The 288,358-nt window shown below is 38.4% G+C and overlaps 10 protein-coding genes and 3 long non-coding RNA genes across 50 annotated transcripts in view; 6 read left to right on the top strand and 7 right to left on the bottom strand.

The window, feature by feature from the left end:
- The first annotated feature begins 4,177 nt into the window (after positions 1–4,177).
- On the top strand, positions 4,178–13,312 carry LOC309479876 (sterile alpha motif domain containing 8). Of its 3 annotated transcripts, none has more exons than XM_082144157.1 (6): positions 4,178–4,235; positions 7,785–8,361; positions 9,322–9,417; positions 9,818–9,935; positions 11,278–11,428; positions 11,566–13,312. In XM_082144157.1, the coding sequence occupies exons 2-6, from the start codon at positions 7,787–7,789 to the stop codon at positions 11,868–11,870; spliced, it is 1,245 nt and encodes a 414-aa protein (XP_082000283.1). In that variant the 5' UTR covers positions 4,178–4,235; positions 7,785–7,786; the 3' UTR covers positions 11,871–13,312. The 3 variants fall into 3 exon arrangements, with proteins under 3 accessions (XP_082000283.1, XP_082000284.1, XP_082000285.1); XM_082144158.1 differs by having other exon boundaries at positions 4,202–4,287; XM_082144159.1 differs by lacking the exon at positions 4,178–4,235 and adding an exon at positions 5,972–6,907.
- A 271-nt stretch (positions 13,313–13,583) lies between these two features.
- Positions 13,584–16,491, top strand: msmb (microseminoprotein beta). The gene is made up of 4 exons (XM_082144177.1): positions 13,584–13,676; positions 13,908–14,028; positions 14,947–15,049; positions 15,258–16,491. The coding sequence occupies exons 1-4, from the start codon at positions 13,674–13,676 to the stop codon at positions 15,370–15,372; spliced, it is 342 nt and encodes a 113-aa protein (XP_082000303.1). The 5' UTR covers positions 13,584–13,673; the 3' UTR covers positions 15,373–16,491.
- An 8,646-nt stretch (positions 16,492–25,137) lies between these two features.
- LOC309479891 lies at positions 25,138–27,227 on the top strand. Its single transcript, XR_014199456.1, has 5 exons — positions 25,138–25,286; positions 25,622–25,712; positions 26,202–26,297; positions 26,647–26,757; positions 26,971–27,227. It is a non-coding gene; the product is annotated as an uncharacterized lncRNA (long non-coding RNA).
- Positions 27,228–32,986: 5,759 nt separating this feature from the next.
- Positions 32,987–38,495, top strand: npy4r (neuropeptide Y receptor Y4). The gene is made up of 2 exons (XM_082142891.1): positions 32,987–33,081; positions 36,998–38,495. The coding sequence occupies exon 2, from the start codon at positions 37,030–37,032 to the stop codon at positions 38,161–38,163; it is 1,134 nt and encodes a 377-aa protein (XP_081999017.1). The 5' UTR covers positions 32,987–33,081; positions 36,998–37,029; the 3' UTR covers positions 38,164–38,495.
- A 15,953-nt stretch (positions 38,496–54,448) lies between these two features.
- On the bottom strand, positions 54,449–62,783 carry slc16a9a (solute carrier family 16 member 9a). Of its 2 annotated transcripts, none has more exons than XM_082144131.1 (6): positions 62,430–62,783; positions 61,869–62,115; positions 59,338–59,481; positions 58,507–58,602; positions 56,092–56,976; positions 54,449–55,899 (listed from the first exon to the last, which is right to left on the bottom strand). In XM_082144131.1, exons 2-6 carry the CDS (start codon positions 62,071–62,073, stop codon positions 55,691–55,693), a joined length of 1,539 nt encoding a protein of 512 aa, XP_082000257.1. In that variant the 5' UTR covers positions 62,074–62,115; positions 62,430–62,783; the 3' UTR covers positions 54,449–55,690. The 2 variants fall into 2 exon arrangements, with proteins under 2 accessions (XP_082000257.1, XP_082000256.1); XM_082144130.1 differs by having other exon boundaries at positions 62,460–62,783.
- A 4,565-nt stretch (positions 62,784–67,348) lies between these two features.
- On the bottom strand, positions 67,349–82,830 carry ccdc6a (coiled-coil domain containing 6a). Its single transcript, XM_082144121.1, has 9 exons — positions 82,383–82,830; positions 81,194–81,343; positions 78,899–79,027; positions 78,422–78,525; positions 78,152–78,312; positions 75,650–75,806; positions 74,702–74,802; positions 72,849–72,970; positions 67,349–68,615 (listed from the first exon to the last, which is right to left on the bottom strand). The coding sequence occupies exons 1-9, from the start codon at positions 82,680–82,682 to the stop codon at positions 68,436–68,438; spliced, it is 1,404 nt and encodes a 467-aa protein (XP_082000247.1). The 5' UTR covers positions 82,683–82,830; the 3' UTR covers positions 67,349–68,435.
- On the top strand, positions 68,622–70,458 carry LOC309479893. Its single transcript, XR_014199459.1, has 2 exons — positions 68,622–69,303; positions 69,590–70,458. It is a non-coding gene; the product is annotated as an uncharacterized lncRNA (long non-coding RNA).
- On the bottom strand, positions 68,746–72,842 carry LOC309479898. Its single transcript, XR_014199465.1, has 2 exons — positions 70,444–72,842; positions 68,746–69,828 (listed from the first exon to the last, which is right to left on the bottom strand). It is a non-coding gene; the product is annotated as an uncharacterized lncRNA (long non-coding RNA).
- Positions 82,831–84,225: 1,395 nt separating the features above from the next.
- Positions 84,226–206,950, bottom strand: ank3a (ankyrin 3a). 31 transcript variants are annotated; one of them, XM_082144063.1, is made up of 50 exons: positions 183,962–184,521; positions 160,473–160,574; positions 159,305–159,403; positions 158,774–158,872; positions 156,914–157,012; positions 155,246–155,431; positions 154,523–154,546; positions 151,553–151,651; positions 150,794–150,892; positions 149,781–149,879; positions 147,829–148,026; positions 147,367–147,465; positions 147,066–147,164; positions 146,238–146,336; positions 145,840–146,037; positions 145,605–145,703; positions 142,699–142,896; positions 142,510–142,608; positions 142,272–142,370; positions 142,096–142,194; positions 141,270–141,365; positions 140,461–140,533; positions 139,686–139,724; positions 135,389–135,512; positions 131,621–131,632; positions 129,109–129,196; positions 126,183–126,233; positions 125,574–125,683; positions 124,452–124,484; positions 122,100–122,324; positions 121,661–121,815; positions 121,347–121,558; positions 119,357–119,564; positions 118,518–118,614; positions 117,369–117,597; positions 116,919–117,044; positions 114,564–114,686; positions 114,228–114,254; positions 113,584–113,662; positions 102,605–109,804; positions 101,847–101,921; positions 101,206–101,337; positions 100,915–101,058; positions 93,149–94,181; positions 91,563–91,743; positions 91,190–91,270; positions 90,622–90,705; positions 90,195–90,329; positions 87,859–87,945; positions 84,226–86,303 (listed from the first exon to the last, which is right to left on the bottom strand). In XM_082144063.1, the coding sequence occupies exons 1-49, from the start codon at positions 184,076–184,078 to the stop codon at positions 87,883–87,885; spliced, it is 13,545 nt and encodes a 4,514-aa protein (XP_082000189.1). In that variant the 5' UTR covers positions 184,079–184,521; the 3' UTR covers positions 84,226–86,303; positions 87,859–87,882. The 31 variants fall into 31 exon arrangements, with proteins under 31 accessions (XP_082000189.1, XP_082000168.1, XP_082000183.1 ...); XM_082144042.1 differs by lacking the exons at positions 131,621–131,632; positions 183,962–184,521 and adding an exon at positions 206,664–206,950 and having other exon boundaries at positions 129,109–129,211; XM_082144057.1 differs by lacking the exon at positions 131,621–131,632 and having other exon boundaries at positions 93,149–93,239; positions 129,109–129,211; positions 183,962–184,528.
- A 15,765-nt stretch (positions 206,951–222,715) lies between these two features.
- On the top strand, positions 222,716–231,992 carry cdk1 (cyclin dependent kinase 1). The gene is made up of 8 exons (XM_082144168.1): positions 222,716–222,877; positions 223,484–223,533; positions 223,718–223,874; positions 225,453–225,576; positions 228,462–228,632; positions 228,736–228,899; positions 231,284–231,425; positions 231,525–231,992. The coding sequence occupies exons 2-8, from the start codon at positions 223,497–223,499 to the stop codon at positions 231,636–231,638; spliced, it is 909 nt and encodes a 302-aa protein (XP_082000294.1). The 5' UTR covers positions 222,716–222,877; positions 223,484–223,496; the 3' UTR covers positions 231,639–231,992.
- Positions 231,993–234,180: 2,188 nt separating this feature from the next.
- Positions 234,181–252,861, bottom strand: tmem26a (transmembrane protein 26a). The gene is made up of 6 exons (XM_082143952.1): positions 252,348–252,861; positions 251,000–251,096; positions 250,326–250,403; positions 239,987–240,195; positions 238,070–238,149; positions 234,181–236,894 (listed from the first exon to the last, which is right to left on the bottom strand). The coding sequence occupies exons 1-6, from the start codon at positions 252,536–252,538 to the stop codon at positions 236,599–236,601; spliced, it is 951 nt and encodes a 316-aa protein (XP_082000078.1). The 5' UTR covers positions 252,539–252,861; the 3' UTR covers positions 234,181–236,598.
- A 7,075-nt stretch (positions 252,862–259,936) lies between these two features.
- phyhipla (phytanoyl-CoA 2-hydroxylase interacting protein-like a) lies at positions 259,937–276,569 on the bottom strand. 2 transcript variants are annotated; one of them, XR_014199455.1, is made up of 6 exons: positions 275,950–276,569; positions 269,248–269,441; positions 268,837–269,011; positions 266,919–267,036; positions 262,193–262,784; positions 259,937–261,607 (listed from the first exon to the last, which is right to left on the bottom strand). XR_014199455.1 is itself a non-coding variant. In XM_082144163.1 (5 exons), exons 1-5 carry the CDS (start codon positions 276,053–276,055, stop codon positions 262,247–262,249), a joined length of 1,131 nt encoding a protein of 376 aa, XP_082000289.1. In that variant the 5' UTR covers positions 276,056–276,569; the 3' UTR covers positions 259,937–262,246. The 2 variants fall into 2 exon arrangements, 1 of the variants encoding a protein (XP_082000289.1); XM_082144163.1 differs by having other exon boundaries at positions 259,937–262,784.
- Positions 276,570–277,896: 1,327 nt separating this feature from the next.
- The window catches only part of bicc1a (BicC family RNA binding protein 1a), a 39,316-nt gene continuing 28,854 nt past the window's right edge, over positions 277,897–288,358 (bottom strand). The window contains exons 9-21 of one of the 4 annotated variants that reach the window (XM_082144092.1): positions 284,592–284,723; positions 284,315–284,516; positions 282,901–283,110; positions 282,664–282,824; positions 282,431–282,554; positions 281,872–282,016; positions 281,644–281,749; positions 281,508–281,547; positions 281,236–281,390; positions 280,944–281,118; positions 280,692–280,852; positions 280,245–280,344; positions 277,897–279,928 (exon numbers count right to left, since the gene is read on the bottom strand). In XM_082144092.1, the coding sequence (XP_082000218.1) occupies positions 279,798–279,928; positions 280,245–280,344; positions 280,692–280,852; positions 280,944–281,118; positions 281,236–281,390; positions 281,508–281,547; positions 281,644–281,749; positions 281,872–282,016; positions 282,431–282,554; positions 282,664–282,824; positions 282,901–283,110; positions 284,315–284,516; positions 284,592–284,723 (1,842 nt within the window). In that variant the 3' untranslated portion in view covers positions 277,897–279,797. Of the gene's footprint in view, positions 279,929–280,244; positions 280,345–280,691; positions 280,853–280,943; positions 281,119–281,235; positions 281,391–281,507; positions 281,750–281,871; positions 282,017–282,430; positions 282,555–282,663; positions 282,825–282,900; positions 283,111–284,314; positions 284,517–284,591; positions 284,724–288,358 lie in introns of all 4 variants that reach the window. The other 3 variants (XM_082144093.1, XM_082144090.1, XM_082144091.1) reach the window with 3 other exon arrangements.

The following is a 288,358-nucleotide window of genomic DNA, read 5'->3' as shown; positions in this document are numbered from 1 at the left end:
AGCATTAGACACATTAGAGCATTAGAACTCATTCAAAAACATTTAAAAAGTCCAAACTTTTGAATTGTGTAACTTTGCACAAGGTTAGTAAGCAGTTCTATCACTCGTATGATATTGTCTTTGTGGCTATATTTTAAAACAGTGTGTTTTTAGTGTTTGTTCCAGTGCAATAGTACCCAATAGTCCTCTACTGTAGTGCACACATAATTGTAATTTTATCACTGATTTTCATTTTTTATGGCCAACTCACAGTCATGGTGATATTCAAAACAACAGCATCCTTTGATGTGATATTGCTTATATGACTGTAGTTAAAACTTTTATAAACAGATTCAGATTTGGAGCCTTTCTGCTGATGCTGTTATTCAGTGATAATTTCAAAAAAAATGTGTATTTTAGCCCTAATTTTCCAACCCTTTCCTCAAAGCTGCACAGACGAGGAGTTTGATAAACTTTTAGTCTTCACAGTGTACCGACAAAGGGACATTTTATTCCCTTTTTTTACAGTCCCGCTTTCTCTCTGTTTCGCTCTTAATTTTTTCTCTTTCCTTCCCTCTTATGGCTCCCCCTCTCCTCACTCCTCATTCCCCCATCGGACTGAAGCCACTTCCTCTCTGCCACGTCAACGGCCTCCCTCTGAACTGCTTTTCTGAAAAATCACAGAATCCCTATCTCTCTCTCTCTGACTATCTCTTTACTCTCTCTCTCTCACTCTCTTTCTGACCCCAATATCACATTTTACATGGACTACATATCTTTGCTTATTTCTACAGGAATTCAGCTGGCCTCATGAACAAACAAGCACAATGCACTTTCTTACATTATAAATAATACTGCAAATGTAATACTGCACACTAAATTCAACTTAATCAATTACATAAATATGTTGCAACTCTGCTGGGTTTGACATGAAAAATGGAATGTGTGATTAAGGAAACTCAGGAAAAAGTTAGTCATTTGTGCACTCTCAGTAGTTTTAGGGGATGCACACTGTGCGTATGTGCATTTCTGACCAACAGATGAATACTTTTGGGGACAACTTTGTTGAAAATGTCTTGCTATAATCATTCTAGAAGAGAAAGCAGGGGTGTCAAGATGTATTTTTAAAGGTGAAGAACTTTTTAAACCTGAAGTACTTGACAGACCATCTTAAAATGCTATGACCACTGACGTCAGAGTCTGACTCAACAATAAATATTTTAGACTGAATGCACAAGCATGACTGAACATTGCAAAATGAATTGATGTGTACTGCGAAAGTCTTATGTTCAGTTATATGGAAGTACAACAAACAATATATCTAAACCAATCCAAAGTGTCTTTTAATTATCTTCATTCTGAGGCTTATCTCAGCAAATTTTGTGATAAATTTGACAATACTTTTAATTGATTGGCAGCACTAAATTAACATATAAAACAATTGTGGATAACTTGAAACTTGCAATGATCTGTACCAAACAGAGTCAATTTATATAACACACACTAAAAACAACAGAGCTCACATTTGTTCTCATTCTTTCCAATCACCCCGAGCAGGAATTTGCACTGGCCTACATATCACATCCCCACACACATTATTATGTCTTACTCTGTGTTCATAATGTTACATGTAACTGTGGAATAGTCAACAGACTATCTCTCTTTCTGATGAACACACACAATAATATTGGGAATTAAAGGCATGTACAATATCCCCAGGTGTTAATTTGAGGTAATAATTGCATCAATAATGCTATTTCACTGTGTAATTGTGTGTATTATCTTGCAGTTGTAACCTGCATCCCTTTGACATCAGCAGTCCAGGGGATCTTAACAAGGATATTTCTGTGCAAATTGATTCCAGATGATGAAAAGATGTGCTCCCCATAATGTAATGGTAAAGCAGCTTATCCTGAAAAAACACTTTTCATTAGACATGCAGGACAACTACTGCTAGGTCATCCTGAAAAGGTTGGTCAGACTTTCAGAATAATGGTAGGTGTGTAACAATAACCAGTAAGGTTCAGGACAATTAAACTAAGCTAAAAACAGATAGAAATAGATACAATCTAACAGCTACTGCAAACACACAAGAAAGCTGCTAATGTTGAATGTAGGTTATTCTGGAACTGCCCTCAAACCAACATGCACAGAAGTGTTTCAGACCATTCACCTTTCAAAAATATACCACTGAATATAGCCTTACTAACCCTAAGTCAACTGCAAAATCTAAGTACAACAGCACAACCTAGTGTACAAAGACCAACTCTGTATACTCTCAACTCAGGTTCAAACTCATGTGTATAAAAAGACGAAGGTAAAACAATATGTAGATTGCTTTACACTCTTAAAAATAAAAAATATTCGATATGGTTCCATGAAAAACATCAATGGAACCTTCCATTGCACAAAAGGTTTTTTAAGGCATCACGGCGAGAGAAAAAAACCCCTTTTGAAACCTTTTATTCTTATGAGTGTAGAATAATTTATATTTTTCTGTTACTTGTAAATCTGTTTACATGCCATGGAAGGTAAATTATAATCAGATTAGCTATTACCAGATCAATAAGAAAACTGTACAGAAATTACAGTTACAGAGTAGGTTAGGAAATTATCATCATTGAGATCATATTGGCATTTAAACTTTCTAGATCTCTACTGAACAACAAAGATATTTTAATATTTCCAGAAAGTATGCTTTATTGACAAAGGCTGTGCACAGTAGAACTGAGCTGCCATTAACAAAAGTGGTTCAAACGTGTAATGTAATAATATTCACCTTCCCAAATTGAGGTCACAATGTGAAGTCTCACCACTTAATCAAATCACACACTTGCTGTTCCAGAGGATTCCTGACCAGTGAGTAACTGTTGTTGTGGTGACCACAGCACAGCGCTTCATACTCCACTAAAGCCACCAGAACTAAATACGTGATGAGAATTATACTGCTGAGTTGCATCAAGCTGTTGAGTACAGTTTGGAAATATGCAGTGTTCCATATGAATTCAACATTTAATGTACTATAATGTACAGGAGGAATATGGACTGCCTAAACTGGTAAATACTTAAAGGGATAGTTCACTTTGAAATTAAATTTTGGTATGTTTTAGCTTACCTCAAGGGCATCCAAGATGTAGGTGTCTTTTTTTCCGCAGTAGTTTCAATTTTGATATTTTTAGGTCAAACCGTTCTTGTCTGTCAGTCATATAATGCAGGTCGATGGTCACTGTCTCAAAGAGCATGCACAGAGTCCAAATTAAAACAATTCCCCGTCGTCCAAATTAAACAATTCCCCATCGTAAGTACACATTGATGGCCTAAGACACGAAACGAGCGGTTTGTGTGAGAAAACGAACAGTTTTTATATCGTTTTTACCTCTTGAACTCAGCCACGTCCAAGTGGTCTGAGAGCGCGGGCGGGTATAGATATATACAATAGATGTCGCCTTGGCGTAGCAAGGCGACATCTATTGTATATATCTATACCCGCCCGGTATAGATTTTGGACTCTGTGCATGCTGTTTGAGACAAGTGACCATCGACCTGCATTATATGACTGACAGACAAGAACGGTTTGACCTAAAAATATCAAAATTGAAACTACTGCGGAAAAAAAGACACCTACATCTTGGATGCCCTTGAGGTTAGCTAAAACATACCAAAATTTAATTTCAAAGTGAACTATCCCTTTAATGTAACCTGGCATGAAACATTAGAATAATATTTAAACTTAATATATTATATTGGTCTAATACTAAATATGTATTTGTTTTTTTTTTTATTATTTGTTTTTTTATTGTTGGTTGTTGTGAGATACAACTCCTAATCGGTAATTTTTTTTATTATTATTTTTTTAGTATGGGCATCTATATTTATGACTAAGCACTCAATATAGCCCATAGTTGCCTACAAACTTCCAGAAAACGCAACAAAAAACTTTTATAGCTTACGCATTTCCTTAAACCTAAATATCAGTAGGCTACTTAGCGCATTTCCAGTACATTACATTCAGGTACAGCGTGTAAAATAAGATAATTAATGATAAGAAAGGTCCATAGGAATGAGGGTGGTGCCGGTATCGATACAGCACTGAAGTTGAACAAGTTCTAGCCTAGAACAATTCCATATTTGGAGTTCCGTAGCCACACCCAAGGGGCGTGTCATGTGTGACGACGATTCCTGTTTACATGCTATTGGGCGTCACTGGCAGCATGGTGACTCAGAAACAGAAGGCTGATGTGGCTCCGTATTGCAAGGTGAGGATTTTTTAACAACTGGATAATTTAAATAACCACACGGATAAACAGGGTAAGACAGACGCATAGCTCATATGACAAGCAATTCCCATCCATACATCACACTCTTCCATTGTGACAGAGAACCAAAGTCAGATTTGTCAGTGCTTTTTTCCCTCATTTGTAGAGTCGTTTGAGCGTCAATGCTTTACTCTATCAATGGGATTATTTGCTATTCCTTTCTGTTTCCACATGGATATCATTTACTCACCTTAATGTTGTTTGAAACTTGTTGTATGATTTTCTTTCTCCTGTGAAACGCAAAGGAGATGTTAAGAGGAACCGACAGCCGCAGTCACCATTCAGTTTCGTAGCTTTTTCCATACAATTGAATGGTGACTAAGACTGTCATTTTGTCTGACATCTCCTTTTGTGTTCATTCATTGTTTGGTGAAGTGTCCATTTTAGAACAATTTAATGTTATTTATTTGTAAAGGTTATGGTCCTTGGTCGTGCCTCTGGGACAGCACAGGTTTAGTTTCATAGGATCTGTGATTAGCCTACTGTCAAAGTCAAGACAAGATAGACTCACGCGCCCCCGGTACACCGGACACCGAGCCACAGCTCGGAAACTGGAATCACTGGGTGGCCAGTGGCCACTCTACAAACGCGACTTTAATCAAGTTTAATTGGCTTTTCAATTTTGAAGATATTAAATGTCTATATAGGCTAAGTAACTTAAATAACGCCACTTATGAGGTTCGTGGTCTCTGAGGCGCAATTGTCTTTTGGCGCCTCTAGCGTCCGTAGTTATAGTGCAACAACTTTCAAGATTTTTTATTGGGGGGGTTGGATAATAAAAAATAGTTTCTGTTTGCATTTTAAACTGTATTAAAGCAGTCTCCATGAATGCTACCCACTTGTTGGCTGCCTTTCCTTCGCTATCTAAGTCAAATGAGTCATTAAAAAGTTTTTTTTTGTAATTTGTTTGTACTTTTTCAGTTTTGTTGGCCTAATTTATATTGTTCTGCAAAACTAATCTGCAAAGGCATATGTCATGAATATTAAATAGGTTGTCCAGAAATCATTTAACTTATTTTTTTTTAAGTTTGTAGTTAGGTGCTCGAAATAAACTTTTGACATTTAATTTATTAACTTCATTCTGCTGCCGTCAGTTCCAGAATTTTGTAGGTTCTAATCCACTTAGAATAATATTTAATTTTACTAAACCAAAATTGCTGATGTGCATCTGTGGACGTATATCAGATTAAACTCATCCAAATGCCTCTGGATTTGGTAACAACAAGTTGTTTGTTCATGCAGTGTTGTGCAAGAGGATGAAGCTTCCCTGAATCAATAATTGCTCTTGGTACCGAGTGGCGGTATTCTTGTGCTTGTGCTTGTGTGTGTGTGTTCACACACCCAATGATTGTAATCATTTTGTTGTTAATTTAAAATGGACTGGGGCCATTTTAGTTGATTATTATTTATTTAAGTCGCTCCACTGAATGTCGTGATGTTTTTTAATTATTCTAGTTCCAGGACTGTCACATGTTTGACAGTCTGTCATTAAAGGGATACTCTACTTTAAAATGAAAATTCTGTCATCATATACTCACCCTCATGTTGTTTCAATCCTTTATGAATTTCTTTCTTCTGCTGAAAAGAAAGGAAGATATTTAGAAGAATGTCAGTAACCAGACAGTTTCTGGTCTCATTGACTTCCATAGTATATCTTTTTTCAGCAGAAGAAAGAAATTCATACAGGTTTGAAACAACATGAGGGTGAGTATATGATGACAGAATTTTCATTTTAAAGTGGAGTATCCCTTTAAGGTTCAACAGATCAGTAATGTAGATAGTAGACAGTAAACATGTACAAACAGCACATACCTGTCAAACGCATTACATGCTGAACATGCTAAAGGGATAGTTCACCCAAAAATACAAATTATTTCATCATCATCTATAGCATGGCTAGAAATGTTAGCTTATTTTTAGCTCATCCTCTTGAGCCACGTAGGTCTAACATAGAGCACTAATAAGGATCTGTGTGTGTAATGTAATTCAGCATGTTTAAGAAACATCGGTCTTATCAGATCCTGTCTATCTGTGTACATATTGCAAATCCTTTGGCCTGATGACAGGTGTAAACATTTGAACTCATTTGAATTAAGACATCATCTCCATTAAAGCTCAAGATCTTAAGATCCCTGTACTTGTCTAAATGAGTATTTATTGAGATCATACAAGTGATGTGACTAGTTCACAATGTTATTTAAGTCAGCGAGCACTGGTCATAAGGTCTGATAATTTAGATTTAATTCAGCCTAGCACACTGATCAAATTTCAGACATTTATTGACCTGATTACATAGGTTACACACAGTCCCTGATAAGAAAGTGTTCCCTGTGTGTTTGTTAGAAACTCTGCACTTTAGCACTCAAGCTCCATAATCAGCAGAATTTTGCACTGAAGATTGCATGAATGTACTCAGATACAAGTAGTTCTGATTGTACACAGACCTTTGGATTCAGAGAGAGAAGTTAAAGATGTTGAGCTGTAGAGAGTGACTCAATGAGACCAGGGGTGTACAAAGTGACTGTCTGCTTAGTCCACCCAAAAAAAGATGTCATAATTTACTCTCCTGCATGTTGTTTAAAACCTGTATGACTGACTTTCTTCTGATGACGGTAAGAAAATAATGACAGAAGATTCATTTTTCAGTGATCTATCCAGTGTAGTTAGGTTCGTTCTTGGCGTTTACATCACAAATGGATAGACGGATTGCAACAGAATTGAAAAGAAAGCAGGGAACATATGACACTTCAAAATAAAAAGTGGTACTAGCTTAAAGGCAGGGTAGGCTATTTTTTCCACAAAAAAAAAAAAAAAGATTATGCTGGTTGAAAGTCTCTTCACATCCTGATAGCAATCACTAAGTTAAGTGGTCTAAATTTATTTATATGTACTGTATATAGATCGTCTGTGGAAGGCGTAGGACCATAAAATCTATTGCATTCAGTCCGATACGCCATCAGCACGTTTCATGCTATGCAGAGTTAGACAGATACAGTCACCGAGCACCGCAACCGAAACAGCCGCCACCTTTTACAGTTCCTCCTGAACCAAAACATCGAGCTTATGCTGCATTCACGCCATAACTACTGTAATTCGGAAGAGATGGAAACCTGTGACGTTAGCCTATACTCAGAGCGGTTCTTGACTCGAATTTATGCATTTCAATGGCAACACTATCAGCGCCGAAATGAACCTACAGCAGTCAGGTGGTACAGGTCAGTGCTCTTTAAGTTGTTTATGTTCATTATTATTGTGATGTTATGTGCTTTGAGACATGGTAGTTTAACGCCGTCTCTCGTGATGCTTTTGTTTGCTCCCTGCTGTTCGCGTGCATGTGTTTTGAAGGAGGCGTGGCTTTGGAGGCGCTCTGAAGGAAGGGAGGGATCTTATGCTTTCAAAGCTAGCTCGCTATTGCTAGCCTCTCCAAAAATTGCCCACCCTACCTTTATTTTCCATGCAAAACTAAGAACATCATGTCTGTCTCTGCAGGTATGCCAGGCTCCAGGTATGTCGGTGTGGAGAGTTGGAGCAGTAAGCAGGTAGCTGGCTGGCTTAGAGAACAGGGGTTTCGTGAATATGTGGATCTCTTGTGCTCTAAGCACCGTTTGGATGGTGCCAGCCTGCTGTGTCTTACTGAGACTGACCTGCGGTCTCCTCCGCTGGAGCTTAAGGTGCTGGGTGATATCAAGAGATTGATGCTGGCTGTGCGGAGGCTACAGAGACAACACACAGTCCTCGTGCATTCAGGGTCAGAGGTCAGTGCGTTGTCTCCCATACACACTGGCGGAACAGACCGTGTCGTCTCTAATAGCTTCACAGAGCGAGGGTCAGGAGACCACCAACACTATAATGGGGCGGTCACTACAGTTGGTGGTGAACACACTTACTCAAACGGGAAGCGTAAGCAGTATTGTGGTCGGTTTGACCCGGAGTACTGGAAGACCACCCTCAGTGCACTCTATGCCATGCTGGTGTGCGGAGTGACATCATTTGTCATGGTGCTAGTGCATGAGAGGGTTCCTGACATGAGGACGTACCCGCCACTTCCAGACATATTTCTAGACAGGTGAGTTATATCTGGATGTGTGCGGTGGATGTATTTTTGGGATTAGTGTGTTATGTTGCTTCACCAGTGTTAAGACAGATATATTTTAATTGCATTTATTTAAACCTCATCTGCAAAAATTCATTTCTATTAGTCAGTTCATGGCAGTGAATCAAAAATTCTTTAAAATGTTTTAGTAAAATAATATGTATCAAAATGAACATATGAAATGTTATTTATATATGTAAATACAGTATATGCAATATAACTGTTACTATGCAATGATATAACTGTATAGTACTTAGTAAAGTACTGTATAGTGAATCATTACCTTTACAATCTCCGCTCCGTTGACATTCTGGCTCTAAATATCCCGCGTGTAACAACTGAATTTGGTAAGACTGCTTTTAGTTATGCTGCTCCTTGGTGTTGGAATTTACTCCAAAAAGTTTTGAAGCTTTCGTTTCTTATCCCTCTTGAACATTTTAAACAATTACTTAAACAATCCAAAATTGAACAATGCACATGTTTTCAATGAGCCTTTTATGTTATTTTACATTGTTTTATATGTACTGTAGATCAGTTTGTTTTTTTGTTTTGTGATTCTGTGTAACCTGTGTAATTGTTGCCCCAGGGCTCCCTTGTAAAAGAGATTTGACTATCTCAATGGGACATCACCTGGTAAAATAAAGGATAAATAAAAAATAAAAAAATAAAAATAAAATAATTGGAAAAAATAATAAAAAAATTAATTAAATATTCATTTCGTAGGAAAAAAACGTCTGGAATCATGTCTTCTAGATTTTTATTTTATTTTACATCTATTTTATTTTGAATGTGCTTCGCAACAGTGGTCAAAATGATGATTCCTCTGATCAAGAAAAAAAAATCAGAATTTTCATTTTAATCTGTCTTTATGCTCAGTATCTTGTTTTAACAAGTGTTAACATCAAGAATTATGACTCTTTATTTATGTTTCAGTGTTCCCAGAATTCCCTGGGCCTTCGCCATGGCTGAAGCATGTGCAGTGGTGCTGGGCTCCATATTAGTGCTGGTCTTTTTGATGCACAAACACAGGTAAACACACAGAAAATACAAACCAGCACTTAGAGACACTTTATCAAGTTTACTATGGTCTCACAACTGTTGCATATTGTGTAATTATAATCTTCTCAGAGACAACACTATTCTTTTCAGAAATTCGCTGATACTTATGAAAATACTATGAAAATAAATGTTATTTTCATGTTTGATAGAGGTAGTCATTAGACAGAGAGGCTTTTTCTAGATGTAATTTGACTATGTAGACTAAAGTGTTTGGTTGATGCGTTTACAGTAACATTTAAGAGTTATTTAATAGTTTCAATGTGGTAAAACAGTGAATTTTATATGATTGTTTTTTTGCTTATTGTGGACCCCTGATCTTTTTAAATTTCCATCTTACTGTAACTTCTGTCATTGTGTGTTTGTGTGATAGGTCCATTCTGTTTCGCAGACTGTGTAATTTGACGGGCACTGTATTTTTGCTCCGCTGTGTCACCATGTTTGTTACTTCACTGTCTGTACCTGGTCATCACCTACAGTGTTCAGGCAAGGTGAGAAACATGCATATGTAGGATTTATTTTTGAAGGTGCATTTGGGATGGGCAATGAAATAAGACATTTTACTGTAGGTAGTCCCCACAAAATGTCTTGAAAACAAGACAAATGCCACACAATGTTAATCTTGTTTCTCTCTTTGGACAGAATTAGAGTTGAAATGTGTCATATTATATGTAATAAAACTTTAGGGTAGACCATAGAAATATAAAACCATAAGACTTTACAATAAAGTTTAATTTGTTAACATTAGTTAACTACATTAGGTAACATGAACTAAGAATTAACAATTCTTTTACAGCATTTATTAATCTTAATATTAATGACAACATTTAATTACTAATACATTTTAAAAATGTTTAAATACATTGTATTAACATTAGTTAATGCACTGTGAGCCAACATGAAAAACTCTATTAATGAATGTTAATAATTGTAAATGTTAAATGTTGTAAATAAAACATTTTTTTTTACTGTTAGATCATATTAGTAATACAATAACTAATGTTAACAAATGAGACCTTATTGTAAAGTGTTACCTATAAATCATATATGGTAAGATTCTTTAACGATTTTGGAAGTATTTGTATATATCAATTGTATTTCATGTACTGGTCATATTTACTTTCTTCTACATATCTCTTTACAAGAATCTTCACAAATCAAACAATGTACTCTTGATTTGAAGAGTACAAAGACAAAGTCTTTTTGTTGTTACTTGAGCATAATATCAATACTGTACAAACAATCTTTCTTGATTGCACCATCTTCCTTGATCCAGTGTTATTTTATTTTAGTTTCATTCATATTTTGAATTAGCTTTTTTTTTATTTTATTTTTTTTTTTATTTAATTTTTAGTCATTTTGTTGTGTATTTAGTTTCTTTTTTTTCCAGTTAATAATTATAATGCTTCAACTTGAACTTATTTCAGCTTATTGCAAAGGCAACATTTCTAATTTTTGTTTAGATTAAGTTTTTCAGCTATTATTTAAATGTAATTTTATTTAAGCTTGATTTCAATTAACAGAAATGTTTGTAATAGTTAGTTTTAGTTAACAAAAATAACTATATATATATATATATATATATATATTAGTTATTTTTGTTAACTAAAATAACTATTACAAACATTTCTGTTGATTAAATACAATATTAATTTTATATTTATGATATTTATTATTTTCATTTGTTTTTATATAAGTAAAAACAAAAATTACTTTTTCTTTCTCCCTCTATCTTTTTATTTCACTATTTATATCTCTCTTACACACTTCAGCTGACCATCATCCATCTGTGCAGTGTGTGTGGCCATTATCCTGCATATGTGTGTTTTGCAGATATATGGTGATGCATGGACAAAAGTGCAACGTGCACTGGACATCTGGAGCGGGCTCGGCATGTCTTTAACTGGGGTTCATACATGTGGCGATTACATGTTCAGCGGACACACTGTTGTTCTCACCATGCTCAACTTTTTTGTCACCGAATGTGAGTGTACACCAACAGTGTAGAGAGTTTTACTCATTTTAAATAGATAGCACTTCCATGTATCGTGCATTTATCAGTAGTGTTTCAGTGGTGTGGTCAATGTCTTTTTGTGAATAATTTTTTCTTTTTCTTTTTAGACACGCCACGTAACTGGAACTTCATCCACACCATGTCTTGGGTCCTAAACTTGTTTGGAATCTTCTTCATCTTAGCGGCTCATGAACATTACTCCATCGACGTCTTCATCGCGTTCTACATCACCACCAGACTGTTCCTGTACTACCACACGCTAGCAAACACACAGGCCTACCAGCACAGCCGCCGAGCACGTATCTGGTTCCCTCTCTTCTCTTTCTTTGAGTGCAACGTGACCGGACCGGTTCCAAACGAGTATAGCTGGCCTTTCTCCAAACCCTCCTTTATGAGGATATTTCTTAAATAGGACACCTGTGTTTATGTCTAGCTCAGACTTTGGCTCCACAGTCTTCAAATTTTGAGTTTTGGGGGAATTATTTATTTTTTTATTTTATTTGTTTTGTTTACTTTCTTGAAACCGCGATTTGTAATTCTTTATTCTCTCTAAATCAGAACATCGTTTTGGTGACTTTAACTTATTATAATTTCTGCCTGTATACCAAACTAAAAAGCACATCTCGAAATGCTTTTTCCTTTGATACCTCATTATGCAGAATCATATTTTCCATTATCTGGTGAAGCAGGTTTGAGTTCTTACAATTGCAGATTTATGTTTCTCTAACCGTTGGACACATAGTATTTCAACTCCTGAACACTAACAGTATGTTTAACCGAGGAAAAGTGCTAATATACATTTAGTCTTTATTAAATAATCATGCCTTGTGCTGCCTATGCTACGTCATAATGGGGCAAATAGTCTTACAGCCACAGAGATATAATTCGTATACTTTTTGACACTGTTATTAAAATGTGACCATTGTATAGATAGTTTAAAATTTTTATGTGGTTCTAGGAATAGATTGCTATATATGAAATGTTTTGCCAATATCAGCATCAAAGACACATTCAGCACTTTTATATGGACTTAAAGGGAAGTACATTGTTAATGTAGGGAGGACATTTTCATTTACCAGTATGATTTGTATTTGTATGTTTGTGCATACAGTGTTTTTGAAATATAGCACTGTTTCTTTTTTGTTGTTTTATTTAAATGTAACTTGACTTCTGTCTTATCATTTGAGGTACCCAGAGGATACTTACTGGAATAATAAAAGTTTACAGACTCACTAAACACTTTTATATATGTGTTTTTAATACACCAAACTAGCAGCATGACAAATGTCCAGTGTGTTGTATATTAGCTTATTATGACAGTTTCTATTTATACAGTTAGGTGTGATATATAAAGTAGCTTAGAATATACAGCACTGTTTGACTAGAGATGAAATGATTTAACTGTCCAACATGTGTGATCTAGATTACAATTTTTTCAATCAGACAAGACTCACACCAACAAGTAAATTGAATCTAGTATACTACAAATTAAAGTGAACTAGAAGAGAATGCAATTTAATTTCAACATTTTGGTGCCAGGAATCATGCATGAAATATACCATTTTGTTTAACAAGATAGTGTCACCATCAAGATTTCAATCACAAGGAAGTGTTAGAGGCTATAGAGAAAACAATGAACCTGTGAGCAACAAGACAACGTTGGCATAATTTTAGATGATGATGGTAAATAAACCAAGAAAAATCATATGAATGAAATATGATATATTTTCTTCAGTTTTTTCATTATTTTAATACTTGCTTATATTTTAATATTTAATATGTTAATTACTTAAAGATAATAACAATGTTGCCTTGTTTAACTCAGTTCAGTCTGATCTGAAATTTGTACAATCACATTTTTTTTTTTTTTTAAGAACTAAATATTTTTAAGTGTATTGGCTGAACCCTATTGATTCAGTAGAGGGAACAAAAGGCTCTTTATTCTTTATGCAGTTGTGTTTAATGCCAACACATACAAAATGAAGTGACATGATCAAACATAGGCTCAAAGTATTAATTAATTGCTCTAGAGAAATGACCTTTCCTTCCCATCATGAGGGAAAACCAGTTCCTATTTATTAATGTATGACAAACTTGTCATTTTTGATTTATCACAGCAATGGTACGATATAAAAAGGTGTGAGGTTTTCTATTCGGCCATTAACTGATCCCTCATCAGCACCTGCTTTGGCTGGATATTGCAAACATTTACAACATGGTACAGTATGATATAGCCTTTTAGAAATATTTACTACAACCAAATACTACTTTTAGTATCTCTGTCTTATTTTACAACCGGGGAGTGTCTGTTATTCATAATTACTCAAAAATTAACATCGGCATTTCATTGGTGGAACATTAATTTTAATATTCTGTTTTACTCTCTTTTTTTATTTGCATCATGTCTTGACATGTTTAACTGTCCAGTAACTTCTCCTCATCTTCTCAGGTGTGTTTGTTGAGAGTGTGCGTTCTCCTCTTCATGGTGGTCCACTGTAGTGCCGAGTGCTACATTCAGAAACCTCAAGTTGATTTGTTATCCCCCGAAGACATAATAAACCATCTGCAAGGTGACTAAAGTGTTCAAAGCAGGGCGCGGGAAGATGTTTTGGGGTGCTGGGTTTTTTATTTATTTATTTTTACACTTTTGAATAAGAAACAATATCAAGTCTATAAAACTCGTCAAAACTCCGCGAATCACAACAAGCGTATCGGTGAGAACACTCGAAAACACTTTTTTGACATTATTGATAGGCCAACTGCTTTAAATCGTAAAGCAACGGATAAATTAAGCCTTTAAAAGGATTATTGGGCTGTTACCACTGTCATATACAATAAAAGATCTAGCACTGCGACAGGAAAATAGAAATGAACACAAAAAGCTGCCTAGTGCCTATACTGTAGGCTACACAGTGACGGTGGGCTTGCGCTCAGGAGTCGTAGAGCGGCTGTGGGCGTTTTTTTTTTATTATTCTTGCACATATGACATCACACTCTGCGCATATGTTTTTAAAAAAAAACATAATTTAACATAGAATTAGTCCTAACACTTTTTAAATAGCCCACTTAAAGTGTTTATTACAAATAAATTACTAAATGCTTAAAATGAATAAATGTAAATGAACAATAAATTGCGTTGCATTTACAATCCTGTGAAAACACTTCCCGTGCCCTGGTTCAAAGCCTTTTCTTTCTGACATATGTTTCTGCTATAAGTTATATTAAATATAAAATTACTTTATATGTTTAACATTTAAACAATACTTGACTTGATTCATATTTTATTGTATACAAATATAAATGTATTTATAATTAATTTATACCAAAGGAGCATAGTGCCATCTTATAAGGATAAGACACAGCTGTTAAAGAGGATAATGTTTGTAATCTCTCCATCTAATGTGTCCTGTTTTAAATAATGGTTGTCAATCAAATAACAACATTTGCATATAGCTTTTCTGTGGTCCTGTGCATGCTTGTTTAATTAGGTTGTGTCGACTCAGAGGGAGTAGCTCATGACTTCGACTCTGAATGGCAGAATGACTGTTACAACTGTCTATGTACACAGTTTGGCATTCGATGCTGTAACAAGTAAGTTTTACAGTAGATGGCCATGATATTTAGTCCTTTCATAACCCTTCTGTTTTCAGTAATAATAGAAAGCTTATTTCTTGTGTGTGTGTGTGTGTGTGTGTGTGTGTGTGTGTGTGTGTGTGTGTGTGTGTGTGTGTGTGTGTGTGTGTGTGTGTGTGTGTGTGTGTGTGTGTGTGTGTGTGTGTGTGTGTGTGTGTGTGTGTAGGATCCCAACAGCAATAGAACACCCTGATGAATGCGAGATGGTTGTTGACCAAACAACCTGCTCTTTCACCCTAGTACATGTTTCAGACCACAGCAAACCATGCGAACTTGCCTAACACAACTGGAAGCAATTGCACATCTATGGAATAGGTCTCATATCGGGTGAAAACCCTTACAAATAAAATAAAGGCTTAACTGTATAATCTGATATTCAATAAAATGATTTATCTGGCATTCTCTGGATTTGAATCTATTGTGTGCAGTATTGTTCACCGATAGTCTTTTCATGCAAATTTGCAAATATGATCTTCTCTGCTGGTTCTGAAGTGTCTCTAGCTTGAGTTCGTGACTTTTTCCATAGGTTTTAGGTTGTTTTTTGCTCCATTCACTACAATGTATTTTTCATGCTTTACATAAATATTTAAACCTGTATTTACGGCATAGAGAACATATGATGTATGCATGTTAAGCACATTGCATTTTCTGATTCTGTTCATTTAAAAGTGAATGCAAAGTTTTTCGCTTTGTTTTCATGTTTTGTAACAGCAAGGAGTTTGCATGTGAATTATTATTGGATGGCTACTGTCTTTAAAAAAATAACTAAATAATTGGTTACACTTCATTTGAAGGTGTCTTTGTTACACTGTAATTCTACATTTAAGTACTGAGTAATATTAAGTAACTACATCTAGGCTAATAGGATTAGGGTTTGGTTTGGTTTAGTTGCATCTACTATGCATAATAGTTATTATAACTACATGTAACATGTAAGAATGACACTGTAAAATAAAGTGTTACCTAATAATTTATAGCCTTACTTAATTGTTAACTTTTATTTGACTTAAAGGTATAGCGGAGGATCTTTCCAAATTTTAGATAAGACCCGCCCTCTCCACTTTTTGAAAAGTTTGATTGATTCACCAGAATGATTGACAATTAGGAGGACCAATAGTTTAGACTACCCACCAGGAAGTAAAACATCCTCCGCTATACCTTTAATGTAAATGAAAACATCAAGTTACAGGAATTTAAGTCTTTAATACACAACTAAACAAGGAATGGGAATTGTATCGTCATGAAATTAGTTGGGGTATAATTATCGTCATGAAATTAGTTGGGGTATAATTTTGTCATAATGGCATGCTGGAGTAAGATTTTCAATTTGAAGAGCAAGTTACAAACATTATTATGTTGATGTTTAAACTCATCCGACCACTACCAAATCGAACTATTACTCAATAAAAAACAATATACAACATGTAACAGATAAAAAAATATATATATTAGCATCATTGATATATTATTCTATTTTTTGTTAATATTTAAAAAAATATATAATATTTTCTGTTTTAATTTTAATTTTAGTTTAAGTTTTTGTGTGTTGTGTTTTTTTTCTTCATTTTTATTATTATCTTTCTTTTCTTTTAATATTTTTTGTCTTATTTTTTTTTATATATATGTTTTTTATTAAGTTTGGTAACATTATTTTTCTGGTCTCCTTTAGACATTATGTTGACTAACGTTGCACCTACATGTCAACTAACTCTCATTAGAGTTTTAGTAGGGTATTAGTAGACTGTCTGCTTTATACCTGTTAACACACTGTCTTGTTGAAAAACGCCTCGGTTACGACTGTAACCTCGGTTCCCTGAAGAGGGAACGAGCGTTGCGTCGAAATTGACGCTATGGGGAACGCTTTGCGTGATGACGTCTTGAAGCACATGTAAAATCAGTCCAATGGTGTGGCGGAACGTCAGAGGCGGGTGACGTCACGTACCAGGAAGCTATAAAAGCCAGCCCGAAACAGAAAACGAAAGCTTCGTAGAGTCTGAAGTCGTGCTGACAGGCATGAAGGAGATATGGCAAGGTGAAGCAACGCTCGTTCCCTCTTCAGGGAACCGAGGTTACAGTCGTAACCGAGGCGTTCCCTTTCAAGGGAACTCGCGTTGCGTCGAAATTGACGCTATGGGGAACGTCTATACCAACGCCACCATAGCTACAAATGTCTGTCCTGTGTGAAATCAAGTGAGCAGCACTAGGAAGACAAAACCTGAGACCCTGGAGTAGAGTCTAGGTCTAAAGAGTAGAACCTGACGAAGGTGTGCGGTGAGGACCAGCCTGCCGCATCACAAACGTCCTGTAAAGATACTCCCGATAAAAGGGCCTTAGAGGCCGCCATACTCCTAGTAGAGTGCGACCGGACAGCCAAAGGAGAAGGCTGCTGCCTTATGAGGCAGTGAGCCGCCTCATAAGCAAGTGAGATAGCCTCAACCACCCACTTGCTCATCCTTTGCTTAGACACTGGACCTCCCTTGTTAGGGGACCCAAAGCATACAAACAATTGATCGCTTTTACGCCACAGGGCAGCTCTGTGGACATAACCGTCTAACGCCCGAACAGGGCAAAGCAAATTATTCGCCTCCTGGTCCGCATTTTGAAAAGGAGGAGGACAGAAGGCCTGCAGAACAATAGGTCTAGCCACATTAGTGGGGACCTTGGGGATATAACCCGGTCTAGGATGAAGAAAAGCTTTAACCATACCCGGAGCAAACTCCAAGCATGACGGAGCAACCGACAATGCTTGGAGATCCCCTATTCTCTTGAGAGAAGATATGGCGAGAAGGAACAGAGCTTTCAGAGTTAGGAGTTTCTCAGGAACCTCCTCAATGGGCTCAAAGGGGGCCAGGGAAAGGCCTTGCAGCGCAATGGACAAATCCCAAGGTGGCACCCTAGAGCGAACTGCAGGCCTCAGCCTCCAAGTGCCACGAAGGAAACGAGATACCAGAGGGTCTTTCCCCACAGACATTCCACCCAAAGGAATGTGGTAAGCACCTATAGCCGCCACATAAACCTTTAAAGTGGACGGGGTCAGACCTGCAGTGAACCGGTCCTGCAGGAACTCCAGAACTGTACCAATTGGGCAGTTGACTGGATCCAACCGACGGTCACTACACCAAGAAGTGAATACTCTCCACTTCAGGGCATAAAGTTTCCTCGTGGAGGGAGCTCTGGACTGTAGAATGGTCTCAACAACCTCAGTTGAGAGACCTGACTCTATGAGCTGGGCCCCCTCAGAGGCCAAGCCCACAGGTTCCACAGTTCCGGTCGGGGGTGAAAAATCGAGCCCCCTGCTTCGGACAGAAGGTCCCTCCTGACAGGAAGCTCCAGAGGATGCCCGTCGAGGAGGGACACAAGATCGGGAAACCATACTCTGCCTGGCCAGCGCGGGGCTATAAGAAGCAGGTAAACCCGGTCCCTGCGAACTCTCTCCAGAACTCCCGGGAGCAGAGCAACTGGGGGAAAAGCGTACAGACGTAGCCTCGGCCACGTCTGTACCATAGCATCCAGTCCCAGAGGAGCTGGATACGTGAGGGAGAACCAAAGTGGACAGTGAGACGTCTCTCGAGACGCAAACAGATCCACTTGTGCTTGGCCAAACTCCCTCCATATCAGCTCCACCACCTCGGGGTGGAGCCTCCATTCCCCGGGCCTCGGCCCCTGTCTCGACAGAGTGTCTGCTCCTATATTCTGGACCCCGGGGATGTAGGCTGCCCTGAGTGACAGCAACTTCCCCTGGGACCACAAGAGGATATGGCGTGCCAGATTGGATAATGGGCGCGAGCGCAAACCCCCTTGGTGGTTGATATAGGCGACTACAGACGTGTTGTCCGTATGCACTAACACATGGTGTCCCCTGAGATCTGTGATAAAGCTCCTCAGAGCCCGGAAGACAGCTAACATCTCTAGGCGATTGATATGCCAGGAACGATGATGGTCTTCCCACAGACATTGAGATGAGCGACCCTCTAGGATCGCTCCCCAACCCGTGAGGGAAGCATCCGTCGTTAGCAGTTTGCGACGACAAGGAGCTCCCAGCACTGGGCCCTGGGACAGGAACCAAGGTTTCTTCCACATAACCAAGGCACGTAGGCATCGCCGCGTGACCTTGATTGTGCAAAATGGGTTGCCCCTCGAGGAAAACCCCCTGGTCCTGAGCCACCACACTGCAGGGGCCTCATGTGCAGTAGTCCAAAAGGTATCACGTTGGAAGCTGCTGCCATGAGACCCAACAGTCTCTGGAACTGTTTGACAATGAGTAGCTGGCCTAGCTTTACACTTTTCACAGCTGCAAGGATGGAATCTATCTGTGGCGGTGACGGGCGCGCCTGCATCGACACTGAATCCCAAACCACGCCTAAAAAAGTGGTCCTCTGAAGTGGAGAAAGCACACTCTTCTTGGCGTTCAGCCGTAACCCCAGCTCTTTCATATGGGCGAGGACGACATCTCGATGCCAAATCGCCAACCGATGCGACTGAGCTAAAATCAACCAATCGTCGATGTAGTTCAATATGCGAATACCCTGAAGGCGCAAGGGCGCCAGAGCTGCATCCACGCATTTGGTGAAAGTGCGGGGTGATAAAGCCAGGCCGAATGGAAGAACTCGATATTGGTATGCTTTGCCCCCGAAAGCAAACCTCAGGAACTTCCAATGACACGGACGGATGGAAATATGGAAATATGCGTCCTTGAGATCTATCGTGACAAACCAGTCCTCGGACCTGATCTGTGGCACGATTTCTCAATGTTAACATTTTGAACTTGAGCTGCATGACTGACTCGTTCAGAACTCGAAGATCTAGAATGGGACGCAATCCCCCCGTCCTTCTTTGGAACTATGAAGTACCGGCTGTAAAACCCGGTTTCCCTGTTGGAGGGAGGTACATATTCTATTGCCCCTTTCTCTAACAGAGTGTTTACTTCCTGTTCCATAACCAGAACCTGCTCGGGGCCCACCACTGTGGGCAGGACCCCCATAAACCGAGGTGGGCGTTTCTTGAATTGTATCTGATACCCTTTTTCCACGGTCTGCAGGACCCAACGAGAAACATTTGACAGTAGCTTCCACGCTGTCAAAGATTCTACTAAAGGTACCAGCCTCTCGAGACTGGTTTCTGGATTTTGTTGCTGTTGAGTAGTCGGTTCGTCGCCCTGTAACGGCGCACCGGCAGGGAACGACCGAACAGACTGCTCTAGCACCCTCCTCAGAGGGGGCGGGCATCCCGAGGCCACTACGTTTCCGGGTGGACCTTGAGATATGTGCTCGCCGGAGACCGCTGCGCCCTGAAACACCGGAGGCGGCAGGGTTGGCAGACCGGTCCCCTGAGGGCTCCGAAGAGAGACGGGCACCGTAAAAAGAGGTGTTGACCGCTCTGCTTCGGGGGGGACTACCCTCATTTGTCCTGAGCCCTCAGACATCAGGACTTTTTCCCAGCAGCCTTCTTGGCGGTAATAACGGTCCGCAGATCCGTTTTACCCCTCGAAGACTGCTGGGTTTGAGAGCGCCCTCCGTGTCCCCGAGATTTTTGTGGGTGAGCACGGGAGGAAACGCTATGTTTCTGAGTGGCACGGTGCTCAGCGCTCTTTTTAGATGAGTGAGGCTGCTCCCGCTCAGCAGCCTCAATGAAAGAACGGCGGGGGAGAAGTTTCTGAAGTGCAGCTGCCTGTTTTGAAGCTTCTTGTGATTTAGCTACAGCACTATTAACTGCATCTCCAAATAACCCTTTAGTGGAAACCGGTGCATCCAAAAGAACATGTTTCTCTTTGTCCTTTATATCACTTAAATTGAGCCACAGATGCCTCTCAGTGGCCACCAGGGCTGCCATAGAGCGGCCGATGGATTTAGCCGTCTCCTTGGTGGCCCTGAGAGACAAATCTGTGGCTCTACGCAGTTCAGACACAGTATCGGAACTAATACCCCCGCCCTCCTCAGAATCACCCAATAATTCAGCCTGGTACGCTTGCATTAGTGACATTGTGTGTAAACACGCTGCAGCTTGGCCGGCGTGAACCAGGGAAGATGTCAATTTTACTGGCTTGGATGGTAGTGCAGGAGCCTTCAGAGAAGATGCCGTTGCTGGAGAGAGATAGCTCGCGAGCGTCTCTTCCACCTTCGGCATCTCCCCATAACCATGCTCTTTATAATTGTGAATGGAAGAATAGTGTGATGTTTGTGCAGTACTCTATATGACACTGGTTTCCCCCACGATCTCGACACCTCGGTGTGGAGATCGGGGAAAAGCGGAAGGCTTCTGCACTGAGGCTGTGCACGAGATGGCAGGAAACGCTCGTCGAGCTTGCTTTTCGAACGAGCGCCCTGCCGATCCTCTGGCCACTCAACAGATAATCGCTCGACAGCTCTCGTAACAACATCGAGCAATTCTTCAAACGCATGAGACTGAGTTGGCGAATCCTCAGACTCAGCGTCAATACTAACAACGTCCAACTCCTCAGAGCTGGACAATTGCAGTATTGGTGCCTCCATCGGGGGGGAAGAAACCGCAGCGCGTGCTTCCACACCCTGATGAGAGGCACTGGATCTATCAGAAAGAGGCTGAGATAAGGCAGAGCCCGTCTCAACATCCACTGATAGATCCATTTGCGAACCCCAGGTCTGAGATCCGAGCCCTGGGGAACGCGATCCTGGTTAAATAAAGCCAGGCGGGATCTGAGCGTACGCATAGGAAGCGCGTCGCAATGCTCACAGCCAGCACCCTTGAGTGCTGACTGGGCATGCTCTTCACCCAAACGGACAACACAAAGAGTGTGAGTGTCCCCACCCGTTAAATAACGCGGCCAGGGGTAAACACACACTCTAAACTGCTGCTGCTTACTCGCCATATCTGAATATATAGATAATAATACAATATAGACAGACAACACCAAATAACAGGGACAGATTTCACACAGAGCGCAACTGAAGACTCAGAAAGCTTCCGTTTTCTGTTTCGGGCTGGCTTTTATAGCTTCCTGGTACGTGACGTCACCCGCCTCTGACGTTCCGCCACACCATTGGACTGATTTTACATGTGCTTCAAGACGTCATCACGCAAAGCGTTCCCCATAGCGTCAATTTCGACGCAACGCGAGTTCCCTTGAAAGGGAACTGAATGAAATGATTATACAATAAAATTATGTATTTGGATTTAAGTTTGTCCGTCTCAAATTTCTGTGTAAAAAATACATAAAATGCTTTCATGAACAAATCATGATTCATCAGTACCTTTCATACAAAAAATTTTTTTTTTAATTTACAAATAAAATGAAAAAGCAACTGAAAACATTATGTATGCAAAAAAATCACAAAATCTGGATGGCCTTATAAATGTGTTAGATAAAACTGTATTCATAGATTTTTGTTATAAGTCATCTATATATATATATATATATATATATATACATACATACATATGTGTGTGTGTGTGTGTGTGTGTGTGTGTGTGTGTGTGTGTGTGTGTGTGTGTGTGTGTGTGTGTGTGTGTGCACGCGTGCGTGCGTGCGTGCGTGTGCGTGCGTGCGTGCGTGCGTGCGTGCGTGTGTGTGTGTGTACATGTTCTTATTCTTTCTTCAGCATTTTAATGGTTTTAATTACCATGTGACTGAAACGTGTGTTTGATTCATTATGTGTTAGTTCTCAGAATCCCTAATCTGATTAAAGAGAACCACAAATAAATGTGCACAGTTCTTCCAGTTTATTTTATTTGAAGATTCATATCAGTTATAAAAAAGTATTTCTTCTGCAAACAGGTAACATGACAAACACACCCACATCAGCATTGATGCAAAAAAAAAAAAAACATTGGATGCCAACAGACCTTTGGTGGGAAGAGGGGGAGATACATTTTTCCCCATTTTACCACCAAAAAAAAGCAGTAAAGTGATTGCATGTTCAAACCACATTTTCAACAGGAAAATGGGCAAAGTTTGTTTCGGCACAGCAGCTCTAGAAGAAAATAGTGTCATGGTCCAGCTTAAGTTTGTTCAGTGATGGTTCATTTCTGTTGTAAAAAAGTTATTAATTTAGTTCATTTATCTATACAACCACTCTGGAGAAAACAGTGATGTCATCGTCCAGCTCAGTTCAGTTGTCCTATAATGGTGTCAATGCAGGCAAATCAATAATATTGTTGAATATTAAGTTAGAAGTGTGAATGAGATTTAAAAAGTTAGAATCAATACACAATGGTTTCACCTGTTTATTCACCATACAATATAAATATAAATTGCTGTTCAATTATTGCAGGAAAAGACTGCAGAGAAAAGACTTTTGAAGTCAGTGCATATAGTCCTGAAGAGAAATGTGTGTTGGTTTTTCATTGAATCGAATTTAATTGTTTCATTGCAGAGAACTGGATAATTTGACCGTTGAATGAAATGAATGGAAATGTAAAACTCCAACAATGATGCTAATTGCTAAATGCTAATTGCTAATCATTATTGCTTTTATTTCTGTTAAATTAAACAACTTTTTTTTATATAAACTGCATTTGACCTTAGCCTATAGCCATTTGTGTTCAAGCAGTGCATGGGTGAGGTCTTGTGTGCCCTGGCCACCTCAACTCTACACTGTTCAAAAGAGAAGAAACTGGGCTGAACATACTGTACAGAAGCGTGAAGAAGATTTGAGTTCAGTCAGAGGTTGTGTCCTGTACAAAGCAAAATAATTCTACACTGTAAAAAATTATTGTTGATTAAACTTAAAGCTGCAGTCCGTAGTTTTTCCTCTTTGTAGCCATCTCTGTTCAAAATCTGAATTGCAGTTATTCACGGAATAATCAACTTTACATGGGTTGTGCCTCGGCTTATGAATCCAATGTTTTGAGGAGAATGTGCGGAGAATGGGCGGTGTGGATACTGTCATTCGGAATCACAGATTCTACTTTTTGGAGGAATGACCAAAATAAGAATTTTCACTGGAAAATGTCGTCTGAACAAGTAACATCCACTTTTGTTCTGACCAACTAAGGGAAAAAAAGCATTGCAGTAAATCGTGCTGATTAAATCTAACGATCGCTTATCATATCACGTCAAACCGTGCAAATTATACTTTGTTCTCAAATTGTTAATGTTAACGACATCAGCATTGCGTGACTACATTTAATACCCTTCCGATATTTTTCCTAGTTTTCGCATGGGCCCGATTGCAGTCTCTTTTTTTGCATGTTTTTGCATTTTACAACGGGTGAATCTCCAGTTGTCATTGCTGATTGTCGTTTGAACCTTTCTGGATCCGCCATCAAACTGATAAGTTTAATTATATCAAGTGCTGTGAGAAAAGGCTATAAATTTCCACCTTCAACATCCTCATACGCAATATAGCCTACTAGCCGAGACACATGTAAAGATGTGACGTAATGACGCAAAGACATGCTCGAATTTCTCGCGGAAATCCACCAGTACCACTGGAATTAAAAACACTATTACAAGCTTACCGTTTTGAATCGAGCTAAAGCAAGCAGATAGTTTTGAACACTGGCTGGTTATGTATTTGCTCAAAATGTTATTTTGGATCATTTTTAACCCCAAAAAAGTTACGGACTGCAGCTTTAAAAAAAAGTAAGTTACCTGGTTGCCTTAAAATTTTGAGATCAGTGAAATTAAAAGTTATCTTTTCAGTTATCTGAACCACATGAATTATCTAAGCTGATTTGACAAAAGAACTAAATTTGTGATAACAAATCATGAAAATATTTTTACAGTATAGTTACAATGAATTTTCTTCTAATTTGTTGATGGATGTTTGTAGATGCGTGCAGTGGATATTTGAGGTTTTTATCAAGTCATTTGTTTGTAAAGCCACCAAAAATTAAAATCAAGCACTTTGCATTCACACCCTCAACCAGTTCTTAGAAATATTTATTCTAAGATCAATTTGTATAATATCTACACTGACCCCACCAATGCAAATAATTTGGTTTTGGATAAGTGCTGTTTTGTAACAATCGCAGATGCAAAGTAACTAAGTAGACCAATTGAAGCAGAAAATGGGGGTGGGGTTTACCCATTCATGCCAGCATACAGCTGCTGTTCACTGGTTGGAGGAAAATACTATACGTCACGTATGTGAATTTAGAGGTAGTAGGCTATTTATTGTAGCAGTTCAAGAGTTCCTAAACTCAAAGAGTTAAACCGCTTGTTGGTGTTTGATTGACCAGTCTTCTCGTATTGCTCGCCACATCTCGCCATAACATGGTACTGTACAATTTTTATCCTAAACAGCAGGTTTATTGGGTCTCTTTAACAATATGCTGTTTTGGGGTCTCTTCTGGTACTGAATATTCTGTGTTTTCTTCTTTAATATGATACAATGTGATTTTCTTTCATGAGTCTTATGTGCTGTATGTTGTAGATGTATTTGGTAGAGTTCATGTCTCCAGTTATGCATTTGTTATTTAAAATGCAACTATATATTTTTAGATTTCCTTTATTATGTTGATTTTTGTATATACTTTGCAGCATATACTATATTTACATCAAATTTAATGTAAAATAAATCCATGTTAATCTCTATTTGTCCTCTCTTTCAGTTGAGACTGATTGTGTTGCTTACAGCAGTGGTCTGCGGTAATGCCTGCAGATTAGAAACAGTGAACTCTCCAGATACCACTGGCAGCCCAGGTGATGTTACTACCTTGTCTATTAGGAAAAATATAACTATGCTCACATTTTCGCAAACCGTTAAATATATGGTTGCAGGTACAAACTCTAATATTGACTGATTGATTAATTTATCGATCGATTGATTGATTCAGAAATTGTCAGCACGTCCTATTAAAGCCAGAGAGATGCCGCTGTGGTAGGAGGGCTTAAATGCCCATTGGGTTCAGAGACCCATCAATGGCTATTCCAGTGGTTTGAAGATTTATGTGGCTTTTTATCCCTTTAAGCATAACATTCACTAATGATTTAAAAACTGGCACATTTTTGGCACATTTCATCTGCTGTGATTTAGTAGCAGCAGGCCCCTATAAATGAATCCACAAATGTATGCACTGCAAGTACAAGTTTTCTAATGAGATCAAATTAAAAAGTATTTACGTGTTTGTTTGTATTTATAATCCTGGATAGCTAAGTAATATTTGAGGTACATTTCTATTATTGATTCAGGTTGTACTGACTTGATCTCCACGAATTTTACTCTGAATGGGGGAACGAAGAGGAAATATGTGTCTGTGCGGAATATGGAATCTTCTGTTGTGAACGGTACATTTGCATCCTTGCACACACCTCATTTCCCTGTTCAGTTTTTGTTAAATATTTATTATAAAATAATTATATTGTGATGGTTGTGGAAATTTTGCTGTGATACATGACTGTGTTCTTCAATTATCTTTTTCATATTAGTTTTTTTCTGTTTGCATAAAATGGCTTAAGTGCACGAAAGGCTCTATATTAAATTATTATTATTTAAATATAGCCCACATCACTTTCACATTTATAGAGAAAATGTATTTCCAACTTTCTCGCAGAAATCAGGAAATTTGTTCTACTGAATATGACCAAAATTATGACACTCTATTATTCTTTCTTTATAATTTTTTTGTGCATGAAGTCTGGGCGGATCTGATTTCACCACCACTGCATCCACCGTTGGAATCGTTTATGATAACTTTGGAGCATTCACTGAGAATGACCTCGGAGAGCTTGAAGAAGAACCATCCATGTAACAACCTTTACAGAAAATATGTCTCTTGCAAAATCTAAATCTAAATCCGGCAGTAAAGTCTTATTATGCCATTTTGAAAAGCAATGAAATGTATGCATCTGTGTATTGCATGTGCCGTTTTCAAGAAGCACTAGTGCTTTGTGCAATGGTTTGAGAAATGGCAATATGCAGACATATAACTTATAGACCGTGTCTATGTGTGTGTTTCAGCAGTGATGAAGAGCAAGTTCCCAATCAGCCGGATTCCTCACCTGAAGTCGTTTCTGACTCACCTGAAGTCATTTATGACTCAACTTAAGTCATTTCTGATGACTTTTAAAGAGTCAGCTGACGACAGTGAATAATCCAAACATCCTGAACAGCAAAAATACTTAAATGTATTTAATACATTTAATACAAAGCTTTAACCTGTTGAATGAGCTGATATATAAATGAGACTTAATAAAATAAACATACCTGAGCATGCATTTATGGTTGTTTGAGCATTTATGAAAACAGTGTTAGACCAGAACAGTATAGCAGTAGCCTATACTGCAAAGATACAGAAGTAGTGGCCTAATGTTCAGAGAGGTCGCAGGTTTGATTCTCAATGTGTTCGATATATAGGACTGAAAAGGTTGGACTGTATTAGTTGATGGTTTATAGCCTTCCTCAATGGGGTGTCGTCAGAACACACTGGATTTGATCCGTTCCATGCAAAGGAGGTGTATTTGTTGTCAATCTTTGGCTGTACACAACACAGCAGTACACAGGCTTTACATGGTTATATAAGTATGTGTATGTGTGTGGTCTACAAAGGGAAAGGAATACAGATATATATTAACAAATATGTCTTGGGTATTATTATACAAACATTCCTTCCATAAACAGCTACAAATCTCTCAAGTAAAGAAATTCTCAAGTAAAATTTTTTAATAAAATAAAGGAATCAATGAGCAACAAAATTCTTATGCGACACTGCCACTTAGTGGTCAGAAACGGCAAGACATTCAAACCGAAACTGTTTATGAAGCAAAATGAACTGCATGTAAATCAGAAACATTGATTTGCGTACATAAACTTGAAATAGCAAGCGTTTCAGCTGTTAATGTGATGATCACACATACATACAAATCAAACACTGGTTGCAATATATATGCTACGAATTCCAAGTATTATTGAACATAATCGGAACATTCGCGTGTGCTCAACAGTGCGCGATAAACGGCTTTAACACTGATAAATACTCTTCATCGCTTGGTGGCAGGATGTGACGTATTCTACTCCTTAACCAGCATTTATCATTTACTTGGTAAACAGTCAACTTACAGTTGGTTATTGACGTAGGGCCTACACATTGCACACACTGTCCTGCTCCCACCTTCCGCTCGGCTGTTGATGACTGTCAAAAAGTGGCGCATGCGCAGTTGTGCACAGAACTCGGCCTTTTCTTGGGCAGGTAACGACCAAGGGGGTAATCCATCAGCCGGAAACTGAAGCTTCCCCGGGCCGCCATTGATTAGCAGACCATCACCTGCTGTTAGCATTCCTTTGACTCCCATTCATTTTGGCGTCACAACGAATAACTTAACATCTGAGGCGTTTAAAGACTCCATTTGTCCATTATTTATTTCTAAAGAAACACGAAAATGTATAAAAGGCCCCATTACCTTGTATCTTACGTTATGGCCCCGTATAAGCAGTTTTTGTAAAAATAGGCTAACGATTGTGTCATAACCACGTGACTCCCTGTCGCACAGTAGATAAATGACCGTATAGACAGGAGGAGAAGCTCACGGGCAATCGGGGGGACGTGGAGGCAAAATGACAAAATAATTAATCAGAATACTTAGCAAAAGTTGCTCCAGCTCCTAGCTCATGGATACCTCCTACTCACGATCTCCGTCTCTGCAAGTTTCGGAAGGGAATGATTCAGATTTCTCTTGGCACAGCTACTAGAAGACAGACAGGTTGCTCACGTCACATCTACGTCGTCAAGCTCAGTTTGAGTCTGCGCAATATGCTCAGCCATCAGGAAGTGAGTGCTTCTAATTGACTTCACTTTTCTCCGTTGAATCCAATGGGGTCGCTGTGTCCATTTCTTTTACTGTCTATGGTAACGACTAAGGCCTTGAGCAAGGCACCTAACCCCCAATCGTTCCCCAGGCACCGCAGTGAATGGCTGCCCACTACTCCGGGTGTGTCTGTCCATGGTTTGCAGTTACTCACTGCTCCTAATGTGTGAGCACTAATTTGGATGGGTTAAATGCAGAGGACAAATTCGGGGTATGGGTTCCCATACCTGGCCTTCACTTCGCTATGTTTCATATGTTCAATATCAGATATACATTTACATTGAATCATTTAGAAGACACTTTTATACAAAACGACTTACAAATGAGGAGAGCAAGAGAAGCAATCAAACCAACAATAGGGCAACTATATGCCGTGACAATAAGTGCCGTGACCAGTTCTAGTTATTCCAGCACAGTACACACGTACGTAGCAAGGTTGTAGTTGTTGTTGTTGATGTTGTTGTTTAAATATATATAGAATAGTAAGTGTTAGTGTTAATGGGTCACGTGTTGCCGGAAAAAGATGCCTCTTCAGCAGTTTCATAAAAATGTTGTCACTGAAATAAGGTCATAAAACCCATATTGATTATTTCTTCACAAGACTTTTGAAAATTTTATGACGTAGCCTAGAATATTTGCTCCAAAACTATGTGAAAAGCATCCTGCATACTCATTCAGATAATAGGGCTGCACGATTTGGGGAATACATTTGAGATTTTTCAGGTTAAAATTGCTTTTTAAAATGTACAGAATACACACACACACACACACACACACACACACATATATTGCAGCACAGCACATAGCTTATGCCTACAAGACACAACAAACCTGGTGTTCATTTTATATACAGTATATATATAAAATCAACACCAAGTTTGTTGTGCCTTGTAGGCATAAGCTATGTGCTGTGCTGCATAAAATAATAATAACAATAGCCTATAAATCGTTAAAATTAGTGGCTCAACCACAAGTTTATCAAGCGACGAGAATACTTTTTGTGCGCAAAAAACAACAAAAATAACGACTTTATTAAACTATTCATTTCCGTCTGTGTGGGCCTGAATGAATTCACGTAGTGTAACAGCGCAGCGCGTCTGGGTTGTACGTCACCACCTAGGCTCACTATTGGCTGACGCTGGTCATGTGTGTGATGCATGTGACATACAACACAGAAGCGCTGCGCTGTTACACTAAGTGAATTCATTCAGTCCCACACAGACGAAAATGAATAGTTGAATAAAAGTCTTAATTTTGTTTGTGTTTTTGCGCACAAAAAGTATTCTCGTCGCTTGATAAACTTATGGTTGAGCCACTGTAGTCACTTGGACTATTTTAACTTTTCTGGACCGGCAATTTTCGATCCCTTAGAAGCCTATGGAGTGATCCAGCTCTCAGATTTCATCAAAAATATATTAATTTGTGTTCCGAAGATGAACGAAAGTCTTACGGGGTTGGAACAACATGAGGGTGAGTAATTACTGACAGAATTTTCATTTTTGGGTGAACTATCCCTTTAAAGACCACTCTTGCTGCAGCATTCTGGATCAGTTGCAGAGAAGGCCATGCTGGAAGGCCTGCCAAGAGAGCCTTACAATAGTCCAGTCTGGATAGAACAAGAGCTTGGACAAGGAGTTGTGTAGCATGCTCCGATAGAAAAGGCCTGATCTTCCTGATGTTGTATAAGGCAAATCTGCAGGACCGGGCAGTTCTAGAATTTTGGTCTGTGAAGTTCAACTGATCATCAATCACAACTCCAAGGTTTCTGGATCCCCTGGATATGGAGTTATGGTTGACGAAAATAGCTAAATGGAGAAGTTGTGATGAACAGAAATGTCTGTTACTGAGATGCGAGCATCTACCTGGTTGGAAGGAGGGTTGGAGTTGTGTATCATCAGCATAGCAGTGATAGAAAAAACATGTTTCTGAATGACAGATCCTAGTGATGACAAGTACATGGAGAAGAGAAGTGGTCAAAGCACTGAGCCCTGAGGCACCCCAGTTAGATGTTGCGACTTAGACACCTCACCCCTCCATGACACCCTGAAGGACCTACCTGAGAAGTAAGACTTGAACCACTGGAGTGCTGTTCCTGAGATGCCCTTCGTCTTGAGGATTGACAGGACAGGAGGTTAATCTGGTGGTTAACTATGTCGAAGGGCCTGTTTACACCTGGTCACTTCATGCATATTTACTGATCAAATATAGCCTGGGTTTCCCCATGCTGCCTTGCGCGCAGCGTGGTTGTATTCACGCTGCTAGGCAGCCTGGACACCATGGACCAGATTTTCCCCTCAAAAAGGGAACCAATCACAGAACGGGGAGGGAGCAGCAAGACGATGACGACGTCTATGCGACACACCGAAGCAGTTTGTTTATATCTATGGATCCAACATGGCATCAGACGCGAAGTTACCCATGACATATAGCCTATAACACGCTCTCACACGTTTATTTTTTAGCATTGTTGGGAGAAGTAAAATTTACATAATGTGGTTTCAAAAAGTAGATGCATTTACATTTTACAGTTTCGTCTGGAATGCAGCCAAGACCACCTCCTGAAGTGGTTTGAGCGATCGGATTTAAATCCGTCTCAAATGCGTTTCGGAGGGCATTTACACCTGGTCTTTCCACGATCGGATAGCTATCCAATCACAGAAAACGCATGAAGTGGCCAGGTGTAAACAGCCAGCAGTCAGATCCAGCAAGATGAGTAGGCTACTGAGGATTTGGAAGCTGCTCTTGCCAGTTTCAGGAAATTGTAAGACAATGATCATGTGCGTTTAGTGCCAACACCTTACCAGTAGGCTATACAATTAGATTAATTGATTAAAGAATACCTTCTTTCTCGTTTATTTCTGGCATAATATTCGATCACGGCTGTTTCTCATGACTTTACCCTCTGTAAAATTAGGCATTGGCAACAGGTAATGACATTGATAGATACTCATCATTTCAAGGTAATGTCATTGCTAAATTGGACTAATTTGAACGTTGAGCCTAAAAGTGTGTTGTTTTAATAAGAGGAATTTAAAGCTTCATGTCGGGAAATAAATGCAAGTACGTGTGTCATAAAAACTGCAATCTTGCATTATTACCCACCCTGTTTTGATGTAAAGTAAATGGAGTCAAGACGGTAAACTCGAACAGGAGAGTGAATTTGGTTGGAGTCGGGAGTTGGATTCGACTCCAAAAAACCTGGAATTGAACACCTCTAGGCTCGGGTATGCAGAGCATTCGCAACTTATTCGCAAACTATCGGGTATGCAGAGAATTCGCAACTTACAAATTATGCAGAGCGTCTACACTACGAAAGCAATCCGGTCAAATGTGTTTTCGACTACCTCTGGAAGTGGTCAAAAGTTGACAAGCTCAAAACGTTTTAGACCCCGTTTACACTTGTATTTAGCGTAGTCCACTTGTGATCCAATCGACCAAATCGTAGTGTAGACGTAGTGCATACCTGAGCCTAGATGTGTTCGATTCCAGGTTTTTTGGAGTCGAATCCGACTCCCGACTTTACATCAAAACAGGGTGGGTAATAATGCAAGATTGCAGTCTTAATACCAGGTGTAAACAGGGCCTTAAATGTAGATCCCACCATCCCTTCACAGCGCTCCCCAAAGCACCTCCTCAAAACACATGAGCAGAGTCTGCAAAGCGTCATGAGAGACTACGTTAAATGCCTCAAAGCACATAACATTACAGTAATAATGTTCCATGTTATTCATTTCAGCGTTGATAGTGTTGCCATTGAAACGCATAAATTCGAGTCTGAGGACATGAATAGTTCTAAAACGGGGTTGCCATCTTGTCTTAATTACGGTTACGACATTTCATTATTGATTGCTATCAGGATGTGAAGAGAGTTTCAACCAGTATAACCAAAAGTGTTTATGAAAAACAGCCTTCCCTACCTTTAAATGTACCGTGGGCCAATGAGCATACATTTTTGTGTGCTAGTGTATTTTTGAGGAAAATATGTGTTAAAGGGTATCCAAAAGAACCTGATGCAGTACATGGTTCATGTCACACGTGGGCAGTAAACACAGTGCATTCGCATGGGGTTATGCTTACAGTGTGAAGCCCAGCAGAATAGTTACTACAGAGACGGCACATTGCAAGGATGTGAGCTCAGAAGAAGCCCAGAGAGAGAGAGAGAGAGAGAGAGAGAGAGAGATGAACGTTGAGGTAGAACACCTGGAGTTGACTGAATCAGATTGTTTATTCCCCCGACTGCCTGACAGCAATCTGCTGTAGAAGACAGGTGAGTTCTATGCTATATACACAGAAAAATGCATGTTTCTACATTATATAGCTATTCAGTAATAATAAATGATCATTTGAATACAATAATTTAAACGTGTAACTGTTTATTTTATAAATCCTTGTTTCAAAGATGGAAAACGGAGAAATTTATGAATGTATCAGGCTCACAGTTTAATTAATCTGTAGAGCATCTTCGTGCCTTTTAAGTTTGATTGTCTGTGAATAGAGGACACGATGATTTTAAGCCTCTTTGGATGCTTTTGTCTCTTTAAGTTGGAAAGGTTGTATTCTATTTAGTATATTTTATCTGATCAGTTTCACTTCCATATTGGAGACATTGATATTGCAGCCCACATCAGCCATACATGCACATGCAAACATAGTTGTTCGGAATAGGTTGTGAAAAGCTTGAAGTAGCCCACAGTCCTCTATTGGACATGTTGACATAGACTGCAGCTCTTTGGTGTTGCCATGAAGTGAGGACACACAGGCAATTTTCTCCCTTGCACACATAAATGCACACACACCTCCTCAGATCAGTATGTTTGTGCAGGCGGGCAGTATGGCGACAGAATTTAGTGATTTTTAAAAGCTTTATTTGGATCATATCTGATTTAGACTGAAAAGCTATGTCTCAGGGTCAAATGTTTTACCTTGTTTTACCTGGATGTTCTGCTGCTGATAAGTCACTTCACACAAATGGGATATATGACCACAATGCTATGTGTTATGTGTGAGAGGATTTTCTGACGGAAATTTACAATTGCCCTTGACCAAAAGGAGTTCAGAGGTGATTGTTTTGAAAATGAAAATCAAGTATTTAAGTAAATAACTAAAAGTTTAAACCACATCAGGCACCAGGCTTTAATATCATAATCTACAGCTCAGGTTTTGTATTATGGTCAGTATATGAGTGTGAGTGCAGATGTGAATATGTTACAGTTTGGTCATTGTGACATGTAAAACTGCCTAAGGGAAAATCCACACCTGTAGGATAAGAATAGAGATGAAGTGAGATTGGGATGATTATGAAAGGGAGAGAAAATAATGAAACTGACAGAGAGAAAGTGCTGGAGGATAATGTGATCTTCTCACCCTCCGAGTTCTATCACAGGTGAAGAATAGCATTTGATGATATAAAAGAAAAGGATATCAGCTGTAAATCAGGGAAGCGACCACTCTTCCTCCTTTCCTCTTCATCACACGAAACACATGTGCACGTGTTACAGGCACTTTTATGCCACAGCGAGTGACTTTAATTCAACCTAACAGATTTCTACTTTTTTTAAAACACATTAAAATTACCTGAAAACGGTTTTAGGCCTTTGTAGTTTATTTTTGCTAGTCCTGGAATTTCAAACTTAAACTATAAAAATCCATTATAACATATTTCATTTCAAAAACTGATAATCTAACCAAAGAGTGAAATATTCACTCAATAATCAAAGCACTTCAATGTTTACTGCATAAAATGACTATCAACCAAGGTAAACATTGCATAATATTTTTAGAGCATCATTTCCAATCTGTAATTTAACCAAATTATGCTAAAAGTGTGAAATTATTATTTAAACTGTTTGTCTGGAAACACCCACACATTTGACCATAACAAACTGATTTTCGTCTCATCTTGGCTCTGTGTTTGCCAAGTTGCAGATATGTTTGACGATGAGAGAATTCTAATATTATAATATAATTAAATGAGGCACAATTATAACAGGAAGTCCAAAATTATCTCATTATGTCTATCCTCTGATTGAGAGAGCGAGATAGAGAGAGACCAACAAAGAGAGATAAAGACAGAGCCACAACTACAGCCAAGCATGAAAATGTAATTTGTTGCGCAAATAAAGGATGGTTATGCTCATTGTTTCATAGTCATAGTCTAAGAATGCCTCTCTACCTTAGACTAACCTATTCTGAGTTCAGAAAGCTAATTGCTCTTTCACATGATTTACAACAGGGCAACACAATCAGTCTATCCACATAATGATATTTCACGCAAATTGTAGTGATCAACTGCTTTCATCAGTTACTCACCCATATGTGGTGGAATACTAAGAATAATGCTGATGCTGCTCTTTTCAGTATAATGAATAATGACTTCAATTTCATTCTTTAGTTTTTTTTTTTTTTTAATGATGGTGTTTTTCCCCGATTTGGAGCTTGACAACATGGTTATCATTCCTTTTTATTGTATGGAAAAGAGCAGTGTAAACATCCTGCCTAATGCTGCCTCAACATGCTGCTGAAATTACCGTAATTATGAATTATCATAAAAAAGATCACTTTGATAGATGAGTTTCCAAGTTGGGACTGGCCGTAACTTTACCATTGCTGCAGTGATCGATATGTTTGAACTGTTTTTCCCGCAACAAGCCAGCAGCCGTGTAGCCCAAGACTGGTTGCCCACTGAATCTAACCAGGGTTGAGCCTGGTTAGTATGGGAGACCTCCTGGGGAAAACTAGGTTACTGCTGGAAGAGGTGTTAGTGAGGCCAGCAGGGGGTGCTCACCCAGTGGTCTGTGTGTGTCCTTATGCCCCAGTTTAGTGATGGGGACACTATACTGTCAAAAAGCACTGTCTTTTAGGTGAGATGTTAAACTGAGTTTCTGACTCTCTGTGGTCATTAAAAATACCAGGATGTCTTTTGGGGGAAAAAATTAGGGGTTTAATGCCAAATTTGCCTATTGGCCAATGGTCTCTGTCCATCTTCATGGCCTCCTAATATATAATGATTGGCTTCATTACTCTGTCTCCACTCCACCAATAAGCGTGTGTGTGGTGTTCGTTCTGGCGCAATATGGCTGCCGTCGCATCATCATATATATATATATATATATATGTAAACATTTGATGGATATTGTATTTTACACAGCAAAAATATAATTTATTTGACCGAAATTCCGGAATCGTCAACAAGCTGTCTACTAGATAGCACTTTGTGCAATGTGGGCAATGTTTATACAGTTGCCAACGAATGGGACACTACCTTTTATTCAATATCTGCTGGATTTAATATTGACTAAATATATTCTATATAATTTATATAAGATTTCCCCAAGAAATAGGCAAGAGTAAACCTTCTGTCCCCTGTGATTCCTTTTCTCTCTGACAGCAAAGCACTAAGTTGGCGCGACAAACTGATTCCACTGAAGTGAGTTAATGATAGATTTTTCATTTTTAGGTTAACTATCCCTTTAAGAATTTAGATTGTTGATCGATGGAATGTGAGGTGCTTTTCAGACACTGCTAAGAGTAAATCAAGAACAGTGGCTTCAGTGAGATAAATGTGTGTTAGTGTGTGTGTATTCAGAGCATCTATAGATTCTCCATAGAACACTATGACACTATGAGACCCGTCTGCAAGCCTGGCAACCCAAGAAACACACAAATAAAACACTACAGTCTCCAAGACACTCTGTGGATACTTTGCTGAAATGGTCTGATTGTGTTCTTATGTTATGAGCAATTGCAGGTCCCGGATCAATGGCCACCCCCAAAGGAACATCTATAATTGGATGCACTGCAAATCCCTCAGCAGGGTCACAGTATCACTCCTCCCACACACTTCTCCTTTATCTCTTTCCCATTATGTCCAACTACAGAAAAAGTCAAATAACAAAGAGTTTGTCCTTTTTTTTTTTTATCTAAGGTGTCAACCCAGCTCTCTCTCTTAACCCATAGATATAAAGGTCTCAGAAGAACTGATAATAGCGCTCTGTAAGAGTCACTGTTTGGGATTAAGTAAAACTCTTGTCTTAAAATCACCTTTAACATTCTTTCACTTTATGTCCTCATTATTTCTAAAATAACCACTGTAGTCTCTATAGTATCACAGCAGCTGAAATGCATGTGGAGTGCCCTAGGGGAGTGCACATCTAATTTAGATGCTCCTTTTTTGTTATTTTCAGACTCCCAAGATGGCGCTATCCTGAGGTGGCCAATGCCGTCGGCTCTCTTTGACATGCCGTGGTGGCAGGCGCTCTTAAACTCCACCCTCACCCTCAATCAAAGCAACAGTAGTTTGTTCCTGCTTGACGTCCCCTGCTGGCAATCAAGTGCCATGACACTTACACTCCTGTTATGCTACTGCCTGGTGCTTATTTTGGGCTTGCTTGGTAACATCCTCCTCATTTGCATTATTATGCACCAGCGGGACCCTCCTAACGTCACTAGCATCCTCATTGCCAACCTTTCGGTTTCTGACATCCTGGTGAGTGTGTTCTGCCTTCCCTTCACTGTGGTTTACACTCTTATGGATCACTGGATCTTTGGTGGGCTGCTATGTCGCCTAACGCCATTTGTGCAGTGTGTGTCGGTGACAGTTTCAGTTCTGTCTCTGGTTTTGATTGCACTTGAAAGGCACCAGCTCATACTGCATCCATCTGGCTGGAAGCCGAGCGTCCCACAGGCGTACATAGCCGTCTTGATTGTGTGGCTGTTGGCCTGCGTAACATCATTACCTTTCCTGGCATTCCACATGCTCAGCAGTGAGCCATACAGCCTGCTTCCAGCGCCGCTTAGCCAGCTACAGGCGTGTCTGGAAGTCTGGCCTTCTCAGCAGCACAAACTAGTCTACACCACCAGCCTGTTACTATTCCAGTACTGCTTCCCGCTGCTCCTCATGCTTCTCTGCTACCTTCGCATTTTCCTGCGGCTGCGACGCAGACAACGCATGCTGGAGCGCCAGTGCAGCCGCAATCGAGAAGACGAACACAGGCGTGTGATGCACAGCAAACGCATAAATGTTATGCTTGCCGCTTTGGTGGTTGCATTTGCTGTGTGCTGGCTGCCATTAAATGCCTTTAATGTGGTGGCGGACTGGCACCAGGAGGCGCTGCCTGTGTGTTACCACAATCTGCTGTTTTCACTCTGTCATCTGCTGGCCATGAGTTCCATCTGCATCAACCCCATCATCTATGGCTTCCTCAACAGCAACTTCCGCAAGGATGTGTCCTCCGTGGTGCTACACTGCCATTTTCAGCCAATCGAAGACAGCTATGAACACTTTCCAATGTCCACCATGAACACTGATGTGTCACGGACATCTTTTAGACTCAGAAACAATTCTGTGTAATTGGGCTTATTGCTTAATTAATCTGGACATCAAAACCAGTGTTTAGCGTAGATCATCGTTGACTTCCACTATATATATATATACATATATGGTGGAAATGTGGAAATAAAAGTACATAAATGTATTGAAAATGTATTTATGTTAACTTGTTCTACGATTGAATGGTGTGGATTCTGATTGGTCCAAGGCAGGAAGTCGTGACTAGAACCCATTTGATTTATTAGGATTGAATCATTCTAATCCTTGTTGTAACATTGAGGTATGTTATGCACACTGATTATGTTTTACATTTGCAAAAGCATTTTACTCTGCTAAAACTGGTGGACTATATGAGGAAAAAGCAGCAGAAGGTTTGTGAGCTATGTAGCTTTTTTTCACTAACCTAAACACAATGAAAGCTATAAGGAATGAATTAGGCGAAGGCAACACTTGCATTTAAAACATTATCTCTTCTTCCTTGAGGCACAGAGCTGAGATTGGAGGTACTGCCAGTGTACAAATGCCTGGAAATTGCAGCTAGCTAAGCCCTAATGCTAACCCTAATGTCTAGCATGATACAAGCTAAAACCCACAATAAATCTGAATATACCTGTCAGCTTATATTGTCAGGCTGCAGCCTAAAAGGGGAAAACCGGCAATATCCACTGGACAAACAAAACTGTGCTGGAGTTTTACATTTTTCTGGGGCTTATTTTTGTGACTCATCCTTTCAAACGAGTGCACACACGTGCACACACACACACACACACACACACACACACACACACACACACACACACACACACACACACACACACACACACACACACACACACACACACACACACACACACACACACACACACACACACACACACACACACACACACACACACACACACACACACACACACACACACACACACACACACACACACACACACACAAAACCAGCAGAAAGATACATTGTCTGAAATGTTCTATCAAATATGTAGTTTTCAGAAACTATTAATTAATATTATACAATGTTTAAACTAAAAAAGAGCATTCAATAAAATTGTGAAAGAGACATAAATGTCACCTTCATGTATGTGCTTGTGAAATACACTAAATGAATATCTGTTCAGATTGTTGATCCGGTGTCAGGCCGTATAACTCATCTGTCTGTCACATAAAGACATGATTGATGAGAGTAATAATTTAGTTTGATAAAGGGGTTCTGGTACAATACATCAATTTATTTTAAAGTGCATTCCCAATAGAAAAAGCATCCACATTTCAAGATTACACCCATTTCATGATTTAGTAATGCAGTTATAACATACTGTAATCATAGGACTGAGTGCTTGTATCCTTGCCAGGCAGAAAATCTTTGTCAGTCCCTGGGAAAAGGTTTGCCTTATCTGTAATAGTGGGAATCAAACACAATAAATCCCTTATTCCCTTATACCCCCATACTTTATTTAAATACCATACTGTTCTGATTGACAGAATTCCATTATAAAATCTAAAATATATAACCATGTGTAAGCATGCTCGGTCGCAGTGATATTGCCAAGTAAGACATGTTCCTGGATCAACATCTTTTGTTGATCCTGGAACAACAATCCTGTCCAAAAACATAGGTCTAACCCTATCCCTACCCATAAACCAAACCCTACCTAAAATCAGAGGGAAATGATGAATAACACTGATGTGGAATCACCTAACCCTGGTTGTAAGCCTAAACTTGATTGAGGCTACATTAACTGTAAACCTATCCCTTAAATCTGATTGGTTGATTGGAACGTTGTTCCAGGGTCAACGAGGATGTTGATCCAGGAACACGTTTTATTAGGTGAAATCACGTTCACCAAGCAGGACTCATATTTGAATGCATTCAGCAGCAAGATTGTAACTGCTCAAACTACTCTAGACAGATTTTAATGCTTGAATTGAATGTGACTGTGTCTTATTCTAGTGTTATATATTTTCAGGTTTTGTGAAACATTATAAACGTTTACTGTTCTGTATCTGTGTAATGTCATCTCCATGGGTGGAACATCAATAAATCTCTTTTATGGGCAATTGAGGTGATACCAAATGTTGTAAAAGAGAAAAGCTGAGATTTAGAGGGAGAAGTAAAGAGAGAAGAGACGATAGATGAGTTTAATATGAATTTTCCTGGAACGGTACTGTTGGCTCATGCTATAAGGTTCTCAATTGTGCATCTGTTTGCCTGTATTTCTTCACTATTGTTTTGATGTTGTTTAGTTTTTGTAAATGTGATAGAAAGACAGCACATAAATTGCATAAAATGATTGGTTGTTGCAATGAATTTTGAAGTTTATATTAGATCTGATGTCATGCATGCTTACATGTTCACTCCCCTGCTCCTAATATGTGTGCACTAACTTGGATGGGTTAAATGCAGAGGACATATTCCTACAGTAAGTATGGGTTTCCATACTTTGCCTTTACGTCACTTTGCTTTCACTTTCATTTTCTAATGACCAGGAATTATACTTTTATTTTATTTAGTAGATATGTGTCTCAGGCATGTTAATCTGTGCACATGTTGCCGTTTAAGTCACCAAGTTTTTAAATGAGCCATACAGTACATGCACAAAATAAGTTGTAGGCTGTGTGCAATTTATAGGGATGGATAATATTTCTGAGAATTAAAAAATTAAACAACATCAGCAATTGTAATCTTCACCCAATTGTATTTCAATCACTGTCATAAATGTATGTAAAACATTTTTCATTCCTCTTGAAAACTGTTCTAGGTGCTTGAATGTAAAAATTGGTTTTCACTGTGATCAACTGTTTCAGTTTCTTGGAGTTTGACTATTCTTGGTAAGTGGTCTGACATTTGACATGGTGTGATTAACTGTTCAATTTTAAAACATATTTTCAACAAATATTCAAACATTTATCAGTAAACCTTGGTCCATTCACCCTCTTCCCTCATCGGGAAAAAAGTAAACTCAGCCTAAAATCAGCCTAGCTTACTGTGTCCTTTTCTATGGAGTGCAACAGCTCATGCCCACTTTTTTTAGCGGTGTTGGTTCCAGAAGTATTTTTTCCATTCATTTCTCCCATAGGGATTTCAAAAAAAGTCTTTGTTAAAGCGAAGCGATTAAGCCATGAAGGTGAATCATAACATTACAAACTTTAATTTGAAGCAAAAAAGTAAAATACAAAAATACAAAGGTGCAAGACTTTAGTGATAAGAACTACAATCCCATGAAGCATTGTGAACAGCATAATTCAATTAAAAACAGACATTTATAAACTAATATATAAACATTATATTTTAATATTTATATTTGAGTATTTTGTGAGTGTATGGGAGACTGACTCGATTACATAATTTGCAGTGCTTCATGAGAGTGGGCGGAGCTAACAATCTTTTGCCGTGTTTTGCTTGTTTTGACTCTGATTGGTGGAATTGTGTACAGCATCATGGGTAATGTTGTTTTTCATCGTGAATTCCGCTGTTAAACAATTATTAACTATTTAACTAGTTGAAATAATGTGGGTTGATGTCTTCAACAGAAGCAAATACCATTGATTAACAACCTTGTAGCTCACAGTAAAAGGTTGCCTTTAAAGGTTTATAAGTTATCAATAAAAATCAATTTCTCTATGGAGAAACTTCAGTGGAGTTTTTAATTCCGAAACCCAACTGTTGCATAAATTACCTTTGACAAGAAATGAAACAAGCAAACAGTGAGTGTGAGAGTATTACAAAGTGTAATAAAATGCATATTCTCATTACGAATAATTGCATCATCACACAATCAGTGTGTGCACTTAAGTGAAATATGGTGACACTGGCCTGGTTGCAAAACGTATGACACACAAAACCAACAAAATTTAATGTAGTCTAAGCCAACGCACAATTACATTTTCATTATCTATCAGCAATTATAGGTATGAGTTGGGTTGAAATTCTTTAAAAAGCTTTGGTTTTCTGCACCAAATTAAGCTCTGGTGTAGTCTTCCTTTGACATTTAACTCAAAAATGTCATTAAAAGTTCATCTTGAAGACAGCGTGGATAATAAATTAGCAACGATGTCCTCCTCGCTGTGGTGGGGAACAAAATCTTTGGATAGGCTTAGGCTATCACTGAACATTTATTTAACCATAGCAAAAGTACATTTCTTACTGAAGTAAATTTTACTTCAAAAAATCAGTTTTTTGTGTTTATTTAAAATTAGAAAAATCTGATATTATTTTAATCTTGTATGTTATTTAACAGTTGAGAGCAGTAGTTCTTTAATGATGATCTAACTAGCAGAAGACACTAGCCGGGTTTAAATCCCAGTTGTGCAGGTGCGGCACTTTGTAACACTGCCCATCAAACATGCAACATCAGATAGACATTCAGATCATGTCTGTATAACGTCCGTCAGTTCAGACCCACTTCTGTACGTCTGTGGACGTGCAAAACTGGTTTAATATCTGAACGTCTGACAAGGACCCCCTATGGAAGGCTGTGGACGTGCAAAACTGGTTTAATATTTGAACGTCTGACTAGGGATCCCTTTGGCAACTGTGGACGTGCAAAACTGTTTTAATATCTGAACGTCTGACTAGTGACGTCTGTGGATGTTCGAAACTGGTTCAATATCTGAACGTCTGACTAGGGACCCCTTTGGATGTCTGTGGACGTACGAATCTGGTTTAATATCTGAACGTCTGACTAGGGACCCCTTTGGATGTCTGTGGACGTGCAAAACTGGTTCAATATTTGAACGTCTGACTAGGGACCCCTTTGGATGTCTGTGGACGTACGAATCTGGTTTAATATCTGAACGTCTGACTAGGGATCCCTTTGGACGTCTGTGGACGTGCAAAACTGTTTTAATATCTGAACGTCTGACTAGGGACCCCTTTGGATGTCTGTGGACGTGCAAAACTGTTTTAATATCTGAACGTCTGACTAGGGATCCCTTTGGACGTCTGTGGACGTGCAAAACTGTTTTAATATCTGAACGTCTGACTAGGGATCCCTTTGGATGTCTGTGGATGTTCGAAACTGGTTCAATTTCTGAACGTCTGACTAGGGACCCCTTTGGACATCTGTGGATGTGCAAAACTGGTTCAATATTTGAACGTCTGACTAGGGACCCCTTTGGACATCTGTGGATGTGCAAAACTGTTTTAATATCTGAACGTCTGACTAGGGACGTCTGTGGATGTTCGAAACTGGTTCAATATCTGAACGTCTGACTAGGGACCCCTTTGTATGTCTGTGGACGTGCAAAACTGGTTCAATATTTGAACCTCTGACTAGGGACCCCTTTGGACGTCTGTGGACGTGCAAAACTGGTTCAATATTTGAACGTCTGACTAGGGACCCCTTTGGATGTCTGTGGACGTACGAATCTGGTTTAATATCAAACGTCTGACTAGGGACCCTTACTGTGGATGTGCAAGAAAGCCAGGACTCCTTTTGGACAGAAGACTATTTCAGTATCTGAACCAATCTGAAACACGTCATTGTGAAATGCAAGAAGTTTTTTGATAAATAGTCATACGAAATACTGTTAAATAAATAAATAAAAATAATCACATTATTATGAAAATGGCAAATTATATTATATATTAAGTTGATATTATGCAATAGTTGCAAAATTATTCAATTATTTACAATTTATTTATATTGAGAAATTGCAAAAGTGCAAACTTGCACATTCAGTGCGTGTAATTTCCAGCATTAAAAGCAATTCAGTAGAATTACAACCCATTATCAAGCGGTGCAGAACACACTTCATGATTCTCTGGATCTTGCACACATGGGTTGAGCCCACAATTGGCCTAAAATTGTACAGATTTATATTGAAAATGTTTTTTTGGTGTTGTTTTTTAGTGTGGGATCATATTTTTTTGTAAAGACTCCTAATTCAATGCTGATTTAGCACATATCTCACCATTTAGCACACTGCAGTTATTAATATTAGTTTGACCATGTCCTGATGTCATTGGAGGACACGGAATCCTGTACTGATGAACAAAAATAGCAAATACATGTTTATATGTGTGAGATTATTTATGCTAAATAAACCAGCATTGTTTTTCAGTGAAATGTCCCTTCAGATAAGTAAATTAATTGTTACATACAAGGATAATATTTGCTTCTGTCCTTATATTTCAATTTTATTTCCATTAATTCCCATGGAAAGTGCATCTTTTGAAAATTCCCCAAATTGTGCAACCCTATACATTTACTAATTATGTAATTATTTATTTCAATAAGACTTAACCTACATACAGTCAGATGGCTCCATAAATGCAGCATCAATGTGTCAAATTGTATTGCTGATGCCCAATTTTAGTCTATTTTCACCTTTTTAGAATGGTTGTTTGAAATAGGTTAATGCTTTACATTAAGCCAAATTAATGTCCATAAAGTGGGCGTTGCCGTTCCTGTTCCCTGTCAGTAAAAAACACGTTTACAAGAGGCCAAAGGTAATCTTAATTTTTATTTTATTTATGCAGAGGACATGTTAAGCTTTCAAAAGGTAAAAAAAAAAAAATGTATAGTACTTCAAACAGAATTAGCAAATATTTAATTTCGTCTGACTCTTCCAGACTTTTTCAAATTGAATCGCCACGTCTGCCACAAGAACCACTCCAGGTTCTGCACTGCAGGCTGAGGTGGGTGAAATGCCTCTTGAGTAAAGAAGACTTCAAATGATGCTGTCATATTTTGTGCATATTCAGGGTCATGACACCCAGCAAAAAGAATGGAACAGGCAAAAAGTAAAAGAGATTGTTTTGGTGGGAATGTGCAAGAAAAAGCAGGGAAAATTGGTATAGCAAACTGCAAACATGAAGAGTCCATCAGTGGTCTCCACCTCATCCTCCTTGGATGTTGCCAGCCCCAGAGATAGATATACACTCTGTGAAAAATTAAAAGTAACAAGGGAGCTAGTGGGCAATTAGCTATGATGTATGTGGATAGCTATTATGGATATATTCAAATTTTCACAGATGGGTCTAAGCAGCTATACAGGAAAATAGCCATACAGACTCGCTGCCAGCTTTAAAAAACTTGCAAACAGGTAATTCTATTCTAGAAAAAGGTGAATAAAGACTGAGAGTCAATGTTCAGAAATTATTAATTATTATTATGTTTTTAACTATGCTGTATAGCTGTGTTTTGCGGTGTAAATTTGTTGTCAAACTCAAAAAAAAAAATATTTTTAATAAAAAAATGCCATTATTTTATATGAAAAGGTTAATAATTGTATTTTATTGACAAAATATTTTAGTTTGTCTTGTATATTTTTTTGATTGGATCAGATAACATTTTAATTGGTCATATGGTCACAATGTGCCCCTTATATGCAGGGGCATGTTGTCACATTTCACTTCCATTCTTTCGGGGTATATCAAGTAAGCTACCAAAAAAAGTATACACCATATAAATGAAACAAAACCACATAACTGTACTATTCTCTGCACCCCAAGTGGATTTACACAAACTGAGAAAGTAAAAAAAGTGTTAGTTTTGTGCCCTGCTCTCCCTAGACTACTCATTTCTTATTTGTGCACCCTTGCTTCCTTTCCTACTCTTGCCTACTCTTTTATAAGTAGCCTACTGTGAATTCGGACATACTTCTTTTGTCACATACTACTAAATTGTAGGGAAGTATGCGATTTCAGATGCAGCCATAGACTCTTTATTGGCCGATGAATCGTATGTCAATGGCGCCACCATATTGGTCCAGGCAACTTGCCGTGGACTAAAGAAAAGATCCCTGACTATTTTAATGTTTTACAAACCTTTGTATAATCCAAACTAGATCTCAGGGAATAACAGTTTTTTGTATTTGGTCATTATAACATTATGTTGACAGCTAGTTGGCCACCAAAGTCAGACTAATAGCTAGCGATAACGCTAGTTAGCAATGACAACTGAGACTGCATAAGAAATAATATAAAGTTTACATGATTCTTATTGTTTACATTATGAACTAAGTCCATGATATGCAGTGAGCCAGAGGACTTTGACAGAACAGCTCAGACTGTCAGTGATAAGAACTTGTCTCCAAAGAGTAGGTGATTTGATTGCTTGATCAAATTCGTGGCTCATTTATATTATATATATCTCTAAATCCGATCTGGACTAGGCTACTTAATGATAATATATTGTTAATAAATAAAACAATAGAAATAAAGGCGGTGTAACTGAGGTAAGCGTCCATTTAATACAGGAGTTGTGTTTGACAGGATTAAATGAACAAGTGACTACTGAATTTGCGTTAAGTACTGCATTTAGTAAAAACACATACATGAAATATATTTGTTTATGTCTCATTGTTCTTTAAAAAAAATAAAAAAATAAAAATAATATTTACTTTAATCAGAGCTTTACAAAACACCCAAACACTGGCATGAAAACTCTCTGAGCTGACCGGCTCAGCTCTGCCTCCCTCTTCTGTTCACCAGAGGAACAGTCTTTCAATATGCTGTGCTATGGTGCGAACACACCGCTTACTCAACTAAACAGTTGGCTAAACCTGTGTCAGGATTGTGCTTTTCAGCTAAAGTGTATAATAAGTTCAAATGGCTTTTCAAGCTTAATGTTTGAACAAGATGTGGCTTTCATTCACATTTTCAGGCATCACTCTTGAATCATACATATAGAGGGTGCTATTGCTCAGTTTATTCTATAATTTAAAATTGTATATATATATATATATATGTGTGTGTGTGTGTGTGTGTAGTAACATGGGTGCATTTCCTGTTAACAGTTTCTATTTGAACTTGAATCAGTTTACATATGTGTTTCAATGTATTAATGGCTGCCAACATTGTTTTTGTTTGAAAAGTGCTCAAGAGGGTGTATCACTGGCCAGATTATTAATAGCATGGAAGTATTTATAGGTTTGTTTACTGAGCGGCCAGACAGTCCAGCTAAGTCATATTAAAAAAAATACATAAGGGCATCTCTCTCTCTCTCTCTGTTATTTTCTCTTTCTCTCTCTCTCTCTCTCTCTCTCTCTCTCTCTCTCTTATTTTTCCACTGCTCCAAATGGAACATGCCAAAAGAATGTCTTGCAGCATGCAACATGACAAAGAAATTTTCCTGTACTGCAGGAACTGCACAAACACCAGGAACTGGTAAATAAATGTAAAAAATAAGCATAGTTCAAAGATATTACATTATTGTGACAGATGATAGCTGAAGCTTTATTTTAACCCCGCAACACTGAATGTGGGTAAGTCTCATAAAAAAAGCAACATTGAGCAAAAAGCTGAGAAAATTGCGTTTTTGTCAAAGACTACATCCAGATCGGAGTTAGAACGATGATCAATACATAAATGGAGTAGATCGAGTCCATCCCTAATGCTAAGTTGCACAGTCCTGTAGCTCGTCCTAGGTCGACTTTTCATTAAATAACATTAGGCAATTTTGATTTATTATGCTTTTTTTTAATGTTGATGATCGCGTTATTTTACATGCATCTGCTTAGGCTACATATGATATCGCTTGTTCCCTTACGAGAACGGTTCTCTCGTATTGCGTTGCAAATGCTATGGGAAAACTCCTTTTCTCAAGAATATTGAAGCCTTTATTTTAAAACGCAGTGCAGCTGCACAGCGAGCACATCACAGCTGGCTAAAGCGTGCTGATTGGCTGTGCTGCGGCAACTGCACAAACCTATAGCGAATCAGCAATGACGCGCAATCCAATCAGAGCGCTTGCCACCTTGCTAGCCTCGAGCGCGCCAAAATGGGCGTGGCTGAAGGGTATAAATTCAGAGAAAATTCGCCATTGGATAGATTTAATCTCCTTCAGCTCAGAGACTCACCTCGTTGCTGACCTTCTCCGGATAGAAAGCCTTCTCGCCGTCGAATCAGCCCTTCAGCGGAACTGCTTCAGCGCCTGGCACTTTCCTCGCCGTCAGCTGATCGCCGTTTCCCTGTAGCATCCGACGAGTATATCCTTTACGAGCTTCTTTCTAAAAGAGCAGAGCGCGTTGTTACAAATGCCGCTCCCCATCTGTGAGACCTGCGGGATTCCCCTGCATGTGTCTGACAGACAAACTCTTGTGCTGAGGCAACGCTCACTCAAGGCGGCTGTCATTCCTGCGACAGTACGCCTGTTTCAGCGCTCCGAGCAGATGATCCACGAGCGCAGAGATTTGACCGCGTGTACGCCGGGCCAGTCCCTGGGTGCCTCGCCCACACAAGGATCTGACACTTCTCCTGTGCTATTCGTCAAGAGCGATCAATGCCCTTCTCTCGAAGCGGCTGGACTCGTCTCTTTCAGTGGATCGGTGGAGGAGTTTGATGACGCAGTTTCCGTGGCGGCATCTGAGGGTGAGGATTGGTCGGGCTCCGCGGACCCCGCCCCTCCCTCTCAGTCTGAACAAGTCGACACCAGAGCGAGCATTGACGCCGAGCATCTGCGTGTCATTACTCGCGCTGTCGACGAGCTGGGTCTTGACTGGCTTCCACCAGAAGAGCCCACTAGAAGCCGCCTCGACAAGTGGTTCTTTCCGGGGCGCCAACAGGCCCCTCGCCAGCGTGCCGCTCCATTCTTCCCAGAGGTCCACGATGAGCTCACGAAATCCTGCCGCGCGCCCTTTTCAGAGTGAACGCGCTCTACTGCCTCTTCCACGCTCTCATCCGTTGACGGCGCTGAAGAAAAGGGTTACGTGAAGCTCCCACCACTGGAGGAAGCGGTCGCCGCCCATTTGTGTCCTCCCACTGCAGGCAGTTGGAGAACAAAGGCCACGCACCCATCCAAGTCGTGCAGGACTTCTTCTGCACTCGCTGACCGTGCATACGCCGCAGCCGGCCAGGCCGCCTCTGCACTACACACCATGGCGATTTTTCAGGTGTTCCAAGCAAAGCTCCTCCGTGCTATGAATGAGTCAGGACCTGATCCAGACGCCTTCAGAGACCTCCGCAGCGCCACAGACCTGGCCCTGCGGGCGACTAAGACCACCGCTCAGGCCATTGGCCGTAACATGGCCAGCTTGGTGGTGCTGGAGCGCCACTTGTGGCTTAACCTGACAGAGATCAGGGATGCGGACAGGACCGCCTTCCTCGACTTGCCAGTCTCCACTACAGGTCTCTTCGGCCCTTCCGTTAAGGGATTCGCGGAACGTTTCACCGAAGCCCAGAAGGCATCTAGTGCTATGAAGCACTTCCTTCCAAAGCGCTCCAGCTCTGCTTCACGGCGCCCCAAGAGCACGCCGCAGCCAGCGAAACCAGCGCCTCTGGTCCACCAGCCCCGCCCAGCGGCTGACACCAGCCAACGCTTCAAGCCAGCGAAATGTTAACCACTTCCCAAACGCCAGGGCCCTCGGCCAAAGCTCACGCTGGATCACGAGCCTAAAAAGCCGTCCTAGCCGGCGGAAAGAGGGGGCCATGTCCCACTGCGGCCAGACCACCCCCGAAGATCGCTCGAGTGCCTCTCACAGCCCCCTCTTCAGTTCAGGCAGCTGGAGTTGTGTTAACTGCAGATCACGGGCCCATCATTCGTCACGCACCCCTGCACCCAAACGCTGTTTTAACAGCGACCCACACAGAGCACAAATCGAGCAAATTTCTTCATACAAACATCTTTCAGGTTGGGCCCCCGAGTCTGGGCGCTCCGCCTTCAGATATAATCCAGCCACTGGCTTATCGGGCTTTGGCTTGGCAAGCCATCCCCAAAGTGTCAGATTGGGTGATGAATATCATAAAGCAAGGTTACTTGCTTCAGTTTGCCCGCAGACCCCCGCGCTTTCGCGCTATAATTTACACCACGGTAAGGAGCACTGTATCTCATGTCCTCCGCTCCGAAGTGTCGAGTCTGCTGGCAAAAGGGGCTATCGAGAAGGTTCCCGTGTCACAAAGTGAGTCGGGCTTCTACAGCCGTTATTTTCTCGTTCAGAAGAAAGACGGTGGCCTGAGACCCATTGTAGATCTCAGACACCTGAACAAGGCCCTCTTGGTACAGCCATTCAGGACGCTCACGACCAGACACATCCTGGCGCAGATTCACCCGGGAGACTGGTTCTTTTCAGTAGATCTGAAAGACGCTTACTTTCACATTCAAGTGAACCCCCGTCATAGGCCATTCTTGAGATTCGCCTTCGAGGGGCAAGCATATCAATACACAGTCCTACCATTCGGACTGTCTCTAGCGCCTCGTACATTCACGAAGTGTATGGAGTCCCATACACTCAAGTCCCCCCTGAGACAGCAGGGAATGCGTATCCTGAACTACCTCGACGACTGGCTCATACTGACTCAGTCGGAGGCGGAGTCCCATACTCACAAAGCCTGGCTCCTCGGCCATCTAGACCGTCTTGGGCTCAGGATAAACTTTTCCAAGAGTATACTGTCCCCCAGCCAACGAATCACGTTCCTGGGAACAGTTCTCGACTCTGTGCATATGAGAGCATGGCCCACGCCAGACTGAGCTCTCTCAATTCAGCGGCTCGCCGCGTCGTTCAAAGTGGGCTCCCTCATGCCCCTCAGAACGTTTCAAAGGGTTCTAGGCCTTATGGCCTCTACTCCAACTAGGCCTACTGCGTATGCGCCCCCTTTAGCTATGGCTAAAGCCTCAAGTTCCAGCCCATGCGTGGCGCTCGGGCCTCTTACGCATCAGGGTAAACCAGCGCTGTACCAAAGCCCTGGCCCCCTGGAATGACACCAGCAGGGTGTGAGCATGGGTCTGGTTTCAAAGAGGAAGGCTATCTCAACAGACGCTTCCAACCTCGGTTGGGGAGCCCTGTATGAGGGCAGGCCTGCCTCCGGCCTCTGGAAGAGCTCGGAGAAACACCTACACATCAACTGCCTCGAACTAAGAGCAGTTTTTCTAGCCCTAAAAGCCTTCCTTCCACACCTGGCGGGACACCACGTCTTGGTCCGAACGGACAACATGGCGGTGGTGTCCTACATAAATCGCCAGGGCGGCCTCGAACGGATCAGGGACACCCAGTGCGCAGTCCTCCTTGTAGCCCCCCCTGGCGAACCCAGTTTTGGTTCCCAGAGCTGATGCAGCTGTCCACGACAGCTCCATGGCCGATCCCGCTAAGGAGCGATCTCCTCACGCAGACGAACAGGACAATCTGGCACCCCCGTCCCGACTTGTGGGCCCTCCATGCATGGCCCCTCAACGGGTACCCCAGGACCTCCCTGAGTCCGAAATACTATAATGGAGGCTAGAGCTCCGTCTACTAGACGCCTCTACCACCTCAAATGGTCAGTGTTCTCCAGCTGGTGTCTGGCTCGGAACCTAGACCCACATAACTGTGAAGTACCAATGGTACTTACATTTCTTCAAGAGCTTTTGGATGCGGGTCGCTCCCCCTCCACGCTCAAAGTGTATGTGGCAGCCATAGCGGCTTTTCACTCACCGGTGGCTGGCTCCTCTCTGGGTAAAAGTGACCTGATCGTTCGCTTCCTAAAAGGAGCCAGAAGGCTTAACCCGCCTCAGCCACCTTCAGTGCCTGCTTGGGACCTATCCACGGTCCTGCGGAGCCTCAAGGGACCTCCCTTCGAGCCGCTCCAATTGGCTGACCTAAAGCCCCTCTCTCTTTAAACCGCTCTGCTGTTAGCACTAGCGTCAGTCAAAAGAGTTGGGACCTACAAGCGCTCTCTACGAGCACTTCCTGTCTTGAGTTCGGGCCCAATGACTCCAAAGTCGTCCTTAAACCAAGACACGGATATGTACTGAAGGCGCTCTCAACCCCATTCAGAGCCCAGGTTATTTCCCTATCGGAAGACGATAGTGACGCATACATGCTCTGCCCAGTTAGGGCTTTGAGAATTCATCTGGAGCGTTCTGCCTCATTCAGACAGTCAGAACAGCTCTTTGTCTGTTTCGGGGACCGCACCAAAGGGTCTCCGGTCACGAAACTCAGACCATCTAGATGGATAGTAGACGCTATCTCTCTGGCCTACACTTCTACGGGCCTTCCGTGCCCCATAGGTGTAAGAGCCCACTCCACAAGAGGTATGGCTTCCTCTTGTGCATGGTCCAGTGGAGTCCCCATAGAGGACATTTGTGCGGCGGCCGGCTGGTCTGCTCCGTCCACATTTGCAAGGTTTTATAACTTATAGGTTCCCGCCTTACAGGCACGAGTCCTCTCCATCTAGGATCCTGGCTCTTGTGACCCAGACCTATATACCCGAGGCTCCCCCCGTGGTGGCCCTTTGTACTTTGTTATATGCAGTACATTTTACTCTGAGACCGGCACTCCCGGTCTATTTTATAACTTAGAGGTTCCAGCCTTACAGGCACGAGTCCTCTCCATCCAGGACCCTGGCTCTTGTGACCCAGATCTTTATATTTACCAGGGCTCCCCCCGTGGTGGCCCTCTGTACTTGCTATTGCAGCGCATGTCATTCTAAGGCCCGACACTTCCGGTCCATTATGATTGAGACTACTCTGTTATAAGCTCCTGGACATCTCCAAGAGTTTTCCCATAGCGTTTGCAATGCAATACTCATTCCCTTATCTCTAAGGGAACCGAGGTTACGTGAGTAACCGAGTACGTTTCTGCATCTTTTTCGCCTGTGTTGATCCATAGATTCTGTACTCTTTCAGAAAATGTGTAATAGCGCCCCCTACCATATAACAGTGAAAACACGGAAAGCTGGAAATGTCCGTCAATGGTGGGGAAGCGTAATATATACTATAACTAAATTACGGAAATAATTAGTAAGTATCCACACACTCTTTTTTATAGACTAAACAAGGGAACCAGAGACATTTACTGGGAAAAAAAATAGCAATGACATAATGGCATTTCAATGTTTTTTTTCTCCTTACAATGAATCATTACCAAAGCTGGAAAAATATCAACTCAAGACTTTACAGGTCTCTCAGGAAATGTTGATGAGACACTCATGATAAGAAAGCTGCTTAAAGGGGTCATATGACGGTTCTAAAAATTGGTTTAATGCAATGTGTTTATGCGGTTTTAGGTTTAAAAAAAGTCATTATTTTACACATACCGTAAATTATTGTTGCTCCTTTGTGCCCTGCCCAGTGTTGCCAGATTGGAAATGTCCAAGTATTGTACCAGAAGCTCAAAACTATCGTATTTGGAAGAAAATTATTGTACACGAGTCAAACGTACAGAATACAGCTAACGTTATAGACCAGCAACTTTTTGACACGACCTGAAAATTACTTTATTGCTAAACTATTGACTTCATCTTAGAAAAAACTGACCTAAGCGCCTCGGCAGGAACGGAAGCTGGCTTCTCTCAGCTGCAAGGAGCGTCAAATCCATCGGCGTCGCGTTTTGGGCGTTTTGAGCGAGCAGAGCGTCAATCAGAAAGTTGAAAATAGCTCAACTTTATGGTAATGTGCTATGACGCGGTTCAGCGGCAAGCAGCGGCAAAACGCCAGCAACCAATCGGAATATAGACGTCCTTCGCGCTAGCTGATTCCGGAGAAACATACGATGTAAACTTTCGTTCCTACCAAAACATTAGTTCCGAGAAAAAATTATTAATTGCACAGTTTAACCATCATAGAGTGAAAGTTTATCATTTGCATGTGTTTTTAAGTCCTGTTAGTTTAACAGGGCGCGCTAGACAGGGCATATAAGAACGAGCAGAGAGAGAGAGAGAGAGAGCCCCGGCCGCGCGCGCGCACTCACCTTCACCGTCTTCAAACCTTCAAACAACACGTCTTGCTCTCTCTCCCTCGTGCATATTAATCAAAATCAATTGATACGATATCGGGGGGAAAAAAACTCTCCAGTGCTGAAATGTTTGTGTTGTCAAATCTTGTGCGATTTCCTAAACTGCCGAATGTATTGCTTGTTTTTTCTGTTTACATTGTTTACATTGGGGATATTTAATTTAATTTTATCAATCAATAAATTCCTCTTGAAACAAACTTTGTTGTATTATTTTAATTTAATACTGTGAAGCTGCTTTGATACAATCTGTATTGTGAAAAGCGCTATACAAATAAACTTGACTTGACTTGACATTTCATGGTGTGACACTTCTCTTCTCCCATGATCGAACATAGAATGCTGCTAGTGCTACGTCAGAGCAGAGCGGCCAAAGCGTCAACAAGCTTACTTTTTGACAAGCGTCTTTGACAGGGTGGCCAGAGCTTCAGACTTGCAGCTCAAGTCGGCGACGGTGTGTACGTACAGCAGCAAAAAAAAAAAAAAAAGGTTGCCAACCACCGCCAGCATTTTTTATCATTTCCACAAAAATGTCATTGCCCCCTGAATATTTTGTTTTATAAATATCTGAAATTGCAATATATATTGGACATTTCCGTCAATGGCGGAGAAAGAGTTAAGAATTATTAGCCTTTGCTGTTTCAAGGAATTGAATTGAATCAAATATTTTTATTGTCACTTAAAAATCAACAAATGGTACGGTACAAAACAAACACTGAAATAAAAGAAAAAGACAGGTACATCATAGGGGGACAGTGTTACACTTTATATATAATTTTGCACCTTGTCAAATATCTTCACTCAAGGCAAGTCTTCGGTCAAAAGTGGTGGCCTTTTCTTTACATTATTTTTCAAAAATGTATAAATAATATATGATGGTTCTACAGCATACTGACATATAAAATAATGACACTGGCATTTCAAATTTACAATAATATAAGATATAGTGTTGCCAGGGACCAGCCTGTTGAACAAATGTGGAGGATGACTCTGTATTACCAGGTGCACACAGTACGTTGCAGTCACAGAATCCAACACAGTCTTTCTGTTTTTATCTTTTTTCTGACTTTTTTCATCAGCATATTCTTGTATTTCTAAATGATTAACAATTAGAGAACTTGCTGAGGGTATGTCTTAAAATCAAATGTGGCTAAAGTAAATACATTTTGAAATAAAGCCTTTCTCTACCAGGTAATGAAACTGGTGCCACTTTGGAATTACATACATTAAAAGGAGATGATATGCAGGAGACCATAAAAAAGTGGTTAAGTAGGAAAATAATGTGCAGACACTATTTAAAAGATTGCATTAAAGTGCATTTTCTCTTTGTTTCAAATCCTTGTCACTCCAGAAAATAACTAAATAAATCTTTGGATCTGGATTCCCCCCCAACTCAATTGTTTTCATGGTAAGTGCAGTGAAAAGCCCTATTCACACATGCTATAGTTCTCTGCAGCCTTCAGTCAGAAATGTTCCCTATTAATGGAAACTATTGTATATATTAACAGGTTGGTGATATCATGTACAACACAGTGAGGTCATTCATCTCAGAGAGTAAAGTAACAATTCAAGTGATCAAGATCTACAAAAAAAGCATCTGTGTCCAGTAAACAATCTACTAAATATACTATTAGCAAACAATTTCTGCTATTAATTCAAACCTCAAAAATGAGGCAGTCTTTATAAGCATCTAAGAAAAAATAATACACCCTCTCAAAAATAACAGGGTTCGTGAGAAATGTATAAAAATATATATCATATTGAACCAAAGAAAAAGGCACCATGAGAAGTCCCCTGGCAAAATGTCAGTCTAATCACCAGGTAAGAAAAGGAAGACAAGCTTCTACATCCAACAGAATGTTAAGGCGAAGTTCAGTTTTAGAAATATTGTTTAAGCCACAGAGGCTACTTTGTCACAATCAAGAGTGTGATTTTGTTGTGAAATGTTGACGTCCTTTTCCGGAGGAGAATCTCCCTCCCCCGTCGTCCTGTTCCAGCAAGGCAGGGTGGCCAAAAACAGAAACAAACCAGACACTAAAACACAAGTGCCACTGAAGTAGAACGCCAGGTCATATGACTGAGTCCAGTCGAAGAACCAACCTATAAGAAAAGAAAATGGAGACAACATCAGTAAAATAGCAGGGTTGTTTGAAAACACCCTGCGGTGAGATATCACTCCATTTGTGGAGCCAACAAGGGAAATATATTTATATACATCTATTTTTTTTTATTCTTGAAAGCATTTGTCTTTATTTTTAACTGCACTGGAGTTGATACGATTCTTCTTCTTACCTACAACAGGTGGCCCAAGCGTGATTCCAAACCCTCCGAAGCACATGAGAATGCCATGAGCGTGACTGAGTCGTTCCATGCCCACCATCTTGGTAGTGATGTAGGACGTGATAGACCAATTTCCTGAGAAAAATCCAACCATGGCCGACAGAACTTGCAGACCCAGGTAGCTCTTAAAAACTGGGATGAGCAGCAGAGTCAAACCTGTGCCTATCAGCGTCAGGGCGTACAGGTACAGGCTGTTCACCCATTGCATGTCTGCCAGCACACCCAAGACCAGCTTACCGATGCCGGTTGTCAATGCAACGATTGAGACGAGAGGTATTAGTGCAATCCCATCAATAAGCCCCTCGCTCTGAGCTACGTCCTCCATGAAGAGAACAGGTGGGAACGCCCCTAAGCTGAACAAGAAGATGGCGATGCAGAAAGCCATGAAGACACGGTCCTGTAGGAGCTCTATAGTCTTGCACAGGTACCGTCTATAGGGACGCATCCGCTTCTTAATGGCTCGTGCTACTATTGAACAGGATGATATCCCGCCATTTCTTTCCCCTTCACTCTCTTGCAGCTCTGTGGGTTCCATGGTGATCAACAGCTTCATGGCGGCTATGTTATTGGCTGAGCCGGGTGTGGTTTTGAGATCCAAGAAAGAGTCGATGATAATGGCAGTAGGTTTGGTGTAGAGTGGTTCTGGATCCTCTGTATGCTGTAGAGCAGCTCTCTGTTTTAAGTAGTAACCAGGTAAGTTCATAGGTCGCATTGGCCCAGCACATGCCATCAGGTTGAGCGCCAGTGCTCCAATGATAAGCAGGCAGCCCTCCAATCCAAACAACTCAATGAGCTCATTCTGGAGTGTGGCGTAAATGAACCCGCCCGCACTTGTACCTGAGAAAGAGGAAAATAATCATTATCTGTCCCATTTTGAAAAATAATTTTAAGGAAGAACATAAACATACATAATCTATACAGGTAATAAAACAAAATTTTTTTTGCTATCTGCTCCATATCTAATGAAAGTTCAATAACCTAAATAAATAATGAATTGTTTTCACTAAATTTGCCAAAGCAAAAAATGCTTATGACAGTTAATCAATATAAACTAAGGTATCAATATAATATCATAATATAAAGGTTCTTGAGGATGTCCTCCCTACTATTGTTTTCCCTCATCAAATAGGGTTTATAAGGTATTGCCAATCCTTTTTCAATTTCTGCCATTTACTTAATGTCAGAGTGGGGTGGGAGTTCCTTGTCTTATTTTTGGAAAAATTTAGATTTTTTTTTCTTGGATTACATTTAGTGCTCCCTCCGCAGTAGTCCTGACTAATAGTTTGTACTATAGACCATTTAATTTGTACTGTGGCACTCGACAGGGCTGTCCTTTAAACCCAATTTTATTCACTTTAGCCATTGAGCCTTTAGCAATTGCCCTACGCGAAAGACAGCAGATTATTGGAATTATCCAGGGTGATGTTGAGCATAAGATTACTTTATATGCAGACGATCTATTGCTTTTCATTTCTAATCCTCAGACTTCTTTGCCCACTGCCCTGTTCTTGCTTGAGAATTGTGGTCAATTTTATCATTACATGCTTAATCTGCACAAGAGTGAATTTTTTTTTTTCTCGTCCAATTAAGGTAGCTAAGCAATTACAGTATTCAAATATACAATTTAAGCCAGTAAAATGTACATTTACCTTGCTTTTTTATCACTGGGTGCATTCATTCTTTTAAGATGGTATTGCTCCCTAAATTCCTTTACCTTTTTCAGTGCTTACCTTAATTTATCCCTGTCATTTAAAAAAAACGAATCGCTATTATTTCTAGTTATATTTGGAATGGTAAGCATCCCTGTCTGTGTAAAGCATTGCTTCGGAGGTCTGGCATTAACTAACTTTAAGTTTTACTATTGGGCAGCCAACATACGAAACACTGTATTGGTGGCACTATCACTTCTTGCCTAATAAAGATCATAGATCATCCTGGTTGGATATGGAAATTCGTGCTAAGCAAATCTCCCTTCCAGCACTTCTTGCTGCTAGACTACAACTAATTTCCAATATTCCTGCTGATTGCCCTGTAGTGAAACACTCAGTGAGGATTTGGAGCCAGGTGAGAAAATCATTTGGCTTTCAGGATTTCTCTCTTTTTAGCACTATTGCTCGTATTCACTTTTTTCGCCCTCGATCTCGATGCAGGATGGATCAATAAAGAGTTGGTCTGACAATGGGATAAAATGTTTCAAAGACTTATTTACTGACAATTAATTTCCTCCCTTTGAACAGGGGATTGTTGAATCTGATTTGTATTGAAAAACAAAAAATAAATAAAAACTTGGAGAGAGAAAATATCATAATACATTCCATTCCATTCCAAAGTGAAGTCACATTGAAAGAGAGAATTTAAAGGCCACACCTGTGGTAACAATGCCCAGGGCTAGGCCACGCCTCTTGTCAAAGTACTGGCAGGTTATGGTCAATGTGGCAGCATACACAAGTCCGCAGCCCATGCCTTAAACACAGAAACACAAATGTAACATTTCACAACTTTATTTACACATTTGCTGTTTCACATTTCTCTGTAACTATAAATTTAATGTCAATCTCAAAAACCATACATTATGAATATACACACACACACACACACACAAACTAAAGGCCTTGTCTGTACTTCTCTCCAGTGAGGATAGGCTAGGGTGTAGGTAATGATGGAGTTGACGAATCAGTCAATAGTGCTACATTTTATATAATTTCCTATATTATGTACTTCTGATTGAAGGGAAAAAAGAGGTGAATATACCTCAACAACAGGATGAAAACAATCGTATGACTGATTGATTGATAGATTGACTGCTGTATGTAAAGTAACTCCACTGAACTGAATATGCAATGGTATTTGTGTAATACATTTCTGTGTGTGTGTTGAGGAGGGGTTGGGACCGTAAACAGTGAAGGTACATGGTTTTAAATGATAAACTGTCAGGGAATAACAATTAAAAGCAACCCTGTCACAAATATTCTAACATATTCATCTGACATATGCAAACTATTTAGCACTTACTGACAATCATGCACACAAACACATACTATCACTCTCTACTAATGCAGGGCATTCACACATAGATTCACATGTTCATACAAGATATTCATGAAGCTTTGAAGGTCAAAAAACAGACTCAAACACATGTGTTCTAAATACCAGCAAAGTGCTATTTAATGAACACTAATGATGCTTTTAGTTTCTTACCCACAACAATGCCGTAGGAGAAGATGAGGAAAGAGACGCTCGGAGCAAAAGCGCTCAGCATCAGACCGCCGGCCACCATCACACCGCTGAAGACAGTAACGGGCCGTGCACCGAAATTATCCACACAGACACTGCACACCGGGCCTACAAAGAGAGACACAGGAACAGCATCTTACTGAATGCAAACAACACAGAAGAATCTGATAAAGGATCTAGAAGAAAAATAATGCACACCACAATCTGGACAATTTACCAAACAATGAAAAACCCATTGGAGTTAGGCTGCTGTGTTGTAGCAGCACAGTACAGAAATGCCTTTGCCTTCCACATAGACCTATGTACAATATTATTTTTTCACTTTTAAGTCTTTTTATTTGATCTTGAATTATTGCATGTAGTTTATTTACCTCACAGTTATTTTAATTATGCACTATTTTCAGTGTGTCAGATAAGGCACCGATGCATAGGCAACACAAATGCACATCATTTGTCTTGCCAATAAAAGCTTAATCTGAAAACGAAATTATTGGTACCATGTTATAAGACCCCTCAGAAAACAAACAGCCCTTCTGTTCTATTTATGTGTAAAGGGGACCCTCATTCCAACTGTCTTAACATATACCTAAATAGACACTGTCAAACTTCAGTGATGAAGAGAACGTGTTTGTCTATCTATGATTAGAAATAACAAATGACCCAGTAGTGAGTTGCTCCTAATATGGCTAAAATGCCTGGACCCGGAAGAGCATCTAGTGAGAACATTGTGTGTTTGTGCCACCCAGACTAAATAATTTCCCTGTCTTTATTTTGATGGCTCATTAAGTTCTTTACTGTCTGGTATGGGATACTTTATATCCCCTAACATCACTGCCAAATGCCCTCAAACACATTTAAGATTACTCAACACCAGCCATTACTCAACACTCATTTCAGACAAAGTAGAGCTCTACATACTGACCAGCTTTATCAGTATGAATGGACAACTCAAAGCCGAATCAGAACCCATAATAACCAATATTCTATCAAACAAAATGAGAAATTAAACTATATAATAGCCAATAGAACCAGTGGAGATGGCAACTACCTGCTCTGTTTTCTCCACAGCTCTTTCCCAGAGTATGTCTAATCAGGAATTATTCAGATACTGATGAGTACTGATGTGATGTGTGTGTGTTTCACAGGCCAGAAACAACTCTCCTTTTCTGAATCAGCATGACCAGGGCACACAACAACATGCTAATGCTCTCAAATACACACCCATGTCCCTGCCAGTTCTGTCCAGTCATGATTCATGACTTTCCTTGTCGTGACGATAGATTACACAACTATGTCTGTAAACAAAACCTGACACCTCCAAAACACGCACAGACACATTTACAGACGTGCATTCTGCCTGTGTGAACTTTTACTGTAGCTCATGAAAGTTGAAAGAGGGCTGCCTTTCTTGTCTTCAGAAACACAATGTTATGTCCTAATCTCAGTAATCGCAAACTCTTCATTAACGGTTAAAGAAATGTATATGTTGCCTGCAAAAGTGCAAAACAAAGGGAAAAGAATGGTCATAATTGACAGCACATCTTAAAAGGCATAATTTGATAATCAGATTATGGCATTTACCATCTGGGGCTAACTTGCATGCTAACCAGCCAAACCTAGACTCCTTGACCATATTTCTAAGTTAAGTTTAGAAAGTGTTATTCTGGACTCATTGTCAATTTGACCCCTGCAACACAGACAGTAATGAATGACCTATGTAAAGAACTGCACTGTAAACAAGTAGATAATTACTCTATCTGTCAGCGTGTCTTCTCGTGGAACAAGGCATTAAAGAACTGAGTCAGCAGCATACTATGTGAATAAAGAGCAGTGCTGTATGTTTTAGTGTGTGGGATTTCTATGTCCGATTATACAAGAAACAGGTTTGATATTAGAAAAGAGCTGTATAGTTTATCTCATTCACCTTGTTTTCTACTAAAAAGAACATTAAAACAAAATGTTTTTACTTGTTTAAAGCATAAATCTAACAAAATGTAGAAAAAAAGAAAATAATATTTGCCAATAAGGCAAGGAAAAATTTAAGCAAAACTTACATTACACAATTTGGCTTGCAATGTTTGTTTTGTTTGTTTTTTCAGCATGTGTGATCATGTGCATTAACCGTAAAGGGACTCTTTCTGTTTGCACGTGCTGCTTTTTATTAGGAAATCTGCACACTTTCTTTATCTCAGTCTCTCTCACACACACTGGTTTCCATGTTTTATGGGGCCTTTCCATAGACATAACGCTTTTTATACTGTACAAACTGTATAGTCTATCCCCTAACCCTACCCATCATAGAAAACTTTCTGCATTTTTACAAAAAAAAATAACATTTCATATGGTTTATAAGCTGTTTTCCTCATGGGGACCAACAAAAAATGTCCCCACAAGGTAAAAAATAATTGGTATTACTATCCTTGTGGGAAATTTGGACCCCATAACGTAAGGAATACAAGGTACACACACACAAGAGAGAAATGATCATTACTCACTGGTGATGAGCGCCATACCAGACACCATGGATCCGACCCAAGCCGTCATGCCTTTTCCTTCCTGGAAGGCACTGAGCCACTCGGGGTACAACACCCCAACGGACTGGGGGGATCCTGATGACAGGAACTGGGCCATGAAGGAGGCCACCACAATAATCCATCCCCATCCACCATCTAAAGCACCCTCACCCTTTACAGCACCCATTCTCAGCACTGATCTTACGCTGACTACACTTGACACGGGGGTCTGCAGAAAGAAAGGGTGAAACATGATAATAGGAAGCTCACACGTCAGGCAGTGACAGCAGTGTGACATGCTATAATTTATGCACAACTAATTTAAATATCATTCTTGCAGAAATGCTATATGTAATTATATTTAATTTGCAATGCTCTATTTAATCTTGACACACAAATAACTATTTAGGTTTAACTTGACAAAAAGCAACAATGTGATTAAAAGTGAAATTTTTAAATGTTAAATGGCAAGTTACTGCACCTACAATGTTCACTTTTGCATCAAATCAGTATTGTTTCCGTGCATGTTATTGGTCAACTCACACAAGATGTGGAAAAAGCTGTGGCACTTACGACAGGTGGAGGATGTTGCTCTTGCTTGCCGAGAGCGGTGTGCTGAACCGCTCGTGCCTGGTAGACCAGGCCAGTCTCACGTACTTCTCTGCTGAATACCTTCTCGAGATCAGCAACGCACGCCGCCTAGTTTTAAACGCTTCTGGACACAGACCACACCTCGAAGGTGGAGAGACCACTAAGCGCACTGCCTTCTTATCGCCCAGTTTTCTTTTAGTTACGTCCATAACATAGATGACATCCCGCAGTCGCGAGGAGAACTGGTGTCGTTTGGAGCGCGCGGATGCATCTTTCTCTCCAGCGCGCGCAGAACGGTGCCAACGGAAGCGTGCTGAAGTTTCTCATTTTCTCAACATGCGCTCTTGTTCTATCCTGTGAAATAAAGAACCGGTTTGAAGCTGTTTTCACCGGTCAAACTTGTGAAATCAAATGGATCAACTGTGCGATCAACTGGAAAGAAGAGCGATTGCGTCCGTCTCTGTTGCTTTTGCATTCTAGTATTTTATATTGCGTCACAGGAAAACTGTACTGTTGCTTTAAAATGCTGGTATAATAATAATTATTATGCAAATACATATTTTAAAATTTTAAATAAAAAAATACAATAAAATCATAATTAATCATAATTATGTATTAATATAGCATAGCTTCAAAATGATTAAATTACGTATTCTATGCTGAAAGTGACACATCAGCTCCTTGTTTATGAACTATACAACTGAGACCCTGTGGACATATATCACATACAGTTCACATACATATTCTGCATTTTTCATATGACAGAAAACTAGGCTATAGCCTAAAGGACACATTTTTGAGTAAATATTTGGACATTTGAAATCATGTCAAGGTTATGTCTAATGAACAAATTAGTGTCTAAAGGTTTTTAAAAAAATAATTTGTATTTATTTATATTATTCAGGTTATGCATCTCTGAAGTAATGTGCACATTTTAAAATAAAAATCCCAATACCTGCATCAGCTTGTGTGAACACACAATTTTTTTTCATTGGAATCTATAGGTGTTTGGCGTCACAAAAGGCTTCAACCACTAAGTTACTATAATTCACTTATTTAAAGGCTACATATAATTAAATATCGGTGTCCTTGTTACACGTTACATGTATTTACTATAGTAACTAATAACTAAAAATATGGGATAATTACATGAAACTAAACCAAACCCTAACCCTATAGTAAGTACATGTAGTTAATTAATAGGCTATTACTTATTGTATAATTACACTGTAACAGAGACACATAACCGAAAGATCTGTTTGATGTCAGAGCTGAAGTTATTGAAGGACATTTTTAGATTGTGCCCCAGATCAAACTTCATAGGACTAGACTTCTGTTAGGCCTAGATTAAAAACTTCTTCCCACCCTTCTGTCTCTCCTCTCTGTCTGGGTGGTCAGCTGAACTTTTGTGCTGGGTGAGTGCGTGAGGGTCAGACGGCTTGGGCTTTAAGCCCACCGAGATCCTGTTCCTGTCCAATGCTTGTACTCGTTCCCACACAGACATAAAACAAGAGAGTCTTCCCCCACCCTGACTCTGTAATCCCCTCTGACATGAAAAGAGAGGGAACAAAAAAGAAAGAACAGAACAGTTAATTGCATTTGCCTCATATCATCTTTTTGGACAACATCTCTTCTTATGCAGCGTGGCAGCCCGCAGAGATCTGGGAAGCCAATGGGATACTTCTGGAAGGAATACATGCTTGGCTCTAGATTACATTTGGTTTAAAAAGTAGAAAACAGAACTTGGCATGATGGACAGAGCAAGTTCATCTACGGTACCAGTCAAAAGTTTAAACACACCTTCCCAAGTCTTTATGACTATTTTGCACAGTTAAGAATTACAGCAAAGTCATCTGTGAAACAAGCATGCACATTAAACAGAGGCTAACTGTTTTGTTTTAAATTCTTTACCAAACAGTTCTAAACACTTGGCAATCTCTCAAAACTTCACAAGTAGCCACTTGAGATGCTTTTCCAACAAACATGAAGTAGTTCCCATGCATGCTGGGTGCTTCATTGTTTTCCCTTCACTCTCTAGCCCATTTTTTTTTCTATTTAATTAAAATGTGTGTTTCGTAAATAAATTCATACAAAAGCATCATTTATATTTGTCAACAAAACTAAAGGGCTTTAAGATCATAAGAAACTTTTGACTGATAGGTTACCGTCTTGATTCTCCATTTGTGCAAGAGGGTCAGAGCAGACTTGTGAAAAAGCTTTTGGTTTAATTTGCTGTAACGTTAAGTAATCCTGAATACCATTCTTATTAAGAGGTTGTTTTTTCTTTTAATTAGACCCATTTCAGAGGAAGTGTGCGTAATGAGAGCAGTCCATCAAATCTGTGCTGCAGAATTAGAGGAAATCTGGAAAACAAAAGCTGTGAGTGTGACATGATCTCCATGTTTACTACGAGCTTTCGCTTCCTCTAACAGGAGTGCTGACTCAAATGTTTTTTAAGTTGACTAGCATGGCAGGAGAACACAAACCTTGAGCGACCTCTGTGATATCCTGACACTCGCTTCCCTTTTCCCCCCTTGTCCTCTGTTTTTCACTTGCTGACACATACAGCATCTCCTGACGTTTACAGTCTTGCTTTGCCATTCCGTTCTCCTAAACAGGTCAGCAGCAAATCAAGCCAAAGTCAACTGAGGTCAGGGTAAGTCAATCTCTCCAAAGACTGATGCAGGACAGTGGAACTTGTAGCACTGCAGTAGAACTGCTTTAATTAGCATCTTCATCTTAACAAGCATCATATAAGTTTAACTAATACGTCAAATTACTTTCTATCAGGACCATTTTTCCCCTTTTAATTATTAAATACCAAATGACTGAACATTTTTTTGTCTTTTATGCCGATTCAGAATGCTCAAGTACTGATTGACATCAAACCAGAAATGTTACTCTTGCATTATCACTAATTTTATTAGTGTCTCTTAAATTAAAACAATTGATAATATGGGTGAAAAGATTTGGCAAATATCTTCCTCTTCCTTTAATGAACTTATTTGTCTATAACAACTTTTGACAGGCTCTCTGTGATTGTTACCAGAATTGTAATTATTATAATTATTTTGTATTAAGATTATTGACTTTAGCAAGGTTCTCTGTGATTGCTACCATAATTATTATTAGTATTACATACTTTTTATAAAAATCACATAATAAATGATTTATTTTATTATATATATTTTTTAATTGTACTATAATTATTATTGAGATTTGATATGATTGCTACCAGAATTTGTATAATTATTATTAATGAAAATTCCACCTTGGAATTATAAGGTTCTATCTGCATTCTGATGAGTTTTGAGATGTTGAGCTTCAAAGTTTTTGCATTGAACCTTTTTGTTTTCTAAATAATAACTTTTAAAAAAGTTGTCACAGAATAAGAATATCTGAATAACTCAATTTCGACAAAAATGTTAAATATAATTCCAAGGCGATGATTTGTTATATTTTATTAAACAATAAGTCATAATTTCTGTTTTAAATCTTTACAAGCACCCCTGGTTGTTGCCTACCTGTTGTTAATGCAGTCACACGGTTAAATCTATGTTAGTTCTTTTAGAACCACAAACAGTGAACTGCATGACTTCAACTATTCCTCGAATCTGACCGGATTGTTAGAACTTGAGGGTCAGTTACACCCCTCTGACCACCCTAGCCTGACAAAACCAGTCTGAACCAGGTGAGGGTGGCTTGGCTGGGTGAAAGCAGAACAGGACAGCTTATGCTGAAATACTTCTGCAGGGATTACCACACAGCTCCAGGACTGTATGTGTGTGAGAACCAGTGCTTGGTAAGACAAAAAAGAGGTGTTGGGTAATTAGAATGGAAAACTGTGGTGGGGGGTTGGTGTGCAGTGCCAAACAGTTGTGCAATATTACCTGACACCTACAGAGGGCTGATGTTATAAAGTTGATGCAGAATGTCTGTTCATGCAAACTTAAGTTTCACACAGCCGTTTAGAATTGCTAGGAACATGATAGGACATCTGGGCAATGACTGAATGCCGAAATGGAAATGGAACATCCTCCGAAACCGATCAATAGCACAGGAAACGCATATGGTACTATTTGAAAGCTTAGAAATTAAGTTTTCTACAGAACTCCACTGATTCAATATTTTCTAGGTCTTTAATATCAGCTTGTATTATCTAGCTCAGCGTTTCTCATCTGGTTTTATACTTGGAGCCAGAGAGTGTTCCAATGCAGAATCAAAACTATTTTCTAACATCTAACAGTGAAATGTATTAATATTATTATGAACTGTAAAGGTCCTATGACATTCCTGAATAGGAAAATATAAATGTCTCCTGAGTTTTGGTTGTATTATGCTCTCAGCCCACAGAAATGAGCTAAGACTAATTGTTTGTCTCATTGTCTACAACTATATTTAACAGCCTGTGTCAGTTTCTTAGGATCATGATTTGAGGATGAGGGCATGCAACTCTTTCAAAAATGTATATTTATTTTACTATGCAGTTTTTTTTGTTTTTTTTTTGCTTTTTGCAATTAAGATATTTGTTTCCTCTCATAATATAACCTTTTAACTAACTATTTTTAACGAATCATAGAAGGATATCAATTTAACGAACCTGGCAATTTATTGATTTAAAAAATATATATATTTTAAAACGTTTTGGACTCACAGAAACCCTGGGTAGTTCATGTTAAAAAGCTGTAAAACAGCAGGAAACATGAGCAATCACTCCTGACTTCAGAAGCTTTCCCCCTGGATCTGACAGTGAAAATTAAAGAAAACAACCTTCAGAATTACAATATCCTTAAAGATTCAAAAGTCCAATCACTTGCACACACATTTAGGCAAAAAACAACAACAACAACAAAAAAACCACGCATACAAGATTATAATTTTTTTTTGTACAAGCATTTAATCATGTTGAGTTATTATTCAACAGTACCTTGTTTTGTTGCATCAACATGTCGGTTCATATTTAGGTGTTATATGACACTGGCATTAAGCAAAATTCCCCATCTGAATAAGCATTCAGAGCACTCACTTTACAGCGAAGGCTCCGAGAGAGGTTGAGCTGCTGATCAGAAACCAGTATTGACTTTGTTTTTGTAGCGGGTCATGTTTGGATTCTAGCAGGGAGAGACTGGTCCCCGACCAGCAGTCGTGGGAAACCTCTATGGCTGTGCAGAAACACACAAACACCCGCACACACAAACACTATAATCCCACTATAATACACACGCAGAGAGGCAACAAGTGCTGTTTCAGTACATTTCAGTCTGTCTTCTTTACCATCTACATGCTGCCAACGAGAGACACACACACACATCTGTTTTACAAACAAAAACGGCCTAAAACAAACAGACAATAAAACAAAAGAAAAAACAAAACATTTTACTGCCGCCCCCACGGCAAATGTGCTGGGATTCAGTTCTTTTTCAACCTTTGTGAAGACAGTCATTTGAGAGGATTTATCCAAATCGAGCATTCAGTTGTTTATTAAATGTAGAATTTTGATTCGACATAACAGTCAATCTTTTAAAACAATTAAGATTAAATGGGGGCATGGGAAAGATTTTCCACAAACAAAATGCAGACATTCGCAGCTGACAACCCTCTCGTACAATCTCCTAAACCTTTCCCAATTGTTTCCTGAGCCAGCTTGATCACTTGACACACACACACACACACACACACACACACACAAACAAACAAACAAACAAAAAAATTGTAAGAATAATGAAATTTAACGGCATGGGGGTGGTTATGGATCTGTCAGTCGGCCAAGCATCTACACATTCTCCCTTTTCACATTCCCATTCCTTTGGTTCCCCAGTTCAACTGTCCTCTAATTCCATATCCGCTCCAAAACCCTTCCAACCTTGCCCAGTGGAGGATCACTGAGTTGTTATCATTATAGTAGTAGTATAGCCTAGCTTGGAGCAGCCTAGCTTAAGGTAGCGCACGGTGCATGCATTAAGGCTGAGAGGGGGGATTCTGTGATGTCACAGAGTGGGAGGAGCCGGACTGAACCATCGGCTGTGCGGGTGGAGGAGGAGGAGGAGGGTGCTGTGCTCCAGAGTGTGTGTTCGGGGAGGGAGGCGGCGTCGGCCGCTTGAACTTATCTGGGCTGGTGCTCCTCCTTGGGGATGGCCTCTGTATGTGGGAAGGAAATAAAAGACAAGCTCATAATGTGATACTGGTCAAAAGTACAGGGTCATTAATGTACATTTTTTTAATTAATACTTTTATTCAGCAAAGACATATAATGTTACAAAAAATTTAGAGGGGAAAAAAAAAATCTATTCTATAGCATTTCTAAGGATACTGATTTTTAGAAGGCAGCTGTCTGACTCAGAGATGATGAACGGGAACATGTTTGTGTAATACAAGCAACACATTACTGGCTGATTGATAACGTAGTCAAGCCAAAGACTAATCATATCAGTTACTGTGATGTGTCTGACATTGTAGGGAGCGATACATAAAACGATACCATTCTGATACATACACTTGTAAACGACTCTAGTTTTAGTTCTTAGTTTCTAGTTCAAACATCCATGGCTGAATTAAACCAATATTTCCAACATCAACAACTTAAAGAGTTCTGACTTGTACAACCTGTCAGCTGCAGATTCATTTCGGCTTTGATAGTGTTGCAATAGAAATGCACAATTCGAGTCCGAGGATGTGAACAGCTCCGAGTAGAACGTCATGGGTTCTATTGGGTTCTTGTAATCTTGTACATGGGTTCATGGGTAATCTTGTAATTACGGCATAGCCTGAACGCAGCATAAACTTGTTGTTTTGGTTCAGGAGGAACTGTAAAAGGTGGCTGCTGTTTGTTTGCTGCGCTCTATGACTGTCTGTCGACAACTCTATATAGCTTTAAGGAACACTCTGACGGCGTGTGATATCTGTGCGAGCAGGGTTGCATGGAGGTATGCAAATACATACGCTGACAGGCAGGTAGGACATCCAATCATTGCATTCAGACTGAATTATTGGACGAATATTCCACAGAAGATGTATGTACATTAGACCACTTCTATTATTGATTGCTATAAGGAGTTTTAACCAGTATAACAAAAAGTGTTTATGAAAAATCACTGCCTACCCTACCTTTAAAGGATACAATTGTTGACTGCAGGGGGACTTTAAAATATATTAAAATAGAATACATATTTTAAATGTAAATAATATTCCACAATATTAGAGTTTTTGCTGTTTTATCAATCAAACAAATGCAGCCTTGGTAAACATAAAAGACTTCTTTCAAAAACTTACCACAAACTTTTGAATGGAAGTGTAACTCATAAGTTATTCAAACACATTTCAACAGTTTCTGACAATTGCGGTCACACTTTTACTAAAATTAAAGGTATAGTGGAGGATTTTCTTTTTCTGGGTGGATCATCAAGACTATTGGTCCTCCTAATTGTCAATCATTCTGGTGATATGTTTACGTAAGGCCGTCGTACGTGCTCGTCCCTAGGTAGTTTTCGCTTTCTGCGCACTTTCAGGTGTATATGTGTGGTGAGCTACGGTTTCAGCCATTCATTGAAGCTCGCCGTTCTCACCGGGTTTTTTCAAAATGTCCGAGGGTCGCAAGAGAAAAAGTGTCTACGAATTGTATGACAAGAAGAGAAAGGCCTCTGAAAAAAGAAACAGGACCAGAGTGTTTTTGGAGAATATTTCACACGCTGGCGTACGCTAAAAGCACAGGTTGGGCTTCCCACTGATTCCTCAGTCGTGAAGTTTCTACTCGACAGGTAAAGTTTGGCATGCTATTTGGAGAAATCCATTTAAAATCACTGCTAGTAAAAGTTACTGTAAGCTATGATTAGCGATGCTAGCCGTCTCTCGTGCACACGTTTAATAGGCGTTCCCTCTCGGGAGCAGGTAGAGTGTTGCGCATGTGCATTTTTTCAAAAAGTGGAGAGGGCGGTTCTTTTCTAAAATTCGGGAAAATCCTCCACTATACCTTTAACACTAAAACTCTTACACATAGAATGTGCATTGGTATCCTCACCTCTAATTTATTTGACACATGAGTGTTTACATGTGAAAACAGAGTGTGAAAGTGCAAATGTGACCCCTCTGAGTGTGTTGGAGGAGTCTGGCTCTGCTGTCACTTCTTGGTTTATCAAAACAAGCTGACTTTTTCATGGCACCGCAGGACATGAAAGTGAGCCAACCACTCTTCGCTAAAACAAACAGATCACTGTTGCTATAGCCAACAGCTCCCCAACAAGAAAATATAATCCACTATGTTCAAATGGGTATTGGGAAAGCAAAAAGAAGCAAAAATAATGCTAATCCAAACATGTCACTAAATATTATTCTTCGAAAGCCTGAGGTGATCCTCCATGTAGTAAGAAGATCAAATTCTTCATTACATAACCAAATCAGTTCAGCTCTCATACAACCAGACCATATCTGTTGAAAAGTACAAAGAATGTTGATCAAGTGACTGGATTTACTGAAAGATTGCTAATACTACTGCAAAAAAACACACAAAAAAAAAACACAAGCATATCTTAGATTTTTTTATTTGTCTTGATAACCTACCTCAGAAGTTTACCTAGAATATTTAAATTGTTTACAAAGGAGTTTTGTTAAAAGGACGAGCACTTATATATTAAATATAAGTTCTTGCTTCTTATTGTTGATGTTTTTGGTTATTTAGATTGCTATGTTAAAGCTTGCAATGAGCCATCCCATTAAGGGATGGTGAGGCTATTTACCTAGTCAGTCACTTCATCAAAAGTCTTTGCTGGTACATAGAGGGGTCATTTTAGTGCAACAGACATAAACATGATGACTAATTGCTGCTGCAACCAGGCTAATCTTACATTGTTGGCCTCCGCTCAACTGGACAATATCCAAAGGGTGTTGCGGAACATTCATAAGCTGAAATTGAGACCGGTTAAAATGGTTACTTCACTGCTGTACATTTATAGATAACTTATTTATCTGCTAGCTAACATTAACCAGATAGTGACACATTAAATCTACGTTGCACCTGTCATTTATCTCAAATGGTACTAAACCGCTTGAAAAGGCAATATACACTTCCGTTCAAAAATCTGGGGTCAGGAAGTTTGTTTGTTTTTTTAAAGAAAAATGTCAAACTTTGATTCGGCATGGATACACTAAATTTATCAAAAGGTGCAGTAAAGACAATTATTTAAATTAAATAAACATTTATAAAAGATTTCTATTTCAAATAAATGCTATCTTTTGAACATTCTCCTCAAAGAATCCTGAAAAATCAGGTTCCACAAAAATATTAAGCAGCACAACTGCTTTCAACATTGATAATAATAAGAAATGTTTACATGCAGCCCTTTCATTTGGAAATCAAAAGCTGAAGTGTGACCAATTATTCTGCTGCCATGAATGACAGAAAGTGATAAAGAATGTCTAGGTCTCGTCTCAGCTGGTATGAACCTGGTTCTGACACACATAGAAAAAAATCTTCAAAGTAATTTTTAAACCACTTTGTCTGACTTTCCTAAACATTACTGCCATTTCACTTTTTTTGTGTGAGGAATAATGCTGTGCTTTTACCCTAGATAGTCAATATTTAATCTCAGCAAAACCAGAGGCAAGATCAAAGAATAAAACATGTCATTTGTCAACATACTCTTTATGTTCCTTGGGTAAAGTGAAATGAAATGGTGAAAAAAAACGGACTGAATGGGTGTGTTTAAAATCAAAAAACATTTTCTTACAATTAAATTTAAATTAAAAAAATGTAGTCCATCATCACTAGTGATTCTGTAGGTACCTCTATGTACAAAAACACTGTGGATGTCTTTGTTCAGTGAGTTTGTTATCTTATCAGGGTTTCTGCATTATAATACAATTGAATATCTCTGTTACATAATACAAGTGCCATGGCACCTTTGGGATTGTGATTGATAAGAACAAAGGTTTTGTGTGGTGTACTAGATTCTCTATTGAAGGGACTCCCTGCTATCTCTCCATCTAAAAGGTCAGAATACACTGCAAAGGACACAGCAAGGGAGGAGATGCAAGAGAAAAAGAGAATGCTGCTTTTGTGCTTTATCTTATTTAGATGGCTGAGGATTCCCGGAACTGGTCTATATTAACTTAAACATACAAAGGGGATGAGGAAGAGCATTCTGAGGTCGAGTGTTACCAGGTGATTCTAGGATGAGTCATCTAATGTCCTGTTAGCAATTCAACTGAATGGTGTTACGACGGATATTAACTGAAAACAGGCCATCCATGATACACACTACTTCCTGCATGAAAACATCTTGCTGCTCATCGACATGAGCTTGTGCAAAGAGTGAGTGTGTTACTGTATACACACACACTGATAGAGATGCTGGACATGTGCATATAGTGTACACGCACCTGTACAGCGTGTGAGGGTCCTGGGTGGATGTGTAGCCCGGGAGATGTGTAGTGGGGGAGTGGTGCTCGGCTCAGCGTGGCTGGAGGGGTGAAACCAACCGTGTGACTAGCGTAAGACAAACCTGGAATGAAAAAACAGCGTCTGCGAATCAGTTTTAGTGAGATCCTTTATACAGTTGTTTTTTTGTCACATCTATGTAATGTGCCAATATATCCAAAAAACTATGAAACCTGGCCCACCATACTGACAGTATGCAGAACAAATATAAATAGCTCTTGCAGATCACTCCTCTGGGATCATGGGTTAATGTATAAATAACTGTACTCCTTTTTCAATGGAACCTAATGAAAGAAGACTATAAACCAGCAATAGAATATAAAAAATGGCTTTCACGCCTTCAAATGTGCACTGTTATACTTTCCATCACGCATATGTAAATTCTATCATCTAATAAACTAAAGCAAACATGTTTTTTGTTTTTTTTTACATGATGCAACCCGTTAATGCTGACGCAAAAAACAGCAATAAACAGTACACTGTGCCTAAATGCTAAACACTCCTTATTGACATGAATCTTTGGTCATTTGAACAACATACAATTTTGATTTACATAACTTGATATACTTGTTCATTGGGTACTTTTTTATCTTATTAAAGATTGTTTTAGTTTATTATCTATATTTACATTTACATTTAGTCATTTAGCAGACGCCTTTATCCAAAGCGACTTACAAATTAGGACTAAGTTCAGCGAGTCATCATAAAGGGGCAAAAGCAACAACAACGCAGGAAGTGCTCAAAATACGAAGTTCAGGTATTATTCAGAGTAGCATAAGCCTGAAAAGTGATGTTTCAAAGGGAAAGGAATTTTTATTTTTATTTTTTTATTTTATTTTTTTTCTATAAGGTTAAGTGCTCACGGAAGAGATTGGTTTTCAGCTGTTTTTTGAATGTTGTCAGGGATTCTGCATTCCGGATGAGGGTGGGGAGAGCGTTCCACCAGCATGGAACTGTGAATGTGAATGAGAATGTTCTGGAAAGTGATTTTGTGGCTTTCTGTGATGGAACCACGAGACGTCGCTCGTTGACCGATCGTAGGTGTCTGGTAGGGATGTAGTTCTAGTTCTAGTGATTATCTAGTTCATCTATTTTGTGTTTATCAATACCTGCAATATAAGCAAAGCAAATGTACCACCCATAAACATCGCAGCATCGTTCTGAAAGAATCTTGTTTGAAGTCCTCAAAGATCATTCATCAGTTTGTTCTTAGAATGGGAATGAAAGCAAGTCTTTGACCTATTATACCTTCACATCACAGCACAGTACAACTTGTATAATAATTAACACCCCATCAAAAACATGTTTGTCTAATCAATTATAATCTTATGAACTGACCAAAAGGCTGTGTGCCAAAAGCCTTGAGTGTTAAAATGTGGATTTTAAAGACAAAGCACATACAATCTGTTTATCATAAACACTTGTACAAAAGTCTGTACCAGTTTTTAAAGAAGTTTCTTGTGCTCATCAAGGCTGCATTTATTTGTATCAGAAATACAAGTATAACTAGTAAATAAATATAAAAGTAAGTAACTAATACTAATATTGTGCAATATTATTACAATTTAAGATAACGGTTTTCTATTTTAATTGTTTAAAATGTAATTTACTCCTGATGTGGACAAAGAACAGCATTTTTTTACTGTCACTTTTGATTAATTTAATGCGTCATTGCTGATAATAGTATGAATTCCTTAAAAAAAACAATCTTACTGACACCAAACTTTTGAACAGTACTGTATATTTTGCTATTAAAGAGTAATACATTTACAAAGCTAACTGTGTGGACACATACCAGGGGAGATGGGGCGGCTGGAGGAAGGCGAGGGGGTGTAGGGGATTGGGCTGGACACCGTACGAGCTCTCAGTCCCTGAGCAGACATCTCATTAAAATATCTAGAGAGAGAGAGAGAGAGAGATTCAATACAACTAAGATGCAATTTCCAAGGTTTAAATGTAACCAAGGCTGTGATTCCCAAAAGCATCATAAGCCCAAATAGATCATAGAACTATTGCAACCAATGGTCTCTATAGCTGCGTTTCCACCGCAGGAACTTTCCCAAGGAACTAGGAACTTTGGGGTGGTACTCGGTGTGTTTACACCGCAGGAACCAGGGTCTAAATGAAGTTCCGGGTAAATGCTCCCCCCTCCGAAAGTCCCTGCTCGCGAGGTAGTACTTTTTCAAAGTTCAGGAACTTTCAGGGATGGGACTTGGGCGCTGAACATGCTGATTGGTTGAGTTCATGACACATTTTGATTAGTTGACTCCATGCAGCATTTTATTCAACCACCTTCTGCTGCGTTGCTTGCAGTAACAGTCGTCTGCTATTCGAATCAACAATGGAGTTTAAAAAATACGACCAATGGACCGACGACGAGATTAAGGCTTTATTAAGCTTAAATTCAGAGGATGAAATCCACTGGGAATTGTAAAGTCACGCGCAGTCCTACGTCACTGGACTATTTGCCTAATCTTCACGGTAATGTAGACCGTGGTGGAAACGCAGCTAGCATCAGGTCTGGGGGAAAAAAGATCCTGGGACAAACTGTTCCGGGTAATTTCGGTGGAAACGCAGCTTATGATCAACTTAGCTCATGATGCTTTCGGGAAACACAGCCCTACGTTCTACGTTAAGAAATACATGTTCGGTTATTTTCATATTTCATATTCAGACCGTCAAAAACATTGTATATAGATAAGGTTATGATTCCAGTCATCTTTTCTGTATGTGTTCAATGCACCTCTCATCATCCATCTCAAGGCTGCTCTCGCTCTCTGACAGTTGTCTACACAGCGCCTCTCTTCTCTCCATTTCTCTCTGGAGTTTCCTCTGAAGACGGATGTTCTCTTCCCTCATCTGCCTTTCCTCCTCAATGTACTGAGCCCGCTTCTCTGTGTCTGGAGGGAGTGATGATGGAAAACAAACAAATGTTACAAAGATATACAAACTGTAATAAACTGAAGATGAAGAAGATGCTCCTTGAATCATTTTCAAAATACATGATTACATGATCATAATTTTAAACGTTCAAATACTAAGAAAAATACTTAGTCATGCTAACTATTCAATTAAAGTTTTTCTCTTTTTTATTCATTATAAATTATAAAATCAGCATACATTTACAGTGCAGCTAATTTTCTAATTTATATAGAAAAATTGAAAAATGATTAAAATAAAAAAAAGTCCAAGTCTTGAAGTCCACTTATAGTCTTAATAAATTAAAATTAAGTTAATATCTTTAAATAATTAAAATAGTTTTAAAACACACACACACACCCTTTAATGGGTGCGATACCATGAGCTAGAAGTAAGCTATGGTTGTCTTACAATGCAGATGTCTCCCTCTAGTGGCCAAAACACAATTCAAAAAAGTATTCAAGCTAAGAATAAAACAACTGTGCAACTCACTGCACTGTGCCACAAGCTAAGGCTGCATCCCAATCTGTACTACAAAAGTAAAACCATGTAATTTACTGGTCAGTATACAAGAGTATACAGTACACATCACGATACTGGAATTTCTAACTTCAATAAGGAAAAAAGACAAGAAAACAATTGGTAATAAAATAAGAACAAATAAACAAACTACAAACAATAGCACAAATAAATCGATTAAAATAAAGAGACAAATGAAAAACAGCGTTACGTTTTTCAGGAGGGTCTAACAGTTGGCTAGTTTTCAGGCAAGAAACTACAGAAATTAAATAAGAAATAAGGTAAAATAAAAATAAAAAATAACACTGGATAGTCTTCATTGTTAAAATTAAATACAGATTAATGCTTATGATTAAAGGTACAAGAGCAGTGAGCGATTTTCTTTGTCTTTTGTGTAGGGCTGGGTATCATACAAACATTTTTTATACCGATACCTTGACTTTGATAACGGTTCCTGAACGATACTTTTTTCTATACCAATTTTATGAAATCCGTTTTAACAGGATTACATTACCTCAAAAAAACTTTTTTTCAGATTGTTGACTTTTTTTTTTACAGACTCAGAGACTAGTAGTCTTTGAGTCTGTAAAAAAGCACCAATGCAAAAAAGTGCTTCATCAGATTTGTCGTGTTGCCGGTCTTGGCAGCAATCATCTTGTCGCAAAAATTGCATTGCAGCCTGTTGGCATTGAGCCTGGTTAAATGTAGCCACACTTTTGATCTTTTCCAAATATTTTCCATCTATGGGGGTTGGGAAGCTTACACACTACAGCCTCACGTGTGAGCGACGTCTCTGTGGGCAACCGCGTAAACTAGTGTTTTTCCTTGATGCCTCGCCACAGCCAATCACTGAAGAAGATGAGATTATCCCCTTAGGTATCGAAATTTGGTATCAAACAACATGCAATGTTTCGATACTCGATAGTAGAGGCAATTCGGTCAGTACCTAAAAAGTATCAAACTCGATACCCAGCCCTAATTGATTAACATGACAGACAGCAGCATGTTTATTAGGCTGCTGTCACTTTAAGAGCGTATGCACGGATCCAATATACTGTTACACAACATGCGCTATCTCTCTCAACTATTTGCGTACCAAAACTGACTGTGTTTACCTGAATACTCGCCAAGACGGGCATTTTGACAATTTTGTGTGTATTTGACTGTTTAAGACCAATTCGCCACGAAAAACAACTCAATTTGGTACTCACAAGCTGTTTGAGAGGCGGCTTTATGTGTGCGCCACCTACATATAGATCTTTGGTGCGCATTCTTTTGATGTGAAGGTGAAACCTGCGGGAATTAGTCAAATTATGAGTAATACCGGCACTATTCAACCAGAGCGAATGAGATGAGTGAGTGAGAGAAGGCAAGTAAATTCACAGTCAGAGAGAAGAGAGAGCGAAACAGCGCAGCTGGTATCAGTGTATTAATACGGCAGAAAATAAGTATTGGAACTGTTTCAGATATTTCCATATCGATATATCAATATTTTTGACAACACTAGTACACCACAACATAAAACTGCACTTTAAAACCTCACTATCAAACTGTTAATATTTGCATCTGTTTATATTTACATGTAAACAGTAGCTCAACAATCTGGCAATACCATCTGGGTATCTTTTAGTGTACTATTTCCACTGTACTATATTGGGACATACTTATCCTAATCTGGAATTCTATTTAGTATGAATACCATGAGCTAATGTATCCAAATTTGCAGTGCAATTTGTTTTCCTCTGGTTGAGTATGATTGCAGAAAGACTGTGTTGATGCAGGAGTGCGTAATGAGGCAAGGACTCACGCTGTAGTTCTGTAGTGCGGAGGCTGCGCTTCAGCCTCTCCACTTCACTCTTCAGGAAGCGGATGTGCCGCATCATGTTCTCGGGAGAGTCAATCTCCATGGAAACTTCACGTGGAGAGGGAGGGGCTGACACTGGCTGGTCAAGCTTCTCCTGCAAAATCCTGCCAATCAGAATGAAGAGGTAAAATTGTGAAATGTGTGCTTAGACATACAAAGTTTTTTTTTTACTAATGTAAAAAAGCACTAAGAAAACATTACAAGGGATATTACCTTTTCTCTGCCTCAAGTTTGTCCATGCGCTTCCAAAGCCGGTTGACCAGTGCCTCCTGCTCCTGTTCCAGAGTGTTTTCCAGATCAATCTTCTCACGCCGGAGCTGCACACATTACATGGAATTAATAAAACAATATGGCATTTTAACAATACAATGCATGGTCTTAAGGAAAAATGTTGGGCCACAATAATAATCGTGGGACTTTCTGAAAGTACAAATGATGTGTTTGTTCCTGAATAACCTGTTCTAATCCGAGAAGATTGCTGAATGCGTGTTCCAGAGCCAGGTACTGGCAGATGCCTAAGCTAACAAAAAAAAAAAAACGAGGTTATTGGAAGCACCTGTTCTGTTTTGAAAGCGCAACTGGTTCAGACCAATTGATCTGAAAAATTGTCTGTGCAATAGATGGTGGCCAGTCAAGAATGAGTGGTTTAGAGACTATCTTGTTCTACAGCAAGTTGTTTGAAGAAGGTACCTGCTCTAGAGTGAGCTGTTTGGTGATGGTGTCGTTCTCCAGTTTTTTTATCTTCTTCATCAGTTTATTGACCTGGAACTCCTGCTCCTGCTCCAAATGCTGCTCCAACTCTGCCTTTTCATGCTGAAGCTGAAAACGAAAGAGCGAATAAGAGAAAAAAAGTAAAAAAAGATGCAACACAGTCCTGAATCTAAACATGATGGATAAAGCCTGTGATGCAAAGCAGTAATGTTATATTGTCACATTTTACCCTGATGTCCTTACCATGATAACTCATTGTTCCTGGTAACTATCTTGAACGCTCATGCATAGTTACTAGTGTTGTAAATATACTAGGGCTTTCCCCGACTAAAGATTTTCCAAGTTGTCAGTTAGTCGTTCATCTAAGCCATTAGTCGATCAGTCGGGGGAGAAATACTCAACCATAATAATGAGTATTTAAAATATAAATTAAATGTTCCAGCACGTTATCGCATAAGGCTTGCTGCAAACATTGCATGAATTTGTCAGAGATCAGAACGCAAACAAAAAATAACCAATAAATAACAGCTTTATCAAAAAAAATAAAAAATAAAAATGTAGGACTTAAATATAAATGATCAATAAATAAAAATATACAGCAAACTGAAACCCTTAAAAGAGAAATATCAGTGCAAACATAATAAGGTCAATGAACAAGTAGCCTTAACATCAAATGAAAACTCGGAAGTCTGAACAAAAACAAAATAAATATACATTATATAAAAAACGAATATTTAAATAAAAATGTATACCAGCAAACTGAAACACTACAATATGGCCAATCACTGATCTCCATCCTCTAATCTCCATCATCTTTACATTATGAGAAAGGAATACGAGTTACTTTCTAATGTCCACATTGTCGGGGAGAAGTGAGCTTGCTTACAATGAAGCCGTAACACTGGCCTTTGAGAAGATGCGCTCCGATGGCGTGGACGTGGAAGTTAAGTTAAATATGTCCTGCGGTAAGCGCGGTACTAATTTAGCTTCCACACGAACAATTGGCTATTCACCTAATATTAGCACACATTTATCAAGCGGCCATGTAAAGTGGCTTACTTTACACTACTTATGTTTTAAATCAATCATGTTTGAGGTCGCACTTCACCTTTTTGTGGTCATTCTTTACCCTCTCGAAAGTTTTTTTTTTGTCTGACATATTACCTCATGGACCAGCCATGTTAGCGATCTGTCACTGGATGACTTTGCCAATTCCTGTGGATTTTTTTTTCGGTTAGTACTAATCCACTGATTAAAATTTAGTCGACCAAGCCTCTTCTTGTCGACTAACGTTTAGACCCATTAAATATAAACACAAACAATGAGCACAAAATGTACTGACTTCACAGCACTGGATTCTAACGACTGGTCCAAAACTCTTCCATACTGGGCCAACCTTTCATTGTTGAGCCATGTCTGCATATATTATATTTATATCACTAGTACCATTCAAAATGTTAGGTCAGTAAGATTTGTTTTTGAAAGAAATTAATAATTTTATTCAGCAAGAAATGCATTAAATTGATCAAACAGTAATCAATAAGACATTTATAATGTTACAGAAGATTTCTATTTCAAATAATTGCAGTTCTTCTGAACTTTCTATTCTTTTTCTATTATAACAATATCATGATTTCCACAAAAATATTAAGCAGCACAACTGTTTTCTTAAACACCCAAACAGCATTATTTAAATGAATCTGGAGGTTCATGTGACACTGAAGAAACACATTTTAAAATATATTTTAAAAAGGAAAACAGCTATTTCAAATTAAAAAAATTGTGTTTAAAACACAATATTAGTGTTTTTGTTGTATTTTTTTATTTATTTAAAAACAATCAGCCTTGGTAAGCATAAGAGACTTTCAAAAACATTACAAAATCTTACCGCCTTTTTAACGGTGTAAATATTAATGAATCACACCAACTGTATACGCACACTAGTTCCATAATCTCTATCTTTACTCCTCCACACAATACAACACACCTACTAAACACACGCACCATAAACAATGTCATCTGGTCTCAGCTAAGAAGAGGCAAATTCAGTCTGACTAATGGCCACAACACCAACATAATCTCTCACACGATTTAATGAGCTATTGTTCAGCAGGTTATTTTGGTTGCCGCTGAACAATAACTTTGAAATAAGTGTCTCACTGTATCTCAATGTGAAAGTTACCTTTAGGGGATGATACTAAGGGCAAGCGATCAAATTTCCCACCCATGACCTCAAACGCCACTGTTGGGCTCATTCCTTCTAGAGTTTCTCACCTGCATGAGCTTCCGGGACAAGTCATTGGTGAGGAACTCCTCTTCTTTCTCATAGTTGACAGCGAGCGTCTCCTTCTCTTTCTGCAGAGCCTGAATCTTCTTGAATAAAGTGTTGGAGATGAACTCCTCCTCTTGTTCTGCCCGCGCTTGCTGCAGAAAATAATAATAAAAAGAAACACTCATGCATTTGAAAAAGGCAATTATTCTTTAAGATTTCTCTTGGAAAAATAATTGACATATTTCCACATATACTTCTGTAACCAAGTAATTAATATTTGATCTTGAAACATGATTTAAAAACTATTATTTACCATATTTTAGATCACAAAATAAATACTGATTACAAAGGAAATAGGTATTCAGACAATAATTATTATTATTGACAGTGAGACATTTAATACCTACTCTGCACAATAAATCCAGCAGAATTATTCAGAAATAGATTTTACACAGTTTTGTGTGCACAACCAACAATAAAGACGTTCCACTATCAATTTCCACCATTACAGATTGCCAAAAATGCAAACGCAGTGGAAATAGGTGTCAGTGTTTCTATAGTGACACTTGAGTTTTGGCTCATTGTCTAAAATGCAGATGGTCTGATTCACATTCAGGATGTTGACGCATTAGAGCCAAATATTCAGAGTGCCAACTTCCCACCCTGACACAGGCCTCAAATATGAAGTCCTGATGACAACCTCATTCGCTCAACACAAAGTATCAGACGTGCAAAAACACGTTCTGCTTTAGATGCATGATGATAATTAAGCTTGTGGTAAATCAGTAAACGCCTTATGTGGCCAGTATACACACACACACACACCTGCGGCGTAACGTTACTACTAACCAAATAAAACAACGTTGAGACGAAAAACATACATAAAGACAGATACATTGTAGGCTATAACAGTCCATGTTGAAATCTAAACTATTTTAAAGAAGCTGGCCTGTGATATACATTTTCACTTAAACTACTATGAACGTGCCATCAGGCTTTTGTTGGATATTTTCACAGTTAGCTCGAAGGCTAGCAGGTTTAGAAAACCTTAAACTCTTTTATTTTCCCACAAACAAGTTAATTTGGCACCCCAATGTGGTGTATAATGTGCCTCAGACGTCTTTGCATGCCGTGATGGTGTTGTCAGGTGTGCCGTGGAGATTAAAGTGATAAAAACACGGGCTGACTCACGATGGTGACGCTAGCTTTGCGCAGGTCGCGGTTCTCCTCCTGCAGCGCTTTGCACTTCAACTTGAACGTCTCGAGCTCGATCTTCAGCACTTTGTTCTCCTGCTGCAGTGACGCGAGTCGGTTTGTCAGCTCCTCCAGTCGGGACTGCGAGATCACGACGCCCTGTGCTTTGCTGGCGGTGTTCGTTGTGGTCGTAGTAGTGTTGGAGGCGGCCGCCGAGGTGCAGGAGGACTGCGGGGTGGCGGAGCTGCTGCTGCTGCCCGCGCCGTCCGTGTCGCTCTCGCTCGCGCTGTCCGCCATGGTGTCGCGCGCTCGTTGCCTAGTGCTCGCGACGGATTTCAATGAAGAGGAAGTGTGTTTCCAGGGGCCAGGGAGAAAGAGGGATGGAGCAAGTGTGGCTACTAGACTGGAGAGGGAACGGTCCAAGAAATGACTGGGCGTGCTGAAAGTGCAGGCGAATGGGGAGGGTGGCGCCGTCATGTGGTGGAGAGGACAGTGTGTTTTTTTGTTGTTGTTGGTTTTTTTTCTCATCCCAGTGACTTTTTTTAATCCATTCTGCTAAAGGATTTGTTCAAATTCGATTGTTCAGCGGCCCTTACATTGGGTTACATCATTACGCCATATGGCAATGAGCAGTCTTCTTGTGTATCATGAGTGAATATTTGAATCATTCACTCAACCGTTTTTAAACACTGGCTCCTTTACGACCAAAACAAGAATATATATATTTTTTATATTCTGATGCTTTTTGTTTTGTTTTATATAGCTCATATCTGTATTTTGTTCATTTGTGAAAGTGTTTTTATTGGTGTCTCCACTGTATGGTGTAAAGTTTATGTAAAAATCTGTTATAGTGGCCCAGAAAAAATATGCTGACACTTAAAAATAAATGTCATTGCTGTATATAGCAAAATATTAAACAGAACAACATTTATGCATATAGAAGCACACTTGAAAAGCAAAACTTTTCAAACTAATAATTTTAACTATAAAAAAATACAAAAACAATATTGTGACACTTTCTGGTTGTCAAACATATAGTAACCAGTTAACGGGTTGAACTACACATGTGATCTAGCTTTGTTTGTTTGTAATGTAAATTCTACTTGTTTTGATATTTTATCAAATGCAATAAAGTGACATTCATTAATAAGTGTTCAAATACACCAAGTCACAGCTTGTTCTGCACTGTAACGCCTGGTAACACTATTTTCTACTATCACACATGAGAGAAAAAACAAACCAATAAACTTATTTGACTTTGACTTACCATGTCAGTCTTCAATATACAAGTTCACCCTTAGGAATGTAATATTTCTATAGAGTGGAAAGGTGTGATCCTTACCAATTGTACTGTGTTATTATAGGGGCCAAAGCATGTTTAGTTAAATTAGATTTTGTGACAAAATGTTAGTTGATGCATCATGATTGTTTTGCTCTGCAAGCTGTTTTCATGGTTCTGATTTCAGTAATGATATGTGGAGCAAAGTTTAAAGAGAAGTTAGCATCAGTTTGAGGTACAACATGAAAAATTCAATTTCACACATTTCTAGAAAGAAAGATTGTATGTAGCCCACAAAAAAGAAAACTAATCATAGTCATCAGGGCATATACTCTGTCAAAACTACACATATGAATCCAGTTATATTTAGTTACATAAAGAGTGTATCATACCTCTGCAGACATTTTCAAATATGAGGATAAATAATCATAATGTCATGACTTATGAACATAGATACACATTACATGCATAATAATACATTCAACTATGATGTGGTGCACAAAATACATAGATTGAAAAAGATGGTCAAATAACTGTAAATAAAAAAAAAGAATACAGAAGGTTTGTAAAATCAAAGCGTTTATTTTTAAATCAGATTTTTGTAAGACATTTGAAACATTATGGTGGCATCATAGCTGCTAGTTTCTAAAAGAGAAGACCTCTAATAACCAAAGTGCTATTATAGTTACATTTAAATGGCTTCACTCGTTGTAAGAATTGTACATCAAAAATGTTGCTTAGGTGAAAACATAGTATATTAAACAAAATCAACCATTGGACCATGCCAGGCCCCTCCCACAGTTTGATTGACATGTAACAGGGAAGCAGAACCACACCCCATCATGACCTAGTTTCCTTATAAAGTCTTTCAGATCTCATTGCCATAGCCAAGTTCAGCACACTTAAGGATATTTCACACCATACACACCACAAGCTAAAAAAGACTTGAGCTCTATTGGAGGAAAACAAAACAAACAAACAAACAAAAAGTAATATCTAAAGAAAAATTATATATTATTAAAACCGATGCAGAACACTGCAACACATTGACTCTCTGGTCTAAAATATATCACACAATTTCAAAATTGGAAAAGATTTCTTGTAATACTTTAAATTAGAATGACCATCCAGTGTGTGTCATTTGTAATACATAAGCTATTAAATCTACAAGTAATAAAGGTCTAAAGACTTCCCATACATGTAAGGGTGACTCAGATGAAAAAGTTAAATATTCACCTAACCTGAAACAAATTGACAAAATGTTACTTCAAAACCTCAGCAATCAAAATGAAAAGAAAAAAATGAAGACATTCCTATCATGATAACAAACAGCCTTAAGACAAAGAGAGACCTCTACATTGTACAGCCAATACACATGATACAGTGATAGTTGAACAGAGATGCTGATAACTAGCATATACATTCTGAACACCTCATACTTGCAGCGCTCAGGCTAATATCAGCAGACACTCTCTTTCATACAAATGATAACAGACACTACACTGAACTCCTAAGGAAGCAATCTGGTTAGAGCTTTTCACACTTAACCGTTTCTACACGATGGACACCTGTAGGGTGACATTTTGGAATATAAAAGTCGAGACATGTTAGAGTTGTATGTGTACACAAGAAAAAGTCTTTTCTTATTTGTCTTTTTAAATACAGTGTTTTGCAAACTTAGAAAAAAGGTTCTTAAAATAAGGTGAACTGCATGCATCAAAATATTAGTCCTCTGTATGACTTCTTCACAGAATCTGATAAATTCCCATTTTGGGAATAGTTGAAATTCGCAGAGGATTTTAAGGAAATGTCCCCTGAAAACCGAACCAACTTTTCTCATATACAAACATACCTGCTATAATAATTAATTATACAAGAGCATGTGAAGTTTCACTGTCTTTAAAATGTCGAAAGCACTTATAAAGTGTATGTTTGCAGTGCTCTCGCCAAAACCTAACTACTAAATTTTATTTTATTTTTACATAATGTGATTTATGTACAGAAAAGTCCACCACATCATTTATTTTGTTTTATAAATTAAAAAAAAATTAAAACACAGGGATCCTCCTCCTGACGTCATGGGTCCACGGTAACGTGTAAGGCGAATGTAAGGTGTGGTTCAACAGCATCTATTGGTTTTTTCCCCCTAAAACACGAAAAAGAGCTTTTGTGCCATCTTTGGTCACAGGGAAATTTGTGTGAGTATACGGTTTGAAGTTTAAGGGGTATTTTGAATATACCCCTTCACTTATGCATCTGATATTCATGGCACACAAAACAGTTTCTGATTTCCTGATGGTCCAGGTCAGCATAGGTATTAACCAGCAAGAAAAATGAAGTGTAATCTCGTAGGTCCCCCAGAAACAGGAAGTAGAATTATATAGGACCCAACAGAGAGAGGAAGTAGAATTCGCCAGGACCCATCTCAGGAAGTAGAATTGATCAAGACCCCCTTGGAACAGGAAGTGTGTCAGCAGTGTGATGCATGCTCATGCGCAAGCGAATAGGCCAAAGTTCTGTCTCTTTGAAGACCATGCGTTTCAGAGTGGAAGCCATAGACGGTTTTTCAGGCCAAATGCCCCTTTTCATCTTTTGTGGCCCTGCCGCTCAGGAAACAGATCAAACATATACCTGCAAGCCTTGAGAGACACAAAAAAGACCATAAAAGAATAAAAGTAATTGTAAATTGGACCTCTAATTGTAATGTAACAGTTATATGGGGAATGATTTGACATACAGAACCATTCAAAAGTTTAGGGTTACTAAGATTTTTCATGTTTTTGAAAAGAAGTCTCATGCTCACCAAGGCTGTACTTGTTTCATCAAAACTTGTTAAAACAGTCAATAACTGTTTTCTATTTTAATATATTTTAAAATGTAATTTATTCCAGTGATGCAAATCTGAATTTTCAGCAGCTATTACTCCAGTCATCAGTGTCACATGATCCTTCAGAAAAAAAATACCCTACAGACAACCTTTGAACAGTAGTACCAGAGGTAGACTTAACCAATAAGCAAGGTGTGCTTAGAGCCACAGGGAATCATCTGATTTGGTGAAACATATTTGGCTAACACTCAAGTGCATGTTTGCGTTCTGGAGAGCGTGAAGTTTCTATTTACAATGTGTTTTTGCAGAGTTGCGCAATGTAGCCAATCACAGACATATCTGTTGATTTCTGATAGCAATGACAAATGAGAGGTGTTAGTCAGAATCCACTCACCACTCAAAACGGCAGTTTTTGTTTAGTGCTGAGTTCTAAACGCTCTTGAATCCTCTCATCATTATAATAAACAAAGTATAGACATGAGGTAAATAAAGCGATTCAGAATGCAGTGTAGAGAGCTTCATTGATTATAATGGAACTTGGTGAGATCGCAATGAAATGATGTTAGTGACAGACATTTAGTGATTCTAAGGGGTTAGCTCTTTGCGTGCTTTCTTGGCTATATATAAACAAAATGATTAAATGTTTAGTTTCAAATTATTAAAGTGTGTTAGTAAATAAAATGATTTAATTTACAACTAAAGCAAATAATAATATATTGTGTTGGGTATAGCCTACTACACACTATTCGTGCACGTGACAAGCTGATGGTCTCACAAAAGAGATCCTCACCTCAGAGAAAAAAGTATGCTTTTGAGGTTTATAGGCCATGTGTTTAGTGCCATGATTTTATTTGTCTTGATTTCTCAAAATGTGCTTTTCCCGTGTGCGTGGCCGCGAACTGCTGCGCGCTTGCATGAATGTACACAGGAATGCAGCGACTAAATATTTTCGCTTAATAATAGATTACATTTTCGGTTTGTTTTTCACCAAACACTACGATATGCCTTTAGAACACTTGGAATTCAGAGTGAGTTGCATGGGATTATTGTTTGAATCATTTTTTATTTTTTTTATTTTTTATTGTAGAAGGCCACATTCACTGCTATTAAATGGAGAAGTACAAGTATGATTTTTTGTGTGTAATTTATTCTTTTGTAATACAAAAAATAAGGTAATATGGCTTTAGAACAACATCAGGTTTACTAATAAATTGCTGAATTTTCAAAATCCTAAAGACAAGTTATTAAGGGGTAAATTTGCTTAGGGCCCTACATCACTAAGTCCACCCCTGAGTAGTACATGAGGCACAGAGAATAATTAATAATATAAATAAAAACAATAATAAGCACAGCTATTTGAAGTGTACCTGCCTATAGTGGTGAAGTCACATCTAAGAATGATGTTTTCTCTCTGAACGCTTTTCTTCCTTCTTCCTCGCCTTGGAAACGTCGCCCTGTTTACACATAAACAGAGAGAACAATCTGTATCAAAGAGATGGATAATTACTTCAACAAATCTTTTAGGAATAAATTATAGTTCAGAATCAATACAATCACCCTGAAAATAGCCAGACACCATCATTTGATAACAGTCTATCAGTAACAATTAACAGGAAGTTAATATTAAATAGACCAGTTCAGTTCATATTATTTGTTCCTGTAGGAAAGGCATAGTGTATAGAGCTGGAAGGAAGGCAAAAAATGGTTAAAAGGGAAGGAAAAGAAAGCCAAGACAAGTTGAAGGTTAGAAGAGATAAGGCTGAAGAAACATTTTCATCAGTTTCGGTATGAACAAAATTTTTTAAAATTTTTTTATTCTCAATAAACCCTCACACAAATTCACAGCAAATAATTTTGGTTAATTCTGGTCTCCAGTCTGTGTGGATATGAGGATTTCTGGTATCCAAATCTGTCTACTAGGCCAGTATCATACCAAAAACCTCATGTGCATTCATTATAGTTTTATTATTACAGCACATACACAACTATTCAAAAGTTTTGGGTCAGTAAGGTTTTTTTTTTTTTTTTTTTTTTTTAAAGAAATACATTTGTAATACTGTTATTCTGCAAGGATTCATTAAATTGATCAGAATTGGCAGTAAAGACATTTATAATGTTAGAAAAAACTGTAAATTCAACATTGGTGAGCATAAGAGACTTATCAAAAACATTTTAAAAAACCTTACTGAACCCACACTTTTGAAATGTATGAAATGCTTCTCGAGTACAGTTTTCTTCACTGTGTTAATGAATTTCCTATTTCATGAAATAGGGCATATAGTCATGTGAAAAAGAAAGTACAGCCTCTTTGAATTTTTGGTTTTACGTATCAGGACAATAAAAAATCATCTGGTTGTTAGCAGCTCTTAAAAATAGGTAAATACAACCTCAGATGAACAACAACACATGACAGGATATTACACTGTGTCATTTATTTAACAAAATTAGAGACAAAATGGAGAAGCTATGTGTGGAAAAACGAAGTACACCCTATGATTTAATAGCTTGTAGAGCCACCTATAGCAGCAAATCTGTATGACTATGACTTTTTCAGTCTCTCATCGTTGTGGAGGATTTTGGGCCCACTCTTCTTTACAACATTGCTTCAATTCATTGAGGTGGGCATTTGTGTATGCACAGCTCTCTTAAGGTCCTGCCACAGAAATTGAATCGGGTTGAGGACTGGACTTTGACTGGGCCGGTGCAGTCTGCCTTTTTCAGACATTCTGTTGTATATTTGCTGGTGTTCTTGGGATCATTGTCCTGTTGCAAGGCCTAATTTCGGCCAAGCTTTAGCTGTCGGACAGATTCTAGATTCAGACTCTAGAATACTTTGGTATACCGAGGAGTTCATGGTCGACTCAAAGATTGCAAGGTGCCCAGGTCCTGTGGGTGCAAAACAAGCCCAAATCATCACCCCTCCACCACTGTGCTTGACAGTTGGTATGAGGTGTTTGTGCTGATATGCTGGTTTTCACCGAACGTGATGCTGTGCATTATGGCCAAGCATCACTTTGGTCTCATCTGTCCAAAGGACATTGTTCCAAAAGTCTTGTGGTTTGTTCAGATGCAACTTTGCAAACCTAAGCCGTGCTGCCATGTTCTTTTTAGAGAGAAGTGGTTTTCTACTAGCAACCCTTCCAAACATGCCATACTTGTCCCGTATTTTCTAATTGAACTGCCATGAACTTTAACATTTTACATGCAAACTGAGGCTTGTAGAGTCTGAGATTTAAGTTGTAGTTTTTTTGCAGTTTCTGTAAACATTGCACGGTCTGGCCTTGGGGTGAATTTGCCGGGACGTCCACTGGAAGATTGGCAACTGTCTTGAATGTTCTCCGCTTGTTAATAATCTTCCTCGCTGTAGAATGATTCTCTAAGATCACTGCTGATGTCTTTCCACCCTGGCATTGTGTTAACACACACCTGAATGCTCTAGACCGGATGATAATTATGTCCTGATTTGTAAAAACAGAAAAGAGGGTGTACTTTCTTTTTCACATGACTGTATCTCTTTTAAAAAACAGACAGTATTGTTAACTTGCATCAAAGATATGAACCATGATATTAGGGAGTGGGACATTATCATGCTAGTGAGCATTTTATTGGCTAAAAAAAATTTCCCAAAAGAGATTTTAAATGTATTATAATATCAATATGCAAGTATCCGGAAAGAGAAAAACTCCACACAGACTGTGCAAACCTCAGCATGTGCAGCGAGGTGGGTGTGGATGTCAGGGACAAGGGTGGCAGGCTCTCCTTGTGACTCCATGCCACTCCCCAAGCCCTGGTTTTCAGGAGTGGGAGTGTCCACACGGCAAATCACCTTTCGAATGACCTACGGATGGGTATTAAAGGTCAGAGGTCATCATGAATACTTGGCATGGAAAAATAAAAGAATGTGAGGAAAAACAGGAAAGGATTGGTTAAGGTTATAGAGGAGTGAGCTGCAAGAAAAATGTATTATGTATGTCTTTTAGTATTTAATCTTTGTCTCACTGCCTCTAAATCCGCTCTGAAGAGGTAAAGCTTAAAAACTACAAACAACCTAAGGGAGTAAAATATGCCGCTAAATTAGAAATGGATAAGAAAGTAGGAGAAAAAATAAACAAAGGGAACAATGGAGATACTTTTCTAATGATGATGTTTCCATCTTCATCAATAAACTGTTCCTCTGACACTGACTCGCCAGGAATGTTCCGCGCCTCCTCTCCCTAAAGCAAGACAGCACTTAGTTCAATATGCAGACACATACCCGGGACACCTTCAAAAGCGGCACACCACACCTACAAGTATGTTTCCACACACCCAGAGCCATGTGAACCTGCAAGCAAAGCTGGAACTTTAAATAGGAGCCAACAAACCTTCATGCCCAGCATCACCACCAAAATCACACAAAGCATTAAAAGAAACATACTTTTGTATGTGCATATATCACGTGTATTTATCACACAAGCAAAAAGAAGATAAAATGTCGAAAAAGATGTGAACCCAAACCAAGCACCTGTAAGCACAAAGAAAAAGCAAACAACACACAGCAAGAATAAAGTGATGTAAAAATAAACATGCAATCAAAGATCAGATCACACTGAGTTTCTAACTGGACGAATCAGATTCACTCCACCAGCTACACCGAAATCAGACTCTGACCAAAATCGAATCTTAACCCGACCGTCCTGCAGTTTAGCAGGTGGATACCTTAAGAATGAGACGTCTACGAAACACTTTGGTGGTGACGGTACGCTCTTCATCCAGCCCAGACTCTGTTGATGAGCGCTGCTAATGGATGCATATAAAATACATCTTAATATGTGCTGTATTTGTGTGATTTCAGTTCTCTCATTTAATTAGTCTAAATTGTCATCAGTGTATTCTTTTTTCTGGAGCAAATACATGTATTAGAATGTGAAGGATTTCACACTTTCATTTAACACAAATTTGTATCTCATTCCACTGTAACAAAGTTTAGAGAGTCAGTTCATAACCGTTATCACAACTGAGGCAAAGGGAGCAGCAGTCTTAAACTGGCTGTAGCAGCATTATCTAATCAGCTAATATATGATTATCTCACCTGGACTTTGTGCTCAGCGATCAGAGCTCCTTCTTGCTTGCCTGCCCCTGTCTTCACACCACTGGCTGTTTCCTGAGACACTGAGCTGCGGGGCATGGCATTGGAGTGCTCACCATTTTGTCGAGGTTTGCCTGAATCACCTCTGGATGATGATGTCATTGAGTCGCTGGAGTTCTCCTGACTGCAAGAGGGTTGAAATGTAAAAATTTAGTAAGTTAGGAACAAATAACTTGAAATGATACTGGGTAAGAATTAATTAAAAACAAAACCAGAGTTTCCACTGCGTCATCCATCAAGATGGATTGACAAGTTCGCTACAAAAGACTATGACAGACGTTGGGACCAGTGGCGTAGCATCTGGGCATGCAGGGTATGCACGTGCAAATGGGCCCGGGCCGATAGGGGGCCCCCCCATGGGGAACTTTTAATTAAAACGAGGGAATTCATTTTTAATTCGTGGCCACAATAAATATATTTTTGTATGCATGTCATGTGCAGTAATTTCTTGTTCCTCTAAAATGTCTAATTTCTCTGTCATTTCTTCAGCATTATTATTTTATGCACCCCGTGGCTGCCGTAGAACTACTCCGTAATTTTTTATAGACGCTGCATCGCCGCGCCAAATTAAAAAAAGAAAACACTGTGTGAAAGGTTACTAGCGGCTAACTAATTGAACATTAAAGGATGGACAATTACAAACATAAAAGTGGGGCCTTAAAGAGGAAAGAGAGGGTGGAGAAGTTAGTCGCAAGCTCGCAACACAAAAACTATCCAAAATAGACCGTTTTTTGTGCCGACCTAGTGCGAATGACAACGATGTCGAAGGTGAGAGGGAAGTTTTGTCCACTAATATCAGCAGTTGCACATCTTTGGATGAGAACAACAATTCAGCTGACATATCCGATATACAAAGGGGCACAGAGGTTAGTGGAGATACAAAAAATGCCGTATCTGCCATACGCCATACATACTGCCATATGCCATACAATTTTATTTGGCATATGGGCCCGGGACTGACTTGACTTCCCACTGTTTGGGACAGAATTCTTGTAATGCACAGAAAAAAGCAATTACACAACATTTTATGATGAAAAGGCGCTCTTTGGTTTATAACTGTTATAACTAGTGTGCTCACTCACAGAATCAGACACTGCTGCTTTTTACACAACACCTTTCCCGTTATGAATTATAATACCGCTTAGTTCACTACTCCGCAGGGTTGGATTACGTTCTCACCTCAACCGAACCACCCCAGAGTTCATTTTCAATCGGGTCGAGACATTCTCGTTCAGGCGATCTCGGAGCGATTGTTTTAGTGGAGATCTGAGCGCAATTGCTTCAAATATGCTTAAACAAACAGAACTAAGGGAAAAAACACACCAGTTTCTGAAACAAACGCTCCAAACAGGCCAGGTGTGGAAAAACCCTTAGTCTCAATAGATGGTCTTTTTGGAAAAGTTACGGTATTATTTTCTAGTACTTCAAACACACTCAAAAGATCAAGTTTCAAATTTGATTTCTCAAGATATAATCCCTCTAAATGTGGGTTTATGTAAGCATAATAGTAACTGTGTAAAGTGAAGTACCTGTTGTCCTGTCTGTCCATGTAGTCTGACCCATGGCTCCGCCCTGAAGTGGGCGGCTCCGCATTAACATTCGATGTCTCAGTGAGCCAGCCTGTGGAGAGCGAGCACATCTCAGACTCAATTTGTTCAACACCTCTCACTACCTCTCTCACTTTCTCCTTAGCCATCTCCTCATTCACTTCCCTCTCCCTCTCTCTGACGTGGCCTCCTGACACCTCCAATCGCTCCTGTCTCTTCTCGGCTTCCTCCTCCTCCTCCTCCTCCTCTCCTCCTGAGCCAGATTCCCTCAGGACCTCTGCCCAGGGTCGCAAAGGGGATGAATCATGATCTTTGACCTCTTTCAGAGTCACTCTCTCCTGTCCCTTCATGTTAACATTTGTTTCTTCTAATGGTGATGGTAATAATGGTGATGAGGGACTCTTACACTCTTCTTTTCCCTTGTATGTTAGGTCAGTCTGTTCCACCGTAGGGGACGATTTCTGTTGGAAGTGAAAAGACTCTTTTTTCTCATTTCCTTCTCTCTGTTCCCTTTGTTGAGATTCCTGGTTCCCCTGTATATTGTGGTCCTGTTCGATCAGAGAGGGTTGGTCTGTTTTTGGGACAGACTGAAGTGGGGAGTTTAGAGGAGGTTCATCATTGTCTAGTGGAGAAAGCTCAGGGATAATGTGTGAGTCAGGGTCACATGTGACAGCTGCAGGTTGTGTTGTGCATTTGGGGTTGTCGGGAGGGAGCTGAGAGTGTGTGTGAGGATCAGGGGAGAGTATGTGTGTGTGTATTTCTGCAGATGTTTCAGAGAGAGTGTGAGGCTGGTTTACAGGTTCGGACAGGGGCAGGTCACAGGGTCTGGATGGGGTGATCCTGACAGACTCGTCCTCATTGTCCTGCACTAGCCCCCAGGAGGGGCAATAAGGGGGAGGATCAAAGGGCAGATCTAAGATTGCTTCGAGGTCATCAGAACTAGAGGGGCAGATAGGGGGTGTGGTGGGATAGGGGTTGGTAGTTGACTGCAGTTGAGCCAGGATGTTGTGGAAACCTGGGTGAGATGATACACAGATGGATGGACATGACAGGACACAATTACGATCACACACACACACACACAAACACACACACACACACACACACACACACGTACACATGCTTAAAGGAGAAGTATACCAACAATTATTTCCAGATTATTTCCTCAACCTCATGTTGTTTTGAAACTGCATTCTGTTCACTTTTTTTTTTTAAAGAATCTTGGTACAAATGTTATTTTTTCATACAATGATGGATTGAAACAACATGAGGAGGAGTAAATATTGACAATTTTCATTTTTTGGTGAACTATTTATTTAAATGTAGACAGACAACCACCTAAGCCCAAAACAGCAAATGCAGTTTTAGACAGAATTTCCCAGAGCTTCAGCAGACGCACAGGTCAACAAACACACAGTTAATATACAATGAAAATGAAACAGATTCAGATTTCCAAAAACAGAGGGCTTGTGATTGCATATACACTACCATTCAAAAGTCCCCTGAAAAAAGTGATTTCTGAAGGATCATGTGACACTAAAGACTGGAGTAATGAAGCGGAAAATTCATATTTGCCATCACAGGAATGAATTACATTTTAAAATATATAAAAATAGAAAACAGTTATTTTAAATTCTAATAATATTTCACATTACAGTCTTACTGTATTTTTGACCAAATACATGCAGCCTTGGTGAGCATAAGAGACTTTTGAACGGTATATACAGTGCTATGCATACGTTTAGACACCCATGCTAAAGTTGACTAAAAAGAGGTATTAAAAAATCATCTTTTGGAAATTTAACTTAATGCCTTAATTAAAAAAATTAGGAAAAATCCAACCTTTAAGGACATTCATTTTCTTTGTGAATGAATAATGTATCGTAAATAAATAAATGTTCTTCCTTAAAATACAGGGTGCATAAGTCTGGACACCCCTATGTTAAATTCCCATAGAGCAGTGGTTCTCAAAGTGTGGTACCGGCTCCGTCTAGTGGTACGCAGAGGAATCACTGAATTTCGCACGCAAGATCAAACCGGCGTGATCTTTTACTGTCTATTTTGTGATCAGTCTTGGCTGGTCCCTGGAGCGTACGATACGATTACACCGGTGTGAGTAGAACGGCCAGTGCATCCCGTGATCAACTGCTAAATTCAAATGTGCTTTCGCAGTTGGCTGGCGCTGAGCCACAGACGGACGCGCGCCACTCAGGCGCTGTCAAATATCACAATTATTCAGTGTTAAACCACATAATGTTAATTTTAGGTTTCAGACATTTAAATTCACATAACTATTAAAAAAAAAAATACATTTAGAATTTGTAAAATACACACTGATGTCTATGGAAGCGGAAATAATAATAATTCCCATTATAATTAGACGACACATTTGATTCATATCAAATTGTGTAAGTAACTTTAAAGTTAACTCTATTCTTTTCCCAGTTCACCGGCCACTTACTTTCATGTATTTTCATGGGAGAAGTGGATGAATTCACTTTCTGTAAATCCAACAGATCCGATTCTCTGAACAGTGGCACAAACTAACATGACGGCGCATATAGCTCAACTAACGCGATCGTTATAAAGGTGTTTAAACAACATAACACTTCCACTTGCATATATTTGACAATCGGAATATCAAATATTTCATGCCATAGCTAACAAATTTGTGAATATTTAGAATAAAAAAAATGAAATAAAAGCAGATCATTAGTCATTCAGCGCTATTGTGGCTGCGGTGTGTCACGTGACAAGCAATGACGCGTCACCATGGAAAAAATAAAGTGATCAGTTCTAAATAATGATCGCCTTGAAAAACTCACAGGGGTCAGCCAGAATATTTTAAATGTACGTTTAAAAATGTTAAATATCAATACACAGCCTTTTTACAAAAAATTTTATTAAGTACAGTACTTTTTTTTACTTCATATTTTAAGTACAGTAAGCTACAGTTTTTATTTCACTTTTAGGTGCAATACATTTGAATTGAATCATTATTCAAGTTTTTTATTTACCTGTATGCAAGCAGCACAGTGCAGTGTTAATGTTCAAACTGTGTTCTTACAATGTTTAAAGTGGCTGACAATAATAAATATTCTTATTAAAAATTAAGCTGCCTCATTTTTGAGCTGTGCATAACCGTAGCTGAATAGTTTGGCCACCTACGCTACTGTATTTTCATATTGGTCATTATGGTGGTACTTGGAGAGCCAAATATTTTCTGAGGTGGTACTTGGTGTAAAACGTTTGAGAACCACTGCCATAGAGGCAGGCAGATTTTTATTTTTAAAGGCCAGTTACTTCATGGATCCAGGATACTATGCATCCTGATAAAGTTCCCTTTGGAATTAAAATTGCCCCACATCATCACATAGCCTTCACCATACCTAGAAACTGGCATGGAGTACTTTCCATAAGATCATCTCTCAATGCAAATCAAACCAGCTATTAGGCTAACTGAAATAAAACCATGCCAATCTCTAGGTATGGTGAAGGCTATGTGATGATGTGGGGCTATTTTAATTCCAAAGGCCAAGGGAACTTTATCAGGATGCATAGTATCCTTGATCCATGAAGTAACTGGCCTTTAAAAATAAAAATCTGCCTGCCTCTATGGGAATTTAACATAGGGGTGTCCAGACTTATGCACCCTGTATTTTAAGGAAGAACATTTATTTATTTACGATACATTATTCATTCACAAAGAAAATTGGTGTCCTTAAAGGTTGGATTTTTCCAATTTTTTTTAATTAAGGCATTAAGTTCAATTTCCAAAAGATGATTTTTTATTCCTCTTTTTAGTCAACTTTAGCATGGGTGTCTAAACTTATGCATAGCACTGTATGTGTATATGTACGTGTGATCTCCCCATAGTAAAAGAGCTGTGTGTGTTCATCTTTAACTTTGACTTTAAAAAAAGTACAGCATTAGAGTTAATATTATAGTCTAGAATAAAAAAAAGTGGGTGTTACTTGTGCTAGTGGGACACCATTACATATGCTGCATAACTGCAAAGAAGCATAGTCTTAATTTCATAAGCCAAGTTTCCATCCAGTTTTTGCGCTATCGAAAAAAGTGAATATGCGTTAAAAAAAGCTGTCTGAATGTCCAGTCTTCAGTCTGTTTCCAATAAAATGGTGTGCGTAATGATGTAATCCCTAAAAAGATAAGTTTCGCTGTATTGCTAAAAAAATCTGCCCTTAGCTGTTTCCATATATAATTTCACATATATTGCAAATTATATTGTCTTTCGCATCCAAAATATTTGTAAAATGTAAGAAGTAATGAGACAACTGATATTCGTCAATTTACTACTTACCATTTTCACAAATAATAGGCCATTATTATTATTAGGAAACTATTATTATTACTATTATTAGGAAATAGCTTATCCATTTTACTGCCTTTGTGTGACAAAACCAATGGGTTTGGACACATGGCAGCTCATTTGTCCTGTATGCAGAGTTTTAAGGTACAGTGAAATGTTCAGTATTTGCATTTGTCATGTAGCTTAGGACAGCTTCTAACCATAACATTAAAACAGACTTACGATTTTATTAATCGTGATTCTATCTACTACCAAATGGAATCAATTCACAAATTTCTAAAATCTTTAAAAAAAAATTGTTTTTATGTTTGTTAAAGGGATAGTTCACTTTGAAATAAATTGTTGGTATGTTTTAGCTTACCTCAAGGGCATCCAAGATGTAGGTGTCTTTTTTTCCGCAGTAGTTTCAATTTTGATATTTTTAGGTCAAACCGTTCTTGTCTGTCAGTCATATAATGCAGGTCTATGGTCATTATCTCAAAACACAAGCACAGAGTCCAAATTAAAACAATTCCTCGTCATCCAAATTAAACAATTCCCCATCGTAAGTACACATTGATGGCCTAAAACACGAAACGAGCGGTTTGTGTGAGAAAACGAACAGTATTTATATCGTTTTTACCACTTATACGCAGCCATGTCGAAGTGATCTGATCTGACGTGTGCGCAGACTGGTGCATAGATATATGCACACTAGATGTCGCCTTTTCTACGGCAGTTCATTGGAACGAATGTCTTTAAGGCGACATCTAGTGTATATATCTATGCACCAGTCTGCGTACACGTCAGATCAGATCACTTCGACATGGCTGTGTATAAGAGGTAAAAACGATATAAATACTGTTCGTTTTCTCACACAAACCGCTCGTTTCGTGTCTTAGGCCATCAATGTGTACTTACGATGGGGAATTGTTTAATTTGGACGACGGGGAATTGTTTTAATTTGGACTCTGTGCTTGTGTTTTGAGATAATGACCATAGACCTGCATTATATGACTGACAGACAAGAACGGTTTGACCTAAAAATATCAAAATTGAAACTACTGCGGAAAAAAAGACACCTACATCTTGGATGCCCTTGAGGTAAGCTAAAACATACCAAAAATGTATTTCAAAGTGAACTATCCCTTTAATATCGTGATGTTGCCGGCACAAAGGTGGCGGGAGTCAACTGCGAGAGTAGTGCATCACCTGGACAGTTTAGAGTGTGCACAGGCTTGCAACGGGGGAAGCATTATAAATTAAGCTTACTTGACAACAACAATTCCTATATCAATATCAATATCTTAACAAGTAGAAAATAGCCTTAAATAATGTATAGTTACCTGCACACATCAAGCTTTTCTTGCGATCTTGCAGACTCTTATGTGTACAGGCATTTTTTACACACAAGAAACGTGTTCAACATGGACGCAAGCGGTTGCCGTGGTAACGAACAATACCTGCTTGTAAAAAGCGAATGAACAAATTCTGTATCTGATGTTAAATCACTAAATATTGACAATGCCACAGCACGCATTATACTTTCTAACTCCAAATGATAGGGCACTGATCGGAACCAGCTGATAATCACTTCCTTTGATTCAATACATCTATAAACTTGACGCACACATAAACCGATCCAATTTTAATGATGCAAAACATGCGTGCATGCTCATGCCGTGAGAGGCGAATATGAAAGGCTGAACGATAGCAGCGATGTCTCAGTTTCCACCAGGCTAGAGTAAAATAGTAATGTATAATTTAAACTACTTTATTGAATAACTCCCGACCAATCACCACTAACAGTAGCTGCTGTTCATTTTGCAAACTGCTGCTCTACTATTCTCTTTTAAACTTCTGGCATTTCCATCAGCTATATAGATAACCATTTTGAAGAAACCATTTTCAAAAAAAAAAAAAAAACTTGGATGGAAACCTGGCTATAGTCATAGTCAAGATGTGTGTTGCAACTCAATATGAGGAGGACTCAAAATCTGACTAAACAAAAATGAGGATAATTATGTCTCTTCAAATGAAAAGCTCAATAGTAGAGGAGTTGGGACAGAGGGATGGAGTGGTGAGGGGCGGTCCTGGGGGCACGCAGGGGCAGTGACAGCACGCACAAGGGGGTAATGGTGTGGGTGGTGGGGAGAAGGAGGCAAGACACGGGCAACGGGATGCACAGGGAGAGAAAGAGGGGAGAAGAGAATGGCAGGGTGAGAGAGAGAGACAAATTCTACGTGCGGAAATGGGAGATGAAAGACTGAGAGCAAGAGAAGGAGAGAGAGAAGAGAGAGAGAAAGAAGACTTGAGAGGAGCACATGGGAAGAGAGAACTGGATGATGAGTCTTGGGCCACATCAGGATAAAGTTGTATGTGTTGTGTGATGGAGCATTGGGAGTGTGGGGCGACCAAAAAAACAAAACAAAAAGAACATGCAAGTTAGAAAGACATGTGAATGACAAGAATGAACGGGGGGGCTGGGAGGGGAAAATGAGGGATTGTACTGGAGGATAGGAGAGGACATTTCATTTTGTAGCTGACAGAGGGGGGCATAGGAGATTGTCAGGAGGAGACGACTACGGAGAGAAGGATGATCTCCTTCTTTCTCTTCTTTTTCCCCTCTCTCTTTTTATCCCTTGCTCCAGGGCAGGGGAGGAGAGGAGAGAAGGATAGATGGAGGAGGAAGCAGATCGACAGCTAGAGAGGTAGAGGACAGCTGACTCTTTTAGCTGAGGCATGCGCTGTGGTCCAATATATAAAAAACAGCTGGTATATAACACTCTTACAAAGTAATATCAAAACAGCTTAATCAGGATACAGCTGATAACAACATGCATTTGGTTTAGAATTAACTCTTTCCTGTCCTTTCAATAACAGAATTAATGTCATGGCTGAGAACAGTTTTAAGTTCCACTGGCAATACTCTCTAGGGCATTCATTAAAACTGTAAGAAAAGTGTGTACATGTGTAACAGGAAAATACTGTTTCGAACGGCCCTTCCTACACTTCTTGAGGCAAAGCATCATGCTGTGATTGCTTCACACTACATGACCATATACATGCATGTTCAAACCAGGTCCATGCATATGGTGTTGGGAGGAAGGGAAAGGGGTAACAGAAATGAAGAGTCTCTGAATACAGAAAGTCTTTAAAATAAGAGAATAGTAAGTGATTCATCACACTGTGTGTGTGATTGGGGCCTTTAAGAAGATGCTTGTGATCTGATCTTATATAAATGTGCCAAAGGCAATGTCTGAATGTAGACTTCAAGTACAAGATAGTTACTATTTGTGGTCCATCTGTGATTAACACTTTGGCAAACTGCACAGGGAGGTTGTAGAGGAAAAAACACAGGTGACAATAATAAAGGAATGAGTTGGAGGGTAGGGGGTGAGGTCAGGTGGGGGGTCAGCTAGATGGGGCTAAACTTTACCATCCGCCTTTTCCTGGCACACAGCGCTATCATCTGCAAAACTTCTGGTGCCTGAAATGTTACCATAGTCAAATATGGGCCCTTCCAGCAGAGTCACAATATCCATCCGGTTCACTTTAGTCAGGACCGTCGTCAGTGCATCCGCTAAGAAAAAAATTTAATTAACTTAATTTTATATGGTTAAGAAAGATATTATAATAACATCACAGTATAAAAAAGAAAGCAAAAGAAAGAAAGAAATAATAAAATAAAAAAACAGGCTAGGAGAGATGGATAGAAATTGATTCTCACTTGTAGCGTTTTTCCCATCCCGACTGACCCACTTCTTAAGGAGCATAAAGCTCTGGGCTGTGAGAGAGTTTGGGTTCTCTGTGCGAATATGGTTTATCTCATCTACAGAAAAATTCATCTCTCGAGCCAGCTCTATAGAACAGTAAAACACATCATATTATAACTAGCATCATATAACTAGCACCGTCTCTGCACAGACAGTTAGTAAAAGGAAGACAGATGTAAAGACAAATTAGTAATAAAATAAAAAATGCTAAAACTTTTTTAGCCCTCCAACATTTGCTGTGCTCTGAGTTTGTTAAGAATTCCTGTTTCTGACCTTGAAGTAAACACTTGAAAATGTAATCAGAATCAGATATTTAGTGAAGTAATATGTTGTCAGATGTGAAGAATTATGAATGTAAAAATCGGAATAAAAAATGATAAATCCAGGACTGCACTGCAATAACACACACAGGCACAAGAGGGCACTGCAGCAGAGCAGTGTTGAGGATTGTTTCCCTTTGATTATTAGATATCAAATTATCATTTGAAATCCTACTTAAATATTTCAAGTTTCAAAAGGACAAAAATAAATAATTAGCACAATGTTAAGTGCAATGCAAACTCTGTCATAATTTGTCAGTCATAGTGAGTCTCACCTGTCCAGCTCAGACCCAGGTGATCAGCCACAATGGCCATACGAAGGTCTGTTCTCTCACAGGGACTCTGTGGACCTGTCAGGACATACAGAACATTACACACATGTTACTTATTCACTTCAAATGAAAAATCCAGATGACTTCCTTCTTTTCTGGCCAAAACAAGGAAAAAATGAACAAAACAATTTTTCTGCAACAGAGGCTATGTACAGGAGTGGAAAAACCAAGAGATGTTTTTAGAATAGTACTGTGTTTGGCTAGAAAAGGAAGAACAGACAGATGGTGAACTACAATGTTCCAGCTACACAGTTGGTGCTCTGATTGTATATGTAAAACCAATTTTCCACAGAATCTATGCAGGCAATAACTATGAGTTTATACAATGGTATAAAAAATGAAAACAAAATATTAACAAAAAATAGATTTTGTTGAGATGAGGCATGCAGACAACATAGTATTGTACATTTTATCTAACAAAGTTCACAAACAATGAAGCAGATATAAATTCCTCAACAACGTTCCTTTAACCAACCCAGCACAGATACACTGTTCAGTGCCCCACCCCTTATTATGATAAATTATTTGTGGAAGGTAGGGGAGATCTGACAGGGACAGATACAGTACGGTACAGTCACACAGCACAGTGATGAGAGAATGACAAGAATGACAGCTATTGTTCACGCCACAGGCAATCCAATCAGTCACAAAGGCTCATGCAACTAAGGATCAAGTAAAGTTTTCAATAAAGTTTTACAAACTAGGCTTGATCTCCGCGACGGGGGGCGACCTGCGAGCCCCTTCGTTCTTACTGCCCTCCTTCCCTCCTCCAGTCCGCTTACTCCTCCTCCTCTCACTGCCCGCTGCCCTTGTGACCTTTGTCCTCGAGGGTGTGACCCTTCGGGAGGAGCCAGCGGAGAGGGAGGGCTGGGACTGAGAGGGGTCCGATAGTGAGGTGCTTCGTGATGTGCTGCTGTCCTCCTCCGATTGCGACTGCTCTCCCTGTGTCTGTTTCTCCTCGTCTGAAAGTCGTTCAGCCACCTTTATTGCTTCTCCGCTAACGTTCTTTAAGAACTCAATTGACTGCCTACACACCTCACTAAAGTTGCCTCTACCTGCCTCGCTAACCGAAACACCGGAAGCACCAGATGACCTCTCTTTGAAAGGCAGCCTGGAGGGAACTACTGGTCGGACTAATCTCTCTGAGTCTGTGGGCTTACTTAACCTTGGAACTACCTGAGCTGTGACAGCTGAGTTAACTGCACCATTTCTTTTGATGTCCTTGACAGGAATTCTAGACTTGGGCTCAGGCGTTATGGATGCGGGATCCACTTTCCTTGCCTCTGGCCTCACAACCTGCTTGGGCTTCTGCTTTCCTGAACTGTGTGTGTTAAAACTGAAACCTGCTGCCTTGACTGGGAGTCTAGACTTTTGCTGCCTGTTCTCTGAGACTACTTTAGCCTGATGACTTTGAGTGCTAGCTTTCTCAAGCCTTTCCACAGACTCCCTACAAAACTGAGCTTCTATTCTACTAGCTTTCTGTAAGGTGGGTTCAGAAGATGACTGCAAATTGAAAACTACACTACCACACTGGATGTAGTTGGCCTGCACATTAGAGCACTCTAAGTTATTGTTGTTATTGTAGTTTTCTGAGGGGTAATCTTTTCTGCCGGTTGGGGAAGAGTTAGTGCTATCAAAGTGACTTTCAGCTAATTGAGACTCCAAGCTAATGTATTCCGGCATCTGACTGTCTGAGGACTCAGTTTTAACATCAGTCAGTTCAGCTGAGCCAGGGTCTTTCTTTATAGTAATGGAAGCTGCGATGCCCATCTTAATGGGGGTGCGTAATTTGGGGTCGACCTTGGAGGCTGTGACAGTGCATGAGGTGGTGTCAACGGATGGAGGTGCGTCCAGGCAGTCAGCACTGCCCTGCACTGTGCTGCCTCTGGATGGTGTTATATCTGTGGTTTCCTCTACCTTCCCCTCTACAGCTCTTTCCCCTGCCTTTGAGTGAGAGGTGACTACCCCCGCACTCCTGCCCCCTTTCCCCTTGTCCCCTGACTGCCCATCTGATGTATGCTCACCAATCTGGAAAAACTGAAGTCTCTCTTCAACAAAGTCCCTCTTGCTCATGTCAATAGCACCACTGCGGGTCATCTCAAACATCTTGCCCTCATGGAAGGGGAAAGGGTTGGGCTCACTAGTTGGGGTGCTCTCATCTGTTGGGGTTCTTGCTGGAGTGGTATCCGGCGTGGTTGCTTGCGATTTGTCGTCCACTGACAAAGTACAGGGCTTTGGATCTTCGTCTTTGTTTTTAGCATCAAAAGCTCCCTCCTCTCCCACATTGCCAGACCATGGATCGAAATCCAAGCCTTTAGTAGCCACAGTTTTAAAGGTAGTGTTTATGCCCTCCTCTAGTTGGTGCTGGAAATAATTGTCTGCAAAACCTTGTCTATCAGGGTGTCTTCCCTCCAAAGAATAGATTTTATCCTCTTTCCCATTGTCTGATTTTTTCCCAGATGACCTCTTTATTTGTGCCTTTTCCCCTGTTTCCTCATTTGGCGTGCTCTCCTCTTCAATCACTTCAAGTTTACTCTGGCTGAAAGACCGATCTCCTGCTTTTCCCTCATTCGACATGCTGGATGTTTTAGGGTCACTCAGTCCATCATCCTCATCTTGTAGGTCATACCCATCAAGAGAATCTATCTCAGTGGCATCTGTATCATGGGAAAATTCAGCAGTTGTTGCTAAAGAGCAATCAGTGATAGATTGATCATTTCCATTCTGTTCACATTCTACCTCTTCTCCTTTCACAATGCCATTGATACCTGACTCCTTGTGATGTGATCCGTTTCTCTCTGGTTTCCTAGGCTTAACACGTTTCTCGCACTCCTCAGCCATTTTGAAGGTATACTTCTTAAGGGGGGCAGGGTGAAAAACAGATTCATCATCACTAGAGTCACTGTTGTCAGCTCCAGGTGGGAGAGGGGAAGGAGGCTGGACTCTGATTACTGGCTCTGCAAGCAGATGCCTGTCATGTTCCTCTTGAAGGTTTACCTCTATCATCTCTGTTTCTGCTTCTGAGGAAGGACATGACCCCCTCTTTTCAGGGTCACCATGGTCAGTCTCTAAAGGTGGTGGTGGAGGGAACTCGATGTAAGCTATGCGTTTGTCTTTTGATCTTTTTCCAGACGAGTCTTGTTTTCTTTTTGAAGACTCTGATGATTGAGTGGCAGTTTTGGCTTTTTCTGCTGGTAATTCCTTGAAAATGAATGTCTTAGGCTGCTCCTCTTCCTCAGACTCCTCTGGGATTGGGCTAGGCATGCTAGCCATGGAACCAATGACAGGCTCTGGAGCCCTGGAGTTCAGGTCGTAGCTGACCTCCTCAGAGGTAGGTGTTTCAGGAGTTACCGGACTCTTCCCTGAACTGTCTATGAATGTCACCTGTTCTAATGTGTCATCTTCAGGGCTTCCCTGTGGAGATGGCGGCTGTTTCTGTTTAACAGAATAAAATGCTCCACGTGTTTCATGCACTGTCCTGCTCTCATGGCTTACTACTTTTTTGTATGTGCTCAGCTGCCCAGTAGCTGTTTCTTTCTCATACTGTTTACCTACTTGAATGCTGACATACACAGGAAGAGGTTTAATGTCCGCAGTGACACCTGGGGTCACTTTTTCAATATATTCAACTTGGTTATCATCAACACCATTACAGACAATATTAACAATCTGCCTGCTAGAATCTGAGTTCACTACAGATGACAATTCACTAGGTGATTTGTTGGCACCTGAATTAGGGTGCTGTCTATTTCTGGCTATGTGAGACCCTGTTCTTTCAGATTTAATGGAGGAATCTAACTTTAAAGTACTACTTTGATGATGGTCTATAAAACTAGATGACACCCTAACAGGAATTTGTGATTCCGAGTTTTTTTTTAGAGCACTATTGCATTTTTCAGCATTACCAGGGTCTTCTCGAATGACCAACTCTGTGTAAATGATCTTTTTAGTTGTTTCTTCTTTTGTGGTATTTCCATCACTTAATGAGTGCTGCTCATTCTGTGAGTCATCTTTTTGCCTATCATGCACTAGGGTATGGGTGAGCTTTGTCTTTTGGCCTTTCAGTTGCCCATTGCCATGGTTTTCCCAAGTTTTGTATATTTTCCTGTCTTCATTGACAATTTGCTCCTTGCTGTAAATATTTTGGTGATGGTTTGGTGAAGAGCTATCTGACCTATTTCTCTGTCTGTCACTCTGATTTTGGGCAAATGCTTGAGCCTTTCTAACATTATAACTATGGCCAACCTCACTATCTTTTTTGGGGCTTCTCTGACTTTCTGAAGACTCTGTTGACTTTGGGAGATTCCCCCCCGCAAAAACTTGGTAAACAGGTAGCTTACTTTCCTGCAGCTTCCTTACGGGTGATCCTGAAGTTTGTCCCCATTGTGGACCTTTATCTTGTTTCTGGGCCTCTGATTCAAATTTCATTCTTACTGAGCTAACCTTAGATGATGAGGGTTGGAAATATTTAGATGATTCACTTGCACTGCTAGCAGATGAGCAGTCCCCCTTTTTTGGGTCATCATTGTATTGAAGCAAGACCCGTCTTTCAGGACTACTTGGCAGACTGGCACATTTTCTGTCATGGGAACCATACTTATCCCTAAACCTGTCTCTGCTCCAGTCCTCTCCAGTCCCTCCATTTCTATGAACTGACCTCTCTGGGCTACTACAAGTTGAGCTGGGCCCAGAACGAGTCTCCCTTGCATCTTGTCTGCGATGCTTCTCAGGGGACTGAAGCTCATCATTCAGTTTTTCAGTTTTATCACGAAAGAATTGTGAGACTTCACTAAGTTTTTCCTCTGCCTCTTTGACAGTTCGGTCTACCCTGTCCTCATATTTTTGCTTCTCTCTGCTTTTATTCTGCCCATCCTCAGAAACTCTCATCCAAATAGACCTTTTTGGACTGTCAGGATCAGAAGCATACTGCAACAAAGTGAGTTTGTCATAATTGTCATCATCTGATGATCTACCTGACCTATCAGGCTTTAGCATGAATTCTCTAATTGAGCCACTCTGTGTTCCCTCACCATAGTATCGAGACCTGTCAATCACAGATTCGTCTGAGTCTGAATGGGACGAGTCAAATTTTTCTGACAGGAGCATTTTTTCTGAAAACTTGTATGATTCTCCCCTAGTTTCGGATGATTCATCATCATGGTACTCCACTGACTGCTGACTAAGCAATTTCAAGGTCTTATCATTGTCCACAGAGACAGGCATGTGTATTCTGGAGTCCAGATAACAAGGAAGAGATTCTTCAGCTTCTATGTTGTTTTGTTGCTCATTGCCCATCCTATTTTGTATTTCTTTCATACCACTTTTGCCCTGAAATATGTACATTTCCTTCTCAGGGTGATTTTTTGTTTCTCTGATAATTACTTCAGTTGGTTCAGCTTTGTTGCCTTTCTCGATGTGAACCTCAATGATGCGCTCGACTTTAGGCATTGGGTCTAGAGGCCTAACAGATGAATCTGCCCCTTCACTGTTGCTTTTGTGCTCAAACAGGCCTGTTAACTCTCTGGATGGATCCTTTCCAGACTGGAAGGCCTTCATTATGTCTCGTACAGACATAGTTTCCTCCATCCTCTCAGATACAGCCTCTTTAGCAGGAGGTTTGTGGTACACCATTCTTGTAGTTGTTGTTATGTGAGTTTCCTCTTTGACCCGCATGCCTTTGCCCATCACATCATCCTCTGCATTGACTCTGGCTTGATAAGCTTTAACTCTTTCTTTGATGGACCCACCAGGTGATCGGGGCTCAGTGTCTGCACACCGGAGTGGAGGCTTTGTCATTCTAGCGTCTTCCAATGCTGGGTCCTTAGGATCGTCTGGATGCTCATAGCTCCGTATGACATGTACAACCTCAGTGCGTGTTTCAGTGATGACAGGGGGAATCTCCTGAAAGAGGCCCTTGGGCCCCATTCCCTCTGCACTTTGGGGAGCTGAGGGGGTTCTCTCACTGCGAGTCTCAAACCCACTGTCAGAAAGCGGACTCTTGTCTTGGTCATGGGAGACGTCATCGGGAGAGTCCAGTGCGATTTCAGGACCAAACAATGCATCAGCTAGCTTTGAAAGTTCTTTTTCTGAAGGTGAAGGGCGCATGTTAGTTGGAGGCATTTTGAGCTTGTTCTCCTGCAATGCCATTGCAGGTTTCAGGACACGTTTCTGTTTCTCCTCTCCTTCTCTCCTTGCTTCCTCAGTTCTTTGTTTTGCCTCGGCTATTTTAGAAAGAGAGCTTGTACCAATGTCATTAGTTAGGTAATCAACAACTTTAGCAAGGTTAAAATCTCTGTCAGACACTGGTTTTGTTTTCACTTGAGGGGCTAATGTTTCATATCGAGGGGGGCATCTCCATTCATTTTGTTGATTATCATCTATGTCATCCTCTGGGACATCTTCTGTTTTGCTGTTTTTAATATTTGCCTTACTCTCTCTCAAAACATCCTTGCTAAGAATTTCACTGACTTTGACCAGGTCCTGTTTTACCTTCTCTACGATCTTGAAAGGCTCCTCATCGTCCACTTTATGTTCCTTAGAGTGAGAATGATAACCTTTGGAGCTTGAATTTGTATCAGTTTGTAAAATTGCAGACATTCTGATTAGGTCCTCCTTCATGTCAGCAACATCTTTTAGTATTTCCTGGCTGTTAGACAGAGGGGATGAAGAGGTAGCAGATTTTAGTGTTACTGGGGACATGTGCAGGGGAGTCTTGACAGGAGACAGAGTTCTGGCAAAAGAGGACTGAGTCTGGGTATTAACCTCTTGGGGCGTGGCCTTTCTGGGGGACAGAAGAGCAGCTGTTGACTTGGAGACTTCAGGGAGCTTTTTAAACTGGTGTTCTGGTAAGACATTTATAACAGAATATACAGGAACTGTAATAGTGCTGGAAGTTACAGATGTGGTAGAATTGGGAGGGGATCTGAGGGAGGCATACAGTGAGTTGGACGCAGAGGAACGAATAGACTGGTAAGAGGATGAGGGAGTGGAGGACACTGACTTTAGTGTGCCGTAGCCAGCAGAGCAGGAATTAAATGTTTTTTCCACTTCATCAAAGGCTGCATTCACATTTGTTGTTGCTGCATTTGTTGTGGCTTGAATTCTTTCCTGCAGGGTGCTGGTTAGATGGGTTGTTGGGGAGGAGGAGCGATATTTGGTTGGGGAAACTGTTCCATTGATCAGCGCAGCTGCTGTAGTGGCTGAGCCGGATTTCAATGGTGAGGAGAGGGACGACAGGAATCCTCTGGCAGAGGCATCAGTGTTGGTTCTGATGGAGGAAAAGCCCGGGACAGTTTTAATGGGGGAGCAGGTTGCTGGAGGGTTTGAGGTTACAACAGACTTGTATGGCAAACTTGAGCTGTAAATGTTTAGTGAAGACTTAGGTGAGGCCGGAGGGGTCATAGAAATGGAGGATCTTTCCAGCAAGGTCCCACCAGATGGTACCGGAGAAGTCCTGGCTGTGAGCCCTGTGAGGCCTTTAAGTGAAACTGGATCAGGGGAACTCTTCCCTGGAGAGGACAGAAGGGTGGGGGAGGCTTGGACTGGATACTGAGCACCTTGAACTACAGTCTTTATTGGTGAGGAGATTGTTCTGTAGGATCGAATCGGTGATGCAATGTCGCTGGCAGATTTGATGGAAGATGCTGGTGAACCTCCAATGATGGATTTGATGGGAGAAGCAGAGTTCACAGACCACACCGACCTCAGTGGGGAAGCTGAGGGGGTGTTGGATGAGGAACTCGAGAGGGAGCCAAAACCAGACTTGGTCTGGCTAGGGACATTGACGGGAGAGCTTGTCGCCCAGGCCTGGTAGGTGCGCGTCGTAAAGACAGGCTTGTAAGCGTAGCCAGAAGACTGCGGCGTGGTTTTTGGAGTGGTGTTATGGCCTCTTTCAGCTGTTTCTAGCATAATCAAATTAATAAAAGTAAACAGAAATAGTTAAATAAGAGAGAAAAGAGAAACAAGATTTAGTCAGGGGATAAATCCAGAAACAACCAGTAGTGAAAATACTGAAAGTGTGGAGGCTTTTGACAATGGAAAGCTAAGTGAAAAAAATAAAGTAATTCATGCCTGTGATAAATGGGTGGAGATGCAAAATGATGGTAAAATATCAGCCACTTAAATAAGATAACAAGCTCTAAATATTCAGAAAATATGTTCAGATTTTAAGTGGAAAACAATTAATAGTCTCTCCATTTATGCTTAGGAATGTCATAAGTACCGGTGCTACGTAAAGAGTACACTTATGGCGCTTTTCCACTACACAGTACCAGCTCGCCTCGGCTCGACTCTGTTTGGTTTTCCACTGTGTAAAAGTTGTACCTGTACCTGCTTCCAGGTACTTTTTTTCGTACCACCTCCGGCGAGGTTCTAAGCGAGCTGAGGCGATACTAAAATGTGACGTGAAAACACGGCAGACTGCTGTTTGGTCAGAGAGAATCGTCACTATTCACTGCGTCATCATTGCACGCGCCAGACGGAGTATCCTGAATAAAAAACAGCAAAAACAAAAACAAAAACATCCAAAAACAGCATACACTCGATTTCCTCCATTGTCCTGTGTGTGTGGGTAGCGGGTGTCTCTCGCGCGTCTCGCGTAAAAGATTAAGTCACGGCAGTTTCCTGCGGCGTCGCTATGACGACCAGGTACTATTGTGGAGGTACTATCTGCAATGGAAAACGGAGCGAAAAGCGAGCCGAGCTGAGTCGAGTCGAGTTGAGCTGGTACTGGTAATGGAAACGCGCCATTAGATTCAGTCAATAGGATTTATGTCAAACTAGATCTGTGCATTAGGCCTTAGTAATTTTTAAATTACAATCGCTACTATATATATATATATATATTTTTTTTTTTTTTTTACAATGGCATGCCATTGTTTTAAATTAATATTTACATTAATAATAAAAACATAAGCAACATGGCTCAATCTTAAGTATATCAAGCGACGAGAATACTTTTTGTGCGCAAAAAAAACAAAAATAACGACTTTATTCCACTATTCATTTCATTCTCTCTGGGCCTCGAGTTGGTTCACGTAGTGTTTTTGCGCAGCGCGTCTGTGTTGCACGTCACCACGTAGGCTCACTATCGGCCGACGCTGGTCATGTGTGTGATGCCTGTCACGTACAAAACTGACGCGCTGCGCAAAAACACTACGTGAACCAACGATCTCTTTAATAACTTTTCTGGGCCAGCAAGTTTCAGTCCCTTAGAAGCCTATGGAGAAGTGATCCAGCTGTCAGATTTCAACACAACTTAATTTGTGTTCCGAAGATGAACGAATGTCTTACGGGGTTGGAACAACATGAGGGTGAGTAATTACTGACAGAATTTTCATTTTTGGGTGAACTAACCCTTTAAGAAACAACACACAACCAGAGTGCTGTTTTCCTGAATACCATGACGATTGAAAACCGACACACTGATTTTATAACAGTTCAATAAACAAATAGTTAAAATGAAGTCACTTACATTTTAGACGCAATGACTGTTTTTGTTCTGTTTCAGCAGCGAAAATAGTTCCAAACAAAGATCACAGCAGAACCATCTCACAGGAACACTCAGCCGTGTTTCATTACTGAATGATTCCGATTTTTGTACGAATCAGTTGAGTCAAAGATTCAATTACCTATTCATAAACTGCCTCATTCTCAGCCGCTTGAACGAATCGTTTGAATTAAGGACTCAATGACTAGCTCATTAAGACAGTCGCCTGCCGCCACCTACTGGCGGTTTAGTTTCAAAGTATCATTCTTTTCAACATTCCTTATTTGTATATTCAAAAAGATATTTAAAACAATCTCGTAATCTCATTTAATACAGTTGTAATTTTTCTATGTAAATTATTTAATTTGATTGGAAACAGCCTAGTGTCTTATTATTCTAATTGAATGTATTGATCAAATTTAAGAATTTGAAATGAAAGATGGAGCATACATTAAATAAAATTAGGGGGAAAACTGCCCTTTATAAATGTAAAAAAAAGTTATTCTGATAAGAGTGTTTTCCAACAGTGATGTAATGAAACATTGACAATTTAAGTTTGAAGGGAGTAAAGCCTCTGTTTAGGCTATTATGTAATTTAGCCAAATGAAGAACTTTTATTTTAAATAAATGTTAATTTTAAATCAGCCTACTTCAGTGTGATATTTTACCATATTATCATGCCTAACACTGAGAATTTTAATAATTTTAATTTGATGATCAGATGCAGATATCTAAATCAAAGAATATCATAGGTTTGGGTGGTTGGATTATTTATTTTTAACAGCGGATTCGGGTGACTCAAAGTGCACCAGATTAATGAATTTATATTTAAAATGTACAACATTTTCTTTCGGGGGGCCATGCCCCCGGACCCCACTAGAGGTACCGAGCTCCACCCATAAAAATACTGTGGGAAACACAGTAGGCTATATGATGGTCTACGAAAAATACAAATTTAATGATCTTATTACTAAAATACATGATCAGGATTTTACCACCTCCGCCTCGTTTTGAGCCAGGATAAACCCTGTATATATATAAATGCCATCGTTTTAAATTTAAATTTACATTAATAATTACATTTTAAAATAAAGGAGTGTGTTACATAGCCTATTAGTTAAATAGTTATTAATACTTTATAAATCTGACCAATTACAAGGCAGTTTTAACAAGTTACAAAAAAACATCCTAAATAAATGAATAATGGCGCTTTTGCACTACACAGTACCAGCTCGCCTCGGCTCGGCTCGGCTCGGCTCGACTCGACTCGACTCGCCTTTGTTTGGTTTTCCACTGTGTAAAAGTTGTACCTGTACCCGTTTCCAGGTACTTTTTTTCGTACCACCTCCGGCGAGGTTCTAAGCGAGCTGAGGCGATACTAAAATGTGACGTGAAAACACGACAGACTGCTGATTGGTCAGAGAGAATTGTCACTATTCACTGCGTCATCATTGCACGCGCCAGACGGAGTATCCTGAATAAAAAACAGCAAAAACAAAAACAAAAACATCCAAAAACAGCATACACTCGATTTCCTCCATAGTCCTGTGTGTGTGGGTAGCGGGTGTGTCTCGCGCGTCTCGCGTATAAGATTAAGTCATGGCAGTTTCCTGCAGCGTCGCTATGACGACCAGGTACTATTGTGGAGGTACTATCTGCAATGGAAAACGGAACGAAAAGCGAGCCGAGCCGAGCCGAGTCGAGTCAAGTCGAGTTGAGCTGGTACTGGTAATGGAAAAGCGCCATAAGTAAGCAAGTGGTAAAATATTGATATTGAGTTCCATGGCTTTTTATCATGACCAATTACAAGAACTGTCAATAAAACAAGCAAGTTCTTTTGAAAATAACACAATAAATAACAATAAAACATAATGATGGGTTTATTCAAAAACACACCAGGCAATACACAACCTGTGTAGACAATGTGGTAGCAAATCATATAAAATGTCAAACAATGGAAAAAACAACACACTACAAAGAAAATTTTTTTTTTGAAAAAAGCAAGCAAACAAATGTAATTGTTTATGACTAATGTACACAAACATGATATACTGGCAGTTCTGTTTTCGAAAATGGTGAGATATGAGATTATTGTGCCTTCATATATATGCCTGTATCAGATGCCTATGTATGTGTGACATGTATGATTATGTCATGCTGATGTTTCAAGAACAAAGAAAATGTAGGACTCACTGGATGCTGGATCGGCCAGATAGCTGTAGCGCTTTCGCAATGCTAATGAGGCAAAGGTATGTCGTCGATCTTTGTCATTCTGCAATAACAAAAGTAAAAATCCTATGTAAGAACAAAGTGACAAAAATCGTAGTGCAATGATCTTTTAAGTGGCTAATTACTATAATTCCCTTTTGATTGTTTTGAAAGCACTGTATCAATGTTCCTAAATTTGAAGGAATTATTTGATGTGGTACATTTAATTTAGGATATCAGTAAAACACTCCAATTGCTTCAGATTCTGTAAGGAATGTTGTGCTACATTTCACTTTGAAATGCGGTCTCCTGAGAGAGGGTCAACTAGACAAGCACAGCCCATTTGCTAACAGTGTGAAAGGTATTTTCCAGTGAAACTGCCTAATTGCTTCACTTTGAAATAAAATTAAATAAATAAAAATCAAATCTGCAAAAGAGAAATGTGAAAAATGTTTCCAATAAGCCACAAAATAACAATGCTTTAAATCTACTGATAAACACAAAAAGGAGGCATGCACTTGCCTGACCAATGACCTGGTACAAAAGCTTTTGACCAATCACATAAATAAGCGTATGATCACATAAGCACCACACTAAAGTCAAAGGTGGACAAGTTATGAAATATGTACCTCATCATCAGGATCTGACTCCATTTCCTACAATTTCCCACGATGCATTGCAGCAATACATAATGGAGAGGCAGCAGCCGAGGATGGTGAGTATGTGAAGATGGCGTTGAAGGGAGAGGAGTAAGAGAAAGGGAGTTTAAAGATGACAGTAAGGGAATGGAAAAGGTAAAAAATGCAGATGCAGAGAGATTAAAAGAGAGCAAGACAAAAGGAAAGGCAAAATAAAGTTACAGCTAAAGCAGCAACACAAATAGCTCTGTGACAATGTTTAATAGTTGAAGACTCTAGATAACACTAAAGGAAATGTAACAGAATCATGTTCATGTTTGTTCTTACCTTCCTGTGTGTTGGCAGTGTGAAGTTAAGGTTGCAGATTGCACTCTGTGGCAGGCCTTTTGCGCTTTTAGGTTCTCTGAGGAAAGATATTCTCCCACATGGCTCTTGGCCCATATCTCTGACCTACAAAATCCATACACACACATAGAATGACAAAAAATCTTAACATATAACTCCAATCATATCAGTAGCCCGATAAAAGCTGTTTTATTTTATATTGAGCTGAGCTCATGGGATCTGCTATGTTGAGATCACATGACCAGCTGATACTAATTATTTTCTTTTAATTTATCTGGGAACCTTTTACATAATTGTGTGTGAATTTGACCATTCATGCGCAATAAGCTGTAAAACGCAATTGAATTCGGGATTGCATACATCAAGCTTTAGCTGTATGTCTCTCAGCGCAAGCAACAGACTGAGTCATTTTTCGCGGCTTATTGTGATAAATAAAACTCTACGTGTCAATAACTTTAAGTAGTACTGTGAAGTTAAAGACATGTAAGACTTTCGAAAATTGATTTTTGACATTTGTGAATCGATGCAGATTGGCAGAAGAATTGTGATTCATATGTGAATCGATTTGTTCCACCACCCCTAATATATACATATACAGTATATACTACATGCACCTTTAACTTACTTTATATCTTCGATTTTGGCATTTATTTACATTTTAAAATCCAGATTTAACTGTATAGCTGATTTACTTTATTATACTTGTTTAGTGAAATTCTGTATGTGAATCTTTACAGTTTTTTTCAATCGATTTGACATTTCTCCAAATAATTGTGGTTGCTCTCAAAACAATTAAAAGCAAACTAAACACTCTCGTTGGCGAAACAGTCAAATATTCACTGCATTTTATTCTAGTAATACGTTTATCAAAAATAAATATTAACATAAAAACTAATAGTGTGTTCTTTGTTGATTTGATAACAAATTCAGCTATAGATACACAAATACATGAATGAAAAAAAATTTTTCGTGTCCTTCAAAGAATCGTGTGAGAATTCAGTAGTTGTATAGCAATAGAGATTTTTCTCCCCCAAAAATAATAAATAAATAAATAAATAAATAAAACGGCAATTATTGAATCAATTACTTTTTTTTATCTTGCCTCTCATTTACATCTGGCCAGAGAATTTTCACGAGTCTAAATAATCATCCTTGACATGCTTGTACATCAACTTCAATATGGTGGAAGGAACACCAAACAACTACAAAATATCACTTAATTTGCTCCTGATCACCCTGCAGAAAGTGGATTTCACTGAGGGAGTTTAATATGTGTATGGCCCAAAGACAGCATTGTGTGCCACAACACAAGTGTTTGAAATGGCAGCACATACAGTGATGTTGCCTCTTCTATGTCCAGGGACATTGACTGGGGCACAACATTTATATTGAACTCTCTGTCCAGTTTCTCTCAAGGAAAGACCATAATTTATAACATGGTCAATTAGGGTGGCTCTGATTTAATTTGAAACTCGTCTTTACCCTGTCCTTCAACCTCTCTCCTCCCTCCTCTTACACCTTGCTCTCCCCTTCCTCGCATTCCATGTCTTCTTATATTTTCTTCTCTTGCTCTTTCCACTATACCATTGCCCTCCACTCTACCTACCTCTTCTCCCTCTACTCTTCCCTCTTCCCCTTTTTCTACATCCTTAACTCTTCTTGCTCCATCTCCTCTTTCTATTGACCTTATTCACAGCAGAGCCATCTTTGATTTTTAACGGGAATGAAAGTAAGGCTGTGAGGGATAGACATCTCTTCAGTGGGTTGGTCTGTTATTTAATGCGTTTTTGGATTGTTCTGCTGACAAAACACACCAAAAATAATATGACAAAAATAATTGACAAAAAGACAAAAAACCCTGACAATATGAGCTGTGTAAAATTATAAGTGATCTAGGAGCTTTATAAAGCTTTTTACTGCGGATGTCGTTGAAAACACAGTAAGTCTATCCCTCACAGCCTCGCTTTCATACCTGTTATGGCACTGCTCTGAATAAGGTTTATACTATCTATTACTTTTTATTACTTTCTCTTTTTACCTCTTCCACAGTTCCTCTCCTTCTCAATAATGCCCTTCCTCTACCACCTCTTACTCTTACACCTCCTCCTTTTCTCCTTCTCATTCTTCTGAGAATTCTTCTTCTTTCCCCTTTTATAGTTGTTGTAGTTGAGATAGTTGTAAACAATTAGGAAATTTGCATTTCCTGTGAAAATGTTCAGATCACCATTTTAATTGTTTTGAAAGCAGTTATCTGAGTTTGGAGAAATGTGTCAAATCGACTGAGAAAAACTGTAATAGCTGGAAGAATTAGGATGAATGAGCCATTGTCTCTCAAACCTTGATGTTGAATGGGAGTCGGTTCTCTTTGAAGGCATAGAAGTTGAAGATGAGTTGCTGGCCACTCTTTGCCAGAGGAGAGATGTTACCGTAGAAATCTACATGAATGGGCTTACCCTCCAGAATCTGACAAAGAAACAAGGGACAGATCATAAGAAGCTGTACATTTATGTCTTTATATTGTCAATGATTTGTAAAAGAAAAGTGCTATTGTGTTCGACTATAGGAGAATATAAATGTGTGGGTGTTTTTATGAATATGGACTGAATGACAGGTACATGTTCTGTCATGTTTTTTTCTTATGTGTATACATGAATATTCACAAACTCATGATGACTCACTGTTTCCAAACACTGACAGTATGTTCATCGTTAATTATTTATGTGAACGTGTATAGTGTTGTGTGTGTGTGCATGTGTGAAGGCTAGAGTGTGAGTTACAATTGCACACCTCAATGTCTTTGCTTCTTGCCACCTCCTCAAAGTTCTCCTGCTGCTCCAGAGTTTTGTCGACTTTGTCATCAGTCATGCAGAAGCAACGGAGGCGGGACTCTACAGGGTCGATCATTTTAGCAAACACCACAAACTTGGCCAGGTACGGAACACAGATCAGCTCTCGGTACAGCTGAGATGCTAAACCCACCGTCTCACTGATCTGCTGACAGTCTGCCAACCAAAATCTACAGAAAGGAGAGGAGAGGGGGTGGGGGATTGCCTAGAATAAGAAAAATTCTTCCCAATTCTTCTATTTTTCACAAATATTTACAGTTCTTTCGCTGTTACAACTCCACGGGATGAAGAATCTTGGTTCTAAGATGTTTACATGATCTAAGTTATGGAAACAAAAAGTCAGCTGTTTGACACAAACCATTAATGTTTGTACCAGTGGTGCTCACATGTCAGTCAAAATCCCCAAAAAGGCTACAAATCTATTCTAATTGTTTCATAGACAAAAAATGCAAATAACAAAATATGACTATAGAAGCATTTCTTTAGTATAAGACCATTTTTTACATAAATGAATCTTATTAGCAGCTAGTCAAATTAGGAAGATCCCAACATGAACATGTTGCATGACATGCATATTCCCAAAAACAACAAACAAAAATATGTAACGTAAAATAAAATACAACCCAAACTACATTAAATGCAGGGTCAGTGGCAACGAGAATATGCATGGCTTAATTTAGCATATTGCTGGGCTTATGCAGTTTAAGGTAATATCAATTAATGTTAATTATTAATTAATTCATGTTTTATTTTTAAGAACATTATTGTTAGGAACTGACATTCACAAAAAAGTGATTTGCATAATTTAGAGAAATTTGATCAGAAAGATAAGCAGATCCTCACACTATTTATAGAAAAGGTGTCTGTTATTTAATGACCTGATGTGAACCTCTTCTCACTAACTCATTTTTCTAGGCAACAGTCTGCAGTCATATTTGAGTTCAATCAGCATCTGACTTTGCAGATGTGCAGATGAACACGATTAGAATGCTATAAATGAATCTAGGGCACCAATCCTCTACTGTCTCCCACTCTGAAGCACATGATTTGAATCTGCATGTGATAAACTCCAACATCAGCTGAGACTCACCTGGCAGACACATTTGTGGTGAAGGAAACACAGTCTGTGACAAAGGAGAGAGGAGTGGTCCCAGTGATGTCTTCCCACTGTGCAGGGGATGTTCCACCTAAAAAGATGCAACACTTTTAAACACTGTTGTCGGGAATCACTACAGAGCCAGTGATATCTGTTGGGGTATGATACTTAATCATTTATTGGTCCTATTTATTCGATAGCAGTACGGCATTTGATGTCACTTGCAAATGCATGCTTTATCTCAGGGTACGTTTACACGACAACGATATGCTTAAAATTGTCCACCATTGTCAAAACGATCCCCATTCACACGGATCCACGAAAATGACTAAAAACCCTGTATTCTGCTGCTAGGCCATTAGATGGCGATGAAACACTATAGACTGAACAAGTAATACGCATGTGCATGACGTCATCATTTTTGTTTTGTTTTGTTTACATGGGGACCGTTTTCAAAAACTTGCACTTTGAAACCCGTTTTCAAAACTTTGCGTTTTCACGCACCCAAAACACAGTTGTCATGTAAACAAACGGCCAAAACGCATAAAAAGTTTTACGTTTTTAGTTGAAAACCTGCTCTTTTAACTCTGTTTAGCTCTGTATACACTAAAGTGAACCCAAATGTTGAATTTAAATTCAGATGGCGGATCTCAAATCAACGTGCAGTTGTTGTTGCACATTCATTAAGCCATCATGATTCATTTATATTTCTGCTCTCGAATGAAAGAAGCTCTGAAGTTTAAGTTTAAGTTAAGAAGGCAAAATTTAAACCTGACATTTTCAGCCCTATCTCATTTAAAATACACATACATAAACTTTCACTATTCACATGCCTGTGATGCTACAGAGCAGTCTAAGGCAGGGGGCAGGTTCTCCTTTGCGTCCATTAGCAACCGCCTCTTTGCATCTGGGCGGTACAGGGATTGTCATGGTGATGGGCTTGTGAAATTTCCTCCTCCTGGGCTCCACAGTAACAATCGGGCTGAAGGACGCACGGTTACCAGTGATGGTCCACACCATGTCCTCTGGCACTGGCTGTGCCTAAGAGAGAGAAACAGACAGAGAGAAAAGCAGTATTAAGAATAGTAGAAAAAACAGAAGAACATCTATTTGCAGAGCATCTACAGTGTGCAAATTCGTGCATGCATGCTGTGTGTTTGTTGTTCATGTCTCTAGGCATATGCTTCTAACTAATTATCATTAGAATGTGAATAGCTTTTTATTGTTTTAGCCTCCTGACTTGTTCTTTGTGTAATGTATACATTCTCAGTTTCTATGCTATAGTCATGGGTTGTCTCATGTACAATACAACTTTAACATCATAGGATGTCCTATTACTTTATCCTCTACAGTAAAAGACCTGGGTGTTATACTCGATTGCAACCTGTCTTTTGAAAATCATATTTCTTATGTTACAAAAACAGCCTTTTTCCACCTTAGAAACATTGCTAAGCTACGTAATATGCTATCAGTTTCTGATGCAGAAAAGTTAGTTCATGCATTCATGACCTCGAGACTGGATTACTGTAATGCTTTATTAGCTGGTTGTCCTGCATCCTCAATAAACAAGCTACAGTTAGTCCAAAATGCCGCCGCTAGAGTTCTTACGAGATCAAGAAAATATGATCATATAACACCGATTTTATCATCACTGCATTGGTTACCTATAAAGTTCCGTATTAATTACAAGGTATTGCTACTGACTTATAAAGCCCTAAACGGCTTAGCTCCAGTCTATTTAACGGATCTTCTATCGCCCTATAATCCATCGCGCTCTTTGAGATCACTAAATTCAAGGCTTTTGGTCATACCTAGGATATCCAGAACCACCAAAGGAGGGAGAGCATTTTCACATTTGGCTCCAAAACTCTGGAATAGTCTTCCTGATACTGTTCGTTGCTCAGACTCGCTCTCCCAGTTTAAAACTAGATTAAAGTCGCATCTCTTCAGCCAGGCATTCATATAATCCTACAGTTCAAACTACAATCCGGCCTCTATCCAATGCCAGAGGAGAACTGGCCCCCGACTGAGCCTGGGTTCTCCCAAGGTTTTTTTTCTCCATTAAGGCACCTGATGGAGTTTTAGGACACCATTAGGTCACTTGATGGAGTTTTTCGGTTCCTTGCCACTGTTGCCTTTGGCTTGCTCAGTTGGGGATATTTTGGGGATATTTAATTTAATTTTATCAATCAATAAATTCCTCTTGAAACAAACTTTGTTGTATTATTTTAATTTAATACTGTGAAGCTGCTTTGATGCAATCTGTATTGTGAAAAGCGCTATACAAATAAACTTGACTTGACTTGACTTGACTTGTCTGCCAGGAAATGCTTGTTGACCACTGTAAGAACAGAAGGAATAAATGTCCAAAGAATAAATTATATTCTGCTATTTTGTGTGTGTGTGTGTTGGGGGAGGAATATTCTACTACTGTGTGTGAGAGAGAGAAAGAAAGTTCCCAGAGCTCCTTGAGATGACAAGACAGGCCAGTTTTATGTAAACTGCTAAAATTACTTTATCTGAAAAATCATTCAGATCATTTTGTGAACCAGTTAGACAGACTCAGACAAAACAAATCGATCATTGTTTTAGCTTGTAAGTGAGTTTTCATCTACACAAGCTCTTCAACAATATCATATTATATATTCTATAGTAAATATTAAATATATTTACTATAGAAACATAATTTCCGGTTCCTGAAAACACAATTTTAAAATTCCCTTATATTTCCTGTTTTTCCATGACCTTGGAAACCACGTAAAAGTAAAAATTTAGCTTGACTAAATATAATTTGACAACAACCATCTTGATAAGCCTTTATACCTGTAGTCCAACACGAATCTTCTTTGTAAGCGCTCCCTGGGGAAAGGCAGCCTTCACCATGGGAACCGCCTCACTGCTCAGGACTCCGCCCTCAGGTCCCATGTGATCACTTTCTTGCTTGATGCGTGACACCACCGCAAAGTACTGTGGGAAATCTTTTGTGATGATGCGGCAGATACGTTTTTTCTCCAGCTCTACTAGACTGTCCATCTCTGTAATCACATATGAAATCACAAATCAACAAAATCATGAGAATTAAATGAAAGCTCCCCGCGAGGTAGTTTTAGTTATGTCATCAGCTGTTTGTACATTACCCTCATCCATGCCATTGAGGATTGAAGTGAGCTCTGTTACTCTGCAGTCATAATGATGTTCTTTCCAGGTCTCTCCATTATCGCTGCGTAGGACAATCAGCTCTCTCTCCTTTCCCCGCATAGAGCCGAAATGAGGAATTTCTACAATCACAGGCCTGAAAATGAAGTGAAGACAATAAAGGTGTGAACAGATAGTGGAAGTCCAATGCATTCACTAAAACCAAGCACTCAAAACCGGAGAGCAAGATGGAGAATTGCACCATGCAAATTGAAATCAGAACTAATTTAAAGAGAATTTAAGTGATGAAGAGAATTTAAGATGGAAACCCTTATATTATTCAGTCTGAATTAAGTCCCCTTAGAGATTATGTTTTTCATGATTTATCTGCTTTTACTGTGAAACTACAGATATTTTGAGCCACCTCAGAGGAACTCTTACCCCAAAAACTGTGCCCCGGATGGCCCCATCTCCACCAGTCTGCTCACAAGACCCTCCCCCTCCACCATAGGGGGTGGGTACGCCAGGCGGTGGCGCTTTGCTAGGCGGCAGGTGATTCGTGTTGGTGCTGGACACTTCCTGGGTGGAACGATTATGCGCATACCATCATGACGACTTCCTCTCATCGACCCACCCCGAGCGTCCACCATGAAACTCACAAGGAACCTGTAAGAAGAGAATGAAGGAATAATGAAAGAGAGAGAGGGTAGGAAATTAAGAAAGAAAGAGGGACACCACGCTAAAACCACTACACAGACACGAACGAGTGAGAGACGATTCCCATGCTTTGATCACTGTACACCCAACACACGTGGTGAGGGAAGAGAGAGAGCGAGAGAGAAGGGAAAGGTCTAAGCAGAAACAGAAAAGAAGGAGAAACAGTAAGCGAGAACAGACCATTACAGCAAGAGAGATAGAGACAGGAAAAACAATTAAAAAGAGTGACAGTGCTTCGAGCTGTTAAACCTGGCAGCATTTAATCCCTCATTCAACAGCAGCAGAGACACTTAGAAGAAACACAAGGGATTCCTTGAATATTGACTTACCAAAATATTACCACAGTCACTGTACTCATGACTCGGAGTCAAATGCTATCCCGTTTACTGCCAAGATCAATTGTTTCGAAGCAGTGATCAGTGATCAACAGTGTGACCAGAAGCACCTCCACAGGTGGACAGAAAACCCAAAATCCCATTATCTGTTAATGTGAACTGAATGCAATTGTGTGTTTGTCACATGCACATGAGACCCTAACACTGGATGTGGGCTGGGCAGTGCAGCTAAAATGCTAAATTGTGAAATTTTTCAACCTACTGATGATATAAAATATTCCGCTCAAGATTTTGAGATCGGTAAGATTTTGTTTTTGAATTCTCTTATGTTCTCTTATGTTCACCAAGGCTGCATTTATTTGATCAAAAGTACAGTAAAAATAGAAATATTGTGAAATATTATTACAATTTAAAATAAAGATTTTCTATTTTGATATTTTATAAAATGTAATTAAATTTGTTTATTTAAAAATGTTAATTCTTGTGATGGCAAAGCAGAATTTTCAGCAGCCATCATTACGCCAGTTTTCAGAGTCACATGATCCTTCAGAGATTATTCTAATATGCTGATTTGGTGCTCAAGAAACATTTCTTATTATTATCAATGTTAAACACAGTTGTGCTGCTTAATATTTGAGTGAAAACTGTGATACATGAATTTTTAAGATTATTTGAGAAATACACATTTAAAAAGAACAGCATTTATTTGAAATTGAATTTTTTGTAACAAGTCTTTACTGTTATTTTTGATCAATTTAATTCATCCTTGGTGAAGACAAGTATTTAAAAACATTCTTGAAAAGAGTTGAAAAGCTTTTGTACAGTATTGTACTCTGATACATTTGCTCTAAAATGGCTTGAAAGTATGTTTTTGTTGTCAGAGGAACCATTTTCACCAAACATCCAGTGATTCCAACTAAAACTATTTAATGTAGGAACTAAAACGGTAAAGTCAATGATGAAGGCATGTTTTTCACATTATTTTCAATAAATAAATAAATCTCATGGAAGAATGATATTTAATTATTCCCTTTTATATGGGTCAACATAACAATAAATAGTAAAACAAACTGCTAACATATCTATAATAAATATATATTTAATATACGAGATATGTCACCTCAAGAATTCCAGGAACAATATTGAGTGATGACGTAAACAAGTTTTTGAATTAGAGTAAACTTTAAATCAAGGACACTATTAACGCTCTCACACTCACAAGACAAGGACAATGTCTAATGGTGTGGACTAACCGTGCCACCATCATTGTGAAATTCAGAATTAGTATTTTAAATCATCAGCAAAATTATCACAAATACACTGTTGCATTTCAATATATTGCCCATTCCTAGTGGAAAAAAAATTATGCAGCTTTAACAGGTGATTTCACACTGAGAAGTGAAGAACATGACAAAAACCTCCCTTTCATCACTAATTTTCTAATGTGCTGATGGTGGTAGTGCTAGTGTGTGTAATGAGTGATCTGCAATTTATTTTAGAAATGTGCTGAAGTTGCTGATCTCTGAATGTATGTGAGGTCCATTTTCCACAGACCGGCTATTCACACACCCAGTGTGGAGGAGCGCTCACACAGATGAGGAGATAAAACAGGGAATAAAACACCAGAGAACAGGAAAGAGATAAAGAGTGACAGAATACAGGAGAGAACAGATGAAAAATATAGGGAAAAGAAAGGACAGAAAGCTATAGAAAGAGTGATGTCACCGGACTCAGTTTTCACCTGGAGTCATACTGAGGAAGCGGGGAGGAAGGGCTGCAAAAGGAAAATTAACAAAAAGAAAAAAAGAACAGAAAGCAGGAGGTAAACATAAACAACATTCATTATTACAGTTGTTGTCATGGTAAAACAGCTGACATACAAGTAAGCAAATCAAAAATCAAAAATCAGATCTTATGTGCAATGCAGAAGAAAGTGTGTGCGTGGAGTGGGGGGGAACCTAAAGGAAAACAAAATGTGCTTTATGCGAACAACTCAATGAAGTCAATGAAAAGCTTTTTGCATGCTTGCCCAAAACAGCATCATGTTTGCAGATTGGTTGGGTTAAATCATCTTCCACCAATCATAAATGGTATCATTATAATACACTAATGAAATGCTCGGTCCCCCCCTTAGAAAAAATAGGTGGTTAAAAGTAGGGAGTCAAGTTTTTGCATCGAAATGAATGGACAGAATTGCCACTACTGGAAATGACTACACCTTTAAACTCTCATTAATAAAAGAAAATTCTACTGTGAAATAAGGGGGGTTGAGCACTGCCGTTCAAAAGTTATAGGTCAGTAAGAACTTTCTTTTTTTTTTTTTTACAAATTAAAACTTTGCATTTAATTGATTAAATGTGACAAAGACATTTATAATGTCACAAAATATTTCAATTTCAAATAAATGTTGTTCTTTTGAATTTTCGATACATAAAAAAAACCCTGAAAAAATATGTATTATGGTTTCCACAAAAAATATTAAGCAGCACAAGGACAATATAATGCAGAAAACTGAAGCAAAGCAGCTAAAAAATCAGCTTTGCCATCACAGGAATACATTTAATTAATATGTAAATTATAAAATTGCATTATATTATATTTTAATAATTCATTTTAAATTGTTTCACAATATTACTGTTTTTCCTATAATTTTAATCAAATAAATGCAGCCTTGATGAGAATAAGAGACTTAAATAAAAATAAATAAAAATTAATTAAAAAAATCGCACCTGACCCAAACTTTTGAACAGTATTGTATAATAAACATCATATTTAATCAAAATATAATAATGTCGTGGCTACTAATGTGTTTGCATCCTTTAAAATCGTGTTAAACAATCTAAACACAAAAACGTATTCTTACCCAGAGTGCACGGGACTGCACGCAGTGTTGTGTGAGTTGTCCACTGTGTCAGGGGTCCAACTGTACCGCCGCATACACTCATTGTTGTATTCACGAGTCACTGCAAGGTGCTGTAAACACATCCAAACATAATGATATGGGGTCAGGAAAGTTGCTTACCCCCTTTCAAAAGGTGTGTGCAGGTTGTTAAAAAAAACATGTTACATTTAGAAATGATATGATAAAATGAAATTATGATATATATATATATATATATTTTAATTTGATGACTCGGTTATCTAAAGATCTCCTGAGATGCCTTGTAAAACCACTGCCAAGATATGAAGATAAGAAAACAATATGTCTTCGGAAACACCGCATTGATGCATCTGGATGAAACATGGCCTCAAACAGGACACTCAATAAGAAAAAAATGAGTGAAAGACCATGAAATAAACACTGACAGGGCTGCATATGGGGGTGGAGCTTATATTTATAAGCAAACAATAACACACAAATACCAATGAGCGACTAAATGAGAGAAAACGAGTGTGTTCGGATTTTTGGGTAATGAAAGAATGGAAAAAATGGAGAGTGATGACTAACATGGTCACGATCAAGAACCTGTACCTTATTCTGAGGGTCCACCATGTAGGAAATATCTTTAAATACACTCTGAAGCTTTAAAAGAAAAACACACATACAGACATGTTTACGCTACTTGCTGTAAAGGAGGAAAGGGTGATCTTTGCTCTGCCAAACAAAAAGAGAGGAAATAAGAAGTGTGCTAAAAAAATTACAAAGTCTTTCTCTGATGTTGTTTAAAACCTAGTGATCTGTCTACCTAATCGAACATAAATTGAACACTTGAATGATGCCCAAAAAGCTGTCAGGGCAGGCAGCTCAATCACTTTTGGAAGACAGCATCTGACACTGAAGGAAAAATAAAAACAGTTTAGTATGCAGTATCGCACTCTCTCTCTCTTGCACTCTCAAGGAACTCTCAAGGCTGTGTGAATACTAAACCTCATAACTATTATGTTTAGTTAAGGCAAATGGTTGTCATATTTGATATGCTTAAGTGAATCCAATTCAAATTTTAATCAAACAAATTCAGTGGACTAATAACTATCTCTCTGCATTCTTTAGGAATTCATTTTTCAAGAGTCTGGTGTGAACATTTGCTCCTGAAAATGGAAAGAGCAACCGAACTCTGAACAGGAAAACACATCATGGAAAAGCTTGACAGAGTCCAAGTGTGACTATCCATCTCTCTCCTTCTCCCTCTCTTTATCTTTCTGCCAGCGTCTGTTTATGGATAGATTGAGGTCAAGCATTTTGATTATTAGACTGAAAGTCTCAAGTCTTTCGAGTTTATTAAAAGGCACATTTGGAAATGAGAATGTGACACTGGACAAAAGAGAAGAATGTGTTTGTATCTGTGTGGATGGGGACCAGGCTTTCGCAAACCCCATGGGACCCAACACAAATATTCCAGGACATTTTGCTGTGTTGTGGAAAGTCCTGAGGAAGAATGCCAGACAATAAATGAAATAAAAAATAAAGCTTTAAATTAAGTGTCTTTAACTACTATGTAATAACATTTAAATTAAGCATTAGACACAATGCATTTATTGTTGTAACATGATTATTGTAATTTTATTAATTTTTTTATACCTGTATGCAATTACAGCTGTACACTTTACCCTTCCCTTACACCTTAACACACCCTTAAACCTACCCATACCACCAAACCTGTCCTAACCTTACCTGTATCCCACATCAATAACAGCAAAAGTGTTTTGCAATACAACAAAAACAATAAGTTAACTGTACCTAACCATTTTTTATGCAAGTACATAGTTGTTAAAACACACAATATAAAGTGTGAAAGTGCATAAAGCAAACCTTATTTTTTTACATTTTTTAATGTTGTATATAATTTCTAGTGGTGACCAGTCAGTGTTGATGTAGATCAAGTGTGATATCTCAAAGCAGTGCAGTGGCACACACACATAGCACACCATTTTTAGGTCAAATAAATTTAAGTCAATTTTGAATATATTTTCCCAGTATTGAATGAATTAATTATATTTAAAATAAATTATAAACAGGGTTGTTATTGTTAACTAAATTTAAAAGCAATACTTTTAGTTTATTACTATTAGTTATAAATTAGGGCGGTCACTAACAATTATTTTGGTAATCGAGTAATAGGTCGATTATTTTGACGATTAATTGAGTAATCTGGCATTTTTTGTGGCAATAAAAATAGATCTAAGCAAAGACCTAAGACCTAAAAAGACTTTAAAGTGACTTAAAATACATATATAATAACAATGAGGTAATAATATTTGGTTCAAATGAAGTATCAAATGCAAATAATCAGATGGTTTATAGAACAACACTGATAAAATACATAATATACATAATATAAACAAACATCTAATGTACATTATGTATTATAACAAATGCCTGCAGAGGGTTTCAACGGCCAGGTGTTGTTACACTTTACAGCAGATTAACTCCTTGTTTATTATTGGCCAAACAACATTTAATTCAAATGTTTACTTAATCTTTAATAATTGGCCACTGCTTTACTAAAGAAATGCTAAAGCCACTTTTCTTGAACAGCGAACGTTTTCTATAAGAATAATATGTGGACATCCAAACATGCAAACTCAGAGAAAGGGTTTAAACTTTTATTTTGAAATCACGATAATCAAGACGCATATTTAGAAACATATTGACGTATTCTCCTGTGTTGGTGAAGGTTTACAAATGATTTCCCTTACAAATCGGATAAAATGGCGCACAATGCATTCCCAGATGAACGTTACGCAACCCAAACTCACAGCATATGCAGAGATGGAGTTTGAAAGGCTCCATGCATATTAATGATAACAATTCATGTGGAGCAGCATTTAGTGTGAACTAAAGACGCACAAAACCTAATTTTAAGCCGCAGGGCATATATTTATTTAATTGAATCGCAGCCTTTGTGAATTCACAATAGCACTACGCTATGGTTTGGTTTTACGGTAATACATTGTGCAGGTATAATAATGCGGTTCATGGATTCTCGTCCGTGGAATGGGCCACTTCGCATTCACTTCCGTATTTTGCCGGTAACTCGACACGGGTAAAGAAAAAACGAATTAAAATTACAACTGAAATAAAAAATGTCAATATTTAAAATACAGAAATAGAAATATTTTTAATAATAAAAGTGATCAAAGTACATAATTAACTGACTAAAATGAAAACGAAAATATAAAAGATATAAAAAAGATAAAAATAAAAGCTAATTAAAAATATTAATAAATAGTAAAGTAGTTTAAAATATAATAATACAACACTGTTTATAAATATTGTACTTCATCTTTGATGTATTCATCACATTCTAAGCATTCTAGGATTGCCTTTCCTACTATGGATGATGCTACCTAAGTATTTGGCAAAAAAATTCTTAATTCTTACTACTTTCTGGAAGTATGACACAGAGTATAACAATACTAATGAGAGTGAGAGAGATAAAGAGAGTAGGGATTCTCACCGTGTCTTTGGTAGGCGCCAGCATCTCTTCAATCATCATGCTGTCTCGAGCGAAGGAGCTTCTGTTCAGAGTGTTGGACCTGTCTGAACTGAAGGAGCGCAGACTGGAGTGTGTAAGAAGTTCACATATGTACACACGCACAAGCAGATACACACAAACATAAAGCAAAAGACACAAACAGGGACGAACAAACATAAACACAAAACAAAAACACAAAAGTTACAACATGCAACATCCAGGGAGAACAAAAGCAAACCCCCTTCAGAGAAGAGAGGAGAGAAAGGGATGTCTGATGGACAGAGAGGAGGAAGTAAGAAGAAAACCGAAATGGGCAGACATGTAGAAGAGAAGTTGAACAGGCAACAGGGATGCTTATAATTAACTGGTTTACCCTTAATCGGAATTTTGACCGATTAATACTATCAGTTAAAATCAGTTATCAGTTTAACAAGTAATTAAAGTAATTTTTCAAGATATTTTAAAAAATTGCTGCGTGGTTAAAAAATACACTACACACACGCGCATTTTTTTTATAAGTCCGTGTATAAGACGCATTTTATTATTACATGCAAAAATCTAAAATACCGGTAAACAAAGCAAAATGTTTACAAACTATAAAACTAAAACTAAAGCTATTTAGTTCCCCTCACTCCACAACAAATCCTTTCAATTTAATGGTATTTAGAACAGAACAAGAATTAAAAATATAAGTAGCTATATAAACGTCAAGCTAAAACTAATTAATTTAAAGCATAACTGAAACCGAAACCAGCGTTGAGTTCTCTTTTGATAATGAACAGGCTGCGATGTCAAGTTAGTAATGTAATAACTGATATGTATAGTCTTTAGTCACATGATCCTTCAGAAATAATTTAAAACAGTTGTGGCTACTTAATATTTTTGTAGAAATTGTAATATTTTCAGGTAATATTTGATGAATAGATGAATCTCTTTCTAAAAACTCTTACTGACCATAAACTTTTGAACTGTAGTGTATATTTAAATTAACAGAGGTCTTACGCTTTGTATGCTAGTGCTAGTTAAATTTAACCTGACGTGTTTTAAAAAAAAAAATCCACTAAGAGCAGTTATAGCAAGCACCACTAATAATAAACTGATCATTTTAGCTTATTTCAAATGTATGACTGCATGTGCATGTGTGCACCTTTCTGCAGTGCTCTTAGAAATGCCTGGATCTCTGCAGGACAGCAGTCTTGGGTTGGTTGTACAGTGTGTGTATGAGAGATTGAAAATTCTGCAGCAATCAGCAGGATTTAAAGGTACAGCACTGTAGCGCACACAGCAGAACTGTGCACGAGGGTGTGTTTACGGAAGAAACGGTGTTGGTTTGTGTGCTAGTCTTCGGATGAATGGGTTTACAACCGTCTTTCTGTGTCCTCCTCTCGCACATCAGTTTCATTCGTCCTGATCGGCATTGTTTTTATGGTTCTATACTGTAGTATTACAGCAGGTGAATCCATGTTCTCTGCAGTACACACTCTTTCATTTCCCTCCTCTGCATTACCTTATCTCTTTTTCTTTTCGTTCTTCATCCTTTTCCTCCTTTACTATGCACTTCTTCTCTCTAATTATCTCGTTCTGAACAGAGACAGTATTTTAAAAGAAGGCTGTACTATGGTTTTGTGTGCATTGCATGTGAAACAGCAAACAAAGAAATGAATGAATATTTGTTCTCTTTTCCTAACAGGCTTAGCTATGTTATAATCATATGCCTCCTATCTAATGTTCTGCGATCAATGTGCAAATATGTCTGCTTGGAATAACTATTCTCTCTATGCTTCTCTATCAAAAGCACACTAGTGATTGTAACCAAACATGCTTAGAACACCATATCTACTCTTAATTTTGCGATAAAATTGCCCTGTGGTCAATGTTGTGAGTAATGGCCAAATAATGTGGCATTGCAATTGCTGACTGATCAGCTTGAAGCTTTTGTCCCTGGATGTTACATAGAGCATCACAACTGAAACAACAGCAAAACACAACATATATAAACACAGTCCATGCCACACTGAACAAAATCTCAAAGCAAACAAAATATAATAGTTAGCACACTAATCATTAATATTTCAGACATCAATAACATTTAAAACAATATTTCACAACACACAACTACTGCCCGCTTTTCCTTTTATTGACACACTCCTCACATCTTTTCAATTTACAATCCGCCTTCAAAAGTGTTGGATGGCTTTTGTGTAACCGATAAGCAGGAGGTTTGGCTTCGGAGCCAGAAAGAACAAATCAAACGTCAACACATCACTCCATTTGAAATGCATGAATTTGTTTTATCAGGCTGAGGAGCTCAGGCCTCAGTGTATGAAAGGGATGAGACTCCATAGAAACGCACTGCACCAGATGACATGGTGGAGCAAGGCATGATGGGAGTTGTAGTACGTATGAAAAGGGGCAGTGACAGAAACGACAGCTACGGAGAGAGAAGGCGAAAGGCACAGAGAGAGAAAGGCAGAGAGTAAGACATCACTCTTACCTTATCCTGGGGCTAGAGAGAGTGAGAGAAGCGAAGAAAGAGAAAAGAGTAAAATGTACTGGACGTGGCAGAAGCAGTGAGAGTTAAGCATGGCACTGTGGCTCTGCCACAGCATGTGTTGTGCTCCTAGACAGGACTGGGTGAGTGTTTGGCAAAAACGAGCAACATTAGTAGCCCTATCTAAGAGCAAACAATGCCAGGCTGATGTTAACAAAACAAAAGAGGCAGAATATGAAACTGTAGAGTAGAATATCATTAAGAAACATCAAACAATCCAAATAGCAATAAGCATTTCTAAAGCAAGTAAAACTAATCTTCAGACATGAAACAGTATGTCTTACCTTGGCTAAGCAGCTGGGATACTGAGTATTTTGCAAATGACAATAATCTATACAGCTAATTTGACTCACATTTGACTATTTAATACCTCTTGTGTCAATATCCAAATACAGCAAACCATAGAGCTAATTCTTGCCTCTGAGCTACACAAGTTCTGAGCACAAAATTGAAATGATCAATTCAATCAATCCATCATAACTAAAGGTGATAACTGGAGACTGAAGGTCTGCATCCATCACATCACACCCTCACGTTCACACAAAAAGAGTCACGCACTTTCCAGGCTTTGTCACTCAGTGTTCCCTTCCCCGTGATGACGTCATTGTTTTCAGTCATTTATTCCACGTCCTCGAATGCTATGACAATTGGCACACAAAGGCCAGCCAATCAGAACTAAATGTCCCGTGCAACAACAGAAAATTAGGCTCCATTGTGCCACATAATGCTTGCATGACAGGACTGGTACCTTTCCATCCTAGTGTCCCCATTTATCTCACCTACACTCATCATCCTTCTGCAACGACAACCAGATCCTGACGAGATGACCTCTTAAATGAGGGGATGGGCACAAAACACCACAAATGTGTGTCATCTGCACTAAACCTTTCTGAGAAACGTAGCTAGTTAGATTTTATAAAAGGTACTGAAAAATAGTTCAAAATTTTTACCTTTAGGCATACAACATCATGTGGCTTTTTTCTAAAATGTGTAATATCTGATCAGATTTGGTGCTTACAAGGACATCATCCTTGTTATGAAGTGTCCTCAAGGCTGTCAAGATCCATTTGATCATGTTTCAATAATCATTAACAAAACATCTAGCCTACAATTAGTCACCCGAGCATTTTATGCGGTTATTTCCACTTGTATTTTTGCTAATCAGACAAAAAGCATAAATAGACCATATAAATACCAAACCAACTTAGGAGATGCAACAAAACACAACATGGGTCAATGCATTAGGTTGTTCAGGCCACATAAATACTGTAAACTGTACGTTACAATTTAAAGTGTTGATGGACACAACATTGTAATGTGACCATGTTTAGAGGGATAGATGGGGGAAAAAAGGGAAATTGAATTAAAGGGAAAAATGAAAATGATCCTATAATTTACATAAAATGATAAATGATTAATCAAGCCATTCTAGATCCTATGACTATCTTCTTTCAGACGAACACAATTGGAGATATATTTTAAAAAGATCCTGGATATTTCAAGCTTTATAATGGGAGTGAATGGGGGGCGAGATTTTGAAGCCCAAAAAAAGGCACCCATCCATCATAAAAGTAATCCATACGTCTCCAGGGGGTTAATAAAGGCCTTCTGAAGTAAAGCGATGTGTTTGTGTAAAAAAATAAATAAAAAATGGCAGATGAACCTAAGCATACTGCGCAAGTCGGCTTGCGTCACAAGACTAAAGGTCCTTGCACACTGAGTCCAAAATTTGCATCCGAAATTTTTGCACGTTAAAAAATAAATACGAACTCACGTTATGTCAATCACACTTACACACTGCCTCCGAAACTTTTGTCCGTCATAAAATTCAGAATTCAATTCAGAGCTTTGGACTCAGTGTGCAAGGACCTCGTAACCCTGACGTGATGTAGGCCTATGACGTAGGATGTAGGAGTATCGTAAGCTTAGACCAGGGATGGGCAACTTCGGTCCTGGAGGGCCACTGTCCTACAGAGATTAGCTCCAACTCTGAAAAAATCACCTGCCTGTAATTTTCTAGTAATCCTGAGGACCTTGATTAGCTTGTTCAGGTGTGTTTGATTAGGGTTGAAGCTAAACTCAGTAGGAAAGTTGCCCATCCCTGGCTTAGACGCCTCTCGTGGTTTAAACAAATAGGCTCCTCTTCTCTTATATCCAAATTCTCTGACATTTCTCCTTAAAATTTCTCGTTTTAGGCTTCTAATTCGTGACTGGTGTTTCATTTTGCTCTATCCTCTGCGCTTCCGCGTTCGTCATTGTGTCATGCGTCAGGTAAGGGGTTACTCTTTCACCGCAAATGGCTGTGTACGGCCGTCTACCGGAAGCTAGTTATTATAGCTAATTCAGTTTTAAACATGGATATTTTACTTACAAAAACCCATTGCTTCACTTCAGAAGGCCTTTATTAACCCCATGGAGCCATATGGATTATTTTTATTGATGGATGGATGCATTTTTTTGGCCTTCAAAATCTCACCCCCCATTCACTGCCATTCTAAAGCTTGGAAGAACCAGGATATTTATATGTCTCCGTTTGTGTTCGTCGGAAAGAAGATAGTCATATACACCTTGGATGGCTTGAGGGCGAGTAAATAATGATAATTTTCATTTTTGGGTGACCTAGGCTATACCTTTAAGTATCCACTATGTGTACTTTCTTAAAGCTGAAATAGAACTCGCAGTCATAATCCTCTATACAAATCTATTTACACTGTATATCTCCAATCAATCTTACAATGTTTTTGCTGTGAATTATACTAATGTGTCTGGTTTTAAAACAACTGGAAACTCTACTGTCTTCAGTTTTCATGTTTGATAAAATCACAGTTTGCAAACCATGAATTATTATTACTGTTAAAAATTCGACAAAAGTTGCCCAGCAAAACATGAAACAATTTTGCCTAAAGTGGAATAACTGTATGATATTACCTCTTTAAAAATATTAAATACTGTAAAGATTAATGTCTGCACTAAAAGTACAACAGGTGTTTTTCTGCTACTATTTGCATAACAATTTCTCATAATTTTATCTTGTCATCTAAAAACACTAGTTTCATGCACACTTTAACTTGAATGGCACATGATGAGTTGAATTTGTGTAATGGGAACAGTTTCCTGAGAACCGGAATATCCCAGTGTTTTTTTTATTTCCAGTAAACAACAGGATATGAAGACTGACAGCTCTGAATGCAGAGTGAATCTGGCCAAGATTTGGCTTTCTCTCTTTCCTGATGTTTACTGCCATCTTTTTGTTCTTGAAGCATTTTACTAATGCAAACTGAAAGTCAATTCACAATGTCCTGTCATTAAAACAAAACGACCACAGCCTGGATTTGGTGTTTTAGTTTGGTTGCTTACTAGCACTCTGTTTACATGCCTTTTAAGACTGTAATGCTTTTAGAGAAGTCCAGCTGAACACTATTCCCTTGTCTAACTCCACATCCTAGATCTAGCCACATCATCCTTCATCCAAACATCTCCAAACATCTACACCTGCCATAACTTGCAGCACCATATAGGCTATTTTTGCCACTCATGGAGAACCAGTGAATAGTTAACAAACAGCTTCATGAAAAAGCAAGCATCCATATAAATAAAGTATAATTACATTTACACATTTGGCAGACGCTTTTATCCAAAGCCACTTACATTGCATTTCAGTACACATTTTACATTCTTATCAGTTCATATACAGTATATAAGTGCTGTTACCTGGCAGAGCGGGCTCCAATACTGAAACCCATGTACCCCTCCTGCGGCAGGGAGTCATCCCCCAACTCCCTCAGGTCCTGTGGCCGAAGATACTTCTCAGTCTCGCCAGTCATCGCATCTTCACCTGCAGGGATGAGATGGGCCTAAGGTGAGCTCACTTGAAGGTGAACGGGTAAGGTGACCTATCAGCAGCTGCGGCAATCAGCTCCCCTTCGTTCTTCTAATTAAATAAATCCCAAAGTGACTTTCAGTTCAATTATTGCCAAGACAATCCGACTAGAACATTCTGAGGTTAAGTGTCTTGCTCGAATGCACAATGGTACTAATTTGTGGATCATCTCTTGTGGTGTAAATCTACCAGACCACACAGTCTAGTTGTGTCATGCAAACATCCAGCTCGCAGCTTCTAGATTATTAATCTATGTCACATAACACCTGGGTGTTTTTCTGTCCCCGCTGTGAATAACAAAAGCTTAGTTGGCAATATTTCACTAACACATAGAGGAAACAGTTATTGCTGCATCAGGACACCACTGCGTCTCCTGCTATAAAGCACGTTTCCATCACACCCCCAAGAGTTTCTTAAACCTGATGAAAAACAGCTAAAACCAGGCTATGCTGGTTTGCAGGTGTCTCTCACACTCAGCAGGGTCTGTTTTCTGGTTTTAGGGGTTTGGAGCAAGCTGGGATCTAGCTAAAATAAGGTAAGACTAGCAAATCATCTTAGCCTGGCAGCTTTTACGTGGTTTGTTTTCAGCAGGGAAAATATAGAAATATGACAATAAAAAAATATATAGATCAAATTAAGTTTAATAGTTTAGTTTTACATTAGATGATTTATGATAGTCCGTAAAAAAAAAACCTTTTTAACCGACCTAAGATGGTTTGCTTAAGTTTGGACCTAAGTTTGTTTGTATAGTTTAATAACAGTTTAATAACAGATTCAATTGTAACGGTTTTTGTAACCGTCGAAATTAACATTATATTAAATTATATTAAAAACCACTTGCAAAAAACAAACAAATAGTCACTAACGTTATGCCAATGACAAAACAAGCAACGGCTGCGTCTCAAAACCTCGTTAGCTGCTAACTAGACATCATCATCATAACATTCAACGCCGTCTAGGCAGATAGCTCTCGTGGTTTTCAGGGTGTAGTTATTTGACAAAATTAGGGCGCCTATGATGCACAAAATGACATCTAGGTAGGCAATGTTCTCAAGGTTTTGAGCCACAGCCAACATTTTTTATCATAAACGCGACTTTTGCTTGTCCTCTTCTCTCTCTCTGCGTGCTGCAGCCCCTCCCCTCCCGCTTCAGAACTCCTCTGTTACCCTAACCGGCTCGCTAATTCCTTTCTACTCCGGTACCGAATTAACGACTTAATGACAACGAACACTCATGACAAAGACTAATAGATGACCCTGTCTAGAAATAGAAGACACGGCATTTGACGTCATTCTGAGTTTTAAAAGTGTAACGTTACATCTGAATAACATCTCCGAGCAGTGTCCAGCCGGTGAACACAGTAACGTTATGCAGCAGAGCCACCAAAACACCGCAGTATTCTGACACAACGACTCACATAAAAGCGCTGCCATATCCCACTCCGATACTGATATATCCGGTATTAGCGTATTCCCCCGATATTTCGTTAAGTTCTCAATGAAGTCTGTATCCTCTGAGAAAATAACTGATGGTGAGGTTGGTCTATTCCGGTTGATCATGTGAGAGTCGGTCGCCCCGAGTCGACCAGAACTCTCGTGGCTGGATTTGCGAGATTTACATCCGTTCATTCGCCCGGTAAAAGTTAAATCACAAGGCAGCCTGGGTCAAGTGAAGGAGGATCTACCAAAGCTGCACTCTCACATGTCAGGGGAGCTCTGCTCTTTTTCCAGCCTCCCGCGTGAGCGCAAGCACACACGCGCACACACACACACACACACTGAACACGCGCCCGCGCGCAGGAGCAGGTCCGGTGTGTGTGTATGTGCTGCTGAAGATTTTGCAGGTCTGTCTAGCAGCAAGTGCAAGGTGGTAACAAGACACCAAGTACTGTCAACATAGTTCTCTCAGGAGAATGAAGGGAGGGAGACAGTGCAAGCACTTCTCTAATGTATGTGTGTGTGTGTGTGTGTGTGTGTGTGTGTGCTGGTTTGGCTACTTGGGGTCAAATATAAAATAAAATAAAAATCCTCACAAATACAGAATGTTGAAAACTAACTTCTGGACATCTGAAATGGTCCTCGCTGTTTGAGATGCTCATATCTCAATCATTTTACGCTTTAAAATATTGTAGGTATTATTGATAAAAACCCTAATTTGGGGGCTTCAGACTGAAATCCACCCCAGAATCTTACAAAGTTAACAGGTCTGTTCCAGTGTTATTATTAACTAATACTCCAACTATTAAAAACTGTTAAAAAATATAAAAATAAATTTAAAAATAAAAACTGAAATACTGCTGAAATATGTTTAAACGTTAATACAGCAGTTTAAATGCTAATACAAGTCTGTGGTAAAGTTTTATCAGCTAATGTCAATAGGTCTCTCAGGCACACAGTCACTGTAGAACATTCTACTCATTACAAAGTGATAAAGAACATTACATAACTAAGGAAGTTCACTCTTCTCTCAAGTTTATACTGTACAGTTATACACACAAGATCTAATTTTAATCGTGTGTATTTTGCTGTATTTGGCACTGTGCTCTTTGTTGTGTGTGGGAGAGATCAGGCTTTACTAAAATGAATGAAATGTCCCGATAATGACAATTAAACTGACCTACACTGTGATAAAATGTTTTTATTTATTTATTTTTTTTATGAAGGAATTATGGTTCAACACAGCCCTGGAAAATATCAGGGAATTCAAAAGGTGTGATTTCTAGGCCTGGATACTCGTGTAAATACAATTTTAAAACATAATAAATAAATAAAAACATTAAATAAAAAATATTTTTTATAGTCATTATAAATGTTATATTTATGACAATAGAATATAGAAAAATAATGTTATTCAAAAAACTATGTTTTTGAAAATAACAATTATGATTTTATTGTATGACAAAAAGAGGTTTTATTAATTTCATAATTAAAGAAAATAGAAAAGTATCTTTATAAAATAAAACTATTATAAATTACCCTATCCAGTCATCACAAATAACTGGAATATTCATGGAAATTAAATTAAATAAAAAATCCTAAATAGTAATATTTTAAAACAAGAAAAACTAATAAGAAAAAAGGACATCAATTGATTAAAAATTTAATTAAAATTAAAATGAAAACTGAAAACAAAAATTAAGGCTAATTCAAAATATTAATAAAAACTATAATAGCATTTAAATAATACCAAAATAACTGGTAAGAAAGTAAATGTAAACATCTTAATTAAAATCTAGAAATGCAAAAAGGTTTCTGTAAGGAAAGTTATTGGTAATTAGTGTAAAATAAAAACAATAGACGTCATTAGTCAGACAGGTGTGTGTTACAAAATAAGATTGGAGATCAAAAGTGGAGTGGTCATTGCTTCTGACAGACATGAGGCCTGCCTGCACCACTCAATACACAGACAACTAACAGGATAGCCTATAGATATATTATAGGCGTCTGCTGCTAACACACACGCACACACACGCACTAATGCACATACTGCTCCGACAGCAGTTTAAACACTAGATTTTACTGCTTTATTATATTCTAAGATTGTCTCTCTCTCTCTCTCTCTCTCTCTCTCTCTCTCTCAGGTAGAGGGGTGACACCTGTGGGTCCAGTCAGTGTCACCTGCGGTATTCTAAGTGTATCTGCTGACACACATGGTAACCGTACACCCTTATCTCTCTGTGTAACCATGGAGAGGGGTGCAGAGAGGGACATTATGCTCATGAATATTTCAGCGATGAACCAGGAGACAAGAGAGAGAGTTTGGCATCATAGTCAACACGTGGAGTGTTTTCTTCTCCTCCTGATTCACTGCACGTCAGCTTCACTGCATCCCAGGCAACTGTATGAGTCACATACAGGCTTGTGTGGGCATGTTATTGTGTTTCTGTGTGTGAGCATTTGTAAATATGTGTTTAAAGTAACGAAGGGGAAAAAAACTGTGTGTGTAAAGTTAGAATTCACAGGAAATCACAGCAATCACACTTGTGGTTATGTGCATACAGACTCAAGAAAACAGACACAGTGCACTGCAAAGCCAGACGAGAGGAACGCATCAAAGCCGAGCGAGTGTGTGCGTGAAGCGAGGGATGATTAAAAAAGGGAGAAAAAACAGAACTGCGAAAGCGTGTACCTTCTTCCCCATCAGTCTGGGCTTCATGATCTTTCACAGCTGTCAAACATACAGTGCACAGCAATAGGTTAAACATACATGCTCTCACACACACACACACACACACACACACACACACACACACACACACACACACACAGATTAATGAAGGCATGTAGTGTTAGCCCAGTGAACATGGTGCAAGCTAGAGGGGAAACTGTCAAAATAACTAAATTTGAATATACCACTGGATGCAAGAATAGTTTAAATGATATTTCAACAACTGCCTCACTGACTTAAGTGTGCATATGGTCCCAGTGGAGTAAAGAGCTCTTTTCAACATTATAAACCTATTGTACAGTATATAGTTCACAAAGAAAGAGTGAAACATTGTGTGTGTGTGTGTACCTACTTAACTATTTTGGGGACAAATCTGTACCCAAAAGTGACCAAAACCTGACAAAATCTCCAAAAACCTCCCTTTAGGGACGTACTCATTTGTAAATCTGGTTTAAAAATAAAGTAATTAAAGTTTTTTTTAAAAATGTAAAAATGCAGAAGGTTTTGTGTGATGGGTAGGTTTAGGGGTAGGGTTAATGAAAGGGGATAGAATATACAGTTTGTACAGTATAAAAACCATTACGTCTATGGAATGTCCCCATTTAGATAGCCAATTAAACATGAGTGCGTGTGTGTCCGTGCGTGTGTGTGTGTGTGTGTGTGTGTGTGTGTGTGTGTGTGTGTGTGTGTGTGTGTGTGTGTGTGTGTGTTTAGATCAGTACTAGTTCAGCTGTACCTTCATCATCAGACATGTCAAGGAACTCATTCATGGTCTCCGGGACATTGATCTTGTGTTTCTCAGTTACAGGCTGGGCAAAAATGGAAAACATGCAAAATACAACAAAAGTTAGAGGTACTTCCATAAGAATAAATAGCATAAAGTAGCAAATTATATTGGTAATATGACAACTTTTTTAAAAAATCACTGACAAACTATCAATAAAAAAAAAAAAAAAAGTGTTATTTTCATGTTATAGCCAATAACCAATAAATTACAGATTAAATTAAAAATATAACAGTACAATAATTTAAAAAAATGTAAATAAAAATGTTTCGGCAAAGGTAATCTAAATGTAAAAATAGAAGAAATGAGCCAGAATGATTAAATATCCAATATAGATTGAATATACAATATATAATTGAAGTGTAAAAAAACAACAAAAAAACATGGACTGAAATAATGAAATAATGTAAAAATTAAATTAAAGGTATAGCGGAGGATCTTTCCAAATTTTAGATAAGACCCGCCCTCTCCACTTTTTGAAAAGTTTGATTGATTCACCAGAATGATTGACAATTAGGAGGACCAATAGTTTACACTACCCACCAGGAAGTAAAACATCCTCCGCTATACCTTTAAATTACTCAGACACTATGCTCAAAAGTGATTTGCATGATGCAGTTGGTTGGTGTGCATATGACAGAATGCAAATGCGAATTGAATAAAAGAACAATTGCAGAGTATTCTAAGTTTATTGTTGCTGCAGTGGAGGATGTTGAGGGAAGTGGAAGGGGTGGTCAGGAGACAGATAGTGAGTATGTTACCGTGGCAGTGAGGTTTTCATCTGTAACTCCTCTCAGTGTGTCCACTACGGAGATGTACCCAAGTCGCCGAGCAATGGAGAGAGCCGTGTTCCCATTCTGCCACACACACAAACACACAAAACATTACTGTATACTACATTATCTGTAAATGAGGCGTTTCTTATGTACTATCATAATATGTAACATGCTTAATTTGAGTAAAGGAGAGAGAAGTGAAAGGTACACTCCTCTGTAAAATTATTTAATATTTTTGAAAGAAGTCTCACCAAGGCTGCATTTATTTGATCAAAAATACAGTAAAAACAGTAATAGTGTGAAGTATTATTACAGTTGAAATAAATGTTTTCTAATTGAATACGTTTAAAATGTAATTATAATATGCTAATTTGGTGCTCAAGAAACATTTCTTATAAATATCATTGTTGAAAATGATACATCTGAAAATCTGATTGAAACAGCTTCTCGAACAAGAAAAAAGTCTGTAAAAATCAGACTTTGGATTTTGTCTGAATTTGTCCATCGGGAATTGATTTGATCATTGGATTGTTGGGGTTTTCTATTGATGCTTGTCTTCGCCCTCACGCCAGTAAATACGTCATCAGAGAAGAGGAGAGATATCGTTGCAAGAGGGAGTGGAAGTTACTTTAATTTAATTTAATTTTTTCAGGATTATTTGAAGAATAGAAAGTTCAAAAGAACAGCATTTATTTAAAGTAGTTTTTTTTTAAAACAATGTATAAGTCTTTACTGTCACTTTTGATCAATTTAATTCATTCTTGTTGAATAAAGTATGATTTTTTTTTTTTTTAAATGCCTTAGTACTCACCAGTGTGATCTCATTGGCCGAAGCTCCAAACTGAAGCAGCATATTAATGATGTGGGTGTGGCCTTGCTGTGCTGCCTGGTGAAGAGGTGTGTAACCGTTCTATGCACAGAACGACAGCGTCAGTTTACATGCAAATCAAGATAATGTATCTTTTGACAAGCTACAAACCAACTCACTTTTGTTTTGGCATTAGGCCTGGCCTGATTCTCTAACAGGAAGTTAGCCATCTTCATGTTGCCATAGTGACACGCCACATGCAACGGAGTGTAACCACTCTATTAGGAGAATAAGAAGGACAAGTGAAAATCAGACACTGATGCAGACACGCAGCAGTTGACAATGAACCTCTGAATGAATCAGTCTGCTTGTGCTGGTTATGTAATTATGGAAATGCCACAAGTTCTGACCCCTGACCTTGGTTTGGCCATCAATTTCTGCTCCATGGTTCAACAGCACTTCAGCAACGCCTGCCCTGTCATCCTGTGCAGCCATGTGCAACGGCGTGAGACCGTTCTGTTTTACAAACACACAGAGTGAGCCAAACTACTTTTAATCTCCAAAATTGTGCTCTGTGTGTGTATATGCGAGTGTAAGTATGTTTACCTTATTGCCCATATTAACATTTGCATGTTTGGTGAGCAGCAGGGAGACAATGTCCACACTGCCCTCCTGTGCTGCCAGGTGGAGGGGGCTGATGCCCTGCCGGGTCACTGTGTTACACTCCGCCCCATATTCCAGCAACGTTGTCCCAATCTCCAATTTATTCTTCTTAGCTGCAATGTGGAGAGGTGTGTAGCCATTCTAGAGAGAGAGAGAGAGAGAGAAATAAGATGCAAAGATTCAGTAATTTTTTTAGTACTTTTCTTTATTACACAAACCAAGCAGAGACTGCAAGAAGACTGTAAGAAGTAACCAAGCACTTCATTCCCCTCCAAATTCCCAACCTGTTATCATGGAGATTACATTAACATCACTCAAGGTACATCAACTCTGGGAAAAAGCAAGCCATGAAATGTAGAACTGCAAAATCATATACTTAATCCGCATTTTTGTCTTGTTTTTCATAAAAATATCTAAAAATGCTAAAAACAAGATCAGTTTACATAAGATTTTTTTCCTCCTTGAGTAAAATATGAGAAAAATATGAGATGCGTAGGAGGAAAAGCATTATATTTCAATGCTTTTATGTTTCCTTGCACCCGAGAAACTTTGTATTCACTCACAAAAGTTTTGTTCCCCCGAGAATCTTTGCGCTTAATCCCAAAAGTTTTGTGTTCCTCTGAGAAAATGTGCTAAAAAATTAACACAAAAGCATTGAAATATATTTTTCCCTCCCATCTAATTTTTTTCCAATCGCCTTGTCCCTTTAGGCACTCCGAACAAACAAACAAACATTTTATTTGAATTAATTAACAAATGAATTCAAGACATATTATCTGACAACAAACCTTTATATCTTACACAATCTTTTACTGTTCATCTTTTACGAAAATTATTCTGTATTACCGTTTTAGATATGTTTACTAGAACACAAAATAAAAATAATGAGAAAGAAAATGATTTCTGCAGAGTTAAATGTGAGAATATGGCCTGTTTAACAACTCTTCCATGCAGTTTGAGTGAGTTTAGTTTATTTTGCTTAAAGTTAAACAGATTTTATGCAATTTAACAAACTTTTCAGCCTTAATGACATCCTCTACAAATGTGATTTGAACATGGCAACAAAGTCACAAACAGCACGTAGTAACTCTTCAGATGTGATTTGGTATGTAGGGTCAGTAATAGCTTTTCAATGGTAAACAGCATGGAAGGGTTAATCCAGCAACCCAATCTCATACCTTCGCTGCAGATTGAGGAGATGCTCCCTGGTCCAGCAGTAACAGAGCCACTCTCTGATTATCATAGTGAGCAGCCACATGCAGCGGTGTTAACCCAGTCTACAATATACACACAGACCCCAGCACGACCACAAGCACCCACGCCAGCATGCAACACACATACACACAAACATTGGACGCATGCATGCATGTCAGCACATACAGTACATAGGTGCACACACACACACACACACACACACACACACACACACACACACACACACACGCGCACATGCACACACACACACACACACACACACACACACACACACACACACACACGCACACACACACACACACGCGCACACACGCGCACACACACACACACACACACACACACCATGTTAAAGTTAAGAGGGAAGAAATCCCAGCAAACCACATTAAGATTATGGAGGACCAAACCTGCAGAAATTAAAAATAGATAAATATATAACATGTATAATATATAACATGCATAAAAATAAAATTAAAATAATAAATGACTTAAGACAACTATAATTCTTTCTCTTTTTTTTTTTTTTTATCGTGAATTTATTTTTGTATTACTTTTTTCTTTCTTTATTATTTTCAGATTTTAGGTTGATGACACCCAGACACCCAGTTGGTTTCTACTTGTTGTTTTTTTTGTGTAATCACAGAAGACATCTTGACTAGGTTTACTAGGTTTATTTGAACCTAGGTTTGCGATGCTTGTGGGGAAATGCCGCCCTGGATTGGCAAGATTTTCTCAGTGAAAAAAGTAATAAAAAAATTAATTCAGGATTACATTTAATTCGAAAAGGATATTTGTTTTATCAAGTCATTTTTCATTTATTTATTTTCCTATTATTATATTATTACTATATATCTATTTATAATTTCTGCAGGTTTGGGCCTCCATATTAAGCAAGCGGCAATGAGCTCACACATAATATGAAGTAAAAAAAAAACTTCCACAGGATGGGTGTGTCTTTCCTTAACACAGTTTAAGCTTCTATGTGATATTTCTGTATATCTGTATACTATTGTTGTACGTATTAAGAAGCTTAATCTTTGTTAAGGAAACCAGACCTTCATGACAGCACAACTGACGTAATGACTCGTCAGCTCTATGAGTCTCTCAATAAATCTAGTTATGTGGATGACAGTTATTCTTTGTAGTTCAAGAATAATAAGAGGAACCATTTGGAGGAAGGTTGACAGAGATGAACAGACAAAGACAAATGAAAGTCCTGTCCCAAATTACGCCCTCTGTCCTTGTGGTTAAAGGCGTCATGGTTTGGCTGGTTACTGTGGCCCAGTTAGCCCCTGCTGGTAGATGTTGTAACTACACCATCTGGCTACAAAAAGCAGGTTTCTCCATTGACGGCCATTCAGAAGTAGCCAAGTATTCTGACCAATTGGGGGTTTTTTGTTGCAAGAAACATTTCAAATGTAAATATTTCATTATATTTATATTATTATTAATATAATATAATATTTTACCAATGCCTAAATTTTGGGCTTTTATGGACTTTGCCAAGCTCAAGTGAAGTCCACATCAAGTGAACATTTGGGGTAAGACCAAGCTGTATTATGAAATGCACAAAGCGATTCATATAAATGTTGCATCACTATACAAAAGTGCCATGATGTATGCATATGTTCACCAACCTTGCCTGCTGCATCCGGTGCAGCTTTCTTCTGCAGTAGAAGATTGGCAACTTCTAACTGCCCATACTTTGCAGCCACATGCAGGGGAGTGAATCCTTTCTGTGGATGTATATATGGGCATGAAAGAAGGAAAGAGAACAAAAAACAGTGAAAAGGATTCTCATGACAGAGTCAACTTGAATCATCTGATCAGTCTCAAACAAACACAAACACAAATACACACACACACACACACCTTAGTTGCTGCAGAGAGGGAGGTTCCCTGCTCCAGCAAGAGAGCTGCTATCTCCTGATGGCCCTCGCGGGCGGCGAGGTGGAGAGGGGTGTAGCCGGAGGTGGTGGCAGCATTGGGAAGTGCCCCCTTCTGAAGCAACTGCTGCACAATATCCAACTTTCCCAGACGGCTAGCTATATGCAGGGCAGTTTGGTCATCCTAGAAATTGTCGTTATGGAAATAGAGAGTGGGAGAGAGAGATGAGATGAGAGGCAAAACTGCAAAGCACATTTATCATCCATCATGTTCTAATCATGTATGTGGTGGGATGTGGACAGAGGTTTATTCAAATTTGAGCTTGTGTGTGTGTGTGTGTGTGTGTGTGTGTGTGTGTGTGTGTGTGTGTGTGTGTGTCTCACCTTGGCTTTGATGTCCACTTTAGCACCATTCTGTAGCAGGTAGCTGACAACATCAGCCTGGCCGGCCCTTGCTGCCATGTGCAGTGCTGTTTCACCTCTCTACAATACAACATTTGTGTCCAGAACATTTGATGAAGTGCATGTGATTTGCAAGCTTTAATATATTAATTAAAAATGAGTCATAAACTTATTATATAACAATATTATTCATGTTATGGAGTACTTTTAATGCAAACAAATTCAAAGGAGTGTATGAATTTTATTATTCAGTATGCCAGTATAGCCAATTATAAAAATTATACTAATATATATATATATATATATATATATATATATATATATATATATATAAAAATGCTATCACCCAAAACTTTTCCATGATTACATTTTGTATTTATCTTCTCATTCAGATCACTCACACACACACACACACACACACACACACACACACACACACACACACACACACACACACACACACACACACACCATATACATATATATATTATACTGTACATATATTTTTATCTAAAAATATCCACCTCAAAACAGAAAAGAGGAAGTGAAATCATATGAGTCTTCGCTAAGCCATTTTTCATGCTTGACAAGATTGATCAAATATAACATGTCCTCCCCATCACATAAAATATGATATACATTTTTTATTAACTATTTTATTTTATTAATTTAGATTGAGATGGCAAAATGCAATATACTAACACACAAAGTTGTGTGTATGATAGAATATTTTAAAAATCACCTTTATAAAATCAAAGTTTCACAGAATATATGTCTGTGAGTGACAGTATACTAAAAGAGGAAACGTACCACGTTGGTGGTGTTGGGTGAGGCTCCGTGATGTGTGAGCTGTTTCACTATGTTCTCATGACCCATAAATGCAGCAACGTGGATAGGCGTCAACCCCGACTACAAACAATAAAAATAAAAATATGAAATATGAAAACTTTACTATAATACTGCTTGTGCTATTACATTTTAGAAACATATCTAAAACTATGAACATTAAACTCGATTCAAAACTAGACAATACATTTCTAGTGCTTTTATGGCACTATATTATATCACATATGTTTTTGATGAAAGTTCAGTCATAATATCTCTCTCGTACCTCAGTGACTGCCTGCATTGATGCTCCATGTTTCAGCAGGAGTTCCATCACCTTCACTCTGTTCTTCTTACAGGCAATATGAAGAGGTGTGAAACCGTTCTGTTGATGTGAACACAAACATGTTCTGCTTGACTGAGATAAAACCCACAAAAACCTCCCTTCGGTTGAATGGACCCATGGCATTCAGTAATAAAGCTTTGTGATCTTATTCATTTTATATTTTAAACCTCAAATCAAGTTATTTCTGAGGTTGAGATTTATTTTTAAACTGTCATCAGAATGTCTCAGAATTACAATGGCAACACGCACAACTGTGTATTGTGAAGTTAGAGATTAGCGTTCATACAGCTGCATCTGTTAACAGAGGAAAATGAACCATGTCACCCTGAGAAAGAAATGCAGAGAGAAAAAGGAAAGAGCGAGTTTGATTGTGTATGGTTCTCTTTTTCCCTCTGCTCTCACCAGGGCTTTAGCGTTAGGGTTGGCCTTCTTATCAACGATGACTTTGGCCACTTTGTAATGTCCGCAGTGAGCGGCCACGTGCAGTGCCGTCAGGTAATCGTTGGTGACATCATCCACGGGGGCATTGTGCTGGAGGAGCAGTTGGACACAGTTCAGGTGATCCCCTTGGGTCGCCATGTGCAGAGGAGACAGACCGTTCTATAGTAAACCAAAAAATAGCATTTAACAAGATTAATAGATAGTGGTTGATCAATACAGATTTTTTTTCATGGCAAAAGCCGATGTCGTAGAGCAAGGTGGCCGACGGCCAATATACAGCCGATTTAAATTATATTACATCACACTATTTAATTTACAGATAGTAAATAAACCCATGCTGCAATGAAAGTTACATTTATTTTAAATAATATTTACTAAAATGAAAAATGAAAAAGTTGAAAGATTTGTAAAACATGACTACAAAGGAAACAAGCTGGTACATTTGTGTGCAATGGGAATCATATTTTCTCAAATAAAGGGCAGTAAAGGTAAATTTACATACAGTACACAGTGAATATGACATGAATATGAACACAAAGATTTTCCAAAAAGAAAAACTTATCGGCCATTATAATCAGCCTTGACCAGCCTTGATCGGTCGACCACTAATGATCAATTAAAATAAAGGTGCAGGCCACTGCAAAAAAAGGGCCATTGTCTATTGTCAATAAAGTGGCAATTTATGAAGCACAGCTTACAAAGAAGTCACTTTTTCACAAAACAAGAAGCTGTCTGTTGGTCAAAGCAGAGAATTTGCATGACCAACTGAATGAATGAACGTGAAATCTGCTTGGGGAAAACTTTCACCCCCCAGCGAAATTCCTGATCGCCTGGATTCCTATTGAAATGACCGGATTCGGCTGTGAAAATTTACCAAACAATGGTAAATGTGACCACACAGTGTGTGATTTTTATCTAGAGGTGAGGTTACGAATTGCAACCAACAGAAGATACGATGGCCGACAGGAAAATAAGTTGTCGTCTGAGACAGCAGAGAGCAGCCAGGTAAGCAATGAGGTTTCTTTACAAAGATAAATTAAGAAATGATGTTTACTTAATTATTCAGTAAAACCATATGTTATTGTGAATATTATTGTTACTTGTTCATCATTGTGTCAGTATTTTATTCACTGACTTTAGCTAGCTTCTTTGCACGAAGAACAACAATAGTGACGAAACGCGTTTGTCCGTTAAGGACTACTGTAGAAACATGGTGGCGGAAAATGGATATTTCAATGTAAGGGGACCTGCGGTGTATGTACATAGAAATGGCTCATTCTAAGGTAATAAAAACATAATGGTTCATCATGTTATTGAGTAGTTTTAATGCAAACAAATTCAAATGAGTAGGCTATATGAATTGTATTATTCAGTATGCCAGTAAGGCAAGTAAGTAAGGTCTTTATACACCACTGAAAACATAGTTATGTATATGATATTGCATTTCTGTCAACAGACCCTCCTAAACATTACACAATGCACCTTTAACTGTTCTCTACAAAACTAACTGGATTACTTCTATACCATAGCTAAATATTGAAACGGACTGTTCTACACAAAACCTGCAGGATAGCCTTAAAATATCAAATGTGCAAAGAGGGCCAATGTTTAAAAAAGCTCATACACTATATGAAGAAATTGATGCATTTACGTTAAGTATTACGTTAAGTGTGTAAGTATGACAGGAAATCTCTCCTGCTTTGGCACCTAAATCCACAATCTATGGTGAAATGATAGCAAAGAGAGAGAGAGATGAAAAATATGTTGTTGCTTCTGTTGAAATATTGGCCACATGGGGGCAGTCTTAGGCATGGCCAGAAATTATGGGTAGACCAGCAATCACACCTACATATCCACATTCACACACAAACGGGCAGAAATAATATATGGGATCAAAAAAGTAGATGTCTTACTTTCGTCTTGGACAAGATGGGAGCTCCCCTGTCCAGCAGCATCTCAACAACCTGCTCATGTCCACTTCGTGCCCCGCAATGCAATGGGGTTAAACCATCCTATAATAAGCACACACAGATACATGTACAGGCCAACACAAAGATAAAATGTTGCATAAGATTAAATTGTACCCTCTGAGATCATACTCTTAAGAACAGCTGATACCACAGACAAACCTCAGCACCTTCAGATGCTCCACTGACACTACATGCTGACCTGTTTGATATTTCTTGCAAAGCTATTCATTTTAATGTACTGCATTTTACACTTCATTGGATCTTGCCTGCCTGTCTTACGATACTTATGTGCCTGCACTGAAGACTATATATAATTGAATCATTGAATTGTGCACCCTTAGGAATTCTAAGCTAATAAGTAACAAACTGTTGACAACTTGACATGTTTACAAGGTGCATAATGTTCTCTGAAACTTGGTCTCATCTGAGACATCCCTGAGGTAAAAGGTCAAAAATGACTTTCTATATATAACTGTAGGAATGTCCTAAGAAGCTGTCTGACATTTTCCTTAAGGTAAGGTACACTGAAGTACAGATTAATTCAGGCAACGTCATTTCTTCTTGTTATTCCTTTACTAATAGTATATTTGATTATAATGATTTCATATTTTATAGTAGTAGATGCCCATTGCCATATTTGTGCATAAACACAACAAAAGTCAAAAGTTTAGGTCAGTAAGATTTGTGTGTGTGTGTGTGTGTGTGGGGGGGGGGGGGGGGGGGGGGGGGGGGGGGGGGTTAAAGAGTTAAAATTCTATTCATTAAAGAATCATTTCTGAAGGATTATGAAACAGGGAATACAGTGTTTTTTTTTACGAAAAAATAGAAAACAGTTATTTTAAATTGTAATAATATTTCACAATATTACTTCTTTAACTGTATTTTTGATCAAATAAATGCAGCCTTGGTGAGCATAAAAGACTTCTTTCAAAAACATTTGTGTGTGTGTGTATTACCTTGGTCTTGGCATCAATTTTTGATCCTCGGTCCAACAGCAACTTCACCATGTTTCCATTTCCTCTCTTAGCCGCCACATGCAGTGGAGTGATGTCATTCTGTAGGCGACCCACACAAACATCAGAAGATACACAGCGGGTACAAAAGATGTAGTCACAATCAGACTTCACAGGGAATCTAAATTACATAATTATGTATAAAATAATAATATAACAATCATAATAATGATAATAATATAGTTTTATGGAAGCATACACATTATCCTGAACTGCATATGAGATGCATTGTGACTGTGTGACCCTCGAGCTGAAGTAGATTCATGCATGCGCTTGTTTGGACTGTGCCGGCCATATGACAGTTTAGAGCTTTCAGTCGGTAGGGCATTTGGCAGATTCACACACACACACACACACACACATACATGTGAGCATGTGTGCACACAAAGAGCCTTAGGCAGATCATTTAGCTCATTCATCAAAGCACTTATGGAGCATTTTAGGCTTCAGTCTGGTTACAATTCTGTATGCAACATTAATGCAATACTGCCCCGTCTGATGCTCAGAGGAACTGCATGTCCACGGTCAAACTGAAACCAGGTCTAGCTGCATTTTGAATGAAAATCAATGCACCTGAAAATCCTATTATAAATGTGCGGACTGAACTCAGTAAATCATTTGGGAAGATTTAAAAGAAGATTTAAACAGACTATGGGGAACCTTTTGCCCTATAATCTGTTATCATTGTCCACTAAAGCTTACCCTTGCCATGAAGTCCACTGCTGCTCCTCTGTTTAACAGTAGTGTTGCAACGTTGATGTTTCCATAATGGGCAGCAATGTGAAGAGGAGTGAAACCGCTCTGATAAAAAAAAAGAAAGAAAAAAAAAAGACAGAGAACAGAATTGTTAAAAAAAATTAACTTTCAGTCCATTAAATTACTAGCACTTCTTATGTCAAATGTCTAGACATTTGCATTGTGTTTGGGATTATCTAAAGACAGTTGCTGCGTCCGAATTCTCATTCTATATAGTAGGAACCACATTTGGTTTAAAACGTACTTTGTGACCGTTAAAAAAGTATGTTCAACTGTATATAGTATGAATGTGTGTAGTATGAATGAAATGCGGACATACTGCACCCGCCATGTTGACATTATCACGTGACCTACCAGCGTCAGTTGCATCGCTTCACTGCCAGTCACAAATCCTCTCCTGTGGCCACATGGGATAGTATAAGTGTCCATCAAATGCACACTTCAGAATCTCGCCAGAGGTAGTACTTTTCGCCTTCTGTTTTATGAATACTATGAATTCGTACATATACTACTCGGCTCACATACTGTTTTTCACCTACTATATAGAATGGAAGAAGGCATATTCGGACGCAGCGATTGAATGTTCAAGACAACTTGTCAAATTTACAGAAAAATGTATACGCAAAATCCTCTTGCTATTAAATACTAGCTTCTCTTTAACGGTTAAACAAAATTATAATGATACGATTTAGCTATTTATACTGTATTCACTACATTCTTCAATAGAAACTGGATCTGAGTGTCTGGATCTGAGAGTTATATCAAAACATCAACTATTTTTGGACTATAAGAACATTTTGAATATGAGACGCAGTTGTCAAGGCGAGATGGAGGTGTCTTGTAGGCTGCATTGCAGCAAAGGCCTTCCAGTCATGGAGATTTCCATCTCAATTAGCCAATAATCCGACACAAAGCAGGTGGTTCTCAGCATAGCCCTTCCCTTCTGTTTGCTCTCTCATCTCCAAGGGAACGGGGCTCCACCCATTTTGAGGGGAATTATTGCAATTATTAGCCACAGGCGTGAATGGAAAAACAGCAGGGGTTTAAACATTTCCAGTTGCACACTAATAAACCAGAGACAAGAGACAACACATACTGTCACCTATTCTCAGATTATCACCATAAAGTCATCATGACCAATGCATTCAAATTTCTATTCCCTCAGAAAATCCTTTAAATGTAGATAATTATACTGGGATGAGTACATTAGGAATATGACTTTAGTTTGCAATTTGGCAATGCTCTCTGTCATGCAAAACTGTGAAATATAAATCTACACAGTCAAACTGCTGTTGCTTGCCGTGTGGGCAAACCTGACCATGCACATGTGCAGATTCTTTTTGCAACATTGCAACAATCCTAAACAGCTAGATTTCCAGCTGTTTAAGTGAAACCGAGGGAGTTTTTGTCTAAAGGCCCATGCACAAGCCCCAGGGAGGAGGACTAAACTGACAGACCGTCTCATCTCTGTAGCTGGCCAGCCGGGTTCCTCTTTCACAGCCAAACCAAGTGAAAAATGTTGGAACAACATGCTTCTTCCAGTTAGTAATAAAAGTTGTTTAAAAGGTCAAACTTAAAATTGTACCGTTTTCTCACTTCTACAGTAGCAGGATGTGCCAGTGAAGTGACCTTTGCATTATGTAATACTCTCATTCGAATGACTTCTGAAAACTAAATGTTTTCACACAGTCCAAAATACTGTATTGCAATGATTCTTATTTGTCATAAGAATATATTAAATGTTTTTAATTGCTTGACTTTTAAGACATGAAAAGCTGAATATACTCCTTAAAACCCCATGAAATGGTTTGATGGTTGGAAAAGAAAATAGAATGTTAGCGCAACCAAATCCAGACCGAATCAACATTTTGGAGGACAATATCAATATTTTGGCCTGTTTCCTTTAAAAGAGAATTAAATCAAATTAAATGAATGTGCATCTGCTTAAAGTTATTTTTGTGACTAAACCCACGAAAAAGCTCAAATTTTGATATCATGTGATCTTAAAATGTGGCAAAAGCAATGATCATGTTTGATCTAGGTAATGTCTAGTCTCAGCCTATCGCTGTCTGAACGTCTGATGCATACGGCACACTTAACTGGAAACACTTCAGGATTTTCGAATTCGTCATCTGATTGGTTGAATTCTACAGTATGTTCGGGAGAACTGTGTTAGGTGTTCTTTAACGGTCCGCCATGCAACAAAGATGTTGTGACGCCCAAACCCCTCGTGGAAGTAGAGCGCCGTCGTGTTTACAACTGTGACAATGAGCGCTTATCAGGATCAACTAAACGCTGGATTTTCAAAAGTATGTGAAGCATGTAAAGTTTGTGGCATAGATGCTTTAAAATACGTCCAAGAGTTTTACACACCAGTCTGTTATTGTAGGAACATCGACGTTACATTTTCACACCCCTAAACATAACACAGAAAAAAACGAACTGTGATTGGTTGCTTTACACGTCAGTCAGACAGCCTCTAGATCTTGTGCTTTATTTACCCCACATGTTGAGGGTTCTTAACCTCGAGAAAATCTCTCTACAAACAGCAGTATCTCAGATCAAAGGGCTCTAAAAAATGAAACACTTGAACCAACAGTTTATATTCACCACTATCAACATCATTACCAGCAACTAAACAAAACCACAGATAAAACCCTTTAACCAATCAGAAAGCTGCATGTTGAGATGTGGAACCACGGCCCATAGCTGCAGAAATCAAAGCATGCTTCAGCCCTCCACCCAAAGCATTGTCTCATTCCTCCATCCCCACATAGCAAATAAGAGAAGAGAAAATAGGAAATGATACGAAAATAGAGATGGTACAACAAGGGTGGGGGCAACACTAGGGGGTGTTCTAGGCAAAGCAGGGGGTGGAGGTGGGGGTCAACAGCTTAATGTTTATCATGGGTATACCTCTGTTGTTCTATTCACCATCATCTACGTTGAGATGTGAGGAAAGGAAAGAATGGGCAGTTAGTGAACACTGACAGGTAAACGAAGGACATGTCACATGTATCTAAAGACAGGACTAAGTGTGAGTGAGTGTTTAGTTACACTTTATTTCGATGGTCTACTTTAGACATTCAACTAACTATAAGTAACAATGCAACTACATGTCAAGTAACTTTCATTAATTTGCAACTACATGTCAGCTAACTTTCATTAGAGTATTAGTAGACTGTTAGGTTAGGGTTAAGGCAAGTAGAATAAGTTGGCATGTACTTGCAAAGTTACTTATAGTCAGTGGAATGTCTGTTGGGGAGCATCACAATGAAGCGTTAGCATATATTAAGCACACAGTCTACTAATACTCTAATGACTGGTAGTTGACATGTAGTTGCAAAGTTACTTAAACTTAGTGGAATGTCTAAAGCGGACTATCAAAATAAAGTATTAACAAGTGTTTTTAAGGACAAAATAACACCTAAATCACATTTAAAAGCAAAACATATAGAGTATATGGTGAGGTACTCTTAATTACATTAAAAAATATGAGAAAAAAAGATGTGGGAAAGTAAGTGTGTGCACAAGAGAGTGTGTGGGTGGTAGAGGAGTAGGCCTATATATGTGACCAGGATGGTGCAGTTTCAGTAAGAACTTTGGGATTTAAAGAAAATAAGTGACTTTCAGACAGACCTTGGACTCAACATCCGCGTTGTGGTCATTCTGAAGAAGCAGAGCTGCAGATTTGGTGTCGTCCTTGCGGGCTGCAATGTGGAGCGCAGGCAGACGGACTTTACCTTTCGTGTCATTCTCTAACAACAGAGAAACCACCTGATCATGACCCTGCTGCAAGGCTACCGCTAACGGTGTAAAGCCATCCTAAAGAGAGGAAGAGCAACAAACAGGCCTGATTATCAATTCATATACCTTAGTTTACATATATTACTGTATTTTCTTTCATAATATATACACATCTGTACAAAAGTTTGAAGTCGGTACCATTTTTTTAAAGAATACTCTTATTTAGCAAGAATGCATTAAACTGATCAAAAGTGACAGTAAAGACATTTATAATGTTACAAAAAAATCTATTTTAAGTAAATGCTGTTCTTTTAAACTTTCTATTTATCAATATATTGCAGTTTCCACAAAAATTCCAAACAGAGCAATTGTTTTCAGCAGTGGTAATAATAAATGTTTCTAAAGCATCAAATCAGCATATTAGAATGATTTCTAAAGGATCATGTGACTGAAGACTGGAGTAATGATGCTGAAAATTCAGCCATCACAGGAATACATTAAATTTTTATATATTTATTTTATACTGCAATAATATTTCACAACATTACTGTTTTTACTGTATTTCTGATCTAATTAATGCAACCTTGGTGAGCATAAGAGACTTCTTTAAAAAAATATGAAAAAATCTTACCGACCCCAAAACTTTTACCATTATATATATATATATATATATATATATATATATATATATATATATACATACACACAACCCTATTTTCAGAAAAGTTGGGAAATTTTGTAAAATGCAATAAAAATCTAAAATATGTGATTTGTTAATTCTCTTGAACCCTTTTTTTAATTGACAAAAGTACAAAGAAAAATTACCCAATGTTTTCACTGACCAAAATAACTGTATGTTGTAAATATATATATTTTTTTATTTTGATGGCTGCAACAAAGCTCCAAAAAAGTTGGGACAGAGGCATGTTTACCAATGTGTCACATCACCTTTCCTTTTAATTACACTTTTTAATCATTTGGGAATTGAGGATACTAATTGTTGAAGTTTTGCAAGTGGAATTTTTACACAATCTCGCTTGATATAAGACACAATCTCGCTTGATATAAGACATCTGATCAACAGGCAATGGTCGTCGTTGTCTGATTCTCCTTTTCATGATGGGCCATACATTTTCAGTTGGTCAGTGAAAACATTGGAAATATTTTCGTTGTACATTTGTCAGTTAAATAAAGGTTCAAGAAAACAAATCCCAGATTCTTGATTTTATTGAATTTTTCCCAGCTTTTCTGGAAATGGGTTTGTGTGTGTGTGTGTGTGTGTGTGTGTGTGTGTGTGTGTGTGTATGTGTGTGTGTGTGTGTGTGTGTAATGTATGTATATGTATATGTATATGTATATTATATATATATATATATATATATATATATATATATATATATATATATATTCTGTGTATGAGAAAAAGAGATGTGGGGAGGAGGACTGAGGCAAGTAGAAAGCACTTACAACTCAAGGTCACCCAGGCTCACCTCAATAATCAATAAAAGACTCACACACCCACAAAAACACTCAAACACACACACACACACACACACAAACCTCTGTAGCAATGCTCTGGCTGGAGTTGTTCTCTAGGAGGAAGCGCACCACATCCAAATGGTTTTCCTGTGCGGCCATGTACAGTGGGGTAAAGCCATTCTGAAAAAAACATTACATTAATGTTATATATACATTTGAATCATTAGTCAGTCAGTATTTTTTTTCTCTTTTTCTCACTCTTTTCCCTTTTCCCATTATTTATCTTAGTCTTACCTTACTATTGCAAAACCTATATTTCAAGCTGCCATTTAAAAAATGACCTTGGCATTAAAACTATTCCCAAAACAGCACTTCAGAAGCCTCACAGCATTTTTAGATCCATGTGATGTGCCCTGTAATATATATGAACTGAAACAACAAATATTTTAAAAGCCATCAAAAGCAGACCTGAGACTCTAATTGAAATGCACAAAATGTATTGTTTCATAAACACGCTGTGTACCCCAGCTACACTCTGCTGAGCAACCCACCCCCTCCTCTCGGCAAAGAAAAATCAATCAGAAGTGAAAATTTAATAAGAAATATCTTGATGTTGTAACTAGACATACAGGTTACCATGGCAACTCTGTCATTCTTAATATTTTTTTAGATTTCCCCAGAGAGGAAAGACCCCATTTCACCCCCCTGCCTTAACCTAAGTGACCCTGTTCCCATGGCAACACAGAGATGCTGACAGTGCAGGTAAAGAGAGAGCAATACTTTGTGATGATGGAGCATCAAGCAGGGACACAGACACAATCTGCCTTCATCATCAGGTTTTACCCATTCTATGTCTTAGCACTTTTGCTGTGAGTTCAAAAATCAATTTCATGTCATTTTATGCATATATGTGTAATTCTAATAGCATTGGATTAAAAATAAAAGGAATATGTGATGGAAAATGGAATTTCCTTCCTCCTTTAACAAAAAAGATTTCAATCTACCATGTAGACATACTCCCCCGCAAAACATGATCATTCTAAAGGTCAGAGAGAGGGTAAAACAACTGTCATAAAAAAAATAAAAAAACCTTGACTAACTTCATAACTGTAGCATTTATAAAAATAAAATACTACAAAATTGCAGAATATTTTTTCGAGTGTTTACAGCTGTATGTACTATGTTGAGATCAGAGCAGGAAATCCTGTTATTACTGGCACACCAGTAATGTAGGTGGCCTTCATAACTTACTGAGCTCAAGTTCAAAGCAGTGTGTGTGTGTGAGTGTGTGTGAATGCGTGTATATTTGGGCGTTTATTGACTGGTCATCTAAAATAGCAACAGATTGAGAGAGTATGTGCGCTGCCTTGCAGAAAAGCTGGTTGATCCAACTAAATGATGCATGCATGTGCATATGCATTCCCTGCTATCATTTTTATTTTATTTTTTAAGTTGCCATCCATCGCCAGCATTTTTTTATCATTTTCACAAAACTTTCATGGCCCCCAGAATATTTTGCAGTGTGAATATATTCATATATCAAAAGAAAAAAACAGAGCCTCTGCTTTTAAACAAAACAAATAATTTTATTCTAGCTTTATGTATTATTTTTATTTTTTTATCAATACTTCAATGTGGGTAAGTTTCATAAAAAAGCAACATTTTGGACAAAAAGTTGAGAAAATCAAGTTTTTTTAAAGACTACAAAGTGCAAAATCAGTGCTTTTATCGCTTGTTTCTGCTTCTTTTTCGCCTGTGTTTTGATCCGGATGTTCTGTACTCTTTCAGAAGACACGTTTTAGCGCCCCTACCGTCTAACACTGAAAACATGGAAAGCCGGATAATTTCGTCTGCAATGGAAGCGTTCTCACAAATAAGCAAAAATACCGTCAATGGCGGGGAAAGAGTTAAAAGTGTGTTTGTGGAGTATGAAGTGTGTACCTGGCTCTGTGCATTGACACTGGCCCCATTGGTCACTAGCTCTCTCACCACATCCGTCTGTCCCGCCAGTGAGGCGATGTGCAGCGCCGTGTTTCCTTTCTGGATTAGAATAGATAGAGAAACAACAGCGAGAGAGAATGAGTGGCATATCATGATTAATCCTCTACCACCTGTTTGTGTCACCCCATCCAAAGGGGTGTTTTGTCCCACTGGTATCCCGCCACCACCATTCCGTCCCCTTTGCCAGAGAGGTGTTGTTTCCGCTGGCCTGTAAATTACCTCCACACACACACTTCATTCCTGCAGAGTGAATGCAGCACTAGAGGCTTTTTATACCCAGTGTGAACATGCTCACAGGCACAGAAAACACCATGTGATATCAAACACCGATACAAACATCTCCTCAAGCTGTGTGTGTGTGTGTGTGTGTGTGTGTGTGTGTGTGTGTGTGTGTGTGTGTGTGTGTGTGTGTGTGTGTGTGTGTGTGTGTGTGTGTGTGTGTGTGTGTGTGTGTGTGTGTGTCAAACTGACCTTGGTTGCTGCATCTACGTCGGCACCCAGTTTGAGCAGCTCGGCCACCACCTCCACATGCCCCTCTTTGGATGCCAGATGCAATGCATTCAACCCATTCTGAAACACACAACGCAAGTTTTCCTAGTGAACAGGATGGTTATGGTTACCAGCAGCATACCAATTCAAACCAGCCTGGACCATATATATATATATATATGCAGTATACTGTATCTATCTATTTATCTATCTATATATCTATATCTATATCTATATATAAATGTATATATATATACATTTTCTGTGTATATATATGTGTATATATACACATATATACACGTATATATATATATATATGTGTGTGTATATATATATATATATATATATATATATATATGTGTGTGTGTGTATATATATATATATATAGATCAAGCTGTGACATTTTCCTTAAGTGATCTCTAAGCAAAATGTTGTGAGGGATTCAGAAAGACTGATTTCTTTGACTCGCAAATCCTACAAATCCATAAAGTTTTCTGTTTTCAGATCCTTCATATCACCAAATTCAAAAATGTGGTTTTTTTAATGTTTTTGAAAGAAGTCTCTTATGCTAACCAAGGCTGCACTTATTTGATAAAAAAAATCAGTAGAAACAGTAATATTGTAAAATATTGCAAGTACTCCAGTCTTCAGTCACATGATCCTTTAGAAATCATTCTAATAAGCTGATTTGGTGCTCAATAAACATTTATTATTATCAATGTTGAAAACATTTGTGCTTCTTAATATTTTTGTGGAAAACTGTGATACTGTTCATTATCTTCTGGATTATTTTATGAATAGAAAGAACAGCATTTATTTGAAACAGAAATCTTTTGTAACATTATAAATGTCTATACTGCTTAACGCTTTATCAATTTAATGCATCCTTGCTGAATAAAAATATTGATTTCTTCCCAAAAATTTTTATAAAAATGTTCAAAACTATCTACGTCATATAGACATAAAGAACACCATCTGTGTATTCTAACAGTAAAAATGTACAGTACAAACATCCAACAGCATCACAAAACAGCACTTTATGGAAATAACATTTTGTCACACTGGAAATTTGACAATTTACTATCATCATTCTTAGTCATGATAACGATATTGTTACATCCTGTCATATAGAGACAGAAATAATTCATACCTGATTACAGATGTTGATGTCGACACCAGTCTTCAGGTAGTCAAGGACCTTCTCAAGGTTCCCTGCCCTCGCTGCCCGCAGGTAACTGGCATTGCTGTCCGGCTGCAAGTGATGAGAGAAAATGCAGAAGTTTATTATTCTGATGACAGGGTTAAAAGTCAAATCCAGGGCAACTGAGGTCAAATGAACAAACCAAACATATTTACAGCTTTCAGCTCATTGAAATGCAATCAAATTAAATGAATTCATACCAACTCCATCTTTACTCAGTGCCATTTGTCTCCACAAACACACATACACACATCCAGGGAAACATCAGCTTTTGTTTACAAGTCAACGTCCTACAGAGAAGCTACGATTGTAGCGTGACAGAGGATCAAAGTTTCACCGAACACCTAGAACCATTGGCAGTCTATCGCAGAGCTGAAATCCCAGCGTTCCAGTTGAAAATCCAGCCAAAAACAGCTCTGGTCTCTCATCAACGGATACGGAACAGAACACTAAATAACAGCTATTATTCTGACACCGGTTTCCGCCCACTCTCCCTCTGATCTTTCAGTCTCTCACTCAGAATTAGTTCTCTTCTCAGGCGTATATGAGGAAGAGTGCATGATTTGGCGAGAAAATACGATGTGTTTGCATGCGTGTGCCTCGTGAATGTGTCTTCTTTTGTCAGCCTCAGTTTGATTCAGGGACACTGCTGTTGACAGAAGAGGACACACAGCAAAATTTCAGTAGAGTTTACCTCACTCACACATAAGCACGCATTCTTTTTTATAAAGAATATGACAGGTTTATCTCAGAGACACACTCACATGGGGAATTCCTCTAAATGAGCAGCTATATTTAGTTCTAACTAAACCCAGGACAAACTCCTCCCCATATCTACCATCAATGTGTGTGTGTGCGTGTGTTGGCAAGAAGGTCTGGAAAGAAAGGTTCACTTTCCAAAAGTAACTCATATGAGTTTGACAAGAAGAGGCCAAGCTGGCATATCACAGAGATGAATGATCATTTATGCACATTCATCTAGTGACAAAAACTCTCAACATATTGCACAGAAAATGACAGATGTGTTTTTGTAACAGTGTTCTTTTGTGAGATTCACAGTTCATAATGAACTCTAAGCTCATTAGCTAGCCATTTATTCGACCTATTCTGCTGGGAGAACCTCCATTTCCTGTGTGTGTGTGTGTGTGTTTGTATCATCAGACACTTACAGTCTGTGCCGTATGAAATGATGGATTAAAATCACATGCAAGAGATGCCTTTGCTCAGAGGGTAATGCTTACGGTAAACTAATTCTGCCCCACACATACACAATAAAAAAGACTGAGAGAAAGGACATTTTATGTGTGTTGCGGTCTTTTTTGTGATTTCACCTCTTATCTCTGAGTTAATGAGTTTTTCCAGTTTGTCACCCATAACTCCTTCCCTGGAGGATTCTGTCTGGGAAAATAACACCCATCCACACCCACTTTTTAATATATATATATATATATATATATATATATATATATATATATATATATATATATATATATTCACAAAGAACATAATGTGAGTGCTGGCGTCCTATTGGATAAGACTTTCTAATATATGTGTTTTGGGGTCAATCCGAGGAACGAGTTGCCATTGAATAGGAAGGACCTCCTGTCCTGTTATCACAGTGACCTTGAGAAAGACTCTTAGCCCTTCATTACTCCGATGGGATTCTCTGTACTACAAGTTTAATAAAAGCTTTGGATAAAAAAGCTGCTCAGTGACAAGTTCAAACATTTGGGGTCGTAAGACTTAATGTTTTTGAAAGAAGTCTTTTATGCTCACCAAAGCTGCTTTTATTTGATCAAAAATACAGTAATAACAGTAATATTGTTACTGTTACACTTGAAAATACATTCTGTTGCACTATTATTACAATATAAAACAACTGTTTTTTATTTTATTTTAATGTTTTAAAATGTAATTTATTCTTGTAATGGCAAAGCTGAACTTTCAGCATCATTACTCTAGTCTTCAGTGTCACATGATCCTTCAGAAATCATTCTATTATGCTGATTTGCTGCTCAAGAAACATTTATTATTATCTGTTGAAAACAGTAATGTTACAAATCATTTTACTGTCACTTTTGATCAATTTAATGTATCCTTGATTAAAAGTATTAATCTCTTTCATACAAAAAAAACAAACAAAAAGAAACAAAAAAAAGAATCGCACTTTAGTTTTTAAAGCGTAAACTAATGCCGACCCTGCTAACCAGTGCTTAAGTCTGTTGCATTACAATAAAGGACACACAGGAAAATTAACAGTACACAATATAGTCTATCTTAAACCATTTACACAATGCACAAACATGTAAACATTCATATATAACCTACAAAGTAGCATCACAGAACACCAACAACATCCATAAAACATTTGACTCTAATCTTTACATAACCTTAACACTCATAACGTGAACACACTCTTTACTCGACCTTGGTCATTTCCACAGCATTCAGACATTTATCTCCATCAGATCAGATCCTTCATCTTTTGTATCACTTTAGTATTACACAAAACCATACACACTTCAGTCACCACAGAGGATAAATATTTTCTCAGTAAGTAAAACAGTGGGAGGTTGTGAGAAACTAGCTAAAAATGTCATGAACTGGCATTGTGTTAAGATTACACTTTGAAAAACTGGTGCCATGTCTTACAAGTAGCTTTCTATAAATGCTAAAAAATAAATAAAATAAAAATATTTACAGGTTGATGTTACAGTTTCTTGGTGTTTATACTGTAATGTAATGCACAGACATGGAGCACTTACCAAAGATCAGTTTTTGATATACTTCTCCCAACACCAAAATAAAAAGTAAATAAATATTTCCCTGTGACACTGGTGTTAGCAACCTGTGTGTCAAGTGTCGAGCTCTGAATCATTATAAATGCTCCCGTTGTATAATTCATCTCAATGTGAAAGGCCTCTCTGTTTTAAAATAGTAAGCATCAATATTTCATTGTGGGAAATCCTGTGAACACTTTATGCATGTACAGTACACACACGGTACAGTGGAAACGCTCTGTGCTACCTCATACACACAGTTTCGGACACACAAACACACACCCAGTGACCAATAAGACACATCTTACATAAGACATTCTCTAGGGTACAGCTGTTATTAAAACATCAGAGATACTGGACTGAAAGGAAGACATGAGGAAAGAAGAGAAAAGGTCATAGCTGATTAAAATGATGTGACACTGCTTATGAAAACAAAATGTTAATGTCCGTACAGCTGTTGTTCATAAAAGAATAAGAGAAAGAGAGCATTTAAATAGTTGACCCAATAATACCCCAGTCTCTGCCTCTCTGTCCCAGTGTCTCTTCAGTTCCTAGATAAGCAGTGAGCTCGAATACTGCATGATTGGCAAAAAACAAAGCTACCCGTCAGTGTGGCTGCAGACAGGGTGACTACACACACACACACACACACACACACACACACACACACACACACACACACACACACACACACACACACACACACACACACAAGCCTGTCCTTTGAACAGACAACATCAGCATCAGTATATGCAGCTACAGTCAAACAATGCAAAACATGTTGTGGTTTACAGTTGGATTGGACCAGTTGTGGTTGGTTTTGCAATGGTGTTGGTCAATTTAGACCATCTGGGTCGGGCATAATGGCCACAAGTGAAGCTGTCTGTTATTGTTTAGTCTTAAAATCCCTCCTCCACTCCTTTCCAGCCTGTCCGTTTTGATTCGCACTTCAACCATTTTTAAAACATACCTAAAACCAACTGGTGACTGATTCATATCCATTGTTCTTCATTTAAAATAAAAATATTCACCATATATACTATTAGTTTATAAGTACAGATGCACCGATGTAGAAACTCTGGCCGATAACAAGTCAATAATAATTTTCATACAAAATAAGTCAATATCAAAAATCAATACAACTACTTTGTTTAAAAAAGAAAAGAAAAAGAAACTAAAACACAATAAAAACTATCATTACATGCACATAGCAACTCAGGTGGACTCTCTTAAAGGGGAAGAAATAGTAACTTAAAGAGTTAAATATTTGACATAATCTATCACTATTCATTACTCCTCAAATAGATAGAGATCTAAATCTTAATAATGGCCAATTTGACCGACCGACCGACAGATAGAAAGACAGACAGAGAGACAGATAGATAGATAGATCCAAATCCAGGACTGAAATGTCTTTCCAACCTCAGCATCACAATAAAACTGAAGACCCACAGTCACAACAGCTTAAAGAGGTAGAATCATTGTCATGAATGTACAGTATAAAGCTGTGTTAGGTAAATGACATATATAAAGTGGTCTAGAAAAGTAGTGAGCACGGCAATCACTCTGCTTATATTACCCTGCATGCACACACGCATCAAGGTCAGTAAAAAAGCATTAGAGCAAAGGTAGAGTTGGAGCGCCTGACCAACATGAATGTCGACACTAACACTAACAAACATGAAGCAGATATTATTTTTGCATGTGATACAACTCAACAGACAACAGAGCCACTCTCCAAACAAACAGTTATTCTCTAATATCTGTGAGGACATTCAGCTCTGCAGGATTCTGCAAACAAAATCTGGAAATTTGAGCCCAGCAAGACCAATAGAGCAGACTTTGCGCCATTTAAACTGCAGAGGGTCTAGCAGAGAGTTTAAAATGACTAAAGGTGTCAAATATACCATGTATTCAAGAAATATGATAACAAAATGTTTGAAAAACAAAATCTGACTCAAGGTGTAGCAGATAAAGAGCAAGAGCATTTCAGGATCTCTTACACAATGACCCAAGCATCCCCAACCAACAAATCTTACATTTTCCCAACCATTCCCAACAGACCTATTTAAAAACAACACACACTTCCCAACCATTCCCAGTCATATTTGTAGAGTACTTACGGAGGAAAAATAGTCAGCAGCCTCTTCCACCGCCATTTTTCCTGCAGTCCCACAGAAACCCGATCACTTACTTCTTTAGCTCTGCGGCCAGCAAGGTGCCATTCAGTCATGTGACGTGTAAAAAATGCCCTGGCAGCAGGATGCTCAAAGACACACTTCCACCTGACGTGTGTGTGGATACGGATTCAAGGATACAAAGCTCTCCGGTACTACAGTAAAATAAATACAAAGTCACTTTGAATCCAACCTGCTCTGTTCTTCCTTTCTCTTATACAACTTGACCTCTCCTTCTGCGTCAAAGAAAATCGACTTCTCGGTTTTCTTTGACTGTTCACAATCCTGTCCAAAACGATCTCCCTCTTTCTATTTATCCAATGGGCACCAGCTCCAATCTTCATTCAACACAGACAAAATATCATGTTTTATGTGCTTTCCCACTACGTCTCTGATTCTCTCTCTATCTTTTTCTGTCATACACACAGAACACAGAGGGTGGGGGTCTTTTGAATAGTGATATGAGGTGTTAAGGGGGTCCAAATATAGCAGCTGATTCCAATGCATTTGCAAATAGAACTATGGCAGACTCCCTTTCCCTCCATTCTGCAGTCTCCCCCTCCCCACAAACCCTTATGTGCCTGGTTTGTATTGTCTGAATGCTTATCTACTCCCTTTTTGAATAAAAAGAGCATGTGTGTTTAGGACTGCTGGGGGTCGGTCTATTAGGCTGAATGCTGGGTTCATGGTGCAGCTTAAAAAAGGATTAGGGGGCATTTCCCCCCAGTATTAGGGCCACCGCACCATCATGTAAACACGCACCCCAGCTGTACCTCTGACAAAGGGATGAAGCGTGTCACACATTATACAGTGTTGTTTACATACTGCGCTTGCACTGTGTGTATCTTAGTGTCTGTTTGAATATACTGTTCTGTTGAATGTACCGTTGGGTGTTTGTTATTTTCCGTGTATTATCAGTATGTGTTTATGGAAAATGGGAGTGGCCTAGAGCTGTGTGTTAGACAGACACATACTGTGTGAACATATGTAGAGCTAACCGGCATTGACAATTTGATTTTACAACAAAAAATTATTTTACTCTTTCGTTTGTTCATTATTGAGATTTAACCACATAAATTGTAAAGCTTGCATCAAGAGATTTTTATTATATATATATTATATTTATATATTTAAAAATAGTAGTGAATTATTTTAACAACAAACTTTTTTTTTTAAAGGTGAATCTCATAAAAACATTCTCAATGATAATTCTTTTTTTTTACAAAGAAATAGCATAAATTAATGTATAAGAAATGCTACCATGATGTATGGATATTTTAAATGCAAATTTAAATAATAGTATTAATTAAAAAATTATATTTATTTAATTGAAATATACAGAATTAAAACAAATATACATTTTAAAATATCTTGAGTTATTTTAAATTGTAATATTTCACAGTATTACTGTTTTTACTGTATTTTTATCAATTTTATAATATAAATATTTTAGTGATCTATTTATTATTTATATTAATAAAATGATTTTGCATTAGAGTAATGAAAATTAGATTTACAATCTGAAAACCAAAAATATTAATAGTACTAAAAACATACATCATGTTATGCAAAAAAAAATATTTCTTTTTCTTTTCTTTTGATTTTGGGTGTGAAACATGGACATGCTTTTGAAAGGCTTTGTGGACATTTAATAACTACTTCTGTAAACCCCTCAAACACTCTTTAGACATATTTCCTGTTACACACCACATCTGCAATTTTATTTCTTTTTTTTGTGTGTGTGTGATTATTTATGTACACTGTTGCTTCATGTTTCATGGAATTCTCTCTGTAAAACATGTAGACATACAGTAGACATGCACCTGAACATACAGGCATTCACACGCACACACACACTTTGATTATGCAGAGAGGCATCCCATGATGCTTTGGGGTGCATCACAGGTCTCCTCGTTCTGGGATGGTGGCGTTGCTATGGCAACAGAGGAGGAGGGGAAAGAGAATGTGATCTGAAGGAGCTCAAGATGTTCGGTAACCGTGGTGATGGTTTCCCTCAATGACCTCCACCTCATCAGCCAATCACGGAGAGTGTATGAGAGTCATCATTCTCTCTCTCAAATACAGTCAGACACAGAGGTATTCACAAGGGCTACACCTGCTTTAAACCCATGGGCACTGGAGGATTTCCACGCTTTCAGAAATAGGGCATCATTATACATTCTAAAAAGATAAATGAGCTTCGCTCCAACATGATGAAATGCCAACACAGACTGGATGTAGCAATACAATATTTAAGTATGCATTTTCACTCAGTTTGTAAGTGAGTGATGTGTCAGGCTGTCAGTACTGTGTATGGATGTCTGTTTGTTAATAGTGCTGATGTTGTTTGTGAGTGTTCACTGTGTTTGCTGAAAATGTGAAATGCAATGCCCGTCTGCAACAATCTTCTTATACATGTAAAGCAGAGGCATGGCAGGGAAAGGTCTATGTCAGGCACAGATGACATCACCAGAATGTGCCTGATATCCAGACTCACACTGGACCCTAGTGGAGAGATTCAATACTACTAACTCTACCTAACAGAAACAGATAAACAAATCACTTCTATTGTTCTGTTTGTTACATTTGAAATGGCAAAATGTTAGAGTACACATGAAATCAAAACCTTTTGACCCTGTTTACTTTCCTAATGCATGGTACAGGTCGTATTGTGAATGATTAATCAGAGCAAGTTATTCCAAACAAATCAGCGTAATCTTAAATCAAACTTAAGAAAAATATACCATTTGGGAGCACATCTACGTCACTAACAGCTACGTGCATATTGTGGTGGCGGAAAAACAGTGGTAATAAGTGGAGGACAACGGGAAAGATGCACGGAATAAGAGAAAAAAATTCTTTGGATGTCAGAATCGGAATGCAAAAAAAAAGGTCTTCATTTTTACAGCATACCATCATCAAAAAGATGCCCTTCGAAGCTAAATGCAGACGTTTATGGTTGCAAGCCATTAAATAGATAGACTGGACTGATGAAACCTGTGACGATTACCCTTCTATTAATGCATGAATTTGAAAATCTCACAATTCTGACTTTTTTCTCACAATTGTGAGTTCATATCTCATAAGTTCATATGTGAGTTTATATCACAACTAAAAAAAGAAAAGAAAAGTCAATTGCTGGATATAAAGTCGCAATTCTGAGGGGAAAAAAGGCAGAATATCGAGTTTAAATCTTACAATTCAGATTTTTCTTCTCAGAATTGTGAGGTATAAACTCGGAACTGCGAGAAAAAAATGTCAGAATTGTCACAATCATGTAAAATCACCCAAATAAAAAACGTTACAAATGACAGTTCAGGTTGACTTTAAGCCTGGCAGCTGTCAGAGTGCAGGAATACACGAAGACGATAACAATGATGACGATGATGACAGTGACGACGACAACGATGATGATGATGATTCAAAACACAGACTTTAATAAAAATCCACAAAGTAATTCACATAATGTTCAGACTGACGCAACTACACACGCTAACTTAAACGTAGACCAGACCAACACTGGGTGAAAATGAGGAACTAATATATACATGGAGATGAACTAAACAACGAACAGCTGTGATGAGGATTAGTGTCCATGGAAACAGATGAGTGGCGGGAAAACTCAAACAAAGGAACACGTGTGATGAATGAGAACAAACTAAAAGTCCATGAAAACTAAACTAACAAACACAACTGATATATCATGAAAGCACCACACTATTTATGACACTTGGTGATAATAATAATAAGATATAACCTCCACAGATTATGTATTGTCAATTTACAATATTATTATAATTATTATAATTATTATTAATGATTATTATTATTAATGAACTAATTTAGCAAGTCTACAATCAGCCAATCAACAAATCAGTCAATTAATGAGTCAATCAGAGATGTACTGAATAGTTCATGTGAGTTCGGGCAGCTGGAAGTGCTTTAAACTCTCTCCTGTTCTCTCTGAGGGGCAGCAGTTAATGTGTGCCGGCATGCATGAACTTGCGAGTGTGTGTGTCTGTGGGTCTCTGGAGGCAGAACAGCAGCGTGTGACCCAGAATCATGCTTCTACAAGGAATTTATCATTACAGACCCCAACCATCCTCCATAAAACCATATCAGACACACACACACAGTGAGAAGTAAAATGCTAAAACTAATTTTCTGAAAAAGTGTGTGTGTGTGTGTGTGTGGCCTCCGCACCCAGGTGCAGACAGCCTGCAGATGTGGGATGCAATATTGTACACATGCACACATCTTTCTTACTTTAGTCTGTTGTAATTGTGTTCAGAAAATATTGTCTAGAATAGTCTTCTTTCTTAACTCAACAGCTATCCAAAACACAAACATTACCACTGCCACATAATTAATAATAGTCTGGTTCTATCAGGGTTTTTTTAATAGATATTTCATTTATACTTCATCTGGAATTAATTATAATTGCTTTAGTGGTATGCTATATAGATCATACATTACAGATATTCTTAATAATACATACAGAGTGTAATTTTCAGTGCCATCCCAACAAGTGTTGAGGAGGACTGGAGATGTCCATCCAGCTGTGGGACTGAGATTAGCTGGATTCAAGGATTATAATGAAACTGGGAATTAAAAGTCAGGTGAGAAGGATAATCCCAACCCACGTCATTAGGACAAGACAAGGCAAGGCAAGGCAAGGCAAGGCACAAAGTGAGCAGCGAAGACACAAAAAGTATGGAGGTAAAAAGGCTCCAAAGGCTTACAAGTATCTTGAGATATCATGCTATGAAACACAGTAAATCTGGATTAAAGAAAAGTAATAAAGGAACTAAGTGTTGACAAGACCATGGCCGTAATGTAATGTGGGTGTGTTTAATCTTTTGTGAATTAGTGAGACAATAAGAGATGTAGGATGCAAGTGAGAATGAGAGAGCAAGAGAGTGTGTGAAACTTCTGCAAGTCGTGTATGATATTAGTCTTCTACTGAGAGACAAACAGTGTCCAAAGTGTCACAAAAATCCAGAAACACTGTACAACATTCAATAGCCATGACTGAATGTTCACAGTAATATTGATTTTAAATAAGAGCCACTTCCACAGGGAGTACTGTATACGAAACAAACATAAAAATTATTGCAAAAGAGGAAATACTTTTTCAGCAGATGCTTTTAATTGATCAAATAAACTGACAGATTTCATAACATCAAATAAATTCTGAATTGATAATGATAATGATAAATTGATAATGATTAGAAAAGTTTCCGTATATTAAAATGATTTCTTAAGGATCATGTGTTACTGAAGACTGGAGTAATGACTGATGCCAAGTAAAACCTAGCCCCAACCAGACAAAAATAAAAAATTAAAATGTTCAGCTGAATCAGAGTATGTTTGTGTGCCAGGATTTAACCAAATGCTATGACAGAAATCCATGAGAACCTTATAAATGTTTCATGCCCTTTACTTAAAGATAAGTAACCACATGCTCCGTTTCTAACATATTCTAATGCAGAATACAGGATCAAATCTGTGCACATGCTCGATGAATGACTGTCACACACTCCTCCATTTAGAAGTGTGTGTGTGAGATATTATCTGGCACCCAGACTGTAGCAGATGAGAGAGGAGGGAAAGGCCATCTGCCTGTATTACTCCCCCCTGTGCCCTCAAACACCCCCAAACACATACACACACACACACCTCAAAATATCTCAAATGTACACACATGCTGTTTGAAGACCATGAGCCAAGATATTGCATCAGTCACTCGCTTTCCTCCTTAAGCTAATGGTCGTTCTGTAAAACCTGAATTGAATGACACATTTTTCCTTTGTGTTAATGAACTGAGGGACAAGTCTAAATTATTGCATGCAAGAGATGATGCAGATCTATATATATATTTTCTATATAGATCTATATTTTATATATATATATAAAATCATCAATTAAAATGAATAAATTGTGGAAACACTTTACAATAAAGATACCATTTATTAAAGGTACACTATGGAACTTTTGCTCCCTTTAGCGGTTAAAAAACAAAACTGCATGTATTTTGCGGAATAACATTGTTTTTGTTGTACATTGTTTTGGTTCATTCTCATAACTAAAAGAGAGAGAGATTATCCTACTGCTCATAAAACATTCACTACTAGGTTTAAAGGCACAATATGTAAGATTGTTGGATTAAAATATCCAAAAACCACTAAAACAGTGCTATATATTTTGTTGAATAGTGTACTTGCATTATCTTAAATGTTTCCAACAATGTTTAAATCCAGAGATATCAGCTATTTTAACCAGTAACAGCCCAAGTCATTGCGTCGCCTATCAATGACGCCATATCCACACTACCCTTGATTTTCAGTTTTACTTCCATAGAATCCATGGAAACACCAAAGATGCTTTAATATTATGTTTTATTGACAGAAAACGAATCATTGTTATATAGCACAATCCCGTTAGTCTTATTGTTTCAATCTCTCCTTTTCTTGATTTACAGCGAATAACATGCTTGTACCGTGCCTCAGAGACAACACAACTTTGTGAAGTGGCTAATATAGCATAATCAGAAATCGATCTAGCTTACTACAATGTGCAACAAGCGTCTCATAGCAGCCATTGAACGAACGCTTTGCTTCATACCACACAATAACGTTAATAAAACTTTAATACATTAGCTCACTCATGAAATTGATCCCGGCTGTGGAGGTGAAGACGACAACTCCCATGATTCCATGCTCATTTTGTTTTGAATAAGCGACCTCTAGCGGCGAAACTTACGCGTTTCCACCGAAATTACCCGGAACAATTTGTCTTTTCCCAGACAAAAACTTTTTCCCAGGAACTTTTTTTGCCCCAGACCGGTTGCTTTCTGCGTTTACACTGCGGTCTAAAGTACCGGGAAGGTAAACTGCGCGCAAATGCTCCTCCCAGTCTGCGACGGACAGTAATCAGTTTTGAGCGCCACATTTATAATAAGTATGGAGGAGTTTCAAACTGTGCTGCAGTTATGTATTGGTTTACTAACGAGGTAATTAACAAAACAAAATAGACGAGCACTGATACTAAAGCGTGTTCAGAAAGCTCGTATGCGTATAAAATTAGACAACGTATAGTTATTGTGAGATGCCTGGGACGAACACGCAAAAATTTCCTCTTTCGCAAATACGCTTAAAAAAAAGCCTGAACCCCGTCTATCAATCATAAATAGTGAATAGTCTTGTAAATAGTTGTTTGTTACTAACCTCAAAGCGCTATATTTCAATCCTGTTATAGTAAATTTGTAACATGGTTTGGAGTGCCTTGCAATAGATGACAATGTGTAAACATAATGACTTAATAATAAAAGCTGTGGCAGAAAAGAGATGAGCACTGATAAAGCGTGTTCAGTAAGCTCGTAATGCTAACGTTAGATATAAAATTTGTATGTTATCAGCTATTGCGGACATTGACCGTGAGATGGCTGGGACGAACGCGCAGAAAGTTTACTCTTCCACAAATACCCTTAATAAAGCCTGAAACTCGTCGCCAGTCCACCAGTTTTTTATTAAATTCCATATTTGCAGACAGACAACTCTTACTGCATGAAGCCACGACACGAACCGTAATAGATTTTTTAAAAAGGGAGGTTAAAAATAAATAAATGCTGCGTGGTGTCATCCAACCAAAATGCGGCGTGAACACAACCAATCAGCTTGTGCAGCGCACAAGTCCCACCCCTGAAAGTTCCTGAACTTTGAAAAAGTACTACCTCATGAGCAGGGACTATCGGAGGGGGAAATATTTACCCGGAACTTCATTTAGACCCTGGTTCCTGCGGTGTAAACACATCGAGTACCAGCCCAAAGTTCCTAGTTCCTGGGGAAAGTTCCTGCGGTGGAAACGCGGCTACTCTGCCTTTAAGAGATAATCAGTTTAGATGGAAAGCATCTCAAGCTGATTACCTGAAGATGGTACTGAAGCTATATGCATTAATCTCTCTTGAAAATAAATTCCAGCACAGCGCTTCAACAACCCATAATGAAATGACCCTTCACAATAGATAATGCTTTACAGTGAACTCTGTTAGAATGCTACATATGGCAATTTATCTGTTCAGTAAAATACCTTACTCACCTGCTGAATAATAAAAACGCCATCTCTGCGTCGCTTTTACAACATTTCAAATCCCTCAGTTCTCGCCATCTCTGACACGCCAAGCCAATGTTGATTCTGGTTTTATTACGAGCTCTGTCACGTTCTCTTTTTGCCAGCAGACTCTCCTCTGTTTGGCCTTTTTTTTAAGCAAGTGATTCCCCAGAGGTTTGAGAAGTAATGTGCAACATGTCAACCTTTTTCAGACGTTATGACAACAAACCTATGGCACTCCCACACCACACACGCGTCAAAGTAGCCGGAGAAACTTTTCTTAATTTACGGATATGACGAGACAGAGACACGCATGGGAAAGTGGAGTTTGTAAGAAATGACTCACGAAAACCATTCCGAATCCACGCTTTCATGACGTAATGATGCTTTGACTATCAAGTAGAAGTCTACCGCGGAGCTCGTGAAACAACTTTGATAACTTTGAAATAGCATGAATAAACAATGAACAATTGCATTTTTATGACCAAATTAGCCATTCTTGTTAAGTGTTACCTAAATTGTTTAAATTCAAACCAAACCAGAACTTGTTATATTGACATTCCAAGTTATATCAAACAACTTAAAGCTATGAGGACCTGCCAGCTCACCATAAAACTTTAAAAAGATATATAACCTTTCAAAGACACACACGCATCTCTGTTGAGTTTACAGTAAAGGAGTTTTATAAGGGCAGACAGTCTGGCTGCTGCCCTGAGAATGTACCAGAGCTGATATAACAACACTCTGAACACGATCAATAGAGAGCTGCTGGGTAATAGACCATTATCAGACAGAGTACCTTTGACTGGCATTTACAGGGTAGAAGCAAAAGTGTTCTAAAAAGAATTACAGTGCAGAGAGAATGAACACAATAAGATGGACAGAGAAATATTTACAGAAACAATCTGTCGTGATTTTTTTTTAAAGAAATCGATTTCTATTTCAAATAAATTCTGTACTTTAAACTTTTTATTCCTCGAAGAATCCTGAAAAAAGAAAATGCAAAAAAATGTAAGCAACACAACAGTTTTAAAACACTGGTCTACAGCCAAAATGCTGAAATGTAGTCAAACTTTACTATGTCTAGGTCACTGAGAATGAAAATTATGCTTTAAATGGTTGATTGTTGCTATTGGGTCAGTATATAAGACCCTTGACTGAATGGCGGAGGAAAAGTGAGTAATAAGGGAAGGGATCTCAATTTAAACCAGAAATGACTTAAAAGCAAGTAGTAAATAATTAAGAGGAACAAATCATTATTCATAGATTTATTCATAAATCCAGTCAAATATGTTTTATGTTTTGAAGTATATTAGTTATTTAAAAAAAAAAAAAAAAGTTTAAATTTGTAATACACCCTTAATATGATCTATATTGAACATGACATAAGAATTAACAGTAGCTGGATATAATTCCAAAATGGAAATGTGGGAATTTCCTGAATAATGCGTCACAGAGAAAGAAGTAGAAAAGTAGAAAGAAAAGTAGAAAAGAACCCAAAAATGTATGTTTTGAAGTATATTAGTTATTTTTAACAAACAAATGTTTAAATTTGTAATTTTTAAAATTAATTACTTAAAAAATTTTTTATAATAATTTTAAAAGATATGATTTTATGATTTTCAAGTCGGTAAAAAGTAGATCAAGAATCGTTTTGGTATCGGATCGTGACTCCCAGAATCGGAATCGGATTGGATCATGAGGTGCCTAAAGATTCCCACCCCTAGTTTGGACAGTACTTGCTTTTATTTTTAGCTGGTATTGCCTTATTCATGATATGAATTGTATCATGTTATTCCTATAAGTCATGGATGATCAATCATAACCAAGCTTACATCAATCTGTTGAACACAATGCCCTATATCAGCTCTAGAAATCATACAGTGCAAAACGCAATTCCTAGAGGGCCACATACTGTAAACAAAACCAAAAAAATCCATAAAATAGGGCACAATGTACTGTATAAATATGAAGGAATTTTCCGTTTTTCTGAGCAGAGATGCCTCATACTTATATGAGCAGTGCAGATAACTTCAAATGGAGCAAATGGAGCCCATCAATGTTTGCAGACTATTGCTGGACAGTGACAAGAGATGCTCCATTTAATGAATACAAGAGAGATACAAAAGATTTGATACATATAACCATTTTGCTGGTTTTTAAAGTGTTACATAAACAGGACAGGTGAAAAGGAATATCTACACAATACACAGGCTTAAAATGTAAAAACTTAAATATCTTGGAAACAGTAGCCATTCAGTTGTTTTAATTGTCATATTTGAATTTGGCACAACAAAATACACAATAAATAACACATTTTATCTCTGAAGCAGACGACTTCTAAAAAATTGTAGACCATAATAATAAGAAATGTTCCTTGAGCATATATTATATATTTAAGGGTTGGTTTTGAAAGAAGTATTTTATGCTCAACAAGGCTGCATTTATTTAATCAAAAATACAGTAAAAACAGTAATATTGTGTAAAATAATAGAATTGAACATTTCTGTTTTCTATAATAATATATTATAGAAAACAGAAATGTTCAATTCTATTATTTTACACAATATTACTGTTTTTACTGTATTTTTGATTAAATAAATGCAGCCTTGTTGAGCATAAAATACTTCTTTCAAAACCAACCCTTAACTTTTGAATGGTACTGTATACTAAAGAAAGCAGACAGATCATTAACATTATGGAGTGTTAGTATACATACAAAGGTACTCCACCCCTACAGACATATAAACTGAAGAACATATTTCTAAGGTTAGCAGTGAACTCACTTACAAACATGTTGTGTAAGCATGTTGACTACTCAAATACAAACGCTCACTCACACAGGGAGACTTTCATGGTGTTGCTGACTAAGAAGAATATAATATACTGTGTGAGAAGGGCAACCTAATTTCTGATCACATGATTCTCACACGCACACATCTTTTAAGAAATCACTCACTCACTCACTCACTCACTCACTCACTCACTCACAGACACACACCTTCATGTCATACACCCTTAATATGATTTATATTGAACATGACATAAGAATTAACAGTAGCTGGATAAAATTCGAATATGGAAATGTGGGAATTTCCTGAATAATGCGTCACAGAGAAAGACATGAAGTATAAAAGAAAGAACGAACGAACGAACGAACGAACGAACGAAAGAAAGAAAGAAAGAAAGAAAGAAAGAAAGAAAGAAAGAAAGAAAGAAAGAAAGAAAGAAAGAAAGAAAGAAAGATCACATCAGCCTTTTAAATTATGAATAATGTAACAAAAGACTTTGTTCAATTAAAAACTCATGACTGAATTTCTACACCATTTGAAAGTCTGAAACATCTATTGACTAGCACTCATTTAGTGAATCTGTTCGTTTGTGTGATTGTTTCCAATGATAGTTTGAATCAACACCCAGTAGTGTTCCAAGAAGTTCCTGAACAGCATTTTATGTGTGCTTTTTAATACATCAATATATAGGTACTTTTTTGTTCCTGTAAAAAAAACTGGGATGCATTAGCAGCCAGACAAACACACTGTACAGTACACAGAAAGTATCTGCCTAGTCAGTGTGATCTCAACTAGGGATGGAACGCTTACCGGTTTCACGATATACCACGATAAAATGTCCTCGCGGTTAGTATTATCGTTTAAAATTTAATTATCACGGAAACCGTGTTCGATTATCGCGATTTTGAAAACTCGCGGTGAATCCTGTCCAGGCAGCATCAGTCTGACAGCCCCAGCATGCAACGTTGTTTTTGTGTACGAGAAGACATGGCGGAAAGCCCCAAAAATCCCCCAAAATCGTCCTGCCGCGGCTGCATTTTCTTAGAGACGTCCGATATTGTATGTACTATTCTCTGTTATTGTTAAGCCCCACTAAAGATATACAAAATATTGTAAAGCACCATAAAGTTTTTGTGCACTATATTCCAAGACTTCTGAAGCCATTCGATAGCTTAATGTGAGGTACAAAAGGATATTTAAGTCATTAAAGTGAATGGAAACCCAGCAAACACAGAACGTTGGCACAACGTACCCAACCTTCTAACAACGTTTTAACAACATGGCCAAAAGGTTGCTATAACTACGTTGTGTGGTGAAGGTTGTTACAGCGTTGTGTTGTCCCATACTTCATCGAGCAAGGATACGTGAGTATTGTGTTTAATTTACCTCAGCTAAATACATCTATCTATCAAATTTTGTTCCCTCATGAAAAAGCTGCGCTATACATTTAATTCATTTTATAGTATATGTAAATACATTCATTTGTTTTTCATCAATGTATTTTATAACAATACAAAGAGCAATGTGGAAATTTTCATTAAAATAACAAAATTCATTAATTATCCACTAACCTCATTTATAATAGCATTTTAATGAAACGAGAGAGTGTGTCCGCGGTGCACTGTTATAATGCGTTGCTATTGACGACGGTCATATCATTTAATGTGTATGCTTAAAAAAAAGTGCATAGAACTGCTAATTTTATTTGTTGTTTGTTGTTTTCCAAATATAACAATAATAATAATAATAATAATAAGTTTATTTTATATAGGGCCTTTCTGAGGACTCAAGGTCGCTTTACAATAATTACAAATACACATAACATAGAAACATGACATAGAGACGATACATATAAACTGTGAAGGATAACATAGTAGAGGTATAGTACATATAGAATCAGAACATTCAGGGGTCAGGGAAACAAGTGACAAAAAGATGTGTTTTAATGTGGGTTTTGAAGTCTTGTAGTGATGAGAGATTGCGGATTTGTTGTGGAATTGAATTCCAGAGAGTTGGTGCAGCGGTGCAAAAAGCCCTTCCACCAAATGATGACAGTTTGTGCCGTGGGATTGTCAACAGACCGGTATCGGATGATCTAAGTGTGCGGACAGGTGTGTATGTATGGATGAGGTCAGAGATATAGTTTGGGGCAAGACCATGGAGAGCTTTGAATGTAATAAGGAGTATCTTGTACTGAATGCGATAGCGGATGGGTAACCAATGTAGGATGGGACTGCCAACTGCGTAAGATGGGAGTAATGTGGGAAGATTTCTTAGTGTAAGTGAGGACTCTGGCAGCAGAGTTCTGGATATATTGAATTTTATTTAATGATGAATTTTGTAGGCCATAGAAAAGAGAATTGCAGTAGTCAAGCCGCGAACTGATGAAAGCATGAACTAGGGTCTCAGCATCACTGATGGTAAGAAATGGACGTAAGCGTGCAATATTTCAATATCAATATAAGAAAGGAAAGGGAGGAATCAAAGATTATACCCAGGTTTCTGACAGTGGTGGAAGGTTGAACCGGAACTCCAGCAATATTGAGATTGTCAACACAGACCCGGGATGTAGTTTGAGGTGAACCAATAAAAAGTAAATCTGTTTTGTCTGTGTTGAGTTTGAGAAAATTACTGGTCATCCAAGAATTTATTTCATCAATACAAGCTGATATGGAAAGCGCTGGGAAAGGAGCATTGCGTTGGGAATGGATGTATAATTGGGTATCGTCTGCGTAACAGTGGAATTTGAAGCCATGATGACGGATGATATCACCTAGTGGATATAAAACTTGTTGAAATGTTTTAAGAGTGCATATCTGTTCTTTTTGAACATTTTCATCTATTTTTAACAAAACCGTGATAATATTGATGATCGTGATACATTTTTGTCACTATAATCGTGTTATGAAATTTTCATTTCGTTACATCCCTAATCTCAACATGGCAGCTCCCATTAGAAGAAAACACAAATATAAATAAACAAATGTAAAATAAAAACTTTTTTTAGACTACTGACTGTCTTATCTCATATGTACATTATTTTAATATTTTTTTAAAGTACAAATCACTTCTTTAGGAGTAAAACCTTTTACAGCGCAAAAAGTCAAATCCGTTAAATTATATACACTACCATTCAAAAGACTGCATTAATTTGATCAAAAATACAGTAAAAACAGTAATATATTATAACAAATAAAAAAACCTGTTTTCTATTCAATATGTTTTTTTCTCATTTTCATTTGTATTTTACATTTGACTCTTGTGGAAATATGGCTGTAAGTAAGGAGGTATGGTTGAGCATGAGTGTGATCTGTCCTCTGACACACAGTGTTCTCAGCAGGGAACTCTATATGGAGCCTCAAGCATGTATCAACCTTTAACAGACAACTGATACAGCTCATAGACCAACACAAACACTCGAGGAAATGTCAAGTGATACAAATGTAAAATATGTTGTTTATAGCTTTATAGAAAAATATAAAGCCCATTTTCATAAAAGCCCACTGACCCATGGGTTTCTGTTGACTTCTGTTGCATTTCTGTAATTAAGCCATTTTCCTCATTGGAACGTCAATTTTTACTGTCCTTGTAGATACATTTGGTACCCACAATGTAAGCAAACACACACACACACACACACACACACACACACACACACGATTATTACCATAAATATACTTGTTTACACCTGTTCTCTCCTACCCTGGACACCTTAAACATCTGCTACTCATGTTTCACTGAATGAATAATAGACAAAAAGTCCTGGCATTATCCACCTCTCAATTACAATCACAAATGCAGTTATTTGTTGATGTGGAACTACTTTAAATGAATGAAAAACAATCGTATAACTGCGACAGACGTAGTACATCCTGAAATGCCTGAATACTGCAACACACACTTGCATTTACAGGCAAGCATATATGGTAACAAAGCGTGAGAGAGGGAGTGAAAGACACAGTGATCTAGGCCATAATTGATGATCACATGATCACAGAGAAGAACAAAGCATCTGAATAGATGGATAACGGGCCCTTCTCCACCTCTCCAACAAAATCACCCTCTTCATCTCCCCCTCGATGTGTGTGTGTCTCTCATGCGCTGCTCTCTATCACCCCCTTCCCCTCCCCCACACCATTCCTTCTTCATGTTTGTGTGTGTGAGCGAGAGAGAGAGAGAGACACTATTACACGGCTTCTCTCATTAATGGAGTGGAGCGAAGCTCATTCATCACACTGTCCTACCACATGCACATGCGTGACTGTATATTCTGCTGTAGGGGCTCCACAATGCATGAGTACTCACCAGGGACAAACCCCCAAAAAGTATTTAACTCCTCTGACCTCTCACTGCCCCGTGCAGTTTTTCATTCATTTAGTTTTTACCACTGAAAAAAAAAAATATATATATATAGTAATTGCATCATTAGAAAATCCAGTCTGTACCAAAAATCCAGTTAACAGCTGTTATTATAAAAGAAAATTGTTTTGATAAACTTTCACAAAACATTATATATATATATACACACATATATACATATACATACATACATACATACGCACACACACACACACACAAAAATAAGTTTAGACGTTAAAATGACTGCATTAAACATTTTATTTAATAAGTTCTTTTTGACTACACAAAAAAAGTTTTCTCTTAAAATGGTCACAGATGCCCTATAGCTAAAGTGGGTGCAGGCATTGAACAAAAATGTATGCACTCTTAAAAGGGGTGGTATAATGGCCTTTCCACAAGCCTGTCCCTTTAAATGCAAATGAGCTGCCTACATTTTTGTTTGAGAAATTAAAAACTACACACTCCATCAGTTAGTGTTAGAAGAACTGCTGCCAGCATATAACATGCTAGAAACATAATAAACACAGCAATAATGATCCAATCATAGACTCTTAAGCATTTACTTATTAAAATCCATACAGCAACTTTTTTCCTTTTTCCTGTGCACACTGCGAGATTTTAAGAGAAATAACAAAACATGTATTATGAAGTTTAATCTAAGAAGACGCAATGTAAATTAACTATATTTTTTAGATTTGAACTGTAAGCTGATATTTTTCAGCTGAAACAAAAAAGTAAAAAATAAATTATCTTTATCTATTGCCCTCTGTTATCTGTTCTTCCCCTAACTTAAGGAATGTACCATCTCTTAAACTGAACTTTTCTCAATGATCATCTGTTCAAAGACAATTGTGAATATCAACAACTGGTCAGTGAATTGAGCTCAAACTTGATTCAAATGTCCTGGAGGATCCAGCAGCTTCACTTCTTCATGAGTGAGTTCTATATCAGGATTCACTGTCCCGGAGCACACAAGTATAACATCTAACCTTCATATGACCTCTGCCAATGGCAATCAGCTGGTCTCTCTGCCTCTACCTCTCTCTGTTATTTTACATTCACTATCTCTGTCCGTTTCTGTAATATAAGATGAAGAAACGTTCAAAGAGGAGGATGAAGACCACAGCGACACCTTCATGTAACAGATTGTTTCAAGTCATTCTAAACAGACACCTGAATAAAAATAAAAAAATAATTCAGGCATGCACATGCAAGTTGTTATAGCACTTTGTGAAATGTACACCAACTTTGACCCCTGAGAGATGAGGCCTTTCACAACACCACCCTGTGAACTGATCTGAGATCAGGTCAGTGACACTCAGACGGCCTGACTCCCAAAGCACAACAGATGTTCCCTGTTCCCACGGCAACCCTCAGCATAACCTGGGATGCAGAAATCTACGTTGTGTGACACCGCTTTAAAACATGAGATCTGTAGCTGTGTTTGAATCAAACACTGAAATAAACAGAGAATCCCACTCTATGAGGAATAAAAGTGAATCATTTTGATATAAACTATTGTACTAAATGATAATACCATATTCATACACCATGGTATTACCAGGGCCACATCCACCATAGACATCGAGGGTGACACATGTTCTTGAATATTAAAATTAAAGCTTGCTCAATGGGTCTTTCAATGGTCAATTCTTCAATCATTACACATTTGGTTCCCAATTTTGGGTATTGCCATGATACAGTACATATCCAAAAAAGCATGGTATTACCACTGAATGTTTTATAGTAGAGGTACTGGGATACCCTGATTGTACAAGCAGACAAAATAACCATCCAGAACCCCACATTAAAAAACAACTATCTTTGGCAAACTAGACTTCCTAATTGCTCTCCTATTAGATGCATGTGATGTACTTGTGTGCGTATGCCACGTGTGCGTGTGTGTGTGTGAGAAAGCACATGTGTGTCTCTGTCCCACAATGCCAAGGCAATTACCTCCTCTATGCAAGAGTGCGACACAGATTAACATCCATCTTTATGATGTCTCTCTGTTTTTCAATCATAGGTATAGAGACACACTGTCCTCTATTTTCTCTCATACTTTCATTTCATCACTCTACCTCCTGATACATAATTTTGCCAAAGCATCAATAGAAAAAGACAATAAATAAATAAATAAATAAATAAATAAATAGATAGTGATAACAATGGTAATGTAAAATATCAAATTAAATAAAATTAAATAAGAAAATATACTGTAAGAAAAAAAAAAATAGTAGGGAGTCAGTAATGATTATGAAAATAATCAAATTAAATACAATGAAAACTTAAACCAACAAAAGAAAAAAAAATACTTAACAATAAAATAAATAAAACAAACTGGTCTAACAATAATTTTAAATAGAAAATACATTGATATTGTCGAATGTCAATTCGCTCTCTCAAACATTTTAACATTTTTCAGTATTTCAATGCTCTGTTGGTATAACAAATTCTGGTACATTAGAGGGTGAAACTCTGTTTCTCACACACACACACACATAACAGCAAAGGTCAACAGATGTGAGCATAGCTCGGTGTGTTGATCACAGGTAAGACACATGTTAAAGGAGGCAGGAGGCAGCCACTCATCGCTAACACAAGGATCCTTCAGGTCTCAAAACACACTCCGGTTTAAAATTACACAGCAGCAACATAACAACAAATAGGAATCGCAGAGATACTGCTGAAGAAGATCTGTCTGGGTGTGGTGGATATAGGTTGTGTGTATGTGTGTTGTGTCTCTACAATATGCAATGATAGACAGTTAGCACGGTTCACATCTGCATTCTTCATTCCATCACTCTTCAGAACAAACATCAATAAATCAGTATGTGATGTATAATACACGAGTGTCTGTGTGCATGCACACACACACACACACGTTTCAGAGGACAGTAAAATCTCTCAGAACATGCTGCAGTGTGATGCTCTCATTTTTAACCTGAACGCATAAGAGGACGGACACACACACACACACACACACACACACACATCACGGCTGGTTGTTTATGGGACATATGTGTGCGTTTATGTGAAGGCGAGCGGTAAATGTTAAGTGTAACCTTGGCACTGCAGCACAGATTTAACACACTCACACATACACACACACACACACAAACGCTAAACTCACTGGCAGTAACAGGCGAGATGTTGTCGTCCCACAAACCCAATCAATCTCCCTGTAATAACATGTATGTGTGCGGGTGTATTCCTGGTACCTTTTTCTTTTGTTCCCGCAGTTGTTTCTTGCTCTTCCTCTTCTTTTCCTTTTCATCCTCCAGTGCATTAATATCCACATCTTTATTCTTCTTAATCTGAGACGCTGCATGAGCCATTATCAAGCATCAGCCACGTCCCCACAGCAACCATACATACACACTCACACAAATACACTGAGATAAACGTCCAGAATACAGAAGATTTCCAATTCCCTAAAATACTCCAAAAAAATCCCTCCAAGTGGAAGAGAAAGATCCCATCCAGAAAAGAAAAGAAAAAAGAAAAAAATCGACTACTCCGTTTGCTTGCCTCCAGCCTTTATCATTGGCAGTTCAAGGAACCATATCCAGAGAGAAGAAGATACAGGAAAAGAAAGAAAGAAAGAGGGTGGGAGAGAGAAAGAGAGATGGATGGGGACACCAACATCACCAGGCACCAGTGAACGACTGAAGGAGAGAAAGAAAGCGAGAGAAGGGTGGAGGAGGGCAGCTGGGGTGGTTACTACGGAAACCACGTTCTCTTCTCAGCCGTCCCCAAACGGTCCTACCTGAACCGTGTACGCGACAACCAACATCAGTGTGTGTGTGAGTGTGAATATATGCGCATATATGTAGCCCCCCACCAGCACCGTGTGTGTGTGAGTGTGCATGGTGGTTGTAGGGGAGGGGTGTCGCACAATTTAGCTCATGCATGTGCGATCACTCTCGCTCACACACACACACACACACACGCATAATTCGATGTGTGGGAGGGTACCACTACTACTCCAACCCCATTATGTTAACGGTTGACCCACACATAATGGAAAAAGAGGTATATTTTTGCATATTAAACTAGTTTTTTATGCACACACTCTTAGAAATGTGGACAATATTTTGTGTATTGGTAATGCATCATTATATTTAGATCATATTTATTTGGGATTTGGGGTGAATTCATGGTTAAGGCCAGCAGAAATCGGTGTGGCCATAAAGCCCAGTGTCTTTCCCATAGGGAAACATGAGAGATGAATGAACACAAGTGAGAAAAAACCACCGTGGTTCACACACGGTTGACAGCTCTCGGCTTCTCTCTGATGTCATTGACATTCTGAGTATGGAATGACGGCAGCCATGTTGGTTTTCGCCTGCGTTATCAGCCACCTGAGTGCAGCAGGGTCCTTGGCAACTCCAAGACTGCCTCATTCACTGCCTGTACAAAACACCCTGCACTTCATGTGTGCGTGACAGAAGGAAAGAATAAAAAACACCAAAAAGGCCAATCAATTTCACTCTATTGAATGACATGCATGCTAAACATGTGGTAATGTCTTTAAGGCAAAGTTCACTCAAAAATAATAATTTTGTCATCATTTACTCGTTTCATTTCAACCTTCATTTCATTATAAACTATGACTTTTTTTCTTCCACGGAACACCAAAGGAAATGTTAGGCAGAATGGTCATATTGCTCTTATCAATGAAATGTAAGCAAGTGCAAAATAATATATGGAAACTCTACCTTAGATCTTTTGTGCTACACAAAGAAAAGTCAGGTTTGGAATGACATGAGGGTGAATAGGTTATGAGTTTTCATTTGAACAATATTCACCCTATAATTAGTTATATATAATATTGGTCTTCACACGCTGCAGCTCATTAACTCATCATGTGTTATACTCATCTGATATGAATAATTCAATAACAATGAACAGAACAAGGTATAAAATTAATGTGTAATTTCTATTGTCTTTACTAAGATTTTTCACTTTCTATTTAATGAATACCATTGGTAAATTATTAAATAAAGTGATTAATACTATTTGTGTGCAGACCAATTATATAAAACTCTTTCTATTTAATAAAAGTCTTGACTGGTATTTATTGATAATATATTTAACTGAAAATCAGTTGTACCATTTTGTGACCATCATCTTATGTTTGTGATTTGTACTAATTTGCATCAATGTCTCTATTTGAAAGAGGTACCATGGGGTAAAAAATAAAATAAAATCTCTTTTACTACAATACTGCTTTACATTGTCTTAAAGTCCCAGTCAGACTGAGCAAGTGGTCTGTTTTGGCTTACACTCAGCCTGGCTCAGTACCCTTTGCTCTGAATACACTGTTACTGCCACAAACACAACTCAGAAGGGTTCATTTACCAGTCAGACTGGGCAAAAAGCCCAACTCATATACTACCTCTGTCTGAGAACAATGTTTTTAACTTAATGCTTTTGTTTTTATAAACACACACTATCTCAGCAACCCTTTTTTTTTGTACCCCTCCTCTTAAAAAGCCCAACCAACCATCCAACAAAACTATGACCACTACCAAATAACTGGTTGTAAATGTGCAACTCCTAGACCATAAGAGCTGATCACAGCACTTTAGAGTCCATGATTCCTGAAAAGCTGATCCATAATTCATTGGCACACTGAGCAAAGCTTGTGCTTGTGCGATCACGGTTTCCCTCCTCCCTTGGGACAGTGTGTGCACATTCCCAGCTCACCCGTATCAACAAAGGGACCATTTCCACCCCATCACACCTTGGGGAATTACCCATGATGCATATGTGCTAAGTTGTTGAACCCAGTGACCCCTGAAGTCAGGCACAAGCAGAAATACACCCTTGCGCGCCTCCACCAACAGTGACCAGTTCGGCAGTCAATTCAAACTGACCAGTGATAATAGTCACAACAGCTGGACCAGTCCGATCAGATAACCAAGCTGAACCCATCAAATCAGCTACTTTCAGATCAGACAAACAAAACAAATCAATAGCTTCCATTGAAAACACTCTGCCAATTAATGTGAGGAAGACCTAATAAATAATAAGGACCATGAACTCCCACAAAACCTGCCTTCAGTACAGAACTGTCAGATTACAAAGAGGGACGGGTTTTGCTGGTTAGCAACTATCTATACTCACGGCCATATGTTAAGTCATATGCAAATGTCTTTACTTTCACTTTTGATCAATTTAATCATGCATCCATGTTGAATAAATATATTAATTTATCTTAAAAACCTTTCTTTCCCCAAACTTTTGAACAGTAGAGTTAATAACAAATGTTTCATTCTATTTATATTAGATGTGTTTTTTGTAACCATTAAAAGGAACTATTTTTTATTTTCCCCTGTCTACTGCCTTTGATGTCACAGCTCAGGACAGTCGCCATGGAGGGTTCTGGACATAGACCATGCAATTTCAATAGTCACAAGCCAATGCCAATGCCTCAGGGCTCAGGGCCACTGTCGAAGGGAACATACGGAAAGGTTATCCTAAAATGTAAAAAAAAATTAACAACCATTTAACAAAGACAACTTCGAATTAAATTATTTCCAACCAACAAACTATATTGAATTTTTACATTTTTTAAATTAAGTTGATTACTCAAAAAAATTAAGTTGCTCCAACTAGCCCTGGAACCAATTAATTTGATCTACTTCAGATCAAATCCACAGCTATCATAGCACATGTTAAATTTGACTTATTTAGCATTTATATTTAATGAACAAGTAAGATAGAACTTGTCACTGGAATTAGCGCAGTCATTGCTAATAAAGTCTATGTAGTGTATCATGCATCTCCTCTTCAGCACAATGGTAACCACAAAAACTGCAACATTACAGAAACTTTGTTAAAACATTAAACACTAACAGGTCTTTCCCTTTACTAAAAAAAAACACATAAAATAACACTTCATTTCAAAATGTACTCTCCTTATCCAGTCCTATGCAAAGCATGCTGGTAACTAGAAATCCACTATACCCAATTTCCAAAGTTATCAAGAACATTGTATTAAGTTACTACAACTTTTCATTAAATTCAATTAATGCAGAAATTTGAGTTAAATTTCATACAATATTAAGCTAATGTTATCATCAACATAATTATGTCACCTGAACTCAAGAAAATAATGTTTGCAACTTCACAAACAAAAAGGTTTGAAAAAAACTTGCTCTATTTAAAGTTGTGGACCCTGCCCTAAATTCACATTTAGACACAAAGTATAGGGATAATTTAAAAATAGTGTAGGGATCATTTAAAAATTTAAATCCTAAAAGTCGCAAAATAACAGCTTTAAATTCCCAGCTGAACACTGAGAACAATAACCAATGTTTACAAATGTTACTGCTTTAATGTTGCACAGCACATATATGCATGTAAATCAATTCTCTAAGTTGTTATACAGTACTTCAATATCCACACACTTCTGATCCTAGTACTTAGAGTGGTGCTCTACTGCCCTCTTGTGGTTTGAAAGAGAAATCGTAGCAATGTGAAAATGGATTTTTTTTTATTATTTTTTTTACTAAAAATAAATAATAAATAAAATAAAGGACTATTTGAAATAACAGACAAAACTTGCTCTACATTATACTTTGGTCCTCCTATTAAACAATAAAACAGTATGTATATATAAAAAAAATATATATATATATATATATAGTTGTCCACCTTCTATACAGATGATAAAAACATTCTGTGTAATGTATGAAATCATTGAATAAGAGAGAACTAATGTAGTCAAAACATACAATGTTATATTGTGGGCATGTCTCTGAATCTCACCAGCCAATCAAAGCATCTGTCTAAAGCTTCTAGACAAAGTGTTTCTTAACCAGTGGGTCATGGCCCAAAAGTGGGTCTCAAGACAGTTTTGAGTGAGTCGCGAAGTGTGTAGTCTAAGAAACAATGGAAAGAAAAACGTCGTTCTAAATGTTTTTCTGATGCAAAAATGTTATTGTGAAAGCTGTTGGCATTTCTGTTAGACACAGTTTAATTAGCCTAAAGAGTGCGATTCAATATCTGCTGTCAGATTAGATGTTGTTGTCAGGCTATATGTCAGTGTCATTATTCTACCTTCATGTTACGAAATAAAAAGTCTCTCACCTCAGAAAAAAGAATTTCCTGTCCCGTTAGTCATCATTAGTAGGCTATCACCTCACTACACTGAAAGAGCGAATGAAATTACAAACATGCAAAGACGTAGTTACGGTGTCAATTAGTAAGACATGAATACCAAAGAGTGCCAATAAAATTATGTAACTGGTTTGTCATGTGTTAGCTGGGAAGGATTTGCAAGCAGGTACGATGTTCATTCTATTCACCAGGATCAGTATCCATATGTTTAAGGCCTATTAACAGTTCATTAGTATTGTGTATTTACCATGGTAACTAGTTTTTGTAACCTTGACCCAAAATACCACTTTATTTTCACTTTGTGTTATTTTCTATATTTTTGATGACTCTGGTGGCTCATACCAACTTACTGTACTAATGTTATTGTATTAACAAAAACTAGTTTAGGACTGCTATTTAGCCTTGCCTTATACAGTTTATTCATCAGTGTAAGTGATATTGTTACAATTTATGTGTGTTAAGTTATGTGCTTGTATGCTTGGACGTTCAACTGAAAACCTGCTAACACATGCCTTTATAGGTCACATCCAGTCAAAGGTGAATGGTCAACTTGTGTTAGTGTACACTGTAAAAAATGTCTAACCTCTCCAAGTCAAAATGTTCTAGTGACTGATCACATCTAAATTTTTAAATTGGCCCAAGTGCAATTCTTGTTGCAATAGTCTGTTAACATTGGCTCAATGAGAAATAATACGTCAGACAAATTTTTTTACAGTGTAGTGTTACAGTCATTTAACGTGCAAGTGGACACCTGTTCAAATTCTGACCAAATATGTGACCCTGGACCACAAAACCAGTCATAAGGGTGAATTTTTTTTTAAATTGATGTAAATTTCCATTGATGTATGGTTTGTTAGGATAGGACAATATTTGGCCGAGATACATTTGAAAATCTGGAATCTGAGGGTGCAAAAAAAAAATCGAAATATTGAGAAAATCGCCTTTAAAGTTGTCCATTTATGTTCGCGCTTTAGCTGCATCCACTCACAAAATACATTTTTATATATTTCCGGTACTTATTATCCTAATGATTTTTGAGAATTTCGACCCATACATTGCATTGTTGGCTATTGCCACAAATATACCCATGCGACTTATGACTGGTTTTGTGATCCAGGGTCACATATCATTTTTTTGGTTTACATAAAAATAAAAATATAAATATCACATGATCTTGACAGCCACTTTAAAAAGAGATCTAAAAATCCAGGTCCCACATTATACATGGAAAAAAGTGGAATTTTCCCCCTCACTCTTTATATTTTATGTTTCTCTCTTTATAATGAAGCCAGGTCACACTCTATTACTTCCTCTCCTCTCTTGAGAAATAACAGGTGACATTAACTCTCTGGCTCTGTATGTTAACCTAGTTAGCCCACATTACACACACACACACACACACACACACGTTTGGTTTTCATGTTTTATGGGGACGTTCCATAGACATAATGATTTTTAAACTGTACAAACTGTATATTCTAACCCCTAACACAACCAATGTTTTCAAAAAATATAATATAATATAATATAATATAATATAATATAATATAATATAATATAATATAATATAATATAATAATATATGATTTATACACGGTATTCCCACAAGGACAAGGATTTCGGATATTGTCATCTTTGTGGGGACATTTTGTCCCCATGACGTATAATATACCTGAAACACACACACACGAGCACACGCGTGCACACACACAGACACAGATGTTCAAACTGGAAACCATTACCTTCCTTAACCACAAGGGGACAGAGTGTGTTACACAGGGTAAATGTCACTGTTTCCACTTGCTAGAGCATAATACACACTCAAGGCCTCACAATTAAAATGATCACATTTCTAAAAAGCATTTATATATGATGGTTTGAGCCTTCTTGACATATACGGAAAAGACCATAAGTGTAAACAAACAAGATGCAGAGAATTCCCATGGTATTTGTCTTTTAAGCTCAAGTTAGCTGTATCGAAATAAATAAGATCCCTGAAAAACACTTATGCAACATTAAGAGTAACGGATCAATCGCAAAGTGGGCCCTTTTATTCTTGCAAATGGCCAGTCTTCGGTGTCACAGCAGCAAATCAAATTTCCTGTCGCCATAGTGATGCCACCCAAGTGTTTTGAAATGCTAATGGTGCTTTTTGCTAACCATTATGTCACAGTGACAGAATTGTCTATGTAAAGATTGGGACAACCATGTTTACATTACCATTTTTTTAAGAAGAACTGTTTTTTAAAGAAGTCTCTTATGCTCACCAATTCTGCATTTATTTAATCCAAAATACATAAAAAAAAATAGTCTGATTGTGAAATAATATTACAATTTTAAATAACAGTTTTCTATTTTCATATATTTTAAAATGTAATTTATTCCTGTGATGCAAAGCTGAATTTTCAGCATCATTACTCCAGTCTTCAGTGTCACACGAACCTTCAAAAATCTTTCTAAAATGCTGATTTGCTGCTCAGGAAACATTTCTAATTATTATCAATGTTCCTTCCAGGGGATATAAGTTTAGCTAGATATAAACGTTAGCATTCTGCAGGACAAAAGCATGTTTCTCCTCTTAAATTAAACAGCAACTGATCTTTACTAAACAAATATGGCCGGCTTTGCTCTAGGGCGCCCTACAAAACTATGTTTAAATTTTTTTTTTTTATAAATCAAAATGAATCATAGACAAAAACTGATTAAAATGATTACCAAATCTATTCCTAATGAATATCTTTTCAAATCCATTACTTCAGCATGTCACTAACAATCTCAGCAAGGCCTGCAGATGTGAATCTGTTTAAACTTTCCACCCGTGATCTTCCAGATGAAGAAGCTCATAAAGTGAAGAGAGAAGAAGTTTCCCCAATTATTAGCAAAAAAGAAAATGCAGGGGGGGAATTGAAACGATTTTACGCTCTGGTAGAGCTGGTTATTTCAGTGCATAATGATGAACTCAGAGGGGTTTGTGTCTGTGGAAAGGTCCAGTGAAAGAGGGCGTTAAGAACTGCAAAAACCTGAGGTACTCGAATGACATTAAATGCAGAACCTAGTTGTGTTGCTGATGACGATAGAAAAATTATGCAACCCAGCTCCACTCCTAGCATGTTGAATCTAAATATATGCCTTATATAGTAATAAGAATTAATTTGTGAATGCAAGTCTGCAGTTTTTCTGTGTGTGCGTGTGACATATCTTTGAGTGTGACCATATGTGTGTGCCCATCAGTGGGTCTGTATGCCATCTGCTTGCTTGTGCTGGCACAGGAGTTTCTCTAAGCTGTCAATTTCACAGCCTCGATCCAAACACTTACACGGGTGCTATTTCACAGACTAGGTAAGCTTTATATGCAAACTCCAAAAACTTTAAGAAATCTTACTGACTAGTTTGACGTTCGGTGTATGTGCATGCAAATGTGTGTAACCCATGTGTAGGTTTTGAGTGGTGTCACTTGTATCATATGTTCAATATATGTCACTGTGGGTCTGAACCAGTATTGCATTACACACTCACACACACACTAAGCTTAGCCATGTCAATCACCTTCACCACTTCAAAGCTGAATCTACGTGACAGAGATGCACGTTCATCAGTTCATCTCTACAGCAAATCTTCTGAATTCAAGCACGTCATACACACATTCAGGGAGGGCTGATTACAAATATGCAAAAACCAGTTAGTCCTCCTTCCTGTGGCAGGTGGCAAGTCCCAAATAAGTCCCATGATGTCCCACAAGTCCCAAATAAGTTCTCAGAACTTAAGGTTTAGCTGTCTATAACATTTTGAATGGGAACAATTCTCTCTTTTACAAAATTCAAAACAATGTATCTTATAAAATACAAATTGAAAAGTACATTTAAAAATTCCTTGCAAAAGTAATATATAAACAAATAGTTTAAATATGCTAAACTTTGTACAAATAAAAAAGTTTGACAGACTGTTCCTGTTTCTTAGCTTTTAACTCTTTGTGATTTCCAGAAAATGTATTTCAGATTCAAATAAGTACTGTTGCGCTTGCTTGTCTGGCTAATAATGGGTTTTATTTCCTGGAACATCACTTTGATGTTTCCCAATGGTCCCAACTTGAAAGTTAAATATTATTATGATGGCCACTAATCCTCAAACACATTTCAGTGGACACACATGCATGCAAACACATATTTATCTCCAGGCTATAATTATAAGAATAGCCTAGCTAAACAAGTATGCGAGTCAGACTCTCCATCCTGTCATCTTGTGTTCTGCTGTGTCACAGATCAATCTAGTTTGCTTAATTAAGCACACTGGCAGTGACTCAGTGACAGCTGGAGTCTGAGTTAGCATACATGCTAACAACAATCAGAACAGGATCTGTCACTGTTAGCGTGCTAATCGCTAATCAGTTTAAGAGATCAGAGGATTAATTTCACTAGTTAGTCAGCACAGAGACAGAAACGTACATGCAAATGTACCTGTCGAAACAATATCAAGGCAGGATATGGATTCAGTTGTACTGTCAAATGCTAAAGAACATTTTGTGATAAAGCCACTACATACATTTCTCGTTTAATGTGTTTTTTCAAAACAGAAAGCTGCAATTACAACCGACTTGGAAAAATGTTTAGCACATTTGTGTTTATCAAATGTTATAATTACAATATACAAATGACAGTGATACGCTATTATTGATGAGATAATATTACACCTACTTCTTTCCCTGCTGATGAAAAGGAAAAAAGCAATTCAGCTTATTATGGCCATTTACACAGATATCCGCACTGTATCCGCAAGCTCCCAGTTTTTTCTAATGGGACAAATTTGGCAGTGGCAGAACAAATCGCAAGTGAAAGTGGCAGTGCTTGCCAAACTCATGTACAAAATCAATGAAATAGAATTTAGCATCTATGTGGTCAAAATGACACGGATAAAAAGCACAGTTATCAAAATTTCTCCAAAAGTCACAATAAAACAGAAGCAGTGACAGATCTTTTTCTTATTGTGATGTACATCAGAATAAAAACAGATTATCTAAAAGAAAAAAAAACGTAGAGAAGTGACTTGGTTTAATTCATCATTTGTTTTTTTGCATAGAGGCGGATCTGAATGCGAGCTTGCAAACTATTAGAAAGGGTTTTTGTGGACAACATGATTGGAGAAGTCTGGCATATGTCACCTGAGAGAAGTCTGCCATTCAAAGTAAAAAAAATTACAAAGGTTAAACATATGCAAGTATGAATCATTCACAATTAGATATGCAATATATGAAGAGTTCAGATGCAAAAGCCTCTAAGTGCCATCTGAAATTTTCTTCTAGAATGATCATTTGTATCAAGCTCGTATATTTAAGTTCAATAATTTCACTTAAATGACCATTAATAGGTATTTTTCATTGCCATTTAAGTGAAATTACTGAACTTAAATATACAAGCTTGATACAAATGATCATTCTAGAAGAAAATTTCAGATGGCACTTAGAGGCTTTTGCATCTGAACTCTTCATATGCACACAAACATTTTTTTCAATTCAAGATGACTTTAATAAAATAATACAATTTCATTATGTCAAATTTGTTTGCTTTATTAGATCACTTATATGCCACATAAAATACAACATTTACAACTGCTTGCTAGCAATTAGCTAAAACAGTAGCGAGTAATGTTGCGCTGGCATGTTCCACGCTGGCTCTTACGTGTAGGGAAAATGTAAGATTACAAATAAAAAAAATGCTTGATAAGAAGCACAAATATAAAAAACTCTAAGCATATTGATTTGAAAAAGAAACTGAATTTTTTTTTATAATATTGACTATAATATGACTATCACATTCAGGTGGGTGATATGAGCGATTGAGCGTACATAAACATGCATTCGTACAAACCAATTCATCAGTATTCTGGCTTCTAAAATCATCTCTCGTGTATGCTCATATACGAGAGAGAGAGAGAGAGACAGGGGAAGAGAAAGAGCAAAGGAGAGAGGCGACTGCTGATATTCAGTCTGAAACCCCGCCCCAGGGTCGTCAAGGCAACGGACACAGGAGAGTAACCAATGGCGACACAAATAGAGCACCGTGAAAAACACCCTCACTCTGAAAAAAGAACACAATAAATACACACCCTCCTTCCATAAGCTAAGCCCATTTCACACACTCATTAACAGCTTTAATGCTGAAATTACACTGCACTTACAGACCCTCTTTCTCAATCTATTTCGACCTTCTACAACAACATTATATCACCCAGACATCTCAAGATCATCTAGACGCAAAACACACACACAGGCTACACACTTGAAAACGGGTCACAATTGTCCCTGCTTCACACTGGCCCTTTCATTCCCATCTCACACACACACTCCTAATCCTGTAATATGGCTGCCAGTGCGCTGTCGTCTATCCGTGTGTGACAGACTGCTTGTTTCAGCGCCTGTGTCTGTGCGTCTTCATGTTTGTGCGCAGCCAGACTTCAAAGCATCCCGTTCCTTCCACCTGCCAAGAAGATGAATCCGAAGCCTAGAGCGAGCTATGCCAGTTTGCACATCTCTGTGTGTGTGTGTGTATTTCTGGGACGGCCCTTCTCGGGGTCAGATAGCACTGTGAAAAGAAGGAATTGAGACCCTTGCTGTGGCTTGATATATGAATATTAATGGCTCGTTCACAGTGACAGTGATTGTCAGCGACAAAGCTACCAAAAGTCATTAATTTTTAACGTGAATATGTGGTTTGAGTAGAACGCGAGCAAACAGACTATGAGCGACATGACAAAGATGAGCATGATGCTCACGAATATAGAACATGAATATAGTGATTACTGATAAGAAACTGCCAACATCAAGTGATTTAATTGCTGTCAGCGTAAATGAAAAATCAAAATAATTGTCTTATGGTCAAGGATTATCAATAACTTGCTCCACCCACAAAACAGCTTGACTTCTTGGTCATCATTTACCTGATATCACCCTAAGTTGTTCCAAACCTGTATGCATTTCTTTCTTCGGCTGAACACACATTTTTTTTTAAAGATTGTTGGTAACCAAAGAGTTGATGGGCATCATTGACTTCATTATTCCATATTCTTTTGTGTTCAGCAGAAGAAAGATATCTTGAAGGTATCTTGAACTCTGTCAACTCTGTTCGACCCACATTTAATCAGCAGTTTGGAAAATGGATGGATGGATGATTCAGCTGTGGACGCCATCTTCTGTCGAGACACTGGAATTCATTCGGCACGAGCCTTACAGTGCATTATGGGTATTCTCAAGCCGTTGAGTGTACATCAGTTGTACACTCGTTATTGCGGTGCATTATGGTATTGAATGAGTGCAATCGATAACGTCCAGTATGGTTTCGGACACCACTACAAATAGCTGTCCCCTAAATAGTGCCCTATTTGAAGGTATAGGGGTTGATTTCAGACACAGCCGAAGTGTGGAATGTTGGACACTTCATGCACTCAATTTTCGCAGCTTTAATTACGTAGCAGAAGGTGAGGGGTGATCAGACTCAGCTGGTTAATGACAAAACCTTCAATATTTAATTCATACACTACACAGTTGAGTACATAGTGTATAAGTATATAGTGTATAAGTGCACAATGTACAGTAGTGCGTCACTTGGGACACAACTAATGTTTGAAGCTTCATATTATTTCCATTTCCTGTGGCATTGCCTCCTTAAGATGAATCGCTTGTTGTATTCCTCATTTGTATTCCGCTTTGATAAAACTTCTGCTAAATGAATAAATGTGAATCTATTTTGTAATTATGGTGACACTTTAGACTAGGATCCAATTCTCACTAACTAACTATTAACAACGACTTTTGCCTTAAAATCCTAATCACTGCTTATTAATAGTTAGTAAGGTAGTTGTTTAGTTTAGATATTGTGTAGGATTAAGGGATGTAGAATATGGTGATGTAGAATAACGCATTAATATGTCCTTTACAAGTACTAATAAACAGTCAATATCCTAGTAATATGCATGCTAATAAGCAACTAGTTAATAGTAAGAATTGGACCCTAAACCAAAGTGTTACCATAAATATATATTATAATACACAATTTAGTAAAATATGTTATAAAACATAACATATTGTTAATACAAATAAATATAAAAAATATGTTTTGAAATTAACCCTCAAAATTAAAAAAAATATGAATATAGAAACATTAAATTATGAATCTATTCAAGTAATTTGGACCTGGCACAGATGCAGTCCTAACCTATAGATAACCTAATGCAAAGACACCTATAGAGACATTTTTCCACAATACAATCAATCCTATAAATTTAATCCAGTCCCGCTCTGTCTGTTTTTTAATATCCTGTTTCACTCTGAAAGATGTCATACCATGGAAGTTCCTAAACACTGTTTTTCGTTTACAACCCAAGAGAGAACAATATCTAGGTCTAAACCACAATATTACCAGAAGTCAAAGGGTGGTTATGAACCACATTAAGAGCTAGTACACACAGACACATACTCAGCCATCAGAGCAAATCTACTGCTACTTCCCATCAGTGTAATTCTTCATCAGTTCTCATTTCTGCCCCGTCAAAATGCTCTGCACACACGACCATACACTCTTACACAGGCCTGATAATCTCTTATGAAAAGCTATGCTTCATTTGGTTATTTTGACATAAGCCTTTGATGATTAATTGAAGATTAATAACCAATCTATCTCTCTATGTGTTCATTTAGCATATAATCACCAATTTCAAGTAAGCTCAAGGCCAGACCTGATCCAACATCTGTTCATCTCATGAAATGAACGAGAGAGGACATAATCTGATGTTTTTGCCATATTCTTAACCAAAATTCAATATCCCATTTGTGTGTGTAAGAGGGAGAACGTACAATGAGTGTGTGATTGATGGATTACACAGATTGTCGTATAGACTAAGAAGGAAAGAATGTCAATATGGGGATGGGAAAAAGAGACACAAAAAGGTTGATCTGAATCATTCACACTTCATCAGAAAAGTGTAGGAGAATCAGATTTAAAAAAATGATGTTTTGGTTTTGGTTCTAACGGTTTCATTTCCTTTGGTTTTCCTCTCTACTTATTTGCTGTGCATTCTGGGTAAGAATACAGGAAAGATAGAAGTTTGACAGTTCCTATCAGTTCCTTGTTTTTCAAACTCTTTTTGCAGTTCTGTTTGGTGACACTAACACATCAATTACACACTACACCTCTATTTTTTCCTGTTCAACAATGAAGATACATGAAGAATAATTATTAAAACCAATAGAAATAATGCACTGATAAAATTATCCAATATGATAAGCTGATTATTTTTTTAAATTAATCATTTTATTATGGTTTATAACTAATAATAATGACCAAAATCCTATGTTATTTTGTCTACATAAATTAATCTACATAAGTTGTCTATAAGTTAAATAAAACATTGCAAAAAATAAAACCAATCAATTTAAATGCAACAAGTGAGTTTAATAATTGACAGTATGAAAAATGGATATTCATTTTGAGATTTGCTAAAGGTTTTTATTTAAAAGTGTTCTTTAATAACTGTAAGTGAAAAGCAGAAGAGCAATTATAAAGTATATCCAATATCGACCAAAGCAAATAAATTAGAAAATTTCTAAAATCTGCACATAGCAAAATGGTATTGATATATCATTCATCCCAAAAGACAATGTATAGTGTTGTAGAGGTTAAGGTTCAGGGATTGTAACTAAGGTTTTTGGGTCAATCCGCATCAGTCATCATCACCACTGTGCCCTTAAATAAGGCACTTAACCTTAAGTTTCTCCAAGCATACTGTCCCTGTAATAAGCTTATGGCACCATTCCACAACGAAATCCCACAAAATATGCAGAATTCACTACAGCTCCCGTTCAACCCTGATTCTGTACAAATAAAGAAAGTGTCCACTTTTCAATGTAAACAACATTGTTAAACATGGCTATTGGGAAAAAAATACTTCTCACACAAAAAACCCAACAAACTTTGATTTTTGAGTTGAGTTGAAAGTTGTCAGATTTCTGTTTTTAGAAATAAAGGATGATTTTTTTTCCTCCTGTTCTTTGCACTTCTCACCTAAAACTTTTATAACAGAGAGTGTTTGCATGTTCATGACAGTGTGAGTTTACATTACTGTCTACTTCTAATCTATTCCGGTTCTGTCTGCACAGCCATAAAGTAATACCGAACACTACTTTAAGAGAACAAAAGGAAATATGTGTGTACATACACACAATGACATCCACAAGCCATGTTTATATAACTCTTTTCAGTCATGTGGGAGTTTCTCATTTAGTCCAACATAATGCACCATTAGCACTGCCAATTCTTTCTCTTGAACTTCTAGCTCTCTTTGTGAGGGTGATCGCTGGTCTCAGGTGCATTTCTGAACTGAGATTCTAGCGCTGGAATATGGCCAAGACAGAGAGAGGGAGGAACAGGCAAATGTAGGAAGATCTCTCTGGTGATGTTTCTGAAATAGAGCTCTCTAAACACACGCTCAGTGACACAGAAGCCCTTCAATCATTTCTACATCTTCAAACAACATTTTGTCTTTTCTCTGCTCCAGTTCTTTAAGTAATCTCATTAGATCTTTGACTGTCACAGGACATTTAGCATCCATCTCCTTCTACATTTCAACAGATTATCTAATTATCAAGCCAAACTATGTTCTCTGATATGTTCTTGATTATATTAATAATATTAATTATATTCATATTTTGAATTGACTATATTGTTAAGATTATGTATTTTAATGATTAGTATCACCATACCCAACACAATTACTACAACAATGTACAAAAGTCACACAAACTAATACAAAAAAACATAAAGTGTCAGAAATCTTTCACATTTGTCTTGGCCGACAGCCTCTGCCACACTATGCAAGTACACACACTACAATGTAGCTGTTTTGAGTGGGGCATGTCTGTAGTCTCCAATGGTGTTGCATTTACACGTTCGCACCATCATAGTGGATATAAATTAAGCAAATCACACTTCGCACCCACAACCACACTCACAAACACACATTTGCCTCATCCATTCTCAAAAGACACAAAAACAGAGGGTCTTGTGAATGTTTCTAAAGCCACCAGGATTCTCTGATTGTTGCATCTGTGGTTTCAGTTGGTTATTCTAAATTTAGAATACAAATTGAAGATTATTTATTAATCATTATTTCTGAATAAAAATGTTTACACGCAGGTTTTGTGCACAAATACATACATATGCACAATCAGTGCATGAGACACTGATTTATTGTAAGTCAAGAATTAGTCATCTCACTGGTGGAGCAAGTGCATATCAAAACAACTCATTATAAAGGCACAAACAACTATTCCAGTAATTATAAGTAGTAGTTTCAGTAAACACGGTGTGTAATGGATAATCAGGTAAAATTGTTCTTCTTCTCTAACGCATAGGGCCCTATTTTAACGATCTGAAACGCAAGTGTCAAAGCGCAAAGCGCAAGTAACTTTGTGGGCGGGTCTCGGCGCTGTTGCTATTATACCGGCGGGATAAATGCCTCTTGCGCCAGGCGCAAATCTAAAATGGGTTGGTCTGAAGTAGCTTCATTATTCATAGGTGTGGTTTGGGCGTAACGTGAAATAAACCAATCAGAGCGTCATCTCACATTCCCTTTAAGAGCAGACGCGCTTTTTCCATAGCGGATTGCTATTGTAACGGCGGATTTGCCAGGCGCGCGCCAGCAGCGGTTCACAGCCAAGGAGAGCAACGCTCTCGTCACGGCCGTAAAAGAGAGAAGTTACATGAAAATGGAGAAATGTGTAAGCTAGATGTATGCTTTTATAATAAATTGTTTATCTATCTATCTATCTATCTATCTATCTATCTATCTATCGTAATAATGTATGATTTGCAAAAATGAAAACTGCTGCTTCTGTGTAGATGAGAGAATCAAAGTGCGCGTTGTGCACCCGCTACATTGATTATGGCCAAGCATGCGCCCTTAAAATAGCCTATGAATAACATGCGCAACGCGCCACTGACTTTAAACTATTTTTTCCTGGTTAGTGGCGCAATTGTTTTCTAAACCTGCAAAATAGCAAGAAGGAACGTTTGCGCCGGAACACGCCTCCTCTTTGCGCTGAACCGCCCCCGGGAGCGCAAGTGTATTTCTTAGTTAACCGACGTGCTTCTGTGGAGGGAAAAGTCCGCTTTGCGCGGGTGCAAAATAGGAATGATACATGCGTCGGTGTACAAAGTCACTTGCGCTGGGTGCAAGATAGGGCCCTTAGTGTTAAACTACTGTTATTGCAACACATGGAACTAAAAGTATGGAAACCTCAAACAACAACAACAACCGTAAGCTGTGCTGATGCAATGTTTACACACCTATAATTATCTGTTATGTCATTTATATTCAAAGCTTTCGATTGTGTGTCTTTCAAACATATGCGGTGTGATGGTCGTTTAATGTTTATTGATTTATGCTAATAACCCAAGGGTTGTAGATTCAAACCCCCATGAGGGCTTCCCCACGTGCCCTTATGCAAGGCACTTAACCCCAGGTTACTCCAAAGGGACCGTTTCTGTTGTGAATGTAGTGCACTACAAGCTGTTTTGTATGATGAATGGAAACGAAGGCAACTGCTAAGTATAATCTATCTTTCTGTAAAAATGCTGGAGTTTAGTACAGGGTAAGTAAAAATAAATAAAAACAGCATGTCAGTTCACTCTGCGGGCGTACTGGTAACAGCCCCAGACAGTTGTAGGTAATAGGGTAAAGTTTCTATTTACAGTACTTTACTAGTGAAGCTACTGTCTTAAACGGGGACATGGGAACATTTTGACATACTGTTTTGTTGATCAAGTTTCAGTACCAAATACAGTACTTAAATACTGAAGAGAATTATTTACGTTCCCAGCAGTCTGTGCATTAAGGGTGCAGACAGTGCAATCGGTTGTCCAGAATGTGTGATATGGGCCAAAGAGCTTCATCTCTACAGAGCCAAATGGCCAGCAGCACTAGTACCCCAGACTGCCTCATCAGCACTTCACTGTTACAGCTCACTAATGCTGCAGACTCTTTCCTGAAAGTGTTACTTACACATAACACATGGATTCACACTTGTTTGCATACACATGCACACCACTACGACAATGCACCAGATGTCTACATCTTGATCTGTTGTCAATAATTCTGTAAATACTTTTAACACCAGGGCTGATAAAAGGTTATTCATATGGATTTGCTAATTAATCATGGTAATTAATATTAATGAGTGTTAGGTCAAAATATAGCCTGAAAGCCAGATGACACATTACCCCTAGCGTAAGACCTGTCTATATGCTCAGCATGGGGTCTAACTGCACTCGTTCTGTCTCTCTCTCCCTGACAGGTGTACAGTTTCTCTCCGATCCGTCTCGGGGTGCCCTTCCGTGTGCTAAATATTTCTCGGGGCTGGCGTTTGGAACCGGGTGCGTGTTGGATACTCCAGCAGACACCGGAGAGGCTGGGAAAATGTGTCTGTTTGCTCAGGAGTGGGATTAAGATTACAGAGAGAGCGAACAAGTTTTGCTTGAGTATCAGTCACACTTTCCCTTCTAACCTACATTTACTCATTTACTCATCCTCATGTTGTTCTAAACCTTTATGACTTTCTATCTTCTGCGGAACATATTAGACCACTAGTAAAAGGGGTCACTTTCATCACTCCATGCTTGAACCCTAATTAAATGTGTTCTTCAGGAGTTTATTAGACATGCTTTGTTGCAATGTTGAGAAAACACTTCTTAAAAGTGAAATGATTTCTGTAAATCCAGTGATTAAGTGCTGTGTGCGTCTCAGTTTTCAGTGATCGGCTCATAGTGTCTGGTCTGTGTGTGCGATTACACAAACCTGGAAGACGTTTTGAACATATATAATCAGTAGGTTTTTAAAGAAAGGAAATTTTAATGATAAAATCAAAGTAGTGCCATTGTGAGAACAGCATGTAATCATGTTATCAATCAAAAAGTAACTGTAGTCTGATTATGAGTATTTTAAAATGTAATATAATCGTATTACAAATACTTATTTTTTGGAATATGATCACATACTCCAGATTGCATGTAATCAGTTACTACCCAGCACTGGTTGTTGTGTTCCACAGAAGAAAGTTGTACAGGTTTAGAACTACATTAGCATGAATAAATGATGACAGAATTTTTTTATTTTTTATTTTTTTTTACGACTAACCCTTTAAAGATCATAAAGGGTGGGAAAAACAAGAGTGATGAAGAGTGGTGCTTTCTCTAAAAAGTGCATCATCAACACAAACAAATTAGATAAATAATAATCATGAAAACATGAGTGTTTTCGTGATTATCTCTCAATATGTTCAGATGTTATGCTAATATTTAGATTGACACATGAACCAGCCATTGTGAAATCATGTGACTTGATATTTTCAGGTTTAAGGAAAATATTTTCTGTTGATTGCAGCAGCGTTTAGGCCAGTTCAGTTTAGTTAGGAAGCTCTGATGAAAGTATTTATGTGTGCACAAATCTATGTGACTGTATTCACATGTGAACGCATGTGTCTGCGCATGTGTAGTTGAGCAGACTGATAGATTGCCCCTCTGCCAAAAGCTCCATGGCAACGGGTTTTCTAGCTGTTATGATTTAGTGCCCTCAGCCCCTTTAAATACACTGTCTCTCCATTTAGACTAACCCTCCCTCGCTCTCTTTGTTTACATCATCTCCTGCTCTCACACTTTTATGTTCCCATGCTTTCTGTCAGCACTTTAAGTCAAGATCTTTTCGGATTCTCTCTACCTTCATCAAAAGAAAAGCGGTTTGTTCTCTTGATCCCTCTTTCAGAAATCTCTGCTTGCCATTTCTCTCTTTCATTCTGTTCTCACACTTATCTTTCCTTTCCTCTTGAATGTTTCCTTTCTTGCTCTCTTCCTGCTAGCATAACATTATGTCTCCAATTCCTTCCTTCCTAAATCGTTTTTTCCTCCATCATTCCTTCTTTCCTGAATGTTTTCTTTCTCCCTTACTTCTTGCATACCAACTATCTTTCTCTCCTTCCTACTTAATTTTTTTCCTCCAATCTTTCATTTTCCTCCATCCTTCCTTTCAGTAGCAATCTTTAATTTCTTCCTTCCTTACCAACAATCTTCCTTTCTTTCTTCCTTCCTTCACCACTTTCTTTCTTTTCATCCTTTTCTTTCTTCCTTCCAGCATGCCAACAATCTTGATTTCTTTCCTTCCTTTCTAAATATTTTTTCTTTTTTCCTTCCGCTTTTCTTTACAACAATCTTTCTTTCTTTCCTTCCTGAATCTTCCTTCCTTCACCAATCTATTTTTTTCCTTCCCAATTCATTTTTATTCATTACCTCCTTCAAGTGTACCAACAATCCATTCTTCCTTATTTCCCTCCTTCCATACCAACTCTTTCTTTCTTTCCTTCCTTCCCTTCCACCATACAAACACACTTTATTTCCCTCTTTTGACAGGTCTGATCTCTCTGGCCAGAGTAGTCGGATCTCTCATATTTGCTAATCTCTCCGAACTGAATTCACATCTGTGTTTCAGTTATGATGATCATGACCGCTGCAAAGTGCGTGTCTGTGTGTGTCAGCCAGAAGGACATGACGGTGGCAGAGGGGCAATAATGGAGCACCACACCCCATGTCAGAATCGCACACAGACTCACTTACATCCATGGACATGCAAATGTCAAAGCACACACTCATACAAGCACAGTATGTGAGAAAAGTGTAGTTGTGTGTGGCTGAGAGAGATGAAGTCAGAGAAAATTAGGAAACGAGGAACCATCCATTTCACAAAATGGCATTTGTGAAGGAAACAAGAAATATGGAGAGGACAGAAAAATAGAAAAATGTTTGCTGTTATGTATACACATATATATATATATATATATATATATATATATATATATATATATATATTTATTTATTTATTTATTTATTTATTTATTGATTATTTTGACTGTTGATTGGGCTGATAAAGAAAAAAATATCGAACATCAATCTCTAATTTTAAAATGCTAAATATTTCATATGACGTCAATGTATGCTATTTAAAGCCACGATTCTGATGACAGCTTTTGTACTTCTTTGTGTGTGTCTGTCTGTCCTGTCTAAATCTCTCTTTCTCTTGTTTCCATGACTACAATCATTAACACATGGTTATTTCACAGTGTAGTAACAAAGCAGGCCAAGACACATGCACGCACAGGCACAAACCATTAAAACGCTGACAAAATGCCTTCCATGCCAGAACCTTTTACTAATGGCTGAGGTAAATGATGCCAGTCTGAGGGGTAATGAAATATCCTTGGAGCCTGTACTACACTGCACAAAAATCATTTTGTTCATCATAAAAAAACTATTTGAAAATAGGTTTAAAAAAGAACATAAAATACTTCATACGAGATAAGTTCTTAAGAAATTTTTATTCTTGAGTAAATTTTAATCTTCTTTAAATGATGAAAACAAGACAAACATAGTCAAAAATACAAATATATATATATATATTTTTTTTTTGCAGTGTAGAAGGCTTTAGGCTTATTTTGTTCTTTGCCCAAATAGGATTGCAACTACAAAGACTATATCATTAAACATTTGTTTGTGTAACGTGAACATTACTGTGTGTAAGTGTGTTTCAGCTGCTCTCAGTTTGTGTGTTTTTAGATATGAATGTTATTTCAACATAAGAATCTCCACACACCACATGACTCATTAAGAACAAGTACACACTCATAAACACACACAGAACTACAGCCAAAAATGGAGGGGCCACTGGCAATAGGTGAAAATCCTTTAATTGTTGTGTGTGTTGCAAGGGGGGAGTTGTTCCCTTGAGGGCTCAAAGATACCATCAGCTTCAAAACCAAAGAAGAGCAACTGATTTAAAGTATTTGTGTCAGACATCAGACATACACGCACATCAACTGACATGCTGATAATCAGGTTTGTAAATGTAGTTAAAATATGCGTTTCATTTCAGTGTGCATGTATGTGGCACACATGATTCCTGGGTAAAGCAATTTTGTTGTTTTTCCTCAAATTCCCAAATAACTTTATGACAGGACCTGTCAATCACACAGCATTCCACAATATGCAAATTCAGATATAGAAAGACAAACAAACGCACAGATGCTTAAACAAGCATGCACAAACTTGTGCTTGCACAAGTACACTTCTGAAAAGAGCAAAACACAAAGTGTTCAGAGTCTGATAACATCACATAAATAAACGCACAACATAAAGCTCAGCATACACAGCCTCATGAGATGGACATGCCGTCATGAACGCATGACCGTTTGCACGTCCTCTTTTCATCTCACTCGCACACACACCTCCAAAAATTAAGTAAAACATTTTTTTTAAATAGGCTGATCGACCTATTGACCTAAACCACACCCACTAATAACCATCTTCTGACATACCAAGAAATCATCTAGCAAAACATGCCTCACGGTTCAACACGCACATGTATGCACACACACAAAAAAAGATTAAATATATGGCTATGTTTTGGTAAATAAAATTGAAAAAATGTTTTTTATTTAAATATACTGATTGACAGCCAACACAAATGACAATAGAGTCAATGCATTGGGATAGCAGTCTTCAGATAAAAAAAAATTAAAATTAAAAATTACAATCAATACTAAAAATCAAATACCCAAAGTTCCCAATCAAACTCCTGACATACATCTCCCTTATTGCCTTTTTTTTTTTTTTAGCTCTCAGTGGGTTTAAAGCATCTTCATCAATCCATCATGAGCAAACAACAGCCAAAACCACAATAACACAACATTATGCAATTCTATCTTACCTTCTTTCCTTTCTTTTTACGGTGCACTGGTTTGGAGCTACTTTTTTCTTTGGCTTCTTCACTCATTTTGGGAAAGCTGATCCAATCAGACACCCTGAGTGATCCTCCTTATTCCAACATCCACTCGGACCAACGCGGACCAGGCAGAGAAGTCCATTAAATCTTCGCTGATGGTGTTTGTTTATGAGAGAGATGCTGAGAGGCAAGCGCACGCTCTCTTGTGTGAACTCTCTCCCTCTCTGTTCCAGAAGACTCGCCTACTTCTGTCTGGTGTTCCCCAGAAAGGGTGTGGAGAGATAGTGGAGCGAAAGAGAGAGTGAGGGAGAGGGAGAGAAGGAGGGGACACGGAGAGACAGGAAAAAGAAATGAGATGTTGATGGACAGATTAGTTGAGATCAGAGAAAGAAGAAATACAGGGGAGTGTAATCCTGTTGAATAGCCTAACTGCTTTGATCTGTTAAGGACACCCACACAGACGCTCCTAATATTCATAGAGAGAGAGAGAAAGAGAGAGATGGGGGAGAGAACACATTAAATAAGAGCGAAACAAAATGAGGTGTAATAGAACAATTAAATGAAATGAAAGAAAGAACAATAGCTGTAAATGAGAGAGAAACTCTTATTCTCACACAGTAAATGGAGATCCATTCAGATTGCTGCCAATAGTCCTCTCATGTGCTCTCTGAGAATGTGTGCGCGTTTGCAAGTGTGCACAGAGTGAAATATTAAATGTGACACCTCTGTGCTGTGTGTGTACGTGTGCATGAGGGTGTCTAAACGTGTGTGTATGTGCAGGGCTGGACCAGCATGCATCAGGTCCTTCCAGAAAAGGAAGACTCCTCCAGCACAGTGCCAAGAGATCAGCTTACTAACAGGGAGAGAGAGACAGGGAACAGAGAGAGAGAGAGAGAGAGAGAGAGAGAGAGAGAGAGAGAGAGAGAGAGAGAGAGAGAGAGAGAGAGAGAGAGAGAGATTAGAAACATTTGTGTAGTGAAACATTTGTGTAGAGTTTTATTTTTACTTTTATTGTATTAATAGAACTACTTTGTATTATAGATATAGTCTACCGTTCAGAAGTTCAGGGTTGACAAGATGTTGTTTTAAGTGTCTTATGCTAATCAAGGCTGCTTTTATTTTAGTAAATATACAGTAAAAACAATCATATTTAGAAATTGTTCTATTTAAATATATTTATTTCTGTGATCACAAAGCTGAATTTTAAGCAGAAATTACTTCAGTGTCACATGATCCTTCACAAATCATATGCTGATTTGGTGCTTAAAAACATTATCAATGTTTACAAAAGCTGTGCTGATTAATATATTTTTGTTGAAACTGTGATACATTTTTTCAGGATTCTTTCATTTATTTGAAATAGAAATCTTTGTAACAACGTTGAACTCTTTAAAGTCATTTCTGATCAATTTAATGTATCCTTACTAAATAAAATATTAATTTCTTTGGGAAAAAAAAGTGCCCACAACAAACTGTATGTGCATACATGAATTTACAGTAGGGACCAAAAAAAAATCTATTTGACATTTTTTCTTATTTAACAGAATTAATTTTTTTCCCCTTTCAGTTTTATGTGTATATTGGTGATATTCTATGTTAATAAAGTAAAAAATAAAATACTTTAAACTGAATCTGAATTTTAAAAACACCCCTTCAATTCTAATTTTACACTGAACTATTTTCAACAATTATTAATTCAAATTCAAACAACACATACATGTATATGTCATACGCACTCTCACACACAGGCTGCAGTTTCTAGCATGTTTGGTAAAGGCAAATATAGGCTAATTATTTGGAACATCGTGAGGGTGAGTATATGACAACATTTAAATTTTTCAAGGAAACTATTCCTCTAAGAATCACCCATTAACCTGAATATTTACTAGATGAATCTGGTGGTTACATCCTTGCTTTATTTGTTAGAAAAACATGCAATAACATGCGTCTTTCTCAAGGGGTTTGTGATATAACGTTCTTCAGCGTATGATATGAGAGCGCACAGACATGGCGGCCCACAGCCAGCTTCCTCTCCATTTGGATAACAGCATCATCAACAGAGAGCGATGAATACAGGAAAAGAGAAGAGAGAGGGAATGGGAGGAGGGAAATTAGAGGAGAGTGAGAGAGTTAGCGAGTGTCAAAAAGAGAGAGGAATGGGGGGAATGAGGAGAAAGACAGTAATCTGGTCACAGACGGCTGGGCTTGGCCAACCAAAAGCTTCTAGCCCTACAGCACATCACTGACAACACACTCTCACACACACAGACGCTCCACCCACAGTTTCACACACAAACCATCCCAAAAAAAAAACAAGCTCTGTTTATCTGTAAGGATTTTGTGTGTCACTGTGACTGACTTCCACCTTTCTCATGAATAATTTATAATGTGCTGTGTGTGTGTGATGTACACAGCTTATTGCTGGGACGTGAGGGACTACCTCCAGTCGGCAGTCATCGATTCTGCTCTCAGGCGCACACACAAACTCAGCGCCCACAAATTTGCTGCCTCTTTGTTTCCGCCCTCTGGTGGCTAGCACCATAAATAATAAGTGTTCTTTAAGACTGACCTGTCCTAAAGTGTGTCCAGCATCCTGTGAGCTGTAGGGGAACCTGAAACAGCCTCAAAGACTGTCACTCTATGTCAACACAGAAGTATATAAGCACTGTTACCGTCCCAGCCTCCAGACATCACATCTGTGGATTGTAACTGTAAAATATAAACAAAGATATAATACAACATCATCTCGGTATGTTATTAAAATCCCGACTAAGCCATACCTGACAATGAGAAACGGAACGTGAGAAACATCAGATTTGAAAAGATCATGTTTAGGCTTAGCTGGGGGGGGGGGGGGGTTCTCTCTGCTTTTAGGGTTAGGGCTTAAATCATTAGAGTCTGTTTGACAGGAATATTGCTTCAGGACCTGAAGAATGAAAACTCAACATCGAATGTGCAAAATCATCAATCATCAAAATAATCATGGTTACCAGCATTAGAGTGTGATGCAATTCCTAATCCTGACATTCAAAATGTTTCTGATAAAACGTAGGGAAGTATACAACAATACATGATCAAATTCAGTTGCGTGCAGATGTCAATATTTTCTCTCCAGGTGTCTCTGCGGTTTGCCACAAATTACAGGGTGTATCTCCCAGATAGCAACAGCACCGTATAATTAATGATTACGTGAGTTTGCGTCTTTTGTTGAAACGTGTGGTGTGGCGACATTCTATTTACATTAATGAACCTTCTAGACCAGCTAGATGACAATATATCAAACAAGTTCCCATGATTAATGATTTAACTTAATGATTTGACAAAATAGAATACAAAATCAATCTGTGATTAAGAAATATCCCACAAGCAATTTGGCTGTAACTCAGGTAAACAGTCGTGCTGATATTCAGAGGCTTGTTTTATGAAGCCGGTTTCAGTTCCTACCAAGGTAAGTTTGAGCAAACTCTGTATTGGGAGGGGGGTGTCATTGGTTTTTAGCTGTGTTCATCGGCATAGTAACTTACGCTACAAGGCTAACCTGCTCTGGAGCAGGTTTTATTCTGGGTTAGAGACCTCAGACCAAAACTGGGCCAATCAGCTGTGAGCAAAGTTACATATATTTGATGCAATAAAGCCACTCCTAGCGTCTCCTAGTCAGACAGTAGCAGTGTATTGTTATTGTTAGTTGAACTAATGATTCAATGACTCCCTTAAAAAGAGTCACGTGTTTCGTTCCTGAATGAATCAATAATTTGAACAAAATAGGATGAGTGAATGATTAAATTACTCAATCGTAAAGACTGGTTTTGTTCTTGAATGAATTAGTGTTTGATCGAACCGGTTGAATGAATGAATCTAAGGGTGTATTCACACCTGTATTGTTTGGTTTGATTGAATCGAAGTGAAGTTCGTTTCCCTCCTTGGTGCGGATCTTTTGGACAGGTGTGAATCAAGCGTGCCGCACAAGCCCTGAAAAGTGAAGCCAAAACGTCTCGATCGCCCCCTGGTGACTGGTCCTAGTATAGGTCATAAACCCCGCCTCCCCGTGTTATTCAACGGGACTTGAGACCAACTAAACAATTTAATTACACTTCAAATATCTTTTTTCCGAAGGTGGTTTCTGTCATTTACTGTAGTTTTTATCACGCTGATGTAAATTCAAATGTTTGATTTTAAAATAAGTTTGTTTTTATTTAGTTATTTGATGCTATAAAAACGGTGGTGTGACGTCATGATTGACAGCTGTGATTGACAGGTTCTCTGAGCGAAGTAGTCACTGAAGCACCAGCAGACTTTATTTCGGGATCTTCAGACGACTGAGGAGATTGGAGCTTTAAATTTAATATAAAAATTTCTATAATTAATTATTTCACACCGAGAGTGAGGGGGCGGGGCCTTGATTTCGCGGCTTTACTTCTTGCTCACTACTGCGCAGGTCTGGTCCCGAAATCGCTACTGCGCAGACTCAAGACCCAAGACCCAAGATGTCAGCGCCATATCGGGACACTGGCGGCTTCACTTCTCTCCAATGGAAGAGAGCGAAGGGGCGTTGTCCATATTTTTTTACAGTCTATGGTGTGAATACAGCAATCACACTCGGGTGCGGACCAAACAACCGTACCGAGAAACAACTGAAGAATTGGTCTCGGTCTGGTTCCAAACGAACTCTGGTACGGTTCGAATTTCTGTCCAATGAATGGATGACCTTAAGCACACGTGTGGTTTTGTTTACAAATTTTGGTTCACTTGCAAAAAGGGCAGTGTGAAAGCGAACCACACCAAACTAAAAAAAACTAAAAATCAACATTGTATTTGGTACAGACCAAAGCAAATGAACTAGTGGACTTTCCTGATGTGAATACACCCTATGACTCACTTATAAAGCTAGTTACTTTTTGCCACCAACTGGCATAACAATCTAACCTACAGAAAGACACTCTAAAATCCCCACCACTAATGCAGTCTATCTAGAACGCAAACGCATACAAGCAAAGTGACACAAACAGTGAACATTCCCAGTATATGTACATCAACCAAACAAATTGGAAGAAAAAAAACTAAGGGAAGAGAGGAGAGAAGGATCAAATTAGAGAGGGTAAATAGAAATGAGTTTTCTTCTGGATCTCAACACACATGTCAAGTAACTACATTTACTTGCTTTCACTGACCTCTTACAACAAAAGTTGTAAGAGGTCAGTGAAAGTAAATGTAGTTACGTGACGTGTGTTGAGATCCAGAAGAAAACTCATTTCTTTAAGTGCGGTTCTCATCGTGTAAAAGCCACACTAACGAATCTAAATAAAAGCTGGATCAACATGAGGTGTTTAAAACGTAATACAACCCTGTCTGTCATTCAGAAGTGTTGACACAGCCAAGCCAGTTGTACACATTAATGTGTGCTTTTCTCATAGCTTGTGCTGTAGTTGGCTGAACTCGGTTAAATAAAACCTTCATTTAGACACTCTAATCCTGTTCACATCATTTCATACCAACATTAGGAAGCTTTGCCGTATGTAAATGCTTCACGAATTTCAGCCCACTCAGTGTGGCCACCTGGGCATCCCAATCCACAGTTGCCGTGACAACGTGACTAATCACAGAACTAAGTGACACTCTGTTCTGTTGTTCATTGGCTTTAAGAAACAGTACACATATGACTAATATATCCAAAACTGGGACTGAATTTGACTTCAGATGTACTGTGATTGCACTTCCATTCATATTTAACCATGAAAAGCTAATTTGTGCAGAAAAAGTCCCATTATATTTCAATATAGTTTGAAATAACTTTATTTAAAATGGACTGGATGACATCATCTAGCTCAAAAAGAAAAAACGAATTGGTGCCATGGCAAATTGGGACAGAGTGAACCCCGGTCCTGTCTCGAACAATGGAGATCAAAGCAAACCATCAGATATAAATCAGCTTAGCTGCTTTTAGCAGCATAACGCCACAGCATATAGAAGCTCAGTCTATAACAGTGCTTGACAACTGCACGCTTGCTCTTCAGAACACTAAACCGCATCTAAATGTTTCTGAATTCTCAGTCTACTGATACATCTCTCTCATGATCTGGAATGCTCCTCTTAATCAACAGTGAAGGGGGATCCTTGACCCTTTGCGGGGATTCTCTCATGGAAGTATGAGTCAGTTATATTGTGGTTATATTATGGAACAATTTTACTCTGCAAAGAAGCTGCATTAAAGTAGCAAGTATGTGTTTAAATAAATGTTATGCCACACAAAAGCTTGAATGTTGATTCATGGTTTTGTGTCCCTGCAGAATACCTTTATTCAGCAAGTAAATTGATTTAAAAAAAAAAAATTGTTACCAAAAAAATCTGTTTCAAATAAATGCTGTTCTGCTGAACTTTCTTTTCATCAAATAATCAAAATCAAAATGTATTCCACAAAAATATTAAACAGTTTCAACTGTTTTCAACATTGATAATAATAAAAAATATTTCTTGAGTATCAAATCAGCATATTAGAATGATTTCTGAATGATCATGTGACACTGAAGTAATGATGCTGAAAATTCAGCATTGCGTCACAGAAATAAATTACATTTTATTTCACAATATTACTGTTTTTCCTGTATTTTTGATCAAATAAAGGCAGCCTTGGTGAGCATTAGAGACGTCTTTCAAAACATTAAAAAATCGTACAGGCCTCAAACTTCAAAAGAGTAGTGTACATTACTGACATTTCTTCTAAAGCCACCTAATATCAGTAGGGATACACCGATATTAAAATTCTGGAGGTTACCTTTTATTATTTTACTTGCTGATTACTTCTAAATGGTCAAATATTACAGCACAGAAAGGATAAAGCAGGGTTAAATTGTCCTTATCCTAATTCATCAGCAAAACTATTTCATCCCTTATACAACTATTATGACGTGACCACCTGATGCCTCGCCTCACGATTCCCACGGGGGTCCAAGATTTGCATTACACCACTGGGTGGGCACCAGAGCTCTGGGTCTGTCTGTGCTGCCCACTTCTTTTCCAGTGAAAGTCTGTGATTTGATTCAGCCTTTTTCACCCCTTCTCTGGGAGTGTGGGCTTATTTTCCAAAGTGACCGTCTGGCTCTGCTTCAGTGCTCAAGTGCCCCGTCAGCTCTGAAACACACACACACACAGAAATATATTGCTTTTACTTATAAACGCGCTCTTAGGCACACGTACACAAATCTTTCTATCTATCGTTCGGTTTATCTCTTCTCCAAATATCTATATTCAACCACTCCACATTATGGATCTTGTGTAATCACACGCTGTAAAGTACGCAAAGTTGGATACGACTGTATTAATAGCAGAAGTACTATGAGTACTGTGGGTTAAAAATTATGGTGTACTTGTACTTCGGTCTTCAAATAGTGTCTTGAGGGCATAATAAGCAGATCAGTGCTGATAGGCTCATTTCCTTTTGTGCTGCTAATTTCGGTTAAAAAATATAGCAGTCTCCGATTAAGTGGGAGACAGGAATTGGCCAATTACAGATATCAAGACATAATCACAAGCCTTGTTAGCCCTTCCATCCACCTGTCAAGCCATGTTGCCACGGTGATCACTCCATTACCCCATCACCATGGTTACACTCTCATGCCAGCCCACTTGTATGCTTTTGGGAACCTGTGGATAATGTGTGATTCTCCCTAGAGAGAGAGAGAGAGAGAGAAAGAGACAGTCACATGAAGAGTGTCAGGATGAACAAGAGATGGCACTTACCTCCTTTGGAAGATCTGATGCTGCAAGAAAGGGAGCAAAAAAAGAAAGGAACGAGTGACTGTGCTTTTGGATTTCTAGGAAAAGAGATGTCATGGGTAACCGTGGCAACACGCATTGCTAATAGACAGCCATGAGAAAAAACACTGAAGCTCTTTTTAGTTCCACTGGTTTCCCCACATACATCAGAGCTGCTGCTCACCTCTCCACACTGTTACCCAGCATCATGCTTGCTGATCAATATATTTGTGTTTTAGTCAAGGTACATCTGTTTTTGTATAATTTTTCCCTACATGCTGATCTGTTATATAATGGTGTGCTGTGAAATAGTAGGTATTTGCAAGATTCAATGTATTAAAAGTCCCGACCTTGGCCGTTGGTCTTGAATGCACGGCCACGCGACGTGCGCGTTCGTGTGACAACACAGTTCACTCCGTCTCGCCCAGAAAAAGTACTTAAGTTGTGAGAAATCAAGATTAACATAAGCGCGACACGAAATACAATGCCTAAAATCCGTGTACTTTTTTCACTGCGATAAACATATCTGGTGACGTGATGATGTGAAAGCGATAACTTCTAGGTATAACGACGAACGAATATATTCACCTCGTAGTTTTGGCCCTCTAGCGGTTAAAAAAAAAAACAGCATTTTGCGGAAGAACAAATTGTTTTGGTTCAGTTGTGCATCGGCTCAGCTAGGATGAAGAGACATAACTAGTTGAGATGGAAAAGATCTCAAGATTACTAACTTAAGACGTTACCACTTCCTTGAAAATAATTTCCAAGTAACTTACAGCGTTACAACAACCCATAATGAAATTACCCTTCACAATAAATGCTTTAATGAACTAACGTTACATAAAAGCTAAATATCCAATTAACTTTATTTTATTTTGCTGTGTGTGTAAAGAAATGCGTTCGTGAAGTCGAACTGCTTCCGACATGGATCTAAACAAAATAGTAGCTTTTTACTTTTATCTGGGCTTTCAACAAAGGGAAATTCTACAGGTGCTAATCTACCAACATGGCATTACCATTTGTTTTAGGGCGTTACAAAATATACACTGCGCCGGAATCGACTTTACAGGCGAAAACACTTTTCAGACTGGATGGAGGTAGCCGATTGGATACACTGACGGACGTGTCAAAAGCGTAAGTATATTACGCCCCGGGAATGAGAACGGGTTGGAACGAAGCACTTAAAAAGTATCCGGAAAGTGTACGTTTTTTTTTTGTTGTTTTTTTACGTTGCGATTCAGGGCTTCCGTACATAGTTAATCAGGATAAGACAAAAATGCGTTTCTGAAGGATCGATAATGTATTGACTCATTATTTAAATTGTGTTATTTTAAACAAATAAGTTAAATAGTGCAGGCCTACGTTTAAATATTCTTTTCAAATTAATGAGCAAAATAAAAAAAACAATCTTGTCATTTGGAGGTAAGAATTGTGTATTGAGAGGTGCAATAAAGTCATGAAATGAAGTGCATAATACCAATAGGCCTACTTTATTTTTTATAAATGAAGTCAATATAATGCTTATTTTGTGGTGTAGCCTACTGACTCAAAAATGAGACTATGGATGATCAGGATTATTTGTTAATGTTCGTTTAGTTATGTATTATGTTACAACAAATATAGTTTCCAGTGGCAGTGACCTCTGTAGAAGGCAATGGTCCACCATACTTCGCATGTTTATTAGCTCAGGCGTTTCTCATAATCACTGTCCAAGCAAGATTCTGCTTCCTCAGCCGTTCTGCTCTCCTTTAGCAGGCTAATTAAACCCTCTATAATTCATCATCAATATGAGGTGTAAAAATGAGAGCAGAAATGATAAAGCTGGCCAACTCTATGTGGGCGGGGAAGTTTTCAGAGCAGTGCTTTAAGGATAGGAGTGGGAGGTCAGTTTGAGAATCCTAACAAAGCCTTCCCAACCTGCTGACCTAGAGATAATGCAACACAACTCTCTCACAGCGCCGAACAACCTAATAAAGCACTGTGTAAGTGTGCATGACAAAGGCCAGGTAGATAAAACAGAGCGGCTAGGAGGGCTGACCACAGCAGAGCACAAAACGAAATACATTGGTCTGTTCTGTCAGAGAGAGAGAGAGAGAGAGTCAGCTAAAGCTAGCCTGATTAATGTGTGCCAAATGTGTTTGGTCAGAGAGTAGAGCGGGGTTAAGACCCACACACAGACAAATGTTTAGCAGGAGGAAAGGAAAGAAAAACAGAAGATATACATCAAATATAGAGGGGAAAAAAAGGGGGAAACAAATCTCAATTCACTTAAAAAGCAAAGCATCTTTTTTTATTGTTTCCTTAATTGTTTACTAAAAAATGGAAAATTAATAAGGATAATATCGTTCAAAAGTTTGGAGCCGGTAAGATTTCTTAATATTTTTTAATAAGTCTCTTATGTTCACCAAGGCTGAATTTATTTGATCAAAAATACAGTAAAAACAGGTCATATTGTGAATTAAAAATAACTCTTTTCTTTTTAATATCTATTTTAATATTGGCCTATAGACTCACATAAATAGTCAGAAAACATATATTTCACATGTAAATACGCCTGCCTTTTATATTTAAATCTATGTCCTCACTCTTGACTCTCTCACACACTCTTTCCAAATGCATACTTGTACACACTCAGCAGGGAAACACTCATGCACGCAAACAAAACCTGAGCCCACATACACTGCATGCTACGAGATTACTGAAGAGGAAGTGACCTTTATTAGAGGTCAAATGGACAAACTGAGACAGAAAGAGAGGAGGAGATAAAGTATGTGTTGATAGAAGTGTTAAAAGGACTTCCGTCGATCTGGCATGGTCAAAGCCTTCAAATATACTCCAAACCACAAACAAAATGCTCATGCAGACACTGAATACACAAATATACACCAACTCATAAGGTTGTCGAATGTATATGTGAACACTTTTACCTTGTGACAGAAAGCGTCTGGCAAAGAAAAGCTGAGAAAAGATAAAAACTGATTTACAGACTGATGAATTAGTTTCAGGAATGTCAGAGTTCCCTCAGTAGAAATGTAAAATGTTTGGCGGAGGTACACAGGTTTATTTTTGTCCACTTCACAGTAATATTAAGAACACCTGCTGTGAAGAGCCTTTACAAATCACACACACACACACAAAATAAAGGACAAGTTAATGATAAGGCTGGAAATTACCAGTACATTACTGCCTAATGTCTTTCAGATTGCCAATATAAAATCTGCAGACATTGAGAAAATTATTTATAGAACTCAGCTGAGGCATATAACACATATCTCTAAAACATTACTATGTGTTTCTATTGCCTTGGAGCAGGATTTTCATTCATTTCAACACTGTAAAAAATATGTTCCTTTTTTTCCATAAACCTAATGCTAATGTGCTGTAAAATCAAATTATAAATTAACACAATTATATAAATTGTTATTAAAATCGAATTCTAATTATTGGAAATTATTCAAATTATCTTGAATTGGAATTTGAAAACATTTTTTCTTACTCTTTTGACCAATGATTTTTGTTTAAAGCATAAACCACACATTTTGTTTTATGCTTACATCAAGATTTTTTTCTTTCTTTTTTTTTTTTTTTTGCAAGGAATGTATCATGCAATTCTCATACAGAAAATCAATAAAATTACCAGAATATTATTCAGAAATCATATTACATTGATATGTAATGATATAAAAAGGAATGCCTGAACTGATAAAATGTATACAGTACCTTGAATGCAAAAAAAAAAGCATCTACCAAATGCATAAATGGGATGAAATTAATATGTAATTGTGATCATTCATATTTCTGAATACTCAATACTTGAGTAGCATGCTAGTTAGTTGTGGCTAATCATTATCATTTATTTTACACATAAAAAAAGGTCATATTAAAAATTATAGGCCTACTTAGTCTTATTTCCCCCCTTTAAGGGTGTTAAATGAAATAATAACCAATATCAGCTAGGTGAAGGCCATACAATATTTCTGAATATTTTTTTAGCTTCAGTGTTAGGAAATAGCGGTAGAGAGATCACATAACAGGATCTCACATGTTGTTTCACCCAGAGGCCATTTAATAAGACTGCTGTCATAATGAGTCTTGTTAGCACTACAGCATGTTTTCCTCAGGAACCTCCTGATAAATACAAGCACAAGAAACTCATATAATGTGCGCATGGGGGCGGCCGGGTGAGTGGGTGATATTATATGCCCGTTAGCTGATCATTTCTGCTCAAGGTGCACTCGTTTGAGCAAATCTGTGTGTCTGTATATGTGAGATGTGAAAAGCAATGTGGTCACGCTTGCTCAAGGGCACCCTGAGAAAACCTTCACCCTCATCTGAAGGGAATCAAGACTCATCAACTGTGCTTTATTACACAGTTACACCAACTGCAGGATCCTCATGGAGACCGACAATCTCAGGGAAAGACAAAAAAAGACTGAGTGATTGAGAGAGAGAGAGAGAGAAAAGGAATAAATCATGAAAAGACGCGTGTATGATTGCTGAAGAAATGTTCAGGGTGGAAATCCCCATGGCAACGCCAGGAAACCACATGCTTTCACCATGGCAACCAAGCCTGGGTAGGAATGCTAATATCAGAGAGTCTATTCAGCGCAGGGAGAGAGAAAATGGACAATATTCAATACAGAATATTATGATAGTTTTACAGCATTATTTAAATGTAGATAAATATGAATTAGTACTTTCGGTCAAAAAACTAATTATGCGACATTAAGTGTGTTCACATTCATTTTTCGATTATGGTTATTAAGCCGACAGTGTAGGCCTATAACGTTACGGTCATCAGCTTAATGTAAATGTTTTGACCTAATCAGATCTTTATAATTAGCCGGTTTTCAAATGTACTCATTAATTGCTGTAGTTTTTCCACACATGAAGGTCGTGTGAAATCTAGGTGAGGGAATCCTCTTTGGTCCTGCATTCGCCCTACATTTGACACATCACGCATTCAAATAAAATCGCTCAAACACACAACAGCCCTCCCCTTGCCCCAAAATCTCAGTGTCCTAAAAACTATTTGTAGCATTTGCCCACTCCCCTGTCTCTAGGTCAGTACCCCACTCTCAACCCCCTTCATCATGACCTCTTTCTTTTCAGCACACCTTTCTCTCAAAAACAAGCTCATGTAAACATACACACATCTCTATCTCTCACACGGGACACAAAATACACAAGGCTCATCTTCCTCCCTGAAGACTCCTGCTGTGTTTCAGTCTCTCTCACAGACGTCAGACTACAGACTGTAGTGTATTAACAGACAAAACACATGGTGGAGGAGATAATATGTGTTACATGCCTCTCTGGAACGGCCATTATAGTTCACTAAAACCTGAAGTAAAATGTCAGCTATAGGCAAAGAAAGATATTTAAAAAGAAACAAAAAACACAAGATTCTTTTTTAAATTTCACTAAAATAAAAATGAAAAATATAATAATAATAACTATTTCATAATAAAAACTATAATAGTATCTCAATAACTAAAACTAAAATAACACAGCTAATGCCTGATTCTGATTGGCCAGTCGGTGCAATATGTGCCAAATATTTTTCTAAATGACCGCTAGCCTATACTGTATCATCGACTGATCATCATCATCCTATGTCTAACATAGCACTCAGAATAAAATCATTTCAACTCAAACCAATGTTTCATGTTCATTTATTATTTATTTGGTGGCCGTGTAATAAGAGGGACAATATAGCTACATTTCATTATCATGAGATAAAACGCAATGGAGTGATAAATCTATCCAAAAATACATGATCCCTTACATGTAAATATAGAATGGTGGCATTATGGTCACCGTGAATTTGCCAAGTAAGACATGTTCCTGGATCAACATATTTTGTTGATCCTGGAAGTGGAGCAACATTCCTGTCCGAAAATTCCTAACCCTATCCATAAGTTATTTCTAGAATCAGAGGGGAATGATTGGTAAACAACACAGATGTAGAAGCACCTAACCCTGTTTGTAAGCCTAAACTTGACATAAACTGTAAACTTTTCCCTCAAATCTGATTGGTTGATTGGACCGCAGTAACAAAGGTGTTATAGGAACAATTTCGATGAAATCACGTTCACGGTCATATAAGAACAATGACAACCACAACAACCCATCATCAGTTTGACTCTCTCCATTCCACTTAAAGTGTTCGTTTCTTCAGCCAATAGGGGCGGCTCAAACATGCATCTTAATAATTTGTCACTAATCACTTCTTTAATTAAAGTCTCTACCTCTGAGGATTTGGCTTTTGAATTGAGATTTTATCTTGGGGACTAAGCCTCCTTTATTTCTCTGTAATTAGACAGCCTAGTTATGCTTCATTGGCCTTTTGAGAATTTTTAAATAGCTCTTTTGAGGAGTTAAATAAAAAACAAACTTTATTAAAAAAAAATGTTTTCACTTTGAGACCTGTATGTATGAAAATGAAAATGTATGATAGAGTAGACACGTGCTAAGTAGGCTGGTATACATGTACATTAGAAAAACATGTTAATTTATTTATTGTACATCACACTTTTTTCTTTCTCTCATAAGAATGTCTAGAGGACGAATAAAATGTAAGTGATTTTCCTCTGATTTAAAGAACAGCGCTCTCACTGGTGCACATCTGATTTACTTAGCCTAATAAATACAGCGGTCAAACAGTGACGCCAAGTGGTCAAATAGAGGATTGTATGTTTGTATGTGCATGTGTGTACCACACACTGTAAAAAACAGATGTGTACAGATCCTGACTGACAGACACACACAAAACAGCTATAAGGCATATACTTTTTTCTTCTGTAGTGGACATTATATTTTAGCGAATTTCTCTGACAACACACAGTCTGGATGTCCTGTAAAGAGCACATTCAGGGCTTTTCAGAGAAACCAAATGTTTGGAGGTTTCACCATGACAACTCCCTCTCCTTGGTCTTTAAAAATGACTGCCATTGACTGAATTATCAAATTTAGCACTCTTATGGAAATATGATAATATTTGTTGTAAATAAAACATATCAGGAAAACGTTATGGGGTTTTAAATCAGATTATGACTTTCTGTTACAAAAAAATATGATTTTCTGCACTGATTTCATACATGTAGCCTACTCCGTGGAAGACACCAGGACTTACGGCATGTTAATCAGGCATTTTGGGGTAACACAAGTTAATAGGGAAAGAAATTATTGCCTTCATCAATATGCAATTTGAGATATTCTTGTGAAAAATGCCAAGTTATTACTCCCATTATTATACTTCTTTTTCATTACATGTTAACACATTATATGCCAATTAGATGCAATGTAGGCCTATAGATTGTATGGGAATACCCATTTATGGCCATTTTACACACATATTGCATAAAGTAAAATATATAATATCAATATATATCAAATCATTCTGTTATATCTTTCATAACATAGTTGAGAATCATCTTTATACAAAGTGTGGTTGAAAATAGCCTGAAACCTAATAATTGATTGGTAAATAAATAAATAAAAATCATTTTCAATGTATTTTTGCAATACATTATCATGCTATTTGAGTCCTGGTGTCCTCTACAGAGGATAAATAAAATAAAATAAATAAAATAAAAATATTAATAAACAAAATATTAATAAATACTGTAGTATACAAATAACACTAAAATAATAGTCAAGCATCAGTCTAATCAGGGTAAAGTAACTCAAGAAAATTAAAGTCAAGCTAAAAAAAATGAAGATTCTGCTCAAATTTGTGAATACATTTTGTTGAAAGATGGATGTTTGGAATTTCGAGGCTATAGCTACCACCTCTCTTTTGAATTAAAATCACATTAAAAGGGTTTTTACAAATATATATATATATATATATATATATATATACGTGGGGCACATTCAGTGTCCTTGTAATCACTGAATTTGTTTGTTGTATATTGGAATGTTTATGGAATTAAAAAACAGTGAGAAAAAGTGAGACAAGCACCACTGAACGTCATGAAGTTCTGTTTCATTGGGTAGTCTGTCTTTTAGGATAACCTATAGGTTAAAAAGAGAAAATATTTTCCTGATCTGAACACTACCAGCGATTCTGTAGCAGCTAACATCTGTCATTGTGGAAAAACGGGGAATATCACTATTCCCTACCAGCACAATATTGAACAAACAAACCACTGGGCACGCGCACGTACTCTCGGACAGACGTACGCTCCCGCTCCTAACCGCCCTACCATCTGATTGGTTAGTTTGAAGTACACCGAGCTTATGGCGAGCTCTCCGATTGGCTGCTTTGAAATACGTCAAAGCGGCCAGTTTGAATCGAGGAACTCGCAGTTCAGCAGTGAGAGACAACATTCGCACGCTCTTTCTTTTCTCAAAAACTTTAATCATCAAGATATCTGGAGAAAATTCGAGGGTTTGGATATTCATCCAGATTAGATATAGCAGCTAGTTATATAGTTACAGAACAGGTGAGTTTTTAAATATATGAAGATGATTGCCTGTTATCAATCTTGATTCCGATTGTTGAACGTTTTAAACTTGATGAGGCCCCACTGGGCAAAAAAACGACTTAGTCATTAACCTCAACATGCAGTTTATACTTGTAAATAATATTTTGCGTCATGTGATTCACAAATAGTTCCTAAATAAAAGCAGATCACGGTCTTGTCGCCTTTCATTGGTTTTAACTCTGGTTTCCGTTGCATTTTGTTTTAACGTGGCCACATTTTCATTTGTAAAACATTGATTTAAAAATGGGACTTAGTTTTTTCATAAGCAGAAAATTATGAATATGAATATATTCATGATGTCAAGGCTAAAAGTTGTAATGAATGTTCAGAAATGTGTTCAGTCTTTTATATCTCATGTGTAACGTTATTTAAGTAAATGTATACATACATTAGATCTATAGCATTCTATATTAGACAGTGTATTGAAATAAAAATGACAAGTTTGTCTGCCACTAGCTTTTTAAGGTGAGTTCCTTTTGGCATCAGTGTTGAGTAATTGCAAATGGTAGGCTATACTGTAAATTTACTTCTTTTTTTTCCACCCTTTGTTTTTCCTTAAAAAAGACTGGTGAGAAAAATGGATGACTATCTGAAGATAGAGAAAATTGGTGAAGGTAAGTTGAATCTTTCTTTGTGATTTTCTTAAGTATTTGAGTTGTATACGACCATTTTATATTGTTCTCTGGCCTCTCTCAGTGTGCAGTCAGTTTGTTTCAAGGCAGACTATGAGATTGCATGAGAGTTCCTGGTATTTTTTTCTGTAGATGTCTAATAGTAATCCATGTATGTGTTCTTTAGGCACATATGGTGTGGTATATAAGGGCAGGAATAAAACCACTGGGCAGGTCGTGGCTATGAAGAAGATCCGCCTGGAGAGTGAGGAGGAGGGTGTGCCCAGCACTGCTGTCAGAGAAATCTCCCTCCTCAAGGAGCTTCAGCACCCAAACGTTGTACGGTATGAGATGGAGAGATTTCATAACATCTTTATCTACACAAAACAGAATCAAAGCCTCAAAGTTTAGCATAAAGAATCTGGATTCAGTCAGATTTACTGCATAGAAATTGCCGTTTGCTTGCATGTAAACTGCGTTTGGAACTTGCTCTTCACAATTTTTTCTCTCTCTCTCTCTCTGAGAGAGTAATGATTTTATTTTGCTTCTTAAAATGGGTCATATGATGCTATTTTCAAAAATCATTATTTTGTGTAATAGAATGTTAACATGCTTTATTGTTCAAAAAATACATTATTTTTCACATAATGTAAATTTTTGTTGCTGTTCTATGCCCAGTCTTTGTAGTCTTCCCTCGTTCTGAAAAGCGCAGTGTGCTCTGATTGGCCAGTTGACCCAGTGCATTGTGATTGGCCGAACACCTCAAGTGTGTGTCAGAAATGTAACTCCCCTTACCATAATCGTGAGCTTCAGCTTCCAAAGCAATTATAAAGACAGTTAATAAAGTCGTCAGCTTTACCATATCAGTTTGACCCCGAATCGGATTCTGGAAATGCAGATGACCAAGCCGATCGATCTGAACCAAAACTTCAGCAAAACCTTTTTTTTTTCTTTTTTTTTCTTGTGGTAAGTTGTAAGCTCTACTTGAGTGACCAGTGTGAAAAATTACACACAGTGCATCTATGTTTGTCATCTTTTCATCACAAGTTATATGCAGAGAACAGTGGGTAAATCCATCTCTGCACTTTAGATCGTAAGAGCGACAAACAATTTGCGTTACTCTATACTGCACAAAACTCTGCATTTGAACCAAATGCAGAGTTATTTACTATATGCAATGGCAAATAGTTTAACAAATTATAAAACATATTTGAAGGTTCTGATTCATAAGCACCACATTGCTCTAGCAAAGTTGGAATTGCCCCATTTTTGTTTTTAGAAAAAGCTTTTGTGCACAGCCGGCCTTGTACTCTCACAGGTTCAGGAAACTGTCATCCATAAAATGGGCTGCACACATGGAACCGTTTGGTTGAGTGATTCCTTAACCAATTCTTAAACTTCTGATTATGAATCTTAACCACTGATTCCTAATTGTGTCCACTTTTGGAAAGCCAAATAAAGTGCTTTTGTTTTCGAATTGAAATACAGTCTCCACAACATGGCGGCGACAACTCTACTGACAACTGAAGCCACGCCTTCTTTCTTTGCATATGCATGTGGCCGGCATTATGTACCCCAGCAAATAATTCCACATAGTGACTTGGGTATGTGAGTGAGATTTCGAACGAGGCGTTTTAGCTAGGTCTGGATCTGCCGCCTTTAGAAATAATAAAGTTATTTGTGGGAGACTTTGAGCTTTGTAACTTAGCAGATCTTATACATGCACAAACAGCTACATAACACACTAAAGAAAAAGGAAAACATGAAAATGCATCATATGACCCCTTTAAAGCTCTTTATTAATTTCTAGTAGCGTATACTGAAACATTTATCGTACAAATACTTTACATTTGTTAACTATGTAAATCATAATACACCTCTGTATTTTTTTTCTTTCTTTTTCTCTGTTCCCTTTTTCACAGCCTGCTGGATGTACTGATGCAGGAGTCAAAGTTATATTTGGTGTTTGAGTTTCTGTCCATGGATCTGAAGAAGTATTTGGACTCCATCCCATCTGGCCAGTTCATGGAGCCCATGCTGGTCAAGGTGCATTATATAGTGTATAAGATGAGTTCACATGATCAATGTCTCTCTTTTGCTTAGGTTATTTAATTAATGAATGGTGCAGAATCTTTTTTTTAACATGGACCTTTGAACCCCATTGTACATGAAAACTTAGCCCAGTAATAAGTAGGGCTGTCACTTTACGTTCGAAAATCGATTGCACAATCGTTCGGACCAACCAACACAAGTTTCGAAAACCAAGATAGGGAATCGATTTTAACGGCCTTTTCTCGGAGCGCGCCCAGCTCGTCACGATACGCCCGCAGCGAACGCGCGTCACACAGCAACTGCAGGCTCTGACAAACACACATAACAGCAAATTGTACTTCTGCATAATGCGTCTCTTTTTACTACAAAAATGTGAATTCTGCCAGTGTTCATGCATACAGATACAGATTCGGGCTACGGTCTACAGTCGCCAACGTAGGTGAAATTTGTTTGACATTTCTAATAGTGAACACAGCCATGCGGCAGTAATGTTTTTCATTGATGTTATGGCAGTCCACTCTGCTTATTGTTTTTCGAGAATGTTGCACTCCTGTTTGTCATTGTGCACGAAACTTCACGCCAATAAATCATCAGAAATATTGCTGACTTGTGCGCGTCTCAAGCGCCCTCTTTACGTTCGTCCTAATGCCTGTTAGTTGTCCGTGGATTGGCCTATATTTGGCGTTGAAAATGGAAACGTCTTAAGACATGGAAAATCGATTTTATAATCGATTCAATGAACACTTATGTCTCAAATCGAACAGGATTTTTTCACAAAAGTGACAGCCCTAGTAATAAGTAATGATATAGTAACATTTGTATTGCTTTAGAATGGGGCTGCTTGTAGGGCTGTGACGGTATGGGATTTTTTCTTACCGCGGTAAAGCAGCAACAAATCTCGCGGTTTGGCGGTTAACCGACCCCCCACCCACCCCCCCAAAAAAAAAAAAAAAAATCACCCGCGGCCGCGTCACACACTGCAGACGCGATCAAGAACGCATGTAGCTTGTAAATGACAATGGAAATGAATAACATAAATCAGTATTCTTTATTAACAAATAAACAAATGAACATTTATATTAAATTGTAAATATTAATAATTAACTATTAATTAAGGCCGGCGACATACTGGCTGCGTGGTGTGAGTGTGGCGTTTCTGTTGCGTGTCAGCTGCGTGGCTTTTTTATGTCTTTGCACACCAGAAACAGCGCTGCTGCTGCTAGGTGACATATAAGCCTCATTGGTGATATATTAGACATATGGGGAGAGAGTTGTGGAAGGCCTATACTTAATGTTAAACATAAATATATAACAGCAAAGACAGCGTCGGCAGTATTGATGGCAAAATAGGCTACAGAATATTTCGTTCTCTATTGACAGGTGCAATATTTGAAAATCGATCATATTTTTTTTTTATTACATTTATATCTGCATTTATGTCAAAACCTAAACTTTCAAACATCAAAATGTAATTTATTAATATGTATTCATGTCAAAATGACATACAAACATTTTTTTCCTATTCTATTTTGCCAGGAAACGCTTCCAACAGGCTTGCGTGAAAAATAGGCGTCGGTTCTATTTCTAGCATGCACGCTTTTTTCCGCGCGGCTCGTGCCGCAACTGAGACGCGCGTCTCACGCAGGCACACAGTGTGCAAGCTCTAACCTGTTAACATGGGAGCCGAAATAAAAACGGACACGCCACGCAGCCAGTGTCGCCGACCTAAGGTAGGTCTGCTGCACTTAAGTCCAGCAAACGCCACAGGATGGTTAATTTTTCTAAGATGTGGTCTTAAGTTAGTGGTATTTCCTCGCGAGACAGATACTTTTGTGCGACAAATACGGCATATTGCCTTGTCCAAATTCACCGGATTCCCCTTAATTGTCACCTGCCTCAAAGGCGACACAGTATTTGGCTTAGACACTAGATTCGTGGCTATTTTTTGAATAATGTCATTCGGCTAGCGCCGTCAACTGTTATTGCCTAGGCTACCACATAAGAGAGATCGCTACTTGCAATTAAAATCTAACTCCAACTGTTTACGTTATGCTTGTCTTTTATGCCTGTGTTTGTTTGTATTTAATTGAACATTATCTGTAAACATCACAAGTACTGAAACCTAGCAGTTAATTAATAATCAGAAACACACAAAAAAATAAATCCCCCATATGTTTAACGGACTGTCCCTCCCTTGTGCAGGAAGCGTTTTTTTTTTCTCCAGAAGCACTTGAACATGGGACTCGGAGAATACAGTAAATTATAAGCAAATATTAATGTGTTTATAGTTCATATCACACACCATATGCACTCCTGTAACTTAAAAAAAAAAAAAAAAAGTGCGGTGATGACCTCACACCGCGGTAGGCATCTCATTAACGCGATATTGCGGTGATGCGGTTATCGTCACACCCCTAGCTGCTTGCCCATAATACACTATCTTGAAGAAAAAAAACTGCGTCACGGCTTACACAAAAATAGTAAGCAGCACAAGTGTGTAACATTGATAAGAAATGTTTCCTGAACCCTAAATCAGCGTAGAATGATTTCTGAAGGGTCATGTGACACTTAAGACTGCAGTAATGGTTGCTGAAAATTCGGCTTTGCCATAGCAGGAATAAATGATATATTAAAATGGAAAAGTTATTTTAAATTGTAGTAATATTTCATAATATTACTGTTTTTATAAAAAAAAAAAAAAAAGATGAAACAAAACAAATGTATGTTCAACACTATACAGATTATCATTTCACATTTGAATGAATAAGTTCTACTACTTTTCCTCCGGTTTTATATTTATTTATTTTTGGCTTGTACAGTAGGTCCCAAGGTTAGAGTCTGTACCTGGAAGTAACTGAAACTGTGTGTCCTCTTTGTAGAGTTACCTGTATCAGATCCTCGAGGGGATTCTGTTCTGCCACTGTCGCAGAGTTCTGCATCGTGACCTGAAGCCCCAAAACCTGCTGATTGATAATAAAGGTGTGATCAAGCTTGCAGACTTCGGGCTCGCACGTGCCTTTGGAGTCCCGGTCAGAGTGTACACACATGAGGTACATACGTGCATCTCATCTCAGTGACAGCAATTTCTCCCTGCTCAAAGTGTGATGTAATCAATTAGCCTGACGTACTTCTACTCACTGTGTGTTTGCACAGGTGGTCACTCTTTGGTACCGAGCTCCTGAAGTCTTGCTGGGGGCCTCACGTTATTCCACACCTGTAGACGTCTGGAGTATTGGTACCATCTTTGCCGAACTTGCCACCAAGAAACCACTCTTCCATGGAGACTCAGAAATAGACCAGCTTTTCAGGATCTTCCGGTAGGCCTATACCAGAGGTGTTCAAAACTCTGTCATGGAGGGCCACTGTCCTGTAGAGTTTAGTTCCAACTTGCATAACACACCTGCTTGGAAGTATCTAGTAAGACCTTGTTAAGCTGGTTCAAGTGTGTTTGATTGGGGTTGAAGCTGAACTTTGCAGGATAGTGGCCCTCCGGGAGCAGGACTGGACACCCCTGTGCCCGGTTGCATAAAGCACCTTAAGTTTTTCCCCTAAGTATGATACTCAAGGGGCGATTTCCCCTTACCTAAGAGAATAACTTAAGGGTGTTGCATATAATCTCTTAAACGGTTCTCTTAGGTAAGGGGAAAATTTAAGTGTTTCACGACAGCGATCCTGGATTCACGTTATAAAAGTCTGTTGTTGCCATAGATACGCAAAACACTAGCACTAGCAATTTTGCAGTTTCATCAAATAAAGTAGGCTAGGATATCGGAATGGATAAAGAAAACAAAAAAAGAAGGCCTAATTGGACAGAGGAGGAGAAATGCATTCTTCTTGACGAATATGGTAAAAGAAAGACCATTTTGAAAAGCAAACTAAATCCCAATGTAACTGCGGCAAAAACAGAAACAGTCGGAAGAACGTGACCATTGCGTTTAAATGACGGGAAAGAGCCCCACTCTGCTGACAGGCGATTTATGCACGTGGAAAACATCTCCCACTACCGTCTGAAAACTCCCAGTTGCAAAAAAACGCAGTGCTATAAGCAGTTGTAACACCGCAGGTAAAGAGTGGTTGCGATGTGTGACATGGTGAAGGTCGCCGTCTAGTTTGTTAGCGATGTCAAATATTGCGCTTCGATCAAATCGGTAATCTTGCAACAATTTTTCATCGCTAAGATGGTCCAAAGGGTTCTCCCTATCCCTAAAAATTCTTCTTGGCACATAATGATCTTCAGCTGGTTCCATAAATTCAGCCATGTCGTCTTATTTTTGTCCGCGTTACTCTTAAGGTTACGATTTCCAAACCTTAAATTATACTTAGGGAAATGACCGTTAAGGGGTTTTACGCAACACTTAACGCTTTTTAAGGGATTACTTAAAGGGGCTATATGTAGTTTTCAGCGGCCTCTAGCGGTGATGTTTCAGATTGCAACCAATACAAAGCGGAGGTTTCTCCATGATTCAAAAGCCCTGCCGATGTTGATCTGTGTTTTCGTCCGAAGTTGATCCGATTCACGTTTGGCCTGACGAGCTTCAGCAGATAACACTTTTTTTTGTTTTTTATCATTATGTGGAGTTTGTGTTAGAGTCTGTGTTGTGCTGGGAGCAGGTTATTTCTTAGTGGGAGCAGGTCATTTCTTAGTGTTAGCAGACTCCATGTCATACGTTGCAGTGTCCTCGCTGTGTTGAGTGCAAAGTCAGTAGACGAGGCGAGAGGCTCGGGAGCGCACATGCAGGTCTCAGTCACGTCACTGGATTTCGCGGTAAATCCGACCCGGAGCCTTCACATAGAAATAGGAATACTTGCTTTCAGAGGTAATAGCAAAACCCGCCAAGTGGATAATTTTAATGTGAGATTACAACCCCTTCACACACAGGCAATAAAAAAAGGATTCATTTTAGTAGAAAAACTACATATAGCTCCTTTAAGTGAAAAAACAGCATTTAAGGGAAGTGTTTATGACGTTTCACTTAAAGAACCCCTTAAATAACACTTAAGGTTTTTTTTCTGCAACACCCTTAGGTTTAAGGGAAACATAAGGGCGAACTTAAGGGAAAATTACACTTAAGGTGCTTTATGCAACCGGGCACTGGTCTTTACAGACTTCTGGGACAGCGACATTGATGTTTTTACATCCTAAAAGTTGAATTTATAATGAATATCTGTGTAGTTATCAGCAGGGCATTTATGATGATGCCTATAGTTGCACCTACACTTTCTGTTTAAAATCTTATGGTCAGTATCCCACCCATGATACAGTGTTTAAAATAGTTGAAGAAAAAGGGATGTGCCATATATTGGTTCCATCCTGTTTTCTTTTCTTGTTTATCTTTTTTTATGTACCTGTGCCAGTCGATATTGGATATTTAATTGTGCATGCTCTTTTCTTCTATTTTTAGTTTTCATATTGTATTTGCTGTCATATAATTGTCACTAAATGATTTTTTCATAGTGTAAATTAACTTAAATTATTGAATTTAACTTGTTTCATAATGTTTTTCAGGATTCTTTGAATATAAATTTCAAAAGACCAGGATTTATTTTTTTAACATTATAAATGTCTTTACTCTCTCACTTGCTGAAACAAAATACTATATTAATATTAGTTGTCCTGATATGGTGTGCAGTTTCAATACTGTGAAGATGCTACTGGCTACTTTTATGTAGTTTTCTCCTCCCTTGGTTAATTTGTGTCCAGGACTCTGGGAACCCCTAACAATGAGGTCTGGCCAGATGTTGAGTCTCTACCAGATTATAAGAATACCTTCCCAAAATGGAAATCCGGGAATATCGCCAACACTGTGAAAAACCTAGACAAGAATGGCATCGACCTGCTCATGGTAAGAGAGCGTCCTGACATACTGGTGTCCTATTTATCTGTTTGGGTTTATCTCCCTTTCTCTCCTCACATATTGATTTTCATCGTCTCTTTTGTTTAGAAAATGCTCATTTATGACCCACCGAAGAGGATTTCTGCACGGCAAGCAATGACACACCCGTATTTTGACGATTTGGATAAGAGCAGTCTTCCAGCCAGTAACCTCAAGATATAGACACACCTCAGATCTTATACCCCTGTTTGCACACGTACACATCAATACTAAAGCAATGTGAGCTTATGGGTCATAATGAAACTGACTCTAGACTTCGGGGAGTCCAGATTTACTCCTCCAACCTGCAGTAATGCAATCTGAGTCTTTTGACATGCAATAATTAACCTTAGGTTTGTTTATTGGGTGGTTTTTCTACTTTTGTTTGTCTGTTTTTGTATGTCTTTTTCCTATCCTATTTTATATGTTACATAAAACACCCGTTTGTAAATAAAACATAATTTTTTGTGGACCTATAATGACATATTACAAGAATAAACTAAGTTGTTCTCAATAAAGAGCACTTGTAGGATCCCACCATGGACTGACTGATGTCTTCTGTTTTCAAGTACACTAATACATTTGATAACTCATTGCATTTACAGATCAGGAATGTCAGAAACCGGACAGTTGATGAAGTACCCCATTGACTTCCATAGTTATTATTTTTTTCCTACTGTGGAAGTCAACTGTCTGGTTACTGACATTCTTACAAAATATCTTCCTTTGTGTTCAGCAGAAGAAAGTAATTCATACAGGTTTGAAAACTTGAGGGTGAGAAAATGACAGAATTTTCATTTTGAAGTGAACTATTCCTTTAAGTCCTGCCTATTTAAACATTCAAGTGCAAGAAGAGGCGAAAGAGATCTCAATTTGTGCTGTTTTCTGTGCGCACACAGCCGTGTCTCAGACAGCGTGCAAACATGGAATTGTGTTCTCTTTCGTGTCTGCTTGTGCTTCAATGGACATATACAGACAAAATGATCTCAAAATACCCGTCTAAGCAAGTACTTCATAAACACAGTTGGTTATATTTTAAGTGAACGTAAACGGTGAAGAAAAAAATCGGATGTGTATCATTATATTGGATCCGTGCATTAGGTCTTAAAGTGACAGAAGCCTATAAATACCTGCTATTGTCTGTGCCATTAATGTTAATCGAACAACAAAACAGCTTTAACAAAGATTAATCTAGATTTAATTTAGACAGTTATTTTACACTTAATTATTACATTTCTGTGCCTTAATACACAGAATTTACTTTACTTTAGACCTTACTTTATTTGTAATTTTTTTGTGTGTGTGTCTGGCTGACCCCAAAATGTATCCGATCCGTTGCTCAAAAACCTTGAGATCTGAACCATGAGGTTTTTTTATTCGCTGCACCCCTAATTGCGTTTGTACATTTTATCTGTTGACATTGCTTACGCCACACCATACTTTTATAGCTATCGGATCATGAATAACCAGTAAGTGAAATGTTTTGTTTTTTTCCCCTCTGTCCATACATGAGCAGACAGTACGTGTGTCTGCAAAATTACTGTGGGTGTGGGAAAAAATCCAAACAAGATTTTTTCACCATAAATTAAATTGCCTATAAAATCTGCTCTTATTTTTGCGAGTCAGGTCTTTTAAGAACGTAATGAGCTCAGTGTTTGATGTGCAACACTGTTTGATCATCAGTAAGGAACCAGTGTTCTGCAGTGCAGTGAAAAAGACCACGGAAGAACAAACAGTCGACCCATTCATTTTTCTTTCAGCATGAAAGCATACTATTCTTTTGCTTTCTGGGTTTTCCAGTAAATTTCCCATAGTGTTGGCCAGAAAAATATGGAGAGAAAAGAATTTGGTAATATTCCCTCATGATATCTTTTGATTCTCCATTCCTAATCTGTAAACAGTTGAATACCAGCAGCTTCACTACAGATCACATCACGTTTTCATGTCATATTAATGATGTTTTTTCTGTTTCTTTGTTTAAACAGTGGATTGAGTGTAAGAGAAATCTTTACACTCGCTCCAAAGATATCACTCCACACAGCAAGCTCTAAATGACTGTTCATCAACCTATCCCCTTTTTAAATAACTTTGGACACAGAAATATTGCAAATAAATAGCAGTTTCTAACCAATTTCTTCTTCAGCTCTTAATTGTACCATATTAAATAATAAAGTCTATTATCATGTCTATCAGATATATACTAGTCTCTGAAACTGATGTATTTGTGTTATCAGCATATTTATAGTAATTTAATTCAGTCACAATTGGCATTTTAGACTTTACTAAGAGCTCTGCAATGCAATGATTCACAAAGGGTGCTATTGAGAAAAGACTCACACTCATGAATATTCATAAGGTTCACACACAGTCCACACTGTACTGTACAGCCTTTTTAGTTTACAACAACAAAACCCATGTGCATTTATTCCTCAAATTATCACACAGACACTTTTTGAACGAAAATGCAAGTTTTATTAATGCAGGGTACTTGTGGAGACTTACAAAGTCTTAAATATTCTTTGCTGAGTTTTAAAAAAAAAAAATTTTATGAAACATTTAAACCATTTCATCATCAGTACTTTATAGGAAAATTTTGATTTATTTAATAATCATTGATTTATCAGTAGATATATTTTGCTTTTTTTATTGGTTTGAATTGTTGTTTATCTAAAGACATTGTTTTAAACTGGTTCAAAACACTGAAAATCATCAAAAGGCTACAAAATATAATGAAATATGATTTTATTTAGTTATCTTTATCGTCCAGTAATAAAAAAAATTAAAAACATCTTACATTCCCTTTAACATGTATATACCCTGTATTGCTGAGATAAATAGGGGTTGTTAAGTAAATGCATCCAAGGGTTAATATTTTGCCAACTTTGATCTTCTGTGAATCAAAGTTCACAGTGCAGGTCTCAGTGTAACGGATTTCTAAAATAAATAACTAAATACCAGGTGTAGTAGGTCAAACTGCCACAGTTGATTTAAATCTGACTTTCTTTGCTGGTATCCTGTTTTATTCTTGTGTGGCTATTTCCTGTTTCCCCTACTGGATAAAAAAAGAAAACATGTTTAATGAAGTAATGTGTGTTTTCCTGCTTTGGGGTCTGTGTATGTTTCACAGCCTGCATGATGGGGACAGAAACAACCACCCAACCCTGTGTGTCAAGCAGGAAACTCAGAGAGTCTGTGTGAGAAAGTCATGATGGTATGTCTCATTTTCCCCCACAATGTTAAAATAGCCATGAAAACCCAAAGGTCAGAAGTCCAGCATAAATCTTCTCACACACATAAACATGGAGAATCCAGCTGGACCCAAACTAGACAAAAATATTGGTTGCACTTTATTTTACAGCATGTGCACTTACATGTACTTACAGTACAGTGTACTTACCTAAAAAAGTACTGGGTAATACAAGTTAACTACATGGGTTAAGGTTAGGTTTATGGGTAGGTTCAGGGTTAGTACCTAGTTATTGCAATTACTATAAGTGCATAGTATGTACATGGGGAACAGGACAGTAAAATAAAGTGCTACCAAAATATTGATTCTAATAGGTAATATTCAGATAGGTTCACAAGCAGATATTACTAGATGCATGGTTACTGCTGTGTAATTATCTGGTTTAATTGTAGGTTACTTTGAAAGGCTGATCTAGGAACTGTTGTAAAGCAACTACAGACTCTCTCCACTAAAAGGCCAATAATCTCTGCCTGATCTCAGATCAGAGTGACTCAAAGAGTCATATCTGAATGCACACAGGGAAGATAATCATGCATGAGCAGACCCCTTTTAACACGCATGTATGCAACAGATAAATTTGCATCTGCCTCTTTCTATTCATAACACACACAAACATAAAAAGAGTTCTCTTAATGTTTTTGAGTCAGATAATCTTATTTCACAACACTGACTGGTATATAAACATTGTCAAATGCTAAGAAAGCTATTGGTCCAAGTTTGGTTGTACAACACATTCAAACATATTCAAAATATACCGAACTGTTGTCACCCATGAATGTGTTTTTAAGCAGTATAAGCCGGGGGGGGTTTCAAACTTTTTAGATGCCATGGACCTAAATATATTTTTCCTGTTGCGAGGGCCCCCATCCTAAAAAGAAAGCTATTTATTTTCATGTATAAATTTAAACTGAAAAACTACTATTACAAATATGTGTAAATTATTTGGAAGACATTTCATTTTTATTGTGTTACTGTACTGTTTTACATTGTATTTCTCTAAAAAATGACACGGGCCCCATAGCACCAAGGTTATTGTAGTTAACTAAAAACATAAAAAAAAAAAATTTAAAACCATTTTTGTTACTTCAAATAAATGTTAACTGAAACAACACATAAAAAATGTAAACTTATTTTAATTTGTTGTACTAAAATAGCTAAAACAGAAATAAAATTAATAAAAACTATAAAGACAATAACTAACAAAAATGACAAACACACAAAAAAATTATTAAAATGGAAAACATAAAAATAAAAACTAATTCAAAATATTAATACAAACTATAAAAGTAGTAGGCCTATCTCATTTGGGTCAATTTATCATTCCTTAAGGTTTTTTTAATTTAAAAAAAAAAATTTTTTAGCTTGATTCTTCGTTTTTATGTTCAGGGGAAGAAAATGAATAAACAGCCTGAATATTCGAGTGGGCAGGGGAATAAAAGCCCATTTCCGCTGATTGGTCGACCAAAGATTAAACCGTGGCGTCATCAGTTGTTCCGCGCAACAGTTCCTCCAGGTGTAAACGGGGCCTTGCGTTTTGATCGATCGGATCACAAGTGGACGACGCTAAATACAGTTGTAAACAGGGTCTAAAACGTTATGAGCTCGTCCACTTTAAGGGGTAGACGTTCTGCATAATGTAAACGTTCATGTGGTCGAAATGCGTTTGAACAGCCACAAAAGAGAGAAGGGTTTGTCTGCGTTCTACAAACCACGCCTCTGCAAGTTACGCCTCCAAGCGTCATACATAGACTAAAACAATTTTTAGAAGTAAATTATTTTATGTTTTATGAATTAAATGTTTGTAAGGCTAACTTATATTGCTTTAGAATCTTGTTATGAAGTATGAAATAGGCTAACAGCTATTAGTAAAACAAAATAAATTATACAATCAAATTGTCAGACTGAGGGAGAGGAAGATGATGGTGTTGGTTTATAGTCTTGACAGATGACAATGAGCCTGTAGAGGTTGAGGACGACCACTAGGAAGTTCTTGATAGCAAAGAAGACCAACATCTGGTGGAACACATCAAAGTATATCATCACAATAAGACGCACCACGAGAAAGGGCCCGTCCTGGATAAACAAACTCTCAATGATGTTCCAAATATCTGTACTGTGTCTTGACAAGAGAAAGTTGCAACAGGCTTCTCCACCAGTGGGCTCATCTGGGTTCTGCGGCCGAGATGTCACAACTGTAACACACATGAAAGAGAGAAACAAAAGCTGTGGTTTTGAACTTCATTCATCAGAGAATCCTGAAAAACAAATGCATCAGTTTCCACGAAAATATTAAGCAGCACCACTGTTTTCAACATTGATAAGATATGTTTCTTGAGCATCAAATCAGCATATTAGAATGATTTCTGAAGGATCATGTGACACTGAAGACTGGAGTAGATCACAGGAATAAATGACATTTTAAAATATATGAAAAAAGAAAACATTTTAAATTGTAATAATATTTCAGAATATTAGGTTTGTACTGTATTTTTTATCAAATAAACGCAGCCTTGGTGATCATAAGACTTTTCATTCTTTTTTTTTTTTTACTGACCCCAAACTTTTTAACAGTAGTGACAAACAAATGCGGTGTCATTTCAGTTGCTTGTGTGTAGCAGAGAATCTTGGTCTACTCACCAAGTTTTAATAGCTAATTGCTCGGTGTTGTAGCAGGAAATCATGTTTTGTATACAGTTCATGTTGTCACCAGTTCAATAAAAGGTTACTTTGTAAAAAGGTTTATTTTCAATAAAATTGAAGTTCCTTGATTTTACTAGAGTTGAAAAGGCGGTCTCTTCAGTTTTGGCATATAATGATTTTAATATATTATATGTTTGGAAAAGAAAGTAATGTGCCTTTCTGGTTGTTTATAGAAAACAAAACCAAATATATTTGATTTAAATGACATCATTTTTACAGAGCAGAGAGCAATGCAAGTTTCTAGAAGTGAAAAGTCTGTTGCACTTATGGAAAATGTCTCAAAAGATCCAAGAAAATCCACCCCTTTCTTCTCTCTATGGGGTTTGGTAATAGATACATGTACTGTAGCTGCCAAAACTCCCATTCCTCAAAGGGAAACAGGCATGGAGCATAACTAAACAAAAACATATGCTCTACAAATGACTGAAGCGCTACTTTGAGTTGCCTCCCAAACCTCTAGTTTGTGTGAGATCCAGGGGTAAGAAAAATACTTTTGATGGAGCAGGATGAAAGATTCCACAGGACAGCAGGGATCTCCTCCAGTCATTTGAGGGATCCTGAACCATTTTGTAGGTCATTTTCTGTTTTTCAAAGCAGTATCTGTGACGTTTGATGGTGGGGTGTTAAAGAAGCACATGTTAACACAGTTAAACACGTTATCACAAACCTGCCAGGTGCAAAGGAAACTGCAACATACTCCACGTCCACACTGCCAAGATTATATACACCAGCTGATGGTTGTTCTCCCTGTAACACAAAGTGAAGAATGTGTTTTGCAGATTTGCACAAAATAATGTACTAGCATTTATATGTGAGTCTATCTCTTATCATAAATATCAGTAGGAAATTATGACTGGCATAACATAGAGTAGATTCTCAGACACCAATGCTAATGCCAATGTTTTCTACCAAACAATCAAATCTAAATATCCGACGACCTATTCTCAGGAAATGGGTCAATTGTGTTCACATGACTAATGGTATCACTGACAGGAATAACCAAAGATCCTCAACGTAGTCACATTATATTTGTCAGCATTTTTTTTTGCAGCAGAGAATGTGGTTAGTGTGTAATGCAAAAGAAAAATGAAAAAATAATACTTTTATAAAATGTTTGTTTATATCAGAAAAGCAGCTGACACATGTCACAATTCATCTTAAAAGTTTTGTGGATTAAATATAAATACATTTAAAAAATAAATAAAGCCTTTTTAAATATAACAATAACTCTTTGTCTGTTTTTTCCTTAACTGCTTTAGGGATTTTCTGAGAACATGCTAAATTTTTGTTTGTCTCCCATAAATATACTGTACAAAAATATTGAATAATGTGGTGTAATGTAATATTTGCAAGCAAATGCCAGTTACATTAACCTTCATTTTGAACTTAACAAGGCTGACATTTCATTGCGCAACACACAGATTACATTTACATTGAATCATTTAGCAGATGTTTTTTGTCCAAAGTGGCTTACAAATGAGGAGAACAATAGAATCAACATTATGTAAGAGCTGTAACAAGTCCCAGTTAGTCTAGCACAGTGCATGTAGCAAGGTTTTCTCTCTCTATAGAATAGAAAAGGTTAGAATTAATTAGTTAAGTGTTAATGAAAAAGATGCATCTTGAAAACGGCTACAGACTCAGCAGCTCGGGTTGAGTTAGGTCAAGGCAGGTCATGCCACCATCAAGGAACAGTCATGGTAAGGGTTAGTGGAAGTGATTTCGTGCCTCTTTTGGGATGGCACCACAAGACGCCGTTCACTTGCAGAACACAAGCTTCTGGAGGGCACATAAGTCTTAAGTAATGAGTTTAGTTATTGGGGTGCAGAGCCAGTGTTTGTGTAGGCAAACATCAGTGCCTTGAATTTGATGCAAGCGGCTATTGGCAACCAGCGCACAAGTTTGAAAGAGAATTTCATTGGTTTTTATAATTTTTTCGGTTATATGACAATTGTGATGAGTGATTTATGAGAAATATGATTTACTCAAAAATTTTGCTGATCTTTTCAGGCACAAATGGCAACTGAGGATGGACTGGACAAATAATCATCACTCAAATCCAGAAATACAGCACTGAGCACACAATGCACCCAACATCAATTTTAATAACTTTTTAATATACTTTAAAAATGTAATGTATTCTTGTTATGGCAAAGCTAAATTTTCAGCATCATTACTCCAATCTTCTGTGTCACATGATCCTTTAGAAATCATTCTAATATGGTGATTTGGTTCTAAAAAAAAAACATTTATTATTATCACAGTTGAAAAAAGTGTATAATATTCTTGTGGAAACAGAGATAATTTTAATTTTTTTCAGGATTCTTTGATGAATAGGATTCCTGTTTTCAGGATTCTTGTTTGAAATAGAAATATTTGTAACATTTTAAATGTATTTACTGTCATTTTTGATCGATTCAATGCATAAATGAAAGTATTAATTTCTTTAAATTTTTTTTATAATTTTTCAATGGTTTGATGGTTTTGAATGGTTTCATTTGAATGGAAGTGCTCATCAAAAATAGTATGTGAACTGGTATTCAGTCAAGCTTTCGTCTATTGACTAAGAACAGGAAGTACCCACTTGACATCAGAGAGTGTTTCGCTGGTGAATTCCAGAATGTCTGCCGCCGTGCCAACAAAGATGAGCAAAAGCTGAGACAGCTCGTCGCGCGTTACTCCGCCCCCTAGTGGGAGGAGCCACTTTCCAAGGATGAGAAGAATAAGCAGAACTTGATGAAGACCAAGAATCCAGTCATTCGGACAGACAGACGTGAGCATGCGCTCCAGGTGCTGAAAGACATAACACAATATTATTGTCACGTTTGGTCTGTGTTTAAGTTGGGTTTCACTGTTTCCAGAGAAGTTTTCTTTTGTCTGTGTTTATTTGTTACCATGGTTTTTGATTTGCCCTCATGTGTCACACCTGTTTTTAATTAATTACCTCGTTTCATCCCTAGAGTTTATATATATAGCCCTCATTTTCAGTAATCTGATCTCGTCTAATATATGTGGCTGTTCTATTCGCAATGTTAATTATCTTATTATCTATTCGATAAGTTTATTAAAGAAAAACTGCTTGCGTATTGATCCTGCCTTTATTTTCCATTTTATTGCAACCCTTGCTGACAATAATACAGACACAGACATGTATAAATTGCGAAACACATCACACCACTGAACATAAAGAGGAATAGTCTCTTCATACCCAAGAAACATGAATTGAAATTCACAAGGGTATGAATCATAATAGTAAAGAAGATGATTCAGCACTTCTGCACTTACATTCAGAACGCGAGTTACTTTAGAAATAAGCATCAGCTAAATGGATGTATTTGGTACAAGATCAAATTTGCAAATGAAAGAGAAGGGAAACCAAGAAGAGAAAAGATCAAGTTTTCCAGGTCTCTAGACCGGCAGAGAGTGGCTAATAAGGTCCAAAAATAATAATATCTCATCATAGGAGATTTAAATCTGAATTTATTATTATCTATTTAAATCTGAAGTAACGTTATATTTAAATTCTAGAGAAAGAGGAAGTGAAAGGCAAGACAATTCTAAAGAAAACGCTCTCGGTTACTAACGTAACCTCGGTTCTCTCTAGATGAGGGAACGAGTGTTGCGTAAGCTAGCTTACGCTACGGGAAAAACCCTTTTCTCGAGAATACTGAAGCCAAAAATTATCCTTAATTTTGCATTAGTTTAAAACGCATTGCTGAATAAGCAGACCTAGGCAGAGCGACTCGCGCGCCTATTGGTTGCTCAGCAGCAACTGCTGCAACCTATCCAGGGCCTGCTCGTGACGAAGCACCAATGAGGGCGCGGGCGCCCGTGCGCGTCACGTCCCGCCAGAATGGGCGTGGCTACAGGCTATAAAAGCAGGCCCGTGAGGTTGTTCTCTGGTTTTTCAATCTGAAGCGAACCAGAAGTAGCACAAGCACGGCAGGGTTACGCAACACTCGTTCCCTCATCTAGAGAGAACCGAGGTTACGTTAGTAACCGTCAGGGGCCCAGGGAGTGATAACCATTCCAGAGTGTGGGAATGGGTGCTTAATACAGTAGAACAGCCAGGTACATCCGTGGGCTGAACTAAGAATGATAACACTGCCTGTCAGCCACCTGAACCCGGAGGACAGGTGAAAATCGATCACAGACAGGAAGACCTGGTCTGTCAATCTGGAGCCTGTGTATAACACAAACCACACACAGTCTGTGTCGATCTGCAGCGAGAGCGAACAGAGCTAGTATGTTAGACTGACAACAGTTTAGCCTGTAGGGCAGGCACCTCCAGGTTATAAAACCTGATAAATGTAGACGGAGAGGCCCAGCCCGCCGACATACAAATATCATGGAGAGAGACTCCGCGAGACCACGCCCATGACGAGGCCATGCCTCTGGTGGAGTGCGCTCTGACGCCCAGAGGGCAATGAAGGTTCTTAGACCTATAAGCCATAGCGATAGCGTCAACTATCCATCTGGACAGGCTCTGTTTCGATGTGGCTAAGCCCTTAGCGCGGCCACCAAACGAAACGAAGAGCTGCTCTGACTGCCTGAAAGCATCAGACCGTTCAACATATATTCTCAGCGCCCTGACAGGGCAGAGAAAATTCACATCGTCCTCACCCTCAGATCTCGGAAGAGCTGACAGTGAAATGATCTGTGATCTGAACGGAGTGGAAAGCACTTTGGGGACATAACCGTGCCTCGGTTTAAGGATGACTTTAGAGTCATTAGGCCCAAACTCCAAGCACGAAGCACTCACAGAGAGTGCGTAAAGGTCACCCACTCGCTTAACTGAAGCGAGAGCCATGAGAAAAGCGGTCTTCAGGGAAAGATACCGCAAATCCACGGACTGAAGGGGTTCGAAGGGTTCGCCCTTCATGGCATCCAGGACCAAGGAGAGGTCCCAGGCTGGAACCAGAGGGGGCTGAGGAGGATTTAACCTTCTAGCTCCTCTTAGGAACCTAACAATGAAGTCTCTACCCAGTGACCGGCCATGCAAGGGTTTTGTAAACGCAGCAATGGCCGCCACATACACTTTGAGCGTGGAGGGGGACCTGCCCTCGTCCAAAAGCTCTTGTAGAAAGGAGAGAACCTCTGTAACGCTAAAGCGCTGTGGGTCTAAGTTTCGGGCTGAGCACCAGCCGGAAAACACTGACCATTTAGAGGCGTAGAGCCTTCTCGTAGAGGGTGCTTTAGCCTGAGTAATTGTGTTCAACACTGCCGCTGGGAGGTCAGCGGGTACCCGTTGATGGCCCATGCATGTAGGGCCCATAAGTCGGGGCGCGGGTGCCAGATCGCGCCCCTGGCCTTGGAGAGGAGATCTTTCCTCACCGGAATCGGCCACGGGTCGTGCTCGTCAGTTGCATCAGCTCTGAGAACCACACTTGATTCCTCCAGAGCGGCGCAACGAGGAGCACAGAGCATTTGCTCTCCCTGATGCGCTTGATTACCTGTGGTAACATCGCGATCGGGGGAAACGCATAGAGCGGACGGCTGGGCCAGTCGTGGGCCAGCGCATCTCTCTGTTTCGTGAAGAATACTGGGCAGTGCGCGTTCTCCGTCGACGCAAAGAGGTCGACATCCGCTCTGCCGAAGATGTCCCATAGTAACTGGGCTATCTGAGGGTGCAGGGACCATTCCCCGGTGGGTGACCTGCATTTATAACACCATCGGCGTGAGCCGGATAAACAGACAGAATGCTCTTTCTGTGATATATTTGGGCGGCCGTAAAAACGGACTTTGGGTACAGGCGAGCGTGTTGTGTAACGGGCTCGTTGACTGTGAAATACACATCTCCAGTCACCTCTGCTGAGGGAACTGTGAGAGCGAGGCGCGCTGATTTCGATGGCGGTCCGGCCGCAGCGGGACTCGACCATCTTCGTCTTCCTAGCACGGTCAGGAAGACTTTGAGGGCTCTGCCTTCAGCACAATCTTGGACCGGGGTCCCCGAGGGGGAGGCGGTCTGTGGCGGCTGGAAGAGCGTGAGCGCTGCTGGGAGTCCCTCGGCTGACGGCGGGGGAGGCTGTGGCGCTGATTTCCGATTGGACGGCTGCTTAGAGCGGCCCATAGCGGAACTGGAGCGCTTCGGCAAGAAATGCAGCATAGCCTGGGAGGTTTTCTGTACCTCAGAGTACCACTCCAAAACCCCTTGACAGCCGGGCCGAAGAGACCGGATGGCGCCACGGGTGCGTCGAGGAAAGTGGCTCTGTCGGACTCCTTCATGTGCCACAAGTGCCTCTCGTGACGGTGCAGTGCGCGTTCTCCGTGAGACTGCCATCCGGCGGAAGGCGGGCAGAGGTGCGCGGCTACCGGTTCCTCGACCGGAGGAATGCAGAGATAGCCTTTGTCTTTCGCGCCGTCTACTAGAGAGAGCGTCGAAGAGACAGTAGAGCGCAGCCTGGCAGAAAATGGTGCCTTCCAGCTCTTAGTGAGCTCCTCGTGGAGCTCCGGAAGAAAGGGGGCAGGCCTGGTGTGAGGCGTCGAGCGGCGGCCTGGCAGAAAGCAACCGTCCAGCCTGCTGGGTGCAGGCTCGTCAGGAAGCGACCAATCGAGGCCGAGGTCCTCCACGGCCTTCGTAAGCAGGCGAAGAAGCTCGGCGTCAAACGTAGACCGCACACCGCTCGATTCCTGAAGAGAAGGGGCGGGGTCCGGAATGGAGCCCGACCATCCTTCGCAGTCAGAAGCCAGAATAGAGCAGCTGTCCCCTTCTGCGTCATCTCCCCCCGACTCGATATGCACAGCGGGCGGCTGGCCGGCCGTGATAGAGGTGGGGGATGCAGAGAGCGATGCACACGGGGTGATATCCGGCATGCAAGCGCTCGCGGCAGATGCCTCCGGCGTTCTCTGTGAACGGCGCTTTTTACGGCGCGGCCCAGAAGAGAGAAGCGGAGGGGCGGGATCCACGCTGAAGATGCTAGGCGAGCCCGCAGGGTCGCCATAGACATCGCTTCACATTCCGGGCAGCCGCTCAGGGAAAGCGCGTGGTCCGCGTGTGTCCCAGGCAGGAAACGCACAGGATGTGGCGGTCCCCGTCGCTGAGATCGGCTCGGCAGGAGCCGCATTTCTTGAAAAGAGGCATTTGAAACAACGCCTCGCTCTTTTAGATGCAAGCGTGTGTAACGTAACACGCGGAATTGAAAAGGATATCGGCGCCGGATAGCGCAGCAGGAACAGCAGAGGAAGCGGCGAGATGGCCAGCTTGAAGCTCGCCCCGCTGAAGGCTCTTCGACGGCGCAGCTTCTCCGGAGAACAGCGAGGTGAGTGTCCACTTCGCTGAAGAGTTGAAAAATCAGAGAACAACCTCACGGGCCTGCTTTTATAGCCTGTAGCCACGCCCATTCTGGCGGGACGTGACGCGCACGGGCTCCCGCGCCCTCATTGGTGCTTCGTCACGAGCAGGCCCTGGATAGGTTGCAGCAGTTGCTGCTGAGCAACCAATAGGCGCGCGAGTCGCTCTGCCTAGGTCTGCTTATGGGCCTTTCACACAGGACGCGGTATGCGCGGCGCTGCGCTATAAGTCAAGTCAAGTCAAGTCAAGTTTATTTGTATAGCGCTTTTCACAATACAGATTGCATCAAAGCAGCTTCACAGTATTAAATTAAAATAATACAACAAAGTTTGTTTCAAGAGGAATTTATTGATTGATAAAATTAAATTAAATATCCCCAAAATATCCCCAACTGAGCAAGCCAAAGGCAACAGTGGCAAGGAACCGAAAAACTCCATCAAGTGACCTAATGGTGTCCTAAAACTCCATCAGGTGCCTTAATGGAGAAAAAAAAACCTTGGGAGAACCCAGGCTCAGTCGGGGGCCAGTTCTCCTCTGGCATTGGATAGAGGCCGGATTGTAGTTTGAACTGTAGGATTATATGAATGCCTGGCTGAAGAGATGCGACTTTAATCTAGTTTTAAACTGGGAGAGCGAGTCTGAGCAACGAACAGTATCAGGAAGACTATTCCAGAGTTTTGGAGCCAAATGTGAAAATGCTCTCCCTCCTTTGGTGGTTCTGGATATCCTAGGTATGACCAAAAGCCTTGAATTTAGTGATCTCAAAGAGCGCGATGGATTATAGGGCGATAGAAGATCCGTTAAATAGACTGGAGCTAAGCCGTTTAGGGCTTTATAAGTCAGTAGCAATACCTTGTAATTAATACGGAACTTTATAGGTAACCAATGCAGTGATGATAAAATCGGTGTTATATGATCATATTTTCTTGATCTCGTAAGAACTCTAGCGGCGGCATTTTGGACTAACTGTAGCTTGTTTATTGAGGATGCAGGACAACCAGCTAATAAAGCATTACAGTAATCCAGTCTCGAGGTCATGAATGCATGAACTAACTTTTCTGCATCAGAAACTGATAGCATATTACGTAGCTTAGCAATGTTTCTAAGGTGGAAAAAGGCTGTTTTTGTAACATAAGAAATATGATTTTCAAAAGACAGGTTGCAATCGAGTATAACACCCAGGTCTTTTACTGTAGAGGATAAAGTAACAGGACATCCTATGATGTTAAAGTTGTATTGTGCGAGGTTTTGTGGGCGGTTTTTTGAACCGATAAGTATTACCTCTGTCTTGTCTGGATTTAATAAAAGAAAATTACGCATCATCCAATCTTTTATATCTTTAACACACTCTGTCAATTTGGAAAATGTAGCGTTTTCATCCGGCCGTGATGAAATATATATTTGAGTGTCATCAGCATAACAATGGAAACTAATTCCATGTTTCCTTATAATATTTCCAAGTGGCATCATATATATTGAAAATAACAGAGGGCCTAATACAGATCCCTGCGGCACTCCATAGTTTACTGGAGTTATGATCGATTTTTCTCCATTTAAATAGACAAAATGGTAGCGGTCAGATAGGTAACAGATAACACTTCTTTCAGTAGTTTAGTTGGTATAGGATCTAATAAACATGTTGTTGTTTTAGATGAAGTGATAAGTTTATTTAACTCTTTTTGTTCTATAGTTGTAAAGCACTGTAATTGTTCTTTCGGGGTGATAATTGAAGCTGAATTATAAGGCGCGATCGAAGATTGAACGTTTATAATTGTGGTTCTGATGCTTTCTATTTTCTCAGTGAAGAAGTTCATGAAATCATTACTACTGAACTGTAACGGGATATTTTGTTCGGGTGACGTCTGTTTATTTGTTAGTCTAGCCACGGTGTTAAATAGAAACCTTGGATTGTTTTGGTTGTTTTCTATTAGTTTGCGGAGGTGCTCAGCCCTGGCAGCTTTTAGGGCCTTTTTATAACGTGACATACTGTCTTTCCACGCGATTCTAAAGACCTCTAAATTAGTTTGTTTCCATTTACGCTCTAAAATACGGGTTTCTCTCTTTAAAACATGCGTAGTATTGTTATACCATGGTGCTTTATTTTTCTCTCTGACCTTTTTTAATTTAATAGGTGCAACCACATCCAATGTTCTAGAGAGAATGGTGCTCATAGTGCTAGTTAGTTCTTCTAGTTCATCTGTTTGTTTGGGTTCAGGCAGCAGCTGAGACAGATTAGATAAGCAATTTGAGAAATTATCTATGGTGGATGGGAGGATTGTTCTGCCTGGTTGATAACGCGACGCCGCATGACATATTACAGCAGTACGTAATATGCAAGTTACCATGTAGTGATCAGTGACTTCATCACTTTGTGGAATGATATCTATATCGGTTGGATCGGTTCCGTGTGATATAATTAAATCGAGTGTATGATTAAGACGATGAGTTGGTCCGGTGACGTTTTGCTTGACCCCAAATGAATTTAATAAATCTGTAAACGCAGCTCCTAACGCATCATTTGGATTATCTACGTGTATGTTAAAATCTCCAACAATTAATGCTTTATCGACATTGACTAATAGGTCTGAGAGAAAATCTGCAAACTCTTTTAGGAAATCAGCGTAAGGCCCTGGCGGTCTATATACGGTAGCCAAGGCTAGAGATAATAGGGATGTTTTTCTAACATCTAAGAGCGTAACATTTAGTACAAGTACTTCAAATGAAATAAACTTATAACCCGTTTTCTGAGTAACATTTAGAATATCTTTATAAATGGTTGCAACACCTCCGCCACGGCCAATCAGACGGGGCTCATGCTTATAACAGTATCCAGGAGGAGTAGACTCATTAATACCGAAATAATCATTTGGTTTAAGCCAGGTTTCAGTAAGGCAAAGTACATCTAAGCTATTATCTGTGACTATTTCATTTACAATAACTGCCTTAGGTGTGAGTGATCTAATGTTTAGAAGACCTAGCTTTAGAAATAGTTTTTGTTTACTAATAGCAACATTTTCTGTTTTAATAACAATTAGATTTTTCCTAGATCCTGCATTAGATTTATTATTTGATCTCACTAAACGAGGAATAGACACGGTTTCTATGCAATGTTCTACACTAGTATTTATATCAGTTGAATTGGTGCAGCAGAGACTATGATTTGGACTTTTGGTTACTAGTCAAAGGGTATTTAACATTTTGGAGATGTTATCTGACAGAAGATCCGCTCCGAATCTGCTTGGGTGTAAGCCATCAGCACGGAAAAGCCTAGGACGCTCCCAAAACAGATTCCAATTATTTACAAAGAGCAGTTTCTGCTCATTGCACCATGACATTAACCATTCATTTAGCGCAAATAATCTGCTGAACTTTTCATGCCCTAGTCGGTACGTGGGAAGCGGTCCTGACACAATGATCGTTGTTTCAGGCGATGTGCTGCGTACCGTATCGATTAGATTCCTGAAGTCTTTCTTCAGAATCTCCGTCTGGCGCAGCCTGATGTCGTTCACTCCCGCGTGCAGGACCACAGTTCCGACGCGCTCGTCACCGTTCAGGATCTCGGGAACGCGAGCAGCGATTTCAGAAACACGAGCACCAGGGAAGCAGTGACTTTGCACCTTACTTGTACCTAACGTAGCGTGTACGTGCCGAACGATGGAATCGCCGATGATCACAGCATCGCGTTCTGTTTCGCGTAGAGGGGAGAAGCGGTTTTGTGTCGATAACTCGAAAACCGGGAGGGTCGGAGAAAGTCTTGGTCTAAACCTGACTCGCGTCTTCCGCTGCGGAACCACCCAGGCTTCGTGGTGGCGTGTTGGAGCCGGAGTGAACGAGACCATGGCTGATTGCGACCGATGCTGAGGAACGCACGGAGTAGACGCGGTCGGAGTCAGCGGGTTAGTAACGTTAAACACTGATTTGTGTGCGTCGGCGCGTGATGTTTCAAGAGCCAAACACCGGTCTCTCAGCTCGGCCTGTCTCAATAAAAGGTTGTGGATCTGTTTCTCAACAGCTTCCAGCTCAGACTGCAGTGCGTGAAGCTCAAATGTGTCCTCACCTGCACCAAGCGGTAGACTACTTATATCTGATATATTCGCCATTTTAACAGATGGACAGTGAGTTAGCAACGAAGCTACCAGTGATGCTATCAATATTAATACTAATTTATATTATAAGTTTGTTTGTAAATGAGTGTGGAGAAGACGCGTTCAGCCGTGATCCACGGACGTAACCTTTAAGAGTATGCAGCGTTGGATCACTAATAGGCTTGAGACGCGTCTGCTCAACAGTCCGCGTTGTAACTATGAGGTTTTTTAGTGGTAGGGGTGTAGAGTAGACGCACGATAGGCGAAAAAAAAGTGTTTGTTTATAAGTGAGTGTGGAGAAGACGCGTTCAGCCGTGATCCACGGACGTAACCTTTAAGAGTATGCAGCGTTGGATCACTAATAGGCTTGAGACGCGTCTGCTCAACAGTCCGCGTTGTAACAATGAGGTTTGAGCAGTAATGCTTCTCAGTGAGGAAGAGTAGAAAATGTTCGTTGTAAGCGGGTTTAAAGAGAAAAATCAAGAATTATAAATCAAATCGATAGAGCTCCAAAAACAACAACGCATTCAGACGCAACGCATGATAATGACAGGACAAGACATTATTCACCGTGTTTGTTGAGTGTTTCTTATTCACCTGAGCTTATCTCTTTTAGGTAGACTATCTCTATGCATATGTGAATTCATGTGAAGCCTAATCATGCATTGTTATAAAAGCAAGGACGTTTTGTTGCTGCGTCGACCAAAGCGCAAGCGCAGCGGTGCGCATCATTGGCGAGCTCGCGCTCACGCCGCGGTCAAAGTTCAAAATAGTTCAACTTTTGCCGCTGCGCTCTGTGACGATTACCAGCGCGGCCAATAGAATCGGGGATCCAAACAAGCACGGAAATCAAAATGGATGAACGTCTAGTCTTGTGTGTGTCGGAATTTCCTGAGCTGTACGATACAAGTTTGAGGTCGTATAGGGACATTGTCAGGAAAGCTGTATTCACAAATCAGTATTTTATGAGGATTTGATGCTCAAGAAACATTTATGATTATTATCACTGTTGAAAACCGTTATTTACATTTTTATTTCAGGATTCTTTTATGAATGGAAAGTTCAAAAGAACAGCATTTATCTGAAATAGAATCTTTTGTAACATTATAAATGTAGAATGGGACAGATACATTGTTTGCTGCTGACCGAAAGGAGGAACAACAGACGTAATAGAGCTCCCGCTAAAAGTTTTTAAAACTCCGCCTACGTCATAGCGCAGCGCAAATCGCGTTGTATCTGAAGGGCAACGCAGAACCCAGCGGCAAGCGCCGCGCATACCGCGTCCTGTGTGAAAGGCCCATTATGCAGCAATGCGTTTTAAACTAATGCAAAATTAAGGATAATTTTTGGCTTCAGTATTCTCGAGAAAAGGGTTTTTCCCGTAGCGTAAGCTAGCTTACGCAACACGAGAGTACTCTCGTAAGAGAACTGTCTGTGTTTTGGGCCACAAGAAATGAATTACATCACAAATTGGGAAGCACATATGATTTATACATATTACAGTAATACAATAAACCGTAAATTAAAAACTTAAAATAAAAGATTACCTTTAGTGTTTCATTAACCTGAGTATCATTTGAAGGCAATATGCTCTTGACATTCTCCCAAGAGTTCAGTTTCCTACACTGCAAGACACAAAATTTACAGAGAAGAGTTTAAGGAGAGGAAAAAGACACTCAGAATATCATCTTATATATGAGCATGATTAGGCTTCACATGAATTCACATATGCATAGAGATAGTCTACCTAAAATTTTTTAAAAAAGAAGATCTTTTGAAGAATGTTGAAAACCAAACAGTTTTTGGTTCCCATTGACTTCCAAAATATGAACGAAAAAATAAAGTGGAAGTAAATGGGAACCGAAACTTCGAAATATCTTCTTTTGTGTTTAGCTGAAGAAAATAAGTCATACAGGTTTGGAACGACAACATGAGGGTGAGTAAATGATGACAGAATTTTCCTTTTTGGGACAAAGTTGTTGTCCTCACTCAAAAATGAATCAGAATAAGAATGTGAATAAAATAGTGTGTTGGTTACTGCACATGTTTAGGGTTTACTAAAAAAACAAACATCTTTTGCACATAATGAAAGTCATATATGTTTGGATCGATAAAATGAAAGTGAATAAACAATGACAGAAAAATGTTTTGGGGGTGAACTCTCCCTTTAAGAGGAAAACAGTCAAAATTCCAATGAAAGAATGCGTATATAGAATAATACCTGAGGGTCACTAGCTTTGTTTTCCTGATGATGTAACTCTAGAATCCATATGGATGGAATAATGCTGATGAGGAACAATAGAATGGCTGGAGAAAACCTGAAAGATGAGAGAAGATGGTTGCATAATTTTTACAGAACATACCATATAGGCCTACACTTAACTGAACGCTGAACATTAACTGGAATGATGTTATCAACTGCAATTGTTTCTTTCAAGCGGACCATGGTTAAATAGATAGTTCTCCACAAAATGAAAATTCTGTCATTAATTACTTACCCTCGTACCGTTCCAAATCGTAAGACTTTCGTTCATCTTCAGAACACAAATTAAGATATTTCTGTCTCTCCATTGACAGTCTACGCAATTACAACTTTGACGCTTCAAAAAGTTAATAAAGAGTTCGTGAAATTAATCCATATGAATTGAGTGGTGTAGTCAAAATTTTCTGAAGAGACACAATTGCTTTATATGATGAACAGATTGAATGTAGGCTTTTATTTATTCACATATAAACATTCATCAACTCATTCATCAGTTATGGTAAATGGAAGCTCAAACCTGTTCGCTTGACTTGCGAGAGAACCAATGAGGTTCATTCTCTTGTTAAGCAGGAGGTTTGAGCTTCTGCAAGAGGTTTTATCTTACGTGTCAAGCTTCTGATTATGTTCACTGATCAATCTTTTTATATGAATAAATTATTATTGCCTAAATTAAATATGTTCATCATATAAAGTGATCGTGTCTCTTCAGAAAATTCGGACTAAACCACTCAATTAATTTGGTTTAGTTTTACAAACTCTATGGACTTTTTGAACCGTCAAAGTGGTAGTTGCTTAGCTGTCAACGGAGGAACAGGAATCACTCAGATTTTTATTAAAAATATCTTCATTTGCGTTCCGAAGATGAAAGAAAGTCTTATGGGTTTGGAACGACATGAGGGTGAGTAATTAATGACAAAATTAAAATTTTTGGGTGAACTAACCCTTTAAGGGCACTGCTGGAGACCACTCAGATTATACTAGAGCATTAGTGTCTTTCACACACATCCTTTACTCTGTCAGCAGTAACAATAGGTCTAGCAGGATGTTGGTGAGGGGGAGGGAGGGAGTAAGGAATGTCGATAACTTTTTAGGAAAATTGAATTTAAAATATTACTGAAACCTTAGAACAGCAATTGTCTACAAAAGAAGACAAATAAAAGCAATGTAACATATATTCAGCTCTAAATATATTGAATAGAAGTAATTTGCACCAAAAGTGTGAATCAACAAAAGGATCAACAGCTGTCGTGAAGATCATTGTCATCAGCACTGTAAATCGTGTATAATAATGTGTTGTGTCACTCACCATTTGTAGTCTTTCCCTTGCCTTTGTTTTAAAGTAAAGAACATCTCCACGACCAGAGGAAGGTAAAGGACAGTCAGTAACCAGTACATGTTGTCATTTTTCACCGTTTTCACTCTCCAGACGCCGATGAGAGAGACCAGAATGAATAAGGACCTGGTTATGATCGCGCACACGAATTTAACTAAAATCATCGTAAAGACAACACAACAGTGTCCCGGGTTTGTGCGGTGTAAAGTGCGCTTGTAGAGTCCCGTTGAGTCCCCAGTTTATGTTGAATCCTCCCACTAGCGTCAGTGTATGAAATGAAATCGCTTACATGTGTGAACTGTCCTGACGACACTGATGGAGGAACCCTTGACACATTTTGTATACAAGACCGTGCAATTTAAAGTTATTTATTGTATTGACGCTGTTTCTTTATATTTAAGCAAAATATAATAATTTATAAGCTTTTTTCCAAGTTCCTCCAAGTGGTGGTCAATACGTCAATCGAGGGGGAGCTGAACTTCAAGCTCCACTCATTGGCTCTGCAGTGTGCAGCCTAAAGGAAAATTTGTGAAACTTTATGTGACCGGTAGAGGGCAGCATTAATATTTCTATGGGCCAATCAAGTGCACAGATTTGTATTGTTTTCTCTTAAATTACAGTAAAATAAGATTATTGATCTATCATTTAGCAGTGTGGGAGACAAATTACCCCCCTCCCTCCTGTGGTGGTTGTCATCTCATAAACAACCGCAAGAAAAACACAACACCAATAATTTATTACAGACAATTACAGAGGATTATTACAGAGATTACAAAACTTGGAGTTACTGAGTGGTGGTCAATAAAAGGTTTCAAGCAGGTCACTGCCCAACAGGGGTTCTTTTGGTTCTTATAACAAGGTCACATGAGACACAGCCATCTTCTAACCGTATACATACTGGGAACTATATTCTCAGAAGGCGAATAAATGAAAAAGCTAAAGTCCCAAAAAGTCGGCGTGTTTTGGTAAATGGTAATTTCCAGCAAGATCCTGTCTTCTCAGGGTCTGGTCACTCCTTAACCAGACTGTCCAGCATTTTCAAAATTTCTCAAATCTTACAATATTTTTAAGATGGAAAATTGCAGTTTTACAGATCTTAGACACGTGAAAGATTGGTATCAAAGAGCACATCCAGGTTCCTAACCGACGACGAAGACTTGACAGAGCAGCCATCAAGTGTTAGACAGTATTCTAGGTTATTACGTGAGGACGTTTTTTGTCCAATTATTAGAATCTCTGTTTTTTTTCAGAATTAAGTAGTAGGAAATTACTAGTCATCCAATTTTTTATATCAGCTATGCATTCCGTAAATTTTGTGAATTGGTAAGTTTCGTAAGGGCGTAAAGAAATATAGAGCTGAGTATCATCAGCATAACAGTGAAAACTAATGCCATGCTTCCTAATGATATCTCCTAAGGTAGCATGTACAGAGTGAACAGCAACGGTCCTAGTACTGAGCCTTGTAGTACGCCATACTGAACTTTTGATAGATAAGATATCTCTCCATTTACTGCTACAAACTGATAACGGTCAGATAAGTATGATTTAAAGGGGTCATAAAATGCCATTTTTGTACAAGCTAATATGATTCTTTAGGGTCTAAATTAAAAGTTTGTAATATACTTTAATTAAAAATTCTCATTAGTATTGTAAGAAAACACTAATTTTACCTGGTCAAAAACAGCTCTGTTTTCAGCACGCCGTTTAAGTGCATGTGTCTTTAAATGATAATGAGCTTTGCTCACCCCACCCCCTCTGTCCTGTGCGTACACCGTTTGTAACACAATAACACAATAACCATAACGCGTTGTTCATTATAAACGTGGGATTATGAATTATATTGAGAACGTCGTACATAGAAAACATGCCGTAATGTACCCTGAGTGTAAACCTTAGCCGCATTCATCGTGAAGCGTGCTAGCGATTTGCAAAGATTAATATAAATATTAATATAAAGGTTAATAAAACATTACACTCACTTCTTCTTCTGGAGGTGCAGCAGGAACACGAATAGTTGGTTCCGATCCTTTTTTCAGGAGCAGCTTCTTAGCAAAACCAGCTTTATACTGACCCTCATTTGTAAAGCAGTCTGGTGTGTGAAATGATTCGCGCAAACATGAAAGCATTGACGTTGATTGTGGGGAATATTCCCTTCGAAAACAAAACTCAGCCACTGCGTCTTCAGCGGTTCGGATTTAGGAACATCAAAATGACTGCTGTGTTCGTTATTGCACCCAAGAACAGAACACCACAATCGCTTAGACTTTATTTTACTGTCTATGCTTAGACGCCATTCTGCAGACAGTGCTCCAGTGTATCAACAATGACCGCGCGGACTATGATTGACAGCTCGCTCACGAGCGAGGGCGGGTCTGTATTGAAACGCTGCTGTCAATCAACAATCGTGGGAGGGGCCTCGATTTTGTGACGTCACAAAATCGAACGGCTTGATTTGAGACAGGGGGAAACATATAAGAAGATTTTTTTTAAAAACACTGGATGGATTTTTATCATTTTATGATGGTTGTGTACTGGCACTGCCAACACACATTTCAGTACAATCAAGTGCATGTACCATTATATGACCCCTTTAAATCATGCTAATGCAATTCCACTAATGCCAACAAGAATGTTGTGGTCAATAGTATCAAATGCAGCACTAAGATCGAGTAACACTAATAGCGAGATACAACCACGATCGGATGATAAGAGCAAATCATTTGTAACTCTAATGAGAGCTGTCTCAGTACTATGGTACGGTCTAAATCCTGACTGAAAATCCTTGCAGATACCATTTGTTTCTAAAAAGGAACATAGTTGTTTTTGGTAAGTATACCAAATCATGAATTAATGATATTAAGAAGAGGATCTATGACCTCTGGAAGCATCTCTTTCAGTAGCTTAGTCGGTAGAGGGTCTAACATACATGTTGTCGATTTAGATGATTTAATGAGTTTAGAAAATTCTTCCTCTCCTATAACAATGAATGAATCAAATTTTTTCTCAAGGAGACTACAATACAATGCCTGATGCGATACTGTAGACAGTTGCATAGTTATAATTTTCTCCCTGATATTATCAATCTTGTAAGTAAAGAAGTTCATAAGGTCATTACTGCTGTGCTGCTTGGAAACGTCTGGGCTTGAAGCTTTATTTTTCGTTAATTTAGCCACTGTTTCAAATAAATACCGGGTTTTGTTTATTTTCGTCAAACGTTTCTGTCGCAATATCGAGTTCTTCTAAGCTATCTGGGATGCTGAGGAGATGAAACTGATCTTTAGTGGCAGAAGTGATAGGTCTAACATATTTGTAACACAGAGTCGACTTTGCAGCAATGGCCTTGTATTGCTTATGATGATTACAAAAAGCAAGTAAAGGAAATTATGGGTCGGGGATCATTTCCTTGGACAAGTTTGACTAAAGTTAAACAGAAACTCTGTGAAAACCCCTTAGAATATTTTGAGCATTTTCCTGCAGCTTATGAAAGTTAATGTTCTGCCAATGATAGGCTAATGATGAAGATTATGATTTGGCTATTGTGATTGAATCCGCCACTAGTGGACTGTAAAAGAATACAGAGAACTGCTTATCAGTGGCTCTGTTTACATTCCTGATTGGGACACACACTGCAATGGTGTGCAGTAAGTTGGAGCGATTTGCAAGCTCAATGATCAAACTACAGGCAAGGTGTCTGCCGCTGTAGTTGAGGCTGACACGAATTCACCTGATGACAGTGAGTGTTTTAGGGACATTTAGCCCGTAATTGTAAATGCCCACTCAGAAGGTGTAAATATTTTATTTTTTAATAAAGTGACAGAAATTTCTGGTGTTAATGTGGGTTTGAAAGTAGATCAGTGTTTAATATGACAATATTAAAGTTTTCGTCTGAGAAAGAACAAGAAATAAAAAAGGTCAAAATATTGAAGTCTTATGGGACTCCTTTTGAAGGAAAGATCTATAAAAAATAATTTTTATAAGTGAATTGATGAATACAGGTTGATGTAAAATGAATGAATAAAATAAATCAAATACAAAACGAAAGTAAAAGACAGCAGCCTCTCACGGACGACTGCTGTCACATCAAATAAAACATAAACATCAAATAAAATCCAGGCCTGGCCTCTCTCAATCTCCACTGTCGTCGCTACTCCTTTTATTCTTCCGCTCTTCCGTGAGAGATACGAGGCAGGTCTCGCTCATCAGTAATCACGCCACTGGCCTCGTGCCGTACTCTCACGGCCCTCGGCCTCATCCTGCTCGCCACGTACAGTCTAAAAATTATGTTTATTTAAAAAAAAAATCTGCCAAACATGCCTTAAGCTGGGCTAGAGTTAAAAGATGGTAGATGATGTTAGAAGTTTATGAGAGTGCAGTGTATACCAGTCCTGCATGCCTCAGAGTCTCTCTCATTCAATGTTATCTGAGCCTGTGTCAAGTGACAATAAGCTATTTATAGTAAGGCACAATGTTTCATTTGAAAACCATAGACGTGGAGAAATAAGGAAAGATGAGAAGAAATATAGTAGAAAAATTTTTGTTATGAAAATAACATTTCTGATAGAATTTATGGAACTATTTATGAACGCCTGTTAAGTCGATTAAGTTGAAATGGTATGAAAAGTGAGTTTCATATAAAAAAATAATAAGGCATTGAGTATGATTAACAGGGATTAATGTGATATAAAGATAAGGGATGAACAAAAGTTTTATTAAGTAGAATGGGGAACAATTCTATATTTTAGTGGTAAAATAATGATTGAAATGACCTGTGCTGGGAGCTCTTTGTCGTCACGTCACGCTAACGATGGATGCATCCCTCACGGGTTGGGGGGAGAACATGAGTGGTGACTGTGTTGTGACCATCATCTCTCGTGGCACATAAATTGCCTGGAAATGCTGGTCGTGTTTCAGGCTCTGAATCACTTCCTCCTCGACCTAAGAGGCCGTCATGACTCATGTCTGAGCGAACAAGCACAACACATCAGTGGTCTCTTATATAAACCATCAGGGGTGTCTGTGGTTGCGCCCATACAAGCTGGCTTATCAGATCCTCCTGTGGGCCCAAGGGAAGCTGGTCTCTCTAAATCAGTATCTAACTCAGGAAGCAGACATCCTGTCAAGGCAGGGGGTGAGCCCCGGAGAATGGAGACTCCAACCAGAGATGGTGGAGCTCCTTTGGGAGAATTTCGGCTGAGTGGAAGTAGATCTGTTTCACATCTCTAGAGACGACTCATTGTCCTCTGTGGTTCTTCCTCACTCATCCAGCTCCTCTCGGAGTGATTGCTATGGTACAGATATGGCCGAGGCTATGTCTGTACGCCTTTCCCCTGATCGCACTGCTCCCAGGTGTTCTGGAGAGGGTTTGCTGGGACGGTGCCCGTCTTCTGCTAGTATGGGATTTGGCCATAGTATTGGAAGGCCTTTCCTTAGCTCCCTTTGAGTCTATTGAGGAAGTTTCTGAAAATTTTCTCACGTCTTTATCCTCTTTATCCATACTTGCAAGCCGTCTTGGGTTGGAATTTGCGCCTGGTTTGGTGACAGCTTTTTTTCACCCAAGACAGGGTTATGTTCCTAAAGTTCCTAATAATACTGTAAGACCTATTGTGCTACAGGCCTTTTGTCCTCCTCCCTTCCTATTATGAACGCCTGTTAAGTCAAATTAAGTTGAAATGGTATGAAAAGTGAGTTTCATATCTCTCATTTAGATGACCAGGAGAAACAGAATCTGCTCTGCCCAGTTAGGGCACTAGATGCCTACGTCCACAGAGCTGCCCTGTGGAAGAAATCTGAACAGATGTTCATGTGCTTTGGGTCACCCAGGAAAGGGTGCCCAGATTCCAAGCAGTGAATGAGCAAGTGGCTCACTTTCTTATAAGTCAGCTGGCCAGCCTTCTCCTTTGGATGTTCGAGCCCACTCCACTAGGAGTACGGCTGCCTCCAAAGCATTACTGTCAGGAGTCTCCCTCCAGGATGTTTGTGATTCGGCAGGCTGGTCCTCACCGCACACATTTGTGAGGTTCTACGACCTTGACCTGGGCTCCTTCCTGTTCCAACATGAAACCATATTACTATAAATCCATAATCCAAATGACCATAAACACATTACTAAACCTTGTGGAAAGCCTTCCCAAAAGAGTTGAAGCTGTTATATCTGCAAAAGGCGGGGTAACTCCATATTAAACCCTACAGATTAAGAATGAGATATCATTAAAGTTCATGTGCATGTAAAGGCAGACGTCCAAAAACTTCTGGCAATATACACTCACCTAAAGGATTATTAGGAACACCAGTTCAATTTCTCATTAATGCAATTATCTAATCAACCAATCACATGGCAGTTGCTTCAATGCATTTAGGGGTGTGGTCCTGGTCAAGACAATCTCCTGAACTCCAAACTGAATGTCAGAATGGGAAAGAAAGGTGATTTAAGCAATTTTGAGCGTGGCATGGTTGTTGGTGCCAGACGGGCCGGTCTGAGTATTTCACAATCTGCTCAGTTACTGGGATTTTCACGCACAACCATTTCTAGGGTTTACAAAGAATGGTGTGAAAAGGGAAAAACATCCAGTATGCGGCAGTCCTGTGGGCGAAAATGCCTTGTTGATGCTAGAGGTCAGAGGAGAATGGGCCGACTGATTCAAGCCGATAGAAGAGCAACTTTGACTGAAATAACCACTCGTTACAACCTTGAGGCGGATGGGCTACAACAGCAGAAAACCCCACCGGGTACCACTCATCTCCACTACAAATAGGAAAAAGAGGCTACAATTTGCACGAGCTCACCAAAATTGGACAGTTGAAGACTGGAAAAATGTTGCCTGGTCTGATGAGTCTCGATTTCTGTTGAGACATTCAGATGGTAGAGTCAGAATTTGGCGTAAACAGAATGAGAACATGGATCCATCATTTTACCCAATTACCACTGTGCAGGCTGGTGGTGGTGGTGTAATGGTGTGGGGGATGTTTTCTTGGCACACTTTAGGCCCCTTAGTGCCAATTGGGCATCGTTTAAATGCCACGGCCTACCTGAGCATTGTTTCTGACCATGTCCATCCCTTTATGACCACCATGTACCCATCCTCTGATGGCTACTTCCAGCAGGATAATGCACCATGTCACAAAGCTCGAATCATTTCAAATTGGTTTCTTGAACATGACAATGAGTTCACTGTACTAAAATGGCCCCCACAGTCACCAGATCTCAACCCAATAGAGCATATTTGGGATGTGGTGGAACGGGAGCTTCGTGCCCTGGATGTGCATCCCACAAATCTCCATCAACTGCAAGATGCTATCCTATCAATATGGGCCAACATTTCTAAAGAATGCTTTCAGCACCTTGTTGAATCAATGCCACGTAGAATTAAGGCAGTTCTGAAGGTGAAAGGGGGTCAAACACAGTATTAGTATGGTGTTCCTAATAATCCTTTAGGTGAGTGTAGTGTATGTAAAGCTTATAAAGTATAAAAATGCACGGATGACGGCAAAAAATGTATTGTTAGAGAAAAAAATTATCTCAAAGATTGGAGGGTATACATTACATATAAACACACACAGTATAGTCTCATTCTGAATGATGATATTTATTGAACAGTCACATTTTGGTATTCATAAACATGGCAACAAAAAAACTAAAATATTTACTGAACATGTCAGTCTGAGGCACATTCACACAGCGGGAACTTCAGTCGCTTGAGTCAAAAGTTGAACTATTGTTTTCTACAGAAAAAGTTATAAATGTGTGAAGTCAATAAACATTTTTTTTGTTTCATCCCTTCTTCTTTATTGAAATTCATAGAGATAGAACAGACTTCCTCTGCCAAAAGACAAGAGTATTGCAAATTCTTGAGCTAAGTAAATGGGAGCGGCTTATCAGTCAAACACTCACATCTCCAGCGGACATAGCACACTCAAGTCTAATCAGTTCACACACACACACACACACACACACACACACACACACACACACACACACACACACACACACACACACACACACACACACACACACACACATAATCAGAACTCCCAGAAAACACAAAACACACTCAACTACTATTCAAAAGTTTGGATGTAGTAATTAAAATGAAGAAATTAATACTTTTATTTAGCAAGTATGCATTAAACTGACCAAAAGTGATAGTAAAGAATTGTATAATGTTACAAAAGATTTCAAATAAATGCTGTTCTTTTGAACTAACTATTTCTCAAAGAATCCTGAAAAAAAAAAATCATCACCGTTTCCACAAAAATGTTAAGCAGCACAGCTGTTTTCAACATTGATAATAATGACAAATGTTTATTGAGCACCAAATCAGCATATTAGAATGATTTCTGAAGGATCATGTGGCACTAAAGACAGGAGTAATGATACTTAAAATTCAGCTTTTCCAACACAGGAATATATCATATTCAAAAATAATTCACATCAAACAAATGCAGCCTTAGTGAGCATAAGAGACTTCTTTCAGAGACATTAAAGAATCTTTTTGACCCCAAACTTTTGAACAGTAGTGTATGAGAATATAGAGTGTAGAATTGTTTATAGTGGGGGAAAAAAAACATATAAAATATTTTGTTTGAGCAAAAGCTACATGTTGGCCACAGGTTTTAGGATACTGGCAGCTAAGAGTTTTCAGAAATGAAAATAAAATTGTGCATCGCTGTCTGTTGTGACTGGCTTCTATTTTTGGAGCTTAAGGAACAAGTAACAAGTTCAGATACAGTACAACACAAAATCTTAAGCATGCATCTGTGATCTTTTTCACCACCAGAGGGCCTCTAATAGGACAGTGCAAACCCTCAAGAACCTGGACATAGCTGTGTCCTGCAATGGATTTGTTTAGGATATGTTTTAGACAAATCAATTCTACTTACTTCTTGATGTTCTATCAGGAATCAACATACACCATTACTACTGCAACACACATTCTCTAAAAACCAAACATAATGAAACGAGATCAAAGCATGTTCAATGAGTAAGAAAGGTTAAAGGAGAACTGCGATCAGAGTAGAAAATGAAAAGACTGAGGGTAATAGAGGTTTAAAGGCTAAGGTGGCATGTAGGTGCTTAAAGGACTGGTTGGCATATAACTCTTAAAGTAACTCCATTTGGATAATGTAATGATAGGTAGTATACTGTACACGCAGTAGAAGTCCTCTGAGGCGCATGTCAAGGGTGAATAGAGGCTCAGCGGGCACATAGAAGTACAAGTGACCAAAGGGGAAATGATCTGTGTAAGAGAAGAAAATCCCCTTTTAGAAAGTTTAAAGGCTGAGGTGGCATGTACTGTAGATGCTTAAAGGATCAGACTCCATGCAGTACAAGTCTGACATAAGAAACACAGGCGGTTTGATGGCATCAGTGGAAACCGGGCAAGACATCCTTGTGTTTTAAAAAAAGGTCACAAATGGTTTGAGGATGAACAGGGCTGGGGTCTAATTATCGAGCAGAAAAAGCACCAAGAACACATATGAAAGATTCACAGTGGGATTCAAGTTTTTTGGAAAAGTAGCTTTTACTCTTTTTTAATTTTTAGTCTTGATATGCTATCTATTTTCTTTTCTTTTTTTGCCTTGAATCTGTTTTTTGTCTTATTCTGTTTTCTGTGTTTTTCTTCTTCTGTTGTACAATAATGTATTTTTGATTTATTTCTATTATTTTAGAATGCTCAGTTAATCAAGCACAGAATTTTCTAGAATAAGCTGGGAATCTGGGAAGCTCCCAAGGGGTTTGAGCGCCACATGGACATACTGTATATGGAGGATTGTTGGGCCATTTTTCTTGGGGTTCTTCTGTATCTGGTTCTGTAACATACCATTTGTTCAGGAGGTCTTCAGATTTCTTGTTAGAGCCCATGTCTGTGTGCGAGTTAGCGGCCAACGCTGATGTTGCAGGTCTTGCAGCTGGGGTCTTTCTTGGCGTTGATGGTTGACAAGCTCATCAACTGGTGGCCGCTGATCTGAGAGACAGTCCCCTGTGCCAGCGGCACCGGCTCAGTATAAATCAGCTCCAGAATCACATCCTGCGCATGCTGAAACACCACCCGCCCATCCTCCCCGCACACACGTGTCAGAAAGCGGTTGTTCGTCACATCCAGCTCTGGAAGGCGTTCGCTGCAGTAAAGGTCTCCGCTCGAGCCCCGAGGAGCCAGGACAAGGATAACGTAATGATAGGCAGTATACATGCAGTAGAAGTCCCCGAAGTAGAGGCGCGTGTCAGGGGGGAACAGAACCTCGGCGGGCACCTGGAAGCGGACGCGGCCGTATGGGGAATCCTGCGGGGGCTGACCTGTGTTAAACTCTGTGTTGCAGCTGAAGACGATCCCCTCCAGTTTACCACTGAGAGGTGAACCGTGACTACCGCTGTTATCCTTTACTGAGGGCATCATTCGACCACCAAGAACATCTCTGTGAGGGAAAGAGAGACTTTATTTTAAAAAATAATTACTTTGTTTTCACATTTTCATTACACTGTTTAAAGGTTTGGTAAGATTTTTTAAATGTTTTTGGTAGTAATATTGGAGTTATATTGTGAAATCATTATCATGATCGTGAACTTGGTGATCAAGAAACATTTTTAATTTATCAATGTTCTGCTGCTTAATATTTTTGTGGTAACCGTGTTTTTAGACTTTTTTGATGAATAAAGTTCAAAAGAACAGTATTTATTTGAAATAGAAATATTTTGTAACATTGAAAATGTCTTTACTGTCACTTTTGATCAACTTCTGACCCCCCAAATTTGAATTGTGTAAGTGAAATAAAAAATGTGGTTCACAAAAACCTGGGCCCGTATGTATAAAACTTCTCAGAAATGCTCTTAAGAATAGTCTTAAGCTTTGACTTAAGTGTCAAAAAATTCTCTAAAAAAGTAGGACTTCTCTAAGAGATGTTTATAAAGCAGCTAAAAGTCTAGGACTGATTCTTAAAGGCAGAGTAGGTAGGATTTTTCTAAAAAAAAAAAACATTCCAAATTTGTTTAAACTGTCTTTATATACCAATACATAATTAAAATGTAAGTACTCTGAAAAAGAGAGTATAAAAATCGAGTCTCTGTAGACCTTTTAATCTGCAATAAACATTCACTCCACCCCTCCCTTCTGAGCTCCTTCCAAAGCCACACCCCCAAAACACATGAACGCGCGACGCCAAACGCTCAGGATCAGCTGGAAGACGCATTTATTTACTTATTTATTTACCTGAGACGAGTGGAGAGGAAGGAGCGCAGTGCATGCAGTGACATGTCAGAATCACATGTAATAAAATACCTAACTTTATCACTATAAATTTAAACAAATAAGATGGCTTTTAGTAGGCTACACAGAGGTGGACGAAGTACACAACTTCCTTACTTGAGTGAAAGTACAGATACTACTGGTCAAATATTACTCCGTTACAAGTAAAAGTTGTAAAGACATATTTTTACTTAAAGGTATAGCGGAGGATCTTTCCAAATTTTAGATAAGACCCGCCCTCTCCACTTTTTGAAAAGTTTGATTGATTCACCAGAATGATTGACAATTAGGAGGACCAATAGTATAGGTTACCCACCAGGAAGTAAAACATCCTCCGCTATACCTTTAAGTAAAAGTACAGAAGTACTCGTTTTTAAAAATACTTAAGTATCAAAAGTAAAAGGTAAATGTCAATGCATTGTTTTATTATTGTTGCATTGTTGTATGTAATACTTAAAGTACCGTATGCCTCTGAATCTATGCCTGCATACCCTCATATCAATATCACATTTATTTCTAGAACACAGTTCCAGTAGTGGGATTGAATGTGAGATTGAATAAGTGCACTCAATAACGTCCACAATGGTTTCGGACACCCAAATGGCTGTTCCCTCAAATATTGCCCTATTTAAAGTTTTTTGGCTTTTAGTATGAATATGTTAGCCTTACTGTTATCTATAAGCTAGTGTGCAAAAAAGTGCCAACGTTGAAAATGAAAATCAGGTTTATGTCAGAATCCAATGTCAGATTGACGCTGATCTCCAACGTTGGACAGACGTTGTATTGTGGTTGAAAATGAAAATCGGGTTGACGTCAGAAACCAACATCAGTCGGGTTCTGACGTCAACCCTACTTTTATTTTCAATCAATATCCAACGTCAATCTGACGTCAGGTTCTGATGTCAATCAGATGCAGGGTTCTGATGTAAACCCGACTTTCATTTCCAACCAAAATGCAACCCCTGCAACCAAAATCATCCACTGACTGATGTTACTTTCTACTCAAGGACCTTGACAGAATTGTAGTGGAGTAAAAAGTACGATATTTGTCTTTCAAATGTAGTGAAGTTAAAGTAAAAAGTTTCCAGAAAAAATAATACTCAAGTAAAGTACAGATACTCAAAAAGTGTACTTAAGTACAGTACTCAAGTAAATGTACTTTGTTACTGTCCACCTCTGAGGCTACTCACTATCAAGCTAGCATATCGATACTGGTAAAGTTTAAAATATATTTTGTTTGATTCGGTAACGAGCTATATTTAGGCTTTAGGTAACGAGCTATATTTATAAGGCAAAGCTAAAAACAGTTTGCATTGATACACGTTTTTCCATTACCATCAGTTACACTGTGATGAAGGTGAATTTCGTGTAAGATTCATAATAGGCTACGGTGTTTTGCATGTAAGAGTTTCCATGATGAAAACATTGTTGACTGATGAGGACTAACGTTACACTTCGGAGACAAGCCTACCGCATCGTCGGTTCGAGGACAGGTCCGGGGTCGAGGGCGAAGCAGAGGAGGTCGTTCAAGAGTGCGGGCAACCAGGGTCCGAGGAAGTAGTTTTTGCCTTGTTTGCCTTCGCTGACTGCATATGCAGGTGCTTTGAATTTTGAATGCTCTTTCTCTGCCATAATTTTACTCTTAGTAGGTTTCGCGCCTCTCTTGCACTCCTCAAATCAAACGGGTGCACGCATATGGGCAGATCTTGTAGCAACAGTGGTAGCCATGGTTGCGAGTGAGTGACAGTCGCCCAAACCAATCAATTGTTTCGTTCCGGATGGAAATAATGACCTGTGTTTATTGCAGATTAAAAGGTCTACAGTCACTCGATTTTTATACTCTCTTTTTCAGAGCACTTACATTTTAATTATGTATTGGTATATAAAGACAGTTTAAACAAATTTGATTTTTTTTTTTTTAGAAAAATCCTACCTACCCTACCTTTAAGTGCTGACTGAGGCGACAATTAAGTGCTGCAAACTATGGACTACAATGATGTCAACTCAAAATGGCCACCCTCAACCACTGAATCAGCCAATAGTGAGCCTGCCAGGGGGAGGTCACAGCAGCATGACACCAGTCATTTAATGCATTTATAAAATTAAAAACAAAAATTAGTGTTGATGCTATACAGAATGCTTTTCTATTGATGAAAATGCCTCCTCATTTATAGTTAGCAATGATGCAAACATAAGTTACATGTCCATAAACATAACAACCGCTCCACAAACTCCAGGGAAGTCTGAATATTTAATAACTGATTATGTTGTTAATGTATTATTTTTCCTGTGAGCTTTTTTATTATTCTAAACCTGTAGCTGTAGTTTTCCTTTTTCGCCAAATAGTTTGGTCAGATAACTTTCACTAAGTTTAATATTTTGTTCTTCCATCATATTTTACAATATTATATATATATATAAAATATATATATAATAATAATAATAATAATAAAAAAAATAAAAAAAATTACATATATATATATATATATATATATATATATATATATTCCTAATATTTTGTTGTTAGGCCATTAAAAAAAAAAAGAACAAAACAAAATTCACACATCAGTTTTGGCCACTACTGTTTGGTGTGGTCAGTGCCACAATGGTGCTATTTAAGACCCTGCTTGCTGTGGACTGAAGGGCCAAAGTCATCACCAGTGCACTGCTGCATTTTTCCAGTCGCCAAAAAATTTCATTATTACTTTCATTACTGCAGTCGGAGCATTGATTTGTAGAGTGGGAGAGGTTATTACATTTCTTACAGATTCAGTTACTTAAAGAATACCTTTATGATCAAGCCTGTATCGTTTATTTAACTCCCTGTCATCATATTGTAATTACATAACATAATATACATAACTGTATTTTTTTTTTAAGAAAGTGTGTCTTCCCCTCCACTCGGCTGCCATCTTGTTACTCCTAACTAGGTTAGGATACCTCTCCAGCACTCAAACATAATTTAAGAGCTGAGACCTAGTCTTGACACTTAGGAACCTTTATGAATCACACTTATACTTAAAGTATAGGAATAAGAGTAAAATTAAGTCATTCTTAGAATTTTGACACACTTAAGACAAAAATTTTACTCCGAGTGGCTTTATACATAGGGCCCCTAAACATAAACCTGGCCAATTAATGAGGACATTATTCCACAAGAGGGAGCTGTTTGCTTCCTAACGACGAGCTGAATCTCAACAGCAAAGAAAGATTGTCATTGTCTTCCTCCACCAGCATTACTTCATCTCTATCCCCTCCCTCACTTATATCCAAAGCATTTTTACTGAGGTACTTTTTCCTGAATCACCTGCAGTGTTGGAAGTATTCCTCATGCTGATTCCGGTAAAAGACAGAGAACTTGAGCATCCTGCCAGCAATGACTTCAGCCTTCTGCAACAGCTGCGTCAAATGCACAGAGGAATAATCTAGAAAAATGAAGGGAAATATTTTTATTTGTCATCAATTTTCACTAGTCTTTTCAATTTGATCAATGTTATCTACCTAAAAAGCGGAGCAGTAGCTAGCGTAACATTTTGTTTTCTTATAGTAAGTTATTTTGGTGTTAGGTATTCATTTCGTTTTTAGACTTTATTGTCTCGTTATTGTCAATATATAGCCTAGCATTTGAATTATTTTAATTACCATTTTGAATTAAATTAGCTATAGTCATGTGAAAAAGAAAGGACACCCTTTTGAATTCTATGGTTTTAAGTATCAGGACATAAAAGTAATCTGGTCTTAAATAAATACAACCTTAGATGAACAACAACACAACATATTACACTGTGTCACTATTTATTTAACAAAAAATAAGACAAAATGGACAATCCATGTGTACACCTTATGATTCAATTGCTTGTAGTACCACCTTTAGCAGCAATAACTTGAAGAAATCTCTCACATTGTTCTGGAGGAATTTTTGCCCACTCTTACGTTGCTTCAGTTCATTGAGGTTTGTGGGCACAGAATTTCCATCGGGTTGAGGACTGGACTTTGACTGGGCCGGTGCAACACCTTGATTCTTTTCTTTTTCAGACATTCTGTTGTAGACTTGCTGGTGTTCTTGGGATCATTGTCATGTAGCATGGCCCAATTTCAACCAAACTTTAGCTGTCGGGCAGATGGCCTCATATTTGGCTCAAGAATACTTTGGTATACAGAGGAGTTCATGGTTGACTCAAAGACTGCAAGGTGCCCAGGTCCTGTGGGTGCAAAACAAGCCCAAATCATCACCCCTCCACCACCGTGCTTGACAGTTGGTATGAGGTGTTTGTGCTGATATGCTGGTTTTCACCGAACGTGATGCTGTGCATTATGGCCAAGCATCACTTTGGTCTCATCTAAAGACATTCTTCCAGTAGTCTTGTGATTTGTTCAGGAGCAACTCTGCAAACCTAAGCCGTGCTGCCATGTTCTTTTATAGAGAGAAGAAGCTTTCACCTGGCAACCCTTTTAAATCAAGCCATACTTGTTTAGTCTTTTTCTAATTGTACTGCCATGAACTTTAACATTTAACATGTAAACTGAGGCCTGTAGAGTCTGAGGTGTGTTTTTTTTATTTCTCTGAGCAGTGCACGGTCTGACCTTGGGGTGAATTTGCCGGGACGTCCACTCCTGGGAAGATTGGCAATGGTCTTGAATGTTCTCCACTTGGGAATAATGTTTCTCACTGTAGAATGATGAACTTAAAATTGTTTGGAAATGGCTGTATAACCCTTCCCAGATTGATGGCAGCAACAATTGCTTCTCTAAGATCATTGCTGATGTCTTTCCACCCTGGCAATGTGTTAACACACACCTGAATGCTCCAGACCAGCAAACTGACAAAAATTCTGATTTTATAGAGTTGGTCAAACTTGCTGATCAATTAATCAAAGACATTTGATCAGCAGCACCTGACTGCTACTTACCTTCTTAATTCCTATGGAAGCAGTAAGGGTGTACTTAATTTGTCACATATGACTTCCCCAACTTTGGCCTAGTAGTTTTTGTTAAATAAATAATGACACAGTGTAATATATAATGTGTTGTTGTTCATCTGAGGTTGTATTTACCTAATGTTAAGACCTGCTAAAGACCAGATGATTTTTTATTATGTCCTGTTACGTAAAACCATAGAATTCAAAAGGATGTCCTTTCTTTTTCACATGACTCTATATAAACAAACTAGCCTTGTATTACAGTACGTTATCTTTTATATGTAAGTGTGTGCTTGGCTGATTAACCTGCTGTACAAAACTCGACAATGTCACTCCATTCTGATACGGCATAGTCTCCGTCGGTCTGTTTGGAAGCTGTTTGCACGGCAACAGTGTATTCTGTCCGTGGACTCAGGAACCAATGGCCTCGCACTGTCATGGGCAATGGGACTGCCTTAGCAACAAGCTTTGTAGGCACATCCTAAAGACAGAGAGGATGAGTCAACAAGGAAAGAATTTAATATTTAGTTAGTTTAATATTTTTTAGTTATGATGAACAACAGCACAAATTGATGCTAAAACTCTCTCATGAATAAAGTAAGTAAAGCCACGTATTATAAAAAAAACTATAAAACTCAGGCAATACTCAAACTAGGCTCTGTTGAAAAATGTCAATGAATGTAAATAATTTGTGTTGTGAACTGAATCACTGAGTACCTTGTGTTTGAATTTGTTAGAGTTCTTGTTCTCCTTCTTGTTAAGGTCAATGAAGTAATGTGTGATCTTCTCTTTGGTGTGGGGATCCATATCCCAGCAGATCTTAAAGGAGTCACAGGTGATGTTACTGATCTTGATGTTGCGAGCAACAGGTAACTCCTCCATTCCTACCACCCCAGTGTCTTCAGCTTTACCTGACAGAAAGAAAGGATATGGTCTGAATATTGATAGTGTTTCTCTATAAATACTTGCACATGAGTGCCCTCCAACCAACATTCACATTCACACACACAGTGAGAAATGTGCTGTGTTGCATTGGCATGGCTACAGTGTGGGCGCTGTCTTATCTTAGAGTCCAGAGACGCACAACAGGAATGTGGGATTCCAGAATGACACACACACACACACACACACACACACACACACACACACACACACACACACACACACACACACACACACACACACACACACACACACACACACACACACACACACACACACACACACACACACACACACACACACACACACACCACACACACACACACGCTTATTGTTAACTTAACACTGAGCCCTTTCTCTTCTAAACTGTTTCTTTACTACTGCTGACATATTCCTGTGGAAAGAAATTACTCTAATATAAACTATATATGTAAAGAGTATAATCATTACAAATTATCCTGTTTATTGCAGGATTCAGGCAGATGCTCTTTCATTAAATTAATTAGTGAACACTAACAAAAAAAAAAAAAGAAGACAAAGTGTATCACAAGCAGCACAACTGTTTTCAACATTAATAATAATAATAAATGTTTCTTGAGCATCAAATCAGCATATTATAATTATTTCTGAAGAATCATGTGACACTGAAGACTGAAGTAATGGCTGCTAAAAATTTTGCTTTGCCATCACAGGAATACATTTTACTGTAAAATAAATCAACAGAAAAAAATACTTCATAAATAATATTTCACAATATTGCTGCTTTTACTGTTTATTTTAATCAAACAAATACAGTCTTGTTGAGCATAAGAGAATATTAAGAAAATCTTACTGACCTCAAACTTTTGAATGGTAGTATTTATTTCATGCACCTCTGCTTATGTTATGAAAATGACCACAGAACTCTTCTGTTTTATTTACCACAGCACAATCATATATGAAAGCCTGTTTCTGTCTTTGAGTAAAAATTTGAAAAGGCAATTGTGAGATAAAATCTAAAATAAGAAATTCAAAGTTACATTGTAAGATTTAAATTTGCCATTACGAAAAATAGTTCCAAATAAGCAATAAAGTCAAAATTGTGAGAAATAAAGCCAAGATTTGGAGATATAAAGCCACATTGTGAGATAAAAGGACATTTGTGAGATAAGTTGCAATTAAAGAAAATAAAGTCACAATTATAATAAATAAAAGTTGCATCTCAAAGCACTTTACAAGAAAAAGAATACAAAATACAGAGTGAAATCAAGCTATTTAAATCAATTCTCAGAATAATAACAATTAAATCACATAAAAGTAACCCTAATAAATAAGTTTAAGAGAAGATGTAAAGACACTAAAGGATTCTGCATGTCTCAGAGGGAAGAGAGCGTTCCATAATAGATTTGGAGCAAAAAAAGAAAAGGCCCAGTCATCCATAGAAGTTTTGTTAAAGTTGCACTATAAAGCAAAAGAAAGAAATTGTCTTCCAAGAAGACAAATGCACAAATAAAACAGTGAAAAGTCTTGAAAATACTGGCACTCACAACCTTCACCTCAGTTATAGATATGTTCCTGCACTAACACTAGCTCCTCCAAACCTTGCGTCTGCCAACACAAACAACATGTGTGTTCATCAGACATCTTCTCACTACAGAATCTGCTTTCCTTCACGCTTTAAGCTACTGGATCGAGGTACCATATGTTCAGCATAAACAGACTAAAATACTATAGTATTTTCAGCGAATGTTAATGTAATCTTTTTGAAGCTTTAGTCAAACAGTGGTTAAAATAACTCACAAAAAAATCATTTTACTTTGTTTGTAGCTAAAAACAAGTATAAGACCAGCAGAATACATCTCTCTACTAAAGTGCCAGCTTCAAAACACACCCACAGGTCTTTCGACATGCTTTAACAAAGACTGCAGTTTCCATGGAAACAAATCAAGGCCATTAATCAATGTATCATAATTTAAATAGGAAAATGGGCAGAAGCTTTACATACACAGTGATCAGCACTCTCAAGTTGTAAGATCGTTAACAATAAGTCAGATCAGGAAAAGAGACTGTACCGTGCTGGGAGGGAAATTATTTTCATAGTTTCTAGCAGTTATATAAATAAACAGACATATTTATATCATTCAAAAAGAAAGATTTTAGTTTTCTTTAAGAAAGATATCAGATTTCCCCCCTGAAAAGCTTATAGATAAAACATTTTATATATCATGCACTACCATTAAAAAATGTAGAGTAAGATTAATACTTTTATTCAGCAAAAAACAAACAAAAAAACAGAAGTGTATATATACAGACAACAAAGTGAAACACCAAAACATGTAGGAGAGTCCAGGCAGAACCTTCTGAATCATGAGAGAGGGTTAGGGGGTTAGAGGAAGGAAAAACCTGGAGCATCTGGTTCTATAACTGACTCTAATAAGGGCTAAAAGCCTCCTCTGGTACCATAGTCTATTTAAAGCCACCCCCACACAAAATAAGAGTACAGAAACAGTACATTAGAAATATCAAATAAATCCAAGTATCACCAAACCACATATCTCCTTCACAAACACATAAATACCCAATAATATCCATCAGGAGAGCAGCTTGTGTGCGCAGCTTACCAGAAAACTGCAGTATTACATGAAACAAAACAGACACCTCCTAACTGTACAGACTGCAAATCTAACCTAGGAAAAACTAAATTCCAAAACTACAGTGAGGTCTTAAAGGGTCTTAAAGGAGCTGTATGTAAGAAATGTATTTCAATTGATCATAAAATGGCCCTGATATGTCACTAGACATTAAGAAATCATGTTCATTTTAAATACTTATATCACTGACAACAGTAGTCCGGCCAGGATATTGTCATTTAAAAAGTGAAGTTGCAGCCCTCAACTGATGTTGATGTTGTCATCTTGTGTTTTGGCCTGAAGCTCCACCCTCCACCTATCTACCAATCACGAAGTCAGTAGTGTTTCGGCATCCGGGTTGCCAGCTCTGCTCTAGTTACCACAGCTACGTAGCAGCCTACGCTCCTGCTGGATCCTGCAGCCTATCTGGCAACCTGGAGTCAGGGGGGAGGGGGAGGGGATACACCGCTCTACAGTAATTTGAAAGTGATTGCATTACCAGAAAGCTCTCGGATTTCATCAAAAATATCTTAATTTGTATTCCGAAGATGAACGAAGGTCTTACGGGGTTGGAACGACATGAGGGTGAGTGATTACTGACAGAATTTTCCTTTTTGGGTGAACTATCCCTTTAATGTGGGAAAACAGCACTGCAACATGTGACTACAAAAGAGTAGTGGTCCTTGTGAATGAAAACAAGGCTTGTCTCCTGTATGTACAGTACAGTACATACTGCAGTACAAGCTTTTGTTTATACATATATAGGTCTGGGTAGATTAGATGGTAAGCAAACAATCAGTTCACAAAATCATAATGGATGTAGCACTAATGGACAGGAAAAAAGATCTGAGTGATCTTGACAAGGGCCAAATGGTTATGGCAAGGCAACTGGGTCAGAGTATCTCTGAAACGGCAATGCTTGTGGGTTGCTCCCGGTTAGCAGTGGTGAGAATTTACTAACAGTGGCATGAGGAGGGACAAACCACAAACCAGCGACAGGGTATTGGCCGCCCAAGGCTCGTTAAACAATGTTGTTCCCTGGTGAAAGTAGCCTCATTCAGCAGGATAATGCACCCTGTCAAAATGCACACATTGTTCAGGAATGGTTTGAGGAACATGATGAAGAGTTCAAGGTGTTGTTCTGGCCTTCTCAATCTCAATCCAATTGAGTATCTGTGGGATGTGCTGGACCAACAAGTTCGATCCACAGCGGTCAGCAAGTTCGATCCACATATCGTAGTAACAATGTTCTTGCTTTCATAATTTTAATAATAATATTAAAAATAAATAATAAATGCAATGAAAATACATTTAGTCAACCATCTGTCTAATTATCAAATATGATTATTTTATATTATAATTATATAATTTTTTATCATATTTTTTCTATATTCAATACACACATTTAAAAAATATTTGTGAATATTTTTTCGGACTTATTTCCAATGCCAGGCTTTAGCGGGTTAATCAAGTCTAACACTTTTTATGGTATCTACTGCAAGAATGACAGAACCTTCCATCTAACTAATATGAACTAGCCTAGTTACTGATTAATAAAAACATTTATCTACAAAATAACTTAAATTTAACCCGAAAGGATAATATTATTAATATATACAAAGCAAACCATTCGAACGATTCGCGCAAAAGCCTGGTGGTTTTGGATGATTAAGGATGGTGTATGCTATTTTATTTATCTAACAAGAGTAAAAAAAAATATTCCAAATATGTGTGGGAAAATCTGCTCGGAACATAATCTGTTTATCTCCGCCAGCAATAAAGACAACACATTTACTTTGCAATTAACTTTTGCTGAGATGAGCTGCAGAGCTCACAACGAGCGCTGAGGTAGTGTAGGCTGCTGTTTTCTAGTTTATGAGCCCACAGCTTCTCTAGGGTAGGAACAATGAACTCAAGATAAGCCTCAAGCAACATATCATAATTACAGCACTTAATCATACAGAATGAATTCTTTGCATTTGATTAGAGATGATTTTACAAGCAGTCTCCCTATTAATTAAGCTTGTATGTCTGTGATTCAAAATCAATTAAAAACAAATGTCTTTCCTTAGCTGGGAAGGTGATGTTTCCTTTCCTTTTAAAGCCTTTTGTTCAGAGAGTTTCATGTTCGTTGATCCTCTGTTAATTTCCCTCATTGCATTCATCAAAGCCTGGGCCTCATTTTGCACATACAGTGCATCCCGTATACTCATTTCCTTTGCTCAAGGGCACAATGGTAAAAAAAAATGGAAAGTTCACCAGTCACCTCTAACTGGGATCAAATCTACAACCGTTTCATTACAAATCCAGATCTGATTTCTTACTAGATAGGCTCACTTTACCATCTTAATCTTTATGTAATTTCTCTCAATATATTTGCTCATGTGTTACAAGCTGGTATTAGGAATTCCCAAGCGTGTTCAAAGTCCTGCATGGAACAGGTTCAGGTTTCTAGCTAATCTGATTTAGATATTTACACCCAGCACTCAGCTGATGGGTTAGCATTAGCCAGCACTAGCAGTTTCAAACATCATCCGAATGCATGTGTCAGCTAAAATCTTCTTTTATAGCATAATTTTCAATTTCCAAAATATTGTCTTGTAAAGATCTTAAATAAGGATCTTTAAGATCAGATGCAGCTGAGTTTGGTTAGGACATCTGTCTGGCCGATGTTTAAAGGGAATCTTTTCCTTCATGTCTGAGAAACTCGCTCATGTTAACTAATTATAGAGTTCAGTTAGTTCCTCAAAAGTTAGTACCTTATGCACTCCCTCGGTTTGTTGCAATTAAAATGAAACAAGCGCTGATGTATGAGGTAAATCAAAGAGATAAGAGACACTGTGCTGGCAGCACAGCACTCCATTCAGGCTAATTAATGCTGATTCAAATACATTCATGCAGGGAAGCTAAAAAAACATTGCCTCCCTCTCAAAACCCTGGTGAGTCATTGTGCTACCCTTGGCTTAGAAAAACTCTGCATTCTTCTGAAGGCTGACACATTGTTTATCTGCAGGTTGTTGCCTAGTCATTGTTAAAGATGACTGACATATTTTGGCATTTTCAAACACACGCTCACAATTGAAACACTGATGATTTTAACGCTTATGAAAAGACAAAGGTGCTTCCTTCAGTTAAAATGGATTTACATTTATAAGCTTGCAATTCCACACAAACAAAATGAGATGGAGACATACAGAAAGGGATCAGTTGAAAGGCAAATATTGTATCCTCATGTAAGCCTTTACATCAAGCATCTATACCTTTGAAAGCCACAGCCGGTTCCTCCCAATATGTGTCTTGCTCAGTGTGTGTGTGTGTGTGTGCAAGCACATGACTTAACCTTCTGCCATTAAGTCTAAAACCATTAAGTCGAGTTCATGTGTTATTTGGGTATGAAGTATATACAAGACTGAAAAAATACACTGTTAAAACCCCTCACCCCCTGCCACATCAGCATTTTTAAATGGTTTAGGGATATGATATTTATATTAAAAAAATGAAATATGATTTTTATTATTTTCTCTACATGTTTACAATACCTGTTTCTTGGTTTCAGCTTGACTGGCTGATAGTAAAACGAGATTAAAAGGGAAAGGTAGCTGACTGTAAGAGGGTAGTGTCCATGGTGCTGAAATGAAACCCTCTCACAGACAGCAGAGATTTCACTCAGAGATACCACAGCCAGCACACACAAAGCCAGCCTGCCATGTCTCGCTATTCCGCTTTTCATGGATGTAACAGGATTTTTTACATCAATGTATAATCCCGTATTACTATAGTGGTTTAAACGCTCAATACATAAAAAAAATAAATACAAAAAAACTGTCAAGTAAGCCTACACAGTCACCCACTGTGTACGGTTTCTTACCGTCTCTTTCGCACAGCTGGAGCGACTCCAGGCTCACGTTCTTGATCATTCCCTCACGCGGGCTGAGCGGGCTCGCGACCCCGTGTGCCAAACTCGCCGCCTCCATGTCTGCAGAGGCGTGTGGATATCTGTGGAAATATTCTTTATCTTCGGCTCGAAAACCAAACAGGGCGAGTCTGGTGCTCTATCGCCTTGATTCCTCTCTTTCTCTCGCTTCTTTTCTCTGGTGTTGAGGTGGAAACCGCGTCAGCGGGTCGTCACCACTGGACATAGATACTAGGACAGAAGCATATACGCTATTTCCTTCTAGTGACTCGTAAAAATGAACTTAGTTCTCATCATCTCGAGAAATAGAAATGTATCTAAGTTCTCTCGATCTGACGAAAGCCACAAGTGTTTTCGGAATACAGGAATAATGTGTGGAATAAAGGATTTACGCGAATGAACGGAGTGACAGCGCATTCAATGAAGGGTTATGTAACGAGATTATAGTCTACACTACCGTTATTTCACAATTTCAGCACACTCTCTCTATCTATACCTGGCTGCTACACAATTGCTCCCGCCTCTGAGCGAAAACTAAGACTCTTTATTCCTCCATCCATCTCACTGACGTCACTTCAAGCGCTCGAGCTCATGTCCTTATTAGGTACCGAATCGGCCTCTGCATGAACAGGGTGGGGATATCGATTCATCACAGTGACTCGAATCTTTTGAAACCGTTTACCAAAAAGATTCATTCAGATTCCTCAACTGGTTCGTCCAATATTGCCCTACTGTAGCCTATACATTAACGACAGTAGGCGACGTGTTACGAGTTAATGATAAAAAACAAACAAAAAAAACACCACGATATTCTCGACCTATGAATGACACCGAGTCATTCACAACTGAAACTAACCTCACACTTTATTCACACGCTATAAAAATTAGTCGGAGCATTGAATATTAATGTTAATTAATAAATACGTTGCCTATAGTAGTCCTGCAGGCATGATTAGTCTTTTGCATGGAATCAGATTTAGATACAAATAGGTAGGCCTTCAAAAATGTAACCTAATAAATTATTACGTTTTTCCTCCAAACATACTTTTTAGCAAATGGAATAGCCTATCTCTTGTTGATGGACGTTCAAACAAGTGCAGTAGGCCTAAATAAAGCAAATGGCGCCCTCTGCTGTGTACATTACAAATCAAAATATCTTGACCAAAAAGCTGTCAATTAACAGGATTACATAAATGCACACTCACTCACGTACCATTGATTTTGTGATAAATTAGGAGTCTGTATGTGTTTCTATTCTTGGGTACACTGAAAATCTACACACAATATAGCAGAGCTGTTTTTCCCTTTCATGCACCGGTTCTTCTTTCTGTCTAGCTCAGGGTGGTAGATGTCCCACTCCCATCATCCCATGGCATTAAATTAGCTAGTTTTAAAATAGTAAAGCCTGAAGGTTCAAAGCTTTGTTGCTTGTTAATTAGGCACCGTTTTATTTTCGCGTTGCACTCTTTCACATCATGCTGACAGCTTCACCCTCCCCGGTCTCTCTATCTCTCTCTCTTACTCACACACGGTTCCTGCAGTTTTTCCTATTTACAGCCAGATGTACATTAATATGCAAAAACACAGCATAAAACACACATAATTACCCATCCCTTTGCTCATATTTTCAAAAGAGAAGTGGCTGTCTGTGTCCTTTGTAATGTGTGATTTATTTTTAATTTTTTAAGTGCCACTGTAGATTGCTATTGTCATCAACCCTAAATGTGTTCTTATGGTCTCAACTTGACCAGTTACTCTAATTTCATTTGCATTCAACAGACAATAGCTACATTATATAACTCTTTCACTCCTCTCTTTCATTTGATTGCATACCTAAAGAAACTGTATAGCTTTACCTATTGAACTACTATAGATTTATAATAAAATATAAAACAAACTTGATTTGGCTTGCAAACATTTTTATTTTCTAGAACAAAACCACAAAGAACATTTCAAATATTTTTTTTTTGTTGTTCTTTCGCTTTTGTTTTAAATCCTTTTTTCCCTGTTACTTTCAGAGAGAAATACTCTGGCAACACTTTAGGAGACACTGATTTGGATTTATAGAACATTCGTATAAGGCACAAACATGAACATGGTTCCCTTTGTCAAAGACTTAAACAAAATAAAATAAAAACAGTCCTCCTATTATGTTCCACTCCAGGAGGAAGGTAACATAACCAAATAAACAGAACAACACAGTTGTTCTCTCAAAAGAAATAATAATAATAATAATAAAAAAAACTAATGACACTGTTAAAACAGTGAAGTTGTTTCAGGTGACAAGTGGAAAATGAACACATGATTTGTCAGATGCAAAAAATAAAAACAAATCACAAACCCTGCTCAGTAACCATATACACTGGTTCCACTATGGTATACATTTAATCTCTACAAGTCCATATTTTGCATATCTTATGAGATTTTCACTTTGGATCTACAATCAAGCAATTAATAATATAACTGAGCAATAATACAAGAGTACCACAAGTGGTTTGTGCAATATTTTAGAGACTGTTATTATTTTCCTTCCATAAAACAAAAACCAAAGCATATAAAACAGATTAGCATGGTTTCTTATAAAGTATTTAGCAACAGATGATTTCAAAATGTTCTATTTCAAAAAGCTCTTTCTATGCGCTATACATTCCTCTTTGTAGGTTGTACCGTAAATGTACTACAGACCTCATATAAAATGTAAACAAAGAAAATAAATTGGGTAACACTGATTTACTGTGAATACTTCTATTGATATACACAATCTGGCTGAAAAATAACAAAACAAAAACTTTAACAAAAGAAAGAAAAAAAAGTAATATTTGGTCAAGGATTTGAATAACCAAATTGACCAACAGTAACCCAGTAACAGTGAGTTTTATTTATGGCTTTGAGCTAAAGGACAGGCACACAAACCTGACAAAACACCTGCCAGATACACATATGTTTTGCACATACAAAGGAAACTAAATCCGTTATACATGCAAACAACTTGACAAGTACCTAATGCAGCTTAAATTTGATGTTTGTGCAACAAGTACATGCAAATAATGATTAAACAGATATTCCAAAACAAATCACCGGAATTTTACGGCATTCTGCTATTCTACAGAAAACCAGAGACTTCATTTACACCAAAATAATGACTGACATCTGTTTGAGATGACTATGAGGCATTCTGATTAATCAGACTTCAGACTAAACAAACAGTCAAAATAAAAAAAGTAAACTGATAATGCCTTTTAAAAAGATTAACATAAAATATGAAAACATAATGAAACTATAAAATAAAATGTATTAAAATACAACAATACCACAATGACCAATGTATAATTAAACAGTGAACATGAATATAACAGTCTGGTAAACATAAGCATCAGCTGGTTGTGAAGATCTTTTGTGTGTGATCTGGAATTACCTGCTAAATAAGTGCACGTGTTTGGCTTTGACACGGGACAGTCCGACGTTACAAAAGACAGACGTTGCATACGACCTACCGGCAAAAACAGCAGAGTTTACAGATTAAAGTGCTAGACACCAATACCGAAGCGCTCTTGCTGACAGCATGGTTAGTTTTAAACTCTGTGCTCTGCCTGTTCTCCCAGAATAAATGCAAGACCATATTAGAGGAACATTCTCTTAACAATATTGAATAAATTCCCTTTATATATTTTTAGGCATAGACAAAAATCAACCTTAATAGCATCCCAACACATCTGCAAGAATCTGCATCACTTTTTGGCTTTCTATATCAAGCAGAGTCCAGTATGAAGTGGTTTGTGGTCCAGAATCCTGCAGGTAAGAGATCACCAGCGACCACTGACACTTGCCATGTCTGAGTGGAATTGGCGGGACAGACGACCGCTGGCCCCGCCTTCTAAGAAGGAGGAGCGAATGTTGGGCATGTCAAAAAGCTTCCTCCTGCTCTTATTCAGATCTGAGGAGACATTCAAATATGATCAGTAATACATCAAGTAAACACAAACAAAACACATTAGGAAGCTACACTAGGACAGTCACTAACACACATCACACCAAGACGTAAATGATGATAGACTTTCTTTTTTAAGGGGACCTATTATGCCCCTTTTTACAAGATAATATAGGTAAGTGTCCCCAGATTGTGTCTGTGAAGTTTCAGCTCAAAATATCCCACAGATCATTTATTACACCATGTTGAGTAGCTTTAATAAGGTTAATAATGTTTTCCCCTTTTGATCTGTAGCTTAGACACAAACACAATGTTGACTGACCTGAGATCGCCAGTATCATTTTCCTGCGAGCACCAAATGTTGTGATTCCCAGTTCCTTCAGGTCTGGATCCGTTAATGTAACAAATGTTTGCAGATCAATCTATCAGACAACAACACAGAGACATACACGTATAAATGTGCATTTACAAAAGGCATCGACTATATCCACTAATCCACATTTGTTCATTATTTCTGCGCGTGCAAGGAGAACTTTTATTTCCAATTAGGTTAAAAATGTTTAATGGAAGAAGTAAAGAAATAATCAAGGCAACTTTCACTAAATAAACACAAAGTATAAGTTACATTTAAATATATGTTTTTAGTAAAACATATTAATATAAATATTAATATAGTTTGAGTAATGATGCAAACACACTAATATATATATATTTTTTTTTACATTGCAAACATTGGTATTTCCTTTTGTACATGCAAATCTAAAATGACCTCCTGCTGTTGGAAGATGTCTGTATATTTTCCGAGGCCGAGTGTGCTGAAGAGCTCTGGGAGATCTGTTCCTTTGAGAGAGGAGCTGAGAGAGCAGCCATTACTGCCAGACATAGAGATACTGTCCATATAATTACTGCTGCTGAGATACTGCTCACCTACTGACCCAAACACACAGATAAAGAGAAAGACTAGTGAGTAGGCAGTAAAGTTTAGAAGCAAGTTCAATGAGTACAACATCTTTAGTCTTACGAGATTTGTTCTTGATTCTCTTTGGGCTGTTGACAGCAGGGGAAAATTCTGAATTTCCAGACAGTCCGTTCCCATTGACGTTAACATTCCCATTCAAATCCCCCCAATTATCGGATTTGGTGTCATTCCCCAAACCTTCCTGGCTCCCAGAATGTGACACAGAGAGATGAGGGTCCTGGAAAACACACAAAAAAGTAACTTAAAGAGATCATTATCAAAAACCTTTAGATGTAGCTTAATTTAAGCTGAACTGAATTGCGGCTGCATGGGCTGTGCACCGGGGAGTTTGTACCTCAAACGTTGTGCTCATGCTGGGTTTATATGGCACATGGTGTGCCCTGCGCAGCTCTTTCATGCCCTCCGCTGGCATTGATTTAGAGAAGCCCAATCCACTCCAGGTATCTGTGGGTGTTCGAACCTCTGTCACAACAGGCTTCTTCAGCATGGCTATACAAAACAACACAACTGTTTATCAACAACCTAACCAGTGATCTCATATTCAGATGTTATTTATGTACATTTTCACATTTAGACGTTAAATTAAGAGATCAAGTCTTTGCTCACCTTTAGTGGCCAGTAGCTTCTTTTTCTCATAGTCATAAGCCTGAAAAACATTCAAACACAAGGACAGTGTGCATTTTTTGTACACTTGTATATGAGTATAGTGTGTGTGTGTGTGTGTGTATATGTGTATATAAACCTGCATATGTGGTCCAAGTCGTCTTTCTGCAGCTCTCTCACTTCCTGGTGCCCTTTTATCAGCCACTGGATTCTCACAATCAGAATCGGCCAACACACACTCAACACTGCACACATGCAAACAAAATTTAAGCTGCACTTCATAACTGCAGTTTAACCTTGTTCAATAAACTTTTTATACAAACAGAATTGTCATCATAATGCAAGGTCATTTTATGACTGAACATACTAATGTGAGTTCTTGGTTCTCTGCAGAAGTTCCAATGTATGCCGTTTCCCTGATGACACCGAGGCCAGCATCTGCTTCAGTTCACTCCCATTGGCTGAGTGAGATGGACTTCTGGGCATGCCCACTTCAACAAATGTATCTGAGCCTGATATAAACATACAGTACATACACACACAAATAGTGAATATTCTAAAGAATCAATACTGTACACAGTGAACCGAGGGTCCGAAAAATGCTAAAGAGACACACAGACAGATAGATAGATAGATAGATAGACACAGATAGATAGACAGACATATAGATAGACAGACAGACAGACAGACAGACAGACAGACACATAGATGGATAGATGACAGACACAGACAGGCAGATAGATAGATAGATAGTAGATGGATAGATAGATAGACACAGATAGATAGACAGACATATAGATAGATAGACAGACAGACAGACAGACACATAGATGGATAGATGACAGACACAGACAGGCAGATAGATAGATAGATAGTAGATGGATAGATAGATAGACACAGATAGATAGATAGATCGTGTTCTGCACCTTCATCTGTAGATTTATTGGAAATGGATTCTGATTGGGTGTGTCCAATGACTTCCTGGGCCGTGTCACAGTGGGCAGGGTTCAGTGATACAGAGGAGATTCGGCTATACACAGAATTTGCGAGCTGCAACATAAAGCATCCAGCATCCAGCAAAAACATACACAGGAATCATAGTGAGTTTAAAACAAAACAGATGCACACATAGTAACTTTAATAAAGAGAAGTTCCTCACATGTCCGTTGAGATGATCTGCACTGGCTGGTTTGTGTATTGGTGCGAGTCCAGGTGGAGGGGACGGTGTGTGAGCGTGTGCTTGACTCTGGACCCCAGAGAGCAGAAGACCACTGAGAGTTGTCTGAGACACCGACTGCAACATCAGGTCTGTGGAAAACCCTGAGCAAGGGACAGAGAGAGAGGGTTATATAATAATCATAAATAATATATGAGGTTTACAAGAGCCTGCACTCACCTGATGTGTTAGTTGTTGAACTAAGCGCACTGGCCCATAGTGAAGCAGTGTGACCCGGAGCATGTGAATGTGTGTGAGCAGATGTATGAATGTGTTGCGTGTTGTTCACCGCTCCTTTCTGAATGCTCAACATAGAGCCGTGTCCATTAAGAACACAGTTTGAGTTTGGGGAACCATTAGAAATGGGGCTGACAGACCTTAGAATACCAGCTAAAGAAATAGAGACAGAAGAAAGAGTGAAATGTAAATATCAAAAGTATTGGCAATCACAATTTTTTTAGCGCATAACATGTATACATTTTCATTTTTATTAATTTATTTATTTAGCTCCAATTCAACTTTCAACTGAGGAATAGCACAAGCAATTTCAAGAGACAACAATATATCATTAGCATACTAGTTGGACCTGCCTGAAAAACAGCGTTTTAGCATGATTTAGCTAAAGAATCTAAATTCACAATACCATTGTTATCAGATTTTATAAACAATCTTCAAACATTAGCATGTTGCTAAGCTAATAATTTGATACTCAAATGAGCACAAAAAACAAATGTTGGGTGAAATAGTACATTTTAAATTATAAAACAAACAAACAAAAAAATATATTATTTATTTATTATAAATTAATTCATTATATTAAAAAAAATATTGGGGAACCATTAGAAATGGTTATATAATTATATATATTATATAATGGGTTTCCTTAAATGAAAATATATATATATATATATTTTATTTTATTTTATTATTTTTTTGCATTATTTTCAACATTTACCACAACCCATTTGACTTGTTAAATAATCTTTGATTATTTTTGTTGTAATATATTCTGGCATTGTCTTATCCATAAATTACACATGTGATGCTGCCTTGATTTGGTCAAAAAGAGATAACTTACAAGACAACATAGTTTAACCAACCATGTTATAAAAGTTATCAAGGTAGACAGCTAGCTAGGTTGTGAAACAAAGCTATTGTTACCAGCATGACTGTTAACTTAATTACTATTATCATACTGATCCTAAATGTAACTGTACTCTAAACATGCACACCTAAGTCAGAGTCTTGAGAATAACAGAGGGGACTGTTTTAAGTCACACAAATAGTGTGTGAGTGAATGTGGAACACAGGCAAACACAAACACACACATACACACAGCTGTAGCTAATTATGGAGCCGTTTGGCAGCGTAAGTTGTAATCTGCGAACACAGACAGTAGTAATTATAGTGACTGCATAGCTAAAGCAGGACTGTGTATGTTGTATTAATACAAACAGGCCTTGCTTAGAATACACATTCAAGGAATTACTTTTAGATCATAAATGTACCTTACACTGTGGTTAAGTAATTTTATATATATACACACACATATACACACACACACACACACACACACACACACTAACTACATTACCCAGAGTTCTTAGCCTCAGTTCAGCTGAAGCTAGCGTGTCTAGTCCAATGGAGCCAATCAGGGGAGGGGAGGCTGGAGCATGTCCGTTAACAGTGACATGGTTGAAAGAAGAGGACACACTGCTGGACTCCAGCCCCAACAGGATCTTGCGCACCTCATACATACTCCCAGCATTCCTTTCCACGCTCTTCACTATCACAGACTGTGAGGAAAACGTATAGTCAGTGACAGAGTCTAAATGTACCACATATACACAAAAGAGCTGGGCTTTTGTTACCTTGCTGGGTTGTTTCGGTTTCGGTTTAATACTGATGAAGACGTCTAGCTGCTCCATAAGTGTAGTGACGACCTGAGATGCCACCTCCATCTCCTCCTTAATGTCAAACAGCAGCACCAAAGGCAGACAACCCTAAAATATACATGCATTCAAACACGCATACAAATCAATTCTGAAAAATCACAAACTTTTATCTTATCAACTTATTAAGTCTAATTATAGTCAAGTCAAGTCAAGTCAATTTATTTATAGAGCACAACATAAACACAACGTTTGTTGATCCACAGTGCTTTACAGACGGTCAAAAGGTTAAAAAAGATATTTTGATATTAAAAAAAAAAACAACAAAAAAAAAACAACACACAGCATCACTCAAATGCAAGAGTATAAAAATGAGTCTTTAAGCTAGATTTAAAAACGTTGAGCGAAGGAGAGGCCCTGATATTAAAGGGTAAGCTGTTCCAAAGTTTAGGGGCAGCAACCGCGAAAGCTCTGTCACCTTTGGATTTGCAACGTGAACGAGGGACAGATAAAAGAAGCTGGTTACAAGATCTTAATGACCTAGAAGTTGTATATGGCTGGATAAGGTCACAGATATAATCCGGGGCTGATTTTTGCAGTGCCTTATATACAAAAAGAAGGACCTTAAAATCAACTCTGAATTGAATAGGGAGCCAGTGCAGTGAAGCAAGGACAGGAGTAATATGCTCCCGCTTTTTTGTTCCTGTCAGCAATCTGGCTGCCGCGTTTTGAACCATCTGAAGACGAGATAGAGTGCTTTGAGGAAGGCCGACATACAGAGAATTACAATAGTCCAGTCTAGAAGAGATTAGTGCGTGGATGACAATTTCAAGATCCTTTTGAGAAAGAAAATGTTTTACCTTCGCAACAGATCTGAGGTGGAAGAAGCTACTCTTTACAACCATGTTTACCTGCTTGTCGAATTGTAGTAAATGATCAAAGTGGACCCCTAGATTTTTTACATAGGGTTGTACGCTATCACTAAGGGAGCCTAACCTACTTGTCAGAGTAGTATTGAGTGCAGCGGGGCCTAGCAGAAGCACCTCAGTTTTGTCAGTGTTTAGTTGTAGAAAATTGTTAGCCATCCAAATTTTCACTTCGTCAAGACATGAAAAAAGAAGTTGAATAGAAAAGTCATTTTCAAGTTTGATAGGAAGGTAAAGTTGTAGGTCATCGGCGTAGCAGTGATAGTTTATACTATATTTCTGGAGAATGGAGCCCAGGGGAAGCATGTAGAGTGAGAACAATAAAGGGCCAAGGATAGAACCCTGAGGAACACCATAGGGGACGGGTGCAGTAGGTGAGGTAAACGACCCAATATTTACTGAAAACGTCCTACCCTTTAAATAAGAGGTGAACCATTTTAATGCCGTGCCTTGAACCCCTACTGCATATTGAAGTCGTTTCAAGAGGATTTCATGGTCAATAGTGTCGAAGGCTGCACTCAGATCTAATAGTAACAGAATGACAGATGACCCTGAATCAGTAGACAACAAAAGATCATTCGTAACTTTAAGCAAGGCTGACTCTGTACTGTGAAGCGCTCTAAAACCAGATTGGAACTTATCCAAAATATTAAAGGCATCCAGGTAAGAAGTTAACTGTGAAAGCACTGCTTTCTCTAAAACCTTGGAGATAAATGGGAGTTTAGAAATTGGCCGGTAGTTACTAAGAACAGATGGATCAAGGTGAGGTCTTTTTAGCAGGGGCTGTACAGACGCATGTTTAAAAGACTCAGGGAAAACCCCACTAGACAAAGAACTGTTTATAATAGTTAAAAGCGCAGGGCTAATGGTGTCTAGTACCTCTCTAAGCAAACGGCCAGGCAGTACATCAGATTGACAGTATGTAAATTTCATCTTAGAAATTAATGCACTTAATTGAGATTGAGTCACTGGTTTAAAACTAGTGAAATTGCTAGGAGGAGAGATCGTGGGAGAAACAGCCATTTCAGGAGGAGAGAGGTGAGATCTGATATCTAGTATCTTCTGTACAAAGAAACCTAAAAATTCTGTGCAGGTCTCGAGATTGCCAACAGGAGCTGAGCAAGTAGCTGGATTAAGTACTGAGTTTATAGTTTTAAAAAGAACTTTTGGCCTGTTTGCATTCATGGCAATCAAATTTGAAAAGTATTGAGATTTTGCATCACTGACCGACTTTTGATAGGTGGCAAGACAATCTTTTAAAATTTGATAAGAGACCTATAATGGCTTTCCTTAAATGAGTGTACTGGGTTAAACTTAATTATTATAAATTATTATAATTAATATAATGTATTTATTTATAATTATTATCATTTTAACTCATATATTTTTCAATAGTTCAGTTTATAAAGGCAAAAATCAAGGTTATGATGAGGCATGTACAATAGAAGTGAATATAAAAAGTGGATATAACTTTACACAGAAATGGTTAGTAAGTGATTTTATCACAGTAAAATCATGTTAATATTCATATTGTTCACATCTTGTGGCTGTACTATTAAGCAGCGAGTATTTTAACGTTTATGATTGGCCCCCATTCACTTCCATCATAAGTACCTCACTGTATCCAAAAGAGACAAGTGGAATTTTTTTTTTTGTTTGTTTAACTTTTGAAACCGGACCTTTCCTTTAAGATGGCTTAGCAATGTTGCTATTGTTACATAAAACTACAACTAAAACCAAAACCAGTAAAAATATTTTTTTGTTAACTGAAATGTGTTTAAAAATATAGATATTAAAACTTAAAGCTGCAGTACGTAGTTTTTCCTCTTTGTCGCCATCTCTGTTTGAAATCTGCAATTGCAGTTATTTGTGGAATTATCAACATTACGTGGGTTGTGCCTCGGCACGGCAAAGCGCAGATGATTCCAATGTTTTGAGGAGAATGTGAGACTGTCAGTCACCGCGCCGGTGGATACTGTCATTCGGAATCACAGATTCTACTTTTTGGAGGTATGACCAAAATAAGAATTTTCACTGGAAAATGTCATTTGAACACTTTTATTCTGACCAACTAAGGTGAAAAAAGCATTGCAGTAAATCGTGCTGATTAAATCTAACGATCGCTTATCATATCACGTCAAACCATGCAAATTATACTTTGTTCTCAAATTATTAATGTTAACAACATCAGAATTGCGTGACTACATTTATTGTGTATTAGGGCTACCTGTAGTTCAGTTTCACTCTGAAGTCTTTTGCATTTTACAACGGGTGAATCTCCAGTTGTCACTGCTGATTGTCGTTTGAACCTTTCTGGATCCGCCATCAAATTGATAAGTTTAATTATATCAAGTGCTGTGAGAAAAGGCTATAAATCTCCACCTTCAACATCCTCACACGCAATATAGCCTACTTGCCGGGACACCTTCTTTATAAGTACAGATGTGACGTAATGATGCAAAGACATGCTTGAATTTCCTGCGGAAATACACCATTACCACTGGAATTAAAAACATTATCACAATCTTACCGTTTTGAATCGAGCTAAGGCAAGCAGATAGTTTTGAACACTGGCTGGTTATGTACTTGCTCAAAAATGTATTTTGGATCATTTTTAACCCTAAAAAGTTATGGACTGCAGCTTTAAATTTAAAAGGAAATTAGAACTGTTGTCTGGTCAACTAACTGAAATAAAATAAGGTTAATTTGAAGTACTAAAATGACAAAAACTGAAATAAAAATAAATTTAAGCTAAATAGAAATATATTACAAAATTCCTAAAAATGACAAGCACATAACATTTCTAAAAGTATCAAAATA

Source organism: Leuciscus leuciscus, assembly GCF_965113295.1.
Source record: "Leuciscus leuciscus genome assembly, chromosome: 17".
In the NCBI taxonomy this organism is placed as follows: Eukaryota; Metazoa; Chordata; class Actinopteri; order Cypriniformes; family Leuciscidae; genus Leuciscus; species Leuciscus leuciscus.
This window is presented reverse-complemented; position numbering and strand designations above follow the sequence as displayed.

What these genes read in the sequence shown, in the direction of transcription:
- LOC309479876 (XM_082144157.1), top strand. Translation starts at nt 7,787, where the DNA reads ATGCCAGGCTCCAGGTATGTCGGTGTGGAGAGTTGGAGCAGTAAGCAG. An exon ending in CCAGACATATTTCTAGACAG is followed by an intron (nt 8,362 to 9,321) that starts GTGAGTTATATC and finishes TTTATGTTTCAG; the next exon opens with TGTTCCCAGAATTCCCTGGG. An exon ending in TTTTTGATGCACAAACACAG is followed by an intron (nt 9,418 to 9,817) that starts GTAAACACACAG and finishes TTTGTGTGATAG; the next exon opens with GTCCATTCTGTTTCGCAGAC.
- msmb (XM_082144177.1), top strand. An exon ending in CATAATAAACCATCTGCAAG is followed by an intron (nt 14,029 to 14,946) that starts GTGACTAAAGTG and finishes TTGTTTAATTAG; the next exon opens with GTTGTGTCGACTCAGAGGGA. An exon ending in GGCATTCGATGCTGTAACAA is followed by an intron (nt 15,050 to 15,257) that starts GTAAGTTTTACA and finishes GTGTGTGTGTAG; the next exon opens with GATCCCAACAGCAATAGAAC.
- npy4r (XM_082142891.1), top strand. Translation starts at nt 37,030, where the DNA reads ATGCCGTCGGCTCTCTTTGACATGCCGTGGTGGCAGGCGCTCTTAAAC.
- slc16a9a (XM_082144131.1), bottom strand. Translation starts at nt 62,073, where the DNA reads ATGGGTGCTGTAAAGGGTGAGGGTGCTTTAGATGGTGGATGGGGATGG. An exon ending in TGGTATGGCGCTCATCACCA is followed by an intron (nt 59,482 to 61,868) that starts GTGAGTAATGAT and finishes CTCTCTTTGTAG; the next exon opens with GCCCGGTGTGCAGTGTCTGT. An exon ending in CTCCTACGGCATTGTTGTGG is followed by an intron (nt 58,603 to 59,337) that starts GTAAGAAACTAA and finishes TCTGTGTTTAAG; the next exon opens with GCATGGGCTGCGGACTTGTG.
- ccdc6a (XM_082144121.1), bottom strand. Translation starts at nt 82,682, where the DNA reads ATGGCGGACAGCGCGAGCGAGAGCGACACGGACGGCGCGGGCAGCAGC. An exon ending in AAACTTGAGGCAGAGAAAAG is followed by an intron (nt 78,313 to 78,421) that starts GTAATATCCCTT and finishes TCTGATTGGCAG; the next exon opens with GATTTTGCAGGAGAAGCTTG. An exon ending in CCGCACTACAGAACTACAGC is followed by an intron (nt 75,807 to 78,151) that starts GTGAGTCCTTGC and finishes CACTCCCTCCAG; the next exon opens with ACACAGAGAAGCGGGCTCAG.
- ank3a (XM_082144041.1), bottom strand. Translation starts at nt 184,078, where the DNA reads ATGGCTCATGCAGCGTCTCAGATTAAGAAGAATAAAGATGTGGATATT. An exon ending in GCCAGAGCATTGCTACAGAG is followed by an intron (nt 155,432 to 156,913) that starts GTTTGTGTGTGT and finishes TCCTCTCTTTAG; the next exon opens with GATGGCTTTACACCGTTAGC. An exon ending in ACCCTAACGCTAAAGCCCTG is followed by an intron (nt 147,466 to 147,828) that starts GTGAGAGCAGAG and finishes TCACATCAACAG; the next exon opens with AACGGTTTCACACCTCTTCA.
- cdk1 (XM_082144168.1), top strand. Translation starts at nt 223,497, where the DNA reads ATGGATGACTATCTGAAGATAGAGAAAATTGGTGAAG. An exon ending in TCAGAGTGTACACACATGAG is followed by an intron (nt 228,633 to 228,735) that starts GTACATACGTGC and finishes GTGTTTGCACAG; the next exon opens with GTGGTCACTCTTTGGTACCG. An exon ending in ATGGCATCGACCTGCTCATG is followed by an intron (nt 231,426 to 231,524) that starts GTAAGAGAGCGT and finishes TCTTTTGTTTAG; the next exon opens with AAAATGCTCATTTATGACCC.
- tmem26a (XM_082143952.1), bottom strand. Translation starts at nt 252,538, where the DNA reads ATGATTTTAGTTAAATTCGTGTGCGCGATCATAACCAGGTCCTTATTC. An exon ending in CAAGGGAAAGACTACAAATG is followed by an intron (nt 251,097 to 252,347) that starts GTGAGTGACACA and finishes CTCATCTTTCAG; the next exon opens with GTTTTCTCCAGCCATTCTAT. An exon ending in GTTTCCTTTGCACCTGGCAG is followed by an intron (nt 236,895 to 238,069) that starts GTTTGTGATAAC and finishes TGTGTGTTACAG; the next exon opens with TTGTGACATCTCGGCCGCAG.
- phyhipla (XM_082144163.1), bottom strand. Translation starts at nt 276,055, where the DNA reads ATGGAGGCGGCGAGTTTGGCACACGGGGTCGCGAGCCCGCTCAGCCCG. An exon ending in CTAACAAATTCAAACACAAG is followed by an intron (nt 269,012 to 269,247) that starts GTACTCAGTGAT and finishes CTCTGTCTTTAG; the next exon opens with GATGTGCCTACAAAGCTTGT. An exon ending in TGTCGAGTTTTGTACAGCAG is followed by an intron (nt 267,037 to 268,836) that starts GTTAATCAGCCA and finishes TCATTTTTCTAG; the next exon opens with ATTATTCCTCTGTGCATTTG.